The following is a 215,387-nucleotide window of genomic DNA, read 5'->3' on the forward strand; positions in this document are numbered from 1 at the left end:
CCTGTAAAGACATTGACTTTTTCAAGTTACTGTAGACGTACTTGTTCGGATACCCTTTTTTTAACCCTCTTAAATTATATGGACTGGTCTTGCCCATTTGAAATGCATTGAGCTAAGTCTTAAAATGGGGGGGGGGAAATATTTTTTCAGGAGTGGATTAATGGCTCAGAATGCTGATTAATGGAAGAACTTGTTAAATGAACTTACTGTTAAACTATAAGCATGATATCTCTAAACTGCCCGTATCTGTTTGTGCAATATGGCTATGGATATCACTTGTGATATTTCAACAAACCTCAGGACGGTGGAATTAGGATCATAGAATCATTTAGGTTGGAAAAGACCCCTAAGATCATCAAGTCCAACCATTAACCTAACACTGGCCTGTCCACCACTAAACCATGTCCCTAAGCATCATGTCCACATGTTTTTTGAACACCTCCAGGAGTGGTGACTCCACCACTTCCCTGGGCAGCCTGGTCCAGTGCTTGTCAACCCTTTTGGTGAAGTCCAATCTAAACCTCCCCTGGCACAACTTGAGGCCATTTGCTCTTGTCCTATCACTTCTTACTTGGGAGAAGAGACCGACCCCCACCTCACTACAACCTCCTTTCAGGTAGCTGTAGAGAGCGATAAGGTCTCCCCTCAGCCTGAACCACCCCAGTTCCCTCAGCTGCTCCTCACCAGACCTGTTCTCCAGACCCCCTCACCAGACCTGTTCTCCAGACCCCCTCACCAGACCTGTTCTCCAGACCCCCTCACCAGACCTGTTCTCCAGACCCCCTCACCAGACCTGTTCTCCAGACCCCCTCACCAGACCTGTTCTCCAGACCCCCTCACCAGACCTGTTCTCCAGACCCCCTCACCAGACCTGTTCTCCAGACCCCCTCACCAGCTTTGTTGCCCTTCTCTGGACCCGCTCCAGCACCTCCATGTCCTTCTTGCAGTGAGGGACCCAAAACTGCACACACTGTTCGAGGTGCGGCCTCACCAGCGCAGGGTGCACAATCACTCCCCTACCTGCCGGCCCCACCGTTTCTGGTACAGGCCAGGATGCTGTTGGCCTTCTTGCCCACCTGGGCACGCTGCTGGCTCCCATCCAGCCTACTGTCAACCAGCACCCCCAGGGCCTTTTCCACCAGGTACCTTTCCGGCCACTCATCCCCCAGCCTGTAGTGCCATGTGGGGTGGTTGTGACCCAAGTGCAGGACCTGGCCCTTGGCCCTGTTGAACCTCATAGCATTGGCCTCGGCCCATTGACCCAGCCTGTCCAGATCCCTCTGCAGAGCCTCCCTACCCTCCAGCAGATCAACACTCCCGCCCAACTTGGTGCCATCTGCAAACTTATTGAGGGTGCACTCGATCCCCTGTCCAGATCACTGATAGAGACATTAAACAGAACAGGCCCCAGTACTGAGCCCTGGGGGACACAGCTTCTGACCAGCCGCCAGCTGGATTGACTCCATTCCCCACCACTCCTTGGGCCCAGCCATCCAGCCCGTTGTTTGCCTGCTGAAGAGTACACCTATCCAAGCCAGGAGCAGCCCCTTTCTTCAGGAGGATGCTGTGGGAAACGGTCTGGCAAAGGCTTTACTAAAGTCCATGTAAACTTTGGTAATTCCACAATGGGTTTTGACATTTTGGAAAGTGAGAGGATTGCAAGGCTTACTAAAACAATTTTTTTAAAAGCCGAAGGTTTAAAGTATTTTTAGGTGGAAGCTGTCAAGAAATATTTTTTTTTTTAATATCTGCTAGAATATGAAGATTCATAAAATCACTTGGATTTTATTTCTCATTTACAGAACTATGATTTGTACCAGCACTCTTTCTGTACTTAATACATCTTTGAGTGAGTTTCATTTTAGGCTTCTAGTTTTGGCCCTCTTCACTCTCAGACTTTCACATTCTTGACAGTAGGCCACAGTGTCTGGTCAATACTTGATTTTCACAAATGTCATTGAAACAAAAAAAAATAACACATGCATTGAAACTAAATTTATTATTAAAATGCATAATTTTGTCTTGAAATTACTTGAAAATGCTTCTTTATAAAGCATCTTTTTATGGAGTCTTGCAGCACTTGTGCTGCAGAATAATGCTTTTATTTTCATCAAAATAGGACTTAGTTATACAACTTTCAGACTTTCGAGAGGTGCAGTCTGAGTATTTCGTCTCAATTGCAAGAAAGTTTATTTGGAGAGCTGGTTACTTCATTAGAGGAAATGAAGTTACAGGGAGTTGATTAGTGGCAGGCTTTCCTCTGTTAATAGTGTCACTTGTAGAAAAGCCAATACAGAACTACTTCTGAAAAAGAAAACTTTAAATCTTTTGAGGTTTAGATTTTGACATTGGATACAGCACAGATCCTCGTGTGGGAAACACAGGGTGCTCTTACAGTAAGACTTGGCATAGGAGCCAGGCACCTGCAGCATGAGTGAGCTTACGCAGATCAGATGGTGTTGGTACCTGTTCTCTCACCTGCCAAATGAGCGTGCTGCCACGGCCGCGGCTGTCGCGTTTCACTGTTTCATACGGGCTGTGAATGTAGCACAGCTTTAGCCAAGCACCCGTGTTGCCCTCCTTGGAGGAAGCTGGCTGCCTTTCCGAGAATGTGCCTGGCTTATCTCCGTCTGTAACGGCGCCACTTTATTTGCTCCATGTATTTTTGCATACACAGCAGCCTCCTCTTACTTTTGTGGGGTTTTTGTATCTTGTTTAATTTTGAGCGAGGCTTGGGACTTCTTGGTTGGTTTTTTTTTTTTTTTCAAGATAAATCATAACTTTACATTCAGCGCTTTTTTTTTTTTTTTTAATTTTGTGCCAGAAGGGTCATATAGCCAACATACTGGCAAGTGTTTGTTCAGATTTGGTGTTGAAAGTGAGATTGTGTTGATCATTTCAACTAACTTGGCTGTCAATAAAGAGTAAGAATTTACTCTCTGAAGAAGAGTTGGAACATCACTGTTTCCTGTTCTTGATCTGCACGTTTTCATCTCATATGGGCAAGGTGAAGAGATGTGAAACTAAACGGTTTTCTGTTTAGAAGTTACGGCTGTATAGAGCGCTGCCCTCATCCTAAAGCTCTTGGAGCCAGCTAAGCATACACCGTGGATAGTTTAAGCCAGCCTGTGCTGGAGCAGCTGAGCTGCAGCTCCTCTTTGGTTGTGGTGGCTGACTGTTGGTGGAGGGGAGCCTTGAAAAGCAGAGATGAATAAAGGGGGCTTTGTCCAGAGCAAGCTTAGGTAGAAGATGTGTTGTTTTTTTTGCTGTTGTGATGTGTTTTTTCCCCCCAAAATACATAAAAGCCTCATACCTACCTCAAAACATTATTTAACTGTTAGAATCACCATCAAAACCTATAGGGAAATCAGTTTTATTTAAGATAAGTATCTGCATGTGCAATCTGTGTCTTGAAGAGGGGCCAAGTTTGCTGTTGTTCTACAGGTCTGTAAGTCTGGGGCCAATGCTAACAAATACTCCATACAGCAGCACGGCAAAACTCCTGAAGTGCGTTATTGCCTGTGTAAACTTACATAAGGTGCTGTTACTTCCCAGAATAAGGAATAACTGTTCCCGAGCTGGGAATTCACCTCATTCCATTTCTCAATCTGAGATTTATTTAGATTGCAAAATGCCCGAATTGCAGAATGTTTGCAGAATGTAGCCTGCGTTTATAGACGTTTAGAATTAAAGGGCAACCAGTTTGAGGTTGCTTTTTTGTTTTGACTATAGCAGAAAGTGCAAACCCAGTAAACTGTCTCCTGGGTGCCCCTATATGTGTTATGTTTACCCAGTGTGCATATGCAGCCTGTGTTTTAGTGCTAGGCTAGAAAGGAATATTCCATTCAAACCCTTCTGCACAATCTTATTTCTGTTGCAGAAGCAATAGTTTTGGCTGCTGGTTGTTTCTGTGGGCCTAGGGCTGTGACCTGGCAAGCAGGCCAAGGGGATACGGGAAAGCAGTGCTCGGGCTGTTACTTTGTGGAGCACAAAGCTGGTGCTTTATCTCAGTGACTGTAGGGAGCTCCAGCGTTGTCGTCAGTGCTGCTGCCCTCCTTGGGGCATTGCAAGGGGATGCAATCCGAGATCTGAAGATCCCCTCCAGCACCTACCTTTTTGAAATTATGCTGATGTTTCTGGTCTTTGCAGAAAATTTTGGTTTGGAGAGAATGTGAAACACATCAGAAGACTTAGGAATATCCTCTATGGTGCAAAATGTCTGAGCTCTTGTAGGGAAAAGTTCCTGAAGTCACTTTTGAAGGCAATGCTCTGTTCTAGGTCCCCAGGCAAAATGGCACATGCGTTAGTGAGCTTGTACCCCAACTTACAGGAATAATTTTCCAGTCTTTCAAAAAGGTCACAGACAGGGCTACTTGTAGCAGCAGAGAAGGCACTTGAGCTGATGTGTACTGTAGGGGTGCGAGCTGTCACTAGGACATGAACAGAGTTGCAGCAAAACTCCAGTCTCTGGAGTAACTGAGCTGTTACACTGTTGAGTATCAGGCTCACAGGCAGCGGGGTACAAAGTTATGTGGCTGGCCCCCTGCTTTTTGCAAGGTTTCCTTGTCCATTGGGTTGGGGTTTAGATTTTCATCTCAGATAGTTCCGTTCAGAGATACAGTGTACTAGAGAATATCTGTCCTGCTGCTCCAGGCCTGTCTGTGGAAAATTGTCTCCTCTTCAGCTAAATTCTTGTTTGAAGTCCAGTGATGCCCAAGGCAGTCAGCTGCTGACACTTCATTAGCTCAGTTTGTTATTGCACCTCTTTTACCTCTTGCTTCTGTCCTTAGGCTCTCGCAGATAAAGATGGATTTGTGAATGGGGCAACTACACATACCTCTTCTGCAGAGAATTTAAAGAAGCTCTCTCAGACTTGTGAAATCATGTATGATGACCACACAATGGGGAGACGTTCTGCAAATTCATTCTACAGTGCAACTGCACTTAAGCCCAGAGCTTTCTGCAGGGGGAACAGTTGTGCCAGTTGTTAACCAAGGGAAGCCAGCAGCAAGCAGGCTACTAAGCAGAGGGACCACAATGGGTACTCAACTGTGAACCAGGCCAATAGGGCCTGATAGTTAATATATCAGTCTTAAAATCTAGCAGAGTTGTGGCTGTATAGATCTGAACTTCCCCTCAGGCAGAATGTTTACTGCTGCATCAAAAACTCTCTTTAGTTGAGCCTGCTTGAGCCCCACCAAGCTGCTGTTGCTGCAGGATGGCTGGAAGTCCCTCAAGAAGGATCTGTGAGAGCGAGCAAGGCAGGATGAGCCGTTCAGGCCTTCCTTATGGTGGTGTATGGGGGCACTATCTTCAAGCACCATCCGCAGGGACATAGGTGTAGGTGGTTTGCTTTGCAAGGGAGTTAAGAGTGAAACGTCATGTTTTCCATTCCATTAACTCTGGGATCCATTTGCCATCCCAGTACAGAGGGGAATTTCACTTAGCAGTTCCTGCAGCCATTCTGGTACTGCAGCTGACTGTTCCTTGTGCACAGACACAGACCCGACCTTGAGCTTCAATGCACAGTGCAGGTGATCAGGCACCTTCTCCTCCCAGCTCTGTCCAGCACAAGAGCTGAACAGAAGTGTTATCCTAAGCCAACTTCAAGCACACAGAACACTTCAGTCTTCAAGGCAATTTCTCAGCTTGCTTGTTATGAGGAGCAAATAGTGCCACGGGCAGCCGAAGAAGCACCGCATACTATCTAAAAAATTGCATAACAGGAGCTATGAACTTTCAGTTGGGCAAGGACAGGCTTACCGTAATGATTTCTGTGTTGGGAGTGGAGCGGTGGGAGGGAATTCCCAGCCACGGGTATCCTTTCCAGTTTCCTCTTCTGAGAGGTTTGCATTGCCTATAAATACCCTCTCTGAGTCTGAGAGCACACAAGACAAGCTCCATTGCCTTCAGCTTTACCTTTCTGCAGTGGTGAGTGATACTCTGAATTTGGGAGCTATATGTAGTGGTTTTAGCTGGGCTAATGCTTTAGCATTAATGTGGGGCTTCTGCTGCTTCTACCGTGAGCACAGAGGGAATGCTGAAATGCAGGTTTCTCATGTCTATCTGCCTCTCTTGTGGAGTCCTCAGCTGCGCTTGTGGTCGTGCAGAGGGCATCACTCCTTGTGGGGGGAGAAATGGGTTCCTGGGCTAGCCATCAGCGCTGGGGCAGCTGCCCGGGCACAGCTATGGGTGTGATGGCTGCTTTGTCAGTGGTTTCTCAAAGGTGCTCCAGAACTGTTCATCTCTCTGATTGTCTCACAGCTCTGTGTCAGCCTTGGGCCGTGAACCATGAGGCTCGCTGTCTGCCTTGTGTTGCTGTCCTTTATTCTGCGTGCAGATGCTCGCATACTTGAAGCGGGACGATTTGTCTGGGATGCAGCGGGAGGTAAGCTGCTGTTACCACCAGCCTTTCTCTCAGGAACCCCCTCCTCGAGCACAGGTTACTGGCAGTCAGGGGACACAGACCTCAGAGCTGGGAGGTCCACAGCACCACATTAGGGATCCTGCTGGTTTCTGCTGCTGGAAGAGGGCCTTGATCAGCCCCCGCAGGCCCTTTCTGTGAGCACACCCTGTGCAAAGGCTCAGGGGGAGGAGTGCCTCTTTGTGTTAATGCTCCTTGGGCCGTCCAGCTCCTGGCTGAAACGGTACTCCATTATCTCTGGGATGACTCTTTAAGGTTAACATCATCTCTGTATCTCTGCTTTCTTCAGGGGCATGGGATATGTGGAGAGCATACCGGGACATGCGCGAGGCAAATTATAAAAATGCCGACAAATATTTCCATGCTCGTGGGAATTATGATGCTGCCCAAAGAGGACCTGGTGGTGCTTGGGCAGCCAAAGTGATCAGGTAATGGAGCGTATTTGGCTCGTTAACAGTGAGTTAATACGGATCCAGGCACTCCAGTTAAGAGTTAAGTCCTTTTTGACTTGTACTCAGCTTTTGACCTAGAAGGATGGTAAAGGGGAGTGGAAAGAGTTGATGGCTGAACAGAGATGGAATGGTGCCTTTCTCCTTGCCCACCCAGAAGGCAGATTCCTTACCTCTGCATTTCTGGTGATAAGGAGCTCTTTTGTTTCCAGTTTGTTTCCTGATGTAACAGTTATGGATTCCCCTGTGGTTCTCAGACAAGGCCTGAATAGGCGCTTGCATCTTACTTTGGGAAAAGCTAGTTTTACGTGAGTGAGGAGATCAACACAAAGTGGAGTTAACGCTGGCTGGTTCACGCGGCCTTTCTTCTTCCTGCTAGTGACATGCGGGAAAACTGGCAAAGCGACGTGAGCGGCAGAGGCGCTGAAGACACCCGCGCTGACCAAGAGGCGAACGCCTGGGGCAGAGGTGGCGGGGATCCCAACCGCTACCGCCCCCAGGGCCTTCCCAGCAAATACTAACGCTGCCCCCCAGAGGCCATCTTTGCTCCCCTGTCACACCTCCTCTGTGCAGCCCATTAAAGACATTCTCCTGAAAACCGCTCCCCCTCGCTCCTGCCTTTCCTTCGGGGTGGGGACCTCAAGTCACCGCGCTGCCTTCGAGGGAAGCAGGACCCTCTCGCGGGCCGGAGCGTCCCCGCGGTGCCATGCCAGGCAGCACGGGGGCCACCGGCGCTGCCAAGGGGCGGGGGTCTCTCTGCCTTGACCCCTCGGCTGCCCTGGGAGCCCGGGGGGAGCGGGGGGGGGGGGGGGGGGCGGGCAGGCCGCCGGCCGCGGCATACGGGGACCGATGGTCTCTGAGGGCCGACCGCGGCCTGCGGGGACCGCGGGGCGCTGGCCTCCCGGCGGGCCGCCCCGGCAGGGGGCGCTGTGGGGCGCCGGCCAGGGGCCGCTCTGGCCGCCGCCGTCTGCTTGGCGCCGGCGCGGCGGTGGCGGGCCGCCATGGACCGTAACCCGTCGCCGCCCTCCAGCGAGGCGGAGGAGGAGGGTGACGCGGTGGGGAACACGGTGTACAGCAAGCACTGGCTGTTCAGCATCCTCACCCGCCTCATCGAGGTGCGGGCGGGGGCGGCGGGGGCGCCGTGAGGGAGGAGGCCGTCGGGCCCAGGAGCGGTCAGCGCCTGGCGGGGGCGGTGTGGCCATTACCGGGGCCGGGGGACACGCGACGTGCCGGTTTGCGGGTTGTGTGGGTTTTTTTTTTAAACTGTGGCCGAAGCGATAGGTCGTCGTTCGCGTTCCGTGGCGTTTCTCGGCCGTAGCTCGCGTACCGCCGTGTGCACACCCCCGCTCCCTCCCCTTCTCTCTCAGGTCATTAGCCCCGAGAAGACGGAGCCTGCCGTGAGCCCCGAGGGAATCCAGACGGAGCTGGATGAAGAGATGGAGAATGACATTTGCAAAGTGTGGGACATGTCGATGGACGAGGTAGGGGCGACGTGCGGGAGGCAGACCTCGAGAGGGGCTCCCAGCTAAGGCGGCAGCTGCCCTGTGGTCAGCCAGAGCCCTGCTGGGAGTGGGAGGCTCCTATGGGCTCGCTCGGCGTTCTGGTTGTGATGGGGTTGGTTGTTCTGTGGTTGGGCTGGCAGCGTGCTGTGGGTCACTGGGCAGGGCAGGCGGGGTGAGCTGGCGTCCAGCAGGCACCTCTCACCAAGGCCGCTGTTCGAGATGGGCGAGTGCGTTGTTTGCGCTCTTAAGCCCAGCACTGGTTTGCAAAAGCAGGCCGTTGTGGTGTCCCAGCTGCTGGCCCCTGTGCTGCTGTTTCTCAGGGTGTAAAGCAGAACCGTGTGTGAGTGTAAAACAAACAAGGTGGTCTGCCTGAGCTTCCCTCCAGGTGTCCCCTCGATCGTATGTATGGTGCTGTTGCTTGGGGTCAGCTGGCATACATGGGGCTGATTCACGCCGGCTGGTTTTCTGTATTATGTGCAGGAGTTGAACCAAAGCTCGGAGCTGTGAGAAGCTGTAGCTTAGCTGTAGCTGAAATTAGCTCAGGTGCATAGCAGTTTGTATCTTCAGCACTTTGATTATGGAGATAATACTGATGCCAGCACTAAATAGGCATATTTTCCTCTAGCCGTTGTAATGCAGTCTGCTGGCAAGCGTAGTTTTCTCTGATAATTTTAAACCTTTTGAAGTTTAGCTACAGACTCACAGTGGCAAAGTAACAGTACTTTTTGGTAATTTTCTTAACATTCCCAAATGCTGGAAGAAATTTTCAAGTGAGAGATATATATTTTATTCATTATTATTAGTTTATTCCCTGACTCTTTGTTTAGTTATTTTAAATAAACGTGGAAGATGTATCCTTTGCTCACAAGTAGAGAACTGATCTTGGGTTTTAATGTGATAAAATGAGGAGGAGATTTCCTCTTTTGTATTATCTGATCAAGAGCTAATGGTAATCCATTCCCTTGTTTCTTTTTGTATGTCTGGATGATGTCACTGTCTGAAAACATAGTATTTGCAGAGTTCTGACTTAGTGTCTCTGATTCTCTGTTAAGACAGAGAGCAAAAGAAACTAAATATGACTTTTTGGCTCATTGTATAGCAAATCTCTGGCATCCTGAATCACCATCAGGGCTTGCTGATCCTTTCTCATTGAAAAGCAAGGATTATTGTTATTAACCATTGGGCAATAACTGATCTCTTGTAGTGAGTTTGACATCTCTTTGATCTGGTCCTTGTGCTGTGAGAAAAGGTTTGATTTTGCATTTGGAAATTGCAAAAGTCCATTTACTTCTTTGTTGACTTTCTTCACAGGATGTCGCTTTGTTTCTTCAGGAGTTCAACGCCCCTGATATATTCATGGGAGTTTTTGCCAAGTCAAAATGCCCTCGCCTTACTGTAAGTATGGGCTGTCAGATAGCTGTCCCATATTTATAGCAATAGTAGGTAGCTCTGCGCATGGATTAGCGCATATCTCCCTCCTCCTCCCATTGCATGTTTGAATATGTGAGGGGAACAAGGAGAAGACACAAAATCAAATTTTAAAATTATCTTCCGCAGTGTTTTTAATGTGGTCTAATCAGAAGCATTTCAGTGATGCTGAAGCCGATACATGTCACTACTGATGAAGGACTGATTAAACCTAGTTGTAAGGCTTGTTATAAAAGTAAAGACTGGCCTTTTTTCCTCATGACTTGTTTCATGATTACTGAAAAGAAATGGTCATGAATTTGTTTAGTCAGGCCTACAAAAGTGTGGTGGGCTCACCCTGTCTGGACTCCAGGTCCCCACCAAAGCCGCTCTGTCACTCCGCTTGTCAGCTGGACAGGGAAGAGAGAATGTTACGAAAGACTTATGGATTGAGATGAGGACAGGGAGAGATCGCTCGCCAATTACCATCACAGGCAAAACGGACACGACTTGGGGAAGGCAGTTTAATTCATTATCAATCAAATTGGAGTAGCGTACTGAGAACTAAAACCAAATCCTAAACACATCTTTCCCCTGCCCCTCCCTTCTTCCCAGGCAGAATTTCACTCCTGATTTCTCTACCTCCTCCCTGCCAGCGGCACAGGGGGACAGAGAGTGGGAGTTGCCATCGGTTCATCACACCTTGTCTGTGCTGCTCCTTCCTCCTCACTCTCTTCTGCTGGTCCACTGTGGGGTCCCTCCCACGAGTCAGTCCTCCACGAACTTCTCCAATGTGAATCCTTCCTACAGGCTACAGTTCTCACGAACTACTCCAGCCTGGGTCCCCCACAGGGTCACAAGTCCTGCCAGCGAACCTGCTCCAGCGTGGGCTCCTCTCTCCATGGGGCCACAGGTCCCACCAGGAGCCTGCTCCAGCGTGGGCTCTCCACAGGGTCACAGCCTCCTTCAGGCATCCACCTCCCCCAGTGTAGGGTCCTCCATGGGCTGCAGGTGGAGATCTGCTCCACTCTTAACCTCCATGGGCTGCAGGGGGACAGCCTGCCGCACCATGGTCTTCACCACGGGCTGCAGGGGAATCTCTGCTCCAGTGCCTGGAGCACCTCCTTCCCCTCCTCCTTCACTGACCCTGGTGTCTGCAGGGCTCCTTCTCTCACACCTTCTCACTTGTCTTTTCAGCTGCAGTTGCACCATTGTTTCCCTCCTGCCCCCCAGCTTCTTAAATCTGTTGTCACAGAGGTGCTCCGCCGTTGCTGATGGGCTCGGCCTTGGCCAGCGGCTGGTCTGTCTTGAAGCCGGCTGGCATTGGCTTTATCGAACATGGGGGAAATTTCTGGCATCTTCTCACAGAAGCCACCCCTGCAGCCCACCCGCTACCAAAACCTTGCCTCACAAACCCAATACAAAAAGTAATCTTAGTGGTTAGGAACTGTTAGACACCAGTGCTTAATCCTTTTTTCTTTCTTTTCACTTTATTTTGATGTCATGGTTTCACGGCTTGTATTACACAGCGCACTATAGCATTTAAGATAGGATTTTCAAAGGTATTTGGTGTTGGTATAACTCCCCTTTCTCTGAAGTTTCCAGATGCTTTACTTCAGGAGATGAGTAGGGACACACAGGGTTTTGAAAGTTCAGTGCTTTGTCTTTTGAAGGTAAAACCAAGATTGGAAGTGAGTGCAAATTGGCTGTCACAGCTTCTTTCTTGAAATTGTGTCTGCTAGAGTGTCTGCTGTAATTTAGCAGAGGTAACAGCATGTTAACAATTGACAAGATAACCTTGAGTGGCGAGAGTTGGTTTCCAACTTTAAATTGCTGAATGTGAATGATTCCCAGGACATTCTGTGTTAGCAGCAGTCACCCACAGGTACTTCAGAGCTCCCACAGTCCCCTATATAGAAGCGTGCATCCTTTTAATGATCATCTAGGCATGAATATCCTAATGGAGTGCACTGCTTTTGTTTTTGTTTTTTTTTTTTTTTTAATAGAGCTTTGGATTCAGGAAATGGACTTTGCTGGAAGCTTGTATTAAGACCCCTTTCTTTTGGGAGGAAGTGAATATATGTGAGGGTTGCGCTTACGTGGTGATATTTTTGTCCTTGGGATACTTTATTGATTTAATAATAGGGAAATAAAATGGTAAAAATTTGCAGTTGCCTCATTATACTGTGTTTTGACTTTTCAGGAAATTTGTGTGGGAATATTAGGAAATATGGCCTGTTTCCAAGACATATGCATGTCTATTAGTAAAGATGAGAATCTTGGGTAAGTGTGCATGTGCTTTATCCATGCATGAGTACTACTTTTCTGGACTGACAATCATGAGATATATGTTGTAGAGGGAGCTAAGTTTGCCCGCCATGCCTTGTCTTCATTCACACCTTTTTGGCTGACCACATTTGTGTGGGAAATGTTCAGTGAAGGAAAAAAAATGATACAGACCACTATTGTTTTGTTTTGTTTTGTTCTTAATCACCAGTCAAGTTCTTGAATCTTGTAATTTCCGAGTTTGGCAATCTTGAAACACTAGAAGTGCATGCACAGTCAGGAAAAGCTGGTTTTAATCTCAGAACATGGCTGCAGCTATGAAATTAACCTTTTTATACTTTTTTTTTAAACAAAGGTAGATATTATTAACTTTTATCTTGAATCTTGTCCTTAAAGCCAAGTGTTACTGCAACGTTTGTGTGATTCGGACTCCCCAACTCTTCTGGAAACAAGCAGGTAGGACATCTTGGAAATTAATGCATCATTGGTGTAGTTCTGCTGCGTTCTGAGGCCTGGGAAGAAAACTGACACGTGGGCTCACTATTTTATTACCCTCTCACCCTGTCCTTTTATCATTTCCGCATTGGTCTGGAATTGATTTGCTGTGAGTTAGATTCCTGTTTCTATCATGTCATTCTCATTATTTTGGATTTACACTGTACAGCTAAAATTACTGAATTTGCTTCTAATTTGTTAAATGGGAATTCTTGTCTAGGTTGTTGCTGACTTGCCTCTCCCAGCCTGAGGTGGCCAATGTCTGGGTTGAGAGAATCCGCGAAAACCCTTCCGTGTATGACTGCGTTTGCTTTATCATGTCCAGCTCTACAAATGGTGAGTTGCCAAAACAAGCTGGGAATTAGTGGGTGTTTGCAGGAAAAAATAAGAACTGAAGTATGCAGTTTCAAAGACAAGTATTTTCAATTGGGAGTACAGGATTTCTTCAAGATGAAGCAAAGCTCATGAATTCAAAGGGCACCAAGAGAAACTTGTCCTGCCTTTGCAGGCTTATAAATACATGTATAAAAGCAAACAGAAAAGCACCCACAGAGGAAGAAGAAAGCTCTGGGGGGGAATCAAAATAAGTCTAATAGAGTAAATTATTTGGCACAGTGGAGGAAAGGACATACTCCTCATTCAGGGATATACGTATGTCATTTTTGATCCTTGAAGCAAGACCTCATTTAAATTTTTTTACAGATCAGTTATGTCTTTTACATTTTTGGAACTCTCATACTTGTGGAATGTGAACTGGAGGAATGGTTCAGTTACTCTGCATGGCAGCTGAACACTGAACAGGCTTTGGGTGTGCAATCAGCTGTACACAGATCTCTCAGCACTCATTTGGCAAAACCCACACTTAAGCATCTAATAATGGAAATATTTTTAATAGCATTTATGTTTAACATCCAACTCAATTGTAAGAGCAGTTATAATTTGTCTAGGAATCCTAATAATTTAGGTTTTTCAGTGTGGTTGGTTGTTTTCTTTTTTAGTGATAATGCTCAGAAATCCTGCTCTGTCCAATTGGAATTACAGATCTACTTAAGTAAAACGTAGATTGGCAGGTGTGAGATCAGCAGAAAACTGTGTTTAGGGGCAAATCTTGGAAAGTGTTACTTCAGAAGCAGAGATTATGGCTTCTCAGGAACGTGAAGTCTCTTTGCAGAATAAAGTTTGTGCTTTGTAGATGGCATGATAAGGTAGAAGGTGTCAGTGGGCTTTCATAGAATCCCTATTTATCAAGCTCTTTACCTGACCTGTGCCACAAAAAAGGAATTAGAGATAGCAACCCTTAATGGGTTGTGAACAAAACTAATGTATTTCAGCACTGAATTTACTCTGAATCCTTTTATTAGCATTTTGTGAGCTAATTTTTGCTCTTTGTTTTTAGTCTTGTTGAAATAAATTTATACATTCTCTCTTGTGCAGTCGAATTGCTGGTAAAAGTGGGTGAAGTGGTGGACAAACTCTTTGATCTAGACGAAGAGCTAATGTTAAACTGGATTAAAAGTGGCACTTGTCGGTCTGTGGGACCATCTGTAGACGATTCCCCTGAAGAGCTTCCAGATTTTAAGATTGTGCCTTGTATACTTGAAGCAGCCAAACAAGTCCGGTATGTGAGATTTCTTTTCAGTTTCGTGGCTGGGGAGACTCCTTGTCACCTTGTTAAGACCCTTCTGAACCTCTTGATTTCAGTGGGAGCAGCAGAGTTTGGCAGATCACTAGAATATGTTTTCCTGTGCTTACGATTTGAAATGAGTCAACTAGTTTGTTAGCAAAGAGAATGGCAGTGATTGCTGATAGTCTTCTGTGTGTCCAAAACACACAGAGTATAAACTCACTAATCAGATATTTAATTTGTCTTTGTTTTCTGTTTGTTCTGTGCAGATCAGATAATCCGGAAGGACTTGACGTTTATATGCATATTTTGCAGCTCCTGACCACGGTGGATGAGGGTGTTCAGGCTATTGGTAAGACACTTGAATTGCTACATATGGTGGGACCAAGAGTGGCAGTAACTTCTAGATTATGAGATATTTAATGCAAAGAAAAATCATAGGCCTAGATTAAATTTGTTGGGTTGGTGGGTTCTCTTTCTTTCTTTCTCAAGTGCAGGCTCCTGATGGAGGAAAAGAGACTTGGAGTTTGCTTTATGACCTCGTGTGCCACGAGCTTTGCCAGCCAGACGATCCACCCATCATTGTGCAGGAGCAGAAGACTGTGTTGGCCTCTATTTTGTCCGTGCTGTCTGCTATGTTTGCTTCACAGACAGAACAAGAATACACCAAGATGAGGAAAAGCAAGTCGTGCTTTTTTCTGCTCTTTTTTAAAGTTATTTTCACAATTGACTTTGTGGAGTGAAAGGTGGTGAATTTGTTACTGTTTTCTAGAGATCACAGAATTCACAGAACACAGAATTCGGTTACAGTTGGAGTACAGTAAGATTCTGTACTGGTGACTCTACAAATCACAGCTAGCTCGCAGTTACTGGGTATCTCTGAAGAGTCACAGTAATAGAATCTACAGTTTCTGTTCGGTGTTCTCTGTCAGGTAACTTAATGAAGATTGCAGAATTCATCTTCGCTAAAATACGAGGTCTTGATAGTATTATCTCTTTTAGTAGAGGGAGATTCTGCACTTACTTAAATCCATCTTTTATCACTTGTTACCTTTCAATCCATTGACAAGTGTTTAGAATTAAAAGCCTGCCTATCTTGGGAATGTGAGTGAGGGTCATCTGCAGCAGGAAGATGTGTCAGTCTGGTTTATCAGTTAGGATTATCTGGACACACATTTAACATACTCTCTTCTCTGAGTTACTACTAGAGACATTTTCCTTCTCATACTCCTTACCACTGGCATATACTGCTTGTAGATACAAGTTAGCTTGCATAAAAAATTGTTTGGGTTTTCTACTGCATTGCCACTTGCTTCTTCAGAACAGTCTTTGAGTGACGAAACACAACGCTGTCGGAATATACATTCCTGTGGCTTTTGTGTGAAATGTTGTGGCGTGTTTCAAAATTCGAATGCCTTGAAAGAATGAGGAAAAATTTGCACTGATAAACCTCCATTTTCTTGTTGCTTTATGTTAGATATGCCTCTGATTGGGAGCTTGATTCGTATCTTACAATACATGGAGGGCTGTGGGAAGAGGTCTGCTGATGACTCAAAGGAGTCCAAACAAGAAGAGACTGGAAGTGCCGATGTAAATGAGGAAGATTTCCATTTAAAAATTTTGAAGGATATTTGCTGCGAATTACTTTCCAATATGCTTCAAGAACTGACTAAGGTAAGAATAAACAAAATTCTGAGAGGTATTTCTGCAGGGTAAGTAAGAAAAAAGACATTACTGTTAATGTGGGCATTTTCCTCTGCAAGTGGAGTTACATGCCAGAAGTTCGTTAGTGAAGCATCAGACGTAGCAACGTGTGTGTTAGATGGCAAGGACGCAGGTTTTCTGAGGCGTGTACCTTCAGGGCCAAGATTCCGTATGATAAATTCTCTGGGTGTATGTTGCCATTTGTTTTGAATGAAAGCCGGGTTATTTATGAAAGGGAAAAAATATCAGTATATAAACTCACCTTCTCAGCTGGGCTTTTTTATTATGGGAGCAGTCAGATTAAGAGGCTTGTGATGGGGGAGCTTTCACATCTTTTTGGAGTACCTACACCCGGCATTCTCTGAGAGCGGTAAACTCTGGTTGTTTTACCCATTTTTTGAGAATGAAGCGGATACTATAGACACTGCATAACTTTTGAGTTTGTTCTTTCAGCAACAGTTCATGACATGCTGGTTGTATTTCTCATTTTATTTTCCAGGAAAATATGTTAGAAGGACTACACCAGGGACATTTAAATGAACAGACGTGTTCCTGTGCGTTTCAGAACCTCTTACCTCTGTATTCTGCATCGGTGAGTATATGACAAGGTCTTTAACGTAGCTGAAAAAATACTTGGATGGCAAGACCTTTCAGGATCAGCTGTAGAGGTAGGACAGAATTGCTCAGACACGGGTTATATGCCATTCTAGACAGTCTTACCCTCTCTGTCTCTTCTGGCTTACTAGAGCTTTGCCTAGATCCTCAGCTGATGTAAGGGTCAAATGGTGCTGAAATGAATGGATATCTGCAAATGTATGCTAGCTGAAAATTTGTCCTGTACATTTTTATAGAATAATTATTCTAAATATTTTTCATAGGGAGCTTTCCTTTGTGTACTTTCAAACAAAAAAAAAAGAGTTTGGGGAAGGCGATAATATTTCAAAATTTAGACAAACTGAAATTGTGGGATTTAGGAGGAATGTGGAGTATTTTCTGTTATTCTTTGCAGTGGCTGCTGCTGGCTGCTGTTGCTGGGAAGGTGCAGAAATAAAAAGTCTCCGTATACCAAGTATAAGAGTTCTGTGTTCCATGCAAGCTTGTTTTTTCTTTTTGTGTGTGTGTGCAATTTATTTCCAGGTGGAGAGTTTCCTTGAAGTTCTGCGTGAGGCTGATCAGACACTTGCTGACAATCTAGAGAAACGTTTCCCGAGCCTGAAGGTTCACGCCTAAGAATGTACATGAAATATTTTCCTCCTTTGGAATGAAGATTTTTTGACTGTTTCATGACAGTGTTTCAGAAACCAACTCTTCAGTAAATGCAGGAGAATGAAGCAACCTCCTTACGCACAGGTGGCTTTTAAGAAATGTTCCAGGTAGCCCCGATTAACCTAGGGTTAATCTGGTCTGCATGGGGAAGGAAATCACTGGCAATTTAGTTCTGCATCTTCCATCCTGTTTGCTCTGGGAGACAAGCTGATTTGTAGTTGCTCTTCTGCAGTGTAGTTTTCTTTGAATAACTCTTGGTTCTGTGCTTTTCAACTTAAGTTGAAACAGCAAAATGAATGAAATGCACTGAGTAGTTTTTTAACATGATGCTGGTTTCTTCCAAGTTGCTGTTGGCGAAAGGAGGGTTGATCAACAGGAAATCCCAGATGTCCTTTCCCTTAAGGCACCTGATAGAAACAGTTAAATTACACAGAGTTGTTTGGGTTTTTTTTCTCTTTTAGATCCTATCAGTACCTTGAGCAGGTATTGTAACAGAAATGTTTCATCCTGCTCTTTTAAAATCTTCAGACTTTGAAGCCTCTTCTGCATTGCAGCTCTGAGTTGCGTCTAGGTCCTGTGCAGTTTAAAGGATTTGAGAATATGGTTACCCATGGTCTGTGCTGCGGCCAGTTATCCAGAGCTGGAGTGGTAGGGCAGGTTTGGATGTAATCCGTGGCATTCTTGAAAACTTTCTGCTTTTTGAAAGAAGCCTGTACTTCAGTTCAGGAATGTAACGTGTGTCAGGCAGTCCTTTCCTCGTTTGTGTGTCTTACGAATTATCTGTGAATGACATCAGAAATGCCATGTTAGCCTTGGATTTTCAGGGGAGCTTATGATGTTAGGTCACTTGCAGTAAATTCAGTCTACAGCCTTCTAAAAATCCCACTTTTAATTATATTATGTTTTAACTGCATTACATTTTTAGATCATGCCTGCATGCGGTGCAGCTGACATTTTCTGTGTCTGAAAAAGTATAGCAACACATCAGCTTCACTGTCTCTGTAAATGAGAGTGGAAAATAATTGGTCTTTGTTAGGTTTGAGATAGAAAAGAAAATGGGAACCAGGGCACAGAGAATTACTTCATACCATATACACACATTCCCTGGCTCTCCAGGTTTTTATAGACTTCAAGTATTGTGCTGGGCCCTGCTTCGTCTGCCCTGAGGTACCAGTACGTGTGGTAAAACACAGTATGTGTATATGTATATAGCCTTTTCATCCAAACCTCCAGTTTTCAGAAATAGTGCAATTTAGTCATTCCCTTGGGCTGCCAGCAGCATCTTGGTTGTCAGCAGGGGATTTAGAATGACAAATGTCTGACTTGTGTCACCAAAAAGAATTGCCATGGTTTCTATCAATTTTTGTATGCTATGATTATTGGTGAAAACTGGTAACTGTGAATAGGATGACAGCATTTTTCATACTACTTTGACAGTTTTGGGATATTTTCTTAAACCTACAGATTTGTAATAAAGTTTCTTTTTAAAAAAAAAACTATATGCTTTCCTTCATTCTAAGTGTCAATTAAATTTGTTTTCTGAGCCACTGGAAATGTCTGTTACTGTCAAATATGTCATTTGTAAGAGGAAAGTGGAACCTCTCCGTAATGTCAATGTCCTGTAAAATACGTTGTCCTTCATTAGATACTAATTTTAACTCTCTCTTGCTTTCTTTGTTTAGTTATTTTTATGGTCTGGAAGTTGATGTGTCTCTTACCCGGTTGTTAACATTTTTCTGAGCGTAGTTTGTCCCCAGGTTTGTCATAAGTATCTTTGTGATAGTCCACCACAGTTGAGAATTATTTCTGGTTCGTGTCTCTCAAAACTGTTCTAGTTGTTGAAATTTTGCAGTGGTGGTTTAATGTAATGTACAAAAAAGCTGGGACAAGGTCTGTTGTTTTATTTTGTTCCTTTTCGGTACACAAATATCCAGTATTGGCCGATTGATTGTTAAATGTGGTATCACTAATTACAATGAGTAGGTGAGCTACATCGTTTTCCTGATAGAATTACTGCCTGAGTGGGCTGGTACCTAATGCCTGTCACTGGTGGTTACGGTGGCCTGTGTCAGTAAGTAGGAGACAACTGGGTCCCATCCTCCCACTCTTCTGTGGTAGCAGCAGCTGGAGAAACGGGTCCGTCAGCCTTGCTTCAGCCGAACGATGGTTCGAGTGTGCTGGGAGTTGTTGGTAAACACGGGGAAATGGAGACTGGGTGCCCCCTTTGCCTTTCCAAGCTATTTCCCCCCCCGTCAGGCTGCTCTTGTGCAGCCTGTGCCGTGCGTGGGCCAGCACTGTGTTCAGGGGCAGGAGGCTGATGCCAAATTGAACGCGAGGGGAATGAGCCGTGTTTTGGGCATTCGGGTGTGGAAGAAACTCGTGGTAGCGAGTGAACGATGTGTTTGGAAATGGTGCGCGCGTAGTTCGTCATCTCGCCAGCAGGGATCTCCCTCAGCCTGTGTGCACACATCGTGTGTCCCGTGGGTTGGGGGGGCCGGGGGGATTATTTTTTTTTGGTTCCCTTTCCTAGCCATGCTTTGACACCGACTGGCAAGCCCCATCTCTCTGGGCTGGTTGACTCAATGGGTATGTGGCTGTACAAGCAGGCGAGCAGCTTTCTTCCAGACCAAAGGTCTGATTGCCTCCGTAACACCCCCCTTTGGGGAAGAATGAGAAGCACTTGTCCCTGCTTTGTGCAGAGATCTGAACAAGAAGTGGGTATCTGAAGCACTGAACTAAAGTTCAAAGGAACACAGTCCTGCTTGGACAGAGCTGGATGCGAATTGTGGCATGAGAACACCAAGAAAATAGAGGTAGAAATCAGACTGGAAGACCTTGTTTTCAGTTAGGCTTAATAGATCCATATACAAATTTCATTCAAAGATAAGATTCTAACATTCTTTTGACTCATGTTTTATGTAAATTTGCCATCTTTATCCCACATAATTTTTTCCTGTTGGGGCAAAGCACCATAAAACCAAAGAAATTTGAGATGTGGGGGGAAAAAACCAACTATATCAGAATGCTTCATCTGTTCCCTTGACGGTGCAAGGAGTTTGTTGCTGCTGTTGATATCCTAATGCTTGTCCAGCATTCATGTCACAAACCTGTCTTTTCTGGTAGACTAAATCATGAAACCTAACGTGCTGGGAAGTTCTTTTCTACGCTTCTCCATATTCAGGTCACTCTACTTTCTTAATTTTCTGTCATTACTTTTTTAGTACATATTTTCTTGTTACTGCCGTGGTGATTCCTTTTTGTGTAAGATTATGTGTTGTTAGGATTGATCTGTTATAACTGCCTTTTGCTGTAACTAAGCTGAATACAAAAAACCTCCAAACCAATCTTTATTTGTAAGTCAACTGTCTTCATAGTTTATTATCCTGGTATGAAAAGGTATGGATATGTTAGTGTGGTTTTGTTTGGTTTGAAAATATGTGCTCTTTCCCCCTAGCCTTATTTTGGCTGTTACTGAGAGTTACAAAAGCAGCCATATCTCTGTTACCTTTTTCAGTCAAGAATTTGATTTTGGTTCTAGAGCAGAATCTCTTGGTCACAGCAGTTCCCTAGCATATCCTTTGTTTTCCCCTCAAAATCAAATGCGGTCCATTTTTTCCTTTTTAATACTGGCTTTTACTTACTTTTTGGTTCTAGGTGATGATGAATTCATGTGCTCTGCCAAACTCAATGAGAAAGAAAGAACCTGCTACACCTGGGGCAAGGACCAGTTTGCTGTAATATTATGCAATTTCTCAAAAATCCTTCATGCGAAGGCAAATAAAAGCAGGAAGCAGCTGTGCGTTTGCTCTGCTCCCCGGTCGCAGCCCTGTGCGTCAGTCATGCAGTTAGCGTGCCCCTCAGTCGGAGCCGACAAGGCATGAGCTAAGTGAACCTGACATCACCAGGTTGGTAAAATAAACCAGGTTATTTCCAATAGCTATTGACAGAGGTTTTGGAATGGGAAACACTGCTTCTATTCCTCCTTTTATTTGCCTCCCTGATTCAATAATTTACCCTTTTTTTAAAAAAAAAAAAAAAAAAAAAAGTTTTATATAATTCAAGGAGCTGATATCTAAGATTGGTAAGAGAAAAAGGTTGCTTCTGACTTGTTACTGTGAAGAAAATGAACAAACCCAGGGAAAACCCCCTGGGGTTCTGTTTGCTTTCTTTCTTTCAGTTCAGGTCTTTTGGGAGTTAGCTGCATGTCTTAATGATGTCTCAGAAAAGTCTGAGAGCTGAATTTTATACAAAGGCTAATGCAAAAAAGAAAGCTTGAAAAGGTAACAGTGGTAGGATGGTGTGAAGAGAAGTAAGGCAGTAATAGTAGAGAAAGAAAAAAGATGAAGAAGGGATACTGGAGAAAGAAAGGAAGGAAGGAAGAAAAAAAAACCCTGGTAGAATTATGACAAAGGGGATAAATAGCAAGTAAGTGTGATGTTGAAGGAGGTTACTATCAGTAACAATGTTAGCATTCTAGATGTGTCCAGGTGGAACAGCTAATGTGCGGTCACCTATCAAAAAGGTACAGCGTTGAGTACATTTTCTGTTTTCAAAGCTGAATCTCCTTTGTAGATTTTCTGCTCTCATGGAAATGAGACAAGTTTAAGGTGAAGGTGGGGTTTTAAAAACAACAGCAGGTGGACAAACTAGTATTGCTTGATTTTTTTTTTTTTTAAATTTTTTTTTAGATTTTTTTTTTTAAATTATTATTCACCCCCCACTTTTGCTGGCCGGCTGAGGCATCAGGGAGCTGTGTCACGATGGAGGTGAGGCAGTTTCAGGCGTTGCATGCCCTTGCCTTGCACAGGTCTGGAACCTGCCAGAGGCGAGATGCGAAAGCAGAGTCGTGCAGGGTTGATGCTTGTGTTGCCTGTTGGTCTGAGATGAGCACAGCAGACTGCAGCGTCTTCCTAGTTTTGGTGACTAGTTAGGTATCGAGGGGAAGGGGCCTGCTTGGTGCTCGTGAGAACAACATTCTGCTCAGTCTGTAATAGCATTCAGCATGAGTATAAATCTACAATCTTGAATTTGAATTCAGCATCTTTATATGAAAACATATTTACCCAAAGTTAAAAATTCTATGTGATTAATATATTCTGTTACTACTGGGATTAAAATACAAGCCTCGATGTAACACACTTGTACATCCTTGGCAGTTTCTTTGTACATATGGAGTAGGCATGGTGACTGACTGCATGTTTGTGCCTATAATAACTGAAGTCCCATTTTAAAGGAAACCATAGAAAAGCAAATGCACCTTGCTATTCTGTGTTGCAATGGTGGCAGCTATTTATTCTGTGCTTTAGGTTATGCAAACTCCATTTTAATTTTGCCATGAGCTTGTATCAATATTATTTTTGTTGTCATGCACATAATTTTTGGTGACAGCTCTGTTTGAAGAAGTTGTAACTTTAACAAGCCATCTGTTAACCTTACATAGAAAGAAAACGCTTTTGTTAATTACTCTAATGAAATCACAAAAATCATTTCCTCGTCTCCAGTTGTAGATCAGTCATCCTATCTTCTGTCAATAGGAGGATATTGAAACATACAGGAAAATACATGCACACTTTTATCCTGCCCTGCAATACAGCCACAGTGTTGTATTTCAGTGCAGCAAATTGTAATTAGCCGGTGATGTCAGAAGGTTTTATTTTCCATTAAAAATTCTTTGTAGAGAGAGTCACAAAGTCTTTTTCAACATCAGAGTTTCCTCATTAGTCAAGGAGGAAGGCTGGGTGCAGGAACCATGGGAAGACATTTTGAGTTTATGCCAGCTTGATTAGTAAAGATTTTAATTTCATGAGTTAAGATAGTAGAAAGAAAGGAGAAACACTTCAGCTTAGGTGGGAATAAACAAAACTGCCAGGTAACTCCATTTTGTCATTTGGGATGAGGCCACTAGAATGGCTGACTGGAAGGAGGAGAAATAGTGGATAGAAAAGGCTGGAGTAATGGGAAAAGGAAAAATGAGTGGTGAAAACATGGAAGGTCAAGAAAGGACTACGGCTTTGTGAGCTCTTTAGATGGAAAACATGAGCGGATAAAAAGAAACATGGGAAATGGCCTATGAGCTGACAAATGACATGGGTCCAAGGAGAGTCTTCAAGGGACCTAAATGTGTTGGCACTATACAATGTGAGCTGTTCACATGGGAAAGTTCCAAGCCCAAATGAAGGGAAGATTTGCCCTTTTCCTTTTCCTCCTCTTGGAGAGGTTTTGACAACCCCTAAAAGGAGGTGGGAGATAGATGCAGAAGATACTGGCCTGGAGTGGGGCTGGAGTTGCCAAGACTGATTTCTGTATAGTGTGTGAGTTTATGGGTACGAGGGACAAACTCAGCAAAAGCAGCCAGGCATAGCCCCAAGAGACAAACTTCTTGCAGTCTTCCTGCTTCTCCAGCCTTCCTGGATGCCAGAGCAGATGGGTAAGGACAGCACCCAGCACTGTGTTGGGGCAGGATCTGTGCGAGTGCGTCTTGGAGCCCACCCTGCTCACTTCCCTCTTGACCAGTGCTCTCAGCAGTGAACGGAAGGATCAGAGTCAGGTCTTTTATTGCAACATTATCACTAACTTTCACTGACGGATCTGGAGCCAGCCCTCAGGATGGAAGTGTTGAAAATGATCACAGCACTACTCCACAGCTGTCATCTTTTGCATTAGAAGAGCTCTTAATACTGCAGAATCCTCTGTGAGCTAGACTTATTTTTGGTCCACGGTGTAAAGGTTGAGTGCACTTTTTTGGAAGAGGCTGCTAAATGCGACACAGCGTGATGTGGTTGCCTTTATAGGGAAAGGAACTGCTGTTGTGATTTAATTAACCAGTTGTTCTGCTAATCCATGAGTTTACTCAGACTTGAAAGAAATAAACAATTAAATTAAACAAAGCTTTTTCCTTCCCACACATGCTCTGGGCCCTTTTGCTTCTTCCGAGAGATAACAAAAAGTTCATGAATAACAGGCGCAGTCTTTGTTGTTGTTGTTGTTGACCTGTTGCAGAAGGCCAGCAGGAGGAGGATTATGCACAGGTGCAGTATGTGCATGGCATCAGAGGAAGAGGATACGTGGGTGTTTGAAATGAGGTGTTTTTTTTTTTTTAATTTAAATTTCTGTGTTGGGTTGGCAAAAGGATAAAAACGTCAAGGTTTCAGTGTTGCCTGTTGCAGGTCAAGACAATTTTCGACAAAAAGTGGTAATGTTCGAGTTGAAACCTTATCAAAACAGAGGAAAGAGATAGAAGAGGTTTGAATTCAGTTCTCAGCTTATCCAAAGGCTTTTTGTATTTAACTGCCTTAAGCCGTGTAACCCTTTGGTGCCTTGTGATGTGATTCAGCAGCAGATCTGGATTAAGTGTTTTCTGTCAGCCAGACATGACTGCCTGTTCAGTTGTACTGCTCAGCCGTCTGCCTGGGCGCTTTTGAGAGCGTACTCACACATCTGAAGTGGTTTCTTTGGCCACAGATGGAGAGCGCTGTGTAAAAGCACATCCTTGTCCAAATGTGGCTGTTCTGCCTCCTCTCAAGGGGAGCTGTTCCTGACAGCAGCTTAGGCCTGCCCTCTTCTAACACTGTGCCTTCATTTCTAGTCTTCTGTATGTGCTGGAGAGCTTTATGGAGGGAGATGTAATCACGGGAAAGACATTTCCCTTGTATGCTACTATATGTGCTTATGTCATGTGTTTGTCATTTGCAAATGACACAACACGTGTCTATGAAGATGTCATTTATGGTGTGCTATGCCCAATTTACCAGCAAATCTCTGATAACTACTTTTACCATGTGATTTTTCAGGTGAATTTGCGCCTACCTATCAGGAAATTCATTCTAGTCTGTATTTTCTTAATTGCTTCTACTAATACGGTAAGAGAAGGTGGGGGGTGAAAAAGTTTAATAAAAGCAAGACATACCTTTTTCCTCCAGAGCAATTCTCCCATCAGTCAAAACCAAAGTTGAATAAATACAATTTATTCTTGACTAAAAACAGATTTAAAAATAAGCAAATATTTTCTCCAGTAGTTTGCCAGATACTAAAAATTAGTTTGACTCATTGAGAATGAACTTGTTTTCCATCTTTTCTTTCTAAAAATTAGTACTCTTTTCGCCCCCCCCCCAATTCGTAGCTCTTTTCCATTTAATTCCTAAAAGCAGTGGGAATAGAGGGGAGGTATAGTCTATGTCTGCTCATAGTTTACCACCCTAATCTTTTATCCATTATCCTGGTTACTGTTTAGCTAATGCTTTTAGCCTTGAATATTCTTATAATGTCATATTTCTCTGAGACAAAATTTTGCATCAATTGTTACTAAAAGCAAAGCCCTCTAATCAGGCAGATGAAACTCGTTAGTGTTACGTTTCAAGGAGCCTTTCTTTGATGCAAACTAATTAATTTTGCCCCATTGCAAAACTATAATGGGAGCTAAAATCTAATAAGATAAAAGAAACTCAGAGGGGAAAAAAAGTCTGTCATGAGAACACAGCGAGATGAACAGCTGTTGCCAGTCTTGGAAATGATGGTGTGTTTTACAGCTCTGAGGCTTAACATTTTACAATTGCTGGTGTGTTTAAAGTTTCTACTGTGAATTGATGGGTTTACGTGGCTTGCTGGTTTTCATCCTTACAGCAGAAAGTAACTGTGATTTAATTTACTTTGTTCATGCTGAGCAGTGGTCAGTGTTAGTGCCTGGATGAGAAGCTGCCCTCAGTAGCCTGTTTTGCTGTGTGAACACCAGGATTTCAGTGGATGGGGGGAATGTCTAAAGTCTGCAGACCAAGAACGGTCCTGCAAGCTCTTTTCACTTTGAAGCACTGATGGAACCTAACGGATTAGCTAGGAACGAAAAATCTGGCCATGTCCTCTGTTTCAGAAAGGCTGAGTGTTTACACCAAGGAGGTGAAACGGATACAAAAACCCTGCTGTAACAGGCAGACCCAATGTCTTCTGTGATTGTTTGGACCTTAGAGTCAGCTCTTGATTTCCCTTGGCCTTGCTCTTTTTAAGGTGCATAAAATATATTGAATGCAGTCTTTCTGGTTCTTACATTCAACAAATCTAATGTTGGATAAACTTCCTAAATGGCTATGAATATGGTAAAGGCTGGTTACTGGCCCACGCTCATGGTAAGGCTGTGTTGTCAGAAGTGCCTGAAGAGCTCTCCTTCTCTTTTCTGAGTGGATCAAAGTCTGCTGAATCGCTTTCTGAGCTGTGCTTACTCATATCATTAACAAGTACAAAGCTTTCCCCTTTGTTAGCTTGTTCCACCTCACTTTGAATGCAAAATATGCTGCTGTTACGCTAATTAGGCCAGCAGGCTGAGGTTAACACTCAGTCACTTCTCTTATCAGCAGGCTTATTTATGCATTTGACTATTTTGCTTTGTGTTTGCCTCTGATGTGAAAGAACTGGATAATTCTTGAGGTTTTTAAATGGAAATGATAATGTAGCAGAAATAGTGCTAACAGGGTTGTTCCTCAACGAATGGAGTCCACTTCTACTATGCTTTCTGCTTAAGGAATGGAGAAGTATCGGGATCTGGTCGGAAGTAACCCCTGGCTTTGGATCCCGTGTTACTCTGAATACTCAGAGTGGCTGTTTTCAGTGCTGGTGACTGAGCTTGCCTGTGGCTCTCAGACACTGTTCTCTTCTCAGACGCTTTGTTTTTCAGATTCAGATTGAGCATTTTGCACCCTGTACCCTGAGCTCTCTGCCGCTCACAGCAATGGCAGCTGCGGTGCCAGAGCCCTCAGCACCAAGCAGCTTCTCAGCCTCTCTCCCCTTGCTGGGGCTTTGGGGCTGGTGGCCGGGGTTGGTGCGGTGCAGCTACGTCACCTCCGCTCAGGCTCTGTGAGCCTCCCCTTCACCCTTGCCTGTGCTACGCAGCAGGTGCTGTGCCTGGTCACGGCCCTCGCTGACCCCAGCTTGCTGACCTGACTTCCCAGCTTCACCCCAGGCCTCTTGCCACCATGGGCTTGTCTGGAGGTCCGTTGGCTGCCCGTGGGTGCCATCCCCGGGCCTGCCCTGCTCCCCTTGCTCGGGCGCAGCGGCACTGCCCACCTGCCTGGCTGTCAGCTTCGCACCGGCAACTCTGGGCAGGGCTGCAAAATCCTGCAGGAGGGACGTGGATGCGAGACCCTTCTGCTTTACCAGCTGGGTAGTCATTTGACCGTCCCGCCAGGAGGGCAGGGTTGGTGTGCAAACCCGAGCAGAACAGTAGTTGTAAGGCTCAGGCTGTGCTAATGGAAATGCAGCATTTCCTTGTCCTCTCTCAGCTGCACGGTGTTTCCAGGCAGGACGTAGATCAGTTTGTCAAGCTTTCTGCTTGACTTTCCCCACCCCTCGTTGATGGTTGTTGCTGCACCAGATCCTGTTTGCTGTAGTGATGTGGAGAATTTTTGCCGACTGGTGGAGGATGAGCTCTGTTGCTTCCCACAGATTTAGCTTGAGGTGACTTGGCCAACACTGAGCGGATAAGAAAGGAAAAAAAAAGGAAGTTGTAACTGGCATTTCTGTACCAACTAACTGCAGAGTACTGGGAGCAGAGACCTCTTTCAGGACTTTGGTGCCCAGTCAGGCAACAGTTTTGTTTGAAATGTAACTGATACCATATTCAGTGGTGAAAACAAATTGGAGCGTGATTTTTCCTTGTCCCAGCAGCATCCTAACTAACCTTTTGTAAAAAGCTTGCAAAAGTGATGTTAGGAAAAACTACACCTTGTTTGCTCAGAGCAGCGTGTAACTCATGTCACTCATGATTTTATTTAGCTGTTGTGAAAAGGAAATTATTACCTGCCTCAGATGAAAGGGCTAATATTGTTTCTTTAAACAGTCCAAAGCAAACATACAAGCAGTGAATGGTCTGTTGGCTAGATGTGCTTCAGTAGATTTACACAGCATCTCTGGCTTTTCAAAATAAGCGTGCTTAAAGGCTATGGATACTACAGCTGTCTGAATCACGCTGAGTGGGTAATTTGCCTGATTGGTTCTTGCGCTTTTCATTGGAAAAAGATATTTGTAAATGTTTTCAATAATTGCATAATTTAAATTCCCCTTTTTCTTTCGTTACTTATTAACTGCTTATGAATCAAATGCTTTATTATTCAATACCTAGTCAGTAATACAGGGAGTTAACTGCTAAGCCACCCTTAGGGGGATGCGGTCCCCTTCCCAGCAGCTGAGTTATTGTTTCTGGTGATTGCTCTGGGTAAAGTGCATGACACTGTCGTAGCCTCAGGCCAGTGAAAGGTTGGGTGAAGTGCCCTAGAAAGTGTTTGTTGGAAGAACAGTGGTTCACAGAAGAAGGGAGAAAATGGAAGAATTCCCTTGTTGGAAACTGGGGATTTCATATCCATCCATTTTTTAGAAAATTTGAAAAGCTTTGGGATTTGGAGCTGTTTAACTCCCAGCATTTAGGTAAATGACCTAAAGCACAAAGATAGGTTATCTCCTTCAAGTGAGAGAAGTCAAAGGTTGGGAGAATGAAGGTTAGAAAGTGAATGGAAGCAAGTGCTGCTGCTTAGGTGTTGCTACTATCAGTGCTTTATAAATATTAAAAATCAGTAGAAGAAAATGAGTTAGATTTTCAGACCAGCAGTTTTTCAGGCATCAGTATATGAGGGCATCCATAAATTGGAAGCAGAATATGAGGAAGTTCTGTAAAACCTGTTCTGGAAAACAAACTGTTTCAAAGGGCTGCGAGATGTTCACCTTCACTCCTCCCTGCAACTTCCATAATGCTTGCCGAAGAGCCATGCGATTCTTAAAGGCATAACTTGTCTGCAGCAGTTAATTAACAGAAAGGGCTGTGATTAGAATTTGCAGTAGTCTGTTCTGGAGAAGGTAATTATGATGAGAGCAGACTTTGTATTAAGTCGTATTAAACCTGTTTTGTTCAGGGATTTAACACCTCATACCTTTTTCTGGAAAAGCTTCAAGTGGCCGCATTGACTCGGGCAAATGCTCCTGATTGGAAAGGCAGATGGCTGGGCCAAAAGAAGTCCCAGGCACGGCTGAGGAGGTTAATATCCCAGAAATGATGTGGTGAAATTATCTCATTGGAGATTAAAGCACTTTCTCCTACCACACAGGGAGAAGGGGTAATTCACATTGGTGACCTTGACGGGATTGAGATTACTTTAGGGCTGACTGATTCTCTCCTTCATCCTTGCTGTGTTCAGGTAGATAATCTTACCTTTCAGCAGAAGATTAATAACCCTGCAGATCATTCCCAACCTGCGTGTCCGTGGTTCTTGCCTCATCAGTTGTCACCAGTTGAACAAAATCACCCTCTGACTCTTTATGTCCCCCCAGCTCTGGAGCACTTGGGGGCCCCTGTGCTACATTGATTTTTCTTTTTTCTGTCCCGTCCCCGTGTCCCTCGCCCCAAGCACCTTCCTCAAAGTGTTGGTGGATACAAGACCTGTGCTGTGTCTGGAAAGATGTGCCCCTACATATTTTACCTATGACCTATGGAGAGCAAACTCTCAGCGTGGGATGTGTTTGGCATATGTTGTTCTGTTTTGCAGACATGAAAAGTGAATCCCTTTATGGTGTGGCTCTCTAGGGAGGGGATGGTCTGGAGGTGTGACAGTTTGTTTTTAATACTCCTCAGCCTAAAAATTTTTGGAGCATTTCTCTAGAAATGTGTACCCACAAGTTTCAGCACCACTGTCCAGTTGCAAACTCTGCTGTCAAGTTCCTGCTGTGAAGAACAAAACAGAAATCCCCAAAAAACTAGAGGAGGAGAGTCACCTCTGAGTTAGCAGCTGGGAAGTGCGAATAGAGTTGGGGCCTCTTCTGGAGCCACTTCACATTCCTGGAGCTACTCTGGCAAAGGGCCCAGAAAACACAGGACGTCTCAGTCTGACGCCACCCTGTCACTTGGATCTGGAGGCTGCTGAGAAAAGGAGGATCCATTTAATGAGGAATTACGAGGGAATAATGTAATTGAAAGCCAGCTCTCGTAGCCTTCGTGGTGAGTGCTATCACAGTTGCTCTGTGCCAATGCAATGGGTTTTGTGGCGGCCGCACGCGGCAAAGCGCTGTCTTGTAAAACCCGTGATCAGCTTGACCCACTTTTGAGCAGGGTCAGACCTGTACTCGATCCTCAGGTGCCGATTATCTGTCTGGAGGGCTTTGTATGAGAGGCTATATGTGAGAAATCTCTTGTGGGCTTTAAAAAAAAAATATATCACTGTATTGTCTTATCTCTCACGGGATAGACAGAGGCGTGTTTCCCTATGGTGTCAATGCCCCGGGTTGCCTCTTTGTCCTTCACAACTCCTTCCCACCTCGGGGGCTGTGTAGACTTCTGACATCCCACTGAAAACTTTTGTCCTCTCTCTGCCTCAGTGCTCCTGCAGACCAACTCTGTGACAATTCAGACATTTTCTGGGTCAATCTTTTCTTGTGCTGTCTCCTCCTGGGATAAGCAGAGTAGCACCTGTGCACGTTGCTGTCCTGTTTGCATTGCACTCCATACCTCACTGCTAGTAGTTTTGCTGTGCCTTATTGCTCTTTTCTGTGGTGAGGGGCCCAAGCACTGTCCTTAAATGGAAGGATACGCTGCCAGCTTTTGGGAAAAGGTGGAAGGGCCCTGCTGTCCGTGAAAACCCAAAGCAGCAGTCGTGCTTGCGACAGAGTGATGGTTTTCTGAAACCCTGCAACCCTAAAACTGTGACGATTCAGCTTTCGGATGAAAGCTTTTAAATAGTTCTGCTCTACAACCGTCTGCAGATTCACAGGAGCTGGAAACCCTGTGTGGAGAAGAGCAGAGCAGGCTCCAGCGAGCACCCAGTGAAAACAGGCTGTAATTGACTCAGTTCATGCTTTGTGGTTCTGCTCTTTCAGACTACAGGGCATTGGCCGTGGTGAACAAGCACTTCTTACTAAGCCACTGAATCAGCTTTAATCTGCTCCCCAAAATTCTGGGCACCCTGGTTATCTCTTTATGTAACTAAATTAATTTCATATTAGATTAAATTTCCTTGGCTGTTACTGTACGGCTTGCACTGTGTCAGCAGTTACAGGCCAAGGTATGAGGAGAGGGATGATCAGTGTCCCAGAAAGCTCCTGCTCAAATTGGAAATGACAGGGTGAGGATGGGAGGCAGGGACACTCCTGTCTGTTTATCAGACTGAGGCCTCAGAGGTAGGAAGTGCCCTTAAATCTGGCATAGCTGGCAGCTCAGTTTATATCCCCTCCATGGCACTTGTGTGCCGTGAAGCTTGTGTGCTTCTGCTGAGCTTCACCATCTTGTGTCTCGGCGTGGCCCCTCGGCCTGTCCTTTGCCCTTCCCTGTGCTTCGTGTCTTCAGGTACCCGTAGATGCTAACCAGACCACTGCTTCTGTTGTCTCCTGTGGAGAGAGGCTCCAAAGCAGTTTTCAGAAGTGCTTGGGTGACTGACTCTTCTTTGAGCACCTTTACAGGTCTGGGCTGTGGGGGAGGACATCCATGTCCTTTAACACTAGAATAATCCATATGTACACACCAAGAATAAACTGGCTTTCCCAGTGTATCTTGTGAAAGCTTACAGCCTTTGAAGGAGAGGGAAAGGCAGATCTGAGTAAAAGTAAAAAGAAAATTAAAAAATCCTTCATTCACAGTTAAAGGGACCTGAACTGAGCTGTCTTCTGATGCCTGAGGAAATGTGAGTGAGAACTGTGTCTTGTGTTTTCTTTCAAATTTTATCAAGGATGAGCATAACATTTTGACAAAAAAGAAAGCATGGGAATTTCAACCTGGCTGCTATCAGGAAGTACTGGAAACCCAGCCTGAGCCCAGATTTCCAAATAAGAGATACTTACCGACAATGGAAGAGCTTCTGGAGGGCTACCTAGTGAGTAATTAAAAAAAAACAAACCATATGCAGAATGACATGTTAGTTATTATTATTGCTGCATTTGAGCTAGGAAAAACTGACAGATTAGTCATAATCCATCATAAATATCTCACTGTGCCCATGTTTATTGATTCATTATTAATATCAGGCTCTCATATTCTTAAAATTCTGGGTAAAGATCCTATGAATTGTTTGCTTTTTGAGTCATCTTGTTTGATGGGGAGATCTATTCTGCAAGAAGGAAGTAAAATGTCTGTTGTAGAGCTAAGACATATAGTGAATAAATATTGCATTTTCTTTATGAGGGGAAAATTGAAGCATCTGGTCATGAAATATATCCCATTAGAAAACTGGAACAAACTGGCGTTTCCAGCTATGCCATCACTTATGGCTGTGCTCTTTCAGTCCCATGCTGTGTCTGAAAGGCAGAGCTAGTCACCCTCAGTCCTCTTAGAAAAACAGGATTGTTTGAAGTTGTGTCTTTTAGGAAGACGGAAGACACTGACATCATTGGAGATGTTGGTGCAAGTGTGACCATGTCTGCCTTGGTTAGATGTTAGACTGCACATTGGCTTCATCAGTATAGTTTATCATTTGTGTTACACCGGTGTCTAAGAGATCTAGCTGGAATCAAGGTTTCAGTATTTTAGGCACCGAATAGAAAAATAGTGGAGATTTCTCAGACGCTTGAGTAAATTAGGGTAAAACTAGTCATTGCTGACCCTTTGAAAGGCAGGTTTGTAAGGAATGTAATGAAAGACCAGAATCTCTGTTTTCGCACAGCCCCGTGCCCAACACAAAATAATCAATCTCTCCTCCCCTAGCCCCCTAAAGCCTCTAAGGGATTATGTTCCTGGGGAACATTTTGGCTTCTGCTGCTGTGTGCCACACATCCCCCTCATCTTAATATTGTTGCCAAGTCTGACCTGAGAGGAGACAGTGAGGACTGTGCTAATTGGAGTCTGAGAGCCACGATAGTTTCTGAAATATAAACCTATGTCTAGATCTATACAGAAAATAATTTACACTATATATGTGATATGAAAATATATAGTTTCCTGCTAAGTGAAATGTACTTATTCTTCCTGTATGTGCAGCAGATTTTTAGAGAAGAAGTAACATGCTGCAATTCATTTTCACGGCAACAACCGCACTGTTATTTTTGGCGAGGAGCTCGGCACATCCACCCGCCGTGTTTCTCTTCGGGGCTGCAGCCTGGGCGAGCGTTTGGGGGAGCTCCTCTGCGGGGCCGCTGGCTCCCCGCAGCCAAGCCACCGCCTTGCGGGCAGCGTTGCTGATCCCCCCTCTGCTGCGGCCCGGCCCTTCCCGCCTCCCGGCTGTCCCGGCGTTTGCCGACCCCCGGGCACGGGCGGGGGACGCTTGGCGAGGGGCGGACGGGGTGGGAGAAGGCCGTGTGGGCACGGGGGCGGGCCGGCCCCTCACCCGAATCCTTGCTCCCCTCAGCCCCGGGGGGGGGCACGTTCGTGCTAGCTGCGGACCCCGCAAAGTTGCCCACACAAAGTCGGTGTTTTCTGACATCCCCCCTTAAACTTCCTTCCGAGGTGGGACGCGGGAGGGAAGGCACCTCTTTTTGTGGGGGTTTTTCGGGGGTGCAGAGATGGCGGGTGGCTGCATCCGAGCAGCCCTGTTCCGCGGCGCGATTCTGAGGGTGAACGAGCCCCTTCCTCAGCTGGGCCGGGCAGCGCTTCCCGCCGCCTCCCGCCCCCGCCCCCGCGGAGGCGATTAGGGGCGGCTCTCGCCCCCTCCATAAAGCGGCGGCCGGCGCCGGGCGCTGCCCGTACCTCCTCCCCGCCCGCCCCGGCCATGCAGCCCCTGCCCCGCCGCGGCGGCTCGCTGGAGGCGGCGCCCTGCCCGCGGGAGGCCGCCGGCCAGGTGAGGGGCGCGGGGCTGACCGGGCTGAGGGGACAGCGCTCGGGAGGGGGGTGGGGGGGCGGCCCCGTCTGGCGGGAAAAGTGTTGCTTCGCTGGAGTTCCGGCTGTGGCGCCTCGCCGTTGGGGTTCTGGGCGCCGTGGTTTTGGGGGAAAGGGGGAGCTTTCGGGCTCCGGTCCCTCGCAGAGCGGTGGGTGCGCTGGGGCGCTGCTCCTCTGCATCGGTGGGAGCGCTCGGTGCCGCTGGGATTGGGGTGGGACCGATTGTGCTGCTGTTTCTGGGGGGAAAAGTGGTAAAATCCGAAGGTAAGCAGGTGAAATTAAGGTCGAACAAAAGTAACTTCTGGTGCATCGTTGCTTAGCAGACAGAGGGTGCGATATAGCCCGGAAAAATCCGCTCCTAGATTATTTCATGTTGCAGTGGGATTATGCTCAGTCCATCAGAGAAGACCGGCAAAAATGAGCGCTTACCTGTTGGCTGCAGTTATTGATCTTGTGCAGTTCATGAAGTCAGTAAAATTTCTTGTGAAAATAAGAACGCTGACTGTAGTGGAGCAAAGTTTCACACAAGATTGTATTGCCGTGCCCCTTGGATCTTTGGAAACCAAATAAACCGTTCAATACAGCTTTCGGTTTGGTGTCTGAGAACTAAATCTAAGGAAAACCTTTGGTGTGGCTGAAAAATTTCCCTGTGATGTGAAATCTAGTTGTGGTCGCTCATAAGGTCGTGTTTTCGTCCTTCCCGACTAAGAAGTGTGTCAAAAGGACAGTGACAAAGTAAGCAGCTACTTAAAGAGGGAGGAGGATATAAAATGCCTGTTGAGACTTTTTATCAAGTAGAGTTAATGGCAATCTATATCAAATACTGTTTTAAAAGATTTTTTGGTCTTCAATTTATGACTTTAAAATGTAATTTCCTTTAGACAAGTATGTTTGGGTCATTTTAAATCTTGGCTACCATTAACATGAAGAATTAAAGCACAAAATATGCACCCTCAAATTTCTGTCTCACAGAGAGTATTCTTTGGGGAGGGGGAGAAAGGGAAGATTAATTGCTATGGGCTCCAGAAGGAGTGATCTTTAACCTGAAGACACCTAGGTATCTGCCTAAATAAGGGCTTTAGAGCGTCCCTGTGCTTGTGTATTTTCATTGAGGCTTGAGTCAGGTTGATGGCAAATCAATTAATGATTTGCATCATTAATAACAAGCATCAATGCAGTACTAATTCCCCCCTCACCCTCCAAAAAGATCAAATGTGTTACCATGCAAAGGAAAATCATCAGATTTGATTAGAGCCGAATTACTGATACAGAATGAAATAAAGTGAAGGTGCAGCTGTTGGAGGAGAGGAATTGTTTTTGCATTACCAATTTCCATTGTTGTCTGGCACCGAAATAGTTGCTGCAATAATGCAGCCCTGTTTCCAGTCCATTTTTTAATCGAAAGCAAAAGATTAACGTTGGGTTAGAGTTAGAGATGTAAGTGGTGTGTGTTTGTCATTGCAGGCACCTAAATTTCTCTTCTGCAGCTTTTTCAAATTCCTAAGTTAGAGGTCATTTTTGGAACTTAATGTAAGAACACACTGTGTTTTGTTGTGTTTTCTTCATTGGTCTCTTAAATATATTACTTTATAGATGTTGTCACCTGATCCTAAACACAATGTTAGTTGAACTAGCAAAGTACAAAAATAAGGACATTAGTCTTCAACGCATGTAGTTTGTCCTAGCTGTGCACCTTACAATATTGCATGCAACTGTGCCAAATCTCATAAGCTGATCTTGTCTTAAGTCAGTGATCCTGGATGTGGAATCAAGCCAACATGCTGCACATAAGCCATATATATTAACCAACCCAACGGTTTCTGCCTTCAAAGACCACCATGTAACTCTATTTGTAATGGAGATGTCTTTGCATCCAGCTTCTTCCACAGCAGTATCATCCGAACAGGATCGGGCTCACACAAATGGCGATCTCTGCACTTGGGAAAACGACCAATAACAGCTATGTGCTTGTGGAGCTATTAGCTTTTCCTTTTCTGCTTGGAGTACCCTTGCTCAGTGCCTGTTCCTGGCTCTTGTGGTCCTGATCTGACGCTGACTGAAGCGAGCTGTGAAACCTGCCGGGTGCTCAGCAGAACCTGGGTTGGGCCCTGTCAAATTCTCTGCTGAAAGTGGGGGATGTCTGGACTCAAGCTGATGGAGGTCGGTGGCTTTGCTGGATCAGAAACAGTGTGATGGACTGACACTGTCGTCCAGGCTTGTCACATAGCAGCAGTTCATTAGAGATGGGGACGCAGTCAGAAATCCAAATGTTTCCATTAGCATCAGTGGGCTTGGAGCAGGACATCTTCCATCGAATGTCACCTCGGCACCCCAAAGAGCTCACGTCTAATCACCTGCTTGAAACCTTTCTTAGAGCAGCATCAAATACCTCCTTTGTTGTAAAACACTCAATTTAAAATGAAACTAATTTCATTATTTTGTTAGGCAGATTACCTTCTTAATCTGAAGGGTAAATGGGAACGTTTTGATAAAAGATAGGTAAAATCTGTCTTTATTTTTAAACTTGTCTACTATAGATAGAATTATTTAGCTGTTCAGCATGATCCATTTTAAAGAGGTTGAAGTTGGAGAGACTGTAGAAGGGGAATCAATGGAACTGCTGTATTTTGATTGCATTTTTATTTTTTCTCTTTCCATTCCTGAAAATGTCACCAGATAATCATATCTTTAAAAGCTGTGTCAGATCAAAAAATAATTCCAAACAGCAATAATGTGCCTTCGTTGTTCCTCTCTTCTTTCTCACTGGCTCCTTCAGAATCCTCACCTTTTTTGTTTCTTTTTGCAAGATTTGAAGACATATGAGACACAGCCTCTGCTTCTAAGCCTTGTATTTTTTCTTTACTTTGCATTTTCCACATTCTTAATTGTTTCAATATGGTCTGGCTACATACAGCTAAGAATATGGTCTGTGGTATCTACTGATTTCTGCGCACTCAGGAGTGTGATCGCTGGTGAGGTACAAAACCATGTGGTCCTACAGTGTTTGATGTCTGAAAATTTTTAGTGTCTGATTCGGGTGATTATGATAAGGGTTTGGGATGTGAATTAGGGGACCTGACAGATGGAATAGCTTGGTTGTGGTTGATCAGAGTGGCGCTGTCTATAGTCAACAGATTCTGGTCAGCGTAACATTTTAACTGCTTAGGTTTTGTCTCCTTTCTCTGTAAAAGCAGTGCTTTGCAGTTGTGTAGTGAGAGAAAGGCAGTGATTCCTCAGTTCTGATCTACTAAATCCTGATCCATCTTTTCCTACCTATATCTAGCTGACTTTGGATTATTCCCTTTACCAATGTTTGTTGAATTTGCTAACAAGTATATTATTCAACTTACTATTTCTGCTGACATCTTACAGCTCCTCCCTCCCGAAATACCAATGCTAATTATAAACTGTACTTTGAAAACGTTTTCTGCATCCTAGAGAATGACTAAAGATGTCTATAAAATCATTCAAATGAAAAAAAAAATCTTAGTATTTCATCCTCAGCTCTCAGATTCTGTGTGTGCCTAACTATGCCTGTTATTGCGTAATGATTTAATTGGCACCTTTCCTTTTGTGCTTGATCAGTCCAAGTGTCATATTACCCCAAGGCAAACTGAAATGTAAAACTTTACACTTTTTGCCCTGATAGCCATTAAAAAAAAATCTTTTTATTGTTTTGCATTTAGTTAAATAAATCAAACTACGTGATGAGTGAAGATAATAAAGAGAATGAAGACCATGCATCTGAAAGAGGAAGAACAGCCATCATTTTTTCCTTGAAGAATGAAGTCGGAGGACTTGTAAAAGCATTAAAACTCTTTCAGGTATGTAATAATCACATTGCTACAGCAGCTCTGTATTTTTAAATTGCAAGGATAGTTTTGGAATGCGCTAGAGTTAATTACATGAAGTTATTAAGGATGTGATTCCTAACCTGGCTCCCACTTTGCATACAAAATTACCCATGAAGGAAGATTTATGCCTCAGAAATTAGATGCTGGTTGGCTAAAAGTCTTCACAAGACGTATCATCTGCACCGTCTGAAGACTGAGAGAGTTTTGTCTTTTCCCCTCATGCAAAGAGGATTGGCACTCATTGTTTCTGCTGCACATCAGAGGTGGGTCTGCAGCTCCTGCCGATGGCGGGTAGGCCCTTGGGGTGATGACCTGCCCTGGGTTGGTCCAGTGCCCTTGTCACCCTGCCTAGCCAGGCGGAGGTGACGGAGGAACTGCAATGCACAGCTGGGCTCCTTCGATTGCTGGGCAGGTGTCATGCAAGGAACACGCGCAGTGCCGCTGTGCTCCGTCATCTGGCCCCGGGGTTTTCTCTGTGTTCCTGGTATAAGATATATCATTAAATAATTTTTCGAATAAAAGAAAAGTGAAATTTACGCCCTGAAAACTACTGCTTTTAAATCCCTTGCTTACTTGTGAGATAATTATATGGTGACTTGATTGGTGTTTTGGTGAATTTCCCCAGACCCAGTTGCTAATCAGCTTCCTATGGGAGGGATGAAAAGAAAAGGTCTATGAATTTAAACCTCCTGACTGTGTCTTTCAGTGCTTCCCGAATGTAAATGAAACTGAAAGAACACAGGTTCTCTTTCATTTTCTTCTGAATGGAATGCTTTTTAAAATTAAACCATTACCCCCCCCTCCAATAAGCAAACTGCTATCAAGAGATCAAATTAACTAAAATAGCTTCACAAAGGTGGTGGACGGTCCATGGCAGTAGAATATTTGTTTGAAAAACAAATTTTAGTTTTTAGTCAGTTGTTTTTAGTCTGTTTGAAAACATTGCTTCTTACAAAACAGGAGAAGCATGTTAATCTGGTACACATTGAGTCACGGAAGTCCAAGAGACGAAATTCTGAGTTTGAGATCTTTGTGGACTGTGACAGCAACAGGGAACAACTGAATGAGATCTTCCAGCTCCTGAAATCCCACGTCAGCGTTGTCTCTGTGAACCCTGCAGAGCATTTCAATGTCCAGGGAGGTGGTAAGTACAAAAGGCAATTCTGATGAAAATGCACTTCGCAGTGAGTTGGTTTGAAATCTTTTTATGGTGTCTGCATTTGTGTAGTGTTTTCAGTCTGTGGCTGCCAGGTTTATGCTTCTGTGTTGTGCAGGAGTGTAGTTTGGCTGACATGAGCAGGCCTGCGGTGGCTGGTGTCACCTGGGAGTACAGGCTGATGCAGGCTGGTGTGAATTGCAGGTCTGTTACCTGTGCTCCCGTCCCTTCTCAGTGCTGCACGGCTGGCATCGATGGGAGTCCCTGCACCTGCGCGGGCCAATGCAGGCTGGTGTGTAGGCAAAGTGTCACGGTTTGAGGCTGGGCCGGCCACTAACGAATGACAGACGCTCTCTACTAACCCCTCTCCCCTCCCAAAAGGGAAAAGGAGAGAGAACAAGGGAGAGAGACTTTACGGTTTGGAAAAGAAAACTAAACCAGCTTTAATGGAACAATAACAATAAAAGAAAAGATAATAATAAGAATAGGGAAAAAATGAAATATATACAATATGTACAAATATATACAAAACCAATACCGAACCCAACTCCCCCCCCCACCCTGATGACAATACGTCACCACCACACCGCAGGGCTGGCACTGGGGCAGTCCCAGGCTGGACTCAGCAGCAGACAGGGATGGGATACAGGAGCTGGACTCAGGCACTGGATTCAGGGATGCAGGGATCAGTCCTCCTCAGATGTCGGCCATCGAAGAAGAGAGGAAGAGACGAAGAGAGAGCGAGACCCTCATGGTCTCTCAGCTTTATGCTGAATATGACGTGTATGGGATGGAACATTCTGTCGGTCAGGTTTGGGTCACCTGTCCAGTTCGCTCCTCCCTGTAGGTGCGACCCTTTTCACTCCCGACACCCCAACACGCAGTACAAGATTTAGCAGTGACCTTGGTCGCCATAAGAACAAGTATAAGCAAGGGCCTCTCTGCATCCCATTCCTTGGTACGAACTATAAACCTCAGGCCTTATCACTGCTGGGAGCAGTCACTGTCTGGAAAAACAGGCTGCTGTTTCAGAAAATGCTGTTAGTTAGAGGAGACTTAACTGAAAAGTTAAAAGCACTAAAACAGAATTAGTTCTGATTTAGCCCAAACCAGGACACAAAGTCTGAACACAGGGCTTGGCTAGGGACTGTACACCATGATGACAGAGGTATAATACTGACAGATCCCAGTTCAGAAACTGGTGAGAGTGCGATTCTGCAGTTTCCTCATGTAGCTCTTGATTTAATTTTTTTTTTTTTTTAACCTCTTTTCATTGTAACTGGTTACTTATATTAGGGTAAAAGAGGTGCCTTTTAACTTCAGGATGCTTCACATCCTGTTTTCCTTTGCTTCTAGTTAAAGATATGCCTAAAGATCAGAGCAGCAGGAAGTCAGTCCCGTGTGTTTCTCAGCCACTGTGCTTGCTGGTAGGTAGGGAAAGGTGAGATCTGGTGTTCTTGGATAAAACCAGCTTACTTTAGCCCTAAGTAAGGGGAATTTCAATCTAAACACTTCCCCTGTCCATTTTAAGAAAACTGAAGAGCATCAGGGTGGAAAAACAGTGCATTAACTGCTCTACCAAGAGCTTGGCTAAAAACTCTCTTAGGCTAAAAAAAAAAAAAAGTCGTCAGTACTAAAACTGTGATGAAGCGTCTGTCTAAGACTGTAGGAACTCCTTCTCTTCCTCTTTCCCCCCAAACCCTCAGCAAAGCTGGGTGCTTCTGAGGTGCATAACCACAGAACTACGTTTATTTCCCATGCTCAGCAAAGCAGGGTGGGAGGACTCAAACCTGCTCCCACTCTGCCCGGGGACTACGGGGAAATCACTTCTCTACTCCTTTGCGCACTTTGCACCCTAGAAGATTCACAGCAGTGTGCACAAGGAGGCCTTGTCTCAGTGGGAGCCTCTGGATGCTACTCTGACAGTTAAAGGCCACAGAAAAGCCATATTAACTGTTTCCTCCCCTGGACGCTTTGGAGCTGGCTGTGCTCTGTAGGCAGGCTGTGGCAGTGACAGAGGAGGAAGTGTGAGCTGGAGGCTGGTGCCAGATAGGCAGTGGATTCCCTCGTCTTATGCATGCCCTTTTAATTTATAGATTTCGCTTGTAACCGCCATAGCCATACTTGAAAGTAGCGTTTCCTCCCTCGGCATGCTCGGCGTTATTAATAACTTTGTGGATTCCATGTGTTCCCTAGACATGGAGAATGTTCCCTGGTTTCCAAAGAAGATCTCAGATTTGGATAAGTGTGCAAACAGAGTGCTGATGTATGGGTCTGATTTGGACGCTGACCATCCAGTAAGTATTTTTCCCTTCCTACCCAATACTTAGTGAAAACATACTTTATGGAGCTTTAAAAAAAAAAAATGTAGCTTTTCCTCCTCCCTCTCCTTCCTCTTAACGGCGCCTCTGTGGGTCTGAGCACCTTCTCTTGGGGGTTTCATGTCTTTTTCCTAGTTCAGGTAAGGCTGTCACTGACTTCAGTTCCTGTGCCTTTCTGCAAGGCTTACTTGTGTGAGGACTCCAGGTCTGGGCCGTGAGTGGTCGCATATAAATAAAAAAAAAAAAAAAAAGAGAGAGAAGAAGCAAAAGCTGTTGTCAGGCAGGCTTGGTTACTCCTCTTTCTTTCTTCCTTACTGTAGTTGGAGCAAACAAATTGGTACTTGGGCAGTGCAAATGGGCAATTTGTTCTGTAATTTAGAATAATCAAGCAAGTGACAAAGTTTGTATAAATACTGATGTGGCTAAAAGGAATCCTTGTCTACTGAATGTATAGTTGCATGCGTAAACCCGCTGATTCTTACTTTGAATTGGAGTATTTGCTTAGTTAACGGTTATTAAACGTCCCAGACTACTGCTATGAGTCCTCGCCCTGTCCTCTCATTTTTACACAGCATACTTTTATATTTCCCAACTGAAGAAATGTCCAGTGCCTTGTTTTAAATTAATTTATTTACTTCAGCTTGGAAACTCATTTAACTTTGTTTTTCTCCTTGCACCTGCCAGGGTTTCAAAGACAATGTCTATCGCAAGAGGAGAAAGTATTTTGCAGACCTGGCTATGAACTACAAACAGTAAGCTTGACTTCTTCCAGAATAAGCCTTCTGGGTGCCTTGAAATAGTAGCAGAGTGGACTGGCAGGAGCTCACCTTCCCTGGGCTCTGATCTTGCTGGGACATGCTTGGCTCGGGAGTTGGAGCCAAGAGGGTACAACGAAGGGAGATGTAACACAAGATTAAAAGGTAGTTCTAGGCCATCTTACAGCTCCCCTGGCCTCTGATCAGGCTGAGGCTGTGGTTGCTTGGCCGTTATGGCATCCATGGCAGTGCTGATCCGCAGACAGGCAGCGATGCCAGCGTGTGCCTCCTGCAGCGCGGGGCATTCGGACTCTACGGTCCCTCCTCGCTTCTCTGGAGATGGGTGCAACAAAGGCAGAGGGCGGACGACGCATGCTATGCAGCTGCCTGTGCCAGGACGTACTGAGTCAACCAGGGCAGATTGGTCCCCTCTGTGCAGGAGAGGGAGGGGAGGCAAAACCCAATATGTAGCCCATTGACCACTGAGAGTAAACTCTCTGGGCAAATGTTAATGGTTGAATTTTCTTTCCTGGTTCAAACTAGTGCATGTAGATAAGAAGTTTTCTAGGAAAAGAAACTTGAAGAGCTTCTGTCTTTAGAGATGCTGCATGGGGGAGGGAGTTCTTAAAGCAGTAAGAGTTTCATAGCCCAGTGCTGTAAATTCTTTCTAAATATGATTTTTCATGTTGCTGTTGCCTGCTTGAATTTAGATGCCAAGTTCCTCAATTGGAAATGACCTAGAAATGACCTAGAAATGGTGGGTATCTAGAGCTCTTTTTTCCACTGTGTATTAATGCATCTGGTTACCACAGCACAGAGCTGGTTACTGTTCGTGTGTTGTTAATGGAGATTCCCTTGGGAAGGCATTTACCGTGCTGGTTACCTGGCTGGCAGCAGAGGCTCAGTGTAACACTCTCATTGCTTCCAGTGGGCTTTAGGTCACACCCTTGCTATAATCCACTTTAATCAAGATCCTGAGGGCTAAATAGGAGAGATGGACTGCAATGAATATGTTCAGACAAACTCTCGTCTCCTCCGCATAGAAGTATGATTTTTACCTAGTGTGTATATTTAGCTACTTCTATGCAATGTGTTGTCGATTTAGAGAATTCTCTTTTTCTAAAACAAATCAAAAAGGTAATGGAAAGTAGTTGTGGACAGGGAAGTCGAACGTGGTAAAGGATGTGTTCTCTACTCCTGAAGCTGTAAATGTTATGCAGGTATTTTAGGTGTTACTAGGAGTGTTAAACACCTAAGAAACTCTTTACAGAACTGAAGCTTTCAGGCTCCAGTGAGGTCAATGCAAAGGTTCCTGTTAGTTGATTTAAGTGGAAAAGAGAGCAAGCCCTTACACTAAAATCTCTCTAGGGCATAGACTAGATGTCACTGTGTATTTGACAGTGTCTAATGCACCCTGACCAGGTGTCACAGCTATATAGGTGTTAATAATAGTCGGTAAATGAGTTATCTGTTATTAGCCATTTATCTTTCTTCCTCTTCTCCTTGTAGTGGTGACCCAATTCCCAAGATTGAATTCACTGAGGAGGAGATCAAGACTTGGGGGACTGTGTACCGAGAGCTCAACAAGCTTTACCCAACTCATGCCTGCAGAGAGTACCTTAAAAACCTACCCTTGCTCACCAAATACTGTGGGTACAGGGAAGACAATATCCCTCAGCTGGAAGATGTGTCCCGCTTCCTGAAGGGTAACTTGCTAATTTTCTTACACAAAAAGGAACTAAGGTCCCTTGCAAATCACACTGCTGTTTTGCAGGAACAAGAAAACATCCTTGGTCCCTTTTGCTGATGTGCATTACGGTCCTTTAGGAGGCCTTTTGGCCATCTGTGTTTTAATGTATTGTCCTGAATATACACAAACAGTGACATTTGAGGGGCAATGCTACCTCTGAAGAGACGGTTAGGATTGGCTGAAGAGATACCTTGTTGTATTGTGTTGGCTCTAGGCATGAAATCTTAGGAAGTCCACTGACACAGAAGTAGGGATGTTTTTAATAAATGTTGGTCACTCTCGAGCTTAGGCCTAAATTTTCTCATCGTGCCTGATTTTCCCACATGCTCTTGAGCCAAGGTAGTGCTGTGGCTTTTACCCCAGTTGTAGCAGGAAAGGCGATAACATCGTGCAGTTCTGGACTAAACTAATGTACAATTTCTCTGTTCCCTTTCAGAGCGCACAGGTTTCACCATTCGCCCTGTTGCTGGATATCTGTCGCCCAGAGACTTCTTGGCAGGATTAGCATTCAGAGTTTTTCACTGCACTCAGTATGTTAGACACAGCTCGGACCCTCTCTATACACCAGAGCCGTAAGTCATTTCATCTTGGGGTAGAATTGAGAGTTTTGAATCTCACTGCCCAGAGCCAAGCTACTTAACGGCTGTCCAAGAACACCAGCAAGAAAACTTATTTTTAAGGTGTCTGAGACTTGGCCTTCACGCTGAATGTAACGAAGCTTTAGCATGCTCAAGTGCCACCTTCATAAGTACAGGATTCTCAAACATTTAGCATGTTGTTGGAGAGCTCTTACTGCTGTCGTTGTGTGCAGTTAGTTTAATGTTGAATTGCCTCATAAATGTGGAGCTCAGATCTTAATTTTAGACAGCTTCATTTGAAAATCTGAGTTGTGGAGTTGGTATGACCTGCTCAGTTGCTTCCAGCTAAACATAATTGACACTTTTCTGTCTTTTGGACATTAAATAGTTTAATGTAAGACATTGTATCTGTTGTGTGGTGCTGCTTTTTTCACTCTACCATGAAGACAGATCGTGAGATTTGTTGGTTTGTTTCTTTTTCCAGCGATACCTGCCATGAGCTCCTAGGCCATGTCCCTCTATTGGCTGAACCCAGTTTTGCTCAGTTCTCCCAGGAAATTGGTCTTGCATCACTTGGGGCATCAGATGAGGCTGTCCAAAAACTGGCAACAGTGAGTGTTTGAGTGCCTGGTTACGAGGCTTATCCCACTCCTTCGAATAAATTTGGAGCTTCGTGTCAACATTAGCCACACCAGCTGCTAGACCGATGTATTTCACTGGTCCTTTGCTTTTAGAGCATGTAACAATTTTCGGTGCTAGGAAAAAAATACATTTTTAAGGTTGATAAGGTTGGGATTTTTCTTCCCTTGACTGTCAAGTAAGGGTGCAACTTCTGGTGGTAGGTCACTTCTTCCAGACTGAAATTCTATGGTCTGTTTCTTCCAAACAAAATCTTATTACTTCTGAGAACATGATTCAATGATTTTAAAAGTAATCCTTTTCTTTAATGTGTAGGATGAATTGAAATGATACAGTGTTTTCATTGAATGTGGTGAGCTCTAGCATTAGATAATTTTCAGCCAAGAAATTCAGGTAATATAGATTAATCTTATTTCCTGGATATCAGTTTCTGGATGCTTTGGCAAAAATATTTTAAGATGAAAGTTAAATTTAGATGAAAAATAATTGTTGCCAGTTATGAAAGAACTGGTTTGCTGATTTAAAAAAAAAATTTATATTTCCCCAACTGGTGTAACTAGTGATAAAATTTCTAGTACCTTCAGTGGGAGCAGAACTAAGTCATCTATGAAAATAGCTCCCCCTATAGCTGCAGAAATCCTGAAATCCAGCAAACTAAACATCTTTAATTTTACAGGCCACTAAGCAAATGAGAAACAAACTGCAATGGGCTGATGTTTTCACTCGCTCACAGAGATTCTCTCAATCCAATGTTTCTTTTAAGTTGAAGCTGTGATGTCATGACAATATTTCTCAAAACAGATTTACATCTCGATGTTCCTAATGACATAAACAGCTTCTAGCCTAGCTAGGTGATCAATAATATCAGTCTTTCTTATGAGAAACACGCAGTCCCGTGATTCTTCATCCTCCCATTCTGGCTTCCTCCTCTTTAAATATCTGGGAAGGATAACCAAGTGATGACTGTCAGATATTTGCATCTGTTTGACACTACCTCCAAACAGAAATGCCCCCATCTAGTTCACCACAGCATCTTTGCTGAAGGCTGAATTGTTTTACTCCCTTCTCTGTTTCAGTGCTACTTCTTCACTGTAGAGTTTGGCTTGTGCAAGCAAGAGGGACAGCTACGAGTTTATGGGGCTGGCTTGCTCTCTTCGATTAGTGAGCTCAAGGTGAGAATATCTACTGCTTATTTACCTCTCTTCTTTTTTTGTACCTGATTATTATTGTCCCTGTTTTGCTGTTTTTTGTGAAGTATAATTCTAAAAATCTTTCTTTTGAAAACTCCTAGATACCTACTAGACTTTCACAAAATTCACTGGACAGTCTGCTTTTGGATAGATGCTGAGCAGCTCCTGTGTCTTTTGCAGGAAGCAGTAGATGATTGGGATTTCTTAATGTTAGGTTCCAAGTAACTCTTTTCAGAATAAAGCTCTGCTGGTTTAACCAGATTCTGAAAACATTGCTCTTGTTTACACGTGAGCCTCTTGTCTGAGGAATCCCATTTTTGACTCAAATTGGCAGAATATGACCGTTCAGAGTTATTCCATTTGTTAAGCTTTAATCACTGTTCATCTGCAGATAAAAATTTTAACAAGCAATGTGCTAAATATGGTCTCACCTAATCTTTTTTCATTCGTTTTACCTCGTGTCATCTTCCTCACGGATTCTTTGGGTGGTGATGTTCCTCCGACACATGGTAACACATTACATTACCAGCACTCACTCTCTGGCAGTGCCAAAGTCAAGCCTTTTGATCCAAAGGTCACCTGCAAGCAAGAATGCCTCATTACAACTTTCCAGGAGGTTTACTTTGTTTCTGAAAGTTTTGAAGAAGCAAAGGAAAAGATGAGGTACAGATTTTTTTATAAGAGCAGGTTTGATTTCATGCATCTCCCTCAGTGGCAGCACCCTTTTTATTCTTACCAGTTTTATAATTAGCTTTCCTGGGGTTGGAAAGCTGAGATGAGTATTTGCTTGGATCTTCCATGTATTGGGTGGGAAAGATGATGAACGACACAATTGCAACTATTTTAAAAGTAAGTAGTTTAGAAAAGTGTTTATGGATACTGACTGCATACAGAGGATGCATTTGTGTTTCGTTCATAACTCCCTCTCTTTTTTTACTTGAATAGAGAGTTTGCAAAAACCATCAAGCGCCCATTTGGTGTGAAGTACAATCCATATACTCAAAGCGTGCAGATCCTGAAAGACACGAAGAGCATTGCCAGTGTGGTGAATGAGCTACGTCACGAGCTGGACATTGTCAGCGATGCCCTCAGCAAGATGGGCAAGCAGCTGGAAGTTTAACACCGCTGTCAGCGGTGTGGTGCGCTCGGCAACTCTCTTATTTTCCCCACTGATTTCTTTCTAGGCATGTAATGTGTTGTATGCAGAACTCTCCCCTTTACAAATGGAAGAGTGAATGGCCCATAAGGATAATAACTTTAGCTTGTTTCTCCATGTAAAGTCCCTTACAGAATGTATTCCTCCATCCCCCTTGGATAAGAAAGGCCCAGTTGCCTTTGAGAAGTTTATGGGGGAGTAAAGACATTGCTCGACTGGAACAGAGATGTGGTCTGTGGATCAGGGCTGGGATCAGATGCTGCAGAAGGAGGCTTATGAGGCAATAATGGAATACGGGAAATGTCTGTTTCTGACTAGTAGTCTATGCTACTAATTGTATAGCATTGCAGACTTTATAGCAGAGCAGCAATAGTAATCAGTGCTTTGAAGTCTGTGGTACTCAGTTTAAAACTTGAATGATTACAACGCAGGCATCAGGACACAAATAGCAGGAGGTTCACCATGATAAAATTGAGGGGTCAAATCTTGCTTTCAAAGGGATCATTCTTGCCCTCAAAGACTTGCAAATGTGCTGTTCGACATGCTTCTAGTATAAGGCAAGAGTTACAGAGCTGTTCCATGAAATCCCAATTCTGTTTATTTTGAGAGACTTGCTATCGACTCGGAGTCAGGATTTTTATTGCTGTCCTTGATATTGCACCTGTGGGAAGACCCTTCCTTACAGAAATACCGTTTGCCTTTTTCCTGATTGAATTAATTTAGCAAAAAATGCAGCAAGCCATCAGGTACTGACTTAGCATAAAGCCTAAAAATACTTCCAAATTACAATTTAATATTCAAAATAGTTTCATCATTCTAAAATAACACCAAAGTTTAAAATAACAGCCAAAGTTCAGTCTAGTCTGCTTTTCGTAAGAATACTTATCCTATTGCTTGCCTCGTCACTTTATTGACCTGCACAAGCTGCACAAAGATACGTTTCATTTCTCTGTTACTGAACACCTTCGTTCCCTATCAAGCAAATGGTAACAGAAAGGCCCAAGCATTTCATCAGCATTCTGTGGCTGTGAATGCAACAAACTACCTTGTAGTGTGAAGTATGTCTACGTCAAATTTCAAAGAGCACTTTACAAGAGGTGGGAAGCAGTGTCCTGCTGAATTGTCTGTATCACACAGCAGCCAACTTTGCCGTTTTCAGGGCTCTGTAGTTTCAGGCATCCTGCATAGCTGTACAAAGCTGTGCCGGCTGCTGTTTCTGCCGACCCTGCCGATGCCATGGGTGTGTGTACAGGACAGGATACATCTGAAGGGAAGATCTGTGATGTGCAGGGTGTATGTCATAGGACGCTCGGCACCGATTCTTCATAAGTTGAGCTTGTCAGAAAATCCAGAATTTGCAGCTGTGGAGGTCACTGGAAAAACAGACTGAAACCGTGGATACACTAGAGATGTTAGTCCAGGATTTTGAGAAGTTGGAAGGACTTTCATGAACCTCTGTGCTTGAAAATCAATTGGAGTTTCATATGCTTTCCGGTAGGCTGCACCTGCTCCGTAAGCAATCGCTAGCCCAGTCTTTCCAAGTGTATTAACTCTTTAAATCAAGTCTAGATCATTTTTTTCTATGACTATTAAGCCAGTATAACTTTTCAAAGAACACTTAAGACGTAGAAATATGGTCTACAACACTTGTGGCTTACCTTACACTTAAAAATAGATTTTAGGAGCTTTGTCTTTCTGAAGAAGAAACCTTATAAATGAGTAGTAAGGGAGGATCTATGTTGTTTGCTTCTGTGGTAACAGTTAATATTCAGCTGCATTTTTAAAACCGTTGGGATTATTATGTTGCTGAAATATACACAGATCTGTGTTATTCAAATCTTTGTCAGAACTATGTATATGTTTCAAGTAGGAAACTTGAATTCTTGGTGAATACTTGGTGAATTAGCACCTGGTTTTGAATACTTTGGAAAAACAGCAGTTGTATCTTTATTTGCACTTATGTAGCATAAATTAAGTAAACTGCTAAAAGTAATACAGAGAAGATGCATTTCTATGGCATTAGTAACATGTGTGTGGCTTCATGTATCCAAAGCTTCTGGCTATGTAGAACAGCGATAATTTAAATATTTTAAACTATTGTGGAGGCTTTAAATGTCAATGAAATAAATGACTTGTTGCTAATTGTTAGAAGCAAAAACCCCTTTACTTTAGCACTGTGTCAATAAACACAAAGCACTCACTTCTCAGGGAGGGTTTGTATATTTTATACTGTGTTCAGATATTCCACACCTGTGACTTAATTCCATTGAGAGCGGTGTATACTCTTTTGAGGAGTGGCTTGTTTTCCCCTCCTTTTTAAAGGCTTGGTCTTTTTGTCTTTGACGCGGGGGGTGGTTAAGGAAGAGTTTCGCAGGCCCCGGCCCCGGCGGGTGCTCCCCCGGCCATCCGGGGGGATCAGTCAGCGCTTCGGCTTTTGGGGAGTTTTTCGTGAGCGCGGCATCCAGGGCTGGAGCCCGCCGGTGGAGCGCCGGGAGCCGCGGCGCTGGGGCAGGCCCTCAGGGCGGCAGCCGTTTGCCACAGCCGCCCCGCAAGCGCTCCCGAGGGCTTTGAGAGGCTCAACCGGCGCTTCCCGCCCCTGACCGGCACCTCGCCCGGAGAAGCCGTCGCGGCGCTACCCACGGTAACACCCGGCCCGCCCTCGGGTAACGCCGCGCTCCCCACGGAGCCCCGGGCCGCGGCGGCTCGGGCTGAGGCGGGGCCCCGCCGGAGCCCGCCCCGCCCCGCCCCTTCCTCCCCGGCCTGCGGCGCGGCGGGAAGGGCCGGGGACCGGGGGCCCCATGGAGCCCGTGCTCTTCGCGTGGGTGAGCGGGCGCTCGGCACGGCACGGCACGGCACGGCGGGGGGAGGCTGGGGGGGAACCGGAGCGTCCCTCTGCCCCGCGGCCGCCAGAGGGCGGCTCTGCCCGCGCAGCGGCGCGGCCCTCAGGGGCGACCGGCGGGACGCGGAGCCCAGCTGCTCGCCCTCCCCCGGGCAGCTGCGGGGCTCGGGGGGGCCGGCGCGCTGCCGCCGGCCCTCGCCTCGCTGCCCTGGGAAAGGGCGGGCCGAGGCTCCCCCTCCCCGAAAAAACATCGCGCTGTGGTGAAGTTGCGGCGAGTCGCCCTCATCGCGGTCCGCCGGCTCTCTGCCGCCTCGCGAGGCAGCCGGGGAGCTGAAGGTTTGTCGTCCCGCCGGGCCGAGCTGTGCCCCGGCCCGTATCCTGTGGGGCCGGGGCGTTGTCACCTCCTGTCACCCATGCTGCCCCACCGAGGCGTGGGGACGGGGGGAACGGCCTGTCGCTTTGAGTGTGCGCCCTGGGGCGAAATCCTGGGCTCTTCGGTAGAAACAGGACTCTTTTTGTGGTGGTTGTTGCTGTTCGTCAGAACCGTGACTTTACCTGATGAGCAAAGGACTTCTAAGAGCCATTCAATGAGTATCTTTCTTCCTCCGTCCCTCGTTCTGCTCTGTGGTAGTCGTGTTTGGTAATAAGCCGTCAGCCTTGGACGGGTAGGTGAGGATAGGTAGGTCAGCTTTCGGATAGACATGTGTGGCGCTCACTCCTCAGGCACCTGTTTTCTTTCTGCACCTTATCTCAGCTTGCCTGTTGTGGAAGACTTGAAAATTCATTGCAAATTGCAGGCTAAAATGAGAGCTTGTGACACGCCTTCTGAAAAGAATTATGACTGTTAAGTAGTAACACGCTCTAAAACTGTCTGGCAGTAGTAGCGACTGTGAGACAGCTTGATTTGTCAAGCTTGAATCCTGACATCTCATCCACCTGTTAACTGTGGGCTGAGGTGAGCAGCCTGATGCTTTTGTCTGAAATGTCGTTGTTTCTGTAGCTACAAAATGTTTATTGCTAAATGTGTTCCTTTAAGACACATTTGGGGGGGGGGGGGGGCCTGTGTGTGGATGTGCGAATCGAGAGCAGAGAGGCAGGGGGAGCACAGGTGAGGTAGGGCAGCCCCCCCCCTGGGGATCATCAGTTGGGAATGATGGGTGTCAAGCGTTGCTGTTACTGCAGTTGGTGGGCTAGGAAAGTTACTGAAGCCACCTTTGCGAATGAAGGTGGTTGTTCATAGCGTTGGATGCTTAGTAGAGCCGAAATTGGCCAAGAAATTCCCTGACACGTTACCGTGTTGTCAGTGGTTGCGTTCTATGATTGCCTATAATTTTGTACTTAGAAATTTATAATGGTTATAATTGGTATATTTTAATTTTGACCGCTTTAAGTCAAAATACTTAGTTAATGAGGGGTAAGTGTTTCTGCTTTACTTGTTAATATTCCAGAACAAGGTAGCATGTTTTTCTGATCTCGTTTTGGAGATGGTCTGCCAGAAAGCATTGGCATGAATAAAATCTTGGAGATGAGTGAGAATCATTAGCGTGAACATTAGACAGGTGGTAATCATCCTGATACCGAAGATTTCCTCCTTAGTAACTGATAGGCTGCAGTTAGAGTCTTACCAGAGTATATTCCAGTATGTTTCTTCAAATACTGGTGTTGCAAGGGCAGCTTTAATGACACCAAATTTAGGACAGTCCTGGTCTTAATTCTGGAGATCCTGTGTGACAGCAGTAAGATTGCTATTCGGGGGGATTTTCAGGAGCAGATACTGCTAGGTTAACCTGTGACATGTCCCCAATAAGCTTGTTCACTCTTAGGAGCAGTTGTGTATTTTTTTTGTTAACTTTTTAAAAAACGTGTTATTTTTCTGTGTGTATTTGAAGGGTGCAAACAGCTATGGACAACTTGGTCTTGGTCATAAAGAGGATGCGCTGGTACCTCAGTCACTGCAAGATGTTTCCTGCAAATGTCAAGACATTAAAAGCATTACTGGAGGAGGGGGACATTCTGCAGTTATCACTGGTAAAAACATTGCACTTGCAAGGCGTGTGTGACTTCTAAACGCCTTTCTTTTTCCTGTTTCCCTGTTGGTTTGGTGCTGCCACCAATCTGTGGCTTCTGGGGACATACAATTCTTAGGTGGAAAAGAGGTTCCTCCCGGGTTAATTAACTCAATATTTTGGGGAAATTCCTGTTTGGCTTATCGTGTGTGGTTACTTTATGGCTATGTGAGGACTATTTCTTAACCTGTCTCGTGTAACAGGTTTTCATAGAAAGCAACCAGTTTTTCTGTATTGAGGGTGGAGAGGTGGGAGGGAGAAGTCAAGTGGGAGGTTATTCAGTCTTGCGAAGTTTTAAGGTAAGGAGCAGAAGATAGCATCTGGTCTTTGAAAGGTTCTGCTGTATGCTATAGCTAATTATGAGAAAGGAGGGATGCAGACATGTGAAAGTGATAAAAAAGGTCATCATGCATCTTGGGGAGAGGTGCCTGACTTACTGTATGGGTTGTCTCTCTTGTCAAGCCATAACTGCACTTGTTCAGAGGTGTTTCTGATGCATCAGAATTAACTGTTTCTCTTTCTTTTTGCTTGATTGCAGTGCCTGAAATGACACATAATCACTGTCCTTGTTTGTCACAGGATCTCATGGGTGTATGCCTATCTTTCTAGTCTGTGAAGTGGAACATGAATTTTTTTGTTTTATTTTATTTTTTTTTTCTTCCAGGTGCAGGAGAACTCTTTGTGTGTGGCCATAACAAAGATGGGCAGTTGGGATTGAATCACACGGAGGATGTACTGTGTTTTACTTTGTGTACTGCTCTGTCTGGCTTTTGTGTAAAACAAGTTGCCTGTGGCTGGGATTTTACAATCATATTAGTAGGTAAATCTGTCTCTGTAAAAGCTGAAGAAATATCTTGATGTAGAGAATGTGCTGAAAGTTCCACATTGCTATTGCTTGTGTGATGCACGGACACTCACAGGTTTTAAGCTACTTGCCTTGCAAACTAAATTGCTCCATGTTCCTTGTATCCCAGTGAACTTCAGGCTGTTACTGAATGTGTCGTGTAAGACCAGAAGCCTGTGGCCTTAGGGGCTTTGGAAGGGGACGTGTTAGGTTCTTTTTTTTTTGAGCTACTCGTCTGTGGTATTCTGCTTGTTAGAATGTTTCACTGCTTTACTTTTTCTCACAGATTTGCTGATTGGGTTCTAACTCTTAATTTTTCAGGATCTGGCCTAGTTCTGTCCTGTGGGTCTAACTCCTTTGGACAATTAGGAGTTCCTCAAATTTCAGGTCCATGCTTGATTCCACAAAAGATTGAGGTAAAGATTTAAAAGGGATCGTGCTTTAGAGCTCTGTACTTTGTATTTCTTCCAGCAACTTACAAAGGTTGTCTGACCTCAGTGGGCTTTAAGCCAGACTCTTCAACTGTTTTTTATAGAGCCTGTCTGTTACAGTAAACGTATGAACTAAAGGACCAGAGATGGTCGGTGACCCAGAAATAAGAAGTTAGGGCTGCTTTTCTTCTTGTGTGAAGAAGTTGCCCACTTCTAACAGAAAGTTATCTCTTTCACTAGAGATTATAACACTTCATAATGTATTTTGGTAACATCTGCAGAATGAGTCAGATGCTCAGATGTTGTAAAGTGATACTAAAGGTAATGAAATTCTGCAAATATACTCCGACTGAAGTTTTGTCTCAAGTTTGTAAGATACTAGATATCTTTGCTATGGGAAGAGTATGTGCCTTCACTGTACCCTGCTGGAGGTTTGTGCTTAATAGTTCAAAGCAAACCAAACCAACAATAATCCACCTCTGAAAAAAACAAACTGCACGATGGAGTTCAAAGTTAGCTATGCCAGTTCTTTTGATCTATTGCTCTTGTGCAGCAGTTCTGTTTTTTAGTATGTGTTGGTTTTTTGAATGTATTTGTAACTGTCAGTTTCTCCCCCCAAATGAGGACTCTGGTATTATTTCTTGGCTGTAGAAACAGATAAAAATAAACTTGGTCACCCCCAAAATCATAGTAGTGTGAGAAAGTATGTAGCTGCAGGAAAACTAGACCTGAGAGAATAAACTTTAGTTTTATCACTTTTGAGATTAAAATGATTTTTACTTCTGCGTGTAAAGGAACTGACAAGTGTGTTGACTTGCTTCTTGTCTAACCTCCAGTATTTACCAAACAGTATCAGCTTCCAAGGAAATAGGATGGCTCATGCCAGATACTCCTTTGTTGCTTTTCTACTGTAGGAGGAGGCCGAAGACAGCTGTTCCCCTAGGTAACCCCTAGTGAACAGAGGTTAACTCACCTCATGTTTCTGTATCCTTGATGTTTCCTGGGAGCATCATTCCAGTGTGGTGCCTTGAAAATGGTAGTATAGACAGTGCTAATCTGAATCTATCTCCTCCCTGACCATGTAGACCACTCATTCAACTGGAATATTTTCTCTTTTAGTTTGTATCCTGTTAAATACTTAGGCTTGATGCCATCTATTTTAAAGTGTTACATCTGTGAGAAGAATAATAGATTTGCTGAGTACTCAGAAGTGGGGAAGTGCCAGAATTGAAGTACCTGGTGTAAACTTAACTCACCTATTTATGCACATGTGACTTAATCATGCAAAAGAAGACTATACCATACTGTGCAACCTTCAGTGGTGTAGGTGGTACTGTCAGTGGTGTTGCAGGACTTGGTAAGGCTTAAAGCTTGATGGAACTTATTACTGCTTGTTACTGGTATTTGCTGTGGAGGTTTTGGTGTAATTCTTGAGGAACACCAAGTTAAAATTGAGATAAACGTATTTGTACCGCCAAGGTTCCTTCTTTCATGTGAAGACTTTGACTGTGGCTTTTTATTTATTGCCACAAAGCTGTATATCCAATTGCTTTGCTTGATTTTTTTTTTTTTTTTTAAGATGTTCCCACTGATTTTTGTTGGCCAAAGTTTACTTCCTTTGTGACACAATGTTGATGCGCATTGTGACATGCAAGCTGGAATTGTGAGAACTATTTTCATAGCATTCCACTTCTGTTTGCTGTATTTTGCTTTTAGAGGCACTAAAATGCAAAAAGCAACTAAAATATATTTTTCTTTTATTTGAGTAGTCTCTCAAAGAGAAGGTGGTGGATGTTGCTGCAGGACTGAGACATGCTCTTGCTGCTACAGGTGAATATGTCATAATTTTAATATCATTTCAGTAACAAATGAAATGGAGATTTAATGGCTTGGAGCGGGAGGGAAAGAAGATAAAATTTGGTTAAACTGCTATTTATTTTAAATATCACAGGGAAAATAATCCTGAAAGTCTTATACTAAGATTTTGGTACTAATTATCTTGAATAATAAACGTGCTAGAATGGAAATTGGTGGTAAAGAACTGTTCTTCAAGAACTCAGAGTGAGAGTTTATTTACAAGTTAATTTTCTGATGGGTGGAAGACTTACTGATTTCTTTTCTACTATTCTGAAACAAAACACAAAAGAAAGCTTCTTCTGGAAAAAATGTTCCTGGTCAATGAAAATATCTTCTTAGGATTTTGCATTTATTCTAATATGCAAAATAATGGATGTAGGTTTGTATAAGATGTTTCAAAATGGAACTGCGCATGAAATGTGGCTTTTAATGATGTAATTGAAATTGACGCCTGGAAAAATCACAAGAATGAAACTTTTTGATTGGGGGGGAGGGAAAGAATCTACTCAGAGTTCATTTCACTTGCACACCTTTGAAAATCTGGTCTCTGGCTCTTTCTCCTGCTGTCTGCTGTGTGTGTGCTTGAGAGGGTCATAACTAGGGGGTTGGAACTAGATGGTCTTTGAGGTCCCTTCCAGCCCAAACCAGTCTATGATTCTTTGAGAATGTCTAAATATTTCTCCTGCTGTTCTTAGAGACTTTGTCCATGGAAAAGCTGTAGAAATCAAAACCTTCCAATTGGCATGGTTATGTTAACAACAAACTATATGTGTTCTTTTACTTGGTTTAGTTTTGCATGAACTTTAGTATGGATTCCAGGTAGGGGATTCTAGCTGAAGGTGCAAAGATGATGCTTGGGAGAAGAGTGGGATCTCTATTGCTTGTATGAATACTGGTAATTAAGCTTCCCTGAGCTCTGCACTCAGTGAACATCTTGATTCAGAGTTAGGTCAAGTCTCTAAAAGCTCCTGAGAAGAAAGTGGCTTCGGTCCCTCAGTGTGCTGGACTGTACCAACAAATTAGCTTGAAGAGAAGGAAAAGGCAGAAAAAGTGCAATGAACTTAGAGTAATAAATAAATTGTATGCATTCCTGAGGTGCTACAGCTGTGGGACTTCTGTTACTGAGTCCTCAATAACTTCCTAATTTAGGCCTCAGAGCTGAGACAGGTTGCGTAGTGTAGTGGGTTGACCCTGTCTGGACTCCAGGTGCCCACCAAAGCTGCTCTATAACTCCCCTCCTCAGCTGGACAGGGGAGAGAGAATATGACAAAAGACTCGTGGGTCAAGATAAGGATAGGGAGAGATCACTCACCAATTACTGTCATGGGCAAAACAGGCTCAACTTGGGGAAAGCAGTTTAATTTGTTACCAATCAAATCAGAGAAGGGTAATGAGATCAAATCTTAAACACACCTTTCCCTGCCCCCTCCCATTTTCCTGGACTTAACAACTTTATTCCTGATTTCTCTCCCACCTCTACCTGAGTGGTGCAGGGGGGTGGGGAATGGGGGTTGTGGTCAGTTCATCCCACGCTGTCTCTGCCGCTCCTTCCTTCTCAGAGGGAGGACTCCTCACACTCTTCCCCTGCTCCAGCGTAGGGTTCCTCCCACAGGAGACAGTCCTCCACCGGCTTCTCCAATGTGAGTCCTTTCCACAGGCTACAGTTCTTCACAAACTGCTCCAGTGGGTCCCTCCCACGGGGTGCAGTCCTTCAGGAACAGACTGCTCCAGCTTGGGTCCCCCATGGGGTCACAGATCCTGTCAGCAAATCTGCTCCAGCCTGGGCTCCAATCTCCGTGGGGCCTGGAGCACCTCCTTCCCCTCCTTCTTCACTGACCCTGGTGTCTGCAGGGCTCCTTCTCTCACATATTCTCACTCTTTTCGGCTACGGTTGTTGTGCAGCAACTTTTCCCCCTTCTTAAGTGTGGTATCACAGGGGCGCTGCCACCATCACTGATGGGCTTGGACTTGGCCAGCAGCAGGTCTGTCTTGGAGCCAGCTGGCGTTGGCTCTGTTGGACATAGGGAAAGCTTCTAGCAGCTTCTCACAGAAGCCACCTCTGTAGCCCCTCTGCTACCAAAACCTTGCCGTGCAAACACATTACACTTAGTATCTTCTTAGTTTTCTTACCTGTGTAATGAGACTACAGCTGTTTCTGGCTTGATGACTTTATCAGGGTTATCCTTGTGTTTTTGGCTTAAAGGTCTTTTAAAGTGTAATTTGAATCAGTGAAAATGAAGTGAATACAACTTTAAAACTAATTAATTATTTAAACTAATTAAATTAATGATTTAAAACTAATAAAAGTAATTTTGTTGGTGGCTGCTGTGTTTTAACCTCTTCTATCTGTGTTTACTCTGGAAAGAGAGCGGTTTAGTGCTTCAGTGGGGAACTGGCATGGTGTCTCGGGCAAAGCGTGCAAACAAAGGAAAACCCCTCCCCCTGTTCTTGACAGCAAAGGAGCCCTGTGAAGTAACAGGTAATCCAGGAATCTGATTCCTTTTAAAGGTGGATAGAGCAGAAATATCATTTGAAGTGATATGTAGCATCCTTTTATTATAAAGCCACTTGGTATTATAAACATGTAGTGGAGAATCTGAAAGATAGAATGGGCGTACAGGGCCATAATCTATGGGGGAAAATGATAGTGAGTCTTGCAATGTCTGTGGCCCAAAAGCAGAGGCTTATGTTATAGAATTCATCATCATCCTTTTACACTTGTATGCATGTCTATGCATGAAATGATGCCTGCTGTACAAATTTTATGAAACTATTTCCTCTCTAGGCCTGGAAGATGTAAAGGTGAAGACAGTTGCTGCAAGCTCCTATCATTCGGTGTCACTCACAGGTAGGCCTTAGGTACAGAAGTGAAAGCCCTCCTCTTAGCCTGTAAAGGTTTTTGCATTTTGGAAACGTTTGTCAATTTTGGTTAGACTGATAAAATTTGATCTGGCCTAGTTAGTGCTGGTTAATTGTTTTGTAATAGTTTTGGATTCCGAGTACTTTCCTTTTTTTTTTTTTTTTTTAAGAGCTGGATTCGTGTTTTGAGTTCTCTGAATTCTGTGTGTTTTTTTTCTTGGCGTCTTGGCCTTTATGAGCAAGCAATGGTCTGGACTGTACTTAATGGTTAGAAATTCTGAAAGGATTTGTGGAAGCACATGGTTGGATAAATCTCTCAAGCTGCAGCATGGTGCCCCACGGGGTAACTCTGGATGGTTGAGTGCTGGAACCAGTGCAACTGTTTGTGTGTGGAGAATGGGTATGTTGGAACAACCACCTATGTGAGCTATAGGGCTGTGCGGTGCAGGGATGTGAGATGGTCTGGAACTGTCTTAGGTGGCTCCAATATAGCAGCGAGCAGATCTGTGTGAGGTAATGTAAGAGCACAAGGCTCATTTAAAGCAGTAGGAAGTTGCTTTAATTGCTTAGGCACTTCCATAATGTCTGCCATTTGTTCTTTGATCTTTAGGCAGCACTCCCATGCTGGAGTATTAAGTATCCAGTGATGAAAGCCTAATAAAGATTTTTTTTTTTTTTTTTTTTTTTTTTTTTTCCAGACTGGGAGAGAGGGAAACAGAATAGCTTTTCATACTGTAATCTTACAGTTTTGAAGTGTGGAAGATATATTGAACCTTACGAAGATAAGTCTTTGCCAAACTTTCTAGGAGCAAGTTTTTAGCAAATAGGCAGCCATCTGGTACCTCTGTCATCATTAAAGGAGCACTGGTGTACTTGCTTATGCAGGTCTACAGAGATTTAGTTGTATGGCGAGATGTTCAAAGACGTAAATTATATTGAATTCTGAGATGCAAAATGTGTGATTAGTGAAGAACAACTGTAAGGACAAATTGAATCTCCTTTAGCTAATTAGCACTCTGTATTTAGAGAGTGAACAGATTATTCTTTCATGCTTTTGCTTTTTATTTGAGAAAGCAGCGTATTTGGCAGCAGGGGGACCAAGATTGATGAAGTGCCAAAGACTTTACTAATGCAATGCTGTTGCTGCCCTTCATCCTGCAAGATACTAGTTATTACTTAAAATGCTTTGTATTTTGAAGATACTTGATATAGTAAAGATACTACTGCAGCGTGTAGTATTTAAATGGGGATTTTTTCCTAGGAATCTCTCACGCTGTGTTGCAATGTTCTTTGGCTCTGTTTCATGAGCCACCTGCTGGTAGGATATCAAACACCTGCAATCAGGCAGGCTTTTGACCCAATTGTTGAAGTGGGTTGTTGCAAACATGAATGGCAGTTCCCCTAAAAAAAAAAGGATGGTGGTCCCCCTGTATCCAAACTGGCCTGAACCCTCCAGTGATGGGAATATGGTGCTAACTCTTAGTGTCTAAGTTTTTGTTAAAACCTACTCAAGAAATGAGATGAGGGTGAGCGTATGACACTTCCCAGGATAAAGCAAATGCTTCTGGGGAAGAAAAGGGGGTGACAGAGGCAGTGCATGTTAGTTGTGGAAACATAAATGACCATAATGTTTTTTTTTTTTGTTGAAACAAGCTGTTTCTGTCACCTCTTTTTTCTTTCTATCCAGAAGGTGTAGGTACTTCACTCTGGGAAGGAATTTATCAATTTTAGTGGAGAATTCAAATGAAATAATTGCTTGATTTGTTTTCCCTCTTCATTTCAGTTGTGTTGTTTTAGTGAGGAATGTGGGAAGTCCTGCAGATGACTGTCAGTAATGTGAAATTTGACAAATACTGGCTTCCCCTGCAACTCCCTCTCTTGGTTTTCACCAGCATAGTATAGTGGAATTCTGCTGGCACATTCTTTGTGTTACTGTTACTAAACTGAGATCATCAAATATATTGTAGCCTAAGACCTACTTCACCCCCTCACCCCCCACCCTCTGAAAGATTCACTTCTGTCATGCTGCTTGTAGTAGGTCAGTGCTGACCTAAGACTTCCAGAAGCCTTGACTGCTGTGGATGTGTGATCTGAACAATTCCACATTAGAAATGATACAGCTTCCAGTCTTTCTGGGCTCATGATCATGTACTTCATGTGTGCAAGATTTATTTCTTAAACTTGCAGCTTGTCCAGGGTGGCAAGGGACTTCAGGAGGCCTGGCACAGCTCATGTCCTGTTAAGTGTTTCATGACTTCTGTGAAGTCATGAAACATATAATTCGTGGATTATGTTTTTTTTTACATGGAGGCCTAGAACCTGGGCAGAATGATTTTGTGCTGAAAAGATGGAACTGATGCTGTGTAATATCTGCAGAAGTACTCATCTGAACAGTCATCTTGTTACTATCAGTTGGTTGTTAGGCTGTGAGCAACTCCAGCTTGCACCAGTGAAACATATGAAGCAATGTGGATGTTTCTGTACATGTAATTATCCCTGTGGGTGGAATCCTGGAGCGTGCACTTGCACAAATGGTTATTCTAGAAAAGGGATGGGGAAGATAAGTCGTTACTTACGAAGTCTCTCGCTAGTTGTCTAGCATTGTTTTGAGGCACGATGATATTTTAATTTTGCCTTGTGATGGGTGGTAGCAGGTACAACCTGCTTTAGTTGTATGTTCATAGCTGTGTGTCCAATTCCGTTATGAAGTGACTGTGCAAGGTGAGACAAGGAGCATCAAACTGTCCCTGCTTTGTGGGAATTTAATGAAGCTGAAGAAGGCAGGAGAGTTATGAGCAGAGCTAGGAATCTGTAGCTCTTGTAGAGAGGCTGAGAGACTGTAATGCAGAGCAGGAGCAGCCAGCCAAGCTTTGAAGAGTCCCAGGTACTGGAGGGGGGTTAAATTATTTGCTGCAATTGGACTGAATCAAAGCTTTGGGGTGGAGGTAGAAGCTGGCCTGCAAGAACAGAGTGAACTGAGAGGGACTGCTCAGGGAGTGTCCCCAAGATGGTTTGATTTTTATTTTTTTTTTTTCTTGGAGAAGTTGACTACTGTGGTTAGTTGTCTAATAAAAATTGGCCTTTGCTATAAACTTCTATCAGCTGTCTTTGAGAGGCTCACAGTAGAAATAAGGTCTAGGCAGTCTGACCTGAAAGCTCAGGTTGTTTCAGGGAGTCGGGGTAGCCCTCAAAACAGGTTATGTTATTAAGTCCCTTGCAAATATTTCTGGTGTCCTGGTTACAGGGTGCATGCATGTGGTAAAGAATGGTAGGAAAAAGTGTACAGTGAAAACAGAAATTGAATGAAACTTTGTTCTTTCCTCAGCATCACTGAGTTGAGACAGAGCCTGTATCTGGTGGTGTTCTATGTATACCACTTTCAACAAATATTACTTCTCTGTCTATTATAGATGAAGGACACCTGTATGTCTGGGGTAGCAACAAACACGGGCAACTAGTGAGCAAAGAGATCTTTCTTCCTGAGCCCAAGAAGATTGAGACTCAGTTTTTCTCACGTGAAAAGATTGGAGCAGTTTGGAGTGGCTGGACCCACTTGGTGGCACGAACAGGTAGGATATCTAAAAAGCAGTAACATATGACACGAAACCAGTAGATTGTCTTTATTGCGTGCCAACAGTGTTCTTTCCCATTGGTACTGGTTGGATACAGACTTTCGCAGTCTCACCTGAGCCGTGGTTGTCTCTTGAAAATGATGAGGACAGACATCCTTTGGCTTCTGTCCCTGAAGTGTTACTGCGCTTACGGATCAGAGAGTCTTAGCATCCTCACAAGTGCAGTAGCAGCTGCATGTACAGACTAGAGGGGTGCTCTCTGCATCATCAGGTTACTGGTATACCAGAATCTGTGTGAGCTTCTCAAGATCATTCTGCTGGGTGGGCTGGGAGAGAAAAGAATTTGGTGGAAAACTTGCTTCGGAAAATAGAGAGGTAGGAAAATATGGCTGCAGCTTCCAAGGTAAATGACTATTTGCCAGGAAAATACAGGCAAAACTTTCAGGGTACAGGAACTTGGGAAAGGGATAGATAATCAATCCTGAGCAAGTGTCTGTCTGAAAGGCATCGGGCATAGATACGTACCTTTCCCGGGTTACCAGAGTGTTAGCTGAGGATCTTAAGAACAGGCATAGCTCAAAACCTGCTGCTTCTGCCATCCCATCTGAGAAAACATGGTCTCATGGCAGGAAGTGAAATAAAGTACTTGGATTTGCACAACTGTACTAACCTTTCTGTACGTCAAGAGCGAGCCTAGCTTTTTGTGCTGCTGCTCTTTAGCAAAGTATTTTAAGGACAAATAAAATCATGTGTTCAGAAGAAAGTCAATAAACTAAAATCAGCTGGCGTGTGTGTGTGTTTGTGGTCAAACCCAGGAAATGTTTAGAAAAGACAGGTAAAAAGAGGCATCATTAGACTTGAAGAGCATCCCCTGAAGATGAAATGAAAGAAGATTTAATGTTGAAGCTGTACCTTTGTGGGAGCCTTTCCGGTGAGGACAATGTGAAAGCTTGCCACCCGCAGAGGGCTGTAGGGTTAGGTTCTTTCCCGGGAAGAGATAAGAGGAAGGTTTTGTAGTAATGACATTCAAGGTAAAAGGGTAGTTGATCTGATGAAGGTCATCTGAATGCATTTGTATTGTGTCTGTGTGGTGAAATACCAAGGCAGGACGGAAAGGCAGACGAGATGGAAAGGTAAGACAGACCTCTGAAACTGTTTTGTGGTGTTCACATGTGAACAGTCTGTGCTATTTGCTTCTCCTCTTGCACAGTGTGGTGTGCTAGTTAAGACTAACAGGAGGATGAAAGTCTTCCATAGAATAAACAGAACAACCAGAATTACATTAGCAGGGGTAGCATGTGTGCATTTCGGCTTTTGCCTTGTATAAACTGCCAGGCGAGCAGGTGAAGGCATTTTTGCCTAGAGTTACGTTGGAGATTGAAGAGCCTATTAGTTCATCAGGATACAACCTGTTTGTTAGGAAAACTGCAGAAGGGGCAACAAATCTGTTACTGATATTTACGGGGTTCTGTAATTATGGGTACCGGTTCAAGGAGTGCTTAGCCTTCAGCATGGGTAGTTTTATTTAACTGGAGTTCTTACGTGCTCGAAGGTCAGCATGTGCTTAAGTGTTCTATTAAATTGGTGCTGTAAATCCTGAAATGGTTATGCAGTGATGTCCCTTGCTCTGTGAGGAAAAAGTGTCTGTTTTAATTACTGTGAACTCTTGGTGCTAGAATTTGGAGGGATGTGATGCATGACTAGAAAAACAAATTGGTTGTGTTCTGAACATTCATTGTTTGACATCAAAGTACGTGAGAGAAATGTCATGTAAAAAACCCGCATTACTCTAGCTGCTCTCTTAGCTCTTTGAAAGAAATGTTTGAACTCTGATTTTCAGAGGATGCTATATTGAAAATTTCAGAGCTGTAATCAATGCTATGTGCTGCTTGGGAGCATTTCAGGTGGAGTAAAGGAATTTATCTCAAAATATATAATTCTTGAATAAAGTGTTTAGTGTCATTCTCACTGGAACAGAAATGGTAGAAAAAAAGACATTGGTCAGGGTAATCTAATTTTTTAAAAGAGTCTTTTATGATTTGCCTTGCTTCACTATTTCTTAATAGTGCATACCCGCTAAGTAAAACTTCCCCAAAGTTTTAATAACTTTCATGTTTCACGTAGTTGATACTTATCCATGGCTATTATGGAAACGAAGTGAATATTTTAGCAGGTGATTGTTAACAAGAAAAAAGGTGTGTTGGGTGACTAGTAGGGATATTTTTTTTTGAGTGTTTGAAAGGAATTTGGATAAAAATAGACTGACTTTTTACATCTGCATTAGAGAACTGGCCAAGCGATGCAGTGGCATAAACTATTGCTGAAACTGAATTTTATGTATTTAGAATTTTAAATCTCTTTGAAAGTCAATGGCCCTGAACCTAAATCATCCAGAATAAGATTTTGAGTGGCCTTTGGCAGCCTCTAGGTACCAATAAGAATCTCATGGGATTTTCCAAGCGTTGCTCACATAGTGCGAGCTAAGCACTTAACTGTTTCTGAAACATCACTCACTGCCTGTCATTAAACTTGCAGCTCAGTAACTGAAAATTGCAGCCCACTTGAAAACTTCTCCCTGCATGCAGGTCTTCCTCCGTTTTTTTTACTTCCTTCTAGGAAAGGAGGAAATGCTGCTTCAGCTTCCTGAAGTGACATAAACCAGTGGTCTCCAATCTGTACTGATTGTGCACACCTATCAGTAGATTTTTTTTTTTGAGCACACCCCCTCAATATATTTATATGTATTCATAAATATAATTATAGACATGTACTACTGTAATATGTTATGCAAACTATAAAATGTGCACAATATAAATTTTTAAAAGGATGAGATAAAGATGAATTAAACACTACTTAAAATATTATTTTATTAACTAAATTAAAACCGGTAATAATTTATTTATAAAGCAAACTATTAATAAATTTCTTATTTTCTCCCTGCCCTGCAGTGGATTGTCTTGTGCCTCCCCTGGGCTGCATATACTCCGCTTTGGAGACCACTGATCTAAACAATTCCTGCTCACTTTACTCTGCACACAATTAGTAGAAAGGAAGCAAAACAGAGTGATTTTTTGGACACGGGAAAATGGAAGGAAGGGATATTGTAGTATGATGCTTCTCTCTGTTCATTCTGGAAGGTAGGAGCATACTTTGCAAAGACATTGCAGTATATAGGGGTTTTGCTGCATGAAAGAATGGATAAGTTGTTTTTGTAATTAATAGTCTCACCATGATGCAAAATTTAACAGTTTAACATTCATGTTACTGTATCTGAAGTCTAGTGTTAGGTTTTCCATAGAGGGTAATGGAACTTTAAGAGGCCATTACAAATACTTAAGAGTTCTGTTTGGATTTTTTTTCCCGAAACATTGATCCTGGTCAGAGTAGTAATAATAAAACATCGTAATTGCAGCTGTTTCGGCAGTAAACTAGAACTTTTCTCATTGGAAGGACACAAGAAAAAACTGAGTGGATAAAATCTGGACACCATTCGTGCATATATTCACGAATTCTGTCATTTCAAAATGGCATTTGATCTTTCTCTGCCAGTTGAGCAGTGCTTGACTGCGGAACTAATGGAACACTGAAAAGTAAATGAGACGATGATGTTCTTAAAAGGAACTACCTGGAGGAATAGTGGGCAGTTTCATGGATGCAGTGGTTTGACACTTTTAAAGTGAGTCCAAGCAAGTTACCAGCTTTGTTATCAGAAAAGAAGGAACACAGCATAAATATTTTCTTCTTCTGTATTAAGCTTTCCCTCTTATGTCAACTAGCCTGTTTTATAAGATTCGATTTGTTTTTCCTTCATGCTATCGGCAAAATTTTGCATTGTAACATAAAGCAAAACACACGACCTTTTTTTCCCAGTTCTTCTCTGCTTTGTCCTTACAAAGGATTTTAATTGCACTTGAAATCACCTTAATACCCTCATCTCTTTCATATGTTATATTCTACCTCATTCAGGAACTGATTTGAAAGTTCTGTTTCTTGTCACTTCTCTTGAGAGTTTAGTCAACTCTCTTTTCATTTGTTGTTGTTGCTATTGTAAAGCAGTTCAGATTCAAGAAGTTAATTCCTCAGAAATGAGTTGCTTGCCTTAAAGATGTTAAGGAATGTTTTCATAGGATGTTGTGGTTTTCATCCTCACCCTTAACTGATCCTCATCAGCTCCAATTCTTTATTCTTTTTAATCATAGATGTGTCTTTTGGACTGCTTCCCTTGTACACAATCTTACTGTAAATAACTCACAAAAATCCTTCGAGGCAGACAACTGCTTTTTCTGCCTTGATTACCGATTCCTGTAGAGGAGAGAAACACAATTGGGCTTTGTGGCACCACCAGTACTCTTTCAAAACAAGTTATATTATTCTGCTACTAGCAGTGGTCCTAGTTGGTGATGGTTGGTCCAAAAAGATTAAGGTTGAGAGACCCTGCTTGCTTTTTGATCAGGTCCCTGATGATAAGATATGAACTTGTTAGTGTCTTTGGTTTAGTTATTATTTTCTGCGTGAATGCTTGTATCAAGTGACTTTCAGGCATGCTTTTCAATTATGACAGGGCAATACTGTTATTGCTCTATGTGAAGGACAGACCAGATGGATTCTTCTGGCCTCAGACTCCAAGTGCAAGTATTATTCTCTTCAGGCAACCGCTCTGTAAAGTGGTTTGCTTCCTTTCCAGCAATCTGCTTAATGACACAGGGAGCATCACTGCAGTATAGGTGATATTATTTTTGAATAATAACGAGCAGCTGTCTTGAATCGCTCTGCTTAACAATGTCAACTTTAATTTGTGGTCCTTCTCAGGTTGATACAAACTCTTTGAGGGTAACGGCTGAAAGAGAGGTTATTGCTTAGATCACAAACTGCGCTGTGGCCTATAATGCTGAAGATGTAAATTAGGCTACTTTGGGAAATGATGGGACTGATCTGACTTGAAGGCAAACCCAAATATAGCAAGAGATGTCTTTTAAAGACTTAGAGGTGAATCATCAACTTAATTTCAAAACCAGTAATTTTCTTTTTAACTGGGATGCTTAATAAATAAGCTTTCTTAATCTGGCCTGTTTTATTATCTAAGTATTCTCCTGAATGCATTCACTAATCTATTTTTTCACGTATCGTCACATGCAATTATGCCTTGTTTGGGCTCAGATAAAGAATTCCAAGATCTTTCAACCCCAACGGAGTTACCTTAAAAATGTAGTTAAAATGGTATTTCTGCTGCCCATGCAAAACTGCCTACAGGTAAAAAGTCTTGGAAGAACAAAAAGCCTTGACATAGTCTGAATAATATTGAGTCCTCGTTCCAAATGTGCATCTGAATTTGTGCGTCCGAACATCCATTGACGCCATGTCATTTAGGCCACATAAAACCACTCTGAAGTGGTCTGAGATGTCAGTGACCTACCTGGTAAAATAGAACCCATCTCCTGTTTTCTGAAGGAAATGAACATCTATCCCTCCAAACACCGGGAGCGGACTGAGGGAATGTTTCTGACTAGCTGGCCTGAAAAGGAGGCTTACTGCTGTAATGACACTTGTGGGTGCTTTCTCTGATGCACGTCACTAGGTAAAACTGTCAGGCTTTGCTGAGGAGTGGTAGAGTAGATGTGGTGTGGATGCAGGGAGGTGAAGTGGAAGGACGTTCTCTCTGGCACCCGAGCAGTGCAGTGCCAGCCCACTAGAGGTCCTTTCCAGTTCTGTTTTGAATCAAGACTCGGCAGCCTTCCTCATACTGGAAAGCCTACCTTCTTTGCCTTGAATTTTTCAGCAGCTCCCTAGGACAGCAAATACTGATTTTGTTTTATTTTATTTTTTTAATGCTTGTCTGGGATGCCAACAAGGCATCTGTTTTATGGGGACTCTCCTTTCCTCTTTTTAGCCACTATAGCTGACAGTTAAACAGTTTGAAACCGGAGCCCCTGACATGCCTTAATGTGAGGTAGCTGTATTTCATTTGGTAGGATGCTGGGTTTTGGGAAAACAGATAGAATGCTGGAAATTAGCTAAATCAAAACCTGCAAGTTGATAGGAACCCCTGAACCCCTTTGAAGCAGAACCTTCAAAATGAGTTTTTAAGAAAGAAAAACCTTTGTCCATCTGCCTCGGGCTAAGTAAACTCTAACTAAAATCTGGTAAATGCTTTTCTGTGGTCTTGATTCTATGGTTTTGTAGTGCATGGCTATTCTTACCTCTTTCTTACAATGCTGTAGCTTGATCACAGAATCACAGAATGGTAGAGGTTGGAAGGGACCTCTGGAGATCTAGTCCAACCCCCTGCTAAAGCAGGGTCACCTAGAGCAGGTCACACAGGATCGCATCCAGGCAGATTTTGAATATCTCCAGGGAAGGAGACTCTACAGCCTCCCTGGGCAGCCTGTTCTAGTGCTCTGTCACCCTTAATGTAAAGAAGTTTTTCCTCATGTTGAGGCAGGTCTTCCTGTACTTTTCTTTTGGTAGAAAGTTCCTTTCCTGTCATGAATCATCCCATTCATGCAAAAATTTTGAGGAAGACACAGTAAAGCTAATAAACTGGCGCACAAACATTTTTACTTTTTCTCAAGCACTACAGTTTGGGCAGCCAGATGATACCTCTTTCTTCCTGTTTGAGGAGGGACTGTCCTCACTAGAAGGATCTCCTCTCTAGGTTATTCCTGCCCTTTTGAGAGCTCTGAATGCGAGTGTCCAGATTCCTCACATGGTCTTTAACAGTTTCTTTCAGTAATCCAGAATTCTGCTCCAACAAGATTGGTTTCTGTTGTTGCAATTTGGTCATCAAGTCTGCTTTGCCTACAGGAACAATTGTTTTGAATCCTCTTTAGTCTGCTGATGGGAACAAAACTTGATTTTTTTTTTTTCCCTAGCCCCCCTGTGAGTTATGGGATCAGTCTTTTATTAGGTGCTTAGGAAAACCAGACAAGAATAAAAAGCATTAGTGGCTTATGGAAGCTCCATTTTCCACTTCCTGGCATCACTTTTCCTACTTCTTGTTCAAGCGTGGCCCAGTCTGTATCTCTGTAGCCCCAGCTTTGTGAATTTTATGAGGCCTGGTGTATACAGATTCAGCCAGTCCTCAGGAAGGAACCTTCAGTGGAAGGGAAGACTCTTGCAAAGATTAACTTTGGAAACAAGCAGTTCTGGAGTTGGGGTATAACACCCTCCTTTCCCCAGTATTTACCAACGTTTAACCTTCTTGCCTTCAGCAAGGGTACGGTAAGATCCTTTGTTCTTCTGTGATCTTGTGCTGTTGGGCTGCCTAGATTAAGTATCTTCATTTTAATTGAGGGACCTGGTAGAATATGCTGTGCTTTACTTTGCCTTGGAAGTTGAGGTTAAGCAGGTATCCTGGCCTGGAGAAAATGTTAGTACTATCTTTGTACTGTGGAGGTTGAAGTTTGGTGTGGTTTTGTGTGAGTAGATCTCCTTGCTTCACTTGTTTTGGACCTTATTTTGTTCTGGGATCAGGGAGATGGTTAGTCTGATAGACTAAATCAAGAATTAACTGAAGTAGAATACACTGGAGAGGAAAAACAAAGGAAACCCAGAAAAGCTGAGCTGATGACCTGAAGGCATTATTCCTTCACAGCTTATGAAGTTTATCGTGTTGTTATCTGTTCCCAGGTTTTAATGGGAATTCTTTCCTCAAGCAGCAAGGAGCTAAAATTTACAGACAGTTTATTTATGGAAGGTTTCTGCAAATGAGGCTTAAGCAGCCAAATCCTACACCTTGTCTTTGCGGGGGTGGGATCTTGCCAGGGCTACTACAGAAGATTGTTCTTTTAACTGTCAAATTACCACTGAATCTTGGGGAAGATTCAGTGCCAGAAGATAGTTCTCAGGAAGTGGTGCGTCTTCTGTGTGTGCTCTCTTGAGGCACAGCAGATTTTGTCTCCAGCAGCTATGGCTCACCAGCACAATAGGAGCCTTCTATTACATCCTGCTCTGTGTGTCAGCCCCTCTTGTTTAGTTCTGTCTTACAACACAAACATGTTTCTTATATTTTGTTCTTCCTTTAACAAGAACTGAATAAACAAAATCTGTGGGCTCTGGCTTATACAGTCTCTTAGTTTTTCATGCTCTACTGTATCAGCTTTTGTTACCGAGTTAATGAATTTTAAGCTCACTAAATATTAAAGCACCCTGGATTTTATTTTCAAAATTGTTTGGATTTGAGTTCTAGGTAGCTGTAAATAGCTAGAAGGGATTAGCGTTTCCTTTGGTGTCATGGGCTGGCATCTTTCCTTGGGTTTATTTTTAAAGTTATGAAGTTAGAGAGAGTGTGTGTGTGTGTGTGTGTATTGCTTTGTGATTCTACACTCCTATTTCTGTTGCTCCCTGCTGGGGAGTTACTTCTACATGACTTTGGTAAGAGTCTTGAAGAAATTCTTTCTATGGTTTGGTTGCTGAGGAGGCGGCTAGGTTTACTGTGAAGCGAAGGTACAATCTGAAAGGTTAGTATCAAGTGTTCAGAGTTGTTCATATGCAAAGATTTTTCACAAAAGCTTGCTCACAATATCTTCTGAGTAATTGTGTTATTTCTTTGGTCATAGTCCCTCTTTTGCCTCTCCTTGTTCTTAGTAACTTTCAGTTGGTCAGTAAATAGTTGTGCACGCCACACCATACTGTATCTTTTGTTTGTGCAGAGAGAGGTGTCAGGAAGATTCTAAACTGTCACTAATTTTGATTGAAGCTATTCATTGTAGAATAGAAATATTGGTGATTGGCATTAAGGGCAAAGAAACTTATCTCAATATTTATTTGAAATTCCCCTTGTAGGCTGTATTGTGAGTATATTGGCAAATGGAGATCAGATGGTCTATGGAGAGTAGGATTTAAATGGATTTTTGTTAAATTTAGTTCATGATAAATGCTAAGTGTTTTTAGCAAGAATTGTAAACCAGGAGGAAAACAGCTTTGACGAGTTTTGCAGATCTTTTCTGCTCATCTGAGGTGTGTGTCAGCCTGTAGAATGCTTTTCCTACGGTGGAAGGGGAAGATAGAGTGCATAAGGCTAGTCTGTCTAGGTTTGCCTGCTGTGACATCCTTTCATGCTTGCTTAGTCCTGTCCAGATGTTTCAGTAACTACAACATCATCAGAGGAGTCTGGAGAATGACTCAGTCATCGTTCAGTGTTATACTCTGGGGCTTTTCTAACATAGACCACGTGTGTGGGAAGAGGGACTACGTTATATTGAATTCATCGCCTTTGTGTTGTGCCATATCCTCCCTCTCTTTTGCTGTTGGAAATAGTGATTTTTGTGGACCTAAGTAATGTGTCTGTCCTAACTTGAAGGAACTTTGATCTCTAAAAAGCTTTCAGAAAAATGAACCCTTAAAACGTGGATGTGGTATAGATTTTATTCAGGTCATTAGTGTGTGAGATAAGGGATTCATTACTCTCTCTTTCTCTTTTGTTGTCTTTTTTTTTTTTCTTCCCTTTTTGTTTGTTTTCTTTGGTTTCTGTGGTTGGATTGCTGCAGTTTATGGCAAGCCATATATTTAGCAAACGTAACAAACAAGATCAGAGACATTAGCAAGTATGTGGAAGATGATAGGGAAGAAAGTTCTAATGGGACCTCACCGACAACACGCAGACGGTACTAAGCAGTGAACGATACAAAGAAGAACATGCTGTGAACTGTAGATGAAGTTGAATTTATGAAAGAATACAAAATCTAAAAGGGAAACCTCTGATCCCTAGCTGCTTGAAGACAGGCTTAGCTGATCACTAACTTGACGGTGGATTTGGTTGTCTTTATTCCCTACCATTCCTATCAGAAAACAAAAAGTCTCTTGCTGGCTATGATGTGTGGGCCATGTCTGGGTTCTGTTTCTGCTGCAAGGCTTTCACCTGGACTCCCAGCAGCGGTAGCTTACTTTTGTGTTACAAAATAATACCTTCTTATGGTGCTTCTATACAGGAAACCAGTAAACGTGGTGTTTGTTCTGTTTTCAATATCCTATACCATGAGAGCCAATTTGCAAGAAGAGTTGTAGTTTTGGGGGGCTGAGAAGGGCAGCTTGTTGGCTATGAGCTGTTTCTTGGGATTTTACTTTCTCTTATTCTTTTTCCCCTAAAGCAAATTAAACTGTTGCAATTGCGATGATGATAATTCTCTTGGAAACACTTCCCCTTTCACAGCTATTGTGTTACTGGGGTACGAAGCTCGTACAAATTTCCTTGGGAGAGTTTGACTGTAAGTGTCCATGTCTTTCTGGTTCTTCTATGTGCCTGTAACTGGAACTGTTGGCTCTCAGCCACTTGCTGTTTTGTTAAACTATGTCTGTTTTTTGATGTTAAACCATTTCTCCTGAATCGTACTGAAATTACATCGTTCACGTTGTACTGACATCTCTGTCAGTTCACCTACGGGAAACTGAAAAGAAGAGAGGAAGATCTGGGGGGGGTAGCAAAAAAAAAAGATAATTTCATTTTGAATGTTGAATATTATCACGTCACATGACATAGTTGCATGTAGTGGAATGATGATGGGATTGATTGGACTTTTGGCAACTCAAAGCCCTTAGTTTAAAGAAGTGACGTGAAACAGAAGCGGTGAGAATTTGCACTTCAGAAATTTTGCAGTTACGCAAGATGGGTATAACATGGTCTCAGACAAAGAGTTCGAATACTTTGTAAGGTAGAAGTGCTTTGCACTCATTTTGCATAGAATAAAAAAGGTGAAACCAACCATTATGTAATAGTTGAATTAATTTGTATGGCAGCTGATTGCCAAACACAATGTATATTTACTCTGCCCTCTTAGTTTTGTTGCTCTTTGGACAAGAGAAATGGCTATTACATTTTCAAATAACTTCATTTAAAGCTAAGCATTACTAAGGTCAACTTTTGAAAGAAGCTGCCTATGTGTACACGATCTCTGCATGTACGTGCATTGACCTAGAGATCTCATTTAACCTTAGTAGCATTTTAAGACTGTTAAATATTTGGTTTTGTAACCTTTAAATGACATTTCCTGTTTAGTAATTAATTATTCAGGCTTAATGCTCACTAATGAATCTTATTATTTGAACATAGATAATGTGTAATGTACTTTTTAGACCTTAGTGGCAGTTGAGTGCTTCTGAAAAAACAGTACCTTTTGGGACACTTTCTCTTAAGAAACGAAAAACAAACAGGAGAAAAACTGCACAAAGCCTCCCTGGCTTGTTCTTTTCATGGTTACCTTGAGGTACATTTCAAATAGTGAGTTTGAGGTAAGATACTATAGCATACAGGAGATATATCAACAGCTGTGAATTCTGAGTACCAGATTTGTAGTATTGTAGCAGGACTCTTTCCCCTTCATTGATGCTTGGGAAGTATAATGAGATCTGCCAGGAGTGTATCCACTTGTTTTATTTGGTAAACTGGTGGCTTTTATTCTTTAAATTATTGCAATTGTGAGGAGCCATAAAACAATCTAACACGAGTCTGCAATGAAAAATTTGAGTTGGCCATATGTATGCTTACATTGTCCATGTTTGAGTGCTAGGAACGACTCTGTGCTATTACAACATGAAGTCGTATCTATGTCTTCACAAAGTATGTGCAACGAGGTATTTTATAGTACGTGTGACTTTAATTTTTGTGTATTTGTAAGCATTCAGCTGACTTAGCTGGATTTTTGAGTGCTCTGAAAATACCATGACTGACGTCTGTGTTTTAGCACTTGAGTCTAGTACATACACAAGTGTGGTTAGCAACTGATATCCTATGGATAACATTTGTTGTGTACCTTAAGCAAAATCAATTTTCTTTCTGTGTGGGTTTTTTTTTTTTTTTCTGTGCTGCTCTGTGGCTTGATTTCCTTAAATAAGAGTAATGATTTTTTAATACAGCCCATGAAAAATATTGCTTTGCTTATAAATGTTGTTCAATTCCAAACCTTATGATTAATTCCTATTATATAGTAGGAATGTATATTAATTTTGTTTAACTTTGAAATATGTTGGTGTTGATCTCCAGATCAGTTTGCATTTTGGCAGTATATTTTGGATACTCTTTTTTTTTTTTGTAATTGTATGTATGGAACTGCAGACCGTGAGGGCAGTAACACCATGTAGTAAGATTAACCTGCTACCTTGAGAAACTTGCAACCAAAAGCTAAAGGGGACCAAACCAACAAACTTGAGGAAGTTCAGTGAGGCATGACCCAGAGCTGGCCTCCAGCGGCTGTGCAGCAAGCTCTTGTTGGTAAGTGAGGCTCGCTCTCAGTGGCACTGAAGGACAAACGAATCATTCCTACCCCAAGTAAGATTTCGAAGGGGAGTTTGCAAGCCTTTCTGCATGCTTGTGTTAGTTTTTAGGTCCTCTTTTGTGTAGAAGGAGAAGGAGCTATTTCAAGCTCAGTTTGTGGCATGGTAGTTGAAACTCAGGTGCAACTCCCTCTGGTTTTTGTAGTTCCTATTTGAACTTTGGTGCAAAGACTCTCTCTCAATGTAGGTACATATGTTCTGTGTGGATTCCAAACAGCTGAGATTGAGATCTGCAGATGAAGGGGAATTGGATTTATCTATGTCCCTTAGGATGCACTTTAGGTTTTGGGGATGTTCTGCTGGATTTAAGAGCTTGTTTGGTTCAGGTCTGCTTTCTTTTCTGTCCAGTATTATGAGGAACACCGTATGTAATAAGAATAAAATAATCACAATAGTTGTAAGTTTCCTTTTTTGGGACAAAGACCTGGATGATAAGAAGGTCTTAGCATCTGATCTGTGTGGAAGAGAACCCTAGGAGGGGTGGGGTTTCCTTATATGACTCATTCTCATTTGTACTCGGTGTCATTTAATTAAAGGAAAAATTGTACAAAGCATTGTGAAGACAAAGATCTATTCAGGGACAGTGCTTTATGTCAGTTTTGCTAAGACCTTTTTATCATGAGTATAGGAAATCTTATTTCTTCTAGAATTTCTAAAAACTCACCTTTACAAAGCTGCCCAAAATATATATATAGAAACTCCTTCAGGAGTGTGTCTTCCTACTTGTCCTTCCCACCCCAAAATAGTAAGCAAACTGAAAATCATTTTGGCATTTCTTGTCTTGAGTTTTGGACCTTGTAACAGCTGATGGTTGTTTTGTAGGAATTTGCCTGTACACAAATGTTTTCTTTTAGGCTTATGCCTGCTAGTGACACAGCCAGCTGGAGCCGAAGCACTTAATTTAAAAGAAAATGGACAAGAAAACTGCCAGATGAGAAGGTCAGGCTATGTGGACAATGTAAGGGTGGCAGTGTGGATTACTACAAGTCCCACAGTACAAAGGAAGGTGTTAAATCCTTTTGTGCTTGTCTCCTCTTGCCTGCTTGCTTTGCTAGAGATTAAAACCCCTCCACCAAACGAACCCAAAACACTGTGGGCATGCACAAAGGTGGAAGCTGATAGTTGAAACGTAACAAACTGCTGATGTGTCCAATTTAAAAATCTAGGGTAGTTATTTAAAGATTCTCTAATCCACCAGAGCCATGTTTGTCAAAATCAGGTCGCCCCACGCTCTTGGGATTCAAGTTTTTGCAGTGAACTGATCATCCTCTGTAGACACAAACTTGACATGTAAAATTGTTTTCCAAGTATCTGATTTGTAAGCTTTTCACTTCAGAGTAAATAAATGACTCTTCCTCACCTGGCTGTAGAGCAGGAGAAAACTCATGGTATCTTTATAAGCTGTCCTGTTCCACTGTACTCAGTGAAGCTTGAATGGGAGGCTACTACTTCTTTGGATCAGCACCCTTTTTAATGTCAGGGAAAGGTGGCCATGAAGAGCCAGGAGCTTTTTGTTCTTATCTTCATTGCTGTTCTCTTCTTACTCCTAAGGAGAAAAGTTCTCTTCTTACTTCTTGCCTCTCGCTTTCAAACCTAAACCCCTCTTATTAACAGGCAGCATAGCACATCAATACTTATGTTACAGCCCTGTTCATGTAAATAACTTAGGTAATCCTTAAAGATAGATGTACTGTTACTGCAAGCAAATCCAGGTGCTATAGCTAGACAGAGGTGGCTGTGGACAGCTGTTGCTTCAGATGGTAAACATCAGAAGTAAATCTCACTAGCATTATTCCCTCTTCATAGGGAATTTCAAATTTCTTTACAGGAGGGACTTGCATTGCATTCATTGTATTTACATAGGTAGTTTCTAAATTTGTAGACTTCCAGATCTAAACTTTTGCCTCATGCTCTGTGTCCTGGAGCTCTGAAATGCTGAAAACATCTGTCAGTCAGTCTCTTAATATTTGAATTCTAATGAGTTAGAGGTCTGAGCTGGAACAAGAAGGTAGGAGTCAAAGGGAACACTGCTAGCTGGATATCATGCTCTCGTAGATGATAGAATTTTTTCAGGATGTAAATGGCACTTAGATACTTTCACCATTACGCAACTATTTACACCTTTGTCCCCTCTCCCTGCAGTCTCCTTGAGGTTAAGCAACTTGCACGTATGTAATTCGAGGTGGGATCTTGGGTTGTTTTGGGTTTTTTTTCCATACTCTTAAATTCAGTCTTTCTTGAGGGTAAGGAAAAATGGGTATAGTATTCCAGAGGGAATACATCACCTTATTGCTCATCATTCATCTCTTGACTTCAAAAGGCATGAATTTTCTTTCCCACTCTCTTTGAGGCTGTTTTGTTCCTCCTGTCAGTGAGAGTGCGGCGGTTACAGCTGCTTGTTATTTGAGGGGACAGCCCACTCCATCTTAGTCAGTTGTAGTTCCTCTTCTAATGGTTCTGACTCTGAACAAGTGGGGTGATCTCCTGGGAGGCTCTGGAGGTGCCATAGTTGGTTTTGTGATTCTCTTCGGTTCATTGTACTTTATTTCTTAAAATCAGCACATAGTTAGGGTTGAACTCCATTGGATGTAGAACTCGCCTGCTTCTGGCACTGCTGAGAAAGTTAAAGCCACTTAGCAAGTTCCAGGATTGGTCATCTAATCCTTTATTTTTATAATGCTTCCTATTTTTTTGTAGGTATTGTGACTCTTACGCTTCAGAATCACGAATATTTGAGGCTTATCTAGAGAAATCTCTGTGCAAATGTTCTCTAAATATTTGTTCTTGGGAATGCACCTTGTGGACCACAGCAAAAGAGCCCAGTTCTTCTTTAGGCTGCTGTTCAAGAGCATTTCTTGTGATATTTCTGTGTCTGTCTTTCTACAGCATCCCCTTAAGTTGTTTGACAAGGTAAATATTAGCACTGAGAACTTAATTACCTTCACTTTGTTTATCTCTTGTAGACAGATGCCTGTTCCTTCTTAGATAGGCTGAGATGGCAATGGGATATTGAGAGTAGCTGGATCACTCACATTCTCCAAATTAAGCAGATTCACAAATGCTTGCAAGATTGGAGCTGTAGGTAATGCTTTTCATAAAATGGTCTAGAAAACATAGATATATTGTAAAACTCATAATATCTGAATAAGATTTTCTGTACCACTGTACTGGGTTAAGTCTACTGAAACAAGACATGGACCTTGCCTCAAAGGGGATAAATGAGCAGTATGTTTACAGACAAAGAGTAGGAAAAAAAGTCACAAGAAAATAATTGTCAACAAATAAAAGCATGTGCCTGGTATTAATATTATGTATTAATATTTCAAGGGTGTTGCTTTTTCAAAAGGGTGTCCAGAAAGAATTGAATAAGTGCTTAGAAAGAAATATCTGTTCAGTTTTCTGGGGCACGTTAGAGGAAGAGATGCTCAGCTGCAGCAGAAAGGAAATTCCAGGTTAGGGAGGTCTATATGGAAGGAAGCATATAACAGTGCAGAAGGGCATGGAGTTATAAATATAGAATGTCAGTAAAAGTGTATGACTCATACTGCTGTAGTAGCATAGTGCAGAATTTATTTGCAGAAGCACAGAACAAAAACCCTATGGTATACTATGATGCATTTGCAGATAGTTTTCCATAGCTGGTTAATGTTTTATGCATCCTGCTTTTTTAGAGACATCACTAAATTGTGCTTTGATTTTCTTTTTTTTTTTCTTCTTCTTTTTGTTAGGACTTTGTTTTTTAGATGAAGAGTTAAGTCCTCTATTGAACCTTGAATGCAGCAGTTCTGTTTGCTGGGTAGAGATGAGTTAGATTTGTTTTTAATCATGTAACTAAATTTAGCCAGCAATCTGCATTTTAAGGCATTGCTATTAAAAGTCTAAAAGTGAGATATGTATCGTAGTTTGAATTTAAAATGAGCCAGAGGCACAGCTGGTGAGGCAGTCATGACTCTCTAATCATGAGTGGAGGGAAATGAGAGGGGAATTTTCTTATCTTGCAGGACGGATGTAAAGTGTGATAGGTGCTTTAACATCTGTCTCTGCCCCTCCTTCCCCTTCCACAGTTTTGTTTCATGATTGCATGGACTTCATGACACTGCCCCCCTGCGCCCCCCCCCCCCCCCCCCCCAGCATTTTCTTTTTTGAGCCGAGATCTTATATCTGTTTGATATCAACGTTATGAACACGACTTTACAAGCATTTAACTTCTTACATTTTATTTTTTCTTTCAGTTTTTTTAGAGCTTTGTATGGTGCTTCATGTGTCCTGTCTCTCCTAAAAGCAAACCAATCTTTATCTCAGCTAAAACCCCAACCTGGAGGCAGGACTTCCGAGGTGTCTGCAAAGTCTTGGAATTTGCTGTACTCAAAAGTTATTTTTGTCCAATCTTTCATAGCAGTGAAGCATGCTATTAAGTATGTGAATAATCCCATTAACTGAATGTTGCCCATCTTGAGACATAATGTGGCGTAACTATGGTAGCAAAAAAGAAAAAAGCGTACCTGTTTTTTAGTGAATGAAAGTCAAAGCTGTTTAGATGTTTAGTGGTGTCAACATTCCTGATAAAGATGGAGCTGTTGGTAAAGTGCATGATAAAGTTAACTTGCAGTTTCACATGATATGCTATCTCTAGACTGCCATACAGAATATTCGATGGACTTAATACAGAACTGCCTTTAGCAGTATTTGCTGTTGCCAAGCTCCCATTTCCCAAGGCTGTTTTTCAGCCAGATTGATTCCTTGGCTTTGGTTTACCTTCCCCATCACCAATAGTTCAAGCACAATGAAGGCTGATGGCCTAGGGGTGAGAAACAGCTATTTGGATCCAAAGTTTCTCAAGCTGTCTTGGTGTAAACTGTTACCTAAGGAATTCTCAGTCTGTGCTTTGATCGTTTTAGTCTGTGCTAAAAGGTTGTCGCAGTCCCGGTGTCTTATCTTGGGGAATCTCCCACATCCACCGAGTATTACATCACACTATCATACGAGTCATTGGTGGTTTAATGTTCTGGTATCTCCAGGAGGCTCTGGAAGGAGACTGGATGATGTTCCCTTATGCTGTATCTGTTCATGTTAATGCCATATAACAGAGCTCCTCCTGGCTGGATGAATTGTCTTTCATGATGCATAATTGTCTTCTAGGTTGTTTTCTTGAATTTCCTCTTTTTCTAAAGCAATAGGAATGGATCATGGTGAGAAGCCAGTTGTTTGTGGATAAGCCACTGATTCTAGTGGTTTGAAATCCCTTAGGTGTCTTGTCGGTTTGTCTTGCCTGCATGTTCTGGTTAAATTGGTAACAAATGTGGGGACGTTTGATGTAGCTCAGAATGATAGAAATTTGTGGCCCACTTGAAGAGTATAGGAGTTTCAACTAACACATCCATAGCTATTGCAGGAGGACTAGTGATGCCCTTATGGTTCTTTTCCTGTGGCACTTCTGGCCTTTTGTTGCAGGTTTAAACCTATTTATAGGGTGCTTGGAAACCCTTATGAACTGCAGCATGTTGAGTAGATGCTCTGTGGACTATTCTGAGCAACTGCGTATTGCAACCTGTGACTGCAGAAGGCTGAAAATGGCAATTGAAATGATCTCTAGTTTTCTGTTGCTGACATCCCTGAAATGCTTTTGCTGTTTTGTCTTAACTTTCCTGAAGAGGCATGACCTTAATACTCTGCATAGGTTTGTTTTAGAGATACGTTTTTAATAGCTATTATAAATGAAATGGGGGGGCCCCGGAAAATTCAGGAGCATGCCCTGTTATATAAAGTTGCAGAAGTCTGCAAGAAGGTTGTAGAAAGATATGTGAAGAGATGTGGGCAGCTCTGGTACACTGAACTCCTGTGTAAGAGGATGAAGGGGCCATTTCAGCCTTTGTCAGAGTAGAAAATCCTGCTTTGTACTGAAACCATGCAGAGGTACAGGTGTTAGATTGGAGGTGGGGTAGTGATGCCTGGTTTCCAGCTGCTGAATTAAGGCTGTTTTCAGCCGAGAAGGAATTAGGGATGGATGGATGAATGTTTTGCTGTAAGGTTGCCCTGCACAAAGACTGTTTCTAAGTAGATGAAAAAGTTTCTCAGAATGGTTGAAGGATGTTAGTGATTGTCCTAAGGACAGCAGAGACCTGTAGTTGTGGGAGAAGGGTTGGTGTGCCCTATGTGGGGCAGGGGGGAGGCAGAGGCAGCCTTTAAATGTCAATTTTTAATTCCTGCTCCTGTGAATTTTCATGTGAAAGGAGGCATTAGGAATTTTATATGGAACTTCCAATTTAAAGTCTGAATGAGATTAAGCATTCAGTGTGAATATCCAGAGTTTATTTGAGCAATAATTGTTAATGCAATGTTAATGAATTGAGACAGCCTAGATGAACTCTTTCATCTAGTATCTATGAAAGGATAGTTCAAAGCTTGCCTGGATACCGAATAGAGACTTCAAGGAGATAACGCTAGTGCAATCGTGATATCTTAAAACAGGAAAAAAATGATATCAAGATGAATTTGAATCCAGTGAAAATAACAGATAAATCAGAACATAAAAATTTACTTGTGTTTTACAGAGAAACAAACCTGTTTTTAAAACTAAAATGCGTTTTTTCTTGTTGCTAATTCTCTCCAAATACTATGCGGCTGAGCAGATTGATTAAGAAAGTGCTAAAAGGGAAAAATGACATGCTCTACAGCCTCAGCAGTACCGTAAAGCAGCAGAGTAGGAGCTACAGTGTCAGGCAGGAAGCAGCTAGAAGTGCTTTATGCAATGTTGCTGGATTTGCAATACTCCGAAGGTTGTGAACTTGTAATTTTGAGGCCGTTCTCAACCATCTATGCTTTGTGATAGCATGAGGACAGAGGAATGACATGAAGAAAATGCAGAGGATCCTTTCTGATAGTGGATTGCTAGTGTAGTGCTGCGGTTCCTTGAATGTGTTCATACCTTCATCTGTATTCTGTGAGGGATGTGAGCATGTGTTTCAGATGATTTGCTGCTCTATGTATACTGATGCAGACTGCTGTGTTTACAGTTCAAAGAGCAGGAGGAAACTAGATCTGTATGACCACGTAGAATCTCAAATGATGTAGCATACTGTTGTAGCTACTGTTTACTTAAGGGGCTGTTGAGAAGTTTTTCTTAAAAATCTTCTGACCTCTGTCTGTCTTCTGTCTTAGCTCTCTGAACTGGACGTTTCGTTCAGGTTTGTCGTGGTTTAACTCCAGCCAGCCACTAAGCCCCATGCAGCCGCTCACTCACTCCCCCCGGTGGGACTGGGGTGAGAATTGAAAGGGTAAAAGTGAGGAAACTCGTGGGTTGAGATGAAGACCAGGTAAAGCAAAATCCACACGCACAAGCAGAGCGAAACAAGGAGTTCATCCACCACTGCCCATCGGCAGGCAGGTGATCAGCCTTCTCCAGGAAAGCAGGGCTCCATCACGCGTAACAGTTACTTGGGAAGACAAACGCCATCACTCTGAAAGTCCTCCCCTTCCTTCTTCTTCCCCCAGCTTTATATGCTGAGCATGACCTCGTATGTCTGGGATATCGCCCTGGTCAGCTGGGGTCAGCTGTCCTGGCTGTGTCCCCTCCCAACCAACGCTGTAGGTGTCTCTTTCACACAAGTTGTAGAAATACCTCCTGCCTTTTGTGCCCTCTTACTGTATGGAGTCTGGTATGAAATACCTCATTTTCTGATGCCTCAGCTGCTTCCATGGTTGATGTACTCTGTCCAGTTGACTCATCACTGTGTGTGTTTTCTTGACTTCTAATTAAAATCTGTTCTATTCTAATATTAGACCAACACTCCTTGTTATATCACCTTTCATTCTTAAGTAATTCATTGTGCAGCCTCCTTACTCTGTATGACTAATGTCTTTTTCTCAAATATTCTTAGAACATTTTAAAATACCATCTATATTATAGGCAGCACAGTAGCAATACCTTTCATTACAATTGCTTAACGCTTTCTGTCATAACTCAATGCTTTCTTTTGCTTAGGATTTTGACAAGAACTTAACCTTTTTTGGCGGAATTTTCCATGCACTGGTGTTTGTCTCAGCCTGAAATTTCCACTTTGGGACTGATTTTTTCATTGTTTATTTTTTGTTGTTGTTTGTTTGCTGAAAATATAATTAGTATTTCATAGACAAGACACTTCTAAATCAGCTTCTGTTAAGTTCTCCTACAGAAAAGACAGTTTTTTAATTTTTTTTTTTTTTTTTTAAAAAGGATCCCTAGGCAGATGTGTTTGGCTGAAAAATAGGAATGATTGACCATTAGTAGGAGATTGAGAACGGGAGGGAGAATGCTCACCAAACAAGAGCAAGTCTGGGGAATGAATTTCTGCCAATTAGAAGTGAGAACTGAATGGATGAGCATTGAGAAGGAACTGGTTGCTTACCTAATCTTTGGATATTAAAGAAGTTCTTCCTAAAAGCAAAAACTAATTTACCTGGCTTTAATTTTTATAATTCTCCATGTTTGCCTACCAATAACCGCCTGAAATTTGTTTTCTTTATAGAGGCAAAAAGAAAAAAGTTAATTATATTTGTAAAAAGTTAATTCTATTTGTAAACATAAACAGTTTATTTGTCTTAAAGATTGTTTGATTTTGCATGTGTAAGTAATTCTGTGCTTGCTTGTCCAGTGATAGAAAATAGAATCTGTGGATGGAAGGTGTTTTGTTGTAACTAAGCATTATTGCTGCCTGGTTTTAATCCTTTATATGTGCTTGCATTCTTCAGTTCCACTGAATCTGATGAAATAATTTGTGATAACAGATGAGCATACTTCAGAGTCTTCGTAAGCCTGCATAAAACCACTGGAATCATACTGTTTCCTGTTCTATTACTTCCATTTCAACTTCGTGTTACTGTTGAAATTTCAATGCAAGGCCTTAAAAATTGATCCAATAACAGAATTGCAGAGTGAACCTTAAGGAGACCACTACTCATATTGTAGAAGAAAAAAAAGACCAAACTTGTATAGACCCTGGAACATGGAAAAAATACTAGCTACTGGAGAAAGGGCCTTTTTCCAGTCATTGATAAAGACACAATAAGCAGCTGATGGCAACCGTAGTTAGACAAATTAATCCTTTTGCAGATGATGGACTTGCTAGCCCTTAATTGATAAGGGGGAAATCATGTACGCAGTTTAGTTTGACTGCAGAGTAGGTAGTTGTGGTGTTTTGCTCTGATCTTGCCGTTGGGGAAGCTGTAGACCGTTGCACTTTTCTCCACCTTTCATGGGCCCTTGGCAGAGGGGAACAGAATTGCTTGCTTTGCACAGAACTTGCTCTAGCAGCTTGTCATCAAGATGGTGATCGTATCAGCTGCTCCCTGTTTCTGCTGGTCACTGGCAGGGTGGGAAAATTATTTTCTTAGTCAGTAACTGGTCAGGTGTGTGTTAGGATTTTTAGTTGCCTTCATCTGAATGCAGACACAAGCAGCAGACAAGATTTGAGACAACGTGGAGCAGTACCCTGATGTGATGATGCAAAGGATAATTTTTATTATACAAGTGGCTGGTGTTTCTTGTTCATGTCTGGGTCCAGAGAGAGCACCAGATTTGGTGGGGAAAGAATTTTTTTTTTCCTCAAAGTCAGACTTGGGAGGAACCTCTGCTGTCCCTGTGTACAGGATAGTGCTATACCCCTGAGGGATGCCGTTTGTCACCGATCTCCATCTGGACATTGAGCCGTTGACCACTACCCTCTGGGTGCAACCATTCAACCAATTGCCCACCCAACAGTCCATGCATCAAATCTGTATCTCTCCAATTTAGAGAGAAGGATGTTGTGGGGGCTCAGGTCCAGCTTTTCTCAATGCCTTCATCACCCAGCCTATCTGGATCTTGGGGGATTGCCCTGACTCAGGTGGAGGACCTTGCACTTGGCCTTGTTGAACCCCACGAGGTTTACATGGGCCCACTTCTCAAGCTTGTTCAGGGCTTTCTGAATGGCATCCCATCCCTCAGGCATGTCAACTGCTCCACTCAGCTAGGAGTCATCTGCAAATTTGCTGAAGGTGCACTCAATCTCGCTGTCTGTGTCATTGATGAAGATAGTAAATAGTATTGGTCCCAGTACAGAATCTTGAGGGGACACAGGAGCCCAGATGCAGTTGCCAAAGAGGAGGAAAGCATTTTTTTACTGTTATTTTCTTGGTTTATTGGAGGTGGATTTTTTTTTTTTAACTGGGAGGAGGGAATGGGGGATGGGAAAGAAGGGCTTACACCACCCGTGGCACTCAACACAATAACTGCGGATGCCGGGAGAGGAATGGGTGGGCCACAGGATGGCCTGGTGTGGAGGCTGGGCCTCTCAGCTAATGGGGGGTGCGGTGGCTGGGCTGGGTGCTCCAGCGATGCCACTGCTGTGGTGTCATGGAGGGGAGCCCTGGCACGGTGTGTTAGTGCCAGGGGAGCCATGCTGGAGGTGGATTCACTTCCATTGGTTCTTCTTGATCCACCTCCATGGGCTCCAGACCATCAGCCACATGGTATGTGGCACTCCCCGTCTGAAGCCGCTTCCTCTGTGGTTCCTGCAGCCACGCGTCTCCTCTCCCCCCACGCAAAAATGGGCAGCCACCCGCTTTGCTCTTGGACCTCTGGGTTCCAGGCATCCTTGGAACCTGAGGGCCTCAAAGCTCAGCGAGTTGTGGGCCAGCTTTATTTATAGGGCCCAGAACAAACAGCAGCGAGGTGGGTGGCTTGTGACTTCAGCAGGCCACTGTGATGGGGATGCATGTGGCCAAACATGGCTGTTCTGGGGGTTGGGGGCCTGTACCAAGGCCTTACAGAAGTCCAGACGGATGACATCAATAGCTCTTCCCGTGTCCACTGATGTAGTCGCTCCATCATAGCAGGCCACTAGGTTGGTCAGGCAGGACTTGCCCTTGGTGAAGCCATGCTGGCTGTCTCAAAGCACCTCCCTGTCCTCCATGTGCCTTAGCATAGCTTCTAGGAGGATCTGTCCCCTGATCTTCCCAGGCACAGATGCGAGGCTTGCTGGTCAGTAGTTCCCCTGGTCCTTCTTTTTAAAAATGGGTGCAATGTTTCCCTTTTTCCAGTTGCCAGGGACTTCACCTGACTTGCCATGACTTTTCAAGTACTGTGAACACTTGCTTGGCAACTACCTCAGCCAGTTCCTTCAGGACTCTGGGTTGCATCTCATCACGTCCCATGAACTTACGTATGTTCAGGTTCCTCAGGTGGTCACAAACCTGGTCTTCTCTTACAGTGGGAGGGACTTTGCTCCCCCAGTCCCTGTCTTGCGGCCCATCCACTCGAGATGTGGGAGGAGAGGCAAAAAAATTGTTGAATACCTCAGCCTTTTCCCCATCCTTTGTTACCGGCTTGCCAGTCTTGCTGGCAAGACTGATCTAACTAGATGTTACAACTAGATGTTTAAATTTCGTAAAACTCGGCTTCAGTTTCTCTAGTGGATACAAAATAGAGCAGCCTACCTGTCCTATTCCAGTCCACTGACAGAGTTCAGGATAGGTGCAGTAACTGGTCTGATGGAAAAACTTGAAGCTTAGTCTACATTTAAATTTCTATGTAACATACTGACGTAGGAGTCTTCTTGCAACATTTTTGCAGCTGCAGATGCTTTTAGCAGAGATCTATACGAACTGCAGAACAAGCATGATTTTTAAAATGTAAACTGTTTGCCCAATCCCTGTAAGATATACTGGTAGTTCTCTTATTGAAACTTGTTTTTATACTTTAACTTAACAAAATGAAGCTGTTATGTTGAAGACCTCACTTGCATCGAAAGTAGTATATGACTGGTTTCAGCTTTTCCCTGAACTGCTAGGAAACTTGAAAGGAATAAAATCTTTGTGCCCTTGAGAGAAAAGGACAACTAATTTTATCACTTAATTATTTCAGGGGAAACATTATCAGTGAAATGAGAAAATACGGCTGAAAAACTTACAACGATTGGGGTAAAAGCTACCACTACTATCAGATTTCCAAGGAAAATGCATATACTTCTCATGTATCTAAATATAAGAAATTTGAGGTTTCCAGTTTATTTATGAGATACGTTATCAGCTTCAACTCCACAGCAGTGCCCTCCTGTGTCCCCTTCAAGACAGATTAACAGTACCCAAAGGAAAAGAGAAGTGTTCAGGTTTTCAAAGGTCTATGTTAAGAAAACCCTCAGTTGTCATCTTTGGGTCGTGTGACCAGTAGCTCCTGCTCCTGACCCCTCTGTGGGATATGTCTGTACTGAGTGACAAGGGGAGAAGTGTGTGTGTTTAAGCTGACTTGCTTGACTTAGTGGTATTTTCCTCAAATCCACATCATTTGGTTTATAACTTGATGACTTGATTTCAGTTCTGGCGAGGAGTTTGATGCTTGCTTGAAGTGTGTACAAAACTCAAGGTCGTTGCAGGCTTCCTTCCAGGCTGGAATGCAGGTTGCTCCTTCGAGTTAAAATGGAGCTGAGAACATGATGTTTATGCTGTGTGTCTAACTTTTTTTAATTGGAAGCCCAGATGGGGCAGTTTTTCATGACTTACCTGCAGAGATCTAGTTACTTCATTAAGTAAACAGAACTGTCACTCAATATGATTTTTTTAATATATATATATTTTTAATATTGGGAACTGAAGGTAGAAAGCATTGCTTTATGGATGTTATCCATACTGGAGAATGCACTTTTGGATGTCAGTCCTGCAGCAGTGAACCTGGTATAGTGTGTGGAGAGAAGAGCGATCCAGATACTGCTGTTCTCATTTAAAGTTATCTTTCCTTGGCCAATGTGTGATTCCTGTGAAAATAAACCAGTGCGTTTCCAATGCTTAATGGCACCTGTGGTGGTGTTCCTGACTAACCAGTTGCTGTCCTGAGGGCTGTTACTCTGCTAACAGAAGTTGTGACAGAAGGCAACTTCTATTAGAAAAACATAAACTGTATGTTAAATACAGGACATGCGATGGATGTCTCTATGGGAAAGACTGGGAATAGAGAAGTCTTTTATGTTTTGTAATAAACTGTTTTGTGTGTGCTTCTGTCAAGCTAAAAATATGTCCTTTGTAGAACCAAAGTGTATCTATTGTATGCAGAATGTCCAGATTATGCAGTTTTACTGACATGGTTTCACTTATAGCCCAGGCTATATATATTAAAATTAAAAATAACAGATGTTATTCTGCTAGAAAATGCAGTTTGAGTAACTGTGTAGAAATACATCATAATATGTCTTTAGCTAGTTTTAATTTTTTTTTCCTTCTCCCAGAAGTAAGTTTTCACTAGGTTTTTGAAGCTTTGGATAAGATGCATTAAGACGTGTTGTTCTGGTTTTGAATTGGCACCCAGGTGTTCCAGGAACCCAGTGAGGAAGTAATCTTGAAATGTGTTTTGTGTTTAGAAACTGGCAAAGTATTCACCTGGGGCAGAGCAGACTATGGGCAACTTGGAAGGCGTGCGGTGGTTCCTGATGGGCAGGAGGCCTGCACAGCATCTGAACAACGCTTGGAGCTGTTGTGTAACATCCCTGTTTCAGTGCCTTGCTTAAATGGAGCGTCTCAGGTAAAGAAGAAAATCACCACTTTTTTCCCAATTATTTTTAAGTGCATTAAAATAATCAGAACAATTTCCTAATGGAACCCTTTCAAATGCTGCAGCACAAACCCTTGCTGCTCTTCCTGTAAGCTCAGAAGTTAATACAATTCATTTATTTCAAATTTCTTAAAAGGCTTTTGCATTCCGAAACTGATTTTTCCTTGATGGAACCAGAGTTACTGTTAGCAGAGGATGCCAAGTTCTCTCAGATATCAGTGTGTGCAGGAGATGGTTGCACCTGCAGTACAGCCTAACGGATGAGGTGGGACTCTGCCCAGTTGCAGTGCCACTTTTGTCTGAAGCGCTCTGTAACAGTTTAGCCAATGGCCTTTCCTTAGCTGGTAAATAATAATACCACAGCTTCTAGCTCAGGCTATCTAACCATATCATGAATATTTCTCCACCTTATAATGTCTTTGAGTGGTATTGGAGGTTTTCTTTTCATATGGCTAATTTGATACAAAATGATTTATCCTCAAGCATGAAGATGACCAGAAAGAAAACTTTTTACAGAAAGAAAACTTTACTTTTTTAAGTTGTTGGCTGTAGTCTGACACAACGTGCAACCTGTACTGCCTACAAACCATTTTCTTAGCTTTTTACTGGCTGAGGGGCAGCATATGGCAATTGGCCTGTTGGCAGGCAGTGTGCAGTCCCGTTTGGGCAGATAACCAGTCAGAAGGTATGCATCTCCCTGTGGGGTAGCTGGCAGTCAAAATGTAAGGGGTAGAGTACAGGTTGACAACTTCAGCTGTGATATATGTGCTCTGTCTCCTGGTAGTATCCCATGGCGAGACTGAGTGAGAACACTCAGCTCTGCCTTTTCCCGTCATCAGTGTTCTCTGGACGTGTGCACTCGTAGATGTGAAGTGGAGCTGCAGAGCCCAGGATGCTGCACTAATAAATAATTTGTTTGGTCAGTGTTAACTCCATTGTCTCAAACAACTTTCGTACTCTTTTTGAGGTGGGTGTCCCTGCCTTTGTCATTTGGTATCTATAGAGAACACCACTGTTGAATCTGTTTTACGCTGTTTTTCATTTGTGCTTTGGGCACTGCCTCAGGTATGTAGTTCTGTTGTCCTTTGTACAATGCAAAGCCAAGGAAGCCGTAGCTTTTGCACAGGGGATCGCATGCTTGGCAGGGTGAGTGATCCATGAAGGTGAAGGAAAGGGATGCATTCAGATACATTCTTTGAAGAGGAAGACAAAAACAAGCTCATCTTCATTCTGCTGCCCTCAGCACTGTTCCTCCTTATAGACCTATGAGAGACCTGATTTGAGTGATTAGCAATGGCAGTGTTCTGGAGCAGGCATCATTCTTTCCAGAGCTGTCAGCATGAAGATGATTTAGGAAGAGTGTGATCAAGAGCTAGCATCATTTATACCCTAAGAGGAGCTGTGTTGATGAGAAAAGGAAAAAGCAGATAATAAAAGACTAAATTGCTTCACTTCAAGATTGCAAAATAACGCCAGAGCTAGAATTTATACTTAAAAATGCATTAAATTTTAGTATGTAGGCTATGTAGAGCGTGAGCTGGTTTTTGTTTACACACAAGGTATCCCTTTTTCCATTTGTTGTCATATGGAGATGAGGTTTGATTTGAGAGCTGAATTAAAAGGAATACAGAGAAGATGAGTTCTTTTCCATGTTTACCTTGAATGAACATTTCCAATTTGCATGTTTAATGCAGAGGGACAGTTTAACAGTTGAGGATTGATAAAAATCAACTAATGATTTTTATCCATGGTCTATTTTTACAACTGACTTTGATTCAACTGAATTTTTGGCAAGGTTGTGGTCTGTTGGTTGCCTCTGCCCTTCAGTTAATATTGTTAAAAACCAAAATGGAGAAACTAATCTAAGGATTAGAGGGCAGTAAAAGGCACACTAGTTTACCTCAAGGACAGTGCAGTAGATTTAACCTCCCATGCTGCTCTTTTTCTCCATGCTCATGGCTTACCTACTTTCTCCACCAAAGACCAGGGATTCTTCTCTCTTTGTGCTGAAATTAATATAACGTCTATATCTGTCTACCACTCCAAAACCTGATTTTTGAAGTGTTGTGACTGACCTATTCCATTGTGAGTTTGACTTTTTCTGACAAATGTGTTTGCAAACATTGACCTTGAGAAATATGAGCACTTTCTGTCTTTCAACTGAAACGATGGAAGAACAAAAGCCTGAGTTTTAGATGATTATCTACTAATCTGAGTATGTCTTCCTGACAGCTTTAAGAGTGTGTGGGTATCAGGTTCCTGGAGTTGCATGTGTTTAAACTTTTTGAATTATGTGACTACAGGTCTATTTATTATTTTCTTCTCAGTGCTTTGGTGCATAACCACCATGGAATAGGGTGAGATACTGAAAAGAAACTTCAGGCTGTAGCTGAAGTCACTTGTGCAAGACATTATGCATGCAATGCTCTTGTGTTGTGGGGCGTCCTTGATTGGACCTCTTCAGAACATCTGACTCATCTGCTGCCTGATGTGCATTCATATCCACTGCTCTTCAGATGAAAGGACAATTAAATACAAATGGCCTGAAATATGATGAGCCTCTGTATTTAGCAAGTGCTACAAAGACCTGGTTTAACGTTTCCTCCTTGTCAAAATGCTTTTCCAGTCCGTTTGATATTTTTGGTTTTAATAGCTATCGTTTTACTGTTTGTGGTATGTTCAGCATGTTGTTCACATGGCAGCAAACATTTGCTGCAGCAATAAACAAGTGAGAAGTCATCGTGTAGCACTGAACATTTCTTGCTAAACTGGATGAAAGGAAGGGCTACAGTCATTTTGGATATGTGGCACTTTTCACATGGAGCCATGTTTTCATCATATCCTTTCTCTCCTTAAAGCAAGCTATGCTAGATTACAGTTTTCTGAGGAGGGATCTCTGCAATCTCATTTAGAAAATCTAAAAAAATTCTGTGTCCCACTGTCCCTTTTGGGTTTTCTTGGGCTTAGTTCCTTCCTCAGTCTTCCCATCACCCAACTTAAATCTTGATGGTGGATGTAGGGGCCAGTTGTGTCAGGGAATGAAAATAACTGATGGACTTGTGGCAACCTGTACCTGCTGTGTTTATTGTGACAGTACTGCGGTCCATAATTCCAGTGTGTATGTTCGTCCCATGCAATACAGATTGGTTTGGGTCCTCCGTACGGTTCCCTTTTTCAGAGAATGCCATCAGGAATGCACACATTCTTGTGGCCCTTTGCAGTCAACGTTTATTGCCACTCTTCCACAGTGGCAGTTGCAGTAACATGTCATTTTTGTTTACATATTTGAAAGATAGCTTTGGTTTTAGTATATTCTTATTTTCCCCCTTTTTCCTCATTCATGTTGTAAAATATTAAGTATCTATCTACAAGACAAATCTAAGATATATGCTATGATGATAATTGATTGGTTGATTATTATATGACTGATAAGTTAATGGGACCGATAAGGCATCGTTATTGCCTTGACATATAGACATAGTAGTATTGAAAATGGAATCTTTTGGTTTACAAAAAGAACAACTGTTTTTGTGTTTTTTGGCTTCTCAGGGAAAATTTTAGAGGCCTCTGTAAGTAAAGCTGTAGTTGAGGCTTTTAAAGGGCATTAAAAGAAACCACCTGATAGTATTACATGTACATTATCTCTGTGCTGTGTCTGTGGCTTTTGTATGCTTAGTTGTTTGATTGGGTACCGTAAGTATTTGTGGCTGTGTTCTTTATTTTGAATGGTCAAAACAAGAGGTTTATATTTTTGTGGGTTTATATTTTATATATTTATAGTAATAATAATAAGCTGCTTTAAGAATACACTTCGGGTGTTAGGGAAGGAGGTAAGTGTGAAAGTCTCTCTCTAGTTTTCCAAGCTCAATAACTTTTAGATAATCCAGTGATATAGTTGAATAGGAGTGGTGTTGTGAAAAACAAAGTTTCAGTAACCTCTGTTCCTTGTTCTTTGATTTGCCAGCATGCCTCAAAACTCCTAACTGTGCCATGGAAACAGATGTGGCACCTGGAAAAACTCATAGTAAAAGGTGTTGCAATACTTATAGCTAATAGTGAAAACAAGCAGGGGATGGGAGTGGAAATAGAGAAATGACATGACTGTGGGTGCAACAGCAAGTCAGCTGCAAAGCTGAGAAGAGAACCCACGTGCTACATAGAAGGGAAGGTTAGTGTGCTCCAGGCAGGTCACATTGCTATTTGTGTCATACTCCAGTTAGTGTGTGTTGCTTTCCCTGGATGTTTATTGGATGTAGTTGGATCTGTCCATCTAGTGATCTTTCATGAGGAGAGACCCCCATAGAAGGGGAGGTATAGGCCAGCTTGTCTTTTATCGAGGGGTTTGTGAGGTCCTTCTAGTTAAATTATCCTCATTCTTAAGTCGAAGCGATGTGGAGTTTCTCGCTTAGTAAGCAAGTAGTGCAGTGCTGTGTTCTGTTTTGGTGGGTTTTTTTGTGTCATGAATTGGTGTCTTTTACAAGCTGGTCTTGATCTATGTCTTTTGAAAAATGGCATTGTTGAATTTTCCTTGATTAGTGCAGGTTGCTTTTGTTACGCTGTTTTAGAGATGCAGTGATGAAAATGGTAATGTAGAGGTGGTCCCTTTAATATTCTTGTGAAAGTGGAGATCAAGTTCTTGGCTTATCAATTCATTTAAATGACAATAAAGGTCATGGAGAAGTGGATTCTGAGTACTACTCACCCTGCAAATGAGAAGTTGCAATTAAGGATGAAAGTTGAGACCAAATTGTTGGAATTATCATTAGGGGGAAAAAAACCCAAACAGGATGTATCAAAGGAATGAAAGTGCAGTCTGCATATGAAATACAGAAAGTCTGTGTTAGATTAGGTGTGTTTGTGTGATCTGCATGCCCTGTGTAGGAGGATGACGCTAATCTTGGCAACACTGCAAGAAGATTGAGAGGAGTTTACAGTGCTATCACAGCAAAGGAGGAAATGGGATTTACTGTTGGGGTCGGTCAGTTCTCCCTGTCATTTTCCTAGCAGGAAATGGAGAGCAGTAACAAACTGCTGAAATTCAAATGCAACTCTTTGGATAGGTAGCCATCCCATTTATTCTCTGCTTTTCTGATCCTGTTAAGACTCGACTGTGGTTTGTAAAGAATGTCTTATAGCCTGGGTAGAAGGATATTTAACACTCATAACAAAGTCATTTCTTGAAATTAGGAATACCAGTGTGTAAGGCAACAGAAGTTACTCTGGAAATATTAGTCTGCTCCATAAAAACCGTAACTAGTCGCAGTTTTGTCGTAAATAATTTGGTGAAGTGAAGCTCAGCTATTTAGCACTAGGTGTGTGGATGAGGAGTTTTGCTTTCCTCTTCTCCTTGTGGTTATAAGCAGAGCCTAGATCACCAACTCCAGGTGTGTAGTTTTTGGAAAACAAAGAGGAGATGATATTGGTTCCCAGCACCGCGTTTGCCATCACCCATACCAATTTCTCTGCAGCTGGCATTGCAGAAGGGGATATGGGAATTAAAATTCACACCGTGTGAGTGGCAAAGTAGAACTTCTGCACGGCCTTTGCGTGCTAGAGAGCATATGCTGTGTGAGTGCAAACTAGAGGTTTTCCAGTTACCGCTTTTGCAGATGAGAGTGGATTTAAAATGACCAAAATTGCTCTGCTGGGGCTGTACTGTAGCACTGAGGTGGCAGCCAGGGGTCAGGCTGCTTTGTAATCTCTATGGGAGACCATGAATGGTTGATTTGGCTACAGTTTGGGTGAAGCAGGAGAGGACTGACGTGGGATGAAATCAGGAGTTGGAGACCCACCTAGCATGTGATGACTGAGGTGCTACAGATGTGAGTGTGGGTGAAACCTTAATCTTCATAATTCGTAAATTTATTTTCCATTTGATAGCATGTTGCAGTTAGAATTCCAAACTAATACCTCACTTGGAGATCTCTGAAAGTATCAGGGAAATGCAAAGAGACTAAAACTACTTGCAGCAGTAGCCACGGCTTGTGCAGATGTGCATCAGCTGTCAGTAGTGTAGCCCTAATAATGAGACCAAATTGGCAGCTGTATTTAGTGAGCCTATTAGTAGCAAAATGACTGATGGAAGTTATCTTGTTTGTAACTCTGTGACCTGCATATGCTCATACTATATTCCTTAAATTAAAAGTACTGACTGGGTCCCATCCTTCTGCGTAGATTGTTCTAATAACAGCTAATAATGCACCATGACTGCAACTCACTCTGGGCTCAGAGACAGCTTGTGACCCAGCTCATTGCTCCTCTGCAGTGTTTCTTTGCGCCAACAAATCCCGTGAGTGTTCACTAGTGCTGTTCCCATGCATGATGCAGTTGATGCCTGCTAATCAACCGTGGGGAGTGCTGCAAAACTGCTTAAAAAAATGTACTTGGTGTTAAGACAAAGTCTCTGTGAGCAGCAACCTGGGAAGGTGAGAACTGTTAGTGCAGAAACTCAGTTCTGCCTCACTAACGTTTCAGTTGAGGAGCCTAAACAGAAAGGTTTCAATAGAAAAAGCACCCATCCTAGTTTAAGGTGAGTCAGATTTAACCCAGGGTATGTGCACAGACACGTTCCAAATCCAAATGAAAATCTGGTTTGAAGCAAGAGGTTGGTGGAAAAGGCCCCAAAGCATGCAGTTTTTCGTTCTCGATTTGTCATTAGCACTGTTACGGAGACGGGATTAACAAATCAATGCAGGCTAAAACGAGAGAAAATCAATAAGAAACTATAGTGAACTGGAACAGAGCTATCAATTTACAGCGTTCTCTGCAAAGAAATCTCATCCATACCTCCTTTTATGGATGGAAAAATAATGCAAAAATGATGATTTGGGGTTAGATTGGTTCTTTTTTTATCTGGCTGACCCTAGAGCTTTAGGTCAAGAAACTTCTGGTGTAAATGCTGCTTATGTTTCTTTTTTCTGTTGTGTTGATGAATTTTATTGACAGGTTCTGTAACAGTGGAATCTTAAGACCAAAAAAAAAAAAAAAAAAGGGAAAAAATAGTCAAGGAGAAATAAATAGATCATTTAAGTTACCCTCCCAGGAATCTGATAGAACACTGTCTGTAATTGTTTACTTTTTTGTATCAGTAGAAGTAACTTCATTAGTTCTTCATTGTTTTTCTCCTTTTCTTAAGAGTGTTACTTCTGAAAAGTTACTCCTTAGTAGGTGGTATGCACTATGTAGCTGAAAAATGTGCTGGGCTACTAGGTAATGTACTACAGGTGAATGAGACGAGAGAGATCTTAGTGGTTTCAACTCTACCTGTTTATTGAATTGTTCTGTTGGTCCTTTCAAACTCATTTGTCACTGTGGGGCCATAAACTCTCTGAGGCAGTGCTGTCCCAGGCAGCACGCAGCCTGCTTCTCCCTGCTTTTAATTTACGGGTTTTGGATTTGGTTTGAACTTGGGTTACGCTTGTACTTCTACGCCAGTGATGGTGTTTGTTTTCATTTGTCTGATGTTTCCAGCTTCCACTTCTCAATGAGTCATTTAAGCTCTGAGCCCTGCCAGTCTTTCTGGCCTTTGTGCTTAAGTTGTAAGTTATTGTAAAGCTACTCTTTAATGAAAGATTCAGAAGAGAAAACTCATGTTTCTTCTGTAATGCTTGAAGTTGTTGCTATGCCATGGCTCACAGCAAATTTCAGACTGCTTTACTGGGTAACCGGCTAAATAACAGGTACCTGTTTGTCCTCCCACCTGGTGGCTCCTCTCTTTTGCCTGTTGGCTGCCTCGCCTCTAATTTAAACTGAAGTTGTCAAAGACAGAAGCTACCCCTGAACTCTGTGGTTTTCTTTTACGTCACGTAATATAGCCTGTGCCTTTGCCCCAGCATTCAACCAACAGAACTTGTTTGTGAAAGGAGGAAGAAGGAGAAGAAAAAGTAAGAATGATGCATCTAATCCTGTGAGGACAGAAATGCTAAACTGTCTTCTGTTTTAAAACTGCCTAAGGGTTTATTCTTAGTCTCCTGGAGGTTGATTGCTGAGGTCTCTATAAACTCAGTTGCTATCACATGTAATAAATACCAGCAAAGGTTGCTAAGACTTGTGCTCTTGTTGATGCCTTGCAGATTTTTTTTTTTAATCATAGAAAAGGCAAATAAAAACCTTATAAAGACTTTTTTTTTATTATCAGGGAGAAAAAAAATCGATAGTTCCTTAGAAGTAAGGTTCCAAAAGTGCCACCACCTACGTTTTGCCACTTTAGCTCCCATTTTCCCATTCCTCCTTCTCTTCCCAGGTGTAGAGCTAATGTAAGCGATCCCTACCTTGGTAGCAAGTGCTTAGGGAGCCAGTAAGAAGTTCTTAGGATGTGTTTGTTTTTCCAGAACGTTGTTTGGCATAATGTTTGTGCTCTTAAGTGTTAAATTAACAAGCATTAAATAGTCAGTTTTCCTACTGGTAATTGCTTTAGTGGAAATCCCTTCTGTCCAGCCTTAAGTTGCCAAGGTTTACCTGCAGCCTCCATTGTCAGTTGATTTCACTTTGAAAGTGTGAACCCATTCAAAGCCTTGAAAATCTGAGACCTTAGTTTATTTCTACAGGAAGAAAAAGAAAACCAGAGCAAGTAAGCCGGGCTCTGCTGGACCTCACAGGAGGTTATGGGTGGGAAAGGATCTAACAAACTTTGTCTAACAGATTTCAGCCACTTTAATCCGGACAGATGTTATGGTTTCTAACATTTGATTAAGTGCTGTGAGAAGATACATTGCAGGTGTATATAACTATGCAATTCCTTTATTGCTTTAGTATATGCCAAGATGTAGTACTTTGTAAGTTTTTTGTTCTCTGTATAGATGCAAGCATAGGATATGATTTTTAATTCTTGAATCTTATTCCCTTTTCATGTCTTGTCTGTTTGGTTCCCTATTTTGATTTCTCATGGTTTTGTGTTTTCGTGTGGGTTTTTTTGTGTTTTTTTTTTTTTTTTTTTAGATGTGTGGATGGAGAAAACCCCTTTTTCTTCTGTAGTTTTGGGAAAGGATTTATCACTTAAATGCACAAAAGTAAATTTGAGATATACTAAACAGTGAATTGATTATTTTCTTCTTTGACTTCTTAATCTGCCACTGCTCCTTTTTAGGATTTAAGCACTAAAAGAAAAAATGAAGGCATCCTGATTTTTCCGAAGGATGCGTTACTCACTGTGGTAATGCACTTAAAATGAAAAAGGGAGCACCCACTTTTAGAGAAAATAGCTGTGTATTTATAAAAGCTTAGACACTAATTGGCTTGCAATTATCAAAAAAACCTTTGTGACTTTTGGGAGCACAGGCACAAGAAATGTTCAGAATTTTGTGAGGAAATAAGAACAGGAAGTGAGATAGAAAGCATTACAAGGCTTTTAATTATTGTAGATATTTCAAATTCTTGGTTTAAATGTATTTTTTCCTTATCATGAAAACCAGGGAGATGGCTCTTTGGATCACTGGCTGCTCTGATACCACCTTGCTTAATAAGTACATGGATATATAAGGGATTCTTCTGTGGATTTGTGAGTCAAATCTGTTTCTCAGCATCTTATATTTAGAGAAGTTGGCAAAAGGCAATGTTTTCCCCTTAAGTGGTCTGTCTTGAATGCTGGTGGGAAGAACTGATTCGTGTTTGAAGCCTTTATTTGATCCTACTCTTTGTTTCACGTTCTTAAGTGGATTTTTGGACAAGGAGAACATTTATTAAAACAATTCTTATTTCCAACACTGATATGGGTATTTAAGAGCATAAATCTTATTATCAGTGATCTTATCTTGAGCTAGCAGGTGTCAACTTGTCTTTTGAAAATTTAAATTTGTCATGTTTGAAAGGATTACTTTGAAACTGCATGCCAGTTTCTTGAGAACATGCAGATTGATTTTTTGCTTCACAGTGAATCTAATGTTTTCATTGGGAATGCAAGTCACAGGTTGTGGTGGGAGGGATGTTGTCAGTCTTCAGAAAATGAAAATTCACAATCTTCTTCTCTTTTACTGTTTCATGGCATCTGTTATAGTTTGATTCTTAATTCTGTTTTAAAAGAATACAAAATATTATTTCATGGTTATTATATCATGTGGAAATAGAAGTAACCTTAAACAAATGGGAATATGGAAATCTGTGATGACAGTCACTTTTTAAGTCTCATTGCATATCTCTAAGGCTTCTTCCCCTTTGATACTGCTGATTCTACTCAGTATTTGTGTCTGGGATCTCCATTACACAGAATTGAGGCAAAGAAAAATGTGGAGACTTGTAGAAATACATTTACATGGCCAGGTGTAAAACTTTCCATGGAGTTTTTTTGTGTTCAGTTTAGATGTTGGACTGAAATCTCCTAAAGAGAACATAATGTTGAGATTTGGAGCTTCAGAAAATGAGAGAATACTTGAAACAGAGTAATAGAAGGCTGTCTTTTGGTTCAGCAGTTTGCATTAAGTCTTAGAGGATTAATTTGGTGTCTCTGGTTTTTCTTGCCACAGCAAGTCTGAAATACAGATTGCTTGGAGGGGCATGAGAAGCAAAATGCTTGTGTCTTTTCACTTAGAAAGGTTAAGATGGTATTTGTGAATTACGGTGATGCTCTTTAATAATCTGAAGATACAGTTGGTTTAGCTTAGCTGAGAAGCTGTTCAGAAATATGAAATAGGATATGATGTGAATTTAATGTCTCATGTTTGAGAGAGAATGTGTCCCACCCCCACCTTCTCAACAAATGAGGACAGTATAGTATCCTGTTTTGCTTTTCTGCACGGTACATGGGGACATCTACAGTATCTTGTAGCCAAATGAGTTAGGAGTGCTCTAAGACTGACAGTATTCAGGGTCTTCAAGGATGACTGGTTTTGTGTGTGAGGCCTCTGCAGTCAGATTGGCAGAAAGCCAGTGAGAAAAGAGCATTTATTCACTTCTGTTGAGTTTGTGCTCAGCATGCCACGCCAGAGAGAATTCTAATAAAGTCATTTTATCTAAAGACTTCAAATTTGGTAATGCTAAGAACATGAGGGACTACTGATGTACTGCTACTGAAATTAAATATACATTCCAGGTTGCTCTTTCAACCTTTTTTTGCCTGTGCTCTCCCCGTTACACATTACTTACTGGCGGCTTCTTTTAGATTACCTGTGTTACTACAGGGATTTCAAATTATGGTCTGCTTATTATCTTTTTGGCAACAGGTAATGTGCTTCAGAAACATCTCTTCCCATTTGGTGAGACTGCATGTGCTTTCTCTGAGTCCTGTGACTGAAAGAGAAGCATTTTGCTTTTCTTATGTTATTACAAGGCTAAGCACTACATTTTGATAGTTTGAGAAATCAGGACCAAATTCTGAAATCCTTTTATTCATGTTAGATAAAGGTGATTCTTTGTGATGCACTTGTATGCTTATACATTATTAAGAGAAATGTGTAATATACCAAATAATACACGCACTTGGATTCCATCTACCTTTCTTATTTTCTTTTGTATTCAATACTGTAAGTTGGCTGATATTCAGGGAGAAAATGAATCAAAAACATTGAAACACTTGAAATGGTGATGCTAAATTAGTTTTATGTTTGAGCTAACAAAAACGAATCTATGTAATCTAGATTTGCTCTTTAATGAGGCTATTTTTAATGTCATTCACTTAGTAATTTTCAATTAAATTCACGGAGAGACAGAGATGTCAGTAGAAATACAGGTGTTATTCTTGTGTTACATGTAATTTAGATACAACTAGGTATAATTGAAGAGGAATACTTTGATTTTAGAGAACTGGTATTGGAAAAACCCATGGTTGTCACGTTTGTCTGAGTTGAACCACCCACCAGTTCAGATAATTTGCTTTCACTTGTAATTTATTTAACAAAGATCTCTCACGCAGGACCGTAATCATTACACATGCCTTAGCAGAAGCTTCCTCGTGAGATATTTTGCTTCTGTGTTTTTTCCCCTGTTTCTTTCTCTTGCTCTCTTGCCCGAGAGAGTTGTTCTTCTGTAGACTTACTGAGAGCCATCTGGTGTGGCTGCTGGGAAGCTGCACACCTCAACAAGCCTGTCACACTGTTCACATCATGTCATAGTGCTGGACCTGCATCTGTGAGAGACGGTCTGCAGAGACAGCTTTGTTAGATCTTTTTAAAAAGTGTGTTTGGTCATAAACTTTCGGGTACTTCAGTGCATTATTTCTCAAAGAAAAGACTTTCTCCAAACTCGGGGAAAAGGAATGTTCAAGTGGCTATAAGCAGGTGTTCTTGGCAATTGAAAATTCTTTAAGGTCTACAGTCTGTTTGGACCTTCTAGGGGACAGCATTCAGGCCCGCCAGTCACTATCTCGAGAACGCTTTTTTCCTATATACTGTACATCCTCCTGCTTTTGGAGAGAAGAAACTTCTATACTGCAGAAACCTGAAGGTATGGCTTTTTATTCATCCCTTTTTTTGGCTAAGGGCAGTACCTCAAGGTCAGATGCAGTAACGCTTTATTTCCTCTGGATCAGTGTCAAACTTTTCAGCTGAGTTTTAGAGCTGACCTGCCTGATCTTTAAATAATCTTTTCCTTCCTCTGGCAGCGTAGCAGCACATTTCTCCCACTTTCCCCAGGCAGATTCTGCTACCAGAGCTGCTGAAATGAATAAAAGACTTAGTGGTCAATAGTTGCATTCTGCACATCTTTCTCAAAGCATAAGCTCTGCTACAAGTAGAAGAATCCCGAAATGTTTCTCTCCTGTCTTTCTGTCTTTGTGAGGCACTTCAAGCCTGGCGTTACTGGATGGAGATGTGTGAAGAATTGAAGACCAGCACATTGCCAATCATAGCAAGGCAAACTGCATGATCCTGGGAGAGCAGAAGGAATGCACCAGTGGTTTGAGATGACTTTACAAAATTATTTTATTAGCCAAGTGTGCAGTAAGTCCAACTGCATCCTCTCATCTAGAAGTTGCAAAGAATCTGTTGTTCACAGTGCTGCTCTTGTCTCCTTGCCATGCTAAAATGAGGAAGCGCTATGCACCTGCCTTGTGCCCTGAGTCATGTCCCGGAGTGCAGGGTTTTCAGATGATCTTTGCAGGTGGGCTGTCTTGGAACAGCAGCGTAGCTCAAAGCATATCTTAAGAGAAGAGCTGACGAAAGAAAGAGGGGTAAACCCATGTGGTTAAATAGAAGCAAGCAGCAATGCTTAGGGGGCTGATGGACAGAGTAGAATAAAAGGAATAAGGAAAAAAACCAGCAAGCATGCCTATGTGTAGTATAAGTCTTCATAGTGAATCTCCTCTGTGGAACCCTTTGATATTTGTTTGCAGACAATACAGCTCTATAGTACTTTTGACTGGAGACCTGAGATGCAGCAGGAGTTTCTGGGTCAAGTCCAGTGTTGATGTAGAGAGATGCACTTAAGTCAGTGGAGCTCCACAATTCCGTGGGGTTGTCCACCGTGTTGTAAAGCCATATGATTGCTCAGTTTCTGGTGGCTGTTAGAAACTAATAATATAAAAGGTGTATAGCTGAGATGCATTGATGGTAGTGATCCTCTATGAGAGGCTGAGTGTGTGTGTTAAGGCAAGCTTTTCTTGAAAGTCTTGTGGTAATTGTGTGTGTGGGTTTTTTAAATACATCTTGAAATCTTGTTTTTAAAACATCTTGAAAACCTGAAACTAGGTTTTAATACCAAAGTGAAATAGCAAGATGGCAGCCCTATGTTGTCTATTAGGAAAAAAACCCAAACCCTTGTTTTTGTGTTAGCTTCACAATACTGTTGTGGCTTCAACGGAGTTTCTAACATGTTTTTGGATAACAATATTCTAGTTGTCGTGTGACAGACATCCGGTTTTCGTTTCAGCTATGCAGAGTATGCTTGATTAGGCCTATTGATTTGAGAAGTAAAGTAAAGCTGAAGATGATTGTGTAACTGATTTTAGCTCAGTGCAAAGGTTTTTAAGGAATTAAACATTTACTTCTGAGTAAGAATAAGCATCCTGGCCTTGACTCTTAGAGACAAGTGAATGAATTGGCTCATAACGTGGTCAGTGAAATGGTGAGAGAAGTAAGTGTTTGTTGTCAAGTCCTTTTTAAATGCAATTGGAGAGTGCAAAAAAACAAAGACTGTTTTAAAAGGAGCTGCTGTATTGCTGTGTGTCTTGGTGCAGCTTACAGTTCATGTGGTGTGGTGTAGGTTATTAGTTGCTGCTCAGGCTGACATGAATTTTTTTTGTATTGAGAAATCTTCTGGAATTGGACCAGAGGGTTATTTGTTCCAGTAAATGACTAAAGGTGGAATTGTGTCTAAATGACTCTTTCATTGATATCTGAGCCACTGGAATATGCGTTATCAGTGACTGAAAAATTACTTAATCATTTCAGAGAGCTTTATTTTAGTCAACGTGACCCTCTTCTTCATTCTAGTACTGATTCAGTCTCTGATCTATTGGATTCAGTATTTGAAGCTTGAATTTCCCCTGACCTATGTCATGTTAATGTGTCTTTAATGCTTAGAGAGCATCCTTTATTCTTGTGAAGGTTTGCAGAGCAACAGCACGTGACTTCTTAGAGAAGAGTGAACTTTAACAGCAATATTATGAAACTAACCCAGCATATTTTCATGTTGCTGTAGCTGCTGTCTATGAAGGCAGCATAACATTTTCTGTTCTAGCTTTCTGTTTGGTTGCCCAAATTTATTAATGTCATTTGCCACTCGGGAGAGAAACTTCTGTGTTTGCCCTCTGTTTTGGATTGGCTATATTTTGAAACAGTGACCAAACCCAGCCTATTCATCCTTAAATTGTAGGAGACTTGTTCTGCCCTTGAGTAGTATTGATGATGTTGGAAACATAAGATGGGTTATTCTGAGTACTTAAAGATACTTACAGAAGAGGGAACTTACCTCAGAAAAATCTGAGTTCAAAAGTCCCCTTGCATGAGATGACTACAGTTTGTTTGAAGACTACATGTTTGTTTTAAGAGGTGAGAGATTTAGGGGTTTTTTTTGTGGAGGTAACTGTCTCAGTACCTTGCTTACTCTTAACTGAAACGGATAGATTAAAATCTCACAACTAGGCTTATTCAGCATAGAGAAGAGGAGGTTTCAAGGGCATATGATAGCAGCTTGCCAGTACCTACAAGGAGGTTCATCAAGAAGATGAAGTTGGGCAGGAGGACAAGAAACAAAGGACACAAATCGGAATGTGAGGTTCAGGCTTAATGTAAGGAAAATGTTTTTCACCATGAGGACAATCAAGCAGTGAACAGGCTGCCCGGCGAGGTCATACCATTCTTACAGAAAAGGAAAGACTCATCTGGATAAAGCCCAAGCAATGTGGTCAGATCTCATAGCTGACTTGGCTGTGAGCAGGAAGTTGGATTAGAAACCTCCTGAGATCCTATCAAACCTGAATCATCCTGTGATACTAAGATCTTGTTCCTGTCCTCAAAACTGTTTCCACTGATGCTCAAAATTCAGAGTTATGAAGCTTCAGTCCAGTGCTGTAATATAACAAGCTGTCAGAGGGATAGTTTTCAGGTTATTTGTTAAAATGCACTGAGCAAGTCTCAAATCAAGTTCAGTTTGCAGAAGTGATGCTTCTTAGTAGGAAAGCAACGAATGAGAGAGAACGAAATTAAAGAAATCATGCTGGTTTTTCCTGTCAGCTATAATACACATTTTGGGTGCAGCAAAATGTGTAGAGGCATTATGTAAGCAGTTCCGAGCTCTCAATGTGCCCCTCTGGATAAAAGCTGCTGCTTGTATTTCTCTGATAGGGTAGAAGCTGGCATCTTTTTTCCAGTACTGGCTTGTGGAGAGGAAGGCTGTAACTGAAATAGCAACTTGGAAAAAAACTGCTTCATGGTTCAGTGGTTCTTTGTTGTTATTTTGTTTTAGCCCAGAAGCACTAAAATTAGCTGTCCTCTCCTCTCTGTTCTTATTTTCTTTATACTCCAAAGTTCACAAAGTATAAAATGTGTTGAGAAGCTACTCTGCAGTTGAACTACCCATACATTGAAAATCAGAGCCCTTGATCAGGATGCTTAAAATGATCATTTGAATTTCAGGATTTGTTCTGCTGTTTCTGTACTTATGTGCCATTTTCTAGCATAAATTGCTATTTGGTCATATAAAATTAAGTCATATTGGTTTATGCTGACAGTTTAGCTCTAAATTTATGAGAATAATTTCAATTCTATGCCCTTCTCACTGTCCTCTGTTTTCTTTTGAGTAGTAATAGACACACAGTCTGTGTGACAGATATGCTATTGAAATTAGTTCACTGAAAACAGAGCCCGTGCTCTTCAGAAAATTAAAAAACTGATGTCTGCAACCTTGTGTTCTTCTACAAGGGTAAACAGAAAACTGAAAAGAGATAGAGTTGTTTAGAGGTGACTAAAGGTGAGAGGTGAAAGGAGATAGAGTTGTTTAGAAGTTTAATGATGACTTTGTCATCATTAAAGTGTTTCTTGGAAAAGACTGGCCTGATTCATGAGAATAATTTTTATTTGAGTATTTCTTCTGAGTTACAGTATTAGTCATCTAGACTTATGTATGCTGTCTCCAGTTCTTTTTAAGGATCTTAGCTTGTCTGAAGAAGTTTCCTTTATTTTTATTCTTTCTCAGAGTGGTATATGTGAACCTTTAAACACAAAGCTAATTTTTTCACCTCAGTTACTCTTGGCACATTAAGTCAACTTGATCCAGAAATAACTGTGCTAGAAATAAGGCTTTTGGTTTTCATTTATTTCTTTTCTACTTATGCCTGGACTTTCTTCTTTGGGTTTGAATTAAAGAACTCTCAATCAGTTTTGTGGAAAACCAGCATATAGCCCAAGATTTTACTTTTCTTTGAAATCTGCAAGACAGCTACAAGGAACCTTTTCCATTCTTTCCAAGAGCAGCAATGCTGCTATTCTGCTAAACCGTGTTGCTTGTGGATCTGGTTTTGGCATGATGACATCACTGGGGTTTGTGGAGCTGTGTATTTGCAAGTGACCTAAAGCACCAGTCTCTTGCTACAAGCTGCCTTGTCTTTTCAAGGCTTAATGCATGGTCTATAGCTAATATTTACTTCCCTTATAGTTCCACCTGCAGAAAAGGATAAGGAATGGAAGTGCACTTGATGGTTTTTCATGGCAGGTAAAGCATGCTTGTGGGGGCGCTTGGGTACCTTCTGCAAACGGTGGTGTGAAGGTCTGACTGGAATAGAATTAGTGCTGTGGAAGGTTACAGAATAAAGCCCAAGGAGCCCAAGTCTGATAAATGACACAAATCACGGGTGTTGAATAGAAGAATCTCATTTTCTTGGAGTTTTCGGTCTGTAACAATTCAAAATAAGTTGTCTTTTATTTGTGTTCTCCAAGTGACTTGGGAGGCCTGCAATAGGATCTTCTTAGACTTGGTAGAGCACAGATGCAAAAAAAACCCAACCCTATTTCTTAAGGTCTTTACAAGCTAAGTATATAGAGGTGCTTGCAGGCAGGATAGAGGAAGGAAACAATACCATTATCATTCAGCATGGTTTGTGGTTGACGTGAAGTATGCATTGTTGCCAGTTTTTCTCCGTTTTTAGGTATTGTAACAGTGGCAAAACTTCAGGAGAATGATTTTGGTATGTAGAAGGCTTAAAAAAAGAAGTCAGATAATGTTTTGATTGAAACGTGGGTGTGTAGAAGGGACTAACTACTGTGTGTGCAGAGCAAGTGGCAAAGTATTGAGGTGGGTGGCTCACTGCTGGTGAAGATATCATCCTCTGGTTTTGACAAGGGAGACTGGTTTATTGGAGACTTTGAGAGTGATATAGCAGGGTCAGCACCACTGCCAGGTGTGGAAAGTCCTCGTGGTTGATTCTTTTGGTGCTGGTAGCACAGATGGCAACTGCTGGTGTTGTGTGTGCTGAAGCCAGTTAGAAATCCGCACAGCTAAGCACTAAAGCGATACATCCTACACATGTAGCTGGAAAGGTGCCTTATCAGTTTAGGGGAAGGCACTGAAAGGGTGCTGCAGTGGAGTGAGATTGTTTGAAGTGTTTGAAAAAGTTTGAGGCAAAGACAGTGTAAAAGGTCTTTTAGGAATGCAGTTTACCATTGGATCTGTAATTCCCCATGATACCTGCTAATTTGAATTTCTGTATAACAGCAATACTCAAGTTTGAGGCAAGTGAGAAAGTGCAAAATTGCCATCTTTTCATACGTATATATGTAAGGTATCTTTGAAATACATAATATTGATACGTATGGCAGGATTTATAAGCTTTCCTGGTGCTGACAAAACAGTCATTCTTTCCTGTTCCAAGGTGAAGTCCAAAAATAAGCGCTTCAATTTGTGATAAATAGCCCGTGCATTAGATGTTGTCAAGGGCTCTTGAGTTAAACATGCTTGAAATTTTTAGATCAGGCTGGTTTTGAGATACAATGTGCCAAAACAGAGTTGGAAAATTTTGACAATGGTATTGCGTTTTGTCATTCTTTCAGTCACGGAACTGAACAGACCTGTATTCTCTTATCCCCCTGGCCCTTCTTTGAACGTACTGTGTGGATATAGAAGGGGAAAAAGATTGTTGAAAGAACAGTTTTGTATCCTGTCCCCCTAAATGCTTGCATGCCTGAGTTAATTTTCCTCATGTCGTAACAGTAGTACTGCAGCTCTGTAGGAGCATGCTGTGGCTGGGAGCCTCTTTGGCAGCTTGCTGTCACGCCTGCAGCTTGGCTTGTTTAGTGCACACAAAATTCTGCTGAAAATTATGTGGACACAAGGGTATAGGCATTTTTGTTGCTGCTGTTCCAGAAAAAGAGACACAAGCTAGGAAAGGAAAAGTTTTCCAGTGGTAGCTTTATTAGATGCTATGGCTATAAAAAAAACCAAAACCAAAAAACAAACAAACACAAAAACAAAAAAACAAAAAAACCCCACAACAAACAAACCCAAAACTTCTGCTGAGTTGCATGCTAAGTATCTGTTTTTGTCAGGGAGTGCTGGATGGCAAACTTTCACTCTCAGTGAGTCCTGCTCACCTTTGTGTGTGGCTGACAGGGTAATAAAATTAGAGAGCTTTTCACCAGGCTGTCCTCAACCAGAAACTGAGAAATGAAGCTCTAAGAATAAGGCACCTTCACTTCTTGGTGCATGACTTTTACACCCAGAGTCAGAGTTCAGAATTCTGACACCCCTGATCAGGGAGAGAGCTCTGTTGTGTTGCACAAGTACGCTATGAGTCTGTTCCTGGAGGGCAGCAAATTTGTTCTGTTGCAGGAAGGCGAGTTTGTAGCACTGCAGTTCTGAAATCAGAAGTACGGTATAAGCCTGGGAGTCAACTTGAAGGCAGAGCATCAAATCCTTCCTGAAAAGTTATAAACTCATCCACTGGGTGAACTAAAAAGGTGTATTTGAATAGGCAGCTTTTGGTTTGGAAAACTAACAAGGTTATTGAGTAACGTTTTGCAATTTGTGTTGCATCACTTGTCAAGTGATATTGGTTATACAAGTAATGTTCTAGGGCTCTGCTGTCCCTAGAAGAAAGAAAATTGGAGTTTAAGGTGTGTGTGAGCTTTCCTGTCTCACTGCTAGTCTGCTCACTTCCTAAGAGAGAGGATGACTCGGCAAGCTACAAAAGCCCTTATTAGGGACTTGGATTTCTGAGCTGTGTTCTTCTAAAGATGCTATCACCTGTCCTCTGAAGTTTGAAACTAGTGCACATTGCTCAAATCAGTAGCTAAACTGTCTGGGTGACATCCTCAGCTGTGCTGCAGTCCCCTTTGAATTGTTTGAGAGAGCTGGAGCAGTTCAGAGCAGCCCGAAAAGCCCTGGGTCTGACTGCAGGCTGGAGGGGACTCATGCAGTGCAAGCACTGGCTTCTGGGGGACCCCTGACGGCCGCAGGGTCTGGGGTACAGAGGTTGGTGCTGCCATTGGGAAGGCCTGTGGCATGCAAAGTTTAGGGGACTGTAAGTCTGCTCTGGGGTATGTCTGCGTGTGCTGTGATCGCAGGAGAAGGATGGGGAGAAGCAGCAGGAATCATTGTGCTGGGGTCCGTGCTGTCGGAGTGAGGGATGTGCTGATGTCTGAGCCAGCTGGAGGCTCCGAGGGCCCCTGAGCTCCGGGACAGAGCTGCTCTGGGTTCGGCTGGGGGGTGATCTCGGTGCGTGGGCAGGGGAGCGTGGGTCAGGCTGCCCCTCTGTGCGGGCCCGCTCCTGACGGCGGCTGGCACCCGAGCGAGGTGGTTTAATAGCAGCCCGGCTATTCTGCGCTCTGCAGTCACCCCTCCGACTGCAGTGCAGATATTTGCAGGGTTATGCTCTGGGGTTTGGCCTCTGCGTCCAGGATTTGGAGGGTGCAGAAGTTGAATAAAGTTGTGCTTGGGCTGCAGTTTTTGCTCTGCACCTCGGAGCGCGCCAAAATAAAATCCCTTCTTGTATCCACAAAAAGCTACGGAGAAGCAAAATTGGAAAAGAAACAGAACGACCTAATGCATTCTGAGAAAGCAGATATTAAGACAACTGTTAGAAACAGCGTTTTATGTCTCCAAACTATTTATAGTGTAGTCATGATGTCTCCAAAGAGAGCAATACTATATCACCAACATTTGATAGTGGTGCTCTGAATAGAGAACAGAATGCAAGACAGTACAGATGGCTGACAGACTGCAGCAAATTCCAGCTAATGAAGAAATGCAGTATGTTTGTTTACATGCAAGTTGAAACAGTTGGCTGTTAAAATTGGTTTTAAATCCAGCTCTGAGCTATGTAAACACAGATCACCCTTATGCAACTAGTAATAATAAAATACATTTTTGCATTAAAAAAAAAATGCTTCCTTTTCAACAGTGTTGCTGCAGTTTGATAACTTGGCTGTTCTGTATTCAATGATTTTCAGTCTATGTGCAAATTAATGCTGCAAGAAACAAAACCAGTTTACTGAGTGAATTTACTTATAGCCTCAAATCGTGAATCTATATCCATAAGGTGTACGTTTTATGATTAGGTTCTGGAAAAGAGATACAGTTTGGGTAAATTTTTCAGTGCCCTGGACATACAATTCAAACAGAGGAAGCAATGAAGAGCCAGGCATTCTGCTGAGCTAGTTTATCTAGTGGATCAAGTTATAATTTTGCTAGCAGTTTACATTGTGAATCATTGGAAAACAAAAAAATCCAACCAAACAAAAAACCAAACCAAACCCAGCTGATTCCTGATTTTTAACAGTGAATTTCTGATCATAGTAGTTGTCCCCTTTCCTCCTTTAGAAAGTGGCATTTTTGAGCCAGCAAATCTGTTGTTATTTAGTATTAGCACAGTGATGCCATACAATAAGAATACTGCAATCTCTTGTGTATCGGGGAGAAACAGATGCAGGAAGAGTAAAATGAGGAATTATTAGTACATGCTTTTCTGTAATATATTTCCAAAGTGCATGATTTGCTTGTCAGAGTATTTCTGAGAATAAGTTCATTTTACTAGGGCAGTATGCATCTCATTTGCTATCATGTTTAGAGGTATTATCTGTATTATAGAGAGCTGTTAAAATTCTGGAGCATGTTTCAGGAAAATGTTTCAAACGTAACTTATTTGCTTCTTGTTTTCCTTGCCAATGGGTGTTTAGAATGCGTTTGCTGGTAAGCATTATCTGAAAATGTGGATGTAGCTTGCTTTTCAGCAGCAGGCAAACGGTCGTTCTGCAGTTGACCACAGTGGGGTCGGTACCTGGAGTTGCCTGTTGATAGGGAGAAAGCAGTAAACAGGATAGGTTGATGGTTTTGTTCTTTACCAGAACATTTAAAATCTTACGATGCAAATAACGTGCTGCATTATCAAAACATTGTATGACTGCAGAAGGTGAGAGAAGTCACTTCGAGGTGTGGCTGGCTTTAAGGAGTATGTACATGCTTGTCTGTGTGAGTGGCAATCCTGTCATGTGGGCTACAGAGAGACCAAAAAGTCCTCTCTGATCTATACACACATACATGCATATCATTTGTGTTGATGAGGTGGGTTTTTCGCTTCACAGATTGTACTGTGATGGACAGTTGCCGATTCATGGAGAAAAACAACCCTCCTGCCAAGAACTGGAAATCTGCCATGATGCTAAATGATCTGAGATCCCACTCCCATGGGCATGTGTGGATTTGCAAATCAACCAAGAGTCAGCCTACTGAACACAGTAACATTGAAAGTAACCATTGAAACCAACGTTCCTTTTTGTGGTTTTTCTCTTACTCTGACTCCATACTCTGGGACTAAGCAGCAATGTAATGATTGCATCTTAGATGATATCCTCTGAAGTGCTCTCTTGATTTGCCAGGTATCTATTAGTTACGTAGTTTTCCACATAAACCAGAATCCCTTCTTCTTTTACAGATGGAATTTTTTTAACAGATGTTCAAGCAGTCACAATTCAGAATAGAGCCTTGGATTCCTAGAGAGCTTTTGTTTGATTAAAAAACAAAACCAAACCCAACAATAACAAGTGCTTTGGAGAAGGAAATACATCATAGCAGGGCTCAATGTGTGTTTGGATGCTAATATGGAGAATTTCCAAGTTCACCTAGAAAAAGCAAATAAAAATCTCTATAGTCTCTTGAAAGGTTATAAGCTTTTATGGTCCCTAAAAATAGACTTTGTAGGTTATTCTGTAACTGTCTAGTGAGGATTTCTGTTATGTGCCTGTGAAATACCTGTCACTGAATGGGCTGATCCAGTATAGTAATTAATTTGCTCTTCCTAAAATCCCAGGCCTCAATATGTATTCTTTACTTGAATTGAGTAGACATGAGGTTAGAGAAGTGACTTGTGAAGGTCTCGGTTTACTTATGTGGTCCATGGCTCAATAAGCTAAAATTGAATGAGATGTAAAATGTAATCCTAGGGAAAAACTATCAAGACGATCTCTGCTTTGCCAGACTCTTTGCACTGAGACTGCCCCGAGGGTGATCCTGTTATCTCTTTAATAAATAACAAGGCAGCAAAATAATTTTAGTTTTGTTGAGGCCTGTCTGTAGGTAGCAACAAAGCAGATGTGTACTTCTAAATACCTTCTTTGTTTGGCAGGTGTCTGTGAGTTATGGTGGATCTGTCACTAACAACTGTCCCAACTGTGTCCTTTCTGAAGAGAATTCTGTCTGCTTGTCTGGGGTTTAAATATGAAATACTTGGTGTGAGTGAAGAGTACATTATCTAGCCCAAGGTTGAGGATTCTAATCTAAGAGGCAGGCTGCTTGTGGGTAGTGGTGGTGTAGGCCACTGGTGGGTAAAATGTAAAGTCTACAGTAAATTTATGATGTTTCTTCTGTGTCTGCACAGCAGCTAGTCTATGGGTGCTGCTTTATGTAAGCTGTGCTTCTTGCAGGGTCCCTTAGTCATAAAAATGCAAGTCTGGATTGCGTCTTCCATCTGAAGATGAGAGGTCCTCCTTGGGTCAAGGTAATGAATGATGAAATATAATTACCTTGTACATTATTATAATGACTCATATATTTGTAGGTGCCTGCGGTATGAAATTGGGACGAATTGCACATTCTGATGGATGTTTAATTTTGTTTTCTCTTGCTGTTGGCTGATATCACCTTACTTAATGGATAATCAGACTACTTGTTGCAGAGATTTTACATAAGCCCTTTAGGGTCTGTTTTTGGGAATCTTTAGTTGATTCAGTAAATTAGTGTGGTTATGATAGTGCAAGTGCAAAAAACCTGTCAGTTTGTGCAGCACGGGCCAAGCCACAAGAATTTTTTAGTAATAGCTCTTGCTCCCAGCAGAACTGGCTGTATTGCACATGAATAAACTCCTGCAAAGGACTGAATTTGTGGTTGTCTGTAGTGTACATTGGGACTGCTTTGTGAATAATTGTTCCTCATGCTCCCTCCCTTACATAATTTCCTCTATAAATGATCCACACCTGGAAGGCATTTGTTGCCCTAAAGTGTTTATTACGAACCGTTTGATGTTGCCATACTTAATTTTCTGCTGATGCTGGTTGTTTTTTTTTTTTTTTAATTTATCATCAATGCTAAACATAAGTTTGTGCTGTTTTTAGAACGTTTCAAATTCAGTGTTTCTAATCTCAAGATGAGTAATTTAAAATGTTTTGGTATAATGATTCTGAATAACTCTCAAAACTTGTTTTTGGTAGAGACCTGAGTTTTGCAAGTACAAAAATATTCCACTGAATAGAAACAGTGTCTTGCCAAAGAGAGAGTTGATAAGACCCTTGCATATCTCATATCTCAGTGCCTTCTACATGCAAAATACTAGCAAAATACTAGCAATGCTTCACATGCATATGGTGCACCTGCATTGACTATATTCACTGTAGGACTCTAAGTTAACTTAAGTGCCCAGGAAGGAAGTATAGACCTGTAGTATGGTGAATTGCTACCATATAACCTATGGGGTTGGCAATTGGATTTTTTAAACTGAGGCCCAGGTTTTGGCCATTTGTTGCAGTATTTCCCTATAAAGGAAGGGAGATAACTGGGGTGTTTTGGTGTGGGGTTTTTTTTTGTTTGTTTTTTCAAATAAATGGATTATGATCAACCTCCAATTACTTCGTCTCAGAGATATCCACATGTTAGATCTTAACTTTGGAGCCGGAACCATTCTAGCTGTCTGGTATAATGGTGAATATTCCCAAACAAATTTTACCCTCTCACATGTATGCACAAGTCAAATCTGAAATTCATTGCGGGTGGCTGTGTCTGAGGGAGGAATTTGGTTCTAGTGCATGTAAGAAGATAATTTTAATAGCTGTAGTAAGGTGAAGTTTACAGTCTCACTGGACATTAAGATATGGAGACACTCTAGTGAGAAATAAATGACAGTGGGAAGAATTGTGGCATGTTTCAAGTGGCACAAGTTAAAAGATTGATTAGGTAATCCAGAGAAAAGGTACTACCTCTAATACCTTTTCCCTTTTGCAGCCCTTGAGTAGGAAAGATCTTTTTGGATTTACTTCATGCCTAGCAGATTTAGTAGATTTAAACCAAAAAAGCATCTTTTAAATCCCTTGAGCACTTTTTTAATTGTTGTTGCCTTTGATGTAAGTTCATGAAAATGACTTCGGTTTAATTAGGCTTCGTTGATACAGTACTTTTCCACTGAATTTACTAGGAGCTTGCGAATGTGTTGTAACGAACTGCACTGCAGGCTGCAGTATCTGATTGTCATGCCAGGAGCATCACTAGCGTAGAGCTAAATAGAGATTGGTGAGGAAAGTGGGTCAGGAAACAGGCCTACTGTACCTGCAGAGACTGCAGAGTGCAGCAGCAACCGAGCAGAGCGTCCACAGCATGGCACTGTCTTACAAAACATAGAAGAGATTGGCCGAGGATGTGATTAGCATGGTGGGCATGTCTGGGAGCTAAAAGATGCTGCTGCTTTTATTCTCCCTTCTCTCCCCCACTATACACACTTGTTTTGCTGGCTGACTTTACCGGTGCCCGTTTTACTTTTTCTTTCTCTGCATAAAAATGTCGACAAAAATGTTCTTTCACCTTCAGAGGTCAAAACCATCCTGTCCTGTAAGACAGACTGCTAGAAACATGCTTGCTGTTTCATGTGAGACAGTGTTAAATGTTGCTAAGGAGTCTTTCACACACTTTTCAGATGTAAAAGAAAAAAAACCATGTAGTATGCTGCTCTGTAGACTGTGGCGTGGTGGTTGAAAAAGGCTTTTCTGAGTGTATCTTGCTTCACTTGCAAATCTATTCTTGCTGGAGGTGACATTCAGAGTAAAATTACAGTGCAAACAGATAAGGAGCAATAAAAACTGAAGCATCTCTAAGCAACCAGTGGGACCTGCCAAAATTACCCAAAAATTGGAAACTACATAGATGGAATGATAAACACAGAAGAAATGGTAGGGAAAAAAAAATCCCCAAAGAGCAGTTATAAGAATTTTTCTCAAGTGTAAGAGGGAATGGTGAAAGGAACCAAAAAAGATGATAATTTTAAAGTTGTTCTCTTTCCTCTGCTGTCTGCCTTTGTCTCTGTGGATCTTAATTGCTGTGGCTCAAAAGAGTCCTTTTTGTAAGTCTTTTGGTATACTGCGTGCTCATCTGTGTCCTGACCATCAGAGGAGATCTAAAGCAGGGGTCATGAACTGAATAGAAAAAACAAAGGTGTATTTTTATCCTTAGGCATAATGGTTTTGATGATAACTTGGTTTATGTGGGAAGGAATACTTTTCATTTTGTTTTATTCTTGAGATTTGAGACCTAAGAGTAGGAAGGAAAGACAGAAAGGTAGTTGTCTGTTTTTCAATCGGGAAAGGCCTATACTAAAAGGGAATGTTTTTCAGGAATCTTTTGGAGTATGAATCCATTATTAATACAGAAAAAGGAAGAGGATTGGTTTCAGAGACCTTCAGAAGTGTTGCCAAAGCCTGCAAGGTTCTCATGTTTTCAGCTTCCACTGAAGCCGCCTCTGCATTGGTGAAGGGTGTAAATCCAAACACTTGTTGACTTAAGCAAAAGGGTTGTCATTGATTAGGTTAAAATCAAAAAATGGAGGAGAAAGAAGGTAGCTTATGACTTGCTACTCTGTCTTAAGCTTTGGATCTCTGAGACTTGATAAAAGAGGGAGATGGGACACTTACAGCCATTCTGTGCTAAGAGAAGCAGAGCAATGTAGAGGGCGTGATCTTGTATCTTCAATCTACTTCGTTAATCTTGGCTTGAGTTGTTCTGCAGAAGTAAGACATCCATACTGGTACAGTGTGAAGACAGGGCAAATGACTGTTCTGCCAGGAACTCTTTTCTCGTTGTGACTGTAGGCAAATCAGTTGTGTGAAGTGCTCAGACCACTGAAGAGTCTGTGCGTTTATTTTGAGATGCACATAGAACGCTATTGAAAACTGCTTTCGAAAACTACTTTTGAAAACAAGGCTTTGGTTTGTAAGTGACTTGGATACTCGAAAAAAGTCATCCTCAGTGCCATAATTTCCAGACTGTGTACTGCATCAATGACGACATTAACAGCATTTCAGAGACAGAAGAATAAATGCCTCGGACTGAGAGACTTTCAGTTGCTGTAGTGGCATAGACAGTTTAGGGAACTGAATGTGTCAAAAATCACAGATGTGAGCAGTGTTAGTTTTACGTTTAAACCCGAGAGCAGTTCTACTGTGATCATTCAGCAGAGTAATCAAAATAACAAAGAACTCCCTTCCCAGCTATGGTCATTGCAGATAAATTCTGTGAATTTCCCAGTGCAGGTTCCTGAAAAGGGCAATGCTCCCTGCTGCTGCTTTTCAGAATCAGCTGCTCTGGGAACTGATTAAACATCTCATGGTTCACATTCTGCCCTGCTTTCACATATTGCATTAAACAGATTTTTCTAACCTATCCAATTCTGCATTTATGTAGTGCTGTAAGCTATTCCAGCTCACTAGCCTTGAAACAGTGAGCATAAACACGAAGGGGCACGTGCTGACTGTAGCAATGACAACATCCCCTGCTTTCGCTCCAAAGGGAAATGACTTCACCTCCAGAAGACAATTTACAGCGCGTGCCACAGGCTGTGGACAAGATCACATAGTGCCTTATGGGCTATTTATGCTTAAATCCCGAGTAGACATGTTGCTAAGCCATCAAGGCTTTTCCTCTTAGTTTGTATTTTGTTTCGGTTTTAATCATGGATGTGAAGTTAATGTGGTAGCCAAGGAGAAGGTGAGAGTGCATATGGCCTTTGCCCACTTTCTGGTCTTCGGCTGCTTATCCTGTCTTGTTCCCGAGACCTGTGATTGTGTCGCTCGTTAACTAGAGTTTTTCCTGAGCGGTGTTTTGCTGATTATGATTACTAGCTTGGTTAAACTCTTTTGAGCAGAAGTTTTGTTTTAAAATAGCACTGAAGGGCACCCAAACCCCATCACACTTGTGCAGTGTGTTGTGACAGTCTGGGTAGGAATGAGCAGGTACTAGGCGACGTTTTTAAAACTCTGGCTTAAATTGTACACTGTTGCACTCCTTCAGACACCTAAAGAAGCAGATTTTTAAAGATGCTGCTTGTCTTGCAATTTCCACTTACCATCATTTTTAGAAGTAGGTTATTTGAGCTCCTAGGTATGTTATTTAACTGTGTTAAATTTTAATCAGACCTCATTTAAAAAAAAAAAAAGTCTTTGGCTTTCCCTCTGGAAAGACTAGATCCCTTGACAATATTGCAGGTAGAACTGTAGTGGGGTTCTTCGGAACTCTGCATCTTTTGAAGAGATGTGTGCTTTTTTTGTGGCTTTTTTTTTTTTTTTTTTTAAATTAACCTCTCCAGGCCTGCCATGAAGGTGAACAGTGTGTTCATCTTCTTCAGTCCTGGCAGCTGGTGAGTGTCGCCCATAAGGACAGAGACTGACCTATTCTTCGGCTTTCCTTTCGGCAACCCGCAGCAGGGTTGTGCTTCCCGAGCTGAAGCTTGAGGCTGCATGGCATGGCCTCAGTCACTGCACCTGGGTCTGCTGAGGGCCAGCTGCCAGCCCTTGCACAATGTGCTGTCTGGGACTGGGGTGACACAGTTTGTGTAATGCACATGTGAATGGGAGAATGAATGTGTGTATACACCCATTCTTTCACGTATTAGAGTGCCACAAGTGGTTCTTCAAGAACTTGTCTCTGAGAATAAATTTTCAGATTCATTTAATGAAAAACAAAAAGTACTTTTAATGTCTGGTTTTGGAAATTCCTCTGCTAAATTCCTGTGTTTACAATTGCTTTTCTTTTCGTAGTAAAAAATAGTGCATGCCACAGATTTATCTTATTTTTAAATCTTTTTTTATTTAAAAAAAAATCAGTTTACTAACTGTTGTTTTTCAGATTTAAAACACAATATTGGTGACTTAAAGACCACCAATCAAAAACTTGAAAAATCCGTATTAAAAATAAGAAATTCATCAAGAAACTTTGCATCAGTTTGAATTCAGAGATGAAAAACCTGTCCTAAGAACGCTTGCCATAACATTGTATTGGCCAAGAATATCTTAAAATAATTTAACTCTAGTTACTAATGGAGGTGATGGTGTTCCCAGTGCTTCAGCTGTTCTGTTCTTGGTGTTTCTGACCTTGTAACTGAAACAGACTGTTTGAAAAGTTGTATAATCATCACAAATTTTTCTAATGTAATTCCTAATTTCAGGCCCTATGGACTTGGAATTTCTCCCATAACTAACGTACTACCCTTTCCCCTCCGATTTTGGATGGGAACTCTTACTCTTCAAAACTGCCGTATTAAGCTGTGTTGGCAATACTAGATCATCGTTTTGTTTGGACACTTTATTAACACGTAGGTGGCTTTCACAGACAGTGGGATAGTGGCATTGTTAGACCACATTTTTCCTTCTGCCTAGTATGCTACCACTTCTGATTACTTGACTTCAGAGTCCTTAATATCCTTATTGTTATTTTAAATTCTACTACCCTTGTGCTCAACCCCGGTGCTATAAATATGTGAGTAGGAGTGGCAGACTTCTGTGATGAGCTAACATTTCCTTTCCTTGTATTTTGCTTTTAGGATGTGTGTTTAAGTGATGAGGAGCTCTGTCTTACTTAGGCTAGAGGCAAAAGACTTCCAGACAGCCTAACCCTTGGTCGGAAGTTCGGTGAGAAGAAAGGGGAATCAAGCTACTTGTTCTCTTCTCTCAGAAGAAAAGAATTTCTAATATACCCAGGTTTAAATGCAGTAGATAATCCTTGGTTTCATGATTTTGCATTTACTGTTAATATTCTACAGTATTTGAAATAAGGTAAGGCTCTTCCTGTTCTTCTAATTGGAAATCACAACAGTCCTCCTTTCAAATTGAGCTTCTTCTGCAAAGGTGTCGATGATGAGATGAGGTTTTTTTTTCCTCCCCCACAAATTTAATTTATATTTTTCTCATGCTCACGATGTTAAGACCAACTGTAAATGTACATAACAAAAGGCTACCTTCTTCCCCTTCTCCCAGCCTTGCCAAGAGTTAGCTTCTGCCTACACAGTTTTTGCTTTATCTCCTTCCAGTTTTATTCATTAAAGATGTCTTCCATTGTAAGAGGTAGGTTATCTTTTCCATAGTAAGCCTTAATTCAACATCTCAGTGCCTGTGATTTTAAAAACAGCAGAAGAAACAAACCAAGCTTAATACTTATTTGTGTTATGCTGCTTTAACCAGTTTCCTCTGGGACCTTTTGCTGTCCTGAAGCTTTGTGTTTGATTTTTACACTGAGCTCGCTTTTGACGGAGCACAAAAACTTTCAGATGAGCAGAGAAGTCTCTGTTTATGGAAACACAAAAATGTCCTTTAACAAAGAGTTGTTAATAACCACGTTTCAATTTTTGATGTTGCAAACAGCTCATTTAAAATTTGTTCAGCAGCTTATGGGTTGGTTTTTGTTGGTTTTGTTTTTGTTTTTGTTTTTTTTTCCTGGGTGGAATGTCTTCAGTTGCGAGTAGCTTGTGAGGTGGGTGAAGGTGGTGATCATGAGACGACACTTTGGAAAGAGGGACCAGGGAGCTTGCTGTCCTTGATGTAGGCTGGAACTGCAGGTGAATTAGAAGGCCTTGATCAAAACAGTTGGCAGTTTCGAAAGTGGGCATTATGTTACTATTATTTTCTTATGGTTTAAGGCTTTTTCATTACTGTTTATCACCTCTATCTCTCTGTAAATGAATGGCTGAAAACATAAAAAACGTTTGGTTCTTTAAAAAATGAAAAAAAAAAAAAAGGACTGTTAAGCAGTTTATCAGTTTATTAGGTCCTTCTGAATGCATGTTTAGGAATTAATTGCTCTTGATGTGTATAGGTTCTCCTTCTGTGATTGCAGCGACACTGCCCAAGTGCCTTGGATGGAAACGCTGAAGAAGCAGTGCTGTTGGCATTCCACAGCCACAGAGCGGAGCCACCAGCTCAGTTGGTTTGCCTGAGCTAATGCTGGGCTCTGGCTGATCTGGGACTAGAGCTAGGCTCTTTGAATTGCAGTCCCAGGCGTTTTCTGTTAGATCATCCTTCCCTTTTGCATGAAATTCTGCTCCTTTGGTATGGAGCATCCCAAGAAAGCTGGCTTGAAATGAGAAGTTATCTTTACAGTATGTGGACACCTGTCTGATTTACCCCAAGACTGTCTTGAATAGTTCTGTTATGCAGCTGTGAGGGCTGGGATTCCCTTGCAGAACCCACTTTGAAGGACAGCAGGAAAAGCAAAAAGCTACTTCTCTTAAAAGAGAAAGAAAACAGTAATTCTTTCCTGAATTCCCCAGAAGGCCCCCTCCAAATAGGTGAAGAAAGGCTTCTTAAAGCAGTTTTGTGAGTCCTTTCCTAGTGTTGCTTCTGAGAGTTGGTTCTGTCTTATGCTGCTGTATATGTAAAGCTTTTAAGAGCACAGCGACAAGTGTGATTATACAGTCATATTTTCTTAATTCAAGCTGGAGACCTTTACCCAAATTACTCCTGCAATAGGAACAGGGTTTTTCTAAGTGATGGCATCTCCCTTAGGATACCCAGTCATGACTTTGTATGGTGGAGGATTCAGCTTGGTCCTGTTTAAATTGTGACAGTAGCTCCTTTTGTCTTATGCTTGCTTGTTCTTCCAGAGGTAAAGTTAATATCTATTTTACAATATCCTTTATTAACAGAAGACCAAGAAAACTGAAGGTTTCCTACAACACATCAGAGCTAACATGACTCTCTTCCCCAAACTGTCAAGATTTGGATGTATAATTGAGTCTCTGCAGCTCTCAGTAGCACACAGCTTCTGAACTGCCTGTCTTCTAGTGGAGCCCGTAGTGTTCTTTTCTAGTGAAGCTATCTGGTATGGTGTGACAGCCATTTGGTTGGAACTATATATACACAATTGATGCTGAAATTATCTATTGTTTGTCATAAAGATGTATTTCAAGAACATACTGTTGTCTTTATAGATAGCAAGACATAAATTTAGGAACAGTCCTATTTGATTTGATTAGTTTTGATTCTTTGCCAGCTTCTTTTTTTGGGCATTTGTACCCTGTGAGCAAGTTGCGAAACAGTTCTGTCTTGCTGTGTGATTGTGCAGGGGGTTACTTCTGCAGCTCTCCAGTCAAAAGAGATTGCGTGCCAAAAACTTGAAAAGGCCGAAGTTTAAAACCTGTTCCTCCTTTAAGGAGAAAGAGCTGATGAGGAGGCATTTTCTTGAGTAATGTTTGTTTTATGTTTTGAACAAGTCCTTATTCTTTATTTTTTTGTTTGTGAGTGACAATTGATCACAGCTTAAATGTTTGTGTGAGGATATAATGTCTTACATCTCGGGGGTGCGTATAGGGAAATTACTGTGGTTTTCTTTATCTGAAAAACTAGGGGGACCAAATGGAACAAGGTAAACTAACTCACTGGTGTAGTTTAAGCTTGCAAATTATTTGTGATTTTTTTTTTTTTTTTTGTGACCAAATTTTTTTCAAGACACATGCTGTAGCACATACTTTCACTCCTTTTAATGATGTTAGTGAAAGGATGTGTAAAAATGAGCAGCTTAGATGTTTTCTGGTTTTATTTTTTATTTTTTGCTTGAGATTTTTCTTTTTTTTTGAGGTGGTGATCAGTATTGGAAACGTAAGTCTTTTGTTGCAGAGAAATCATGGCAGAAGCATGCTGTTAATCTTTGTTTAAAGCTAGCAATTTTTAAGAAAACAAACGAAAGATTAAAGAACATTTGATTACAACAGATCGCAGTTTTATTCTGTTGTGAGGTGACAATACATTAGCTTGCAAGCTGTTGCTGTCAGATGGTGTGCTGGGTGGTTTGAGAGCCCAGTTCCCTGGTAAACTTGTGGAGTGCTTTATTCTTCCCTGGAGTGTGGCTGTCACATCGTTTCATGCAGGCATGTTCAAGACAGATGTAAGATATTGTCTGATCCGTACAGACCTCTATGCTAAGTGGTAATCTGAAAGTAACCTTGGTAGAAAGCGAGACGCTTTACTGAAAAATTTCCCTGCGATGCTGTTGCTAGGGCAACTGTGTCTATTGTGTGTGTGCTGTGTGTCTTTAGCAGGGTCTGCCTCCTAGATACTGCAGTGTGGAAAAGTATTGCCTTTAGAAGTGCCTCCCTTCCCTCATTTTTGGTAGGTTTGAAGGCAGCAGAGGTGGATTTGGCCTCCCTTATCAAGCTCATCCTTCCTATTTTGCTTTTAGTTTGCTGCTAGTTGAGGCATATTGCTTAATAAGCCAGAACCATGCTGAAAATGGAGGAGATGCTGATGTCTTGCTGCAGCTCCGTCTCTCTGTTGCTCCGTGGTGGTAATCCAGCATGATTTGCCGAAGCAGGCAGCAGCATAACAGTAGGGCAGGTTATGTCCTCTTTCTTGCTCTGCAGAGGGAGAGGAGCCTTTTTTTCTGTGAGAGTGGGGCGGCAGTCATGAGCAGTGGAAGAAGACTGGAAAAGATGTGTGCTGTGCAGTGGAGGAGTGCTTGGAAAAGGAGCACACAAGGGATGCCAGAAGGGTGGGCTGAAAAGACTGTTCGTTAGCAGGAGGCCTAATCCCTGTGACTGGGCAGTGAACTGGCTATTCCTGATTTGTGACCATAAAATGTCAGCATTCTCTTAAAACCAAATTATTACTATTATTATTACTACTATTATTATTATTACTACTATTGTTATTACTATTATTACTACTATTATTATTATTACTATTATTATTATTACTATTATTATTATTATTATCAACAACAACAACAACAGTAATAGCATCAGTAATACTAATAATCAAAAATCTCCATCTGCTTGATGGTGCTGTTTCTGCTACTTTGAGAGGGTGCTTGGTGCTTCCATCAACCAAAATCTCTTTCTGCAATTTCACCTGGATAAGGTTATTTTTTTTCTTTCCTTATGTATATTCTGCGAGACAGTTTGAGGTGTGTGCACTCGTGTTCTGTGCTGGCTGTGTTTTAGTGGCAGATAACTGAGGGGGACCAATATTGTGCATTAAAGAGGCCTGAGAAGCAAAAAAAAGTCGATGTGGAAGTGAAGTGGGAAATAATTTTCTATAATTAATCTAAAATGTATTAGGCTCATGAAATGAATTTCAGATTCAGCATTCCCTTTCCTCCACTGCACTGTCTTCCTCTGGGAACATGCAGACGCAGTAGGCCGGTAAGCCCCTCTCACCATGGATAACGAACACATCGCGCTTTGTAAGTGAACCTGAAAGACTCATATGCCTCAGTTTGATCTAAGCTTTCATCCTCCCTATGCTCTGTAGTTCACAGAGGCTTTAAAAATTCTTTATGAATCAAGGTGGCCCCAGTTTTTGCTGCTGGCTACTGGGTTAATATTGCTGAATCCTAGAACAGAGCTCTGTGTATTTTTGTCTGTAGGTTATCTGAGTGAGAGAATGAAGGTGACGTGAGGAGATGCAAGCAACGTGCCAAACAATGAAGCTGTGCTTGGACAGCATCTGAATGGAAGCCAGGGAAATAATTTTAATGCATTGCCTAGCTAGTCATTTTTATCCCCTCCAAAAGCATCTTTTGTTATCCAAGTATATTTTTAGTCTTTTTTTCAATCTGGTCAACATTTCATTCATGTTTGTGTTGAATACATTGTTCCTTCAGTTTTCAAGAGACTGATGCCTGTGGAGATGGAAACAATTTCCTTAATTGCTGAGGCTGAAGTGAATGTTATTACCCTTCATGCTGACCTGAAAGAACCTTTTTCTTCAGGCAGTCTCATGAACAATTTAGCCTTTGATGTTTCTTAGCTCCCTTTTAGTCAAGAGGGAGCCTGTGTAGAAAAGCACGTGGAAAGTCATTCCTTTAAAAATGATTTTAAGAAGCATAATTTGTGCATTCTGTACGTCACAGTCATATACTGAATTTACTCTTTTTAAAGGTGCAGCATAGTGCTGAGCTTGTTCTTATTTCTGTTTGCTTTAAAATTAGCAGTGCCTTCTATACTCAGGAAAGGTCCGAAATAGAAACTTATTTTCTAAGTATGGGCTTATATATGTTCCTAATAAAGATAAATTTAAGGATATGCTAAATATGTTCCTCTGTATGGGTAAATTAGCAGTTGTAGTCTTTTATTTTTCTCTTTAATGAGGAATTGAGGAGGGGGGTGAGGAAAAAATGGAGAAACAATATATGTGGAGTTTTAAAAAGCCTGATAACTTTCAAAGGTAGGAGGTGAAAAAGAGACACTTTGCACTCCCCTTTACTTTCAGTCCTTGTTCCCTTTCAGATTTAGGAGGTCTTTTTATTCTTGCAGACTACAGAGTAAAGTCAACCAGGAAAATGTGGATTATTTTACTGCCTTATTTTCACTTACAAGTGATCTCAAACATATACACACACTATTTGCTCATTTATTAGATTTTTTTTTTTCCTCCCAAAGACTTACCATCGTAGTTCTTTTACTTGTGGGCTGCAGTATGTACCAAGGATGTCCTTTATGTCAGAATGCCCATATGTGCACACTGAAAGAAAAGCAAATAGGAGACTGCAGAGGTGAAAGGAGAGAATGAATGGGAAAAGGAAAAGTAGTCTAGAAAAAAAAGAAAATACATGAATGTGTGTGGTAGAGATTATTTTGTCTATATGGCATTTGCAGATGCTTTGCTTCACCTTACATAAGTGATGTGAAGAATTCAGCAGTGAATGGTTGGCCAGAATCTTCCAGCATGCATGTCGAGTGATGCTCAGCAGCTGAGTTGCAGAATATTTTGATCCTCTGCGCTCAGGAATGGATAACTTCAATCTCCAGCAGTAGTCCTGCAAAATACTCTTTTGGAAAACTGAAAGTTTTCAGGCTTTGTGTAATAAAAATGGTTGCATGCTGTATGCAAAGATGGCAAGGGTGTTGTGATTTGAAAAAAAGTGAATATTAAAATGTAACAGGGATTCACTTACAGGTAAAAAGGCTGTTCTTGGGTAATATAACATCCAAAATAAGAGTAAGCTATTTAATGAAAATATTTTTCAGGTTGTGTGGTTCTAAAGGTATCATTGCTAATCAAGCTCTCCCTTACCCAGTAAGTACCACAGTGTTTCAGCACTAGGTAGAAAAGGCAAGTAGCTTAGAACTGCCATTCCAGGTTTTTTGTGGCTAGGTAGTTGGGAGTAAAGTGGTACTGTGGATTTCGGAACACTTCAGGTATTTTTGAGGTGGAATCTGCCACAGAAGTTAATATTCCAGTATATTGAAATAGTTGGAAAGTCGTTGTGGTGTGTTTTGTTTGTTTGTTTTTCCTTGCTCCCTGACTGCAGTGTTAAATGCATTTTGGAGTCGTTGGGAGCGACGTGTTTCTATTCCCGTTGTTGTTTGAAATTGTAATAACAGGGCAGCCATGCCGTACAGATGCCACCTCCGTCAAGAAGTAGCAGCTTATGTGTAGAGCTGGTACTGGAGGGGCTGGGCAAAGGGGTAAATACTAAAGCTTCTGTGCAGCGGTGGCTGTTGAAGAGAATATGACCTCAGGCTAGTGCTCTGTGTGCAGGAATGGTAGCTGGCCAGATAGCCCTCAAATCAGAATGCAAAAGCGGTGGCTACTGGCAAACTCTGACGTCGTGGTATTTGCCAATGTGTAAGCATCATGTATAGGCACGAGTACAGGCACTTCACCTCCTTCACGGGACGCTTGAGCGGTAGTTCTCAATCTTTCCATACAGTGACCGTTATTGTGAGAGTAAAGCACTTCTGAAGTTGATGGCCTGAGAACTCAAGGCAGATGAGGTGGGTTTTTACTTTTATGTAGTGATGCTTCAGTTGAATCACGTTTGAGAATATCCAGGAGGGGTTTTCCTTATTGTTGTTACTGTTCTTAGCTGGGCTGCATGTGTCACTTCGGGTTAAATGAGTTCACCAGACTTCTGAAAGGTTCTGAAATAGGGAGAAGTGCTGCCTCTTGCCTTCCATCTAAAGAGGGATGCCACTTTGAATTACAAATGCATGAGCGGTGGGTGTGTTTTGTCATTAGAGGTGAAGTCTGGCAGGCTGCTGACTTTAATATAACCTGTAGTACTTTTCATCTGTTGCAAAAATGCTGGTACTTTAGTAGAAGATTTTAAAACGCCATTCTTCAGAATTTCTGTAAGTTTGTATTCTATCTAGTGGCATAGACTGTTGTGTCGGTTGAAGCTGGCATTTTAAAACTGCATATTATTTAGGCAGTATTTTATAAATTGAAAGGAAAACAGGTCTCATAAAGGGATTTCTGATCAGTATATTTCACATTGGCTCTCTAAATGTATTAATTAAAGAATGTGTACCTGTCTTCAGGAGTTATTTGAAAGTATTGATTCTTTTTTATGAGTATATAGCACTGCTCATAAAATGTTATTTGAAAAATTGTCTTGTCTGTTTTGATTCCTCTACACTGTTACAGGGCCACCCTGTGAGAACAAAAGGAAAAATGTGGTTTAACAGCAGGAGGATGGGAGCCTGACTTTGTGTGTGTGGGAATGTTGTAATCTTACAGAGTAGCAGGAAGATAGGTGAACTAATGCAGGAAGTCACTGATAGTATCTCTGCCTTCCCCACCTTGTTTAGGTTAGCCAACTGCTTTGTAGTCTGTATCAAAGAATAAAATACTCTCCTTTAAGCCGTGGTGCAACAAAATATTTCAGTATGAAACCTTATGGGAAGGTTCTGCAATTGCAATGTCCATGTCTACGATTACAATTTATTTAGGAAGAATCAAACAGGCTCATAGAAGTGACAGGGGAGTGTTATATTAAAAACTGCATTACCTGTTCCTCGGTCATTAACAAGCTGGAAATAAGAGGTCTTAAGGGGTGTCCAACAGGTGGGGAATCCTCTCCACTCTCCTGAAAAGAAACATAATTTAAGGCACTGACTGCAGTTTGCCATGAGCCACCACATCACAGGATGACCAGCTCCATCTAATAGGGATAGGAGAAGAGCTGCCATAATGTGGGTGAGTTTGCTCTTAAAGACAAATACAGGAAGCTATGCATTGTCAATACTAAACCATCTTAAATATGTCTGTTGGCAAAGCATCAAACCCTGGCAAGGGAAATTTACATTTGGGGAAAAAGCGGAAGTATCTTATAGTGATGAGATTCCCTTCTCCATACCAGCATTTACTCTCAGCCTCTAGGGGTAGAATTTTAAAAATCAAGGCTGAAACATTTCCATTTTGGAGTTTTAAGAGAGATGGCCAAAGCGCTCTCTAGTTTGTTGGTGTTGATGATTTCTTTTTCCAGAACGTCAGGGAAGTTTCAGAAGACTGCTTGAAAGACAATGCCCTGCCAATATTTTAAAAGGTTGAACAAGATGACTCAAATAATTATAGGCCTGTCAGCCTGGTGTTTGCCTTGGCCAAAATAATGGCATGGCTGACATGAATTTTGATCAATAAAGGTTTAAAGAATGATAATATAGCTGCTTGCAATGAGTATGTGGCTATGGAAAATATATCTTCTCAAACTAATGTGATACCTTTTTTTTTTATGAGATGAAAGTTTGATAAATGTATCAATGTCAAATGCAGATATAACATACTTAGATTTTGAATGCCGATGTAATATACTTGAATTTCTGTCAGGCAGTAGGCTAGACAGTGTACGACATTCTGATCAGGAAATTATAAAGATATCAAATGACAATAACAACCACTAAAAATGCAAAAGCCATTAAAAAATTACAATCTGGCTGTGAGAGGTCCTAGAAATATCACTGTAAATTGAAGTTTTTATCAAATATGTGTGTTTCTAGTGGAGTCACTAGTATTACAAAAAAAAATACATCTGGACTGCTTGTCTACTTTTGGAGGGCAGACACTAGGCAGGTGTTGTGGTTTAACTCCAGCTGGCAACTAAGCCCCTCACAGTCACTTGCTTTCCCCTCCCTGCCCCAGTGTGATGAGGGAGAGAATCTGAAGGGTAAAAGTGAGAAAACTCGTGGGTTGAGATAAAGAACGTTTAATGGGTAAAGCAAAAGCTGCTCAGTCCACAGCGATGCTAGATAGTTCCCCTGAGAGGCTGCAACTAATTTAGACTCTATCTGTATATGTGAACAGTCTAAATTATTCTTTTTGGTTTCCAGAAAGATTTATTATGCCTTACCTGACCACAATAAATTTTATCTGTCTCAGTCTTGCCCATTTATCAAGTTCTATTAGGTTCTTCTGGAGTTTTGATTCATTCACAACCCCCTAATTTCAAGAGCTCTAAATGAATTGACGCTTCAGGACCCTCACTATCCATCCTCTTCCCTTTGTAGATAGTTTTCAATAATGTATGTAATGTCTTTAACACAGATGGAGCAAGGGATTCCACTAGGGTGAAAATAGGACCTCTCAAAAAACAAACAAGGATTGCCACATGGTAAATTACATGTATTTGCAGTCAGTGTGCAAATGGATGTGAGCAATGAGAGCATTTGAAAATTTGTTGTATTAAAGCTGTTTTTCATTCTGGAAGGTATAGCTTTGTCTGTGGCAGTATTTGGAAATAAAAGGGAGAAATAATTATTGGGCATAAATCTCTTGCAGTCAAATGCAATCCATCTATAACTGTAGTAGGGAGACCAGAATAAGATTCTGGTGAGCAATAGTTCACAAATGAAGATATTTACTACGGTTTATGCCGATCTGGCACCATTGGGCAATCCTGCTATAATAGAGTTATTCACTTAACTTTAAGAAAATATAAAATATGTCTATTATGTGGTCTTAAACTAAGCTTAAATTTTTAAGAATTTTCTGCCTTGTGAGTTTTGTTAGGGTCCCATACAGAAGAAAAATATTTACTAGTCCTTTTTGCCGAAATGCCATATTTGAATTTGGCTGTCATAACCACAGTTCTTCAGAAATTAGGCTTCGTGTCTCTCAGACTTTGTGGGGTTTTATCCCCGTTAGTTCCTTACGTTGTAGTGGAAATCTCCTGACTTGTGGGAGTAGGCTCATTGGAGCAAGTGTGTTCTCAATTTGTTACGGTTCCAAGGCTATGGTCTGCTTATACTGTAACTGGTTAAAGCCTTTATACTTATAGTCCTACAGCTATTCATCATCTGCTGGCTTCTTAATCAAGGAAATATTAGCTCCTGAGAAAGACAGACCTGTTTTTCAGCCTATGGAGGCATCAAAAAATTGCTAGTGAGTGCTTAGTGCTTCTGTGGCATCAACTGCAGATGGCTGGTGTTGGATGATATCCATTCCCGGTACTGGATTACTGAGCAAAGAGTGTGCTTGCATGACATTTTGGGGAGAAAAGGTTGGTTTCCTGTAGGCACTGGTTACAACATGTATAGGCAAATTCTGTGGATAAATTAGTATGCATTTAGCTGGTCTCGTGAAACCGCTCTTCACAATTAGACTTGAATGGTATTGTAGTGGTTATATTATCTGTGTCATTCTTTCAAACTGCAAAAATGCTGTCATGTTTAGAAATGGGTCATAATAAAAAATTGTTCCATAATGTGAATTAAGTGATCAGTCTGTGCATCCTTTGGCTTGTGAGGTGGGACACATCTCTTAGCTTACTCTACCCCTGCAGCATTTGGTCCCTTGGCAAGACTGAGATCCTGACGTGTTCCCTGGGAAAACAAGAGAAGAAAAGGTCATTTAAAACTGATGTGCTAGTACTGGTGTGAAAGAACGAAGCCTCAAAGGTAGTGAAGACTGAAAGGGAGAACAGAGTGAACATTGTGCAAGAGAGATGGTGTATAATAGAAATGTCTTATAGTTAGGCAGCTGCTAGGTCAAAATAAACTGGAAGGAATGTGTGGTTTTTAAAGAACAACCCAGCTGAGATAAATGAACGGTTCTCCTGATGGTGAATAGCTGGAAGTCCATTGGTGGGCTGCCCAGCTTGCCTGGTGTTGGCCACCTGCAGTTTATTTTCTAGCCCTGGAAAAAGCAGATATGTTCTGACCTTACTCTAGTGGAGCAATAACAAGGGTCTGTGGCTTTCTTCTGGCTACTTTTGTCCTACAGCTGTTTTCTTGAGTTAATGAATGGTTTTCTGACAGAAGATGCTCTGGTTATAGTCTTATTCAAAAAAAGTTCAAGTTAGACCTTTGAAGGCTTTATGATTGACAGGTTAAGGGATCAGGAGCACATTTAGTGACCTCCTCTATCCTGCCAGTTGCAGGGAATGATGAGAGAAGAAACAGGACAAGCCAGCAGATCTGTACTTGGCTCCAGTCCTGGTGTCACTGGCAGAATTTTGGGTTTATTGATCATGGGTTGGTCTACATGACATCAGGCGTGCTGGCAACAAATGGGGTACCCCTGTCTCAAAGCGGGAAAAGAATCTTCGCACAGGAGTTAGCAGGGCTCATTGAAAGAGCTTTAAATTAGATTTGAAGGGGGAAAGGGATAAAACCAGGCTTGCTAGAGATAAGCCTGGGGGGTAGCATGCCAGTGTTTGAGGTCCCAGTTGACTTGAAGTTAACAAATGTGATGCCTATCTACAAGAAGGGATGGAAGGAGGATCCAGGGAACTACAAGCCTGTCAGTCTGACCTTGGTGCTGGGGAAGATTATAGAGTGGATCGTCTTGAGTTCCATCACATGGCACGTACAGGACAAACAGGTGATCAGGCTGAGTCAGCATGGGTTTATGAAAGGCAGGTCTTGCTTGATTAACCTGATCTTCTGTGACAAGGTGATGTGCTTAGTGGATGAGGGATATGCTGTGGATGTTGTCTATCTAGACTTTAGTAAAGCCTTTGACAGACAGTTTCCCACAGCATTCTCCTGAAGAAAGGGGCTGCTCCTGGCTTGGATAGGTGTACTCTTCAGCGGGCAAACAACGGGCTGGATGGCTGGGCCCAAAGAGTGGTGGGGAATGGAGTCAATCCAGCTGGCGGCTGGTCAGAAGCTGTGTCCCCCAGGGCTCAGTACTGGGGCCTGTTCTGTTTAATGTCTCTATCAGTGATCTGGACAGGGGATCGAGTGCACCCTCAGGAAGTTTGCAGATGGCACCAAGTTGGGCGGGAGTGTTGATCTGCTGGAGAGTAGGGAGGCTCTGCAGAGGGATCTGGACAGGCTGGGTCAATGGGCCGAGGCCAATGCTATGAGGTTCAACAGGGCCAAGGGCCAGGTCCTGCACTTGGGTCACAACCACCCCACGTGGCGCTACAGGCTGGGGGATGAGTGGCCGGAAAGGTGCCTGGTGGAAAAGGCCCTGGGGGTGCTGGTTGACAGTAGGCTGGATGGGAACCAGCAGCGTGCCCAGGTGGGCAAGAAGGCCAACAGCATCCTGGCCTGTACCAGAAACGGTGGGGCCAGCAGGTAGGGGAGTGATTGTGCACCCTGCGCTGGTGAGGCCGCACCTCAAACAGTGTGTGCAGTTTTGGGTCCCTCACTGCAAGAAGGACATGGAGGTGCTGGAGCGGGTCCAGAGAAGGGCAACAAAGCTGGTGAGAGGGTCTGGAGAACAGGTCTGGTGAGGGGGTCTGGAGAACAGGTCTGGTGAGGGGGTCTGGAGAACAGGTCTGGTGAGGAGCGGCTGAGGGAACGGAGGTGATTCAGTCTGGAGAAAAGGAGGCTGAGGGGAGACCTTATGGCTCTCTACAGCTACCTGAAAGGAGGCTGTGGCGAGGTTGGTGTTGGTCTCTTCTCCCAAGTAACAAGTGATAGGACAAGAGGAAATGGCCTCAAGTTGTTCCAGGGGAGGTTTAGATTGGATATTAGGAAAAATGTCTTCACCAAAAGGGTTGTTAAACACTGGAACAGGCTGCCCAGGGAAGTGGTGGAGTCACCATCCCTGGAAGCGTTCAAAAAACATGTGAACGTGGTGCTTAGTGACATGGTTTATTGGTGGACATGGCAGTGTTAGGTTAATGGTTGGACTCGATGATCTTAAGGGTCTTTTCCAACCTAAATGATTCTATGATTCTAATTCAGCTTTTTAAATATAAAAATTCCTTTTTATCAGCTGTGTAGAGTCACTTCAGACGTGTTTTTTTTTTTCCTAATTCTCCCTTTGCACCTAGCATTAAGGCTCAGTCTCTGAGTCCTTACAAATGGTATCCTTATTTATCGAGGAGAGCTTTTCTATTCATTTTTGCATTGGAGTCTTAGCAAGTTTACATTTTATTTATTTCCAGTGAGTTTGCTGCTGGGAGCTGTACTGTTACTAAGTGCTGCAGAAACAGAGAATCCAACATTGAAGAGCAGAGTTACATGACACCCTAAAGGCATAAGCACCATTTATTCGGAGAGGTAAAAGAGCGGACAGTCAGCAAAATTCATGGCTTGGTGTTTTCATACAAGGCTAACCCTTATGGAAGCTGCATGCCTGCAGCTGTGCGGGAAAGTAAATGAACCAAGAAAATTCTGTCCTCAAGTTGAGGTAGTTGGTGTATGAAAAATGTTGTGGTGGGTTTTCTTTTTCTTCTAATGTTTATTTTGTCATATTTTAGGAGGAATTCTTAATGTGCTAATGGTTTTTTTTTGACTATGTGTTAAGTTGGTAACATTTTTATTTTTATGTGCATATATGTGGGAGAGGGAGAGATAGTGAGGGTTGTGCTGGAAATCAGGCAAAAATTTGCATTCTTGAACATCTGATAGTTACCTTAAATAATATTTCCCAAAGGCACTGGCTCTGATGAGGGACACTTCAAATCATATTGCACAGTGATGGTTCTGTTCTTCCAATAACCTGCTAATTTCTTTCAAAGGACAAAATGTTTTGGAGATTAAGTAGTTTTTTGTATTTTCTTCAGTGACAGTGTATTTGTGTACTGCTAGTTTACGCAAGCAGCAGTGCTCACTGAGGTCAATCAACAGAGTTAGCAGTGAAATGAAAGGTTAGTCTAGTTGTGCATGAGAGCTTCCTTGGACATTTAGTAATTTCTCTGAAAATTAGTCTTCCCACATCCCAGTGCTGGATGTTGAAGAACTGAGACATTAAAAATTCTGTCATAAATTTGGAGTTATTGATGGAAGAAGCAAAAAAGCCCCTGCCCTTTAAAAAAAAGAGTAGTGTTCCTAAATGACATAATTGATAATATTCATTTGAGAATATTGCCAGGTGGTTTGGATGCAATTTTTGATGAAGGATAGTGTAGGTGAAAAAATGTAAAAGAAGAAAATAGTATACGGAGATTATTAAAAAAAAAAAAAAAAACAAAACCAAACCAAAAAACCAACCAAAAAAACCCCAAAAAACCCCAAACAAACAAACAAAAACCCAACCAAAAACTCGTGCTAGAAAAAGAAGGGTTAGAGAGAGTCAACAAAATCAGACCTCACATCGGTGGGGCCACTTCCCGCTGGGCAGTGTGGTTGTTCAGGGCTAGTCAAGGGATGGCTTCTGTCTTGGGGCAGTATGGCCCCAGCCATGGCCGTGCTACCAGCACTTAGCTCCTTTAAGAGGGTCTTTTAGGGACAGTGTCTGCCTGTTCACAGTATTCAAACAGAATACCCGGTCAGTCAATTGTTTGAGGGTAGGAACTTTATTAGTGCTGTTTTTCCTTTCAGTTCTGCAAAAATGCAAAGCTTTGTGCTCTCGTGTAATCTTGCAAGCTGCGTATGCTGAGTTCTCTGCATTATTATTATTTTTTTTTTAGTTCAAGAACTGTAGTGAGATTGCTTGCAACACCACCACAGGTAGGGGAGAGTTGAGGTCCTACAATAGGTACATTTGGTTGCTCTGTGATTCTTCCCGGCTTCACTTAACATTCCAGAAAATATTACAAATGGATTAAAAATTGACTGTTTTGCCACAAGGAAAGAGGTGGGAAGCCCAGAATCTGTTGAAAAACTTAAAACTGCCGTTATACATCCACAAAAGGATCTTGGAAATAGTTGTTTAAGTAGAATTTGATGTTTTGTTGCCAAATAATACTTGCTGTCACGACTTTTATTCTAAGCCTATAAAATGTTGGATTATGATATGTACTTCGACAGACTGTTTGCCTGCAATCATTGTTTAATAGAACCATTAATTTCATTAAGTTCCCAGTACTAGAAATTAGCACAGAAAGGTAATGATGACATTTATATGCTATAATGATAATTTTTCTTTTTGCTGTTTGCATGTAAAATAGCATAGGAAAAAAAAGACAGGTACCGAGATTTTTGGCATGCTACAATTCTTGACCTGAAAACATCAGGATATTCTGATGGTAAGGATGTATGTGTTGATGGTACAGTCAGATCAGTGTATAAACAGGTTTTGAAACTTTTTGTTTCTGTGGTCTTGGTTTCTTACATTTCTGCTGTCAAATCAATGTTTGTGGCCTCAAATAAAGAGCAGACCAGTTGTAGACCCCAAAGGAAGCCCAAACAGATTGTAAGGTATTCGTCTTAGTGCCTCTCATTTAACTTGAGAGAGAGGCACTGAAACTGTAAGGAGCCGGGAATTGTAGGTGAAACAATCTAAATCAAAATAATTTTGAGAAAAACAGTGAAGAAATTCCTTTGGGTAAAACTGTGTATCTATTGGAGACCCTGTTCCTCTAGTTCATATTTGGATGTGGATAGAGATGACTGTAAAGTTAGGAAGGATTTTGGCCTTGTGGGATTTGCACTGCAGAGACAGAGGTTTGGGAGTATGTACACAGTAAAAGTCAGGGCTGGTGACGATTCCTTTATCAATCAGAAGGGATATTTTGGTCTTTATTTTTCACAAAATAATGAAGACTGAGTGGGAATCTTGTTACAGGAAACAAACTGGGATTGAATGGCCGTGACTTGGTTCATTTTAAAAATGATGAAAGGATAAACACAAATTGTGGCTCAGGTCTTGATTACAGAAACGGAAAATTTTGGCAGACTACTGAGGCTGAGGGAAAGTGTCAGCGCTTGATTTTCTGGAATGAAAGATGCTAATGCTTTCTGAACTCCAAGGAAGGAAGGGAACTGCCTGAAGGATATGAAAACTAATTGGAAAATCTTCAGGTGATGGAGAAGAGCCAGCTGACCTTGCCTACTGGAAAAGATTTTTGTCACACTTGTCTTGGCTACATTCTGGTCATCCTACTAAAACCTGATCCTGCTGGGTGTTTGTATTGGGATCTCAGCAACTTTTGTATTGTCCTAGAGTCATTGGATGATGAGGGTTTTTTGTTGATGGACATGGGTCTGTCTTTGTCTTGACATCTCAATCCATCCATTCTCAATTTGAGGCAAACAGTACATATCTCAGATTTTCGATATGACTATGCTTGTCTTGCAAGTAAACTTTGTGGGTGCACATGGCTTACTGTGATGTAAACCTTCTGTGGAAATGCTGACTGCTTTAACAATAGCTTTTATTTCCTCCTTTTATTTTCATCCCCTGTGCCTGATCTCTTTAATGGTAGCTTTGTGTGGTTGTGGTGCTTCCTACCTGATATTAAAAGATTGGTTGTTTTTTGGTATGCATTTTTGGGTTTATGTGTGGGGTTTTTTCTTGTTTGTTTGTGTGGGGCTTTTGTTGTTGTTTGGTTTGTTTCCTTTGGAATTCCAGCTGTTTCTACCTCCTGCAAGGACTTGAGACCTAAGCTGCACCAACAGAATTGGAGAAGTGCAAAGCGCACTGTTAGCCCCAAGAAGCTGTTCCTGGAGGTGTGGTGCTCAGTGAGTCGGTGGATGGCATAGCAGTTTCTCAAGTATGGTTAGTGTCATAGAGAGGGAATGTGTGCAGGGACTTGTATATATGTCACTTATGGCAAGGAGGGTCTAAAGGCGAGATCTTGGGGTTGGCCAGCTGGCTTTTTGGTGACCGCAAGACAATTGGCAGGGCAGGATATTGAATGATTTGAGATGGGACTCTGAGGGTGGATGGAGAAGGAAGGGAAATGCTGCACGGGAAAAAAGCATTTTGTCTTGCGCTAGAAGTGAGGCAGGCTTGGGATTAGTTTCTGGCAGGGAGGGCATAGGTCATAACTCTGGGAGCTAGAGCGTGCTATAAAATCTTCCTTTTGAAAGCTTACTGCATCCTGCGATGTCTTAATGCTTCCTCTCTTCCTCCATGCTTGCAAAGGTCCCCTTACATGGCACGTTAGCTTTTGGTCAGGTGGGTCTCGAGGAGGAATGTTTTCTTCCAGACCTTAATACACAGGCTTCAGTTTAAAATGTGTTGTGAATTTTCTTGCTGTAGTGGAAAGTAAAACTACATACAAACTAAAAAGCTAATCACACAGCAACAAGAAAATCCACCTTAAGTAGAAAATTAGATTGATTGGAAAGTGGAAAATGTCCTGTGAGCTATAGGACAGTGAAGGGCCTCACTTTTCAACTGATGCAGCCAACAGCTAGGAAGAGATTTAATGTGCTGTTCTCGGTGAGGTTGTACTGGTTTGCTGCTAACAGGTGTTGCATTAAACTGCACTTGGTCTTGTGCTCGCCAAGGAATGTGACTAGGTTAGCAAGCTGCTTTCTTATCAATCAGGAGTCAAATGATCCAGAAGAGGAACACAGAGTTCCTAGTGAAGGATCATTGGAAGCAGGACAGCTTTACTAATTAGATTCCTTCTATTTTATTTTTTCACATCAGTAGAATTGTGCATACAAATGTAGTTGGACAGAGCGTGTCAAACAGTACAAATCGTTGTTATGATACATTAATCAAGGGCATGGAAGAACAGCTCTGGGAGAGAAGATTCCCCTGCCTTACGTAAGCTTTGATCTGCAGTCTCTCGGTCACCTCGTCTCCTTCCATTAGGACTTCTGATCCCAGAAGGAATAAAATTTGCTGTCTTCTGGCCCTGGCAATTTTCTTACAGTGAAATTTGTCAAAAGACATGAGATGCCATGGCTAAAGTCCTGTATAAAAGTACTTCTGTGCACACCCTTTTAATGGTTTTCTTCCCTTGCCTGACCCCCCACGCCCGCCCCGAGCTATGCTTTCGTGCAATTAAAAAGTTAGACATGGTAGCGACTAGAATCTTACAACTTAAACATCGTATCTTCGTTCATCCTTAGAAATGTATTTTGTTCATCATGCTCCTCTCTCTGAGAAGAGATGGAAGCCTCTGTATCCTTGAGTGTTTTGGGAAATAATTGCCCTGTAGGGGATTAGCGTGCACTTGTAGGGCAGTGAACCCAAAATAAATGGTGTTGAGGGCCTGTTGTTGTTCTAGCTAGGCACCCTGATGTTCCAATGCTTGCGAGTTTTCAGCTGGCCACGACCTTGTGAGTCCAGCTCCCTGTGCCTCTTCCTTGCAACCCCCTGTACAGTACCTTCCCCTCTGCTGCAGCACTAGGCTGACTTCGCCTGCAGTTCTGACTCGATCTTTTTCCTGATGGGTTGCACAACAGATCCTCAGTCAGAGCCTTGGGAGTACAGAAAGAAAAAGAATAGCCTTGTGGTCAAGGTACTAGCCTGAAACTTGGATTTTTAGGATTTTTGTACACTTTGTCAGACTTGTTTTGTTATAGAGCTCGGAAGTCCCTTAAGGGATGGCTGACAAAAGGTATTTTGTCTCTTAATTACCTTTTGAAATCAATGAGAGATTGTATGTCTAAATAGCTGTATGAGTTTTATGTTTGTTTACTGTCTCCAAAGGAGAGAGCAATACTTTCTTACCTCATAGGACTGAGGGGGAGCAAAAGGAGGGATAACTATTCTTCAGAAAGCTCTCTATCCTGGATATAAGTGGAGGTGCTCTGTATTTACCCTCACGTCTCCTTTGAACCTTCTTCCCTGACAACATCTCCTTGAGTAGATAACCTTCTCTTCCTAATATGCATACCTATATTTATGTATGCATTAATTTTCTTATGTATATACACACACACATATATATAGGAATGTATATATAATATATATTAAATTTTATTTCTATAGTTCATATACTATTTTTAATATATAAAAATATTTTAATCTTAAGTGAAATACTTTTTCTATTTTGCATGACCCATTTCTTTTACATTAAATCAATTAATTTTTGTTAGGGCTGGGCCATAAGCATACCTGCAGGCTGCAGAAAGATGTTGGTGTTTTGCCCAGAGTTAGTGGTTGCTGTGCTAAGGTCTTTCCTCACCATCCATGCAGCTTATGTCCTGACTATTTATGATTAATAAAATGCTGGTCCCTTGCCTGCTTCTCACCACATGTGTTAAATCTGGATAGATGGATCTGAACTGCAACCATTACTAGACAGAAAGCAGCTTGCTAACGCACGGTTTAAGGGAAGAAACAAACAATTTATGTATGGCTGAAAGGGCACAGATAATAAGGTAAATAAATACGTTCTGTGTAAAATGGTCCCTAAACATTCTTTTCCTGCCTCACAGGCATTTATAAAGTACTTTGAGATATTTTTTATAGATACCACAATATCCTTGCACAACTCTTCTCAAATTTTCCTCCAAACAGAGAAGAAACTTCAGTATTAATCATTTCTGTGTAGGGGGTCATGTTTCTTAGGCTCACAAAATGCTGCGCTCACTAGCAGTCACTCTGATTTGTCTTTAAGGTTAGTGATTTTTTTTTTTTTTAAATTAAAACAATGTAAAAATATTGCCCAAGTAGAAAGCATTGTTGTGGGTTTATAAGTACCCTTGAATGTACTTATCCACTGGGAGCATGCAGATGTCTGTTGGAATTTAATTTCTCTGCAGCACGTTGGGGGTGGGGACAGAAGAGAAATAGCCAGAAAATTATGGTTGCTGCAGTAAATATGAGGCTTCTTCCAGTGACCTGCACTGACTGCAGAGCTTATTACATCTAATGTAAGCATAAAACATCTGTTCAGCAATGCTGTTCTCTGGCTGGTCTGTATTTGTACCAGCCAATGATGTGTTCTTGGCTGATCGTTGCCTGTCGTCAGCAGTCATGAAGAAAAGGGGGTGTCACATTCTAAAGCTTATTGTAAAAAAAGATGTTAGGAAATACCTGCAAGGCAGCGCTGCTCCTTAAGCAGTGGCAACCTTGCTTCACCTCTGTGGTGTGGTCGCTTCTGAGCTCCAGAGTCATAGGTGTGCAGGCCAGCAGGAATCCTGTGGCTGGATGGTGTGGCCTGTAGCAAGCAGCATGGACAGTGAATAAGGCATGTTGGTTCAGAAAGCTAACTTTAGAGTCCCCTAACGGCGTGTCTTATTTGGGGGTTCCTGCAAAGCCTGTCTGCTGTCAGATGGTGACACCCTGCGATAAGGCAGAGGTGGAGAACTTTGTGCTCTGAACCCAGCAAATTCTTTGGAGCGCAGCGCTGCTGCTGGTACATCGCTGGCGCGGTCCTTGCTCTGGGCCATCGAAGGTGAATCCAGGGCACTGCCTGCAGCAGTTTGAGGTTTTGCTCGATTTCAGTCATTTTCAGCAAAGCTGGCACTTCCCCTGAGGTGGCTTTTACCTGACCGAAAGAGGTGCAGCAGCACTAGTCACTTGTGCTTTGCAGGAGCTTTTGCCCCACCAGGCTGCAGGGCTGCAGTGGGTGCAGCTGCACAAAGTGTTGGCCCCGAGTGGCTGCCATGGGGGCAACTCCCCAGAATGGGCCAGTCTGTGTAATACAGCAGTTCCTGGTCTGGTTGTACCCAGTGCAGTTTGATTGACTCCCTTACGACCTAAGCTGGCTAATGGGTGGCTCTGAATGGTGGGCAGAGGAAGAGCTACATGAACAGAGTACAAAGCTGTTTGAGGTCACCAGTGTTCATTTATCTGGTTTGCAGGCTCTGTAGCTGCTGCTATTAGATATAGGAAGAAAATGCTTCATCAGGGGATGTTTTGTGTTCAAAACAACACCGTGTTTGGGTGGGGGTTTTTTGTGTTTTTATTTTTTAATGTAGTGTTTCTGAAGGGGATCCTGGCAGTAAGTATAAACCCGCTGCCTGAGCTGCTCTTTTGTACCGATGCTTTTGAATCTGTGCCTGTGTTAGCGTATTTGCTAGGGAAGTAGCAGAGATAGGATTATTCACACCTCAGATAAAATTTATTTATTTTATTAGCAGCAGCTTCACTATCTCAAATTTTCAGCACTTGAGAAGATGCAAAATTTGCTTTTTTGCTAGAAAGCTTTTGCATGTGTTTCCATGTGCGGATCCTGTTTCCATGGCATCAGCCTTTAAGCTCGAGAAGCATTGATGGGGGCATTAGGAACCAACCCCGCTCCTGTGTAGGGCTCTGACTTGTGGTGAGAATAATGACATGAGATATAGTGATGATTTATGCATTGTAACAGTCAGGGCTTAAAGCTTTGCCTGTCTGCAATAGTGTGGAATAGAAGACTTGATGCAGTCCTGCTAGTGCTTTTGCAAAGGCATTGCTTTTCCTGCTGCTTTGTCTTTATTTTTCTGAAGACAAGGCCATGCTGGAGTGTGCTGTGACTTGAATTATTTTTCTTGTGCTGTTTTCACAAATTCTTTAATGTCTTGGCTAAGCACCTCTATCCTAGAGTCTGTTTTGTCTTCCTGGCCATTGTTGTGTTAGGATGGTGTTGACCAAATGTTTTCGTGTCACAGTGGTAGTGATTGCAGTGTTGATTTGTACCACAATTGCTCAAGCTCGTCTGGGTGTCAGTCTTGGGTACCTCTTTTCCAGTAAATGCTCAAGCACAGTGAGCTGAGTGCAAGGACTGTTTTGTTAACTTCTATGGTTTTATGTTATCCAGACATTGAGGTGATTGTAGCAGTTTCTCTGGCTGTAAAAACTATAAAGTTATGCATGCACAAAGCCATATAAAATTTTGATGTTATGGACTACTATTTTTTTAATATAATTCAGCATAAACTTCTGTTTAATCATTGCAAATGTACTTTTAAGAAGCAGAAGAATGTGCTTATTATTTTTTTCCAGCTCAGTAGTACGTGTAATGGGCAAGTAGGTGCCAGACAATGAATCAGATGTAGGATTTTGAGGGGATCGCTCGTATTTAAAACTTGAGGGCGCTCAGCAGAGTAACCTTGTCTGTGTTATGTCAGACAATTATGGCAGCAGTGACATGGCAAAATAATCCAACGGGAGAGACAAGCCCTTGCAGTAGGGCAGCAGGCTGCTCTCTGTGCTTACGAAAGCTTAGTGAGTGATACTATGTGATACATGCTAAAGCAGCTTAAATATCTGACTTGTTTACAGTGGCTGCAAAGAAGAAAGAAAAATATGCTATGAGTTTGCTTTGAAAAGAAATTAGTAACTGATTTCTATAATTAGTGAGTTTGGGAGAAAATGTTTGCGTTGGTTTCTTTCTTTTTTTTTTCTGCATCTTTTAAGAGTTAAACCAGCCTGCTGCTAATAAGAGAGTTGAGTTCTATGGTATTTTTTTCTCCATTCTAGACAAATGACCATAGGGATCATATCACCTCAGGTTTATCACACTGAGCCTGTATACTTTGTGCAGTTCTTTAGCGATCATCTGGAAAAACAGTATGGACAAGAGAAATTGAGATCTTCATTGCCCTTTTAATTCCCAGCTGTCTCTGTATGGCTCTGATCTTGCAAAGGCTTAATCTGCATTTACTTTATGCCTGCGAATAGTCTTGTTGGATCCAGTGGATGTTGTTAAGGTTGTGATGTTTTTGCAGAACTGTGGCCAGTCTTGCTCCTAAGGATTGAAATGTCAGTGGTGACTGCATTTTGAAAAGAAAACAGGCCTGTTTATTAACAAAACAAACAAACATACCCTCCTGCCACTAAGCCTCTAAGTGAGACTACAAATGAAATTTCATTTAGAAGTGAGCACTTCAACCTTGATTTTGCATCCTACAAACTGTAGTTGTTTGTTTCAGGTTAATTTTTAATTTCCTGTCATAGCCGCGGTTGTCTTCCTACTGGTGAGCAGGTTCTCTTTTATTCATTCATACTTCTTTTTCAGATCGCATGTGGCTCAGAGCATAATCTGGCAGTAGTTGGTAAGTAGCTTAATTTTATATCAAATCCTCTCACCTTTTTTCATTTTTAAGTAGCACAAGATGAAAGAAAAACGTACACATCAGACATACTGAATGATGAAGGGCATTGTGTGCAGCTGAAAGGAGGAAAGTAACATATAGATGTGGAGGAAAGAAGAAGAGAAACTGGTAGCATGAGTGGGGATGATGAAAATATGCCCCTGTTGACCAGCCCCTGTAAGGAGAGAGGGGTTGATGGATGTAACAGCAAAATACATTTGCAAAGTGCTATGGTCTGTTTTAGAATGGAGCCATTCCAACAATTCAAGCTGCAAATTCAGAGTAGCATCTAAGCTTGAAGCTGGTCAAAAGGATCTTTAACGTGGAAATTTTCAATGAAAAAAAATCCTAGGTCTTTTGTCATTCGAAGCTTGGAAAATGTTCAAAATGCCAGTCGATGGTAGTCAGGTTCTTTAGTGCACCGTAGTATAGTGCAGCTGTTGTAACAGTGATGAAAGTACTAGGAAGCTTATGTCATGGAAAAAGTTGAATTTTGTGTACTAATTCCAGCAACAATCAGATTCTTGCTTTCATGTGATGAGTTGATAACTGAAGTTTGATACATGTTTACTATTATTTATAATTACGTATTTAAGAACATTTTTACGTGCAGATTTTCAGGTGCTTTATAAAGGAGGACAGCATAATTATAGGGTGAGAGAGATGAAGCAAGGAATTCTATACTAGTCAGAGCTGCAAATGAAACAATCTTCTAAGTTTCAGTCCAGCACTTCAGCCACATAAATATTTTTGATTGCCATGACTGATGTGTTGAGATGTTAAGTGAAGACTTTCCTTGATTTTTCTTAAGTGTGGTGTAGAGCAACCAGCTGTTTCATATCCAACCACATTCCATGTCCTAGTTGTTAAGGTATGTATTTTAGCTTGGTGTCTTACCAGTTTCATTAAGTGGCCACAGAGGTAGTGTTCTGTATATGTGGTATATTTCCATATATACTGTAGTATATTTTCTGGTTATCCTTCTACAATTAAACCGTGTAATGAACTTGTTAAGTTCTACTTCATTTATGGCTGGCTTTAAGAGAAGATTTTCCCTTTACCTTCTCCCTACTTGTTCAGTGTCGCATGCCTGTATTAATTGTCAGGCTGGTGCTTCTGAATGTCGACTGAAGAGCAATCTGAAGAATCACATTGTGTTTCTTGCTGAATTGGTGAAGTAAAAGTGTACTGCTAGCAGATTCCTCCAATGTGCATGAAAGCAAAGCATTGAGTTTGAACAACCTTCTCTCTCCTTATGTCCTTTTAAGCTTTCTGCCTTCTAGGCAGAAATCTCTGGAAAAAATGGGTAGGGGAGAGAAATTCTAGAATAAAGTTATAATAAACTAATAACTTTGCATATGTAAAGAACAACATATGCCTGTCTAAGTGATGTGCTACACTTTGTGAAGTATTTCAATAGGGAAATTATCAGTGCTGGAAGCTAGTCAATTTTATTTTAAGGACAACAAACATGTGATGTTACTTTTTTTTTTTTTTTTGAACTAAAGAACTTATTCCTGAAATGATTTTTTACATATACTTTTAAAAGGTTTACTTTTTAGAATATTTCATGGTAGGATTTCTCTGATCACTTGTCACTCTTAGGTCAAAGCTGTCAACTGTTACATTCCTTAAAGATATCACAGAGGTTTCCATAAATGTCTACTTAACTGTACAATTTTCTAATAACTTATCATTCAAGCACAGTTTATTTAGAACAACTATATTAACAGTTTCTTAATTAGTAAATGCTTAAATGATTAACTTTTAGACTGAAATAACTCAAGTTCCATATGAAAGATAAACTGAAAAGCAAGCCTTTAACAGTATAGCATTCAAGTTGCTATTTCTGGTTGTATATACAAATGTGTTTGTGCTTTTTTTGTTGCGTCAGCTTTTAAGTAGAAACATTTTAAGACCGAGAGGTTAGAGTTATGATTCATTTCACAAATGCTGAAGTTGTGTGCCAGTCATCTCGCTGATGATACAAACGGTTTGATTTGTAGGGCTAGCAAGCAGTAAGTTTTTCATGTTACTTTCATTAGTCTGAATCCATTTGTATGGTTCAGTTATTTGAATTCTTTCTTCTTGCTTTCTTCTACTGAAGTCAGAGCAAAATTTGGCTGTTCTCTTCACTGTGGTGTTACTGACTCCCATGAAAAGGGTAAACTGGAAGAAATTCAGTTTTCATTGGATCAAGAGGTAAATCACAGAATCACAGAACGTTAGAGGTTGGAAGGGACCTCGAAAGATCACTCGGTCCAACCCCCCTGCCAGATCAGGACCACCCAGAGCAGGTCACACGGGCATGCGTCCAGGCGGGTTTCGAATGTCTCCAGAGAAGGAGACTCCACAGCCTCTCTGGGCAGCCTGTGCCAGTGCTCTGTCACCCTCACAGTGAACAAGTTTTTCCTTACGTTAGTGTGGAACCTCCTGTGCTCCAGCTTGCAGACGTTGCCCCTTGTCCTATTATTGGACATCACAGAGAAGAGCCCGGCTCCATCCTCCTGACGCTCGCCCTTTATGTATTTATAAACATTGATGAGGTCACCCCTCAGTCTCCTCCAAGCTGAAGAGACCCAGCTCCCTCAGCCTTTCATCATGAGGGAGATGTTCCACCCCCTTCATCACCTTTGTGGCTCTGCACTGGACCCTTTCCAGCAGTTCCCTGTCCTTCTTGACCTGGGAGGCCCAGACCTGGACACACTATTCCAGATAGGGTCTCACCAGGGCAGGGCAGAGGAGGAGAAGAACCTCTGTCGACCTACTGACCGCAGCCCTTCTAGTACACCCCAGGATGCCATTGGCCTTCTTGGCCACGAGGGCACGTTGCTGGCTCGTGGTCATCCTGCTGCCCACCAGGACCCCCAGGCCCCTTTCCCCTACGCTACTACAGCTCAGTCCCCAGCCTAGACTGGTACGTGGGCTTGTTCTTTCCCAGATGCCAGACTTTACACCTGCCCTTGTATTTCATTAAATGTCTCCCCTCCCAGCTCTCCAGCCTGTCCAGCTCTCTCTGAATGGTAGCACAGCCCTCTGGTGTGTCAGCCACTCCTCCCAGTTTTGTACCATCAGCAAACTTGCTGACAGCGCACTCTGTTCCCTCATCCAGGTCATTGATGAATATATTGAATAGTACTGGTCCCAGTACCGACCCCTGAGGGACTCCACTAGATACAGACCTCCAACTAGACTCTGTCCCATTGACCACAACTCTCTGACTTCTTTCCTTCAACCAATTCGCAATCCAAATGTTTGATACAAAGGAAAAGGAGGTGTGGAGTGTCTCTAAATATAGCTACATTTCTAAACTTAACAAGTTAAAAGTAATAATTAGTACATGAAAAAGTGTAAACATCTTCTGTTCTAGCTTTTGGTGAAAACACATTTTTGTTTTGGTTTGGGGTTGTCCTGTGATACTAATTCTAAAATTTGTAAGCATTGAAATATTTCTTATGTTTGTATGACCTTTCACTTGAAAAGAAAAATCCCTGCATAAAAAGAAAAAACCTTGCACTTTTCACCTCAATGATTAATTGTCATGGGACCCAGCTTATTTTTGATTGAAAAAAATGAATAGGGATTTAATAGATGTTGTATAATATCTTATATCTAAAAAACATCTTCTGACACTGGAAACTGTGTGTTTATTTATTGAGCACAATGAAGGCTGGCGTTTCAACCTGGGTACAATAGCTGCTCTGCGTAGCACTGAGCTTCATGATATTAAGATAGAATATTTTAACAACTGAAATACATAATGGAACTAAATCACTGTGACAAAGTTGAGCTTTTCCAAGTTTGGGAGTCTATAGTGTTTTTAACACTAGAAAAGTAAAGAGGTTTGATTCTTACCCTAAAAAGCATGTGATTGAAAACGGTATTTACGGAGAAGGCTCTTATCAGGTTCCTACCCGCTCCTCACTAAGACTTTGATCCTCCTTTTTTAAAGAAGAGAATAGTTATCCTTTAAGAGGACACTTAGCATGCCACATGCAGCTCATGCAATGCTACAACTTAAATAATCAAGCAGTATTAACTATGCAAAAGTAGAGTTGCTATAAAAAGTCTGCATGTCTTGACTGTGCTGCAACCACAGGGGCACGTGACAGAATGCCTTGGAAAAGCCTCCAAATGCGAGCATCTTATTTTAATAAAAATTAAACTCAGAAATTTTATTCAATAGTCCTTGAAGTAGTAAAAAAGAAAAAGAAGTCATTGAACGGATGACACTTCTATAGTCTGGCTCTCCAGAACCTTGGTGAAGCATAATATCCCTTTTTGGTCATTTTCTCAACCTGTATAAACCAATAAAAATCTAAAAGAAAGATACTGGAGGATGTATAGGGAGAACTGCTTGTTTAAAAACAGTTTTAAAAGCTTATTACCTTCAGTAGAAGTCCACCTTTAAAGCAGCCTTCAAAGGGGAATTTGGGTCCTCTTGACGGTACGTTTATAAGCAGTTATTTCTTACCTGCTCTGTGGGTGCCTACAGTAGTGCAGTGGCTGATACCAAATCTAATTGGTGTTTTTTCTGTTAATGTAACAGGTAACTGGGTCACTTTAAATATTTTTGTGTGTTTGGAAGAGAAAGGCATGGACCTTTCAAGTAAACATTTTCTGGTATGATGTTTTGAAGGGGAAAAGTGTTTGGACGTGTGGCTACTTCACATAGTGCAAATGGCTTTTCCTTTCACTTCCATAGTCAGTGCGGTGAATTGTGACTTCTGCCCAGGGCTATGTTCTTTCCTTGCTTGGAGGATTTAAAACCTCCTTCAGTGAGGTAGTCCACAAATCCTGGCTTTGTTACGGCTGTGTAGTGACCCACACTGTAGAGGCGCTGTCAGTGCAGGTGATGGTGGTGTAGTGTTCACAAGAAGAAATTGGGCTTTGTGATATCTGTTCTTGTGCAAATGCTCCCTTGATTCTTGTCATTGTCTCCGTTGGACTTTTTTCAGGCTAGCTACTTAACACTGCTTTTTCCCTGTGAGTAGTGGTAGTGGAGGGGGCACCATGTGATTAAAGTTACAACAAAAAACCAAAAACCAAAATGCCCAAGCTGGCCACCCAACGGTAAGTGTGGTTTGCATATGGAAGCACAAGTGACATATGAAGAGACAAGTCCCTGTCTGATCACATTGAGCCCCATTTTGGTGTGTTCAATGCAACAGCATATTCATACCACGTTTTTAAAATCACTTCTCAACTTTTGGCTACATGATAGGCCCTTCTAGAACAGGGTTAGTTTTGTCTGCCGTTGCCTTTTTTGTTTGCTGTATTTTGGAATGTGTGATCTGTTTCAAGGTTCTGTTGTCTTTGTGGTTCATGTGCAACCACTGCTGTAAATATCATGACGTGGACATTCACATCTCTCTGAAGCTGCAATTCATCCAGCTGAGAGTAAACAGTAATACTAAATTTAATGGAAGAAATGTCTTTATGGAGGATATTAGGACAAAACATCCCTCCACTCAACTGGCAGGTCGTGCTTCAAATGCTCTGAACTAAAGTGTGCAGTAGTGTTAGAGGGGCAGTAAAAGAATTATTATTCCATAATCTGTAAAAATTTGCTCCTTATGTTCTTATGCTGGAAGAACATTGCAATTCTGAGCTAGAAAACAAACGTGATCAAAGTGATCCCAAACTTAGGGAGCTGGCGATAAACATCCTAAAATGGTGGTGATGTTAATGTCATCTCAAACACTTCGGTTCTGCATTTTGTAATAAGGAAGCTGAAGGGTTCTTCGTGGGAGCCACTACCTCTTAATTACTGAGGTCACGTTCTTTTAGTGACATTCCACGATTCCAACTAAATTATTGTATAAAGCATCAGTTGAGGAAGTGCTGTAATGGATTATGAAAGGCATATTTCTATGGCAGAGTGAGCACCAATGGGGAGAGGAGACTGTGCAGGCTGATGGACGGATCTCTGCGTTATGCTGACAGTATTATTTAGATGTTCGCAGCAGCCCTGCGAGGGGGCAGCTGTAGTCATGTGTCTGACATTGGGTCCCGGGGGACTCAGCAGTCTGTCATAAAGGGAAAAATCATAAACGCGCTCTCTTGCTTTTCATGTTGCTGTAGCGTTTGGAGGAATCTTCAGCACACGCAGCGGAGGGCACTGCTGTTCGGCAAGGAGCCTCAGTCTGCTGGTCTATCGCTGTATTTATTATGTATGAAAACCCCCTGTGCAGGCAGGGTCTCCATTGTAAAGGTTTCCTGGCAGACCAGCATGGAGTCGTGTTGCAGCCTGCTGTCTCTTTGCATCGCGGCGCTAATCGCGTTCTCTGGTTATTAAAGGGCACCTGGCAGGACTTTGAGTAACCATCGCTGTTGTCATTTTCGTGGGGGTTATATGTCAGCCTTCTAAATTTGTCCTCTGGCAGAGCCATTTTGTGTGTCATTTGGCTCTTAATGTGGCTTTGACTGTTAAAACAGCTCTTTGAAATATAAACTGCTTTAGTTATATTCATTGTAAAAAAGCAGCCTGGCTCATACCATTAACTGAGCACCTGTCTGAGTGCTTTCTACACAGCTAGATACAGATCTGACATCACAGTTTTCCTGTCATGTTTAGACACAGCGCGCCCTAACAGTCCTGTTCAAATGTCTTTTTGCTTTGTGTTTCTTTTCCGTAGACTATTTCATGCTCCAGGCAAACTAATTGTTCCTCTGATAAAATAGAAACTGAAAATTAATTTCAAATGTCTGGTTTTTAAATTCTTTTCAGCAAGTTACCCCCACAAAATCTGATCCTTTGATCCCTTTGAGGTTTTTTTCCAAGGGCTAATGGAAAGCCAAGCTGCCAACGATTTTATGAATTTGTGTGATGAGGAGAGAAATTAGGAAATGATAATTTGAGTGTTTGGCAAAGCCTTCTGAAGGGGCTAAAAACGTTTTGTATCAACCAAATTGTCTAAAGTCAATGGTCGCTTGTTACAGGAAAGGGAGACTACTTTGCTGTGAAAAGCTAATTAGATCTACAAGAAAAAGTGGGATCACACTGACCCCTTAGATCCAGAGTTTAGCATAAGATCTGGCTGTGCTGCATCTTCTATGACTGAAATGAAGTCTGGATTTTACAGCTACCGTCTCTTCCAGGCTTTGTCGCTGTATTGATGCATGTTTTCTGTGATTTGACTGTGCAGAATGCTTTGTCATCTTCCTCTTTCCTCTGTGTGACTTGTCAATTTAGATTATGAAATCTTTGGAATAAAAACTGCAGCTTAGTGTATTTTGGCACTGCCTAGCATAAAGAGACCTGATTTTTTTTTATTATTATTATTTTAAAATACTGCATTGCAACTAATAATAGTTGCAATCACTTTCCTTCCCCTCAGAGAGGTGATTTAAAAATGTAATTAATCTTGGTGTGTGTGTGTCTACCTGTTTATGTGCTAAATGATATAAATTAAAATAATAATGCAGTGCTTGTCATATCATTTTACAGTGTGGTGTTACCGTATACAGAGCTGCTTAGGCTCTGAAGATAAAAGCTGTTGTTTTTCCTGTATAAAAAGCTCCCGGTTCTTGTAAAATTTTTAAGTGAACTTTACTTATCACCATGGTGTCAGCTTATAGTTTGTCTAGAGTTGAGCTCTTGTGCACTATCATTATGTTTCCTGCGAGACAACATACCACATCTGCAGGAAAATTCTGGTGCATCAAGAACCCTACAAAAGATGGGTAAGAGGCAAGCATGCAGTGTTAACCCTGGTGACAGCTAAAACCATCAAGCTGGAACTATGAGTGGCAGGTAGAGGAGGTAATTGTCACAGGAAGCTAGCAAACAACCAGCAAATGCTACCAAGCAAGAATTTCACTTGAAACAGAATGAGTAGAGGGCTCTTGCTTGCAGGTATTGGTGAAAAGGGAAAGTTGTTCCACCTGGTTTCAGAGAATTATGGAGGAAGGGAGGACCCTTAAGAGTAGGTGCTGCTGTACAGATCCATGCAATCCATTGTCAGAGGGTTCACTCGATGGATACTAAGTATTTAGAAAACAGATTAGATTTTATTGTATTTGTTTATTCACAGGCTTTAAGTGGAGGAATTACTTTAAAGTAGGAGGAAAATATGTCCAATATATCTAGGGCATATTTATCTTAATTTTTAAGGAAGCAAACAGGAGTAACAAAAATAGTCACCCTTGCTCACCAGAGATTAAGTGTTCATTGGCTATAAAGTGAAATAAAAGGCAGGACAAATGTCTGGCTTCAGGGAGTCGTCTGGAACATGTGGGGGAGATGCTCACCGAAGTAAAAGCACAAGGCCAGCAAAGCAGCTGAACACACTGGGAAGTGCAACAGATTAAGGCTTTGGTACTGTCCTACTGAGCAATGCCCAAGTAAGCTGTGCTGGTCGTTCTGTACGTGTACGGCCTCAACACTTGCACTTCTAAGTGTATTGGTGAGTGGAAATTTCGCAACTTAAGGACTGACAGGAGGGAAAGGTGTTTTATATTTAGAAAGCTGCTGTGAGGAGTGCCCTCACCATGCTGTGGGATTTGTGGCTTTCCAGGAGTGAATATCTTGCTGTACAGCCTCGGGTTGACACCCACGTCTTTGTGTGTACTCACTGTCCAGCACCGAGAAATTTTTCTTTCAGTGCACAAATAAATATGTGACCTAGCTTAGTTAGTCACATGCTGTAAGTGAATAACCTCTGAAGCTTTTTTCTTCTGATATTTTTCATGTGTGTCTGCCTGATACCATCTTAAATACTCCAGGTAGCTTTCTGCTTAATGAAAACATGTGAAGTAGGGATTTTTTTGAACTTTTGAGATTGGCTTGACCATGAGTTGGGGTTTTTCATAAATGCATATTTCAAAGTCATCTTTGCTGCCCAGTTTTTGGATTTTTACAATGCATTTTGGTCACATTCTTCAGCTGCTCTCTCTTAGTTATGAAGGTCAGAAAAATCTTTTAAAAACTAAAGCTGAAGGCAGAGATGCGAACAGTGACCTAGGTCTGAGAGATGATGCTGTAAGGATACATACGAGATATTGCAAGGCTGGTGATGAAACAGGGACACTTCTGGGACAAACACGTATCCCTCGCACGGCTGTAATTGCACGGGACTAAATGCATGTATCAAAGCAGGCTTCTGGAATCTTTTTTAAAGCAAGATGGATGGGGAATTGTTCCTCCAGCTTTCCATAAGGACAGATCCTCTTTTTCCACTTCAGGAATTAGGACTTTGAACTTGAAGGTAGTGGAAATTGTAGTGGAGAAAATCCAGAGGTATTAGCTGGCAAGCAAGATGTTTTACTTACTAGTAACAAAGCAGCAGCCATTCAAGCTTGAAAGCCTGGAGCAAGCCTTCAGGGTAAAAATAAAGCATTTTGTTAAAAAACATTGGCTTTGGAGAAGTGAGTATTTAAAAAAAAAAAAAAATTAGGGCAAAAAAAGTCATACTAGGGATGAAAAGTTGGCATATTCATAAAAATTACCCTTTCTTGTCCTTGCTTTTTGAACTTGTTTAACTCAAACACTTCTTTATGGAAGGCAGGTAACGAAGTAATTAAAATAAAAAACACTTTTGAAACTCGTTTCATTATTCTGCTTTTTCCTGAGCCTTTTGCAAAGTCTCTGAGGAGCAACCAGGCTAAACCAGGATTTCTATTATTTCTGAGAAATGTCTTTGCCTTGTTTTATTTTTAGATTGTCAGGCTTATTTGCACAGTGAGAAAGTGAGAAGGACTGAAAGTTGTACTGAACAGGGCTTTAATAGACATTTAAGGCAGCGTATTTAACATTTCTTATGGAGCAGCAAGAGGGGTTGATAATTCATGCTGATCAACTATATCAAACAGGAATCAGGTCAAACGTGTTATAGTTGTTTATGGCACGGTTTTAAACATAACTGTAGTTAGCAGGAAGTTGAATGATGTGAGAGACTACTGCTACATGTAAAGGTCTTGGTGCCCATCAGTGTTTGAGGAGCAAGATGCCTTTTTTACGTATATATATATGATTGTGATAGCTCTGAGCTTGCTAAAGGTGTTATCACAGCTGTCAGTGTTCTTAAAAACAAAGAAACCCGACTAATAACAGGAGCAACAAACCCCCAAACTGTAGCAATTTTTTTAAAAAACAGTATGCTGAGTCCTCCTTGATAGGTGGGGTTTTTTTGGTTGTTTGTTTTTTTTTTCAGATGAGATAGTGACATTTTCCCCTAGCCTAATAAGTGTTCTGGCCTACATACTTCTCCCCTCTACAAAGATGATGGAATAATTACCTTAAGAAGATAATATATGATATATTGATTCTGGCTTGAACATTGCTTGTATATATTATAGCACTGATTTGCTATATTAAATGTTTTCTAGGAAGGCCTTAACATGATGCCAGGAATTCACGTTATAGGCTTAGCTCTCTTCTCTCTCCCTTTTGTGCAGATTTAACACCTTATTTTATCCCTGCTCTGTAGCCCTGCCTTGGAACAAATTACTAGATTACTATGAAGTGATTATGATGGGGAGCACTAGCCCGAGGCAATAGGTGGAAGAGGTGAAATTGCCAAATCAGCTGATAAGGGTGACAGGAAATCCAATGTTTATCTCTGCTCTTAACATGGGTAATACTCACTTGCTATTTGTTTATGTGGGCTGTTCTGTGAGTGTGAGGTTATACCTAGAGAGCCTGGGATTCATATTTGCTCTTTTGTACATTTTTTGTTTTTTTAAAATACCTTCAGCCAGCTCACGTGATGCTCTAGCTCAGTGAAATTTCTGATGTTTTTACCAGCTGTGAGGGTGACCTCCAGCGTTCTCTATGGCCCTTCCTTGGGCCCTCCCAGACCCGGGTTCCTCTGGGGAACTTTGCAAAATGTAGCAGAATCTCAGAGTTTTGATCTTGTGACCTGTGGTGCTAGTGACTTAAAAATCTATAAGCTGTTCACAGTCTCCTCTTATTCACCTTGTAAAAGAGAATCAGGCTGTTCTGTATCCCCCGGGATACCACTGCCAATGAGACGTTCTGTAATGCAAGACACAGCCCTTTTCTGATGAGCGAAGGACATACATGGCTCCTAGAAGATTTCAATTTCTGTTTTTCTGAGTAGGAAAGAATTTCTGTCACTCAAGAACTCTGAAAAGAAAGGATTCTGAGATTGATGAGCTTTTTATTTTCCTTGTGGATGATGCTCAGAAAAACAACTTAAAGAAGCATTTCCTTATGTTTTATTAGGATACATCATTAACCATCTCCCCTTCCTCCTCTTTAGGCATTTTGCTGTTAATTTTTTAAAACGTCTAACCCATCATGACCTTGGTGACAAATCTGAGTTGCCAAGAGATTGAACAAGTAAGCAAATGCTTTGTTGTGAATGTTGAAGATATTAAACTGGAGGTTGTCTTCTCTATGCCTTTGATTTTCAGTGACACAGCTGCTATCTTGCTGAGTTGAGACATCTCAGATAATGGGCAGGATGACAAGCAGCACAAATCCATATAATAGTTTAATTCTGAGTAGGGCGCTCACTTGGCTTGAAAGGTACGTTTGCTTTGGCTTACAAATTTCCTATTTTTTCCCCTGAACTGTTTCCTCCTGCATGCTCTCTTGTACTGTTTTTTTTTTCAGTTCAAAACATTTCAAGGTCTTTTAAAATTGAATGAGATGAAAGGTGTATCTCTTAAAGCCCTGCAACGTATTGTACTTCTAAGTGAACACATGGGACACTTGATGTGTGATGTGTCAGTGGCGAAAGATGTACGTATGCTCAGGGGTAAGGGCTGTTCTGCAGTGTAGTCTGCTGAATTTTGTTGTATTAACAGAATCTTGGTAGCTGTTATATTTGCCAACATGTGTATTTTTTGTGATATTGATTTAATAAATGCTTACTTGCAACTCCTGTAAAATAAATTGTTCCCTAGTTTTGATAGGAATAATTCATAATTTGTTACTGTGCCCTGCTGATAGAGTAGATCACGTATGTGACCTCTACTTCAAGGGGAGTTTTGTAGCTGATCCCTCCAAATGGGGTTATTTCTGGAATCATATGAATTCATCACGTTAATGTGTGCTTCACATTGAACATGCAGGATGATGGGATATGTATGACAAATTTTTAGCACTCACTGGTTCTCTATGATGTAAACTCAGTGCATGGGTAATTCTGGCCCTTTCCTAGTAGTAGATGTTTGTTTAGGCAGTAGAAGTACGTACTTTATTGACGTGCTTTTGTGCAGAGGAGGGGAAAAGTCTCAGTAGTCTCTGTGCCTTACCAAGAGTTGTTGGACGGCCCTCTCACTGTTTGATTTGTAGTCACTGAACACGACTATAGTCTCCTCTATTACATGACTTCTTGAAGGGTAACAAAAGGATTCATACCCGAGGCAACTTTTAAACATGCTTATTTAACCTGGAGTCTTCCTTTAGTCCCAGTAGTGCATTTCTCCTGATCCTCTCCTAGAGAGGAATGTCAGGCAGGAAGAAGGCAGCTGCAGGTCTCCCTGTGCCAGAATGGAGACTTAATCAGGGCTGTTAGTTTATGCTGCTTTTTTGGGTCCATCTGGCCAGTCATGACCATAATGCTCATGTGAATTTTTTCTGTAGGCCCAAAAGAGAAAAAATCTTGCAGATCCCAGGATTTGATGTTCTTGCTGTTCTAAGACTACTCACCCTATTTTTAAGCTGCTCTTTTTTTTTTTTTTTTTTTTTTTTTGGCCCTGAGAATCGTTTTGCCACCTACTAATGAAAGGAGGCAGGAATCCAAATGTATTCTGCTTGCATCCAAGCCTTGTGTTGCCTGCCATTTGCAGCAGGAATAGTATGATGGTTTGCTGTCACTCAGGTTCCTTCAGTCTTGATAGTACATTTTTGATCAAGTTAACTGCAAGGCGAAATTCTTCCTAGGTAAATTCTGGATACCCTAAAATAGAAAAGCCTGAATGCTACTGTATAACCCTTGTAGATTTGCTGAATAAAGAAGCAGCCACTTTAATTTTTTTAAGCACTGTAGTAAAGAAATCTTGCTCTGTTGACAAGTTCAGCATGAGTCTTGTGCAATACTTATCTGTCTGCTTAGATCCTCCTCCTCCTCCCATCTGCTACCTTCTCACTCTGAGGAAAGGAAACTCCATTCTGTCAAAGCAAAGTGCCAATGAAAAAATGGGAAAAGACTTTTAAGAGCAACTTTCGGGCGATACCATCACTGAAATCAACAGAAATAATCACAGCTCACTATAGTTTTGCCCTGCATACCTAGCAAAAGATTAAGGCTAACACGTAGTAAGATGCAGTCCCTCCACTGAAGGGTGTACAGTTCAGAAAGGCAGAAGAGGGAAGCAGAAAGGCAGAATCACTTACTAATGCCCACGATCGGTGCTCCATGGCAACATGTTCCTTGCAAGGAAAATAGCATAAATACCTATTAAGCAAAGGGATTCCCCGACAAGCACATTAAATGCCAGAAATCGAACAAGACTGTGTTTTTTTTTTCTCTCTAGGTAATTAGGGTAGTTACCGTTAAAGTATCATAATTGAAGTGGATGCTCTATAATTGTTCTGAAGTATGAGATGTGCCTTATTTTGAAGTATCCTGCTTCAGAGCCTGTGTATTTCTGTATGTTTACAGTTACTAGCTTTCTTATGCTTTGTGAAGCTGTTGCTTTCGAACTTTGAGGCTCGTTTCTCTCTGCAAAGATCTTTTTGGTTGCTTCTGCCGGACGCTGACCTGCGAATTCAGTATAAGCAGTTAAAGCCTAAGAACAATAATCTTGTATCATTACAGGGACTTTGTGCACTCATTTAAGTCCCCAGGGCTGGAGCTCAAACCTGGTAATTGTCTTGACTAGAAACAAATATGCTGAGTTTCACTCTAATCCTTAGGAAGCGTATGTCCGTAACTACCGATCTCTGCCTGTAAGAGTTAAGGATTAGAGAATTTCAGGACTGGTTTTGATAGTTCAGCTTGAGATATCAAAGTACAGCAGTGCAGTCATGTACAAAATAATGATAGTAAATGTGCTTATGCTTTCTTTATGGCTGGAATTTAGTTGGAAGATACTCAACTGGATATTTGGGTCAAGGGCAGCAGCAATCAACAGGACTTTGTCTGCTGGAGATGCTGGGCCTGCAGACTCCACAGCTGAGAGCGCTGAATGAACTATGCAGTGAGTCTGAGGGAGCTAAAACCCTGAGGTCCTGCTTGAGTCACCATGCCCCACTCCCTGCTGCTGTGGGCACTCCATCTTGCCCTCGTCACACATTTGCTGGGGTCCATGTGGCCATGAATTTCACTTCCTTTGTTAACATGGTGGTCTAGATCTGCACTCCCTAGCTGGCTGAAAGCTTGTTTTACTGTCCAGTATAAATGTGTGCTTAGAATGTGTGCTCCTCCCCCCAGCCCTAAAACCTAAGCAAAAGTTCTAAGTCAAAATTTTGTGATCTCCTTACAGAAGTGTAGGGCAGGTATGGGAGGGATTATATAGGCGAGAATTCTGCAGATACAACTTGTCTGAAGTCTAGTATCTCTGCCTTATCCAGTGGGATGACTTGTTTTCTTGTGTACTGGCTCCACAGAAAAAAAGCCACGCACAAAGCAAGTATTTTATCCTGTGAAGAGCTGTTTTCCAGTCTGTTACATAGCACTGTAAAAATGTCTGCTAAGCTGCATTAGTGTTAGTTAGAAGAATCAAGCTTGAAGTCAAGTTCGAATCACGTTGTAAGCTGTTAAACACCTGGCTAAGACAGTAAAATGTTGATGATGCTGCAGTGCTGCAAAACTGTAACTTGATGAATAAATGCCTTCTATCATGTGACACGCCTCCATTTGATATTCTGTACATGACATGCAAAAATGAAAGGCATTTCTAGATGTAGAAGTTCAATAAATGTTTCTGTTCCCTTAATTTAAACAAGCAAATGTTAAGCAGATATTGCTTCCATCTAATTACATTTTTTTTGCCCTTAGCTTGGGGTGGATCTAATAGGTACATTCTCTGTCCCTAAATATAGAGAAAGTGTGCTGAAGGAAATTGCTGACAAAACAGTGCAAAAACATGTGATACATTCGTATACAGTGGGAAAGTTAAATCTGGATTGCATAGTGCAATAATCTGTCTGTCTTTGTATTTTTTAGTCTTTTTTGAAGCTGTTCGGTGTCTCAGAAGAGCTGGAGTTGAGCTATTAGGCTGCCCTAGCAATAGCTAAAAAGCCCCCATGGAGCTGTGCCAAATGTCTCTGGAAATGAACTTCACTCACTTCTGATCTGGTCAGCTGCCATCAACGAGTTATAACTGTAACTATAACTTTAAGGCTTGATTTCTTTCAGAACTAGTGAACCTGTGTCTGGCAGCTTTCAAACATGGATGGTGTGTGTTAGTTGTCTGGCTGCCCTGGGATGTTCCTGGTGTACGCTTTCGTGGGAAATGGGATGCATGACACTTGCATGGAATCAGTGATTTCAGCCACGATTTTCAGAGTTATTTTAAGATTATTAAATTTTTGTACACACATGTCGTTGGGGGCCCAAGTTTTTGAATTCTTAAGACAATCTGAATTCTATCACAGTGGATAATAATCAGGGTTGTCACGGTGTATCAGGCTGATCACTGGCTTTGAGTATTCCTTTTCAAACTTTTACTGGTTTCATATTCTGGTGATGCAGGATGATTATATGGTAGTACTCCTCAATTGCTTCTTGCTTTCCGTCCAGATTGCAGCCCTTCATTATGCAATTGTAAACTATTTATGCTAATTTCAGTGTCAGAACCAGGCATACCTGGGCAGTTGCTTTATTACTTTAACCCTTAGAGGAAGCAGCTGGATTGTTTTGTAGATGTGCATGATTTATTGACCCAGATTTGTCAATCATTTACATATGTAACTGTATGTGTACAAAGATGTGAAATTAGATGTACAGGAGTAACTTTTGGATGTCATTTATCTCTTTTTCATTCATGTTCCAGGACTACAGTGCAATAACTTAGGGGTTTTTTTTCTTCATATTACAATAACTTAAAATATTAATACTTAAATTAAAATAATGTTCATTACCCTTTTAATAGAGGCCAAGCAGTGGCTGCTAGCCTAGAATATAGTAGAAAATATTTTTAAGTATTTCTAGGTCTGGTTCTGAGATTCTACCAATTTGTAGCTGTTTTAAGGAGGGGGTAAAATAGCTTTTAGTTATCTCACTCCCTATTGTTCTTTATCAGTAGGGTCTGAGGGATCCTCAAAGTAAGAGAGAGTCTCAAGGCCTTTCTTAATTTTGGGTTCCAAGGGAACTGCTAAATAACTTCAGCCTCCCTGCACTCTTAAATCTCAGCACTACTTATCCACCCTGCTCACCAAAAGTCTTGAGTGTAGCTGTATTTGATGATCTTCCAAGTTGCGTCCATTGAGATTCATTGTTAAAAAGTTCAGGTGGATTATTCTGTGTATTTTGGACAGTCAGAGCAACAGAGAAGTGACAGGGAAATTCATACTGGTGTTTGTAAGAAGCCATTCGGTGACAAATGAGTTGCAGTAAGATGGATTACTTCTGAACAGAGGGGAGCAGATTTCTCTGTAGGGCACTGTGGAACAATCTGAGGTTCTGATTAAGGAGGGTGATTGCCTTTACCTTTACAGAGGGCATAAGATGGCCCATTTAATTATTTCAGTAAAAGTACAGCTGAGCTTTTGATCTGGATGTTAAGCAATTAATTTCTCTAGCATTTTTGTGAAGGTAGCAGTAATCAGGCGCTCCTTCAAAACTCATCTGATCTGACCCTCGTGAATTTGGTGTCGTCTTCTCTGTGTCCTTATTTGTGTTTTCCCAAAACTGCTTTAGCTTTATATTAGCATTGCCTGGATGCTGTTTTAAAGCTGAGCATCTCCTGCTCTTCAGGATCACTTGTGATTTCTCTTCCTGACTTAGACTGGCACTTTGTATAGAATATTTAGCCATTTTATTATTTTAAAACAAAGTTACCTTAAGGGTAGTCTCAGCTTTCCTGTCAGGCAGTAGTGCTGCTGTTCTTCATGGTAATCAAACTGGAACGACTGGCTGTCTTGTGTAAGTCAGTGCCCTACAGAAAGAGGATGGAGTCTGTAATAATTCAGAGTAGTGGATGTTTCTTCAGAGTACCACAAGCTGCATTGCACAAAAGGAGCAGCGGTCTGTAAATAAGTAAAAGGCTTCAGCCTCCAGCATGCGCAAATCATCTGTCTTCATCAGTGGGTTGGTTCAGAACAGCAGCAATAAAGGAGAAGGGGAAACAGGTTTGTGAAAAGCACTGAAGGTGCTTTGCTTTCCTGATAAACCAGCAAAGCATTTCTCCTCTGAGAATCATTCAACCAAATTTGCTCTGCCTCCTGTCTTTATCACGTGAGGTTGAAATAGGCATCATAAAGATGACCAAGAGGAGGGAAATATGCTGGCTTTGCATTTGAAACGTGTAAAAACTTTGTGTAAATGTGATAGCTGAAAACACAGCACTTTCTTCTGGGTAGAGAGGTGGAATATGTGGTTTCCAAGAGGCAGATACTTTGTGTATCTTTGCCAGATTCAAGACAAATAGCTGAAGTGACATAGCGAGGCTTCCAGCATGCATTGTGAGAATGAGGAACGTTTGCATGAGCACTTAAGCAGTGTATGCAAATCTTGGTTTTTCTCCATAAAGCTCTTAAAATTCATTCCTAAATAGGTTCTTGCTTCTGGGACAGTCATACCCAAATGTAGCTAACGAACGAGTGACACAGACTGGACCACAAGTCTAGTACCTTAACCTGAGGGTTACCGTTGTTGGCTGCAGGGCAGCAGGAGAATTTCCCCTCTGCTCTCCATAGCCATTTCTGCGTCTGGGCTCTGTACAGACCCGGCAGTTTGAAGGGGCACGTTGTCAATGGCCACTTCTCGGCTATATCTGGACGTGCAAGGCTTCACTAAAGTCATGCCTCATAAGGTCATTAAATGTACCCGTGAACGTGTAGATCAACTTAAGCTATGCCTGATGATTTTCTGTCTAGCAGCACTTAATTCTGTGTATTTCAGAAGCATGTTTATCCAAAGGCCTCCAGAGATGCCTTTCATGGTTGGGTGCAGATAATTGGAAGTTGGCTGTTTTCCTGCTCCTGGATGTCAGGTAGCCTTCATGAACCTGGCCCTTTCAGAAGTATCTGTTCCCTGTGGCACTGTGGTAAGAAGCTGTAGCTCAGAAATAGTTTGGAAATTTCAGTCACACTGATGGCTCTTTACCATGCCAAGGATTTAAGAAACCTGGCTTGCAGCCCCAAGAGGCAGGACTGACCTTGGGTTACCTAAGGTTTGACTACATGTCTAATTAGTAATAGAGGAAATTGGACAAATATGTGACTAATGCACAGGGATTCACCTAATGAAATTACACCTTCTTCTTCCCCAATAACTCCCTTGCAACATTTAGCTACATAGCAGCTGCTGCTGTTCAGGGAAGGAAGGAAGCGATTCCGCAGCAGTCTTTGGCACACTCCCCACCCTGTTTGGCCCACAAAATGAGAATTATATTTCGGTGGTTTTATGGACAACGTAACAGGAAAGATATACGTGGTACATAGGTAATACTGCTGCTATACTAGATAAAATATAATTTCTCATTCTTGCAGAAAGCTCCTTTCCTGTGAACTGAAAGTACCTTGTAAATGTCAGGGTTTGTCAGGAAGCGACCAAAAGCAGGAGAGTCAATTCTACAGTAATACTATTCCATTCCTTATTGACCATGTCTTTCTCAAGTCACGAGAGGACAATGATAGCATATGATTTTGGTACCTGATAAAATAGTCTCATTTGGTCAGGGTGAGAAACAATTTTTAAGAGCTGAAAACGCAACTTTAAATGATTGCTCTGCTTGTAGTTAACAAAAGGAATTAATCCTAAAGAGCCAAATAAGCATATTATTTTGTCGTGGCTAGTCAGATTTTCCATGTAGAATTAAAAGGAGGGTAATTTTCCCATTCCTATTTTAGAATGTTCCTTATTCTGCCTTTATAATTTTGTCCATTTCCTCATTAGTGCTCCTTTCAGAGCCCAAACATGTCAACAGTGACACCATTATCAGCCTGAAATAAATGAACAAACATTCTCATCTTCAGTCGTGGTTTGCCTATGACAGCTATTTTTTATTTTGCAGCTGCTGGGGACTAAGGCAAATGAGGTGGATTTGCAGCCGATAATTTGGCACCTGCATCATACAGCCACTTTACAAGTATTCTCATAGGTGTTAGGAAACATGGGGGTTTCCAAGGGGTGTCTTCACTGAAGTAGTGCTTTCAGAGAAAGAGCGAGAGCGAGCATGAGGGAAGACACTGACAGCAGAAGGAGATGTCCTGCTGGTTTAGCATTTGTTTGCAGATGTTCAAAATGGAGTGTGAGGTGGCAGCTAATTCTCTTTTCATCAAGTGTGAATATGAGCTGACAGCCTCGTGCACTCTTCTGTATGTTCTGAACAGTGCTAGTTCCAGGGGATCCTCAACCTCGAGGACTTTTCTTTCCTGGAAGAGAAGAAGGTTTGACTTTTTGGCCACAAGGAGCAATTTCTGTTCTTCCCAGCCATGACCTCTGTTTCAAAACGAGCTTCATGACTCAGAGTTGAAGATTGAACTGCAGAACACCCAAGTGCTGCAGTGACCTGGGCCTGACTTTACATGGGCATTCAGACAAGTGAACTTAGGTACCTGCCGCTTGCAAAAGTGACCAAGCATGGAAGGCACCGTGGGGCGTAGGTGTAAAAATTACTCAGTTAGGTATCCACATGCCACTCCACCTAACCTGAGTGCTTGTTGAGGTTTCAAAGTGCCTCTCTTGTTTTTATGCTAATATTTCTGTAATTTATAATGTGCTGTGATAGAACTTAAGATATGGCAGTTCATTTAATTAGCGCCTCTGAGTGGTGTGGGCTTAATAGATGGTTGGTAATAATCCTAAATTTACTTAGATACTGAAACACAAAAGCTCCCCACAGTCAGAAGATGGTGACATGCAGAACCCAGCCTAAATGATGAACTGATTGAGGTTTTAAATAGTGAATTGCATGGTTTGGGACCGAAATATATTTTGAAAAAATCTTATTTAGCATAATTTTATCTTTGACCTTTAGCCCAAAATGGATTACATATTTCCTACTCTTTCCCCCAAAATTCAGTAGCAATGGTGCATGTGTGTTTCCACCGCACTTTTTAATCTGTGTTGGTGGATCCAGGCACTTGGAAAGCTGAACAGATTTTATCTTAATGATCCATAAAGAACAGTTAAGCTAGGTCTTGGAAGACTTTAGAGCTTCATAAACCACCATTCTGTTTTTTGTTTTGGCAAGTACTCAGTTGGTTTGCAAATTTAAACCAAATTTTGACTTGCAAAATGTGATATTAACTATAGTCAAGAAGGGTCAGATACTTCCACACTGCTGACCACACTGTCAATTAGGTAATTAAATACTTATGCAAATGATTTTACTTTCATGTGCTATGACTGTAGAAAAGTGGCACAAGTAGTTTATTTTCACTTGTATTGAGCATCATTGCTTGAGCACTGTTGTGAATTATCTTGCTATTACTAACTTAGCTGACATTCCTGTTAGTTGTCTGACCTGTTGAATAGTCTGTCATACGACCTCAGAGTATTTCGGTTGTATCTTCTCTGAGAATAGTCGTATTTCTATAGATGGAATTTCTAATAGAGCAAGGTGTACAGCAGGAGTATTACTGGGAGAGTTCAAAAAGAGAATGAAGTAATGTATCTTTGAAGTGCAGGGACTGCATTACAAGTGTTCCAACTTAACTCTCTTTTTCAGTCTCATAAGAAATAAAAAGGCAGTTACTACCATAGCATCTCAGAGAAACTAAAGGTCTAAAAGAACATCCTGTTGAGAGGACTCGTTAGTTATGCAGGCTAAAACTGTGAAACATGCTTATTCTCATAAAAAGTAATGAGAACTCGATGTCTTGATTCTGTAAATAACTTAATACCTGTCTCTTGCATTCTGGTGACTAACAGGCCTTTTGGAAAAGAGTGTGTTCACTTAAGAACAACTGTCCACATATGCCAGGCATCTGTGGTGTGTCACCTGTACCCTATGACACACTGAAGTGGGTAATATACCTTTGAAAAATATATATCAACAGACCAACTTCATCTTGACCTACTAGCTAGGAATAAGAAAATAGTATCTTTTCTTTTTTTTTAATCCGTAGTCAAGGCCTATGAAGATGTTGAAAATCTGGAGCTCAGGATTATCAGAGATGCAGAACCAGGCTGCTTGGCAGCATGTATTCTGTGACTCTGCAAACAATGGGAAATTGCACCTTGGCTGGCCAGGCTGGTTCCCTCTTCCTTCTGTGAGCACACTTTGTATATCCTTGATAAGAGGCTCTGTGGTTCTCCTTGTAGTGATGGGCTGCATGTATTTCAGCTCATCTTTTTCAGCTGGGGAGGACGTGGCTTTCTCACACAAGTTGTGACCCACAGTGCCTCTGGCATCTCAGTAAGTGACACCAGCTGAAAATTAGCTCTCAGAGCTGAGACTGTTTTGTCCCCTGAGGACATCAGATTTTCTTTCTGACAAGAAAGCCCAGATTTGGCAGATGTTATCTTTAGAATAGCAGGAAGTGAGAAACTTGGTTTCATAACTAGATAACAATAAAGTTAGGTTAATGAGGCCATGAATCATTTGAATGGTTCAGCTCTGTGTGCATCTGCTGCATACTAAGAAATTCCCAACAGAATTTGCAGTGATTCAAGCAAAAAGCTGACATGAAGTCAGTCAGTTGTCTTTGATCTTTGTGTTTGGTTTTTGTGTGTGTTTGTTTAAGATTAGGAAGCTATTGAAGTAATGAAATGAAGATGTGACAATAGCCCAGGGAAACATACTTACGTTAGTCTTATTTGGTCTAGCTCAAATAAAATGGCCGGCCCAGCCCTAACCTGTGACAGATAGCAAGGACATAGCATATTCTATATGTTTGCTCAGTATTAAGCATGAAGTGGTCAATAATACCCATTTCAGTCGCCTGCTTAGGATCTTGCAGTAAGTTCTTCCTCTGTCAAATTCATGCCTTCCTCTTCCTCTGGCTTTTAAGTAGTGTTGTGTCTGTTGGGTCTAAATTTGCCAGCTGGCTTCATGGTGTGATAATCATGAGATGCTTTGGATTGAGAATTACAAATACAGGGTCTTGGCTTTTTGAAAGAAGGCGTTGTCTTTTTAACTTGCAACATTTTGACTTATTCTCTCTTGTCTCATGCCTTCCTAGATTTATCTTAGTGAGGGGGCTTAATGAGAAAGACTGGGCTGTTGTTCCTACTAGGCGTTTTGTCAATAGAGGTCGCGAGGGCTGCTATTCCATCACTTGTAACACTGAATGCCTGTGAAAGCATATTTTGTAAGAAAAATATTGAAAAACATATTGTAAGTGTGAGCAAATGGGAAACCAAGCCAAGCATTTATATGTTTATCTTCATGATGCAATATAAATAATTGGATTTGGGCTTAAATTGCATTGCAGAAAACATTTCACTCATTTTAGGCAAAATGATTTGTGTCTTTCTTTTTATCCATATGAGAAGACTGGCTGCATCCCTGGCAGTGTTTTCTGTGTAGGCAGCATGCAGTTCCGTGAGATTGCAGTGGGCAATGAAGCAGCAGAATTCAATTTGCAGCAGTGACCTAAGAGGGACTATTTTTAGTAATAAAATAGGTCAGGGGATGTGGTAGTGCAGACTGATAAATGAACAGTCTTCCCCTTCACTTGTGGGGCTTGTTTTTGTTTTCCAATATAGAAGTTCTGTGATGGGGGAAATGAGATTCAATACCGTCATGTGATTCGCAGTAGAATTTTTTTTTATTGTGAAGCAATTGGAGGAAAAGCGCTAAGTTTTGTTTTGGTGAGGAAAGAGTGTGACTACTTTGCGTAGGGATTCATGGAAGGTAAAAGCAACTAGGGAGCAGGGTGTTTTGAAGCCATTGCTCAAAGCTGGTTTTAGCATTGCTGGAGATCTTACATTGTGGTGTTGTCCATGTGACAAGTAGTTCTTGCTCTCTTTTTCTTCCCACTTTACTAGCTGTTCTTACGTGAGTTTTAGCTTGCTTCTGTTACCAGTTTGCTTTCTCAGTGATTTATGCAGATGAGCGCTAGCACCTTCCTCTCAGGGTGTCAAAGATGAAGCATGGCTTTATTCTGTGCCTTTGAGCCTGTGGGCGCTTGGAGGAAGCTTGTGAAGGATCTGTTCAGCCAGTTCTTGTGACACAGAGCGGTCCAAGTCTCTTTTTAGTATTGTGTTACTTGACCTTTGTATTTCCACGCTCCTTTGGTTTCTCTGAAATTATATTTCAGAGCAAACCTGGAAAGCACTTCTTGCCAGTTTGTGGGCTGATATACACTAGCCTGTTGTTAATTAGTAGGGTGGCAGAGTCCCTATAAGCTCTGCTCATGGAGCAGTGTGTGTTGTGCCATATAAACAGCAGAAAAACAGTAGCTTTGTCCCTAAAGCCTTTTTTCACCCTGGAAAAAGAAGGCTTAGCAGGAAGTGTGCGATCTCCACTCCTGGCTGTAGCTGAATTGGTACCAGTCTGTCACATGCTGTAATGAAGGACAGCTGCGGGATGCTCAGGCTGCTGCTGAAGCTATCTGCAGGAGTTAATGAGCCCTGGTGAGATGCAATGGGGTGTCCAGTTCTCCTGCTTTGGAACTAAGCAGATATCTCCCTGGGGACTGCTTAATGTTGTGTGAATGTACACGCCTGTGCTGGTGCTCCTTTGTCCATTCCTACCTTATGCTGCGCTGTGAAGCATAGATATGGTTGTATGACATGGAGGAGAGATGCCCTAAACTCTCCCTTACTTTATCTCCTGTTCTAGCAAAATGTGTTTATTATTCTGACCTAGTTAGTCTAGTTAGGGCTATGATGAAGTGCCATCTAGCAGAGTTTTTATAGTGCTTAAAAATCCTTGGATCACTTTGATACCATATTTATACGGAAAGTAAGCTAAGCATTGATCAGTGGCATAAAAATTGTAAACTCAGACTGTCTTTGGCCCTTTTTTTTTGTTTCTTAAGATTGTGAGTTAGTTGTGTTTCATCCTCTGGAATAAAAAAGGTTAATAAACAGCTAAGTAATTTGCATTTCTAACGTCTGTATTTTTCTACAGAGAAGATCTGTTTCTGTATTGTGAATAAGCACTGCATACCTCAGATAACCAATAAAGAGCCATGTCACTTGATATTTGAAATTCATGTCAAAAAAAGACTTCCAGTGGGATCAATACAGTGGAGGTATTCTCAGCAACACTCTAAGAAACTTGAGGAGGCTTTTGATCACGTTCCATAATCAGTGTAATTTAATGTGCTTCTAAGGGACATCTTTTAGTAAGAATACGCTATCCTGTGCTTTCCTTTCCACATAAAAGGCCACTGTTTTGTTTTTTTTTGTTGTTTTTTTTTTTTCCTTAACCTGGTTTTGCAAAAGGAAGCTTGGCAATATCATTGGATATAAACTCAGTCATTTGGTCTTTCTGTCCACCCTGCTCATCATGGGAGCTGGGATTTCATGACAAATCACAGTCTGTTCACTGCACCCATGTGAGCCAGCTCAGGTGAGCAGAGCAGCCTGAGCCAGGAGCTCATTTAGTGGGTGTGCGAGGGGAGAAATCCACAAACACTCCCAGCTTCTCGTAAGAGTTTCCAACATTAGTGTCCACCCTCCCCATCTTCTCCCACCCTATAGATTACTGGCCTGTCCAGTGTCTGATGTGCTACGCTATGCTCCTTAAAGTAAATACCATAAAACAGAAAGTTTGCACTCAAAAGGTGACTGGGCCCATCTCTTCATTATTAGTTTAATGGTGGTTTTAAATTTAATTAATTTGAGAACTCTTGCTTTTCTTTATTTCCTTGTGTTTTCTTAGCATGACTGAATCAAAAACCAGTTTGTGCCAACATAATAAGCTGGGAAGATGGCTTTCTTTCTCTAGGGTGAAATTGTGTTTAGTGTAGTTATCACTAGTCTGACTGTTAGTGCCTTGCTCTAGAATTTATTTTCTGCTTATGGGGTGGGGTATGGAGGCTGGCAGGGAGAAATGAACGGTGGTATCTGACAAGATCAGTAGGTGGTCTGGTGGGGAAGTTGTGACAAAGCTCAGTGTGACTCTGTGACAAAGCTCAGTGTCTCTTCAGACTGAGTGATTCCAGCTTCCTTCTGCTCTACAGACAGGGCTCCCCCTGCCCCTCTCCCCCCCGGCCCGGCTGCCGGCAGGGCCGTTCCTCACGGCGCCCCCCGCTGCCCGGCGGCGCTGCGCCCTTGTGGGGACGTTGTCCCTGAGGCGCCTCCAGCTGGTGGGGCCGGGCGGGAACCGGCGGGAACCGCCCAGCGCGGGGCAGCCCCGGCCCCTCTCCTCAGCGCGGCCGCCCCGCTGCCCGGCTGCTGCCTGAGCCTGGGCACACGGCGCAGCTCTGCCAGGCTCTGAGGCACCAGCGACTGAAAGAGGTAGGAGAGACGGTGTCTAGAGCAGCAGTGGAATTACACGGAGCTTTAGAATGGTGGTTTTTAAAAAAAAAAAACCCAAAACCAACCCACAATACTTTTTTTCTCCCAGAGATAGGAGAAGTAGATCCTGTTCGTGGTGCTGTTGCTAGTGTTTTGGTTGACATGAGGGAAACGACCACCATGGTGTGTTCCTCCCTTTTTCACTTGAAAAATGGAGATAATAATACATGATCTCCTTTGGGGACCTCAGGGGGAAGGGTATATATTCATCAACACCAACCTTTGATCTGACCTTTCTGAAGTAAGGTTTTTATGAGAGATTTCTGGACTAGCCTTGGCCTGGAGGTGTGCGGAAGGAGCCATGTGTCTGGTGTGACCGTGCACTGTTCCAAAGGACAGTCCTGGCTTTCTGTATCTGTCGTGGTTTGAACCCGGCCAGCAGCCAAACACCACACAGCTGCTTGCTCACCCTCCCCCTGCCCCAGGGCATGGGGCAGAGAATTGGAGGCGTGGAGGTAAGGAGACTCGTAGGTTGAAATAAAAACAATTTAATAATTGAAATAAAATGAAATTAAAACAATGAGGACAATAATGATAATAATGGAAATGATAGAATATACAAACAAGTGATGCACAGTGCAGTTGCTCCCCACCCGCTGACCAGTGCCCAGGCCCTTCTCAGGTGGTGGTCCTGGAGGAGAGAAAAATCCCCAAACTGCCATCTCAGAAGAGCCCCAGCTTCCCAGCCCACCCTCATCTATGTACTGAGCATGACGTTGTAGGGTATGGAATATTGCACTGGTCATTTTTGGTCTGTTGCCCTGGCTATGCTTCCTCCCAGCTTCTTGTGCACCTGCATCCTAGCAAGACATGGGAAGTTGGAAAGTCCTTGATTTCCTAGCAACTGCTGAAACCATCGGTATATTATCAACATTCTTCTCATACCAATTCCCCTACGGAATCCAAACCACAGTGCTGTTCTGGCTACTAAGAAGAAAAATTAGCTCTATCCCCTCTGAAACCAGGACGGTATTCTAGATGTCTTTCCAACCAAAAAGCTAGGAGTGAAAAAATAAGACTTCTGTCATCACTCTGAAAATCCCAAGCCTTTCAGCTCAAAGCCTTCCCAGAACAAGTAGTTCTAAATTTTACAAAAGATTGTAATCCAGGGGTGGAAAACAGAGGATTTTCACACTAGGGATGTCCAGACCCACTTTATACTTCAATTGTCTTTTTGTCCTCTTGCTTCGTGTGCATGCACACACATTTGAGCAATGGGGAAACTGAGGCATGGAGAGAGAGTGAGATCTGCCTATGTTACCTACTAGCAGTTCAGCAGGAATGCCAGGAATAAAAAGCATGTCTTGGGTCAAGTCACAGATAAGGCTTGTCCCTCTACCTCTCCCTTACTTGAATCTTTTTCAGCCCTTTTGCGTAGTGACTGTCTGTGTTTACCGAGATGCCCATGTCCTTGCCCCCTCCGTCATAACGTGGTCACAGGGGAGTTGTCGGAAGAGGAAGGAAGCACAGCCCCACAGCGTGGCATAAGCAGTTGATTCCGAGCATTACTGGTAGCATGACAGGACCTGCAAAATTAATATGCTAGCTGGAAAACACAGAATGTATCTCTGTTCTTCCTTTAGGCTCTGATTCTTTTCAGGGCAAAGTGGTGCCTGCAAATAAGGGTTTCTGGTGTTGCATGTCACTCCTAGGTGTATTGCCTGAAGGAGGCAGCTTGTCTCACAAACAAATGAACAGCAGTGTGTGCCTGCAAGGGGTAGCAGGCTGTGTCCTCCCAGCAAAGTCATGGTGTCCTAAGGGGACCCTTATAACTGGTGGTTTTTGCTGTGCCTGAGCTAAGAAATTCTGTGGTGAACTCCAAGGCAGATGTAGGTGGATTTGCTTGTAGTTAAGGCATTTTGGAGAACATCTACACCTAGGATAATTGTGTCTGCTTACTACCTGGGGGAGCAGGCTGTCTGCACTGTGCAACCCTTGCTAGGGTCAAAATACGCAGGGCAAATTCCACTGGAGCAGCAAGTTTATTGCCTTGCCGAACGTAATGTTTTGCAAACTAGTCACTGCTGGGGGTTTCCCTCCCTAGCCCCTACCTCCAATTATATTTCATCACTTTTAATTCCTACTGTTCTGGTACAGAGCTAGATGAATTGAGGATGTTAGGCATTTTTTTGAGAAAAAGCAGTACTTTGTTCTTTAGTGGACTCTTCCTGCTCTCCTGCCTACTGCCCTGCTGATCTGCAGGGCCAAACAGAGCTAGCAGCAGCCAGGCACAGCGCTCCAAGCTGCCGTTCACCGTCCTCCCAGGGGAGGTGTGAATTAGAAAAGGGAGAAGCTCTCTTTGTGCTTCATCTTAATTGATGAGTATTAGGAGTATATCAAGTCTATGCGAAGTTACCTTGCTGCTATTTTACGTGTGTAGTTAATTTCTGGTTTTGTTTAAAAAATTGTATTTTTGAAAACAGAAACTTTGTATTTTGAAACAGAAATTTTGTTTCAAAATCTGTACGTATGTCTTCAGGGCAAAAGCCATGCTAGTAATGCCATAGGCAAGATTTTTAAAGAAGCACCAGAGTGCTGTGTTGGCATTTAGACCCGATTTTGCTCACTTGGTTCTTAAATTTATATACTCCTGCGTGTGCCTGCTACACATGATTTTATGCTGAGGTACAGATATGTCCCCTTTATAGCTGAGTTCTTATTTGTGGGCTTCTTGGGGCAGAGAGCATGCTTTTATTTTCCTGTATGTGTACAGGGCCTAATGTGATAGGGTCCTGGTTCCTGTTTGGATTTGTAGGTGCTGGCATGCAATATTGAAATACTGATAAATGTTGGGTAAGTGCGGACTGAAGGCTTGATCACAGCAGTGTATGCATACAGGTAGAAACTACCTTTTGAAAATTTGGCTCAGAAATGGTATATCAATTACAAATGAGAGTACATAGGTATTTTGTTACATTCAGGGAAGGTTTGGCTATTGTTGAAGCTGTTTGGGGGGAGGAAAATTTGGTTTATTCACAGGTTTGGAGGTGACTTGGAAGGATTTATGTCAAATTAAAGATCTTGCTGTGCAGAGACTTCGATTAATAAGTTCACTCAGGAATCATAGCTGCAATAATTGTAATTGGAGGCAGGGTTTTGATTATGAGTCACCTTGTAGGGGCTGTCCTCACTGCCCTCTTTGAGAAAGTGGAAATCTGGAAGAGAGGAATTTGTGTGACCTTTCATTACCAAGCTGGCGCAAGAAATTGGCACTAGCTAGACCCTGCTGTTGGACAAGGCCCGGACAATCAGCACAGTCCTTTGTGCTCAACTGTGCTAGTTTAGGTCACAGGTGTGTAGAAGTTGTATCCAAAAGGAAAAAAGCCAAACAATAAACATGATTTCAGCACGAAGGAGTGTGGTAGAAACGGGAAGGCCAGGGAGTGTCAGGCTGCTCTGTCCTTCAGTCACCCAAACTTTCAGAAGTTTTGAGCGGGAGCGTCGTTCAGAGCTTGCAGAGAATCCAGTCTTACTAGGAGAACACTGCTGGCTTTTGCCTCTTCTACCTGAATTTGATGATGAGTTTCTATGAAGAGCACATGTAGCTCCTGCATTGAGGCATGCAGTTACAAAATTCAACAGAAGCAGTACCTGGATGTTGTATATATATTTTTTTTTTTTTTGTGAAAACTGGAGAAAGATGAAGGAACTATTGGGGGATAGTAGATGAGCTTTGGGGAAAAAGACAGTTGCAACTAAAAGGCAAAAAAAAGTTTGACTCTGTTTTTCAGCCTTCGGTCTAGCTGCTGTTTCTTTTCTCAGTAGTCTCTTGCTTTGAGCTTTTTCAGAGTTACTGTTTCTTTTAATTTAGTCTATTGTTGCACGTAACGTTGAATAGTAAGCGAAAATTTTCGAGATGTCTTTGCCAAAACTTAAAGTAGTTATTCTTGAGTCTGTAACCCAAGGGCCTCCTGGGTCCCTGATGGAAAGAAAGTGTGAGAGCTTCAGGCGGTGATAACTTTCTGAATGTCTGATGTCTGTTTGTACCAAGTTCAGCCCACAAAGGGAAGAGCTAGAAACCTTTCTGGAAAGTTAGTGTTATCCGTGCACTAATAACTTGCTGAATACTCACAGTCTTTTTTGACTCATAACGTAAATCTTCTGATATTAATTTCATTCAGAATTAGAAACCTGGAAAGAACAGTATGTTCTTAAACAATATTCTTAAATAACACTTAAATTTTAAATTACATTAAACTACATTGTAAATGGTTAAGAATTAAAGAAACAACCAATTGGTAATGTAGGTTTTGAGCAAAGTACAATATAAGAAGCACTGAAAAATGTTTCTTTGCATGATTAAGAGAGTCTGGTTTGCTGGTTTGATTTATTGGCTGGCTGAATGAATTCATTAATTGTGTATGACTACTTTTACTTCTGGGTGGTCATTTTTCATTTCAAATTTCATTACTGGATGAGCTTTTTCCTAGGGATATTCTTATCATCCAGAATTAAATAGATGAAAATGTTAGCGAGGCTCAGCCTTGTCTCTTTATATCGATATTTTTCATACTATGGTTTTACAAACTGCAGAAAAATTCACTTAGGCTGCAATAACCTAGGTTTTGTCTGCATGTGCTCATTACTTGAACACAAAAAGATTTCTTATTGAGATATGTGACATGTTCCGTGTTATGTTTTTCAAAATAGTGGTGTGGCACTAGAAAACCTCTTCTGTAATTGGATGGTGAAGAATGAGGCAAAGACTTGTTTCTGAAACACTACATGTATAAAGCACTCAACATTCAGACACCGTTGTAGTTGCATTTGTAGAACGAGAGGTCTAGATATGCAGATCAGTGAGAGGTAAGGATAGAGAGCATTTGTAAGAAATCAAGTGATTTGGGGAGGAGATCCTGAACATCTTGGCTTTGAATTGGAACACTGTTTTTTAAAGGAAAGACTCATTTCCTGGACAGCTTGCAAACAGTATGGTCTGAAAACACTCCTTTCTTCGTGGATCTTGATGCTTTCAGCTGCATGGAGAAGCCGCCCTTAAAGCAGCATTTAAAATCACTGTTGTCTACAGATGAAGATGCTGTTCCAGAGCATGGCCCATCTTCTGGAAGGCAACGGAGCAGAACCTCTCTGGCCTTGCTGGTCCTTCTAGCCAGGGGGCAGCAGTCCCTGTATGGGCTCTGGGTCCATAAGAACAAATATAGCTATTGGGAATTTATTTTGTTCTAAAGTATCTTTCTAAAAGCGAGAAGAAAAGAGAGTGTAGGGAAATTCTCATGTGCTTCCTTTTCTTTCTTAGCCTGCGTATTTGGCTTGTGTGTCTGCAAGTAGAAGGCAGAGCTGCTGGAGACTGTGGGGTGAGGACTGTGATCTCTTCTCTCCCCCTCAGTTTCGGCTTATGCTGACCCTGTAGTTGTGTAGCAGATGGGGTGGGTGAATCCCCAAGTCAGCTTTGTGGCAGAAGAGGCTACTGTGATATTTTGACAAATCTGTTCTTGCCTGTGGGCTCTGACACTTCCAATATTACTTCCTGTGTTCTTTTGTGAGAACAACCTCTGCCTATGTAATAGGAAAACCAAAAGGTCTTGTGAGGAAAGAAGGTGAATGAGGTAACTCTTACCCTTCCATAAACACATGGATGTGATGGGCAGGAGCCTGGATAGGAAGCATTGGTCCTGTCAGCTGGCTTGGTTCCGTTCAATGCCATCAAGTTGTAATTACTAATCTCTCGTAATCCATCTTATACGGTTTATTTTTTCTCTGCTTTCACTCTGCTGATACTTATCTGCAATGTCAACTCTCATTTACACCTGCTGTCCAAAATTGGAATAATGGTCTGTGCTCCTCTTTGTCAGTCACTCTGTTGACTGTAGGGAGAGCTCTCCAGTGAAATATTATTATTGCTGTATATACGAATGTCTTGGATAGTTTATTATGCAGAAGAATAAACTGTGTAGCAGAAGAGGTGAAATTTGTGTATTGCTTTGGTTTGAAAGTCTTCATCTGATGATTTTGTAGTATTTACAGACTTTTCCAGGTAGATTAAATAAACTTTATCTTCATAATCATATACTGAAATAGCAAAACGTAGCAAAGACATAAAGGGTGCAACTGATGTGAACCTAGCTGAAAAATACCATGACAGTGCCATCCTATTTTTATCCAGAGTTTCGTCCCACTCCAGGATCTGTTAAGTGACCTGCACTCCGTAATTTAGGAGGCATGCTAATTTGGACAAAGGCAGGAATGACTCTCACTGGTGCAGGGCTAATCAGAGCAAGTTTGAGTCAAACCAGCATTGTCTTCCCAGCAAATAGACATATAATGAAAAGGTAGTTTCAGCAGACGAGCCTAGCAGTTGGCGTTGAAGATAGAGAAATTTGGTCTGTGATGTAGAAGCATCTTTTGGGGAGTGTATTTGGCATGTATGTGAGTATATATGTGTGCCTGTTTATAACTTAGAAGCACACATGCTATAAAGAAGGCTCAGATTCATGAGATCTAGGATGTCCTTTCTTTTTTTTTTTTTTGTTAGTAATCATTTGGCTTCATTATAGCCGAGTACGCTACTGTTCCTGACTGTCTGTTCTCCGTCTATCCTGAGATGAGATCTCACTTGCAACATAGGAGGTCCCTGTTACCCCTTGATTCTCTGGCTTGGAGCGGTGCAAGGGGCAGACGTCCTTGCTGTTCCCCAGCTGCTGCCTCCGTTACCTCTGGCTGTTTGCTTGCTGAGAAGTGTTTGATTGCTGGTCTGGGCTGAAGGAGAAGGATACTAGTAAGAGAACATGGCTTTCAGTCCAGTGAGACAGAAGATGAGGTGAGAAAGTTGGACGAATTCATAATTTTCTGCACCTCTGTCTTGGTATGACCAGGTATGCGCTGTTTAATGCCTGTTTTCCACTCTTCTCCTGATAGCTGTTGTGACCCCTTGAAGGGTATCGGACACCTTCTTAAGGACTCAGGAACACAGATTTTTATCTCGGTTCTAGGCACAGTATTTGTGCAGTGAGGCACGTGACAGCATCTCTAGAACCGCAAGCATCTTTAAGGATACCAGGTCCTGCAGCCAGAATGTGGTGAGTCAGCACTGAGGATAGCAGAAGTTTAGTTATTTCCTCCTCTTCACTGCGACTGCAGCATGTCGCTATATACATTTCCCTTCTGTTGAGTAAGTTTTGATGTCAGTTGCTTTTTTTAATATTTATTCAGTCGGGAGCTGTCTGTAATTTTGGACTGCTTATGAGGCTGCTTTCTTAATATCGTCATACTAGGGGAACTGCAGGAATGGTGAAGATGTAGGCCTTGGCATAATGCCTCGACTTCCAGGGCGTGTAATGATGTCAGGAGAGCTGCACCCCCTCAAAGTCAGTGTACTGTAAGAAAAAAGATGATATGGAAAAATGGGACAGATTCTCTTCACAACTGCCAAAATCAGTGACAGAATGGAGCTTTCAAAAATATCTGCCATATAAGGAATAGTTTTGGAGCCCTTTTGGATTGTTTCTGGCTAACTTATCACCTAATCCTGTGTGAAAAAAGGAGAGAGACTGGGCTCAACTTCAATTCCTATGCATAGAGGGGTAACTTAATGACAGTTTGCTTTGTGTTTGTGGGAGGTAAGCCAGATTTATCATGTGGCTGTTTTTTTTTTTTTTTTTTAATTGAAGTTTCTGTTACAGTCTCTCTCTGTTTTTACACTCCAAAATAAGTTAGTACCCTTTATTTAAAAACAAAAGAAAAAAACATCCCCTGCTTCTTCTTGAAAGTGACACATTTTTAGAAAAAACTAGTATTTCTACTCCCCTTTCTGTTCCTTTATTCCAATATTCCATTTATTCAAATAGAAGGAAGTTCCTGGGCAAGCCACGTGTTATGATGGCTTTGTGCTGCTTTCTGGGTGTTTCTCCAGGAAAACTGCTGACAAGAGGATCTATCCCTTCTGTAGGCAGGTAGGCACACACAAGCCACATGCCAGCTGCTCCAGGAGGGCTGGATTACAGCTAACGCTGCTCAGTGGTGAGTCCAGGATGGTGACAGCCTGCAGGACAAGATGAGAATGAGCTCAGGGCAGAGCTTGCTTCATCTTGGGAACTTATGCAGTGACAGGAGACCCAAAGGGAGGAGGAACAAAGAGGGCTGAGACCATTACCTTAGATTTTTAATTGTTAAAGTTGTAGGGTGGCAAGAACAAAATGTACCATGAAAAAATGAGACTATACTATTAAACAGTCTCTTTGTGGTGACCGCTTGTGGGAGTCTCTGCATCTGTACAGCCAAGTTGAAAGAAACTTTTTTGCAAACTTTAAGTAAGGTCAAACGATGGTGTGTCCCCAGTGTGGAAGCCCACCTGTTCTATCCTCATTTTGGCTTTCAGGTATTCTTTATTGTCTTGCGTCTCCAATATGTAACAGTTAAAGCTCTGTCCTCCTGCATGCTTGTAATTTTTAAATTGGGGCTGCAGCACGCTTTCTACCTGGGTTATAGGTTGTAATTTCATGAAGAATCCTGTCAACACTCAAAGGCTTGTTCAGGGTGGCGTGGATAAGTTATCAGCAACCAGCCAGTACTAACGAAGTTTTGTTTGGGAGCACAACGCTCCAACGTCTGCAGGTGGTAAAGCAGCGATTGATACCACTCAGGACTCGGAACAGTCAAATAGCTCACTTAAGAACAGGAGCTGATCCCTCCGCTGTGCAGTCAGCTTGATCAAATACAATAGTTGCTACAACAGCCATTAAAAATGGATGATGAAGACTTAATGCAGTGTGGCCTTCCACTCTGTCATGCAAGTGTATTGAGGGGAAAGGAGGGGGAGATGAGAATTGCCTTCAAGTCAGCTGAATGTGTCTTTGAATTGACAAAAGCTCAACATCTGAGATACAACACAGAACAGTAATAATGAAATATCCCGAGTTAACGCTTGCAGGGCATTAACAATAATGTGTGTCTGCTCCGTAATTGTGCTCAGTCTCACAATTTTATTTATGTGGACCTAAATATTTTAATTGTATCACTTCATTTTCCCACCAGTCTTGAATCCGAAACTTAGCAGTGTTTCCTACTCTTACACACAGACTCTTGGGAGATTAGCAGCCACAGCATATTGATCATCACCCTTTCATTGGGACTTGCCTCTTCTTGCTTGTTGTACTGCTTCTCCTTCTTGGGCAACTTCCATCGTGTTCATCCAGCAAGTTAATGGTCCCAGAACCCAGTGCAAGGAGAAACCTCCTAGGTTTTTACAGAGCTCAAGTTGTTGTCTAATATGACTGAATGTTGCTGTATCTCCAAGACCAAATATTCCTTCTTAATTGAAGATAATAGCTTTGACTGGATGAGAGTAACAAGAAAACAAAATAATAATAATGACTCACCAACATTACAAGTGGCTCCCTCTTTACAAGCTGTATTTGGCTTGCTTTATTAATCAGGTGGTTGTTCCCAGAAGTGACTTAAGTTTTGAGAATCCCTTGGTTTTTGGTTATGAGAGTTAGTAATGGGCAATGAAGGTGCCTGATTTCAGAGGGCAGGAGGGGCCTGTCCTAAAGCTGTAATCCTTTAATAAATCTCAAATTGAGCACCAAGAATAGCTAGTTAATTTTTAAAATGCTCACTTGACCCTGGCCACATCTAATTCTGAACTCACATTAGGCATTTGTTTGTGTACTGTCTTTCAGGCACATGTGGGTCAACATGAGTCATATCTCTGCACATAGACCGCTGAACTATCACGCTTCCTTGTGGAGATGAACTTTTCTATTAAGCATTTCTAGTATACTCTATTCTGGTTTCCTTTCCTGTGTTTGGTTATGGTATTTCTGTTTTCAAAGACACTAGTGAAGATGGAGAGGTTTGTCCTTCTGTTTTACAAATTGAAACGTTTCCACTCCCAGTGTGGCTTGCTTACTAATACGATACTCTTGGAGAACAATAGCTTTTCTTCCTTTCAATTTCAGTTGGTTTCATGACTAATGTAATTGGTCTATTTATAGGTAAGATAATATTTTAAATGGCCCATAAAGAGATAACATTCATGATTATCCAGCATGTGAATGCCCCTTTTCTGGTTTTCATTTTGGAATGGCACTTGTGTTTGCAAACTCTTAGTTGCCAGCTTTGGTTGCAGGATTTGTATAAATATTAAGTGGACTTGGGGTACTTCAGTGTGAAGTCTAATGTTTTCTAGCTCAGATTCAAAACAGTCTATCCAAGTAAAAAAGTATGTTGCTTGTTATCTTGCGTCTGTGGGCCTCATTACAGTTCTGTATGTACATAGCAGCTATGAGTTGGTAAATGTTCTCAAGTGACTGGTTTATTGAAAAATATGGAGTATTGCAGAATTATTTTTTTTTGTCTAGATTCAAGGAACAAATTTTCCACTTGAAAATAATCTGTGTATTGTAAAAATATACTTTCCTTAAAATCCAAAGGCAAACTCAAATCCATCTAAAATGAGAATAAGGAAGCTGGCAAACAAGATTGACAAGAGGCTCAGAGAGTGTGGAGGTCACAGAAGCCGAATCTCAGTTTTGTAAAGAGTTTTCTGTAGGAGGAGTTTGATTGTTTTTATTGAATCTCTTTTAAAAAGAGACTTCTTTTTTTGGTAACTGATTCTGACACACATTGAAAGTGAAACTTGCTATCTCAAGCTCCTGGCAGAACAAAGGCCAACAGAAGTAATCACTAAATTCTTGAGATTCAAATCTTGGAGAAATTGCAAAGTTAGCAAGGGCAGTAGATTTAATTGCTTGCAAAGGTTATACGTGCATTTGCTTCTCTGATTGAAAGGCTGGAATTCAATTTAGAGTGATGCAGGATGTTAGCCTGCAACGCTCTCTGTGCAGATTACTGATAGGCATGTGAGGGTATGGGGTCTTCCTGGCTCTGCTCAGAAGAAAAGGAGCTCATGAACAGCCTATCTGCCTGTAAGCGAGGAGTCAAAGTTCAGCATGTGGGTTGCAAAATGTAGGTGTTCAGGTAGAAACGAGCCTGCCAGGAAGAGGGCAGGATGGTTGTATTTTACCACAGTTTACGATAATATTTGGTGGTAATCACTCCAGCTAAATCCTTCATGTATAAAGGCCAAAAGACCTCTCAATTTTAAAGGACTCACACAGAAAACAAATGGGAATGGTGATGGAGGAGCAGGGAAGTCCCTCCCGCTCCTGGCTATTGGCCACTGGGAGGGCATTGTGAGGCCTGGGGACCGGAATGTGCTGTGATGTCGGGGTCAGGAGAGATGAGCAGGTTGTGTTACCTGTTCAACCAGCCTTGATTGCATGCTGTCTCCAGAGCAGTGCTGCTTACCTACGGCACTTCTGAGTGTGCCACTGGCTTCCGCTGCAAGGTCGTGTTCCCTGCTGTGCAGTGTGGTGAGCGGGAAGGTCCCAGGGCAGAGCCCGTGTTCCAGGTGCTGTCTGATGAGCAGGCAGGGGTGGAAAGCAGCCCTGGTATGCCCCATATCAGGGATTTAAAGGCATTGTCAGGATGAAGTATAGGATAACAAGAGAGATGCCTAGTAACAACAAACCCTGTCGATGCCATTTCTTCTGGTGTTTTGTTTTTTTTTTTTTTTCTTTTCCAGAGGTCCCCAGAGTTCTGGTTTGTGCCCCAGAATCCAGAGAGGATCCCAGCTGTTGGTAGGGTGGGGTGAAGTTGAAGGACTAGGACATCTAGTGCTCTCACTGTTCAGATGCTGAGTTGATGGTATCTGCATTTATGGTAGAGTCTCTTCTATTCAGTTATAGCTGGAGCTGTAGCTCCAGGAGTTACAGCTGTAATTCCTCGTTTTCGGTTTTTCTCTATGCTGTCCATGGGAAATTTCCCTTGCCCTTGAAGAAACAAGAAACAATGTCTTAAATGTCTAGCGATTGTTTTTCCTCCTTCTTTGGAAAAGTTATCATTCCCCATTCACTCTCTCAAGATGGCTTCTGGTTTGTATGCCTGGCACCTTGCTAGATTGCTGTAAATTTTTTACAAGACCACCACTGTTTCCTGTGAGCCAGAAAAGTGTAAATAGCTATGCCCGCAGCAGGACTCTTCAAAGATTCTCTGCTAACCTCTGACTTGACAGGTGTGTTCTGTTTTTCTCTTACCGTCAATTTTACCTTTTGTGTTCTGCTTATCTACTTTCAAATTGTATTTGGAGACCTTCTCATTTCTCCCTTAGAAATCAGATTCACCTAGACAACCCTAAACAAGGAAACACCTGAGCTGTAATTGCCTGTTTAGAATTTGCATTTATCAAATCTAACCAACCCTGCTTTCTCTGGTATTTTTCCTTTCCTTCCTCTGTCTCTTCAGATTTGCTATCATCAAGAGTTTTTAAAATATATTCACATTTCAGGCTTAAATATAAACTTAGATTAACTGCCATTTAATTAAGATAACATCATCAGGATAATTAAACTTCCTAAGATGGAACAACTAAGCCCTTGTGGTTTACAGCCTGTGCCTTGTGATATTTTTGTTCTGTGCTGGATACCCATGTGTGAGTGACATCAGCTTGGAGAGGGCACACCGCTAAATGCCGTGTCTGATCACAGTGCGGCCACCAACCTGGCTCAGGGGTGGGAGAGACGCGGGGCTGGCTGAGGCTGAAGCCTCTCAAGGCAGAGGTGATGCTGGCAGAGGCACGCATCCTGAAGAGTCTTGCAGACTCCTCTTATTACGAATATGCTCCAAGATCTGACCAGGACTTTGGTGTGTAATGAGCTGCATTTTGGGGTGCCTTGTGGCTGCAGTGTTTTTGTATAGGAGCACCCAGGGACAACATCCTCTGACCACCCTAGCTGGCTAGGAGCCTCCCGGCCACTGATGTGCTTGTCCCCTTTCAGCTGTGACACAGACGGTGGGGCGCAGCAGGGTGTGGGTCTGGCCGTACGCAGGAGCTGCTCGCCACCGGCAGCGGAACAGTCCTTCCAGGGCAGCTCACCAGGGTTGCCTGCTGCTCTCTGCGTTGCAGTCTCGCAGCATTTTGAAGTGGATTTGGGGGGTTAAATGTTATCTTCAGGCCTGTTTGAGTGCAGGAGAGCACTTTGGAGCATAGGAATAGGGGTCAGGGTGAGCGTCTGTGTCTCTCTGATGCAAGAGAATTTTCTGTAGCTGGGGTAAAACTAGGCTGCATGGGAAACGGTGCTTTTCTGAGCCTACCATAAGCTCTGAGCTAAAGACTCATAAATGTAATTATATTCCACTCTGATAGTCAAAAAAAAAAAAAAAAAGTGCTATATATTTTAGCTGTGTTGCTTCCTAAGATCTTAAAAAGCTCTTTGGATACCTCCATTTTGAGTTCAGTAAGGTAACTTATGCGGAATAAAACAGAACAACTTTGTATGCATTCCACAGAGATTTGCTCCTGGCAACCTTTGAAACCACTTATTACAACAAATACCTCTGCATTTGTAACTGATTGATAGGAAACAGACTTCAGTTAGCAAATGTGTTTTTATGAGGACAAGCTGATTCGTACTTTTCTTTCTACTTCATAATCTATGCAGATGGAAATTACTCTTACCCTTTCCATGAAGCTCTTTTCTAGTCAGATAAAGGATTTTTTTCAAAAGTAGGAGTAAATCGAGTCAGTGGCTTAAAAATTAATATTTTATTCTTGAATAAAATGTTGCACAAGGAAAGCAAGATCTATAAGAATGTTATTGCTAATAAATACAGTGGCTAAGGATTGGCTGATTGAAAATTTCTGTATTTTAAATCCAAAATATTCATTCAAATACATTAGGCATAGAAGAAATGGTTAGGCAGATGGATGTTTAGTGTATGTGGATCGGATTTTTCTGGAGTTCTTCATTTAGCAGATGTACAGATGAAGTCTGTAACATAATAGTGCTGAGCCAAGGCAAAGTTGCTGAGTACAGTTCTTTATTTTTTTTTTAAACTTATGACTCATGAGTGAATCTAAACTAGAACTATGTTTGATATTAATATGACATTCAAAACATGGCTTTCATGGCAGATGCCGGAAATATGTCTTTGGATAATCTTAAAACAGGCTTTTCATTCCTCCCCATAGTTCTCTGGACATCAAATAACATTTTGCAGTGGAAGGGAAACTTTAAAACAAGTGTGGCAAGGTACCATATTTTTGTCATGCTTGTATGTAGTCAGCAACTTTCTGCATTTGCTTTGTTTGCCTCATCATGCCCAGTTCCCACCAGTTCTTCAGTATTCAGTGCCAGTTAGGAGTTTTAGCTTGTGTTTCCAAACCCTCAGCGTGTTTTTTGTTCTTCCACTGGACAAAAGTCTCCCTACTAAGGTGATGTGTAAACACTTCACCTCTCTGCACCGATCTGTCCTCGGGCAGCCTGCAATGCCATCATACCCCGAGAGACGCTGAATGCGTGAGAGTCGCCTTGTTTGCACTACCCCTGTCTGTCTAGCTGTTTGTGAAGCGCTCCTGGCTTAGTACAGACAGTGCTGCTCTGGGGTGCCTTAAGCTGTGTTTGTTCTGGATAACTCTAGTACTGCTGCATGCTTGTTCTTTGCAGGAAAAGAGTAGAAATTGCCATTGGCAGATCTTCAGGTTAACTCAGTGGTACCTGGATTGGGCAGTAATAATTCTGAGTAATCTTTTCTGTTCCAGCTCTTTTCATTACTGTGGAAGTAAAATAGAGGAGGGTGTAATGGAAGGTTTGTTGTTTTATTAAGATTCCTGTTTGGAGCTGGCTTGTAAAGATGCAGTTTTAGCTGTTTGGAATAATTAACTGCTGAAACATAGGTGTGATATTTGTGGTTAAGGAACTGTGACGTGGTAGCCCTTTTTATTGCCCCCTTGCATGGGGAAGCTAATTTCAGCAGCTAAGCTAAACCAAGGCCAGGACTGAAACCCCAGCTGTTCTGCAGCTTTTTCGGTACGATCCGTTCACCCCAAACTTGATGGGCTGCTTAAATAATCCTAGTGCATTCTGGAATTTGCTGTGCAGGCTCCATCGGTGCCTTTGAGGAGGAGATGAGGTCTATAATGTTTCCAGAGCTCTGCCAATGCAGTCAGCATAATGGCTTTATTGAAGTCATTCAAGTACCTGAGCAGAGCTGTTTCCAAGCAGGTATAAGCAGACTTCAAGGACAGGATTTGAGCATATCCCAAGCCCTTGTAAACAATGGCTTGAGCTGTAAACAGCAAATTTTGGGATTGGGGTTGAGGGGGTGGTGGTATTGTTTTACGTTTGTTTTGGTTTTTTTTTTCAGCAAAAGGCTGTGACTCTGTCCCACCCAGAGTCCTGTGAGAAGAGCTGGGAGGTATTGATGCCTTCCTGCAGTCCCTGCAAAGGCAGCAGCCGCCACTCTTCAGCTGTGAGCACCTCAGGCTGCTGCAAGGTGTGGTTGTGCCTAATGCATTTGGCGTTATCTAAGAGCGGGGAGCATGTGTAAGGGCCGCGGTTTGCTTCAGACCGAGGGTCGGTTCTGAGATGGGGGGGTATAACAGGAGAAGAGAGCTTTCCATGAAGATGTTTCCTCAGGCTAAACAAATGTTATCCTGTGTACTTCACAGCTGAGGCTTAAAATAGAGATAATAAATCGATACACGTTGTGTTTTGTTTTTAAGCTGGTCTTCAGTCTCCAGATTGGCTTTTAAGTATCTTGTTGCTATGGAGAAAGAACAACTCTCTCCTATACAGTGGGTGCGCAGAGCAGCACTCCTCACAGCGTGGTGCTGTGCTGCCTCTTCATCTTGCAGCTTTTTTTTCCCAAGGAAATACGGCTGGTACTGGTATGCTGCCGTTTGATCTTGTCTGTACTTGTGATTGATTTCCTCCCCCCTTCCCTCTTGCCCTTTATGAATGTCTTTTCGCCATCTCTGATCTTATCTTTATCTCCTCTGCCTTTTTTCTCAATGAGGGCTCCCTTCACTTCCAAATGAAAATTAGACTGTTAGTAAAGCCTTCTCTCTCCCAGATACTTTCTTCTCTGTACTTGTGGTCAGTGAGAGATACCAGATTTGCAGCAGGCACAGGAAAATATTTTGCTACCAATACATCCATTATTTCTCTCCTTTTTTTTTTTTTTGTTTTGTTTTTTTTTTCAAGTAAAAGAGCCTACTCTCCGGTACTACGTATACAGCAGAGACAAAGGGTGTTTCTGGAGGTTGCAGCAGCATTATGCATCAGTTGGTGAGCCCTTACTGCAGCAGAGAGAGTATATGTCTTGACACCCAGGCATGTCAAGAGCTGTACATGTCTGTTGTTCGTGTAGCTTTGTTACATGTTCCCCTCACCTCGGGCTCTGTTCCCAGCCAACTCAGGCTGCAATGCAGTTCACTCACAGGTCGCCTCTTCAATGATGAGATGATGTCTGTGCTTGGGGGAGCGAGGAGAAAGGCCAGGCCAGTGCAGTGGCAGGGAATACAAATGCACAGACCGATGTACCCCACCGTCCTTGAACGTCAAGGGAAGCAGCAGGCTTTTTCAGTGCTGCTGTGTCAGAGCCCTGGAGCTGCAGTTTCAGATACATTTCTGAGGCTGAATTACTGAGTGGTTTTGTTTGTACTCTTTTCCTCCCCTGCTGTTAACTGCAAGACCAGTTAGGAAAAAAAGAACGGTATTTTAATGGAAGATACACAAATGAGCAGGGCGAACGTGGAATGAACCAGAGGAAATGCTGTGAAAGCAAATATACCTCTTTTGCTGGTAGTTCCCTGATAGCTGGAGACTATTCCAGTTATTTTGAAAGGGCTCAGCTCCCACTGGGGCTCTGAAGTGAACAGGCCATTTGTTCAAGGCCGTCTGCTGAGCTTCTGGGTGCTGGTCTTTTCTGGAGACCTTTGAAATGTAAAAATCTTGTTGTCTACTTGTCAGTGAGAACGCCATGTGCATGCCAGATTGACCCCCATTTTTCTCTTGATTTCCCTTTAATTTACTATATTAAACTGAATCTGTCTCTGTTTTCTGAATTATCTCTGATCCCCTGCAGTGTGAAGAAAGCCTGCTCATCTCCTGCTGCTGCTCTTAGCTGATATTATGTTGTTAAACTTCCTCTTGCTCATTGTCAGTCCTGTGCGTGTCTGCCTCCAGCCAGGGAGGTCTAATTGTGAAGCTGCTCTGGCTGCCCCTAATCCTTCTGTGCCTGTATTCGACGGCCTACACTTAGGTGGTTTTATCTCCTTTGGGTTTGACCATCTCAGATTATGTTTCTTTGTGTTCTCCGTGTAGCCTTGAAAGCAGTTCCAAGATCAAGGCTTGGATTTAGCTTCGAAAGGAAAGTTAGAGAACAGCAGCAATGCCTGGAGGGCGGGCTGGTGGGCAAGGCAGTGAAAGATCTCATGGCAAACGGCGGCTCTGTGGAGAAACATGACGCTGTTGCTGTGGTCGCATCCTCTTGGTCTGAGCCCCCTGGCAACCCAGCCCTTGTGTCAGGGCGAAGTGCAGTGGCTTTCTTGCTGTATTAACATGAAAATGGGTTCTGAATTACTAATGATCAGCTTTTGCCGTTGTTATTCAGTTCCATTCTACTGATGGGTATTGGGAACATAGGGCAGGACAGTGTCTGGTACTCCTGCCAGGGGTCCTTCTGACACTACCAAAAGAGAAATAGTACAGTTCTAGTATGACCTTTAGGTCACAATAAATTGAGACTGCATGAGCTGTTTGCTGTCGTTGGCTTAGGAGCTGAGAGCTCAGTGATCAAAATGTAAAACTTGGCAGAACAGTCTTGGAGGCTTTTCCAGGATTCTCTGCTTATGTCTCCATGCCCACACTTCTGCAAGTTGCTGGGCTACTTTTTTGGGGAAACAAGGTTCTCGTTACTGAAACAGTTACATTCAGTGATACCTCCAATGAGCAGGGTCCGCTACATGGCTGTTTTTACAAGGCTGGAAAGGGAGAAGGGAAGAGGAAGACTTCACAGTTCAGCTGTCAAATAGTAGTTGCTAGAAAAGGAATTGCATGCCTAGGAAAAATTTCATTCTACATTTATGAGCAAATTTAAGTGCTCCAGCGCTAGCCTTAGAAAAAAGGCGTATGTATACATAGCATAAAATAATTGGTGTATTTCTGTGAAAACAGAAATCTGCTTATCTGCTGAAGGGAATTATGGAATGCAAATGCTACATCATCATCTCTGCTGGCAAGATCAACCCAAGCATGAGGCTGGAGGTTGTCAGGCTCTCTTGTTCCTGGGAAACAATTGACATGATAAGATTTCCAAGTAGAAGCTTAAAATGTCACAAATAATGCAGATGGGAAGAATTTCTTATTTCTTTTAAGGTAAATAAGATGCTATATCAAGGAATAATGGTTTGATAAACCCATATTTTGATTTAAACATATATATATTTGTGTGTGTGTGTGTTTATGGCGGAGTGAGCAGGTTATCCCTTTTTTGAGATTGTTCCGTTTCACATGTGAGATGACAAATTTTTGTTGCTGTGTTGCAGGTGCCAGTCCCAAGTCTTTCACTGGGACTACATATGCTGTGATCATGTGCTGGGAGATTGGTCATCAGAGATTTTTTTTTTCTCTTAGGATCAGAGCTAGAGCGGTATGGTCATGAAGGGCCCACTGTGGTGTTTAAGCCCTTAGGAATGGACAGGTTATGAAAGCCAGAGCTCCCACACACAGACGTACATAGGCCAGTTGAGCTGGAGAAAGCAAAGCGCATCCTACCATACAGCAAATTTTGTATCGTTCCTCCATGAGAGCCCAGGGGACAATCCTTTCGGCCATTCAAAATGGTTCCCAAGTCCCATTTAACTCAACAATTAGTCACTGCACTGAGTAAAGGGCAAGTGGCTTATTTTGACAAGGACAGTAGCCTTTGTTTCTATGGTTTTTTTCTTTCTCTCTACATAAACTCTGTCTTGCAAACAAGTGCAATAAGAGACATTTGTGGACTTGCAAGTTTGTAAAATTGCAATTGTTTAGTAAATTTATGCAATGTAAGCTGCAGCAGTTTCATCATCAGTGAGAAGCCTGTAATTGGGAAAAAGAAGGGAATAAAAAGACCTTGAAGGACTACGTTTTAGTAGTTCCTTGCTGGTACGTTTTGAGGCCATAATCTGATGGCTCAGCAGCTAGCGGGCTCGGTCCCTCACTCTGTGGTCTCTGTGTCAGCAGGGTGTTTAATATGACAGTGCTTTTTGTGATATGAGCTGCTGACTTCTGGGACTACCAAACAGATGGTGACTACGTGAGAACACATGTAAGTGGCTGACACTGTAGATCTTGTTTTCCCCAGGTGTCGCACTGTTCAGGATGCAGTGCTTAAGACTGGAATCAGCATAAAGGTTTCTTTCCTTAAGAAAGAAAGGAAAAATAACCACTCCCAAACCAAACCCAAACACATTGAGGCCTCGTGGTTCTGGTGTCCTGAGCTACAGGGAGTTTGTCAAATCTCCCTCTTTGCCAGGTCTGCCAAATTTTAGAGAAAGCAAAAATAACACTTCAGAGTAAATTTCCTGGGTGAAGTTAAGTGTTATGGTACTATTGCAAATTTCAAGCAGTAAATAAATGTGAATCTGTGTTAAAAGAGTACTTCAGAAAAAAAAAAAAAAGAGGACAAAGGAGTCAAAGGTGTATAAATAAAGCAATTTGCTATTTCTTATGTTTTCCACTAAGGACAAAGGAAATGACAGTATAGTGTCTCCTCATGATCGTTTGAAAGCTGCACTGTACTGCTGGATTCCTCTTTGGCAATCTTTTTCTACTCAAGTGATTGAAAACTGTCAAATTCCAATAGACAGAAACAGAACCTGTTTTCAAAGTGTGTTGTTGACCTTCTGAGATGGATCTCAGAATAGATCAGCCTTCCGACATTTGTTCTTATATCAGCATATCTGTAGCTTGTGGAAATTTAAATATTAAAGCATAATGTCTGCATCATAGCAACCTTTCAGTCTCTAATGAGAAAGCCATAGTTCACGTGGTACACTTTACTCCATCTGCAGAAATTAGCTTTGTATGGGTTTTTTTGCATTAAAAGAAAAGAAAAAGCTGAAAACTCAATCCTCTTTGAAAATGATACAATCAGGGAGCCGGCTAGTGCATAGGATTTTTTTTTTTTTTTTGCAGAGTCACATTGAGTTTCTCAGCAAAGAAAGAGGATTGTTGTCTGCAGAGAAGCGCTAGTGGAGGAAAAGCTAGATCCTACGAGTTTAGAAAAATGGGAAATTTGATTGAGATGAGCAAACATTAAGCTGCCTCAGATTACCCAGTTGCACCCCGCAGTTTCTCTGCATACAGTGCTTGGTGCAAAGTGCATCACGGCAGTGCAGTGATTTCAAGGCATAGTAGTGGTAAGCGTAGTGGTAAGCACTCAAGCAGAGGGCTGGAGCAGTTGATCTCCAGAGGTCCAACCTAAATTATTCCACGTCCTGAGGCTGTTCCTGCCTGGGAACTTTCCATGAAAGTTCTGAACAAAAGATTGAGTTTAAAATACAGACATGAAAAAAAGGAGAATGGTGAAGCCACACACTGGCTTTTAGGCAGTAAAAGCCATATGAATTGGCTAAAGTTTCATGAAAAAGGAGGCCTTCCTGAGGAATGGAAGGACTGGGGACTTCCAAATATCACTGTGTCATTCTCCATTTCCCATAAGCTGTTTGTTTCCACAATTTTACGTTGAAAGCCAGAGCTAGCGCTGTTGCATCTGAAGCATTTATTTTGTGATTCATAACTGTAACTGACGCTCAGGAGAGAGATGCCTGGATGGAAGGACATTTGAAAATAGTTTGGTAGCCAGAGCAGATGCCCAGGGAGCAGCTAAGCCCTTAAAAACTTAAAAACAGAAATGAAGCACTGTCCTATTAACCCTCTGAGCCAAGGGGAGCTGTGTTGCTGAGATCCTGGGTTTTGTTGCTGAAGGGGTAAACTAACATGCTGCTTTAGCAAAATACTCAGAGATTTGGTAGTATTTTACCCTGCTGATAAAACTGAATAATGATTGTTTTCAGGTTTGGGGTTTGTTTTTTTTTTTTTGCATGGTTGGAGAAGGAACAATGTGTGTGTACTGCATGTGAGCCTTTCCAGACAGCGTGTGGCTCTGTCCTGACCTGCTGTCCCTACTATAAGATGTCTCCTAAGAGCAGGTGGTTAAATAATGCTGGCGTTGTGTGACAGGAGGCTTGTAATGTGAGGAAATAGCATTTGTTTGGCTGTAAGCAAATAAATCCTTTTAAATATCACAGTGAATAAGGGAAAGAAACACGTGTATTGAAAATGAAAGCAACTGGAAAATATTGTAGCCTTTAAAGAAAAAAAAAAACCCACAAGATTTTTAAAAACTTTTTTGACGTTTTTATCTTTCTTGAAAAAATGCTAACTTTTTAGTGATATATCAAAATTATGTCTATGTTTAGAAACAGAACTATTTAGGACAGAAGACAAAACCATTTTGATTCCTTTAAGTTTCTAGATAAATGTATTCTGTCAAGAACTGAATGTTTATTCTGAAGAGTTTTGATGGAATACATTTGTATAAGCCCTGGTTGAATAAGATTTATAAAGGTAAATTGTTCTAACTCACTGTCCATATTGTATGTTCTGTTATAAATTTCAAAATGCATTTCTGAATGTGCTGAGCATTCCTGAGGTGGGCAAAGTGCAATTACTTATCTTGTTGGAAGTGCTGGTCCTAAAAGATTTTGGATTTTTTCAAATACTTTCGTGCTGTCATGAAAAATGGGAATGTCTCCAGCTTCAGCTGCAAGTGGAAGCTATGTATATAGCTACTGCCCAATGCCTACACAGGGGGATCCTGATTTGGAGGAGGTTTGTGCCTGCAATTATTATATCTTCGTATTAATTACAAAGCCAGGAAAAGGAGTTCTGTTCCTCTTCTTTGAGGAAATCGGTGTATTTCAAGTTTAACTTAAAAATAACAAACACCTTAAAAGTCCTGTATAAATGAACAGGAGATCAGTGTTATGGTTTTTACAGAAAACTTTAAGCTCAAATACACCAGCGGATAGACTGCCATGTTCTTGAAAGTGCTGGCATATTCTGGGAGCAAAGCGTGGAAAATCCCCCCTGCTCTAAATCTCTGAAGCTGAAACCAAGTAAGTGTGTCCCCTTTAAAGGACATGTTACTCTTGTTGTCACTCATATCTCTTCTGACATTGGCATTTCTAATATTCTGGTTCAAGATCGCAGCGCAGTAAAGATTCATGGCTGGTAGGTGTGGGAGTAGGTATGGACCACTGGAGTCCTTCTGCCAGGAATACTCAAACAGAGAAGTATTGTATACATTAATGGAAATTCACTAAAATTTTTTTAAAAATTGTTTACAATGTATGACTACATTAAAAAAAAAAAAGTGTTATGCACCTCTTGTTCACAGTATGGATTTCTTTTCAGCTTTGCTTTACTCTTTTGTGATCCAGAATACAAAGCTTATTAACTGTTTATTAGCGTGCTCGGATGTTCTTAACACAGTAAATTGGTAAATAGCGTTAACAAAGTCTAGCGTATTGATTTGCCAATGTAATAACAAACAGGTGTACCGACATAGCTAACTGTACAGGTAATTAATGGCTGTGTTTGGTGCCAGATTCTCTGCTATTAGAGTGGTGAAACAAGCGGAGTTTTGCCAGCAAATAATTTGGCCTGTGTTCTGTTTGGCTCTCTGGAAATGCATCTTTCCTTCATAAGCCCCAGTGTTTTGGAAGATCTGTCTGCAGGTAAAACATGGTACGATGGAAACTGTAATTTCTAGGCAAGAGCAGATGCATAGGGGAGTTGGTGAGTGATAACTCCAGTACTGCGGTAATTGTCGCATTCTCAACGGGCATATCCCGGTTGATGGCCTTAAGCTGGTAGTAACTGAAGATTTGATTTATTTTGTTGGTTGGTTTTGGTTTTTGTGAAGGGTGAGGTATAGCACAATGGTTAGTGAATTAAAAAGCACGTTCCTACATGCACAAGATCTTAAATTGGGAAGCTAGTATCTATTGCTGGGTGGAATAATAATTTTAAGTAGTTGAACTAGATAAGTGCATGTTGACATTTTTGTCTGTGCATAATTCATTCTTAATGTTGTGGGGCATAGCTGGATGCAGGGGACATTAAAGAGCTTGACAGTGTCTGAACCAAGATTCTGGTGTCAAACAGGAGGTGAAATTCACTTTATTCTAATTATTGATTAAAATTTTATTAGCAGACTTTAAAGATATGGTTGGGGCAGCTCTTCAGGGATGAGCAACCTAAACATGTGCCTTCCTGTTTCCATAGCAACACATAATTTTCCTCCTTTCCAGGCAGCCTAGATTGCGTGGTGTTCTGCAAGAGTATTAGATTCGGAAGAGCATTAACAGCTCAGTAGTTTTCCCTAAACCTTGCTATGAAATATTTTTGTTTTGGATGATCATTAGAATAAAAAACTGGTTGGGATTATTGAGCTTTTTTAGAGAAGTCAGTCGTGGCAGCGGAGATGAAAATGAGAAACAACTGGCAACTGGGGTGGAGTGTTTTGGTCCGATGCATTGACTGCAAAACTGGCTGTTCCTGTGACGCGCAAATGCACTTTGTCAATAAGGTCAAGATTCTAGCAGGAATAGTTCTCGATCTGGCGGTCATTTTTTAAATCTTTGGAAGTGTTTTTGATTCATATTGTTTGAGCCATTGGAGAGAATTGAAGTAATGCAGTAAAGGTTAAGGCTATAAATGGTGGCTGTTAGCAAGGATCAATTTTCCAGCACTGTGGATCGTGGCCTTGGAAGCACATTTAGATGTGGCATTTTCAAGCTCAGTGTAAGCAATTTGGTAGCTTTCCAGGATACTTGAGGCCATTTCAGACTGCGGCCTATCCATACTTTGCTAAGAGCTTGAAACTGTTTCACTGGATTTAGAATGTCAAACTTGTCTATCTAGTCATAGATTTCAAGGACTGGGACAGAGCATCTCAGTGTCATTTTCACACAGTTCTGAACTGCTGTGAGCACAGGAAACTCCTTTTAAAAGTGTATGCTTTGGATAGAGAGATATGTTTTAGAAAGATGCATCTTTTGTCTTGTCTGTAAGAGGTGAATAATTCAGTATATCCCTATGCACATGTTTGTTACTCTCTATGAAAAAATGTGTGCACCTTATTTCTTCTCTCCGTTAGTGTCAGTTTCCCAGTGATGAATCTTTGTCAAATACAGCAATGTGCTACAGTGTTTTCTGAGCTGATTGCATGCATATCTTCTGTTTTGGCATTGTGGAGGCTTAAATTACTGTTTAAATCGTGAATTTTAAAATGTTATTTTAATGTTACCACTATACAGTAAAAGAAGCAAATTACCATGGGAGAAGTATTTAAGCCATGTGTAAAGATGTTGATTACCACAATATTTTTCCTTTGGCCTTTGGGATGTTTAATTTTCTATTTCTCCATTTGTATAAATTTTTCCATGAGGTTATGTGAGGCATGTCAATAAAAATCGAGAGCTTTTGCAGTAGTTGTTGCCATAGTTACATGGTGCAGCTCTTAGCCTCCTGCACAGAAAGTAAACCACCTGCAATTCCATGAAATCTTTTATTGGTAGAGAAAGATTGAAAGAGACACTACTGATGTGCAGGTACAGAGCAAAGCCTAGGTTGCTCTGATATCCTTGCAGCTAATGCTGTCTTCGTGTAGAGGTCTGAAGAAATGTTTCATGGATGAGGACAGCATGGAAAGGAGACAAAAAACATCTTTTTGGGGAAAAAAAGATGCTGGATGCAGAAAATGTAAGATGAGAAATTACGACCAAAATGAACTAAAAAGAGTCTCAGTTCGTAGCATATCTTGGCTCCAGGAAAAGAGACTAAGCTGCCTTTTAAAGCTCTCTGGGTCGTACCCCTCCACACAGCCAGAAATGTCACACTCTCAGAATGCTGCTGTTCTCCTGACTGCAGAATTCGGTGCTTAACTTAATCCTCAGGGTCTGTACAGCACAAATGTTGAAATCAACACTGACTCTTAGGAATAGCTTTTTGTCTCAACAGATCTCATATGCGTTCAGGAACCCTAAGATGGCTTTTAACATGGCTTCTCTGTACTGAACTTACTTAACTGAATTCTACTTTCACTACGTATTATTTTCTCTTTCCTATGTGGCAAATGATTTTAGGATTTGATGTGAATTACGGTTATAAACTGTAGACTTAAAACCTTCCCTGGGATAAACAAATGTCCCTGGTCTGTAGAAGGGGAAACAGAAGCACTGAGGACCATTTTCCTATGGAATCACTCTGTAAAGCAGACCTGTAAAAAGTTGTCTTTACCTTCACGATTCCCTTGCTTGAGTTCTTTTTATGACTGAATAAAGTAGGACAGGTTTATTTCATATCAGTCGCCATGTGAGAAAGGACAGTTAAGTAAGTGCATGATGTCTCATCTTATGTTAAATTTGAATGCTCATTTTTCAAGTATGTTCTAAATATACAGATGAGCCAAGATTTTGGGACCCAATAACAACTTCACTGCAGGATTTTTATTCACTTTTTTCTTAAGTTGCAGACTTACAGAGCAATGTGACACTAATCCCATGGATGATTAAATAAACCAAAGATTTTTAGAGTTTTTTCATTAATTTATTTTCACTACACAACATCCATGGGCTCAAGGTGAGGTCAGGCCCTGTAGTAGAGGAGGCAGTGAAAGATGTTCCCTGGCCTAAGGAGATAACAATATAAATAACTACAATAGTGAAGGCGGGAAGATGTAGAAACATCAGAGTGGGTGCGTAGCCTTTGCCCAGTAATGCAGGCAGCACTCAGAGGTTTAGTTCCCCACTGTCTGCTGCTTCTTGTGGTGGTTTCTGCCATTTGTCAGGAGGGAAGGTCTGACCAGATTCCTTCAGAGCTCAGGAGGGGGGAGGATTATATTTTTGCTTTGTGCAGCGTAATTCTCCCTCTATAATGAGAAGGTTTAGAGTCACAGGGCTAAGAGGAGCAACACGTTAGTAATGGAAACTGATAGCTGGAAATGAAGGAATTAGTCATGACTCAGGTTTTTGCTTTCAGCTACAGTAAAACTTTTTTCCTTATGGCTCCTTTTCTCATTTCAAGGAGAAGCAATTGGTCCCCTTGCCATTCCCATCAAGGCTTGCCTTCACTGCTTAAATCCCGTTAAGACCTTTGCTGATATACAGTTGGAGAAGCAGCTTTGAATCCATCCATATAGTCAGCCTGAAGGAGAACTGGTCACCTAATCACATTGTCAGCTAAGTAATTTTTGCACCTCCTGGGACTTGGGTCTAGCCAGTGCACACTGACACGAGGCTGAACTTGACTTACATTGCCATATGGATGAAAAGTTATGGTCAGTTAACAGTCATGTTAGTCAAATGAGATCTTCAGAAGTAGAATTATGCTTTGGAATGCACACAAAGTTGTCATTGTTTAATTGTTCTCTGGAGAGCCAAAAAAATTCTCAGTAGCAAAAGCATCCAAAAAGCATCTGTTGCAGAGAGAGCAAGAAATATTTCTGCTTGCAAGAGCTTTGGGAGCTTTCTAAAGCAAACAAAAAAACCCAACCAAACAATAAAACCCCCACAACCTAATTAAAAAAAGAACGAAATAGAGTGGTGTCAGAATTGTAGACTAACTAATTAGAAGGGTCTCCTAAGAAATTTCTGGAAAGGGTAGCCTTTCATGCTGGAAAGTAAACAGTTCCATCAGCAACCTTTCAGCAAGATGCATTGGCTAGGAGAGAAGGTGTTGAAAATCAGAGCTGCTGAAATAAATGGAACTGTATTTCAACACAGTAATTTAAAGACAGTTCCAAACAATAAAGAGCTACTACTTAGACATAAAAATAATTCCTATTTCCTAAGAAATTACTGAAGTGTAATGTATTTCCTCCATAGTGATAGGCATTCTCGTGCAGAAATCGGCAACAAACTTAATCCATCAGGTAGCTGAATAAACTTATGAACTCACCTTTAAATTTAATCATACACAGCTTAACTGCCTTTGAATCAAGACTTTGCTTCTTTTCCTTTCCTGTAGTGTGTATTTGAACCAACTAGATATCAAAGATACAGTAAAACTATAAAGATAGGGCGTGGTGTTTAGTGAAGTGGCACCTAATGCAGTGCTGATCATCGTGCTGTAGGGGCACTTGAAATCTCAGTGCGTTTCTGATTTTGCCTTTGAAGTATCTGATTTTTCAGAAAGCCTAATGACTTCTGACAAGAAGTTTATGAAGCAGCTTGGGCTGGGCAGCTAGGGCAACAAGATTTGTCTGCTTTAGCTTTAAACTATGTCTGAGCTAGTCAGGTGTCCGTAGGCAGTGGAGAGGAAGAGGTGGGTAAAAGGGTGGTAGAAGGATTCTTTTGACTTCCTGTATTTGCCTTGGATGAGAGGAACCCCACTCTGAAAGTGCCTGTTCGTCACTTGAGGATGAAATGAGTTAGGTGCCTAGGTGAAAGATGGATATGTGCACACGTCTGTTCATACATGTAAGTAGATGCACCATAGGTGTTTTGGGCTTAGTCAGATAGAATCCTGCTTCCCGAAACTGAGGTCCTCTGAATCAATAGTGATCATCTGCAGAGGGATGTGCGCAGAAAAGGAAGTTATGTTGCGCGTTGCTGCTACCACGGGGTCTGAAAGCGTGACATCTGTTAAGCAGAGTTCTGCAAAAGGCCTGAGGTGGGCATTACTGACTGTGAACGGTGATAGAGTGAGATGCAAGTGGGTGACAAAGCAGTGGCAAATGGGCAGTGCATCTTTCGGTTTCAAAGTTACGTCACTTCTCTGTTGAAAACAGGTTTTTTTACAATTTGGACTTTCTCTAGCAACAGCCAAGGTGCTGGCTGCTTCATGCATCTACCTGTGTAGATACTAGATTCTTGTTTCCTCTATTTGCCTGTGTAAGATCCGTAATTATATGTATGTTTTGTGTAGAATACATATCTGTATGTCTGTATTTATACATAAAAACATTGTGATTAGCCTAGTGCCAAGTGTAAGATGGAATAAACTGACTTTCTGTATGGACACAAGAAAGAACAGTGAGGCAAATATATGAAGGAAACCCTGTAATTCCAGTATTTCCACTTTCTCTGAAGTGAGGAGAACAAACCTCTTGGTCAAATATTCTTTCAGAGATAGAGTTGAGGGATTTTTGTTGGTTGGGTTTTGTTCATTGTTTTTTTTTTAAATTATTTTTTGTTATTCTGAAGAATACTTTGTTATCCCAGGTCTCTGGCAGATACAGTCCTTCCAAAATTGTGCCTGATTCTGTCTTGATTCCAGCTAGTTTTCTCTTCTCCCTGAGGTTATGCAGAGGGTCAGATGGGATAGTGCCAAATGGCATCTCAGGGACCCAGCTTGCGCTGTCCATTCTGGTCCTCTGACCTTCTGGAGCTGGCATGGTGCCTCTGAATCCCTCTGCCCATCAGCTGTTCTTCTTATCACTGTGCCAAAGACAGATTTTACTTTCCAAACTCAGATCCCTGCACCTGATGCATGAATGCTGTTTTCTCTGTGCTATTTTGCCGGGGTCCAGAAAAAAGTACTAGAGCAGAAACTTTCAGAAAACATCTCTGCAGTATTAATTGCAGGAGACTTTCATCTCAGGACACTTTTGTACTTGCCTTTGTCCAAGGACTGACTCTATACATTCCCTCTACTTATGGATGCCCCCAATTCATAATTTAGGTGCATCTTACACTGATGGAGGCAAAGTGGTGGGGTGTCCCCACAATGTACCTTGAACCCAATGCGGCAGAGATGTTGTTTGCCTTTCCTAATCAGAACAACTCAAATGGTATCACTTGGCACCCAATGGCATCCCAAATTCTGCCTGCCTTTCTTTCCCAGTCTTGCTCATGTCTAGGGCAGCGACCCACAGGAAAGGCTGAAGGTAGACATGTGGAGAAGCTGTGCTGCAGCAGGGTTATTCCCCGCTAAATGGCCCGAGTTTGTAAAAAGGGTGCTTGCACGCCCATATGTATTCCGTTCCACTTCAGGGCTAGGGTCTCTCTAGCCCTGTGTGTTGCTTGAAATGCTCGGGTTTTGCCAGCTCAGTATTGAAACTCAACTTTTTTTTTTTTTGACAAGAATTATGGGTTTGTAACTGAATAGTTCAATGAATAAAAGTAAAGGAGAATAGAGTGAAACTTGTCCAATCAGATATGAAAAGGTAAAAGTTAGTGAGCTGTGCTTTACGTCTTGCCCAGGATCTCTGTTCTGCACCAGAAAAGGAAGTATGCCAAAACCTGCTTTTAGCTAAGCAAACTACTCTTTGCTTTTAACAGATATTGATGGCAGAACTCTTCATTTGCTTAATAGCAATTCCTCCCGACTTCACGCAACAGCCATGTATGATTTTGAGCTGGTGTTTGGAGAAACAGATCCAATCCTGCCTCTGGGCACTTCTTTATTTCAAGCTGTCAGCTTTGCTTCTCTTTTTTTTTTTTTTTTCTCTGACCATTTTTAAATCTTGTGGTATAATGTTTGTTTTTTATTTATGCCTGTCAAAGCCTGTTTTACCACTACTTTTATATCCAGTGTTGACCATTTAGTTATTTTTTTTTTCCAGAACACTTACAAAAATATGAAATAATACTCTGAATGTACAGCTAAAAAAATAGAGGTGTTATTCCTAAGGTCCTGGTCTTCCTGGCTATCGGTTACCTGGGAAAGGAAAGAAAATTTGTGTCTCACCTCTGGTAAACATTATTTGGCTCATTACTTTGCCTAAGTTTCTTGACTGGGTGATATGGCTAAGATTTCTGATCTTTTTCTAACCCTTAAGAAATGGGAAGAGCTAGAACCCTTGGGTTCTGCTTTACAGTAGACTCTGAAAACCCTCTCTGACATCAGAGAAATGGCTTAGCCATTTAGGTGGGACTGAGGGTGCCGTTTGTGGCGGTATTAGTTTGCAGTTTGGTTTTTTGGGGGTTGGGTTTTTGGTTGTGGTTTGGTTTTGGGTTTTTTTTAAAGTGTTTTTCTTTTGTATTCAGCTACTGTTTTACTTGCAATTGAAAGTTAACACAAGCCCAGCCCTTCAGAGCCAACCTCAGCGAAAAACATTGTGTTTCATCTGCCCACCAAATGTGACTTGCCTTTGGTGCACACACTTGAAGTAAACCTCCTTAAGGTCCGTGTTTGAAGTTTGAAGCATGGGATTTTTTTCTTTTTTCCTTGCTTTCATCTTGTCTCACAGCTCTGTCAACTATCTGTCTATTTTCTTGTTTGAAAAGGATGCTGTTAGTTCATGGAACTATGGTATATGAGATAGAGGGGAATGGTGGTTTTAAGCGGCAACGATCTTAATGTGGGATGTGTCACGGAGGAGAGAGATTTAAACCACTGAAATCCCTTGCTGCAGAATCCTGGTTTAGGATCCTGTTGACGATGCCGGTTTGTTGCAGACGAGTGTTTTAAATTACTTAAATCACTTCTTGTGGAATCCTGATTTAGGATCCTGATGACTATGCCAGTTTGTTGTGGATGAGTGATTTAGGACTGTGTTCACCCTGGAATGAGTGGAATGCACCTCACTCAGAATAGGAAAGCAGCAATATGTTTTAGTGAGATGGAATGATAATTTGACAGAGTCTAATGAATTTGATGAAATTAACAAAGTTTAAAAGAGATTCATCAAGGTTCAATTTGATGGCAAGGTTCACCTTATTAATTACTGCATGAAAGAAGTATACAAGGGAGAATTGAATTATGCTTGAGTTAGGATGCTTTGTAGAGAGACTGGAGATTAAAAGGGTAAGGGGGACCTTCCCGCTGAGTCATGAGATTCAGAGTGGGCCCCCTTCCTTTCTAAACTGCTTCTCAGGAGTTTAGGTGCAGCTGGATGCAGACTTAGCCTCCAACTTTCAGAACTTTTTGTCTAAGGGTAGGGGTGCAGGGAATAAGGGGACGCTACACAACAGTAATGTAGGATTTGTTAATATTGTTATGGTAAGTCCCAGGATTAAATAGTACGATTTTTAACAGCACTTAGCTATTAGTCAGTTATCAAGGTGAATTAACAAAACTTACCATAATCAACATAGTAACTTGGTTCAAAATTGGAGAATGATGAGATTCACGAGATATATGATAGTTTCCGAAATCAAATCATACACACAAATACACACACATTAAATCATATACACAAATGCACGTGTACAGAAATATGAAGGTTAAATCATACACACTGCCACATGCACACACACAGATACAGAGTTTAACCTGTGTCCAAGACTCTTCTCGTACTGCACTTGCAGTAAATTATTACCAACATATTTTTCTACTGCGTTTGCAGTAAGTTATAGTGAATTACTCACTTTTCTTCGGCCCGTGGATGATCATTGGTACCTCCAGAAACTCTACCCTAAGTGGCGTCCCAGCCCTGGGGGAGATGTCCGGTCACAGCCTGCTGGGATCCCGGAGAGCTCAAAGGGCCTCACTTAGGATCGGTGTATATAGGGTCACAAGGCTTTGGTCAGTACTTTTTCCTTGTGGTCATTATTCTTGTCAGGCAATCTTGGCACCCTTTAGAGTGGGCTACAGACCAGGCAGGAGGAGTTTTGGGTACGTTTCCAAAGCAACAGGAGTTTCAGGTGTGATTAGGGAGTGCCTAACCATCCCGACTCACTGCTCTTGTACCCAGGACGAGACAGTACTAGATTGTTTCAACTCACTGCTCCAGTAGGCAAGACCAGAAAGTGGCAGACTGTCCCAGCTCACTGCACTTGTAACTAAAACAAGAACACAGTGCTGACTGGGGCTGACAATGTGGTCTGCACCACCACAGGATGTTACCAAGTCATTTACTTTTTCCTCTTTTTTTTCTACGTGCTCCAATCACCCAGCTGTTGTTGTATCTGAGTAGATCTTGAGTTACCCCATTTAGACCCCAAAGCAGTGGCGAGTATAAGGATCCTGTAACAATAGGCGCAAAACCTGAGGCAGTCAGACACGGCCCATGACCCATAGGATTTTTATTAGATGTGCGCTTGCACTACAGTACAGTGTGGTATAGGCACACTTGAACCAGATACAAGTAGATTAACTCAAGTACAACAGTTGCAGCACAGAGGAAATGTAATCCACAAATCCTGCCCAGAAAGGAGGGTTGGTTCATCCTGAACTCTTGCCGGCTACAGCTGTGCTATAGCTTATGTCAAGCTAGGTATTTTAAAGCTCTCATGGGTACACATGTACTACAGTGCTGTCACTGTTAAAACTGCACTGTGACGCTTGCAGGGGAGCTGCCATCTGAGCCGTAGTGTTACACGAGGATTGCAACTTGAAACTTTGCAAAGTAAGGCGTCCTAATAACGTCACTGCTGAGTTGCAACTACTTCTGTTCTGAGGAAATATTTGCGTAACTGTGAGGAAATCTGCTAGTTTCAAGAAGGAAACTGAGAAACTCAGTGACCACTAGTTTCCTTGATTTTTCTCTTTGCATTTCTAACACTTTAGCTTGTGACTTCTGGACTTCACCTCAGATTACTTGTTAAGCATGGGAAAAGAGGCCTCACTTCTTTAATATCAGGCAGGTTTTTTTAGACTTCACCCAACAGTAATGCACATTCATATGTGTCTTGAAACTTGACCAAAATGCAGCCTTGCAATTGATAAGGGAAAATGAAAGGGGAAAAGTCCAAACTAAAGCCCATTTAAACACAAAGCTATTTTACAGAAGATGTCCACATGGAAGGTTTACACATTTCACTTCCTGCTTCTGAGCTGGAGAATTGTGTTCTGCAGAAAAGGACACCTTCAGAGTGAAACCCCAGAATGCTCACTTTTGTTTGGTGCAAACAGCCCTTCAGAGGAAAAGAATAGCAGTCAGATAAGAGAAAATTGTAGGTAAGAGTGACTATATGGAATATCTTTTTACCTTTTGTTGTGTTGTAAGTATTTTTTTAAGCTGCCAAGGACACATACAGCCCAGTCTGCATGATCACCTTAAAACTATGTACTTGTAAATAGACCAATGTATGATACAAAGAGTTGCTATATAAAACATTTTAAGCACCAAACCATTTCCAGACTATTCTTTTCCAACTAGCTGCTCTTCCTTGAGGAGTGGGTTCCTGCGACCGCAGTGGGGTCTCTTGTTTCTGACTTCAGCCAGTGAAGTAGGAGGAAGCACCGTTTCACCTGCATGTTGCTGTTCATCTTGCCATCTGTACCTTCTCCTGCTGTATGATTTGCTTCGTGCTTTGAAAGCTACATGTGGTACTGTAATGCAGTTTGAGGGGTTTGTCAGACTCTTGCTTCTGTCTTCATCACTGAACTCTTTGTCATACTTTTCCTAGGCCAGTGCTGAAGAGGGCCTTCAATTCTAGTATTGGATCTAGTGTTCTAGGTCAGAATGAACCGCTACTGTCCCCTCTTCTTTGTATAATCGTTTCCATCAGTTTAAATTGTGTGTAAATTTGAAATGGTAATGCTTTATACCCAGAATACATGAGTGCAAGTGGCCATGGCACCATATGGTCCCATGAGACACTCTAATGACTCGCACCCTTCTAGACGTGCTTTGACATACTACTGCGTCATCCATTTTATTTTGCATGGATGACCTCTTACTAAGCACTTAGTGTAAGGTATTTTCTGTATGTTCCGTTTCATACCATACGGAGAGTCACGAGACTGCAGTCTCTGGCTCTGTGGAGAGATCATGATTGTCTTGTTCTGGTCATACAAAGTTAAAGCGCTGTGACACATTTAATGCCTGTCATTTTGAGAGGCAGGGATGCAAGTTCTGAGTGAGTGTCACTCTGCCATGCCTGATATTCTGATGGAGCAGACATAAGTGCCATGTTCAGAGCCTCAAGACAAATCTCTCTGTTAACTAATTTGTTAGGTGGTTTTGTCCTGTACTTAAAAGAGCAATGTTTAAAGATTTTCTTGTCTTCTACAGGTGTAAAAAAAAGCATCTTTAATGCTTAGTCCTCTCTGCACTGCAGCTGCTTCATGTATGATGTAATCCTCATGTATTGTCAGTGGACCAGATACGTTCAGTCTTGCACAAAGTCGTGAGCCCAGGTTTTGTTCTGTGTTGAGTTGGAGATGCTTTCCTGTTGGGAAGGAATTGACATGTTTGAGTAAAACCAAAAGGAAAACCTCGTGCATCACCCTGAGCTTTAGTCATAATTAGTACCGTTTGTGTTTCCCTGTGAAAACATGAATGTGAACAGTTAATCCTTGCAATAGATTTCTTTCCTTGCTCCCTATGCACAGCAAAGCAAACATCTACATCTTACAGGACTTCAGTTTTGCCACAGAAACTGTAAAAGTGCGATGGCACAGGAAATCTATAGTTGCAAGTATGTTGTTTTTAAATCCTAGGGTATAGTATTGTGAATTTCTTCCTCATGGTTTTGTCTTCAAAATGGCAATGCATCACTGAGAAGGAAAAAATAAAATCTGTCCTAAACTATCCTGAATTGTAACCCAAACCATGGCTTGTTTGATGTGACGTGGAATGATTCTTTTAAATAGATGCATGTTAATTTGTGCAGTGAGCCATTCAGCTCCTGCTTTGAAGCGTCCTGTGAGAACAGAACAAAATTTCCGTTGTCATTGTATATTAGCAAGATAGCACTGCCTCTAGTGAACAGGCTCAGTTACTTGCCTGATGCTTAAAGCGGTGCATAGGAAGATGCACAGCATGTTTGGATGAAACTGCTAAGGCTTTTTTTGGTGAGTGCCATTCTTACTGTATCCTTCCCTACTTCTCTGCATTGCTGGGTGGTGTTGGACTCCCTCCCCATACACAGTTTTCAGGCCATGCCAGATGTGCTACTTTGCCCTTCACTGCACACTCAGAAATTATATTATCATAAACATGATTCTTTCCCCTTCCCATTTTGTAACTCCGAGCTATTAGTGTGCTATGGAAATGAGGACAGAAAAGATTAGATGGGCTCTGTACTGCTCTTCTGTTTGCCGTTCATGGGATAGATACTGACATTGAAGGAGAAAATAGAAATTAGACTTTCCCAAATGAAATTAATTTCAAAGGAGATGTGTAGCCTTACTGCTCCATTTTACAGTACCTCACATACCACCGTGGTTCCCTAAGCTGTACTAGGCATCTTGTGGGCTCTGGTTGATTTTCTGACTGTCTTCAATAGTTAGTTCTCTATTGTAATTGGGTATTTTTGACAGTTGGCCTTGAGGCCCTGAACCAGTTTGAAGTCCCTGCTGTATTACACAATATACAAGTACAGGCGGAGAGAAGGTCCAACTAACAAGACAGTGCTTCTGCTGTAAAAATTAGTAATTCACGTGAGATACTAGTTTAGAGCACCACGTCAGAGAAGTCCACATTGTGCAGGCTTCATGCGTTTGTTACGAGTGGCTGTTTGAGGCGGTTGGAAGTTGCGCTTTGCAGATACCAGGATGAACCACAGATGCATGACCCAAAGTCATCTGGTTTTTCACATGTGTAAAAGCGCTGCTGAGGAGGGGACTGAGCTGTTCTAGGTCCACTGCCTGGGGAGAGCTACTAACGATGTAAAGGTGGAGTGGGGACAGGTGGTTGACTGGAGGCTAACTTTGAAATCAGCATGTCTTTAGCACCATGAGCTTGTACTGATTATCAAAAATGTATGTTGCTTCCTATTGGTATATTGTGTTAGCACTGTAATGCCTGTGATTTTTATCCAGCTTACTGTAAAGTCAGACGTGCATTTCTGAGGGCTGTGGTCCTCAGCAGCTCCAGCAGCAATTGGGTAGGCTGCCTGGAGCGCACAACAGCTTACTTCTCGAAAATGTGGCTGTAACTATAGATCCATAGAAAAACTGGCACTATATGAATCTCTTAATTGTTTTCTACTTTTGGAGGTACCATATCATGTCTTGGGATCATGTAATCTGATATTCCACTTACCAAACTTTGCCTTTAAGATTTTGCAGAATGCTTAGACTTCCCTTTTAGTTATTAATACATTTCCATGTTTTTCTGCAGCAAACAATTGGTATTAACCCTGTTTCTGATACTCTAAAATGGCAAATCTTTTGTGCTAATGACAGAATTTTTGCTAACAAAAATACAAAAGTTTAGAGGGATATTTCTTTCCTTTTCTTTTACATGACACTCTGGATTGCCAGATGTCCTTAAAAAATAGGAAGACTTATTCACTTGTGTTTTACAGTTCTCTTGGGAGAAGTATGGTCTAAATCTCTTTCTGTAGCGTTACACTGTTCCTTGTGAGGTTTTGAGTGCTTTCAAATAGTCAAGGAGGGATGGCTGAGACACCTGAATTTTGTTTGTGGTCCAGCCCAGATGCTGTTTGTAGTCGATAGACTTATCCTGAGCTCATCTCTTGCCTCACGTAACTTTATCTATAACCATCTGTAGACTAGCACTAATGTAAGGCTTAAAAAAAAAAATAATAATTTGAGGTCTTGTGGAGCATTGCTAAGAGCACAGAGCCTAAACAATAGAGCTGTACTAAAACATTTTAACAGATCCTTAAAATGTGAAGCTGTCTGACAAGTAGCTTGGCTTCAAGATACTTGGATTGTCTTTAAAGCCAGCTTCTATTTGTTTGTGTGGTGGAAGAGTGGGAGAGGAGAAGTAGAAAAGAGGAAAGCTTTTTAAAGATTTCGGTGATAAGCCTCCAGGGCGCAGGCTGGTTTAGAAGCTGACTGTAGCCTGAAACTAGGCTGCAGTGGTATTTGTGGCTTCCTTGTTTACAGCTTTCCTTGCTTTACCTTCAGACCGATTGTAAGGATGTGATTTATCATAACCTGTCTTCAGCTGTTTAAAACTGATAAGCCTAGGCTAATCGCTTGGTCTCCCTCTATAGTCACCAGAGTGAGATACATTTGATTTTGACACCCGTGTTTGGATAAGATGAATTGCCTGTTGGAGAGATGTGGATGACTCCATGAGGAAGAGTAGAGGGTAGCCATCTATAGCTGGGTTGCTTGATTTTTAGGTGGCTAAAGTTAAGTGCACTGAATCTCACCTGGAGCATTTTATTTGCTAACATTGATTTTTCTCATCTGAAGAATAGAGTACTCAGCAATGAGGATCAACTCTAAATCCTCTACTTTTCCCAGAATCCTGTCCTCTGTCCGATATACTGCAGCTTTATTTTACCTGGAAGTACTTTTCGCCAGTTTAATCAGCCTGTGGATTGCAATTGTCACTTCAATTGCCTCGGAAGAAGCCTAGGTAATTATTGCGAACAGAAGGAGGGCAGTAGCCCCTTCTTGTTTTGTGTGGCCGAAACAGATGGATCTGTTAATGGGTTTTTTCCTCCCCACTTTTTCTATATTTAATGTTTGGTGAAAAAAAACTGCGTAGTGTTACTCTAGACTTTCAGTAGTGTGACGGTGAGCTCAAGTGAAATTCCTTTGGGATTGTGCTGCATTGCCATCTGAGTTCTGTGGTTTCATTTGTACTTTGAGTATATATATGTTTTAAAAGGGAAAAGGTGAATGCAATGTATTATGCTGTTTCATTTAACCAGTGACACGGAGCAACTTTCCCTCCTCACCTCACCAACACAAATCACTTGGTTTGAGAACATGCTACGATGCTTGTTTTCGGTTTAGTTAGAAGCAATTTGTAGCTGTATTGATACACATCATTCTAATGGCCTTTATCCTGCAAAGGTCTGGCACAGGCATAAAACCGGATTTTTCTCATGAAAGCGTGTAGGGCTGCTGGGGCTGTGTTGAGGGTTTTTGTCAGCAATAAATTGTGAATAGAACCAGCAAAAAGAAAACCAGCAAAAAAAAAAAAGGGGGGGGGCGGCAATGTCGGAGAAGGAAAAAAAAAAATTGAAATTAAATGGTGCCCTTTGTCCAGAGGCTAGCCATTAGTTCCCCTTAAGGAAAGGCTTTCCTTAATTCTGCAGACATTCCTTCTACATCATTTTTTAAATAGGCGCTTCATTATCTTTGATCTTCATTGACTTTAACTTCTGTGCCAGTGATTCACATAGCTGCTTGTTCCCTCCTGGCCAGTGCCACCACAGTCATTTTGCCCAGCCCTCCTCCAAGTTTTGTTAATACATTATTACAAAAAAAGGGACTTGGTGTTTTCTGCATATTCAGTTTTCTCTGACACAAATCCGGCATCAGGATTCTTTTATGTACAAACCTTTCCCTAAATCTTCTACAGGCAGATGTGGTATGGTATATCTTTTATTGTCATAACAATGATTCTCTGCCTTTTAGCTTTCCTGACTTCTGACTTGATGGGGATGAGAATCATTTCTGTGGCCTGTCACTCTGTATCTGTCAGCTGCCCTTTCATCCCCTCAGGTTTCTGCCTGACTTTCCATATATGTACAAGGCATTTTTGTATAAGACCATTCACAAATCCTTTCTTTCTTTGAGTATTTCCCCTGAATAATTGGTTCTGTGATGTGTCTTTAGTCTTGGTTTGTGATGTCTGTTTCCTGCTTGTTAATACTTGCATAAATATTTTTACATTATTACAAAAAAACTTCCAAGTAACCTCTTAGATCTTCTGATCTGTTGGTATTCAAACGGCGTATGTTACACATTTACTTTCTGGTACTTTTCTGCAGCTCGTGTGTGTGCATTTGTGATAAAGGTTGGGTCATCAATATCGCGTGTGTGTAGTCATAGGGAAATCTGGTGCCTTCTTAGATAAGAATAACAGAACTGCTGTCTTAGGCGAGATGTATCTAGCCTAACGTGATGTGCTAGTGGTGTTTGGTTGTGTTACATTGCCTTAAAGATTGTCGAGAAAATGACAGGTCGTTGTTTAATTACATCTGACTTTAGTAATGTTTGCACTTAATTACAGAAGAGGAGAACTTTAATATACTAAAATGTAAAGAAAACGGACAGCAATTAAATCTTACTGGACTTGCAGGAGAGAAAGATGGTCCTACTAGCTTTACAATAATCTGCTTCTGAATTCTGAAAAGTAAAATTATTTTAGAATTATGATTAGGATTGGATTTTGTGAATTTTGGCACTTCTCATTATTTGGAATCTAGAATGGTACTTCATGCTGTTAATACCTGCTGCTTTTCAAAAATAACAATGGCATCAGAAACATGATTATATTGCAGGGTGGCTTTTTTTTTTTATTACAGAAATTCGCAGGCACAGTCTGTGACAGCCAAATAAAGAAAAGAAAATATCTCTTGTAGTTCAAAATAAGAGGGGGTTTTGGTGGATGTTTTTGTTATGCCAGCCATTTATAGAACAAAATTTACATATTATGCTTCAAGAAAGAGCACTATGGGGTAATAATAATACAGGGATCATAATTTGGGATATAAAAGAGTAGATGTTACAAAAATAAATAATAATGAGGGGAAATAAAGATAATAAAAACAGCGAAAAGATATCAAAGCAAGCAGAAGAGGTAGGATGATTAAGAGTAAGGCCGGTTGTCAGAGACTTGTATTTAAAGGAAAAAGGGTGAGATGTGAACTTGAAAGTAGGAACGAAATGTAATTTGGCTGCTCTGTGACTCTGTGTTCCCCAGTCCTACAGATGGAAGTCACTGGTCTTGGTTTGTGGTAGTTTTGCTTACTAGGGGGAACTCGAAAGACAGGGATTCCACATAATTTCAGGGAAGGCCCTTAAAAAGCGGGGACATTTCTGTGGTCTCTGTATCAATACTGAACCATGTATTTGCTAAGTGATTTTCAAATGTCTTTTGTTTTAATTTGTCTTGTGTTGTTGACAATATGGAGCAACATAGAGAATAATTCATTTGGGTTTATTTACATTTTCAAGAGAATCAGAACGTTTTTCCCCACCTTAGCATAATTTCTTAGAACCTAATTAGAAGATGAATTGACAAATCTGCTCCCCAAAACTAACCAAAGCTGGTGTGTTTCTGTGGTCTTTATTCTATATTTTGTATCCTCTCTTTTAGGTGGCCGGTGCTTCTCTTGGGGATGGAATGAACATGGGATGTGTGGTGATGGCACAGAAGCCAATGTTCATGTCCCGAAGCCAGTCAAAGCTCTTGGTTACGTAAAAGAGATCTTAATTGGATGTGGGGCAGGACACTCCATGGCTCTTTGTCAAACTCCGCGTTAGACTCGGCGCACCTGAAATCACAGCACCACGGATGGGGATGGACATCTTTGGATTGCATAGCTCAGAAGTGCTACAAGTGGATGCCGAGGATTAACACAGAAGTTGGAAAGTGCAGAAGAAGTTTTTTCTAAGACTGAGAGGAACGAGTATGCATAGAAAACTATAACATTTAAAAAATTGTTTCATGGGTCCTTTTCACAGGAATTGACTTTCTTACCCACAGATTGAATGACAAACATTTTGCCTTAATGCAATACCATTGAAGAAAAAATTACTTGTTCTTCTGGGAAATCTTTGAGGAAGAAACCAACTGCTTAATCACTTAGCATTGGTGTATAAATTCAGTCTGAGGAAATGGTCTGAGAAGATGGAGACATAGGGCCCCTTCTGGTCTCTTATTGTTGTATCTTTACGTCATGGTGAGCGTGTGTTGCACCTGCCAGCTTCTACTGGAGCTGCGCACTCCCAGAATCTCAGAAAAGCCAATTTGCATCACAAGAGAAATGCCAGTGAGCATAAACAGGTGCATACACACATTTTAAACAGAAGATTAGGATGTCAAAAAAAAAAAAAAAAGGAGATAAAATTTAGAAGGCTGGCAAAAGGGGAAAATGAGGCCCTTCTGAACTAGCTGCATCTTGATTAAACTGTGAAAGGAGCAGTATTTCTGAGGAATTATCTTCTGTGCCAGAGGTCAGTTTATTGTAGATTTACAGGGATGCAGATCCGCATGAATTATCATTGACTTGCAAACCAAACCTGAAGCTTCTGAAGCTACTACTTAGGGAAGAAAAAATTCTAAGAGCTCTTGGAAACAATAGAAAAGTTCTTAACCAAGGGTATGTGTCGGTTGTAGCTGTTGAGGACAGTTTGATCCGACCTAGCTCCTGTGTTTCTAGCTGCATTTGAATAGGAAGACGTGAGAATCTAACCAGGAAGTTTTTACAAGTTCTTCAGCCTAAAAGGCAGCCCAGAATGCTCCTGATAATTTCAGGTTAGTTCTCACATCTGTTTTGCAGCCCACCTGAGTTACTGTTCAGAGCATGCCCACAGTACTTGTTCCAGGTGAGTGCTTGGCAGACCACAGGCCTAACACTTGTTTTGGTAGGAGAAATGAAAAAATGTAAATTACCTTCAGATATTATTAGCTGCCTATGTTGAGCAGAATTTTGGAAGCTATTTATAAAGCTGGTTTTCACAGAAATACAGTGGATGACATTAAACTGGATGTTTACTGCCCACGATAGTTACATTTGCTGTGGTATTCAATGTATTTCACCTCTAAATATAGAGAATACTACTGTGTGGTAAAGGCACCTTTTAATGAGACCTACTGTTGCTAAACAGTGGTTTAATTTTTAAAGCAGGCTTGTCAGGGAAGAAGCCTTACAGAATTAAAAAATGCTCAGAGCAAGGCTCTTGGGAAATAGGAGAGGAAGACTTTCTGATGATGTATTAGCTTACACGTGAAGCGGAAGGCATTAAGGTGGTAATATGGGCTGTGAGGGTTTTTTTAACCCCTTGGTTTTACAGCAGTTATAGTTCTTGGCCTAATTTTCAAATTTTCAGAATGTTCTTCTTCTCTTTAGTGTGCGAGAATCTTGAATTGACTATGAAGCTGATTAACAACTGTATTACAGATACTGAAAGAATAATCCTCTGCAAAAAGTGCAGAATTGAGACTTCTACTGTAAAGAAGAATCCATGTGTTGGCTGTGATTTTTCATGGCAAAATACTGTTCTGGGCTATGACCTCTTGCACTTTTTACTTAGCTAAGTTGCTATTTATTGACTCGCCTCAATGCCACTTTCTAGATACCACAACCTCTCTATTATATGCATTGAACAGTTTCTCATGCATTTTTTAGCGGTTCTGTCTGAGGTTTCTACCTTTGTTTTCCTCTAAAATCTGTGTACCAAATAAAGACGTTACCTTGTTTCAGTAGTTGTACCCTCTAAATAATTCTGTTCCTTGATTAATCACAGCTAGTATGTGTGCCCTATAAGGTAAGGGTAACTGTACTGAGCATGGACCTGCTTGAGGGGGTCCAGAGGAGGCCATGAAGATGATGAGGGGGCTGGAGCACCTCCCCTGTGAGGACAGGCTGAGAGAGTTGGGGTTGTTCAGCCTGGAGAAGAGAAGGGTCTGGGGAGACCTTGTAGTGGCCTTCCAGTATTTAAAGGGGGCTACAGGAAAGGTGGGGAGGGACTCTGGATCAGGGAGCGTGGTGACAGGATGAGGGGTAACGGTTTCAAACTGAAAGAGGGAAGATTTAGATTAGATGTTAGGAAGAAATTCTTCACTGCAAGGGTGGTGAGATACTGGCACAGGTTGCCCAGAGAAGCTGTGGCTGCCCTCTCCCTGGCAGTGCTCAAGGCCAGGCTGGATGGGGCTTGGAGCAACCTGGTCTAATGGAAGGTGTCCCTGCCCATGGCAGGGGATGGGACTAGATGATCTTCAAGATCCCTTCCAACCCAAACCATTCTGTGATTCTGTGTTTTGACTGTGTATGCTGTTTCTGCAGTTTGTTTCAGAGGAATCCAAGAAATTACGTAACAAATAAATGCGATGTGGTTATTTGAAATGTTCACTTTTTCACACCTGTAACACAAAACCACTTTTGAAAATACAAAGAATGATTTGGGGTGATAAGGAGGAAAGGCATTACTGTGGTTTGTTCCTGGTCCTGATCTTGTATTTCATATCTGCATCTCATCTTCATCTTTGGAAGGGCAAGAACTGCATTTTGTCTCCTTTGTCTTTCCTATATAGGTTGAAAACTTTGCGAAGTAATGACTTGTCCTGAGAGCTTGATGTACTTTGCTGTTGTCAGGACGTCTAGATGCTGCTGTAGTATGAGGAGTGAATAATAATAATTCATTGTAGATGGTACATGGTTAAATGTCAAAACCAAGTTACTTGCTAGAATGTCAAAAACAAGTGTAGGGTCCTGCACCTAGGGAGGAATAACCCCATGCATGGGGGGGTTGACCTGCTGGAGGGCAGCTCTGCGGGGAAGGACCTGGGAGTTCTGGTGCACAGCGGGTTAGCCATGAGCCAGCCATGTGCCCTTGTGGCCAAGAAGGCCAATGGTATCCTGGGGTGCATTAAGAAGAGTGTGGCCAGCAGGTCAAGGGAGATTCTCCAGCCCCTCTACTCTGCCCTGGTGAGGCCACATCTGGAGTGCTGTGTCCAGTTCTGGGCCCTCCAGTTCAAGAGGGACAGGGAACTGCTGGAGAGAGTCCAGCGGAGGGCTATGAAGATGATGAGGGGACTGGAGCACCTCTCCTATGAGGAAAGGCTGAGAGACCTGGGGCTCTTTAGCCTGGAGAAGAGATGACTGAGAGGGGACCTTATCAATGCTTACAAATATCCCAAGGGCGGGTGTCAAGAGGATGGGGCCAGGCTCTTCTCAGTGGTGCCCAGTGACAGGACAAGGGGCAACGAGCACAAAGTGGTGTACAAGAAGTTCCACACGAACAGGAGTAAAACTTTACTCTGAGGGTGACAGAGCCCTGGAACAGGCTGCCCAGGGAGGCTGTGGAGTCTCCTTCTCTGGAGATATTCAAAACCCGCCTGGATGTGATTCTGGGCAACCTGCTCTAGGTGACCCTGCTTTAGCAGGACTAGATGATTTCCAGAGGTCCCTTCCAACGCCTACCATTCTGTGATTCATTCATTCATAAATGCATGCCCTGTTTTGTATGTCAGTATGGTTTGTTTGCACAATGAAACTTTCTACAAAATTGGCCAGCACTTTCTACTCTGAGGAAGGAAGAACACAGTAAAAAGCTCCTAATCAAGTGAAGAACCCCCCTTCCTTGCTGGTATCCCAGAGTTTAGTAACTGTTGCTTCAGTCTCTGCAAGGCAAAATGCAGAGCCAGTGCCCTATGCCAATGCTTCTGCAGTGCATGGAAAGACAGACTTTGTTATGCAGGTGTTCAGTGCTAAACAAAACAAGCCTTTTGTGTAAGCATTCTGTGTTCACATTCAGGTGGAAATAAACAGGCAAGGTTTGTAATTGTATAACACTGGAACAAGGTAAGCAAGTGTCTGTGCAGCTGCTCTCCCCTCCTATTTCCTGAAAATAAGAAACCTGGCGATGAGTTGACATTCATGAGGGGCAAAATGTGAACTTACTATCACAGCTTTGCTGGAGACAAAGTTTTGAACTGTTGACCTTCAGTCCAGAGAGTTTTCAGGCTCTTGGATGGAGGGGTAGAAGGAAGCTGTTGTGTATACTCTGTTATTTGAAGTCCTAGGAGATCTGGAGTTGTTACTCCTGCAGCCTCCATGTGCACCAGTGAAAGACATTATTGTCCCATTGTAAAGAATGTTGGTAGGAGGGTGTGTATGTTGTGTCAGAAGTTTCTGTCTGTTTGAGGATTTATTTAGGCTGCTAGGCAGTCACTGATGTTATTTGACTTTGTGTAGCATTCTTGAGTGATTTGATGCTTTTCTGCTTGGAGTGCTGTATGATGTACATGAAGTGCGTTCATTTCAGTCCTGCCTTTCTTCCCGTTTGCCCGGTCACAACTTCTTACATCACACTGGCTTCCCTCCCCGACCTGCGTGTTGTCAGTCCTGTTGATGACTAGTTCTTGCCATCTGCAACCACTACAAAGGCCACTTTGGCATGAGTGACAGAAGACTTTGCTTGGCTACATGGCTGAGCACAGAGAAATCAAGGGGAAGGGGAAGAATGTGATTTGATTTTGATTTATGTGACATTTTTTGAGTCATAAGACTTAAAGATGAGGAGTGAAAACAGATGGAGGAGATCAGTTTGAATTACGGGAGAACGGTGACCATGGAAAAATAAATGAATGAATGGCAGTAGAGCGCCTGACACAGTCAGCTGAAACATAGAGGAAAAGGAGGGCGGAGGGGGAAGAGAGATTCAGGATACAGGGCCTGAAGACTGAATAGCCACACAGGAATAGCAGCATTCCGGCCTGCCGGTATAGAGGGAGTGAGATGAGGGACAAGCTATTTTATTTCCTGGATGCTATTGTTCTTCTCCCACTGTTTATTAATAATAAAAAGAATTATTGACCTGCAATGGGTTTTCTTTTTCATTCATAGGACATCTTGAAATTTCCAGCTCTCTTCAGTTGGAACAGCAACATCTGTCCTCACCTTTCAGTCTTAGAAATCTTTAGATCAGGCCTGTGACCTAGGCCAGCACTTAATCAAATACTTACTATTTTGTCCATTAAATTCCATGAACTCTGGATCTGATTTAAACAAGACTTAAGTAATTTTGGGACTTCCACTTTTCCTGTTTATTAGAAATCAAGGTGATGACAGATCTTCATCACTAAAAGAGCGATATTGTGTTTTTACCAAAAAGTTCCCTGTGTTCTCTTAGCAATTTTGATATTTTTACAACATATGGCAAGTCTTGTGCTTTTTCTTTTAGTTATATATTTTCTTTAAAAAGGCACCAGAATTTTCATCAGTATTTGAGTCATGCTTGTGCTATTTACTACCAGCTTATAGTTCAGAGCAGCTGAAAATTCTGTAAAGGGAAGAAGAAAATACTGAAGCAGAAAACGTAAGTCTTGCTTCCCAAAGGCTGGGAACGGATGCAGTCTGTGGTAGAGAATCATCTTGTGTGGTTTTGCTTCCACTTTAAAAAGTGCATGGTAGAAAAGTGGAGCTTACATTGAATTTTCTGAAAACTCTAGCTGACACAAAAATAATTGGACATATGAAGTTTTGACATATCAGTATCTTGATTTATGTGCAAAAAAAGAGGTAGTACATGCTTCGTTCTTTTAGCTTTTGTGCTGTTCTTAATTCCTGACAAATGCTGATCTTGGATGTTTTGCTCCATATTAGAAAGAATGATTTGAATTAAAATGCCTCAGTTGTATGGAAATAGCCTTCTGTTGGATGAATGTCCCCAAAAATACCTGTAAAATCCTGTGTTTACCGTATGTGCCTTTGAAGTTAATTTGGAGGAACTGCAGTGTAAAGCCATTGTTATTTTGTGGTCCATTTAGGGGTTGAAGGGACTGAAGCAAGGCACGTTCTTTAGCTGTTTGTGCGTTTCATTCAGATTCATCTGTCAGTTGTCTCTGCATTCACCAGTTTTTACTCATCAGTGCCTCTATAGAACTCAGCAATGAAAATGGTCTCTGGATTTGAATCATGACCTGCATGAACCGTGTGTTACCTTGTGGGAGAGTGAGGAAGCATAAATTTAGCATATGGGAGAACACATTTTTCAGCTTGATTAGGAACGAGAGCAACAAAGTAATTGTTTCTGAACAAAAGCTGGCTGTGGGGATGAGAAAATTCAGAGGTGATGTTTATTTTGCAAAACTTCCTCTGGCATTTTTATTTTGTGACATGTCAGATTTTGGTTCATTTTCAGAAGAGGCTTTGCAGGTTGGGAGGGGGTCAAGTCTAAATCCAGTTCCTGTTTTGGCTAGCCTCTCAATTCATTTTCATCTTTCTCATCTGTTTCCAGGTTGCTTTGCCTACAGACCAACTTGTTATTCAGATACAATGCAGTCTTGGGGGGAGTTCTGTCTGCAGGGTTTGGGACCAAGACTTTGTCAGTGGAAACTGAAGGATTTCAATTTATTGTGATTCCAGTACTCCCTGATCATCGCAGTCTTAAGCGTATGTGAACACTTTGCTATGAGACTGTGTTTTTACTTTTTTATATATGTATTTAGAAATGGGGCCAAGAATTGGAAGACTTTTAACATTCTGACATAATTGTAGCTTTTTGCTACAAATATAAATGAGCTTAGCTTTTATTTTGTTTTTATGGACCCGAATACATGAAGACATGTGGTACCTAAACTAGGGCAGCAGAGGAGTTGCCAATTAGTAATGCCAATGTCACTTTAACTGTGTGGGTGCTTAATTGTTTTCCATAATAATCCTCTGCTTTAAAGTACAAAAAAAAAGGGATTCCTATAGGGGCGTTGTGCTCTTCTGCAGACAAGGAAACATGGCATCTTTTAAATAATGGAGAGATGTTTAGATATTTCTCTCCTCTGGCACCTTAATTCTGACTAGATATATTATAATAACTATTCCTACTTAAATATTGCTTTTCCTCTTTTGACCTCAGAACACCTTAAAAAGGCAATAATGTCACAGAAACAGAAGCTGAGGCACAAAAAATTGAAATGCCCCAACCAAGGTAACCTAGCGTGTCCATAGTGGAACCAAGAATAAAATTCCTGTCTCCTGAGTCCCAGGCCAAGGTTCTACCTTCTAGGCTAGTGGTCCTTGATGGTTTTTTACATAAGCCTCACTGCTACCATTTCCCTCTCTACTTGCTCTTCCTTTCCTCTCACCACTGATTTCTGTTTCCTCATGTGCTCCCCTCCCTCCTACTTGCGTAACCGATTTTCCAGACCCATCCAGTGTCCTTCTCCTTTCCCACCTCTTGTGCTACTGCCACCTCTTCTCCAGTCACCCACTTGCACTGACACCAGCACCGCAAAGCACGGCTGCTCCTGAGCTCATTTGCCTGGGCTCAAGCCACGTGTCTCCTGTTCGTTCTGGTGTGACCCGCTGTCACCAGCTCTGCATAGGCTGTGTTGTCCCTGCTAAGAACTTTGGGTCCAGAAGCTGGGCAGATACCTTAGAGGGATATCTGGGGTAATACAACTGCGATACTTGGCCTTTTTTAAGGAATTTCTAACCTGTGCTCAATGGGAAGTAGAGAAGCCAATGGAAGCCTTGGAGCACGTGCTCTTAGTATTTGGTACCTGGACATGTTTGGACCTATGTACTTGCATAAGGTTTTTTAAATGCTCAGGAGAATGCTGAGGGTTGAAAACGTGGCTTTGTCAGCCTGAACCACAGAATATCTCTTTTCATGGGGCAGATAAATATGCTTAGTTTTAAAGCATGTGCTTTGTCAGATAAAGAAAGTAAGTCAAGAGATGCAGTTCTGTAGCCATTTTCTAACTTGGAAGTTCAATCTGAATTCAAATATTGATCTTGACTGCAAATAAGCGTTTGTATTCCCCTAAGAGAAATGTTGCACCTGCAGTCCTAGATGAACGCAGAGGCTTTGGGACTTCTGAACAGATAGGTATTTTATGCCCGAACTCAAATAAGTGAGTGACTTAAAAATAACCTGCATAATTTAAGCACGTTTTCATGATGTGAAGTTAGTTTGTGTGTGAGCTCAGAGATGAAGTTGCTTCCAGGATGTATATGGAAAGCAGAGAGGTAGGCTGCCTTGTTCTGAAACTATGAAAAGGATATGCAAAGTGTTAGGGTAATAACTGCATTTATTTTTTCTTCAGGATATCTTTTTTTTGTAAGCAGCTCTGTGCTCAGTTCCTTTCGGAATGCCCTTGCCTTAGCCCTGCTTGCTCTCTTCTGTATTTCAGTCTGCTCATTTGTCCTAGCAGCCATTTGTTTCAGTGATGTATTTTCTTTTTGGCCCTGAAACTTTAAGGAGAGAGAAGGCAATTTATGTGAAAAATCACTTTATCCAGATTAATGACTGCTGCGCTTGACTGTTATCACAGCGGTATTAGCTAGATTTTTTTGTTGGAGTGAGAGAATAGAAACCACTTCTTGGATCCTTGCTGTCTGAAATTGTAGTTGTAGAGGCACATCAGGTTGGTCCAGAAAAAATGAGTACCTTCATGCAGTCGGAGGAGAAGCTGTATGTGTAGAAGATGTGGTGCTTTTAATGTTATCAAGTAATAAATCACTAACTGCCAGTGGGTTCAGACGAAGGCCCAGCATCGGGTCCTACAGCTGGGGGGTCCCTTGCTGAAAGCTGAGTTTGCAGAGGAAGAAACACAGATGTTCATTTCCAGCAGGGAACAGGCAGAGTGTAACTGAACTGCAGAACGTGCTTCTGCTCTTATGCTGGTGTGAAGTCAGAAGCAGTAGACGGCATTATTTGAGGTCAGAATCTAGCCACGTGTATAGTTTTAATGTTTTAATCAAGGTATATAGCTCCTGTGATGGGAGTGGGCAGGCTTGAAGGAGTTAATGTTTTAATCATAATACCCCAGCAAAAGCTCCTTAAATTGAGGCAGCTGGCATGATGTGGTAAATTTCTCTTAGGATGCAGTGTCAGGATTCGGTGTAATACATCCTGAAATTTTCCCGCTGTCTTCCTCTTTCCCTGTGTTGTCAGAGCTGCCACTGTTGTGCAAAGGGAAATCTGAGGTCAGATGGATCTTAAGCTTTAGAGCATCTCCTGAAGGGTGGTGGATGGGAAGTGCTGTTTCGTTTCTGAAGGTTTTATAGAAGTTGCCCAAAAGACACAGTTACCTCAAATCAGAATAACCTGAGAGGAGTACGTAAATGAAAATGGGTCTGGTAGAAGTAAATTCTGGTAGAATGACAATTGCCTTAGGGCATGTGTACCAAACCTGTTAGCTAAGGCTCATTTATATACAAAGCACAGTGGAAGGGGAAGGCCTAGGTGGGATTTACAGGGCTGAACTGTTAGTGTTCCTTATGGTAACGGAGAATTTAAGTAGCCTCCATGCTGGGCCCTTGAGTTAGTGTTAAAAAATGGGGGAGATAAATCTATTTCTGGATTCTTAATACATTATAAGAGGAAAAGGTGTTCATTAGGCAACTTTTTGATCCTGGATTAACCTGGATCTTACATCTGGAGGTAAGAAATTGCCTATTTATCAGCTGAGAATAACAGCACAGAAACAGTGGGAGAAAAATAGTTCTTGGGAGAAAGGACAGTCAACTGAAGTAGAATTCAAGTACGTAATGCTACATCAAGG

The 215,387-nt window shown here is 41.8% G+C and overlaps 4 protein-coding genes across 4 annotated transcripts; all 4 read left to right on the plus strand.

Moving 5' to 3' along the window:
- The first annotated feature begins 6,291 nt into the window (after positions 1 to 6,291).
- On the plus strand, positions 6,292 to 7,394 carry LOC104344055 (serum amyloid A protein). Its single transcript, XM_009948097.2, has 3 exons — positions 6,292 to 6,388; positions 6,714 to 6,852; positions 7,253 to 7,394. The coding sequence occupies exons 1-3, from the start codon at positions 6,292 to 6,294 to the stop codon at positions 7,392 to 7,394; spliced, it is 378 nt and encodes a 125-aa protein (XP_009946399.2).
- A 480-nt stretch (positions 7,395 to 7,874) lies between these two features.
- Positions 7,875 to 18,648, plus strand: SAAL1 (serum amyloid A like 1). Its single transcript, XM_086472031.1, has 12 exons — positions 7,875 to 7,988; positions 8,241 to 8,354; positions 9,687 to 9,770; positions 11,986 to 12,065; positions 12,465 to 12,524; positions 12,784 to 12,899; positions 13,998 to 14,181; positions 14,457 to 14,539; positions 14,680 to 14,868; positions 15,665 to 15,861; positions 16,391 to 16,483; positions 17,029 to 18,648. Exons 1-12 carry the CDS (start codon positions 7,875 to 7,877, stop codon positions 17,119 to 17,121), a joined length of 1,407 nt encoding a protein of 468 aa, XP_086328157.1. The 3' UTR covers positions 17,122 to 18,648.
- A 15,167-nt stretch (positions 18,649 to 33,815) lies between these two features.
- TPH1 (tryptophan hydroxylase 1) lies at positions 33,816 to 47,285 on the plus strand. The gene is made up of 11 exons (XM_086472082.1): positions 33,816 to 33,884; positions 37,609 to 37,746; positions 38,737 to 38,920; positions 41,129 to 41,229; positions 41,938 to 42,005; positions 43,518 to 43,714; positions 44,195 to 44,330; positions 44,821 to 44,947; positions 46,052 to 46,147; positions 46,695 to 46,828; positions 47,111 to 47,285. Exons 1-11 carry the CDS (start codon positions 33,816 to 33,818, stop codon positions 47,283 to 47,285), a joined length of 1,425 nt encoding a protein of 474 aa, XP_086328208.1.
- A 2,834-nt stretch (positions 47,286 to 50,119) lies between these two features.
- On the plus strand, positions 50,120 to 205,639 carry SERGEF (secretion regulating guanine nucleotide exchange factor). Its single transcript, XM_086472010.1, has 11 exons — positions 50,120 to 50,143; positions 52,050 to 52,188; positions 52,891 to 53,046; positions 53,392 to 53,486; positions 55,271 to 55,331; positions 57,724 to 57,837; positions 58,144 to 58,206; positions 61,628 to 61,786; positions 87,418 to 87,578; positions 140,175 to 140,211; positions 205,473 to 205,639. The coding sequence occupies exons 1-11, from the start codon at positions 50,120 to 50,122 to the stop codon at positions 205,637 to 205,639; spliced, it is 1,176 nt and encodes a 391-aa protein (XP_086328136.1).
- Positions 205,640 to 215,387: the final 9,748 nt, after the last annotated feature.

The sequence above is a fragment of the Leptosomus discolor genome, chromosome 12 (genome assembly GCF_034619465.1).
Source record: "Leptosomus discolor isolate bLepDis1 chromosome 12, bLepDis1.hap2, whole genome shotgun sequence".
Classification (NCBI taxonomy): domain Eukaryota; kingdom Metazoa; phylum Chordata; class Aves; order Leptosomiformes; family Leptosomidae; genus Leptosomus; species Leptosomus discolor.

Excerpts from the sequence above, each read along its gene's own strand:
- LOC104344055 (XM_009948097.2), top strand. The coding sequence starts at position 6,292 with ATGAGGCTCGCTGTCTGCCTTGTGTTGCTGTCCTTTATTCTGCGTGCA. Across the intron at positions 6,389-6,713 it reads TGTCTGGGATGCAGCGGGAG|GGGCATGGGATATGTGGAGA; the intron begins GTAAGCTGCTGT and ends TGCTTTCTTCAG. Across the intron at positions 6,853-7,252 it reads TGGGCAGCCAAAGTGATCAG|TGACATGCGGGAAAACTGGC; the intron begins GTAATGGAGCGT and ends TCTTCCTGCTAG.
- SAAL1 (XM_086472031.1), top strand. The coding sequence starts at position 7,875 with ATGGACCGTAACCCGTCGCCGCCCTCCAGCGAGGCGGAGGAGGAGGGT. Across the intron at positions 9,771-11,985 it reads CAAAATGCCCTCGCCTTACT|GAAATTTGTGTGGGAATATT; the intron begins GTAAGTATGGGC and ends TTGACTTTTCAG. Across the intron at positions 12,066-12,464 it reads AGTAAAGATGAGAATCTTGG|CCAAGTGTTACTGCAACGTT; the intron begins GTAAGTGTGCAT and ends TTGTCCTTAAAG.
- SERGEF (XM_086472010.1), top strand. The coding sequence starts at position 50,120 with ATGGAGCCCGTGCTCTTCGCGTGG. Across the intron at positions 52,189-52,890 it reads ACATTCTGCAGTTATCACTG|GTGCAGGAGAACTCTTTGTG; the intron begins GTAAAAACATTG and ends TTTTTCTTCCAG. Across the intron at positions 53,047-53,391 it reads TTTTACAATCATATTAGTAG|GATCTGGCCTAGTTCTGTCC; the intron begins GTAAATCTGTCT and ends TTAATTTTTCAG.
- TPH1 (XM_086472082.1), top strand. The coding sequence starts at position 33,816 with ATGCAGCCCCTGCCCCGCCGCGGCGGCTCGCTGGAGGCGGCGCCCTGC. Across the intron at positions 33,885-37,608 it reads CGCGGGAGGCCGCCGGCCAG|TTAAATAAATCAAACTACGT; the intron begins GTGAGGGGCGCG and ends TTTTGCATTTAG. Across the intron at positions 46,148-46,694 it reads CTTCGATTAGTGAGCTCAAG|CACTCACTCTCTGGCAGTGC; the intron begins GTGAGAATATCT and ends TTACATTACCAG.